At 38.8% G+C, this 288,358-nt stretch overlaps 1 protein-coding gene across 3 annotated transcripts; it reads right to left on the bottom strand.

Moving 5' to 3' along the window:
• Positions 1-104,748: 104,748 nt before the first annotated feature.
• On the bottom strand, positions 104,749-282,578 carry TAFA2 (TAFA chemokine like family member 2). Of its 3 annotated transcripts, XR_012623588.1 has the most exons (6): positions 282,539-282,578; positions 159,951-160,057; positions 129,294-129,446; positions 128,123-128,247; positions 113,961-114,208; positions 104,749-106,840 (listed from the first exon to the last, which is right to left on the bottom strand). XR_012623588.1 is itself a non-coding variant. In XM_074827361.1 (5 exons), exons 1-5 carry the CDS (start codon positions 282,544-282,546, stop codon positions 106,829-106,831), a joined length of 405 nt encoding a protein of 134 aa, XP_074683462.1. In that variant the 5' UTR covers positions 282,547-282,578; the 3' UTR covers positions 104,749-106,828. The 3 variants fall into 3 exon arrangements, 1 of the variants encoding a protein (XP_074683462.1); XM_074827361.1 differs by lacking the exon at positions 113,961-114,208; XR_012623589.1 differs by lacking the exons at positions 128,123-128,247; positions 129,294-129,446; positions 159,951-160,057; positions 282,539-282,578 and adding an exon at positions 116,122-119,770 and having other exon boundaries at positions 113,961-115,528.
• Positions 282,579-288,358: the final 5,780 nt, after the last annotated feature.

Raw genomic sequence — 288,358 nt, 5'->3', positions numbered from 1 at the left:
GATGATCTTATTAACACCATCCATAGTCAGAGATACCTCTGAGGCAGGATCTCTGTGGAGGTAGTTACTGCTTTGTTGATTATCTGGGTACAGCCAGGCATTAGGTATTGGCTGGACATTTAGTTACCTAAGCCATTCTGTGTTCTAGAAGTGTAAGAGGCAACTAAATCAGGATTTTCTTATCACAGTTTTGGACTGTGCTGCTTAAGGTCCCCTAAATCTTTGATCCATTTTTTCCCCACCTAGTCCTACAACTCCGCTCGAGTAAGTTTCTACCTTTTCCTAAAATGTTAACACAAATCTCTTAGTGCCTGTAGCTAAGATATTTGAGAAATTTTCTAGACTAAACTTTTCAGTCTGTATAAAGGAAAATATTTATATTAAGGGTTGATTCAAAATAGGATGATCTAGTAAGGCCTACTACACAGAAAATTATTTTTTTTTCTATCCCATAGCAGCAGTGCATTACAGAACCTGATATTTGGTCTTCTTTTGAATAGTAGTTCCTTCTTTATGTTATTTCAAAGCTGAAGACCAATTAAAAGATATCAATTTCCCATGCTCCACAGCAGCTCCTACACTTAAGAAAAAAAGACACCAGACATTGCAATTCCAAATAGAAGAGATATTTCAGTAGTTACAATTTAATGATGTACCTCAACCCTGAGACAAATTATTAATTCCCAGTATAAATAATAATCTTATTGGTTTTTACTATTAACAAACAATGCAGTATGTTTTAAAGGCATAATATAAAACAAGTTTTACAGAAAAGGTCATGTTGCAGCAGATGCTTTCCACATATATGTAATATTAAAAATAATTAACATACAAACACCATTATTTCTCTAAGTAGGTGTTTCAACTTCTGCTTTCATATTATGTAAATTTTTGCTCAGTTCTCAAGATTTTATGACTGTTTATTAAAAACAAGAACAAAATAGATACACTGTATGAGTCCAGGAAAAAAAAAAAAAAAAACAAAAAACAAAAATTAATTTAAGAAATTATGTTTTGTGCAGGTCTTCTTTCTATTGCAGTTTCTGGCTGAACTTTGAAATGTTACCAAAAAATATGTATTCTAAGATTCATCTTTCTGACATTAAAAAAGATTATTACCTTTTAAATTGATTTTCTTTTAATCAGAAAAAGACCTTTCCACACAAAGGTTACAATAAGATTCATATTAGTCAAGCATGCACACATTTCATGCCTATTTCTTATTCTGCCAAGGACATAAAAAGTGAAAAAAGGCCATTGTGAGGAACCTTTGACATCATTCCTTTTATTATTTTTTCCAAACAACAAAAAATAAATAATAAAAGAGAAAATAAAGATTTGCCAATATGAACTTGTTATTGAAATGATGACAAGTAAATATAAATAACAGTTTTTAATAAAGAAAGTCAGGGGAAAAAAATAAACCAAGTTCTCTGCAAAATACATATTGAATGGATTGTTAAGAAACTTCCTACACATTATGGCTGCATCTGCTGTCTGCTTTACTGTGATGTGTCTGTAAATCTAAGCAGATGCATCATAAGTCCTTCTTCAATAAGGAATGTAGACTAGCAGTAGCCAGCCGTATGTAAGTGGTATAGGTTTTTCTTTTTCAAGACTCCTAATTTGGAACGAGAATTTGAAATGTTTTTGTTTGCCAAAGATTTTTGAGCACCCAAGACTGAATTACTAGCAGCTCTCAGAGCAGAGTTCACATTTAGGGTTACCTGCATTCATTCACAAGACTTTTGAATGTCATAATGAACCAATCACATTTTCTGTTTCATGTCTGTTCTATGGTCAATAGAATTACTCCAGATTTGAAAAGACTACGCTATATCCTAATCTGACCAGTCAGAAATTCCCACAGCACTTTTCATGAGCTACATTAAAATGCATGTTGTTACATTAAATAAGGAAATTTCTTCATTTCTGCAATTCATTTTAACTGGATATAATATTTTCCATCTAAAAACATTGAATATATTTTATATTAAACTATGCCTAATATCACAATTTCTTTTACTTCATACTCATTTCTGTTGCTACTAAGAAATCAAATTTCTCTGTTGGATAGATTATTCTGTGTAATCTGTAGGCCTAGAACTAATTTTATGTTTATTTGTTAACAGCATAAAAATGTTTGTGAGTCCATGAAAGATTTATATCCATGTAATGGTAAGATCTGGACAGTATTTTATAAAGTGTTTGAGGATCTGTCAGGATGAAATTAAGTACAGAGGTATAAGATTTATTTGTTTAGATGCTTAAGTATTTGAAGTGGTTTAACCTTTCTATCAGCTTCACAGTTTAAAGAGGTATTATCCAGCTTCATGAGCTCAGTTGATTGAATACTGAAAAGTTAAATATCCTGAATAATGCCAATAGTCTGGCTAATTAGTAGATGTTCCTTATTGGGATGGGAGATGACTGCTGTGCTTTAAGTATTACTATTAATTATAATGTTAGCTGAATATTTGTAATCACTTCAAAATTAACCTTTGTATCCTCAGGAGATTTTTCTTTATAAGAGTCACTCAGAACCTGAGAGAGAAACTAATTAGTCAATGAATGATAAGTGCAGAAGGAACACAAATTAGTTCTTTGTTTACTGCTTTATGGCTGTACCATATAATTTGTACTGTAATTAAAATTTGGTTTATATTGTAAAAAGAAAAGTGTATAATTCATGGATAATAATAGTATCTTAGAGTGATGCTGACATTTCATTAGTGCTGTCTATTCCTTGGTCATACAAGGTGAGAGAGAGCCTTCAGGTAGGTTTTTGACAAGTAAAGAACTTTTTTACATCTCTTGACAGAGTCTAGATTTTAAATCCACACATCGTGAAGCATGGAAACATTTAAGATGCAATAGCTGAGTTCCAGCATGACTACCTCCTTCACACAACTCCATTTGCCAAAAGTTCATGCACTTGACATTCACTTGCTGCATCTTGGAGAACAAGGCATTGATTAATGATGTCATCCTCTCAAACAGATACCCGGGGCCACCCCATTAATCTAATGATATTGTTATGTAATAAATGCAATTAAAATCTATGAAATTGTTCCCACATGCTATACAATAAACAATTTTACAATAAACAATTTATTACCTGTTCACTATGGACACATTCTATTTAAATATTAGTTTAGTATAAGGGATTATGAAATTCTGAATATATAAAAAATAAAACTAGACTTATACTATTTGGATTTAAAGCTCTAGGAAAAAAAATCACACGTTTCTGCTAGCTGATATGACTGACAGTCCAGTGCAACACAAATTAACCCTGCAGTGAAGGTGGTTACATGAGTCCAAATCTAAATGCAGGACTATCTTTTCAGATTTAAAAGATCTCAGCTGAAAGATTGTTTCACACTTTGAGTCTCTTACTATGCATCCTATCATTTTCATGTAATGTATTTGTATCTTAACTATTTCAAAATATCTTAATATATCATAATTTATTTCAAAAACTAATGGCTTTCTGGTTCTGTTAGTTCAGCTTACAAAAAGATCTGAGTATCTGAGTGACTGTCCAAAATAATTTTTTATACTGCCCTTATTCTTCCTTTCTACACTAGACAAAACAGATACTTATAATTTCATCCTAGTTTTCTAATAGATAAACAACTAAAAGGTAGCAGGTGTAAGATTGTACATCTGCTGCCTGGACAAATAATATTGTCACTGTGATCTTTTCCAGACAGATACTAACATACTGAGAAGTCTTTACCACAGTCAAGTTGGTGGCATGGATTTTTGCTAACTGTTCACTGGAAAACTCTGGCATTTTTTGCCGGGTGGTCTGTGGTAGAGTTATACTGCCTTCTGCTCATCAGTCAGAAGCTTCCAACCCTATAGCTGTGCTCAGAGAATACATGCACACCCTGTAGTGGCTGACTTGGGACCAGCAGCTGTTAGTCTATCACGAGGCACACCAAAACTCATAGCTGCTAACTTTTAAAAGCTAACTTTCACAAGTTCTTCTGCAAAGGATTTGCTGCAGCTCTGAAAGAGTTAATAAACAGTTAATGAGCACACTGCTGATCTTTTTGCCAAGTGCTGAGCCTGCTCTGCTCCTTTCAGTCTCTTAGCTTGGCCCTTGGCCACTGCACAGGCTTTCAAATTTCATGATCCAACTTTCAACAACATTTCTGGTTTGCTTCTGCATGTCTACTTTCATGTCTTCTTTTTTCAATTCCTGACTGTCCCAGATGCCAGCATTTATCCACAGGCCAGTTTCAACTTGCAGCAAAACAGGGATGGGGCAGATCTGGGGGCTAGGCGTGAGCCGAGAGCCCCAAAGTCATGGGCAGTGGGAGGGCTGGTGGTCCGCAGGGTCTGGTCAGGGCCAGCCTGGCCTGTGGGTGCCCCCAGGGACCAACACCTTTTACTTTCCACATCAGTAACAAACAAAGCTCTTACTTCCTCATGTTTTATTTGCCTGATTATATTTCCTTAAAACTAATACCACTATGAAGTTTTAGTGTGTGGGGATCATTTTTTCTTAAAAGAAACACAAATTTTTTCACCGTTGGCCAGGACTGAGTTTATCAGAACTAAACCCAGCAATTTTTATATTTCTACTGAAAGAAAAATGACAAAAATGATCAGACCCAGTTACACAGGCTCCCTTCACATGAATTGAAAAGCAATCAACTTTTGCAGGGAACCATTTATGTCGCTCTAAAAAACTATCTCAAAGAAGTGAGATTATTCATGTTTTACATTTGTATCTTCACTGTCTATTAAGGGACCTTAGGGAACTAGCAAGATAGATAAATGAATATTAGGTAGCTAAATTTACATGTGATCAATCCTATGCAAATTATTTAAATGTTAGCGAACATCCTGATATTTTCTGAAGGAGAAAGCAGAAAATTGTTTTATTTTGTTACAAATTTTTTTGAAATCTCCCTGACCTCATCAGATATTTAATTTCAAATGAAATTGCACTTCTCAGTCCATGTGAGACAGAATTCATCAGATCTAACATTAACAAAACTTCCAGAATATGAAAATATAGTGTAAAATTAGTAATGTCAGAATAGGTCCTCTTTCTACTTCTGTCTTTATCCCTGCTTTCTTTGACCTGTAGTTCCTGAAACTTTACTATTTATTACCCCTTTACTAGCCTGAAGAAATCCAGTCTACAAGCTGATTATAAAATCTACAACTTTAATTCAATCTTCCAGATCCAAGTAAGGCACATAATAGCAATACGATTTTCAATAGTTTTGAGTACCCAGAAGACTTGGAAACATTTTGCATCTAGTTCCAAACCATTTTTTTTTTCTTTTACCTTAGTTTAGGTATTTCACTGTAAGCATGCTAGCCTGGCTATACCATTTATGCAGTAGATTTTGCATAGGAACTGCATAGGCTGTAGGGACCATGGGTCCAGTTCCCCATAACTGAAGCCCATATTGAAATAAACATTTAATGCAGAAGGTTTTGCTGAACCTCTAGTCTCTGAGCTTCAACAGACTGCATACCAAAGGACATTTTTCCAACCTTGCACAATAAATTCACAACAAATTTAATGACCAAAACCTACAATTGTAACATCCAACAAGAAAGAGCTGGGAGAGATCAAAGACTTTTAAGAAGCAATCATATCAGGCTACATGAGACCTGGGGTTAGAAACATTCACCTTCCCAAGAGAACACCCAAACTAAATCCACTGGAGTTATTTCAGTTTGCAGTAGCAAACTAAAAAGAGTTTGGTCACAAGGCCAGAGTTCAGAAACGTTGTAAGAACAGAGTCTCATTCTTTGAGAAATCTAAGTTTTAAAATGTCTGGTAGCTACCAAGTATTAACATCTACTCAGCATGGGAATAGGTATCATGCTGATTCAATTCCAAATTTAGTGGACTTTACTATTATTTTCTTTTAAGTACCTTCCTAAAATAATCTTCTAATAGTTTTCAATGTGCCTCCATCCAGCTGGAGCAACTTATGCATGTTTTCTTCTAGTCAAATCTGCTTTCACAATATTTTGATTATTCTTTCTTCCCCCACATATTTGATGTTTCTAATTTAGCTTGTTAAACCAGGAATGAAACTAATTAGTTGGTGGAATCAACTGATGTGCAATTTAAAGTAATTTGTGGTTTTATTTTAAGGATATATTCTGATATATCTCCTGAACCTTAATTGGGCCACTAGAGAAATTAATTAAAACTTTGTAGATTAATTAAGCAAATTCCATCCACTTTTCTCTAATTTAGTAATTCTCAGTTAGTTTCAGTCTATCAGTTGCACTAATGTGTCTATAATGTTTCTTTTTTTAAAAAGTACTCAAAAACTGAACTTCATATAAGAAAAATGATCTTTTACTCTGAAGACTAAAAAGATAAAAAGCTTGTTTTAGTTTAAATTTCATCATGGTAAGTGCTGTTGAACTTTATTTTTCCTCTTTGCTTTTTTTTTTAACGTCAGATACATACATACTTCCTGGATAATTTTCAAGCTTATGATGAACATTGAAACTACTTTAATAAGAATAAGCACATTGCTGGACTGCCCAAGTGAGAGAGACAGATAAATACTTCTGACCATTGATTTGAAACATACTTTAGGGAGTTGTAGAAAATAGCTCCTCTGTCCTGTCCCTGGGATGAGAGACAAGCATGCACAGAGATTTTCACTTAATAACAAAGCTCCAACTTTTGAAACATGAAAATTGTAGTCAGCATTGAATGCAATATTATCAGTGCAATGTATAAATGCCTTAATGTTCCTATACTACTCTCTCTACTGGAAATACCATGCAATATATCATACTTAGCATTGCATTTATATTTTTATATTAAGTTAGTGGCTCAATAACATATTTACCAGTCAATAATATCCAGATCTTTTTCCTTGCCATTTTCAACTCCTGTTCATCTTACAGTTAATCCTCTATGAGGACTAGATTCAACAAAAGCCTGAAGCATCTGAAAACACCCTGCAATGAGCCAAAACTCCTAGTTAAAAGGTTAGACTCCTTGGTTAACACAAGGAAGTGATAAAAAGATCAAAATGAGATCCAAAGTGAGATCCAAAGACCAAGACATGAGTAAGAACTGCTAAGAACAGGGATGTTCTTTTTAAATCTGACAGCTCTCATGCAGGGTTTCTGGGAGGTGTTGGCATCCAGCTGCAAACCACTGACTTGGAACCTCTTCCTAGCAGTGGTGCTTATAATGTTTTTCTAAAGAGCTAAGTAGCATTCAGTCTTTCTTTTCAGCAGCACAGCTTTGTGAGAAGGTTATTTATGTTAGTGCTCACCATTCCCAGAGCAACACTCAGCCAGGAAAGGAGGGGCCCAGGCACATTGTCCTGCTCCTGCTGAGAAAACTCTGATGCCCATTGCTCCTCTCCCAGGATAATGTCACTGCCACCAAGGCCATAACAGGACTTAACTCAGTCTCCAACAGTTCTGTAGAGCTGTGCAGCAGTGTTCTCTGAGTTCTTCGAGTTCTCCGAGTCAGAGAGGAAAAATAGGTGCATAAGAAAAAGTAAGAACATGACAACATACAATATGGTGTTCCCCCAGGGAATGAATCCAGGCCCTGCTCCCTGTATGGCTTCTGTACTTTATAATTAAATAAATAAGCCATTTTACTATTTATGTAAATTACTTCTCTTGGTGGACATTAGCATGTATGAGGTGAAAGTATTTCAGTAAAGGAACTACTGCATATATACTTAATGGCGCTTCTTTCACAAAGTGGGCACAAAGCTGCTCAGCACAATCAAAATGAAGGTGCTTTAGGAAGTGCTAAGATCCCAAAGCAAGATAATGAGGTAGTTATAGCACTTCTGGTGTTAGGTACCAAGATTACACCCATTTGCAAGGTTAGAGTTTTATGTTTAGACATTACCTTTCACTTGACTCCTGCAGTGCATACTTAAACTCCCATGTAAGCATGAGGTCCTTGGTAATAATTTTTTTTATCTTTTGTTAGTATTATTCTTTTTATTTCTAATTAGAATTTCATTTCTATCAATGAGCTAAATGTTTTAAAATTAGGCAATTTAATAACACTTTTAATTTTAATACTATTCTGAAAATATTGATCAAGATTTATCCCAAGACCAATGCTTAAAGTAGTCCACTGGTAACTTCTCTCCAGCCTGAGATTTTACATTTCATCACAGCATGTGCTGCATTTTCTTCTCCACCACATAATATTATGCTGAGTTCCTATTCTAATTTGACTAATATTTTCCAGTGAAGACACAGATCAAACATTTTAGTGACAAGCAGATAAATTAAGATTTACTATCTCCTTTTATCTGGGAAACTATTTATTTTAATCAAAGAAGGATATGCTATTATTCAGATATGAGCTGTCTTTGATGAACTATGCTCAGTTTTACTATACTTTCTTTTCACTTACATGTCTTCAATTTACTTTCCTCAAAAAGTGTTCTTAAAAGATGCACACTCTCTTATGAAGTCTCTCTATTGAGTCTCTAGCTGGCTGTCACTGCTTCCTTCTCCAGCAGATGCAGTCTTATTAGAGATTCTTCTTTAACAAAAGCTGTCCTCAAGTTCACAGATTTGTTAAAAATTCTGACTGACCTACAATTTGATTCACTCTGTGAGCCAGATCCTCAGTTCTTCTTGTGTCAAACTCTCAGAGCTTTGCTTTTCAGATGTGGTACTTGCTTTTTTCTGTTTTCTATTCTGATTATCTCTGTTTTCACTCCCATGCTCAAAGTCAGCAACTGTACTGAAAACAGAAGAAAAGTAGTCATTTTATCCTGTGGCTTTACCTTCCCTCCATCTTTAACTCTGGCCTGTCATCTGTATATTTTCCTTCACCCTCATGTTTTACATGTTCTATATAATTGTTAGCTTGGCTAAGAAAACTTTACTGATTACTTTCATTTCTTTTAGGAAATAGAAACTCAACCTTTGCTGATTTTTTTTTTTTTTTAAATTCTCATTTTATCTCCAAACTCCTAAAAAAGAAAATGGAAAAATGGATTGTCACATAGATTTATTTCTCAATTTTTTCTAAAATAATGTTTTCAATAGGAAAACTGGAACCTTTCCTTTATGATAGACAATTTTCAAATATTATTGTGCTCTTGTATACGGAAGAATAGAATTTCTTCATGTGTCTGAAATCTGTAGGTAGTAAGTATTTCTCTTAATTTGTCAGAGTTTAAAATTAAAGGAGTTATTTTACTTTTAGAGATGTTTCTTGAACCTCAAAACATTGAGGTTTTTCAAGAAGTCCTGACCTGTCAAAAGTCTATATCAGAATTGGTTTTGTGTTCCCTGAATAGGTTTAGAAGTCAAAAAGAATAATTTGACAAATGCAGTCTTCTTTCCATTATATCTAAGCCTGTAGATTTCAGTACTTGATGAAATAAATCTTCCAATAGTGCCAACAATTTTTTTACATAAGTGTCCAGGATTAGGCCAGTATGATTACCTGTCCTCTTAAGGAGAGCTATCATTTTGGTACTAGATCAGTAACCAAAACATTACAAATTCAGTCTTTCCTAGCTTAAACCACCAGCCCTCTGTAGTTGTGTAACGGTATGCTGTGGTGGTGTGCTCCCCACCACCCCATGCTTAAGCCATAACTATCAGTTGGGGTTCTGATGGCTGCATCCAGTTTACTATGGACTTTGAGGGATGGATCACAACGTGGTAGCCAAAGGCTGTCTGAAATGGTGAATCAGATGTCTCATTGGCATGCAAGTACAACTATAAGTCAATTATCTTTATAAATAGTGGACAGCCCAGGGCCTGCGGAGCTCTCCCGCATGGCAGCAGGCTGCACAACAGGATCTCCCCTTGAGTAGGGACGCCTCTCAAAGTTACTCCTCGAGGTTGAGTGATTCCTTGCTGCAAAAGATTCTTAGTAAGTGATTAATAGCATGATAAACTTTGAAATCTTAGCTAAGTGATGTAAAGGATTGATTATGCAAACACAATCCTTTAGACATAAACCATTGACCAAGTCTGGGACTAGGATTAGATCCAGCCACACCTAAACTCCCTTTTGAGGAGTTTAGAAAGCGAAGGGGTCCTTACTGAATGTCATGACTCAAAAGGAGGGTCTCCCTGATAGTTTTGTCTGACCCTGTCCTCTATGCAGTAAATAATCAAGCACAACTTGCCATCAAATCTTGTTAAATCCCTGTCGCATTTACCATTGAACTTTGTTATATCAATAAAGTATATTGTTCCTTCTCTCTTATGAGTCAAGTGCATGACTCCATCTGCAACAGATGTCCCCACTAGAACAGTCACTACCCTTACATACCTAGACGTTCATCCTGCCACCCAGGAAGAGATTACTGCTCCTACTTTAGCCCATGCTGCTTTTGTCTTGGGGGAAGAGTAGGCCCAGCCCCACCAGAACCTAAGAACTCTCATTAAAATCTTTCCTTTGCATACTGTCTTAAGAGTCACTCACTGCAGCAACATAGCTCAAAGGAGATTTATGTCCAGTGTGCAACAAGTGGGAACTGCAAGGCTCATACCAGCCTTTTAGAAGTTATTAAAGTTACAACATAGAGCCATTTTCCTTAGGGCTTGAGGCAGAGTTGCTTAAAATATAAGAATGCTCATCCATTTCTGCACCTGTGTAGCAGCCCTCAGAAGGGATTTTGCTGACTTTCCCTAAGTTTACAGAGACAAGTATGTGGCGACTTGTGTTCAGCACGATAAAGGCATATAGGAGAAAGTTGCAAGGTTTCTGTCAAAAGAATTAACTTTTTGTTTTCCAGCATTTTCCAAGTAAGTATTCTCGTCTTGTAAGTATTATCTTGATTACACAAGATAGTCTTGAATATTGTCGTATCTTTCAAAGACTCTTCTTGTTCCCGCAATATTGCTTTCTTAATCAGCTGTTGTGTTACATATCTGCACACACAAATGTGGTCAAAGTCTACTAGCTGTTGAGATCCCTACTGCCTGAAAGGCATCAGAGCCACCACTGAGAGCAGGGCACAACTGGGCAGAGTGTGAGAGCTGCAGAACTCCTGAGCCTCTGTGATTTGGTATTCAGCACACCAAGGAACTCAAATCAGAGGACACTGTTTATACAACAGCAAAAAGCATGCACAAATAAAGGGTTAAACCCCAAACCCACATTCTGGGCCTTGCTCACTTCTCATTATGACTCTTTCAAAGCTAATTATTACAGGCAAGGATTCAGACTCTTCTGGCTTAGTGTTGCACTTGTCACAGCTTCTACTTCTCTCAGTGTGTCTCCCTGAGAAGCTGCTGCCCGCCCTTCCGCCTCTTCATCTGCAGCAGAAACTTTAGTCACATTGGGTTTGGTGTGCTGGGTTTTTTGGGGGGGCTGTCGAACAGAAGAGGCCTCAGTTTATTCTCTGGACACAGGGTAAAAAAAAATAAGCTACAGATTTAAAAGGGTGGGTTTTTTTCATGGTTAATTCACTCACAGATTTTTCTAAGGACCTAATATTCACACTGGAAGTACTGAATCTTTGTCTCTGTTTTGTTTCCTACTGTCCCCTCCTCAAATACCCATTTTTAACATAGATCTCTGAGTTCAGGCAGAGTAATAGCAAGCAGGTAAGATGAGTTAAACCAAATTTGCATACAAACTATTAGAGTTCTCAGTCTTATCTTGAACTATGGTGTGATTTAATTGAGAAAAAAATCTTAAAAACTTGCCTTTCAGCTCTATTAGTATGCTCCATAAGGAAATGATACAAATCAGTTGCAACTTTGAGGATATAAAGGAAGAAGAGCTGAGGTGGTAATTGTGCTCCAAAGTAGGATTTTGAAGCCACCAAAAAAGTGAAGATATATTAAGAAGTGGTATATACAAATGGGCTTCTAGAAGATATTCTTCATGACAGCATGATCTTATTTTGGTTGATTTTTTAGTATTTGTTACTTGGAAGATCTTTTCAGTTCTTCCAAGAAATAAACTGGCAGAAATGTATGAAACCTCAGTGATATTAACAATCAATATAAAAGAAAGAAAGAGATAAGTGGTAAATTCTTATTTATAAACCATACACTTGTTCCATGGAGAAACTCAACACAGCCTCTCAGCACAACAAGGTGTCTTCAACATGCATGATTCTGAACAGGACTTTTTCTGGTTTTAAAATGTTTCAATACTTTATTTGACTTTTGATATTCGGTATAATTGTGCCACCTTGAGAAAACAGATTTTGCTGAAATAATTAGACAATGTTGCAAAGATCAAATCTACACAGGATAATAATTTATTTATAGCCTTCTAAATCACAGTATGAATGAAGGAGATGTTTCTTGGATTTACCTTTGACCAGTAGTCTTTAATCATGCAAAAATCCCATGACTAGTAACACAGCTTTTGCCTGAGAAATTGCCTCTTCGTAAATAGGTCAGTTTATGGAATTGCTTGTTTATTTTCTTCAACAAATCAGACAGCGCCTCATATTTCAATTCTTGAAATTTTTCTTGTGTTCAGATGTGTGTGAGCTCTGCTCACATTTTGTATTTTTTAAGTAAACAGGTGATTCATCCTCAACACATATTCCTCTATATGATTCATTTATCTCTGCATGCAGTCCTAATCATACAAATGTTTCAGCTATCATAGCATCAGCTATAGTAAAAAGCAAGAACTATCATTTCTGCATGGATAGTTTGAACATGCAAAACCAACACATAGTTTTTCTTTATTTTCGATTAGCTCTGGGGCAATTTAAGTTTTTATTTGTTTTTAAATGAAATTATTGTCAATATCAGTGTACATATAGGCATACAGACACAAAGATTTTGAAATGCTGATAAGACTTTGAACTGACTATTACTTATAAGAACTAAAGCCCCCTACCTTTTCAACTTTTGATGGCACCTTTTAAATAATACTCTGTGAGTGTATTTTCTAGAAATGTCAAAATTTTGAGTTGGAACCCATGCTTGGGATATGTATTTCAGCATGCTCATCCCCTTACAAAATTCATTATAATGAAAGGAGAAAAGTTCTGAATCTTCAGTACCTTTAAATCCTATTGTTAATTGGGTTAGTAGCTCTTTTCATTCACTCAAATTAGGTGATATATTCAAAAAGAAAGAGGGCCCAACAGGTAGCATTAAGAGGAAAATCAGTTACAGTTACATAAATTTATCCCTTTTTACAGAATCACAGGATGGTTGAGGTTGGAAAGGACCTCTGCAGGTCATCTTGACCAACACCCCTGCTCAAGCAGGGTCACCAGAAGCAGGTTGACCAGGACCACATCCAGACAGATTTTTAATATCTCCAAGGATGGAGATTCCACAGACTCTCTCAGCAATCTGTATCAGCACTCAGTCACCCTCACAGTGAAAATTTTTTCTTTATATTCAGACAGAACCTGTGTTTCAGTTTGTGCCCATTGCCTCTGGCCCTGTCACTGGGGACCGCTTAAAAGAGCCTGGCTTTGCACCTTCTTTTCAGATATTTGTACACATTGAAGACATCCCCTTGAGCCTCCTCTTCTCTGGACTGAACAGTTCCAGCTCTCAGCCTTTCCTTATAGCAGAGATGCTCCAGTATCAAGTATTTCTAGGAATAATGTTCAGAAAGGCAAAGAGTTCTTTTCAGGAAGAGGTAATTATGTGAAAATAGTACAGACACAATTAGGGAGGGGAAAGAAGAAAAATATTGGTTTGATAGAAAATATATTTTCAGGAAAATCAAAGCTATTTAATTATTTGGATTATTTATTTATTTCGGTTTTGATTGTAATGAAGTGACAGGATAAGAGGAATGGAAAAGTTTAAAAGATTGTTTCTGTTGATATTTCTTAAGCAAAATAACAGTTTTAGAGATCTCTGAATCTTCTTTGACTGTCCATTTTCAAAATATAAGTTTTAAATAAAAAATGCTACTTCATAATGACAAGCTACAAATTGCCTAAGGTGAAAGGAGAGAAAGGGGTTTATATTTAAAAAACATAGGACAAACAAAAATGGTTAAATGAAACATTCAGATGAAGAGCAATGGGGAAAAAAAAAAAAAAAAAGAACAGTAGCTAATATACAAACAACTTTTTTAGATATTAGGGTTTACTTGTATTCTTTTGGTTGACTCTAAACTGATTTCTCCCATCATATCTTCGTATTTTCTGTCTAAAATGTTTATAAAAATGTTTCTTGTCCATACCTAGAGATGTCCACTGCTTAGCCATAATAAATTAAACTGAGCCCTCAGTACTGTAGATAATTGTGTTTATGCCTAACTATATTAACATGAGGTATCCCATTATACAAACTAACAAAACAGTTGCATAGAGCATCCCCCACCCTATGGTAATATTAGAGACTCTGAGGGATAGTAAGGATCTCCTTTCCATTGTGGGACTGAGTTACAAACCCAGGATTATGTTCCCTTGTTTACAAGTAAATGAGTTAAATCTGTATGTGCTATTAGAATTTAAGAATTTCTTTACTAAACTACATATACAATTTGAGAACTGTCAGATAAAAATACCTCATCCTGCATTATAGAACTACAAAAGTAAACCTGTATGATTTCACACAGTTTCCATTATGTCTGTTTTGATATCTCCATACATATTTAGTCATTATTTCTGAAGAAAAAACAATAGTATCTCCTTTTCCTTGGGAACTTCCATTTGTGACTTATTGACCAAAACTGAAATTTTATGTGTGACGAAATGGTCAAACCTTCTTCTTTTCAAAACCTTATACTTCAAAATTTTGTCACAGAAAAATCCAGTTTCTTTCCAAATTTTTTAAAAATAAAATGCCAAGTGTAATAGCCTGGTTTATCTATCATTCTCCAACAAGGACAATAATATCACCACATTTTTGCCAATGCTGGATTTATTGAAGGTGAACATTGTTGACATTTGTGATCTTCATGAAAGTCTGTGAACATTATCCTACATATTCCATGAGTGCTCTTGTAAAGACTATAGGGTACATGACCGTGTCTCTAGCACCTATCAATTTCCTAAGACAAATAGCTGCAAAAAGAAAATAAAATATTTCCACTGTTCATGTCTTTTTCTAAAGTAAACAATCTTTCTAACTTAAATATGCTTAATACTGTCCCTAGATGAAATAACAGAATTAGAAAGTTGGACCCGAGTGAAACAACACGTCTCAAGAATAGTGTTTTGTCCTGGTCTGAGTGAGTGACGGGGATTTTTGGTAGCAGGGGAGGGGGCTACAGCGGTGGCCCCTGTGAGAAGCTTCTTGAAGCTCCCCCAGCTCCAAGTCAGACCCGCCTTTGCACCAAGGCCGAGCCAATTAGTGATGGTGGCTGCACCTCTGCGATAACGTATTTAAGAAGGGGAATCTGGGAGGAGTGGTTGGAGTTGTGAGGAGAATATCTGTGCAAACACCGAGGTCAGTGGAAGAAAGGAGGAGGAGGGGAGGAGGTGCACCAGAGCAGAGACTCCCCTGTATCCCGGGGTGAGACAGCAGGGCTGCCCCCGCTGCCACCCATGGAGGTCACCGGTGGAGCCGATAACGATTTGCAGCCTGTGGGAGGCCCCGCACTGACCCAGGTGACTGCACCTGAAGGAGGCCGGGACCCTGTGGGAAGAAGGCCCCGCTGTTGTAGCTTGGTGCTGGGAGGACTGCAACATGTGGAGATGACCCACACACCCATGGGAGGGACTCATGTCAGAGCTGGCTTGTGGAGGACTGTCTCCTGTGAGAGGGGGACCTCGCTGGAACAGGGGAGGAACGTCAGAATTTCCCACCCTCCCTGGGGAGAAAGAAGTGGCAGGACTGGCTGTACCCCCCATTCCCTTCCCCCTGCGATGCTAGGGGACAGGAGATAGAGATATCGGGAGCAAAGTTGAGCCAGGAAGAAGGAAGGGATGGGGGAAGGTGTTTTCAAGATGTGATTATGCTTCTCACGATCCCACTCTTTCTGTTAATTGGTGGTGGCGTTAGTGTCTGTATTGAATTTATGTTCCTTTTTTCTTCCCCTAATGAATCTGGTTTTTGCCTGTGCCTTAAAGGATGAGATCATCCCTCCTTGTCCTTATCTCAATTTCCTGGGTTTTTCTACTTTCCTCCTTCCCAGCGCTGGAGGGAAGTGCGAAGTGAGCGACTGCATGGTGCTCAGTTTCCCTCTGAGCTCAAACTACAACATGTTTAAAAATGAGTTTTCTTTAATAATTTGTAGAGTTTATAAGACCTTAATAAAACAAGAAGGTTTGGCCAAGAAAAAAAATATATAAAGTGTCTATCAAGAGCCATGATTTTAAGCTGTGCAACTCTAATTACATGGTTCAAAGTACTGAAAACTTGAAAAACTGTAAGAGAATTATGTCTTTGGGTAAGGATGATTATGAATTCCACAATGTAGTTCACAAATATATTGTAAATTCTATAAATTCTGTAAATCAGTTCAAGGTTTTTAGGAGTTCTATCACTGAACCTCGTATAGATACTAACCTCTATAAACTAAATATTTAGGTCAGGGGTGACCTTGCAGAATAATTATATAATCTATAACAAAACAGGAATGTTTGTAACTCAATAAATTAATCTACTAAATTAATCAATTACAGAAGGGACAAGACAGTTTACCTTTAAGAACATCTATCTTTTTTAATAAAATAACAGGTGCTTCTGTTTTAGGCCTGTAAAATGGGATAAAATAACTACAGATACAACTTTGATTAGTACTAGCAGTTTCTATCCATAAAAACCCCATCAGTTCAATTTCATGAACTGATTGAGGATCTCTTCAGCTCTAATACAGTAAGATAAGGAAATGCATTCATCTCACTTTTGGATCTCTCTTCTTTTGATTTTTCTCAGCTTTTACAAGGAGGGGGGATTAGATATTACCTTTCCTCCCACTCCAAATGTCCATTTGTATTAAATGTCATACACTTCACGTGTATGGGTCAGCTTACTCTTCAGCAAAGTCAGTGAAGGATCCTTTTATAACACTCAGTTCAGTAGTTGCGTGAATCATTATGAAAACAGCATTGGGTTTGTTCAAGGATTGGGGTAGTTCTTACTCAAAGCACACATATTTTTCTATGGTAATAAATCAAAATCAGTACTGCTAACTATTATGAGACATTGTGCTGCTTGAAATCTCCTGCAGAGCCTGCATACAAGTGATAAAAATCTAATTGCCTTGAAAGCTCAGATAGCTTTTACTTAATGATTTTTTAAAATACTAATTATTGACTCAGTTAACAACCCTGGTGCTTTGGCCAGCTGTGTAGATATGCAGTAAAGGCTTTTTAAGATGCCATAAGGGGACCAAAGGAATCATTTTGGTCAATTGTGTAAATGTTTTACATACATAATATTGACTTGGGATGTGTCACCTCCCTGGAGACTTACGGCCCATATGGTATTGCATTTGTGAAAGCATTTCAGTGTAGACATCAACAAAAAGTTACTGAAGGTGAATACCTGTCAGAGACATATGAGTGTGGTGAAAAACATATTTATGAAACATATGATACGCAGAGGAAATTGGAAACAGCACAGTTTGATTATCCATAAAAAACTTTTAAGTATTTAACATGAATTGCATACTGGAAAAATTAACATAAAATATTTTTTTAAATTTAGGTAAGAAATTACAGAGGTTACAGCTATGAAACATTTTTCTCATTTTACAAAAATAGTCCTCATTTTCTCTGAGTCATACAGTTAGTTCACTCCAGGTTTTCTTCCTCCTCCTGATCCTTCCCCTCTTTTTTTTTTTTTTTTCTTTAACGTAGTCGTTGTATGGTGTCCTTAGCATCAGAGCTGTACCTGAATAGGTAGTATCTTAAAATACCATAAACTTTGCAGCCTAAAGAAACTGTCAAGCAGAGTACGGCAGATGCCTCACATGAGAATTAAAGTGGGTGATGTGTTTTTACATTTAAAACTCTTCACAAAATAGCACTGGTTTTTAGGAGGAAAGGAATGTACTTTTCATTTTTTCCACTTTGTGGTCCACTAATCATATTTTACAAAAATATGCGTGTTCTTCCGAGATCAGAAAATAAATTAAATACCATAAATAAAACTTTGCATCATCCAAAGGAGGATAAACAATAACTTGTCTTGGTAAAGTCCATCTGGGTCTAGAACTTATCTGAGCTAGTTTCGTCTTATCGTACTCCACGAGTAGACTGAACCATGGTCTCCACTCGCGTCAAAACCACCACCAGAAAGAACGTGGTGACCCAGATGGGCTGCCATGCAAACATGCAGCGGTCCAGGTCTCGGGCTGCAGAGAGTGCCTGAGCCTGTCAATCCTGTCGGAGGGCAGCAGTGACAACACCTGTGTGAGCTGCGATCAGCTGGATGACCTGCTCAGCTTGGTGGAGGAACTCAAAGAAGAGGTTGAAAGATTAAGAAGTATTAGGGAGTGTGAAAGGGAAATTGATTGGTGGAGTAACACCCTGGCACCCCTAAAGCAACAGGAGCAAATGGAGGCTCCAAATGAGGCAGGCAATCCCTCATCCTCTTGCTACTAGGCAGAAGGAGGGGACCTAAGAGACGGGGGAGGCTGGAAACAGGTCCCTGCTCATGGAGGCAGGAAAATCCTCTGCCAACCTCCCTCACCCTCCATGGTGTCCCTTCACAATAGATTCAGGGCCCTGTAACTTTTGAATGAAGAAGAGAAGGAGGAAAAAAATGAGACAAACAAGAAGAAAGACCAAGGTCCACCGATGTCGGGTCACTCTAGACCAGGTATTAAAACCAGTTCTAAAAAGAACCCCAGAAGGGTCATTGTAGTGGGTGACTCCATTCTGAGGGGTGTCAAAGGCCCAATATGCAGACCAGACCGGCTTCATAGGGAAGTCTGCTGCCTCTTTGGGGCCTGGGTCAAGGACCTCACGGCAAAACTCCCCGCTCTAGTGAGACCCAAGGACTACTACCCTCTCTTGGTTTTTCAGATAGGTAGTGATGACATTATCAGGAGAAGGCCTAAAGCAATGAAGAGATATTTCAGGTACTTGGGGAAACTGATTAAAGGGTCAGGGGCACAAATTGTGATCTCCTCCATCCCTTCAGTTGTGGGGATGGATGAAGAAGAATAAAGGAGAACTCAACAGATCAACTTGTGGATCCAAGACTGGTGTTACTATCAGGGCTTTGGATTTTTCAATCATGGCTTGGTATACAGGATGCCAGACATTTTGGCATTAGATGGGATGCACCTGTCCCAGAGCGGGAAAAGGATCTTGGGACAGGAGTTAGCTGGGCTCATTGACAGAGCTTTAAACTAGATTGGAAGGGGGAAGGAGGCAAAATATCAGCCCATCTGAAGTGCATGTATACTAATGCACACAGCATGGGTAACAAACAGGAGGAGCTTGAAGCCATGATGAAACAGGAAAATTATGACATCGTGGCTACTACAGAAACATGGTGGGATGTCTTCCATGACTGGAGTGTGCCATTTGATGACTACAAGCTCTTTAGAAGGGATAGACAAGGAAGGAGAGGCGGTGGAGTGGCGCTGTATGTTAGGGACTGTTATGATTGCTTTGAGTACAAGTGTAGTGAAGACAGGGTGGAGTGTCTTTGCGTTAGAATCAGGGGGAAGGCCAACAGGGCAGATGTTGTAGTAGGAGTCTACTATAGGCCACACACCCAGGACAGAGAGGTGGATGAAATATTCTATAGGCATTTAGAAGAAATCTCATGATCCCTTGTTGTTGTGGGAGACATTAACTTCCCAAACATCTGGTGGAAATACAACACAGCAGAGCGGGACCAGTCCCAGAGATTCCTGAAATATGTGGCAGATAACTTTCCGATGCAGCTGCTGAGTGAACCGACCAGAGAAGGTGCCCTGCTGGATCTCCTCTTTGTGAACAGAGAAGGACTGGTGGACGATGTGGCAGTTGGAGGCCAACTAGGGTACAGTGATCATGAAAGAATAGAGTTCTCTATTCTTAGTGAGGCCAGGAGAGAGGGAAGCAGAACTGACATCCAGGACTTCCAAAGGGCTGACTTTGTCTTGTTTAGGCACCTGCTTGACAGGATCCCTTGGGAGACGATCCTGAAGGGTATAGGGGTCCAGAAAGGCTGGGCACTCTTCAAGAAGGAAGTCTTAATGGCTGAGGAGCAGGTGGTCCCCAGGTGCTGTAAGAGAAGCCGGTGACAGAGAAGACCACCCTGGCTAAACTGGGAGCTTTGGCTGCAACTCAGGGAGAAAAGGAGAGTTTACAGCTTTTGGAAGAAGGGGCTAGCGACTCACAGTGATTACAAAGATGCTGTGAGGCTATGCAGGGCGGAAATCTGGCTTCAGCAATCAAGGACAACAAGAAATGTTTCTGTAAGTATGTGAGCAGCAAAAGAAAGACCAGAGAGAGCCTCCATCCCCTGTTAGACGCAGGAGGAAACATGGTAACAAGTGACGAGGAAAAGGCTGATGTGCTTAATGCCTTCTTTGCCTCAGTCTTTAATAGCAAGACTAGCTGTACTGAGGGAATCCAGACTTCTCAGCCAGAAGACAGAGACTGGGAGAACGACCCCCCCACAATCCAGGAGGAGACAGTCAGTGACCTACTGCATCACATAGACACACACAAGTCTATGGGACCAGATGGGATACACCCGAGGGTGCTGAAGGAGCAGGCTGAGGTGCTCGCCAAGCCGCTTTCCATCATTTACCAGCAGTGCTGGCTGACCAGGGAGGTCCCAACAGATTGGAAATTGGCCAATGTGACACCCATATGAAGTCCTAAGGCTTGGACAACCGACCCAAGCCAGAGTTGACCTATAGATAAATCCTGTATATTTTATAACTGATAACCATTGTGCTAATAGGTATTATACTAATTTATAACAAATCACCTATTCTGATGTAAAAGGTGGAAGCATTGAAGCCTGAGCAACAGGCCCTGAGTCGAAGCTGCTAACTCAGTATGTAATCATCAGTGAAATATGTATGGAAGATGTAGCTATCTTGAATGTATATTTATCTTTCTTTGTGTGTGGATAAAATAATAGGCTCGTGGAGACCGTAGTCTGGCACTGTGGCCTGATGTGAGACCTTGCACCTAATCCAATTAAGAAGAGGAACTCCCTTAGCTTCTCCCTTGAGCTCTGGCCAGGCTCTGGGGGAGTCTAATGTGAGATTGAAACCAGATATTTCCGCTTAAAACAAAGGTGCCAGCTATTCTGGCTTACTGATTTTTGGGTATATAAGGCTTGACCCGCTCACAGCGACTTTGGATGCCTCACCTATGGGTGGACGTACCGCATAGGATTTCCCACTTGCCGGGACAGGCTCTCCAAATCCTCGCTGTAACCGGGGCTCCCCAGCGACTGCGGATCTGGATGATGGTAACGTCTGCAAGTGGTGATGTAACTTTCTTAATCACTATTCTCTCTCTCAGGTAGTAATAATTTGATGCATTACCCTGTAGTTTCCTATTTGTTTGAGTGCACTATTCTGTCTTTTCTTACTGTATGTTTTCTGTATTATTCTGTTATATTATTTAGTTGTTTCTAGTAAAATACACCTGCTCTTTTCACTTTGGTGTCTGAGTTTAATTGGTATCCCTAATCAGCAAAACATCATATATAAGAAGGGTCAGAAGGATGATCCGGGAAATTACAGGCCTGTCACCTTGACTTCAGTGCCCGGGAAGCTGGTGGAGCAGCTCATCCTGAGTACCATCACACAACACATGCGGGACAACCAGATGATCAGGCCCAGTCAGCACGGGTTTATGAAAGGCAGGTCCTGCTTGACAAACCTGATCTCCTTCTACGACAGGGCGACCTGCTTATTGGATGAGGGAAAGGCTGTGGATGTTGTCTACCTTGACTTTAGTTTTTTTACCTTAACACCATTTCCCACAGCATTCTCCTGGTGAAACTGGCTGCTCGCAGCTTGGATGGGCACATGCTTTGCTGGGTAGAAATCTGGTTGGATGGCCGGGCCCAAAGAGTTGTGGTGAATGGAGTTAAATCCGGTTGGTGGCCAGTCACAAGTGGTGTCCCCCAGGGCTCAGTTTTGGGGTCACTCCTGTTTAACATCTTTATTGATGATCTAGATGAGGGGATCGAGTGCACCCTCAGTAAGTTTGCAGATGACACCAAGTTGGGTGGGAGTGTTGATCTGCTCGAGGGTAGGGAGGCTCTGCAGAGAGATCTGGACAGGCTGGAGTGATGGGCTCAGGCCAACTGCATGAGTTTCAATAAGGCCAAATGCTGGGTGCTGCACTTTGGCCACAACAACCCCCAGCAGTGCTACAGGAGCTTGGGGAGGAGTGGCTGGAGAGCTGCCAGTCAGAGAGGGACCTGGCCGTGTTGATTGACAGCTGGCTGAACATGAGCCAGCAGTGTGCCCAGGTGGCCAAGAAGGCCAATGGCATCCTGGCCTGTATCAGAAATAGCGTGGCCAGCAGGGACAGGGAAGGGATCTTACCCCTGTACTCGGCACTGGTGAGGCCGCACCTCAATTACTGTGTTCAGTTTTGGGCCCCTCACTACAAAAAGGACATTGAATTACTCGAGCGTGTCCAGAGAAGGGCAACAAAGCTGGTTAAGGGTCTGGAGCACAGGTTGTACAAGGAGCGACTGAGGGAACTGGGGTTGTTTAGTCTGAAGAAGAGGAGTCTGAGGGGAGAACTCATCGCCCTCTACAACTACCTGAAAGGAGGTTGCAGAGAACTGGGGATGAGTCTCTTTAACCAAGTAATGAGCGATAAGACAAGAGGGAATGGCCTCAAGTTGCGCCAGGGAAGGTTTAGACTGGATATTAAGAAGCATTTCTTTACAGAACGGGTTGTTAGGCGTTGGAATGGGCTGCCCAGGGAGGTGGTGGAGTCCCCATCCCTGGAGGTGTTTAAGAGTCGGGTCAACATAGCACTTAGGGATACGGTGTAGTTGGGAACAGTCAATGTTAGGTTAATGGTTGGACTAGATGATCTTCAAGGTCTTTTCCAACCTAGATGATTCTGTGATTCTGTGAAGTGCTGATTTTAGAGGACCAGATGAAAGGCTCAGTTCCCTAGTAAATCTAAGCATACTCAACTTTGAAATCAGGTGCTTGAAATTTGTAAACTGAATTTCCCAATTCCTTGAAGTGATCCAAGACTCCAGTGTTCAGCAGTATGCAAATCCTAGCTAACATCCACATAGATGTCCTTTGAGAATACAGGTACTGTAAGAGTGTCACTACAAGTACCCCGAATGCCGAGTGATTTGAGAGGAACAAACGTAACACAAGACTTGTGATCTACAAAGACCTGGATGAAGTTCCTGATTATTTCTTCAAGGATGCATGATCCTCTATGCAGCCAGCCTCCTGTCAGACTTAGATAATGAAGAATGACTTCCTCACTCAAAAATAGGGGATTTTGTATTGTTCTCTTTTTGCCCTTCAAAGCCTTCGTTTTGGGAAATGTCAGCTCTCTCAGTGTCCAAGTGTTCACTGACCATTTGCTATGACAGCTGCCCATAACAAAAAAGAATAAATCAACTTGTAAAAACAAGAATAGTAAAATTCATTGATTAAGGGATTCTGCTCTCATCTAGATCTCTTTGTATACAATCATGAATAGAACAAGTCCAACAGTATATCTTCTAACTACCACTCTGATGAACAATCTACAACTGAAATTATCTATTAAATAGTAGGTGTTAGTCTTTTTCATATTTAGATTTCAATACAGTTTTTAAACTGAGTATCATTACTACTAGCATTATAATGCAAACATGAACTGAAATTGGGTGAGAAGATTTAATCATTCCCAGGTTACACAGATCTTGCTTACCTAAGAAGCATTTAGACAAGAGCTATAGGTAAGAGATAGGTAAATGAGCAAAAAAATAGATGAAATATTGAAGATGAAGGCAAAGCATGAGATTGAAAAGGAAATTGGAAGCTATTGAAGGGATTAAAAAAACAGGAAGAAATTGGTCAGTATAACAGAAGTAGAGGTAATCCTGGCAGCACTATATCTGACAGAGTATAATAGGGAAGCAAGTTGGGTTTCACAGTACATTAGAGCAAGGATAACTGTGAATCAAAATGTTTATTCTGAAATGACTTGTGGAATATTAAGTATGGACACAGATACAAATTTGGGGTCTCAGTCCTGCAATAAGATTGGTGGGAGCAGCCAATGCCAGCATGTGTTTTTCAGGATGAAAAATCTGCACGTATCCATGGACATTGAGAAATTCTGATTCAAATATGTGACCTGAGCCTCAGCACAATCTTTAGTTAAGACATGACGTGAGCAATTTAGGATCAGAAGTTTAGTTTGACTATACTAGGACAGTTTGTCCTCCTGTTTCTTAAGAATAAAGAGGAAGAAAAGCTTTGTATTTCAGATATGCATTCAGAAATCTATTCCGTATTCTTAGATCTCCAGTCTATAAGTATCCATTTATGGTTATAGACAGTCATTATCCATGGCTACTGGAAAGCCAAAGGCAGAAGTAGAGGAAATCATTTTACCAAAGTGTATTCACTGTAAATAAGGGGCTCAGTCACAGTTCTGATTAAAGTCAAGATCTCCTTTATTTTCAGTACCTATTTTTTTTCAAATGATTGCACTGATACATTCAATTTGTTTCAGGAATCAGTGGAAGAAAGGAGCAGCTTCTCATCTTGTGCAAAACTGGCACAGAAGAAAAAAGGACATTTGTATAAATAAAATAAGTTGAACACCTTGGACAAAATAGGGAGGTTAGTAAATGTAAGAAGCAAAAAGGAATGTATAGAAAAAAGACCAGGCTAGAAGATGGGAAGATAGAATTTAAAGTACAAAGAAAGAAGCATGAAAATGATTAACAGATAAAATGACAGCAAAAATATAAATATGACAATTGAAGGGATAAGTTCATGAAAAAAAAGATAAAAAGCTCAGACAAGAAGTCAAACTAAAACCTTATAGTAAGAGTTGTGTGTAAATGCAAACTATTAATATTGCAGTAGAAAAAACCTAATTTAGGTCTGGGTTGAGGTTTTTACTTCTTTTTTCACATGTTAAGAACTATTGATTACATTTTTATCTTGCTCTAAAATAAAAAATAAAATAAATTACTGCTATTCCACACGTCATCTTAATTTTATTTTTTTAACAAAAATTGCTCCACTACCAACATCTGAGAACAGTTTGCAAAGACTCCCTCAAGAAAGGAAGATTCTTCTGCTCATAAACTGACATAAAAAGTTCCTCTGCTCATAAAACTAACTGCCTGTCATTTTGCCTCATCACTTTTCACTAATAATGTTTTTTTCTCATCACAGAACATTATTGTCTGAATTCCCAAAACAATGCAATAGGAAAAAGTTGCACATCTGCAGATACAGAAGACAGAACAGAAAAGTGTAACTTTGTAAGAGAGGATAAAAAGAAGTTTGAATAACAATAAAAGCAGAAACTTTGAGGAACAGAGATGGAAAAAAACAAGCCATCCAAAGGTTATAAATCCAGATACAGCTTTAGTTATCTACTTAAATTTTGTGGTTATAACAAGAAATGTTTATCTGAGATTAATTTGTTTCTCCTTGTCTTTGATAAATCCCTTCATCAGTCGCAATGATTCTGAGCATATATCAAGGAATTTGTCCTGATTGTTAACTGTTGGTATGGAAGTCAAGAGTTGTATGTACCTTGAGGGAGGAGAAGCAACAAAAAGAAGCTACATTTCATATTACAGGTTTAAAAGTTTCTCATCTAAGGCGTGATACCAATAACTCCTTATGCTGCATGAATGTTTCCAAAACAAAGGCATTCTGACAGTGAAATAAGGGAAGCATGACTCTCACAGGACAACTATCATGACATCCAAATGATGAAAATAATGGTCAGAAAACATAGTGTAGAAAGAACTGCATAAATATTCTTCAAACCAAATGGAAATGCAACAAATGGGTATTTCACAAACAAGGAATTTAGAGTAGTAGAATTTCAACTCTTACCTTATAGTCATATGTTGCATTAAATAGATTATATTTAAATGCAACCTCAAAACTAGACATGTACCTTACAAAGCCTTTTAAAAGATTTTTTTTTTTAAGTTTTTTGTAAAGTCTTAAAGTCTTTTCACACAAACACTCAAGAGCTGCCCAGGCAAGCAACAGTAGTTCCAATTTCTAAGTCAAAATTACAAATGCTGTGTACTCGGATACAAATCTGACAACAGCATTTTCAGCTTAGGTCTGTCATATTTCTAACAGAAAATACACACAGAGTGGTAGGCAATGGAGAGGGGCAAGGATTTTTCACCAATACCCTGTATGTCAAAGTGCTCTGATAACTCAAGCTGTGAATCTAATCATTATATTCTAAATTATTGACAAGGACATCTACAGGCAACTTTGTGCACTTTTATCTTTTTCACATTAAATTCAAAGTAAGTGCATGGATAGGGAGAAAGTAGAGAAGTAGATTACCATGGACGGTACAGTTAGAGAGGGTAGAGAGAGTAAACATCCATTCAGGGAAATAATCCTCTTGAAGACATACCAGCACATATTAAATGATAATAAAATACCTAACATCCAATTAATATGGAATTCCATACATACATTAGAAAATTAAGAAGAGAACTTAATTCCACTGCATAAGAACGCTTTTCCCCACTTGTTTGCAAGTATTGTTAGTAAATGTTGTGTGTCCTCAGGAGTAAGAGGGAAATTAAAGTAAAAATAGAAAGGAATTCCTTCATAACAGAAAGAGAAGACTACCAGCAACAGCCAGTTGTAAAGAGACTACTTCAGTGGCCATCCTCTGTCAAACATCTTTCCACTCTTTAACTTTTTCTATGAGGTAGTAAATCTCTTGTTAGAAAAGCTGGAGAACAGCAGCTGTCTAATAAGACATTCATAGTGAAAATGGCAACCCTTTGTGTTAAATATCACTTCTATTTCCTATGCGATCCATTTAATTAGTTATTTATTTTTACATAAATATCTGCATCAATTTCAACAGAAGCTGTAAATCTACATTCAAACATAGTTTGAACGGGAAGTTGACAAGCTATAAATAAGAACGAGATGAGTTAAACCACAAAACTTTGTGCAGTTGTCTATCTATGAGATGGGATTACTGGTTTAGATTACACACCTGACTGATTTTTATATTGCTAAAATTAAAAGGGAAAAATCACAATCTCAAATCTTCCTGCCACCATCAAATGATTTCCCTGTAGTCCCTGTACTCAGCTAGCCCTTGGATCTGAAATATTTACTCCTGCAATAATCCCTAAAACTTTTATCACAAAATACTGTTTAATTCTGATCCTCTGCAAGAGGTACTTTGGAGAGGTGGTGTTTATCAGTTTACTGAGGAATTCCTTATTCCAAAGGAATGTAATTGTAAAACCCAGCTGGGTCAAGTCTGAATTGTATTATTACCTAAACTAGCATCACTGGTACTATGGACCAATGTCCACACTAAGGCATTTCAGGCTGCTTTACTTCAGACTTTCTTTAGTCCTGTGAACTGAACTCCCCTTAGTGGCTTGGGTGTTGAAAAATGATTTCCAGCCCAATTAACTAGTGAGGCACTCAAAAGCCTAATCACTTACAGCCCACAATCTCAACAAGAGAATTGCCTCAAAGCTCCAAGACTTCATGACTTTAAGGTTTTTCTTTCACAAATAGGAGCTCTGCTACTTTCACATCATGAGCTTGGAACTAGCAGCACATTCAGCAGTGTTCACCAAGCAGCCAGAGCTGCATGACACATGGCAGCCCTCAGCTTTGTGTGCACATCTTCAGAGACCTGGGCTTTGTGTGCACACCTCTAGAGTCCCGGGCTCCTATAGTCAGTCAGGAGTCAGCAATCCCAGACTGGAGTCTTAAAACTGTGTTCCTCAGGGCATATAGGTTCCCAGCTTCATGCGTACCTACAGCTGTCCCTTGTTTTGGGGCATTCGCCATGAATTTGAGGCAACCTAATGAGTCTTTGGGGATTTACTGGCTGCTTAGACATAACACAAGAAGTTCCATTCTTTTTTTTGAGGAAAGGAAATCCAGGTGATTAATTTTTCCAATACTTTTTCAATTTTTTATTCCTGAAAAGACTGATTTACTTTAAGAACCAAAATAAATTTTTTTCAAAGTCTAATTTTTGTGCCACTCAGAAATTTAATCTCACCCTCTCCACACCATTTAATTGGTAATTGCAAGCCAATGGCACAGGTGTCTCTCTCATTCTTCACAGTAGCAGCTCTATATGCATTTATCTATATCACACACACGTAATCAAAGACTAAAGAATTCTTAAGAAATTATCCGAGACCTTCAAGACATTTTTCACAAAGAGTGCAAGGACAGAACATGCCTAGCTTGAAAGGAACATGAGGAAACTGTGAAACTTCACCTTTTCTCTAGTGAAATTAAAAGCTGCAGAGCAGGAGGAAATGGAAGCAACAACTCATGGGAAAATTAAGTTTATAAAAGAAATAATATAATAGCTGTTATTTTAAGCCCAGCAAGGAATGTATGATAATGTATTAAATAGGAATGATGTTTTTCAACCTCGTTTCTTGTTGACAAAAAAAAAAAAAAAGTTTGTCAGTGGATCAAGGGTTCCCTAGATGAATTCATTTATTAAAATAATATTTCATATAACTATGTTCTGCCCTGTAGACTGATTACCAACATTACATTTTGAGTATCTCATATCTCCACAGAGAAGGCTTAATTGGATATATCAGTCATTTGGTACATTCTTTTTCCCTGTCTGGATTATTTTAGCTTTTCAGCTGACAGGTTTATGGTGAGTGTGAATAAATTCAGAGAAGAGTTAAAATCAAAGTCAACGTTGAGAATGAATGAGAACAGAAGATAATGTATCTATACAGAGAGAGAGATACACACACATTGATAATGATGACATTCATGCACGTAGTCCCAGACTCATGATATTTCCTTCTTGACGGCACAGTCTGCCTCTTATACTGCTGGAAAAGATTCCTAAAGTACTCATGGATTTTCTAAGATCAGCTGCACAGATCCAACCTCTGCCCCTAGCACCCAGTAGTCACAAGCCATTTATTTGATTCAAGACTAGATCAGCCTCTCAATTCAATTATTCAGGCAGGACGGCTAGTAACAAATGTAACAATGTGTACCACTGATTAGATAGCACATAGGACCAGGAAGCCTAGACTAGGAACTCAACCAGACAGAAACCAAACATTTCTTATTTTCAACTATTTAAGGACTGAAGTAAATGTTGTGCTAAAAGGATCATCCAACAAAAGTAATAAACTTCCAACTGAGGAAAACATCTGTATTCCAGGCTTAAATGTGCACTTAACTTAAACTAAAGCAAAAGCTGTTGTGCTCCACAGGGTTTCATGCTCTCTCAATGGCCAGACAACTCATCATTGCACTGGAAGAGCGGCATTTCCTCTGCTCCTCTAGCATGTGCCTGCCTTTTAAAGAGGCTCCTCTCACAGCGTAAAAGGAAATAACATTCATTTCTAGCCTTCTTTGCAAATACTTTTTTATCCATAAGGTTGGTATTACAGCACTTTTATGGAATGGAAATCACCATTTAATTAAGCTTCTGGGTGACTTGAGCCATCTAAACTTGAGCCAATTAATATTTAGCTTGTAACTGGAGTTTTAAGGTATGGTTATAAGAATACTGTAAAAGAGCTATGTCAAATAATCAAGTTGTGCAGACCTGAAAACACGCTTAATGAAACTTGCTGCTCCAAGCCTTATACATCTGAACTTTGATATTCAGGTACCTTATGTACGAGCTTCCTAAGGGACTTGCATAGCAGCTTGAAAGAACTCGGGCAATGTTTTGTATGAAGCATAAATGAAACACCAGTAATGATGGCCACAATTAAATAAATCACACTACTATTGTAAACCCAAATGGCAGATTAAATAAAATCTTAGCAGTTGAGTGCTATCATCCAGCCTGTCACACAGGTCAATTCCTGGCTCTGCTCATGGCAGTGAACCATGATTTAATCCACAATCCTTAGATTTTCTATTAATATTGACATTGATCTTATTTCTTTAGAACAATTCTCATGAAAGTAACTTCTCTTTTGAGGTCTTCCAGTCACAAAAACTTTGTTGATTCATTTAAGTTTTCCTGATTTATGAAGCACCCCAGAGGCTTTGATCCCCTCAGAATCAATACCTCATTCACACCTCGAACGGCAGAAGTCTATTGGTCTTCCAGGAAGATAGGAGGCCTGCAGTGAAAAGCCTTAAAACACCTCAGCCTAACCCTGTGTGAGGCATTTACATGGACTGAGACACATAACCACAGAGAAGCATCTAAGCCTATCATTAAAATTTTGTTCAAAATGAAAACAACTAGTTTTCTACACAAATTTTACACTGTGATCTGTTACAGGATAAACATAAAAGTGAAGATAAACTACTTTGTATTAGAGTGTTTATTTTCTAATCAGTTAAGAGAAGTGGAAATATTTAAGGTCCCCTTTAGTATCTGACAGCTGAACCCATACTGCCTGTGCAAAACTAAAATGAGGACACATTGCTTAAGTTCTCTGCTTGCCTGAAAATGGATTTTCAAGCCATGAAGTCTTTGCCGAGCCTTAGCAGAGTCATTCCAGCATTGTTACTATTGACAGTGAAGTGGATTAAGTTTTCTTGGCAACTGACAGACTCTGCACTCAAGGATATTTTGCTTTCCCCACTAATCAACTACTCCTCCTTTCATTGGGAAGCTGTCCCAAATCTGCAGGGTGATTTGGCACTCAGCTCCATTCTGCTAAGGGAGTTAAGAGCACAGGTCCAATCCCCCACTTAAAAGCTGCTCAAGGGCTTACATAGGCTCAGGAGTGATCCTAAACCCAGGACTGAATTTTATTAGAGGCTGTTGACAACCAACAGGTTCCAATTTGTAGCAGATTGGGAAGAAAATGCTCTTTATTCTGATGAATATATGTACTAAACCTTCATACAAGTAAAATCAAGCACACACTCACATAATATAGTGTTCTTTTATTGGATTCTTTTTTTTAGATATATTGATTTAAGATACTATGTTTATATATATTTGTATATCACAATATTGTGAAAAACATACAAATTTGTTGGGCTATATAAAATTATGATTATAGTCTCTTCAGTTTCAGATCTGCAAAAATGAATTAAGCTCTTAACTCCTGTGTGAAGATACTAAAGTAACTGAGTGACATTGAATATGGTTATTCTGCATGAAAAAAAAATGTGCAGAATAGAATTTTTCATCATTGATTAATTGTTAATCTTTTTGGAAACCTTAGCTAAAGACTTATGGATTTGAACTGCTTAGATACATACTTTGAGAACAAGTCCCTACAGCTGAAGTTTGGGACATATTGTTAGGAGAATGCTGGGAAATTATGTGTGTTAAACATTCATCAGATGATAAATAGAAAATTTCAAAGATGCTAATCTGTCTGCTTTATCTCACAAACAGGATTTTCCTGTGCATACAAAGTAGAATGACAGAACCCAAACTCACAGGTTAACGAGTATGTCAACAAAGCAACCTCTTGATTGCTTCCCATATACAAGATATAAGATATGCCACTACATCAATGAACATGATGTTAGGTGTAAGAGAGCCACAAAGATACAGTTTAACAAACTCTTTACCAGCAAACCCATATGGACCAAATCAGAGGTCCCTTTCCAAAGAAATAACAAGGGTTTTCTAGATGGCTACTATTTGACTATATCAAAGACAAATAGAAAGAAATTAAAATCCTCACAAAACTGAGTTAGGATCAGTGTGTAATGTTTATCTCAATGAACAAAATACAGAGCTAATGGAAAAGAGTTTTTTCTTGAAATGCCTGATTTTAAAAAATGTAACTATAATCACTCTTTTTAGTATTCTGACCTGCATGCACACTCACATACATTGATGATGCAAAGCAACTAAAAGCTTCCAGACTGGTTACCTGAGGACCTTTTTATTAAGGGAATCCTCCAAGTAGCAAAGATGTGGGACTATAGCCACTGCATTTGGTAAGGGAGACAGAAGCCAGAAGTTCAGCAGCTACATGGTCTATGAGAGCCAGTGAAATTGAGCTGAAGTTAAACAGTTTGCTTTAAAAATACTTCCTTTCTCCTGGTGGTGGGTCACCCACCAGACCAAGGTCTTTAGCAGAGGTCTAGTACTATTTTGGAATCATACTTCCAATTTTTACTCCCTCAACAGATGAAGATTGTGTCAGTGCAGCTGAGTATCTGGAATGGTGTGCTTGAATATCTCAAATATTCTGTATGTTTTTGTTGGGTTCAATAGTTCTCTCTCTCTCTCTCTCTCCCCCTCCCTTCTTTACTCTCTTCTTTCTTCCCTTCCACTTCTCTCTCAAATTACAGTTAAAAGGAGTAGGATAAAAATGTTCAATTGTCAGTTTGGCTTATTATATCTTCTTCAACCTTTAAGCCAGCTCATCAAAGCTCATATCATTATGAACTCAATTTGTGCCATAATACTTAATACACACACCCACATTACCTCTCTCAACACCTTGTTTAAAATGGCATCCTGCTAAAGGGTGCCTTTTAGACTGCAGATATTCTCTTCATCATGCCCTTTTCCATATTGCACTGATACCTGTTCTCGTAAGTGACTGTTTAAAGCGATTTTGATTAATAATACCTGATTCACCACTGCACACATCTAATCCAAATTGAAGAATGTTATAATTTATGGAAAAACGAAGCATATAATAAAGGTAAAATGTCAAAGATGACAATATACAGCTTTTGTCTAGAGTTATTATTCCATAGCTAGACATGGGGCTCTAGGGGAAAGCAGTGTTTATTTCCATTCTAATAGAGTGAGAATCCTTTTTTGAAACCTGTCACTATTTCATAGTAAAGTAAGGCATGCCTGAATAGACCCTTTTCAGCATTTCTCAGACATTTCAGTTTCCTGTTAAATTACCATATCCATTTAATTTTCTCAACTGAAACTCCAGTAGGATAGCAATGTATACCATGGGGTTCACACACTGGGTTGTTCAGCAAAGAAGATAATAGCACTGTGGCAATACAGTTCCATTGCAATGCTCAGAGAGGTATTGGCAGGCAAGATAGACTCTTATTCTCCTAAATGGTCAGACCCCAGTGAGCTATGATCAGGCTGACTACAGCACATTGCTCCTCTTTGGAAAGGGAGTGGAGAAAGAGGGGGACAGGGAATGTTGATTACATCTGCATCCTTCTGACTGGCATATCTGAACTAAAATGAATTGATTCTGTTAAATATTTTATTTTTCAAAAAGGCTGAGTAAAGAATATTCAAATGCAAAAGTATGCAGACTGTGTAGGCAAGGTACTATCCATATAACATCAGTACCAGAGAGTTTATAATGATATTCATTCCTGTGAGAAAGAAACTAGAATACTGAAATTTAGTATCAGTCCTGGAAGCATCACATCATTAAGAGTCTAAGGATGCTCACTCCAGATGGTTTTTAATGCTATTTTCTTTTCCATCTAAAAAACCCTAACAGATAGATCTTTTATGAATTTTTTTTTTCCTCAGGAATCATGCTAATAATTGAATAATCAGATTATGCTTCTTCATAAGACCAAAGGGAGGAATTCCATTCTATTCCTGTGATTCTTCAGGTGTAATTGCAATGAATACATGTAGGGCAATAAGACCCTGTAGTTACTGATCTACTCCATGTCACATGTCAAACGCAGTTTTTCCTCATGCCAATAGGTAAGGCAATCTTACAATAAGAGGCTACATCTCAGTAAGATGGGTCCTAGGAATTATTTAACATCTAATATTTATTCCCAGTGTAAATCTTTCAGCCTAGCAGAGTGCAATTCCAAGAAAGATTCGGAGGACAATTCAGAGACAGGATTTGATGTCTGTCCCTTGCACATAGAGCAGCAAGCTGAGGATTCACCAGGTCTTCATCACAGGATGTTACTAACCTAAAGGGACAACCCAGTGATGTGTGCAGGAACAAAATAGTCTGAGGATATTTCACAATTTAATAAGACACTGGAGTATAGCTATCTGAAGTCATTTGTGACCTCCAGCATGATGTTAGTAACACATAGTTAAGTTCAGATGCAGGCTGAAACTAGCACAATTTTCTCATTAAAGAAAAACACAAGAAAAACACAAGAACAATGACTGGAATTTGAAAAAAATCAAAACCAAAAAACTGTATGAATACACTTGGTCAGAAAGCATAGGGAAAAAAGGATGATGTTTTAAATTTAAACCCCCTTTCAGTCCAAAGGTTCCAAAATCCATTATAAATCATGTGACTACCTCAACACTGAAAAGTTATCCCCTAGTTCTTAATAACTGTGATTTATTTTACCATAATTCAGGGTATTCTTATTCCTGAACCAAGATCATACTTTGCTACACACTGTGAAAAAGAGAACAGCAAGACAGTCACTGTCCTTGCATCAACCTAAATATAAGAGACAAAAATTAATGTAGACAGGCAGGGATATCACAGGAAACAGTGAAATTATATTGGTCAGGATGTTAGGAGGTGATCTTGTTATTGATTAATTGTAATTTAGTGGGAAATAACCACTTCTCAATTTTTAGTGATCAATAAAATTTTATTAGCAAGCGGCGAGTGAGCAAAACAGCGCTGGGTGTGCCAGGAGTCTCTGCTCTACCAAGACACACACCTTACACTACAGAACTGAGTCCCTTTATAGTGTAGGCTTCATCCATATTCATGATGGGCGTAGCTTGAGGGGTCTGCAAAGTTGTAAACAAGTTTCCCGGGCTTTTCTCCGGTTTTCACGGCTTTTCTCAGGTTTCCATCATAGAAGGGGGGATGACTCAGCACAGGTGTTTTTGTAGTGGCTTGAAGATGGGGGCCATTTTAGCTCCCTTCTAACAACTGATTTTAACAATAGAAACTATATACATATATCTTATTTCTTATTTACATAAGAGAATTACAAAACTGTTCGGCCACAACATCCTGACAACTTCTTTTTCCCCTTGAGATTTGAATAACAAATACCATATATGTTTTATTACAATCTCAGTATAACATCCAAAATTGCCAAGCTTTTGAAGGTATCTTTAGGCATTTTTGTCAAGAGCATTTGTAGGGGTAGTGGCCAGTCTGAAAAAGGTCAAGAGTGGAAACTGTAGAGAGCAATAAATACACAGGCTTACAGAGCTTAGGAACTGATGACTGAGAATATTGTTTGGTGTTCAGTAGACCTCAGTAGTGAAATTCAGTATTCAACCTGTATGATTGTTCACCAAAATCTCACGATATTGCCTCCTTTTTAATTAGAACTTTCTAATAAGAAGCCATGATGAACTCACTAGAACTTTTAATTTCTTTAATAAGTGTAAGTAGGTAGAATAGCAGATCTACTGAATGTAATTAGACACTGTCAAACTTCCCCCCACCCTTTTTTTTTTTTTTTTTCCAAATCACAGAGATATTTTGGTGAGGTATATGGACATCAGGTCTAAAGCCAACCTCTTCTTCTATCATGAGCAAAATAAAGGAAGTATAAGCTCACTAGAAACTAGTTCTATTGACTTCGTGTAGCACATAGTATTCGACTTTCTCTTGCCACATTCATGGAAAGTAATTGCGTTTTCATATACATGCACAATCCTTTTCACCACGTTTGAGTTCCATTTATTCTGCCTACACACCATACCTTTCTGAAAAATAGGACACTCACAGAGCGCTTTATCAAGTGAGGATATAGGCCCTTCTGTAGCTGAACAGACCTGCCTATACAGCATTATACGATTCAGCCAATGTTATCTCATCTCACTGCTTCAGCTCTTTCATCTATTTTATCCTCTACCTAAAATTATCATCAGAGGGGAAAAAACAGGGTTTACTCATGGCAGTTTTTCAGAGAACAGAGTGCAGGTTTGGGGAGTACTGTTCATCATGATCTTCTAGGCACTTTAACAGATGTAAGCACTAATGGAATCAGGAGTCTAAATAACAGCTTTTGAATTGGCCTAGGAAGTCTTAATGGACAATCTCTCTCCTACAATAAATAACACAGAGGAAAAAAAGTTTCACAGATATCAGAGGAAGTACATGTACAGCAAGGAGAGGAAACATTTACTGACATTGAGAAATAAAAGATTGATTTTATACGTGGCTTTATATACATAATATGTGCTCAGAAACATTAAAAAATAATTGACTTTAGGAGCACATTGAAAGTACATGGGGGTATATGAACACTTTCAGATCTGAAACCCTTTCTTACCTGATTCAAAAAGTTAGCAAACATGCTCTTGATGTAAGATAGGAACATGAGTCATCACTAAACTCATCCAGCTACAGTCCACCTTTTCCTCAACTTCCTTACATCTTTTCTCAATTTCTGGAGACAACTTCCCCACACTAAGTCAGTACACACATGCAGGGTATGGTCAGAATGAGATACGTTATGATGAGAAGAGAGTGCAATGGGCACCGTGCAGAGGTAAATGGCGTGAGTGAATGGGGATAAAGGCACCACTGTAATTCAATCCATGCTAATTAAGTCTGAAGGACTGTGCAGAGAACTAAACCAAGTCAGTTTATAGAAGCTAGTTGATACTTGTATTGATTTCTAAGGCTCTGACTTGGCACATAAGCTGTTGCTGGAGTTTTAACTCAAACAACGTACTCAAGCATATGTACTGCTGCAGCATGGCCTTTTTGCTTAGGCTGTATTCCTGCACATCAGCATTACACTGTTCTACATAGATCTGTGATTTTTTGATGTGCATGAAAAAGCTGAGATCATGACTGAATAATTTTGGTGAATGAAAATATTAGTCTAATGATAGTTCCAATTCTACATTTTCACTATGTAGCAGAACTAAGTTTTTAAAGGGTATAGATTCCTGTTGATTTCAGTGTAGAAACAGGTTTTAGTGCATCTGAGATACTACAAGCTTTGACCAAATTAATTACAATCTCCTTTTATATTCTCTCCTTTTAAGGGCAAGTACAGGTACAGCAAGCTGTTGTCCAAGTCTCCTTGTATCTGCAACATCAAATGTATTTCAAGGGTAGACCATTTACATTAATATTAGGTTTTGAGAAACCAAGTACATCTAGATATTTTCATTATGAATGTAATATAGCAAATATCAAGGAAAGATACACACAGGAAATGCACAGTGCTAAAAAATTCATTCCTTTCATATGAATGCACAATATCAGGGCTCAGGTCTTGTAGCTGAAATCATTATCATCTATTACACTGTTCACATGCACACTCCTAGTTTATGGCAAATACAGTGTAATTCAGCTCAGCCTTCTTTCATTGCAGACTCTTGTACTGATTGTGTTTTAAGACATGCACTCAGTCCTACTAAGTTCAGTAGACTAGTTTGTTCTTTTGCCTCTAATGGCAAGTAAGAAACAGTGACAGGAAGTACTATCTTTGGAATACCAAAGGAAGAAATCCTACCAATGAAAGATGCTTATTTTCCTTGACCACCTACTGTAACCACATTACTACAAATATCATCCTTAGAAGGCAGTATTTTTCTTTGGGGCCTCACTAATGCAGATTTTATAGAAGTGTGTTTAGAATTACAACATATTTGAAATTACTTACAGAATGCTATATAAGACAATGAAAGGAGGAAACATGACTCATCAACAAGAATATAAATCAGTCATGATAGTCCTCTGCAATACTGGAGCTTAGAGATAAACTTCAGTTCAAAAAAATCAGATCTTTAATAAAATCACTGAGTGGAATTCTTCAAGAAGGATTTGTATCACACTTGGTATTAACCATTTTTTAAAAAAAATGATAACATGACTAGATAAATAGAAAAGGCAGAAAGTGAAAGAAGAGAAAAGAGGGAAAATGGAAGGGGATGGTTTGAATCACATCATACAGAGAATGAGACCCTCATCTGAAAAAGAAAGAAAAAAGTGGAAATTGCCAGTGATTTTTATTTGGTACTAACATGAAAAACCCAAACCTTTTCAGATTCTGTTGTCATGCAGCCTTTAAGAGGCTTAAGGCTCCTAAACAGCAGTTCTTCAGATGGAGTTCCAAAGGATTTTGAAATGTCAGTTGAAATTTTCTAGGACTGCAAAAACAAGACTCCAAAAATCCCAGATCAGCACTTGTAAATTCAAATATTTACTTTTTTTAAAAAACACCAAAGACACTAAGACAGAGACAGAATAACCTAACAGCATTTTTCATGTAGCTGCTTTATTTCTAAGCATCCTAGAGAGGGCTCAAGGGAAGAAAGCCTTATCAGCACTTTAAGGATTAAGTATTAAGTGTCATTCACTAGGGGAACTGGCTTGAATTTCCCCCTCCCCCCCTTCTCCAATTCAAGATGTATTTAATGTGATCGGATTGAGATTGATCAGGGCAGAAGACAAGAGTATTGCTTGCATGCACTTCTGGTTCAAAGTTCAGTGAGTCACAAGAGAGTCTCACTCACAGTAAAATGAAAATAATTAAATATACCCACATATACAATGTTTTTATGACCAGTCTTTATCCCACAGTAATGGCACCTTTTAATACTAAGCAAAAATGATGCAAGCAAGATGCAAAACAAATCCATCTCTGCAGCTGTTCATTTACTTTCTACAGCCAGTCACTGAAGAGCTATGATGGAAACTAATTATGAACAGTAATTTATTATTTATTACTTATGAACACTACTTTATTTCCCATGAACACTCCACAAGAGATCGTACCTCTTGGTGGGAACCTATAGGGCATCTCATATCTGATGATCTCTGCCATCAACATGCTTTTTGGGGTACAATCCAATACTTCATATAGTCTCTTCCATCAAAACTGTTTTAGCATAAACTAAGATCTAGTTTGTGTTGTGTTCTCCTCTCAAGGCCTCTTCCAGAACCTCATTAAGCTTTTGATTAGAAGTCTTCTCATTTTCAGCCTAAATGTTATACTCGTTTGAACCTGGGGTAAATCTTGTACATTAGTTCAGTACTGGAAGGAATAACTGTTAACTGCCTTGGTGTTTTCATATAAAGTATTGATATCCCTTTCAAGTCTCTCTTGCTATGTTAAGAAATTGAAGCAGGAAAAATGTTCTCTCACTCTCTCATCACAAGATATCTGTTGTCTATTCTCTTGTCGTCCTAGCTGTCCTTCTTCCCTGTCCCAAATCCAGCCAGAATTGTTCTTCTGCAAGAAAAGATGATCAGAAGAGTAGGCATGATGTTCCCAAATCCCAGCTACTGTACAACAGATTTAATACTTCTGTACGTCTCAGGGTGAAATCCTTTGCAATACACAATCTAGGATGACATTTGAAGGAATACTTTTACAGAAGACTTGAGAAATCAGTAAAGCAAAATGTAGGCCTTTGTCTCTGAAAGTTAATATAGAGATTTAGGATAGTTTCTTGCTTTCTTCCCTCATGATTAGGAACAATATGCAGAATGCCTTGTTATATCCAGTTTGATCACTGATATTTTAGGAAAGAAAAACTACAAAAGTCACTGAGTCCAGTTACAGGGTTGAAGAACAAACATCTAGTGTCAGTATTCTTGATCTTTGTGGAATTAAGAACTAAAAGCTGATTTTTGAATGAATAAATAAAGCGCAGATGCTCAAATGGATGAATATATTATGTTGATGAAAAATTACATTACAGCTGAAAAGATCCTTTAGTACAGCATATTTATTAGTCCAACAGTAAGTATGCACTGATGATTGCATTAACTTGATCAAAGTGTAATTTCACAAGCTACCAATCACCTAGTTATAGACTGAATTCAAATTCCTTTTCTAAATTAAGGTAAAAATTAAGCACTGTGTTATCATAGTCTTGCCAAACGCAGATAAAAACAATTTGTGACAGCTGAAATAGAAGTGTCATAAAAAAAATCCAAAACTATGGCAAAGTTAAAGAACATGGAGTAATTTACTGAATTTCTACCTCATGAGCTAAGATTGCCATCTTCATTGTCTCATACCTGCATTCATGTCGTATTCACAGCAGGCTCAGTCAGTCATCAATAGAAATGTAAGTGCCAATGTTAGTAGAAAGAATGTCCACACCTCAGTCACACTCCATTGCCACCAAGGATGTACATTTGATATGCAAGAAAATCCCCAGTAGCATCTATTTTTACCCTCTTCCCTAACTGCAGAAATACCTTTTCCTTCTATTTTATTTTTTGATGCTTCATATGATATATTATGATGGGAAAGAACATACATAGTAAACTTTCAGTATTAATTTAAAGGAATACTCTATTTAAAATTCATTGGTAAGGAATTTTTACTGTGGTTACATTTTACAGTTTAGATTATGCAAACTGAAATTATGGGGGGAAAAAATTGTTTCTACAGTTTAGTTACTTTAGAGAATAACTCATGGGCCACTTCCAGTTTGTAATCTCTGTGCATTAGCATAGACCTGTCATTGGTTTTAAACTTTTATCCCTTGAAAGAGGAATCCTTTCATACAAAATAAACCATTTTTGTAGAACTAAGGGAAATTGTGTTCTGTTCTTCAGTTACTATATATTTTTCTTTTTGAGGTTTTTTTCCTAGATTACTAAAACATTACCAAACTAAGCCTGAATTATTAGAGATTAATCAGAAGTTCAACTAGTTTTTAAGTTTGGGAAAATTATCTAAATTATAATAACAAAGATTAATTTTGGATATTACTATTTTTTTATACTAGTAAGTGTCTAAAAAGGCTAAAACTAAAATAAGATAGTAACGTGCCTTTAAGGTTTAAGATTATGTCAACAGACATACTGTTTAACTTGATACACTTTTCTATAAGCATAACAAATTTTAAGTTAATTTTAATATCATTCCAGAGTCCCAAGCTTTTAGCCAAATATTAAGTTTGAGGTAATATTCTACATGCCTGCAATTGTAATTGTGTATAAACAGATGTTAGCAGGGGTTTTTTGACAAAAGGAAATTAGTTACAGATGGTTGGAGAGTTAAAAGCAGCTATATAATATTAAAATGCTAATTTGAAAAAAACATAACATCAAAAACAATGATCTTCAAAATCTGACTGAAGAGACTGAAGGCCATATTTTCTGATACTAATTTCCTTTCTACCTATTCCACAAGTGAAATTTGCATCACCAGACTCTTCATCCCACCATCACGTAAACCTAGCTCAAAAATGAGGGGAAAATTTTTGTAAACGTTCTGTTGAAAAATACGTATCTATAAAAATTTCCTGGAATTACTAAAATCCTCAAAAAAGAGATGAACACACCACTCATAAATCTTTGTACCAAGGAACTGATAAATATTCCCTCTATTCAATGAAGTTACCTGCCCCATCAGAAATGAGTAGTATTGCTGATAGCTTAATACTATTGCTACTAACATTAAGAAACATTACTAACCTCTGACTGGTTTAACATTTTATTTCAGGTTTCTTTGTTGGAGAAACTTGCCCAAAGAAAAAAAGTTCAGTGTTGGTTAAAAAAAAAAAAAAAGAAACAAAAAAGTGAGTGAATACTCAATGCAATTTGGAAAGCACATCAAAAAAACAACAAAATCCACACTGAAAGTAGAACGTGACATTTCCTAGTTATGAAAGTCTACTTGACAGTCATTACTGACCCCCCTGTGAAGAAAGAAAAAGCCAACATTTTGGTTCATCATTCTTGTTCCTCGCAAAAAGGAGGAACAGGAGGATCGAGCACAGGAGAATAAATGACAGGAATAATTAATCTTTTCACATACCCAAGTGATTAGCAAGAGGCAAAAGCCACTGTACATACATATTACACCTCCTTGCCAAGTTTGCGTCTCTGTTGTTTCCTACTGGTGGCTTTAACTCCTCTGAGTCTAAGTACATCAATTTTATGGCTGGTCAACCATTTGTACTTAAAAGGTACTTACCTTGGAAACAAGCAAAAATCCTACATTATGCTTCTATTAGGCTTCTGCTACTCAAATAATCTTTTCTTTTTTTTCCTCTTTTTTCACACAGAAAAATGCATTAGCTCTCCAACACAAGTCCTCATCTTTCCCTAGAGAACCTGATATGAAACACTGGTGTTACAAGCACTTTCTCACGTTACCACCATAATTTTTTGGTGGCTGAGTTCCAGATAGAGAAAGTTAAAGTTACACCCCAAGTAAATGATCAATAAAATAATACTGATTGTTAAAAATAAATTAAAAACAAGGTTGTGTTTCAAAACTCTTTGGTCCATCAAGCAAACTTACCTGTGTTTTGAAAGTCCTGATTACAGGCAGGGTACTGTAGGAAGAGTTTGAACCCTGGCTGCACTGGCATAGGGTCCCCCATGGGCTGCAGGGTGGATATCTGTGCTACCATGGTCTTCCCCATGGGCTGTAGGGGAATCTCTGCTCTGGTGTCTGGAGCACCTCCTCTCCCTCCTTTTTCTCTGATGTTGGTGTCTCCAGGGTTGTTTCTTTCACATCTTCTCACTCCTCTCTCACAGCTGCTGTGCAGTGTTTTTTACCTTTTACTTTCTTAAATATGTTATCACAGAGATGCCACCAGCATCACTGATGAGCTCAGCCTTGGCCAGCAGCAGGTCTGGTTTGGAGTCAATTGTAACTGGCTCTGTCTGACATGGGGGCAGTTCCTGGTGTCTTCTCACAGAAGCCACCCTGCACCCTTGCTGCTACCAAAACCTTCTCATGTAAACCAAATACACTCAGATAAATAGAGATGAAATTTGAAACTTATTTAAATCAGATGGTGATATGTCCCCCTGTAACTCCAAAGGAGAAAAATTGTACTTGGTATAAGTAGCATGTCATAGATGGACTTCTGTATAACAGAGTGAAAAATAAAAGTAATCATAATGCACCCTACTAACCAACAGAGTTCTGTTAATTTCCCATCTCTACAGAGTGAGACAGCCCTACTAGTGTTTTCTTTAGAAAGTTACAGGAACTTTAAGTTTGTACTACCTTTTCAGAATAATGTTGAAGTCTTGCTATAGTCTGGGTCATCCTCATCCTCCCAGAAGAATCTACTAAAGCTGTGTTTCAAGTACTGCACATTTATGTGATTGAAAGTACCACCAGGTACTATGCAGTATTTGCTCAATACCAAGAAAGTCTCTATTGTCCTAAGTAGTGTTTTCTTGTGTATAAAGGGTAGCATCTTTATCTCCTTATTGTTTATGTAAATGTCATGGTTTGAGCTCAGAGAGAAACTGACCACCATGCAGCCCTCACTCCCCCCTTCCCCCCTAGTGCTGAGAATGGAAAAATAAGCAAAGATGCCACTCTCTCCCCTCTTCCCCCCCAGTGCTGGGAAGGAGGAAAGCAAAAGACTCAGGAAACAGAGATAAGGACAAGGAGAGAATGATCTTATCCTTTAAGGCATAGGCAAAAAACAGACTCATTAGGGGAAGAAAAAAAAGAACAGACACCACCAACAACAGACAGAGTAGGACCATGAGAAGCATAATCACATCTTGAAAACACCTTCCCCCATGCCCCCCTGCTTCCTGGACTCAGCTTTGCTCCCAATATCTCTACCTCCACCCTGCCAGCAGCACAGGGGGCAGGGAACAGGGAGTGCAGTCAGTCCAGCCGCTTCTTCCACCTCAGGGAGGGTGGGAATTTCTGACATTCCTCCCCTGTTCCAGCGAGGTCCCGCTCTCACAGGAGACAGTCCTCCACAAGCCAGCTCTGACATGAGTCCCTCCCATGGGTGTGTGGGTCATCTCCGCATGTTGCAGTCCTCCCAGCACCAAACTACAACAGCGGGGCCTTCTTCCCACAGGGTCCCGGCCTCCTTCGGGTGCAGTCACCTGGGTCAGTGCGGGGCCCCCCACAGGCTGCAAATCGGTATCGGCTCCACCGGTGACCTCCATGGGTGGCAGCGGGGGCAGCCCTGCCGTCTCACCCCGGGATACAGGGGAGTCTCTGCTCTGGTGCACCCCCCCCCCTCCTCCTTTCTTCCATTGACCTCGGTGTTTGCACAGATGTTCTCCTCGCAACTCCTCCTCACAACTCCAACCACTCTTCACAGGTTACTGTTCCTAAATAAGTTATAGCAGAGGCACAGCTAATTGGCCAGGCCTTGGTGCAAAGGCAGGTCCAACCTGGCGCCGGGGGAGCTTCAAGAAGCTTCTCACAGGGGTCACTGCTGTAGCCCCCTCCCCTGCTACCAAAAACACCCACCACTCACTCAGACCAGGACATTAAATATATTTCATTCTTTCATTTCTATTGTTTTGACTTAATTTAAAAATCCTGAAAGGCACATGATACATTTTTTTGTGTTCTTCTTGAAATGATTCTTGCCAGATTTTAGTTTCTGAGAGAAGTAAAAATAAAATCAGCTCATATGGTACTAGGTTTTTTTGCATGTTATTATTTTTATTACAATTGCCATTCACAGTCATATTTTGAAACACTTCCACATTTGGAAGTCTTTGCTGCCCTGAAAAGCAATCTTTTCAGCATTCTAACAAAAAAAAGGCCAGAAACTACCCTCTCTGCCCCCAAACAATTTATAACCTAAGATACTGTCAACATCAACACAAAAGATACAAGAGCACTGCAGAGGAAAAGAGGGGACAGTGAGCTACTAACAGAGAAAATAAATGATGTAGGGTAGGATTTTAACAAGGACGGGTTCTTAATTAGGGAGGGATTTGGAGAGAGAGAGAGAGAGAGAGAGAGAGAGAAAAAATTTTCCTGTAAATATGATAATTACTGGCAGTGGTTTACATCAGCACATAACCAGGACAGGCAGTTGGCAATTAAAAAATACTATTTCCTTGGTGGTATCAGTCAAATGGCACAGAGCAGCAAACATTTCTAAACATAATCAAGTGACATATCAGCTGGAACTACAGCCCTTTCCTCTTTTGTTGTCACTACAGTTTTGAAACCCTGTAGCACTCCTTTTCTCTTTCTCTAAGTGCTTTGAAAGTGAAATGGATTATTCAAAAAACAGATGCTCCCTAAAAAGGAGACAAAAGCATGAATAGGCAGGGGGAAGGGTAAAGAAAAGCTGTCAGATTTTCAACTTGGATGTGCATCATATGTGGTGCACAGGAGGCTCTTTCAGATTACCACTATACGTATGATCAGGAAGGGGTTAAGTCAGAAACTACAAAGTTGAAAACAGATTATTTAGATTATGCATAAAAGGCTTACTATCTTTCATCTTAGAAGAGTTTAGGCAGCTCCTGCTTGTCTGTCCTATTGAGATTTACATACCAACATATTTGCCAAGGAAATGAAAAGATAATTTACGACCAGCTAAGCATACCTCATCTGTCCTCTGGCTCCCTTTTGAAATGGCTTTAGAGTCTCAGAACGTACAGCAAACCATCCTCTTGTTTAACCTGTCAGCAGCAGCAGAGATATTCACTATGGACTGGACTTTTTACTCTCCATCTTAGGCACTTGGTAAATACTAGATATTTTTTTACAACTTGTGTCTGTGGTTCTCTACAATTTCTCTGACACAGGGACTACCTTGGGTCACAGTGGATCTATTTTGGATGAGAGTTCTGGGCACTCCAAGGTGCATGGTGACTGAAATACAGCACTTTTTTCCGATCTTTTCAAAAGTCAGTGTCCCAGAGAATCTTGTGTTGCATCCTACACCAGCCCTACAAGTTTTGTTACCAGCATTGTGCTTGGCTGATAAAAGACATTGCAAAAGAAACATTTAAAATTTCTTAGTCCTGAGGCAAATCTTGCATTAGTTTTAAGCTAGTCTAGGAAATCTCCAAACATTAAACCAACAGCTTGAATTGCTTTAGCCTTCTGTTACCTTACTACACTCCTCTAACACACCTCTTCCTCCTTCATACCCTTTTTCCTCGCTGTGCCAAGCTCTCCACACAGACAAACTAAATTGGCCCTTCTCATTCCCCTCACTTGCAGCCACATACTTGCACATCCCATGGGTCTTATCGGAGCAAAAAGGCCTTGAGCAGAGGCCATGTATAACTATGTGGCTGAAGCAAGCCTACCAGTGAGAACCCTCATCTGGACGACACCAGTTACAGCTCTTGGGCCTAAGGAATAATTGGGATAAACACTGACAATATTAATCTCATGCTCCTAGCCAGGCATCTGCACAGGGTGCACATTAGAGGTTGGCACTATATATTTTGGGGGCTTTTCAAATGCTGGGACATTTCAGCTGTTGGGGGTGAATGAGGACAAAAGTGACATAGAAATCATGCTCAGATGTACAGTAATGGGCTAACATGGAAAAGAAACCATCGATGGCACAACTTGTGTTTGCAAGTGGGGGAATAGGATGGTTCAAGGGGAAGGGAAGACCAAGGATTATAAGTATAAAGAGATTTCTTGAATATCGTGTTATTTCTGTCCAGCAGAGATTTGGCGTGCTCAGTTGTCTGGTTTTATTGTATAGGGATCCTGAGATAGAAAATATACTGAAAAAGGGCATCTAAAACTCCTACTTCCAGAAGCTCAAAGATTAAAAGGCATGACATGTTAGAGAAAGCCAGTGTCACACATTACAGGGAAGGCAGATAGTATTCCAGAAATTCAGCCTGTTTTGGGTAGCAGCTGTTGGCCCCCCTGAAAGTAAATCACCAAGTTCCTAACCACTTCTGAAGTTTAGGCCACTGCCTTTAATTCACTCTTCTGGAAGCAATCAAAGATTATATAAGCAGTGAAAAGGATAATAAAAAAATTCATTTTAATCTAAAAATAGCATAAGGGGTTTATCTTAATACAATTTCCTTTTCCAGTTGCTATTCACAAGGGGATCTGCTGTAGTTTTAGCATATTTGATACCAATGGCACTGATGATTCCAGGAGCTGAGTCAACTAATGTAGTGAAGTGCCACTGCAGCACTTTGCTGGAATGAAGACAGCATCTGGGACTCAAATATCTGATGGGCTTTACTTATGGCAACAGTACGACTTTGCATTAGCGTTTCAAATACTCAGTCTATTAAGCTTTTGAAAGATAACAGCACACATAAAAATGTTTATTCTGGTATGGCAAGACAATCTTTGAGACACATAAATCCTCACACACTCTCTTCCACCCTGTGTCCCACCTTTCTCTCAGACCATACCAGGGTCATGCCAGAGGAAGAAAAGTCTAAAGTTTATTTAGAGTTATTATTTGTAGCAGGTAGAAAGCAGCAGCACTCACCTGAAAAGCCTGCCTAGGAACATGAAAATCATTTAAAAAAAATGTGATGTTATATCTCTCCTAAAATTCACTTCCACAGTAATGACTGTTTTACATTGTAACAACTAAGAGTCAGGTTCTTTCTTGCAGAATTAGAATGGAGAAAACTTGTATTGCTGTGGGAATAGAGGTGCCTGGAAATTTTAAAAGATAAAACTTTTATAAAAATCTTGGGTTCACCAAGCCCAGTATATTTTTTTCTAAATGTCTTGGTGACAAGTAATTTTCATTGCACTGAAGGCAAGGTTTCAAGGTAACATTGTCTGCATTTACTATATGCGTACTACAAAGCTAAGTAATGTGGAAGTGGTGGCTTTCTGACCCTGAGATCTGCCATAAAGACAACAATCGAGAAACAGCTTAAAAAATTCAGCTTTATGAAGACATAGAATCACAGAATCATCTAAGTTGGAAAAGACCTTTAAGAGCAGAGTCCAACTGTAAACATGGACATATATGTTCCAGGCCAGAAGGCTCTAACACCTCCTATCTGCTCTGGCTTTCCCAAAAAATCAAAAATTTTCAAAATGTGCAGAGTGCCTTGGAAGCTTCTCAGACCACAGAGCCTCTGTGGGAAAACAGCATGACATTGGCCTTGACACTGAAAAAAACCATCAGTTTCCCAACCATGGGGGCAAAGAACTTCAAAGGTTTGAAGGAGTTTGAAATTTTTTTATTTGCTCTAATTCAGAATGAATAGAAAACAAACAGAACAAAATAAAATCCCCTTGAAAAGTAAATATTGCTTGCTGGACAACTCCATCAAAAGAGACATACAATGTATTGTAGCAGGCAGTGGACATGGGGAAATTTGCAGAGAAACTTCTAGCCTCCTCCCCCTCTCTCTCTCTCTCTCTCCCCTCCTCCCTCCCTCCCTCCCTCATAATGCTCAGCTCTGAGATTTATAATTCATACCCTTTATGGATTGATTTTCTCCAGTCTGAAGAACATACGCTCTCCATGTAGTACTGAAAACAATGCACACTCCAGTTCTTTGCAGTGCAAGCTGGCACCAGGAAGACTTGGCATTTCTACCACTTGTGTCTTGATAGAGTAAGTATCTTGATAAAGAGTAGGATTCAGTTGCCTAAACACACATGTCTGGTGGCATTTCAGATGCCTTAATGTCCACTGGCAGGCCTCTGGCTGCCACTCCAGAGTCTCCTGTAGATGCTACATCCTACATGGCAGACCTGTGTGATGCCTTGGTCACCATGGGGCCATCTCTAATGGCACTAAGACATCTATATTTAGGCATTTAGAACATATCTAAAAACTGAGATAACTCCAAATTAAGAGAAATAAAAGTTAATGTCTACATACAAAATGAACATCAAAACTCCCACTATAATTGATACAGCCAGTGGAATAATTCAGCTCATCATAAAGTTCATATTTAGTATCTGATGACCTAAATATCTCCCTAGGCTCCAACTGACTGGGTATCTGTTTGCCATAACAGATGGCAAAACTTACTGGACCTTACTGACCTATACACACATAAATTTAAGTGTCTTAGTCTCTAATTTTAATCCCACACAAGTGATTAACATCTTCCCCCTACAGAGAAGCAACTCAGCTGGTCCTCTAATTCTGACAGTTGGAAGCACTGTTTCACATAGGTACAGGTCTCTCCTACTACTTTCAAAGTTAGGGACCCACATCATCTATACCAAAGATCAACCAGAGCCTGATATGTTTCTCAATCCAATTAAGAACATGTTGATTAGACATCCTCAGTTTATTAGAGAAAGCTACAGGAAATTAAAAATAATCAGCCCAGCTAGTAAACAGTCTGCATAAAGCAGTAATAAGTGGCTTGAGGTTCAGGCAACATCTCAGAAACCACAGGACAGTTTGGAGAATTAAATCCTGAGCAAAGGGTCAAGCAGTTTGCACATTTCAAGGTGAGCTCATGCATAAGGATTCAGTGTTCACAGAAAGATATGTCTACATCATGGTGACAGAGTCATGTGAAGGGCACACTAGTCCTGTGTTGCATATTAAAGGTGAGCACTTTCAAATGTTCCCCCGCTCAACTGAGGTACACAAATCTTCATTCTGAGAAAGCAGAGAAATACTGTTTGTAGCACTTTACACATATAGATGGTATCTGTTAGCTTATAAAAAAAAAAAAAAATAAGACGCACAGACAACTAAAAAAGTCTCTTCCAAACGTACATGTGCTGCAACACAGAGAAATACTCTGAGATCGCAGCTCACCGTGAAGGCCTGTGCCTTGAGCAGGCCAACAAATATCATGTAGAGAACCAAGCACTGTTCAAGGTGAGTGAAAAATCAATCTGAGCCAAAGAGGGTGCAAGAGAGCAAAAAAAGACAGAGGGAAAGACAGAAACAAAAATCATATATTTGAAAGCACTTTACCTGCTTCTGAAGCAGATTCTAATGCATCTGCACAGCTATTCTGAGTTCCAGAAAACACTGAAATAAATCCTCACACGAGAAGCACCTGAGAATAATAAATCCACATTTTAATGGGACATATAAGTGAATCTGCTAATGAAAACTAGTGCTAAATTTGAAAAAAAAATTGACTTTCTTGTATGCACCACTTGACATGAAAAATCCATCTTCAGAAGTCTGAATACGAATCCCCAGAAGAGTGTAAAATAAACAAGCAAAGCCCTCATGTAATATGTCTATAAATAACTCTTCAGACAGTCTTTGACAGGGTAACACCACACTTGGGCATGTGCTTTATGATTAGATTAAAAAAAAAAAAGTTCCCCAGAAGAATAATCTACAGCTGGTTTATCTTTTCCTCTGCAGTCCCTTTAACACCAGGTGATAACACATGCAATTGGTTAGGTAATATAGTATTTTTTTCTTGGATAGGAGATTGTGCCTTAGTGCAGAAAGAATTCCATGACTAGAATCCCCCTCTGGAAGAATGGTATTTTTTCCTTATCTTTGTCATTTTTAACAGACAGCATTCTTACCACTCTGGAGAGACTATCTTCAATTTTGTCCATGATATGTAGAACGAACAGATAAAGAATAGGAATATTACCACCTGCAATTTAAATTCTTGTATTGTAATGTTATCTCAGTGCAGTATATGTCAACAAATGTACCTCAGTTTCTTCAAGCTAATAAGGACAAAATAAGTGGTTCCATTTGGGTGAGCTGGCTGTGCATGGTCATGCCTGCTGTGATGGCAAGTTGCTATTCAGTTTGTGCTCAGTTTTCATCATCAGCCACACGTGGAACTCATTATAGTAATCTACCCCAGTCTGAACTTGCTGGCTTTATGATCTGCTGTTTATTTTTTGTCTCTTACAGCTGTTGGTCTGTTAAGTTTGCAAAGACATGACAGGGCTATCTAAGGTTAATCTACACTTATCAGAATTCTGCTGATATGACTATATTTTAAATGCTGCTGAAGTTTATACAAGCATAGAATCAGTATTTCCCCATCTGGGGGGGGGGCATAGAAACTGCCCAGAAACTAGTTTACAAACTACTTTAAATAGTGACATTGGAAAATACACCAGGTAAATACAAGTGTAAGACTGCCAAGAGGAAGTAGTAATGGTTGATTTATCCACTGGCCAACAAATAATCTCAGTCTCTCACTAAATTCTGCTTCCAAAAAAGTAAGTGATCCTGAAGGAATAGTGTTTGCCCATGACACTGGGTCTATGTGGGGGGCTTCCAGCATAGTTACACACCAGTTAAAGACTTTGCCAGAAAAACTTACACAGCGAAGACTGCAAGGTGGCTACAACCATATTACTCATTAGCACTCAGACTGTTGCTGAGATTGATTCAGCCCTAGGGCAAGCAGATTTCACTCAGTTTAGAACCTGCAGCCTGAATGCCCCATTGCACCTTGAGGCAGATGCAGGCAGATGCACCAGCATTGTCCTCCACAGCCTGCACAGCAGCTGCTAGGGCCCTCCCCACAGCAGATGCGATTGCAGCACACTGGACGCACCTAGGATTTCATTTCAGAAGACAAGCAGGAACAGCCCATCACAGATCTCAAGACTGATGCTGTCAGCATATGATTTGCTGTTTTGCCTTGAGGCCAAATTGAGGATGCTCTAAACAGGAGTGTAAATGCAGACAATCAATCCAAAGAGACCTGACCAAGTGTGAAAGTGATTTGCTGGTAATATAGACTGAATACAGTTTTACACTACACAGCTTCCCCAAGGGTTACTGTAGCAGGGAAAAGTAGCATGGCTGGAATAAAAGGGGCTTTTTAAAGAAGCCACAGGAGACTCTTGGGGTTAAATAACCATATTGCTAACTAGATACAAGGCTTAGCTACTGCTGCTCTGGTAGAGATCAGATTACTTCTGAAACATAGAAGGTTCTATTGTAAAAGAAAGCACTTTTTTTTTTTTTTTTTCCTTTCTTACTTATTAGATCCTCCTATTTTGGTCATTGATGGCACACCAAAGGCAACCTGTGCCTTCTCTGGAGAACTGAGTTCATAAAGGTATTACCTGCATGGTCTAAGAAACAAACCACTTAAATCTTTTAGTTCTTGCATGTCTTTGAATTTATGGCATCTGAAGCTAGAGAGTCCCATATAATTTCTCCTATTTACCTTTATCAGCTCTTCTCAATTCTCTCTGTGTTACTGCCCCCATTCCGTATCTGCTCTTCCCCTAAAAAAACACAATGCAGAGGCTCCAGCTTATACATCGAGGTAACATCTTCTTAGACCATGTAAAGCAACATGCTCTTCAGTCCTGCACCTGCCACCATGTTTGATATCTGGACTGAAAATGCAGACTAGTGACACCATGTGAGTGAAAGTCAAATTCTCCTGTGCTGAGCCCTGTAGTGACCATTCACCCTCCTGATTTTGTCTGCTCTCACCAAGGGCAAAGGAACTGCATGAAAATATCTGAAGTCTAGACCAGTATTCTCACAGAGATTGATTTTAACAGAGCTCAGACAACTGAAATGAATTGAGTACAGCTTTCAGAACCAGACCTGTGCTGTGCTGAAAAAGCAGTAGAGACAAAGAGCATGATGAGAAGGTGGAATAGTTTGAGACCTACTGGTGGGGCAAGAGGGACCTTAGCACATTTATTTAGAAATTTCCCATATTACTAGCAGCCTTACTAGGAACTGGGTCAAGGAGTGACATTTTCAATATTATTGCAGCTTGCTCTCTGTGGTGGGTTGACCCCAGCCAGCAGCTAAACACACAGACAGCTGCTCACTCAGTCCCTGCCCCCAGCAGGACAGGGAGAGAATGGGAAGAGCAAGATCGAGAAAACACATGAACTGAGATAAAGACAGTTTATAAATGAAGAGAGGAAAAAACAAGTGATGCAAAGGCCACATCCCTTCCACATCCCACAAGCCGACCAATGGCCAGCCAGTCTCCAAGCAACAGTTAGAAGAAAAAACCCACATTTCTTCTTCCTACCCATTTTGCTGCTGAGCATGACATCTTACAGTAGGGAATATCCTTTTTACTAGTTTGGGTCAGCTGTCCCAGCTGTGTCCCCTCCCAATCTCTTGCCCTCACCAGGGCAGGAGGTGACAGAGAAAAAAACAGAAAGCCTCAATGCTGTGTAAGTATTATTCAGCAATAGTCAAAAAACAGGTGTGTTTTAATCACAAATCCAAAACAGCACCATACAGGCTGCTATGAAGAAAATGGACTCCATCCCAGCCAGACCAGTACACTATCTGTGAGGATTAGAGAAAAGGAGAGAAATGACTGTACCATCTCCGCTATCTGGAGAGAGTATTCCCACACTGGAAGAGGAGTGATTTGCTCTTCACTATCATTTATTTCACAGTTCACCAGCTACACTGTATTTTTAGACTACCTTACACCGGGGCATCATTAGCAACTAAACTGGCACAACCTTTCCAAGGTTTCAGCCCAGTGGAGGACATCTAGTCTTTATTTAGTTCACTATTTGATTATTAAAGCACATGTTACTTCTGCTCCCATATTCAGTTGCCATTAGCCCAATTCACTTTATAGTATCTGTGATCTATTGCAGGGTTCTAGAAATATAAATTAATTTGCAGCTCCTAAGATCATCACCTCATTCACAAATAAACCTGAAGTGGCCAAAAGTCACTAAACCGTCCTACTGAAATGCAAGGAACAGTGGGAAAAATATTTTTCTCTCCATTTTTTTTATAAATACTTTTACTATAGTTAGAGGATTTATATTCTTTCCTTGCAATTTGAAATGACCAAACATAAGCTTTGACAAGAGAATTACATCCCATGTTTTCATTTGAACCTATGTGCAGAGAGGAGTAAATTATAGTTTTCATTCTCAGATAATTCCAAAACTTTTCAAAAATTGAGGTATTGCTCTAGTTCCCTATTGAAAGTAATAAATGTGGGGTTAGATATTGTGGTAGACAATGCTACAGGGCAAACCCTACTAAAAAATACAGTTCCAAATACATTTAACTGTCTGGACTCTCTTACTGTATCACACCTTTAGGATTCTTTGAACTACACTAGACATCAAATGAATTTGCAGTCAGTGAATCTGCAAGTTTACAGCAGCTGAGGAGCTGGACCATTACTTTGAGGACATTTTCTGTTGCTGAATACCAGAGTAACTGTTTCTGTCGGAAGAAGTGTTCGACAGCATAAATTAATGTGAAATCACCTCACTTCTTACCATTTACTGTATTGCTTTATCACCAGAAATAGGAACTAAGCTACCACACTGTGTGATCCTTTGTGGAAAAGCTTTGTGACAGATGCTCCCAAGCATGCCACTAAACCTTAGGAAAGCAATTTCAATGAGTTGAATGGTGAATATTTTAAAACTGCTGACAAACACTTTTAAGCTGAAATGCTTATTAGCATATCTGAGTCTGTTCAAAAGGCACATCTTGTGAGCTGATTGAAGCTTTAACAGAACAGTCAGGCATGTAGTTTCAGTGGTACTTGATGGTTCCTCAGAATGACCTAATTTCTTTTAATTGACTATCAGATTGTGTTTTCAGTCCCACTTCAGCATTTGCAAAAATCTGCTATTAATCCTCACCTACTATTCCAAACAGAAGTGTAATTGACATTTCTCTAATATACGAGTAATCCCTGCTTTTCATATTCTATTAAACGCTTCTAAACCTTGCAAAAGCTGCTGTTGTGGCTGCTTTTGGAAAAGAGACAATGCTTCTGTTAAGTCATCTAAATAGAAACACACATTTTAAAAATTAAAGCTGCCATAACATGACTCCCCAATCTCTGCAACATTGCAGGTGAATTAAAGGACATGACTTGAAAACTATACAGGATCCTCCTAGTATAGAATGATAATTTTCAACTTAGGTTCAGAAACACCTGCACGACTGTTACCTTACTTATGTCTTAGGTGTTAATGGACCTAGCTTCACTTCAAAAATCTAATGAGTCTCAGACAGCAGATATTGATCTCTTTGAGTGGCACCACTTAGTTTCCCATAGTGCATATAAAACTGCTTACCAGAAGAAATATACTAATAATACTGGAGATGCCCATGGAAGCCAGCAGTAGAGATAATGCCTTCTTTTAGCATTTGATTTCATTGACCTTCTATAACTTTTTTCCTCATAGATGAAGCTCTGTAAGGCATTTTGACAGCAGTCTTTATTGCCAGCATCAATGTGACATTTGATTAAACCAGACTTTCTGGGCTTACCTTTAAAGTTACTGGATTCTTCTGTGTTAAGAACTTAATCCCTTTGTTTCTGATGAGATTCCATTTGTAGGTGCAACTAACAGTTTCTGTTCAGTGGATTATTTTTAACTCAAGGCCTTCCCACAGCTGGAGAATGCTTACCCTTCTTCATAAGCTGAAGTTACTTATGACACTAGATCTGAAAGCCAATCTTATATTGTGTTTTTAAATCACATTAATTCATTGTGAGTCTAGAAATATTGTAAGATATGAGGTTTTCTAGAAACACAGAGGGATATCCACATCATCTGCTGCACCTGCTAGGCTCCACAGGCTCCGTGTCCACTATAAAATAAAATAGGCTTTTCCAAAGAACATCTCAGAGAAGGTCCTGTTTTGAATAGTACTGGGAAAGAGCTGCCCTTTTTACTCTCCAAAGACTACAAAACTGCCTAAAGTAGACAAGTCAGCCTAGACAGCATATGTAATGACCTGCATCCCTCTGGAACAACAACAAAAGGCATCCAGCTCAGGAACTGTCACGTCCCACTCAGATGAGGGAGACAAGTGACTCAGATTCACAAATCCCAATGGAGCGGACAACAAGTCTCCAAGTCATGTGTTCTCCCCCTGCCCGTCTCCCCCCTCGTGGGGCTAATGCATTCTGCAAACAGTCTTGTAATTGTACTGCATGTGATTTCAAAGAGTCCGGCAAGCCCCGAATCAGGGGAGTCATTTGATCAGGGTTAGCAATTAATAGCATCGGGGAAGGCTGCTGTGGAACCAAACACCGGTCATGCATTAATTGGAGACAAGCAGACTTCTGCAGACTTTCAGTCAAATGATTTATGGTTGGGATCTCAATACATACTGGATCCCCTCTTTCCAAGGGGTCCAGACCCCCAGCTCAATAAGCAGCTCGTTGAGTGAATGACCACGGCTCTCTCTGGTCGTCAGTAACTAAGAATACCCCTGGCCCCCAGTACCCCTGGGCCTCATCTTTTGATAACAAAATTTGGTTGCCACCAGTCAAAGATACCCTCCACGTATTCAGTCTCAGTTTCCTGACCTCGTCTGGTATATTTCTCCTGAATTTTCGCAAGCTCAGTCACTGGATATGGTGTAGTTCGAATGGTGATCTGCAGAGCTCTTCCACCCTGACCCTCGGTGGTCTCCATTTTAATTAATGGTCTTAAATTTGCCCCCTCATTTTCAGGGTAAAAAATTTCTCAGATTTATCTCTAACTCCTTTGTTGGATACAAGGGTCTGGCTGCTGCTTTTGCCAGACTCGTAACTCCCTGTTCACTATCCGGAACAGAGCCAAGATCTGTCCGGTTGCAGGTTTCTTCTTCATTCCCCTCTTTTTCGGACCGTGAGATTTTTTCTCGGTCCAAGGCATCTAACAGAGCCGTGTCAAGTCGCTGAGTGGTGTTACGCTCATCAGATAATTGGCTTTTCAAAACTTCAGTTTGCTCTTGCCAGAGTTTAGCTTTTTTGTTCAGTAACTTTACGTTCTTCGACCAATTGATCCTGGAGAGTTTTACCAGATCTTGTAAGGATTTGATCATTTCCCCTTCTAGTTCTTTCTTAACATGTTTATCTTTCTGGGCTGCAGTCAGTGCTGCCCCTAATACAGAGCACACTATAGCTTCTCCTTTGCCTGGTCACAACCCTTGCACCCCCTCAAGTGCACTGATATAGCTTGCCACTGCTTCTGGATTATGCCAATTATCGTGGGCCCAAACCTTTACTAAAGGAGGAGGACAAGCCTTATACTCCTTCAGTTTCTCAAAAATAGGGGAGCAGTCAAGCACCAACATTTCCTGGCCAGTCATGGCTTGCCACTGCTCGAAACTCTCCTGGCTTATAGCTGAGAGGTCACTTCCCGATTCTCCCTGTCCTTATCGGATAGAGAATCAATATCCCTCCAACCCTGTCCCAGCATATGGCTGAGCGGCCAATTCCTAGTTCTCCCTCTCCAAGTTTGTCAGATAGACAACCAGTATCTCATAAGACTTTCTGACACCAAAGGGGACCCTGCAAACCCGCTCCATTGTCCTGGACAACCTGTTCTAGTAGACTTGCCCACCGTGGGTCAAGTACCCCAACCCTAAAAATTCCCATCAGTATTTGTTTGTGGGTGGCTACTGATGCCCATGAGAAAGAATATGGCATCAATACCAGGTGGATTGTCCCTTCTTTCTAACCATTATTGTTTTGTTATGCATATATTGGTTTTACAGGACATTGATCCTGGACGACGGGAGACCTATGTTACTTTTAGCACTTTCAATAGTTATAGGCATTATCGGCTAGTTATTATTTGTAATCTGCTTACATTATTACATAATTTGTGGAATCATACCTGCTGAGTGTGGAATAAATCATTGCCAATCAATTACAATTAACAATCCAGGAAATTTTACAGGTACATTTAATGAGTTCACTTATTGGAAGGCTAACCTGGAGTTGTGCCTTAAGTTACCTTATTGGGAATCACTTCCAAAATTAAGGAAGCCTGTGAGTCACCTGTGACTCCACACTGGTGCTTGCAAATACCAAACAGATTACAGTGCTACATCATATAACTGTATGTGGTCCTTACAACACCACATCCACCAACTGCAAGATGAAATAATCAAAGACTAGCTGGAGGGGTCTGATCCCACAAATTAAACATTAATGAATTGTACCTGAATATTAAATTGTATTCCCATTTAAATCCTTATAGACCTGATAATGTGATTGTGTAACCTTAAATAGTTCTAGAAAATTTAACTTAGCAATTATATGCACCAACAAGGTATGCCTTTAAGGAATGAAAGGTGCAGACCCAACAAGCATCTAAGATGGTGTTGCAGAATCCGGCTAGCATTGCTGAAGGAACATGGACTGTGCAGTATGCCAAGTCTAACTGAGGGAGAATGCTGCATCACCATCCACAATGCCACCACCTCTATAAAGGAGACCCGTGCCATGATGAAGAAGATCACCAACAGGAACAGAGAACTTTTTTTGACAGATGGATTGGTTTGATGGATGGAACCCTGGGTCATGGGTCACATCACTGGGATCCTCAGGACTCACAGGGTGGGGAAGATGGCTTGTAAATATTAGTATTGTGATATTATGCAAATTTTTGCTTTTAATGGTATGCCTTGCAGCAGTTAGCTATATGCTCTCTCACCTTCTGTCTTCTTTTTCCCTATACCTTTTGAGATCACAATGGTCAAAGAAGAACTTGGAGTGTTTGAGTCACGGGGTGGGATGTGAGAGAGGAGAAACCAGGCCTGCAAGAAACTAAGAAAAACAGCCTGAGAAAGCAAAAGTTGAGGCTGATTGAAGAAATGCCGCAAAAACTCGCAAGACAAAATTATGAGTCACAGGGTGCATTCTGTGGAGGTCGAAGCTGATAAGGCTGCCCGAATAACACAAGATGCAGCTGGAGGAGGGAGCCCTGTGGAGACAGGACGGCTCTGCTCTGGTGCACCTGGCCAAATTTCAAGGGCCATCTGTCCAGTGAATGACCTTTGCTTCATTATCACCGAAATGCATATTAAAGTTAACACCCCTCAATATGTTAACGAAGACTAACATGATCATGCTAATTACATCATCCCATGAAACACCTTACCCCTCCCCATACATGGGATACGTAGGTATGTGGGTCGACCTAGGAGACGGACCCAAGGAAAGTGTGTATAAGTGAAGGGGGGGGGAAGAAAGGGGACGGCCCAGGAGAGAGCAGTGAAGCGAAGAAGATGGATGCAAGAAAAAAGACGGCCACCTCCTGGAACCCTCACCAGCGGGATCAATGCAGGAACCCAGACAACCCAGACCAGTGATCTGTATTTCCCCATTCCCTCTATCTCCCTCTTTTCCTTTTTCCATTAAGAAATGCAAGGCATATTGTATTGCTTGTCACAACTTGCTATATGCTTAGGCAATGATCATGTGTTCAATTAGTACATTGTGGGTAGTTAATAAATGCTTGGACTTGGAGACTTGTTGTCCGCTCCACTGGGGATTTGCAAATATGAGTCACTTGTCTCCCTCATCTGAGCGGGACGTGACAAGAACCTTGGCTGCTAAGTGTCTGTTGAAAATGGACATCATCACAAGTGTCAGTATGGGCAGGATGAATTCAGAAAAGCATTGCTTCAAAGCATTTTTTAGTAGCTTCTGTTATCTCTGATTCTCACAACAAGGACAGAAAACTACTTGCATATGTCCTTCCTCCTTTGGGTTCACCATGTGCAGCAGGCTGCTTAGGAACAGGGTCTTCTCATATCCTAGGCCCAACAGAGAATTTAGGCTAGCTGTTTTTCAACTTACCTGGCACATATAATTAGTGTATTGTAATTTTCCTGAGAAAGAGGTCTGCAAGGGGAAAGTTTCACAAGGGGGAGGATAAACCTCTGAAGGAAACATCCGAGAGCAGTGGTTTATTACTACAAGAGAAGCCACAGTGCCATGAACTGACACCACCAAAACACTCTAGAGAGCACTGTCAGTGTGAGGGAACCAAAAACTGCACTTCACAGTAGAAAGGCTGAACTACCCTCTAAGTATCCTTTGTGATTGACTTGGTAATACAAAACTTGACAACTGCGAAATAAGCACATCTACAAATAAAGGGCAGGAATAGGAATACAAGAAAATGGGGAGGCAGTCAAATTAGCAAATCCGAGACACACAGTTAGTAAATGAGTTCCCTATCCTACTAGCAGGTGTTGGAGGAGATGTAAAAATGTGCAGGTGCTGAGACACAACTGATACAGAACCAGCGCTCAGAAATGAATACATGAGCCTGACAGTTATTGCCTAGCAAACTTCACTTCAGGTCTGGAAAATTAAGTGGGTAACCTAAAAGAATTACTTCAGGTCTAGAAAATTACGTAGGTAACCTAAAAAACGCGTGTATTCCAGACATTAACTGAACAAAAAGGAAGAAATACAATGGTTTATTAAAAGCCGATTATGCTGGATGAAATTAATATGTTATGGGATGCAAGCATGTGGAGGCAATTCTGAAATTTAAAAAAGTTTTGCTAGTTTTTCTGGGCTGTCTGTTGATGTTCAGTCAGTCTGGCCTGGAAATAAACAGGTTATCATCAGAAAACCAAATGAAGAAAACACAAGAGTAATAATAATAAAGACCAATGGAATGAACTTGAGGGTGTTTTGCAAGGTCTCTGCTGCATTTGTACTCTTTTAACATACAATTGATCATCAGCATTAAAGATGGAAAAAATGCAAGAAATTCATCTTCATTAACAATCAGGAAGAGGTTAAACAGCACAGTAATTAAATTAGCAGATGATAATAAATTGGGAAGTATATTAAATGACCTTTCTACAGCAAAGGCAAAGAAATACAGTATAGAATTTCCTTAGGTTCAGCTGAATAGGTAGAAGGTGAAGAAACAAAATGAAGTTTCAAAACATGAGAAAAGAAACTAAAACACCAATATTATTTCAGGACAGTAAACTGAATTACACAATAGCGTGTTGCACAGAAAGGACAATATGACTTTGAGCAGCATGTACAGAAGTATCTTGACTTACAGAAAAGAAAAAATAATTTGTTTCTACAAAGCTAGTGGAATTTAGACTAATGTATTCAATTCTAAGCATAGCTCAATACACATTGAAAAACTGAGGGGACTAAAAGCATGAAAGAAATGTGAGGGTGTACAGAGCATAATTTAACAGGAAAGACTTAGAGCATGAAATATCCATAGACTGATTAAGAGAAAATGCCTGAAGTAAGTTAAATGGGTAGAAAAATGGTATTAAGGTCAAATTAGGCAGAACAGGAGGTTGGGTTGTAAATTTTTAAAAGAAACGAGATCTTTCAGGTTGTGTTTTGTTGGAAACCCTTTTTGAAGTTTAGAAAACAAATTGTTGGAGACTGTCTTACCTTTGTCAAGAAAAAGATGTTGATTGCTTGTTTCCTCATATCTAAATCCATCCACATTGAGAAATTTCCCCATATCGTTCAATGACAAACCAAGGAAAGGCAGCCAGTCAGAAAACCCTCAGGGAAAGAAGAAAGAAACTGAATGTCTAACAAAGGCCCTAGATTTGAAAATATGTAGTAACTCCTATTAAGGTCAGTTGACTTCAGTCTACATGCTCTGGAAAAAAAAAAAAAATAAAAATTAAGTAGCCTATCTGCCTCCTCAGCCCCTTGTATGTATCTTGGAAATTATTACCCTAAAAAGCTGCATTGGTCTTCCCTAAACATGAAACTTCACCTCCTCTGTCACTCTTCCCCCATCACTGCTTCACATCTGAGTGCAGAGACCCACGCTACAGGCTGCCTCACCAAAAAGGTCACAAACTCATCATGGTCATTCAAGACCAGTCTGTCTGCAGAAAAGCAATATTTTTTTTCAAGTTACCAATAAACTAGTCTATGGACACAATTCTAGAAAATTCCTTTTTTTCCATTTTTCATAAAATCTTGCAAGTTTAAAAATTATGGAACATGGGGTTTTTTACATCGTTTCCACTTTTCATGCTATCTCAGAAATGGTACATTGGATAATAAACTATTGCATGTATATTTTAATAAGCAAAAATTTCTGGTAAACAGATACTGCAGATACACTAAAACTATAAAATATGTATTTTATTATGAGTTCCCAGAGAATTATTAGTATTGTGCAATCATTGCATAGATATTTCAAGGAAAATTAAAACATTTCCTGTTTAGAAACTACCAACATCACATTCTGCTGAAAACCTTCAAGATAAAGTTAAGACATTTATACTAAATACAGCATGGTTGAGCCCCTTAGGCTTTTCTTTGCACTTTAAGATGCAAAGTTAGTGGGTGTTCATTATCCTACTATAACAATTAAACATTCATACTCTAAGTGAAATAAGGAAATACTCAAAAAAAATACATGCATGGAAATGCCAAAGTGAAAATATTTTTTGAGAAGGGAAACACATTTCAATCCTTCCTTTCTCCTCTGCTCTTAATTTTGTCCACCAAAAAGATAACTAAACTTAGCAGGCTTTATTTTACAGGCACAACAGGTGCCAAGGCTCAGCTGACTCATTAAGCCATGCTAATTCAGTCGCTTTGAATCATGATCGACTATGTTCAAATGTAGACAAGGGCTCTAAAGCAAGCACTGTGTTTTTCTTATCTGTACCAAGAGGCACAAGAGAGGACATTTTGAGAAGGTGTATATATATAGTACTCTTAGGGTAATGTAAACTCTTCATAAGTTTGAAAAGTCTTTTAGTTCCCTGACTTAAACCAAGGTATGTGAGGGGGTTTTCCAACAGAGAATCAATTGAAGTTTGTGTTCCTTTTTTTTCGTTCTACACTTTCTCTGCATTTGTTTTCTCTCATCCCCCTATTTAGAGCAGTCTTTCTCATTCAGAATGAAAACTTGAAAATGTTTGTGTCTAAGTTTAACACCCCATGATATTTATGGCATATATATTACAATCAAGTTTCATGGGTGAGTACAAGACTAAGCACCCCATGTAATTCAGTAAGCTAAAGAAACATACCTTATATGCAAAACCGAGATTTTAATGTTAGGCAGTCTAATTAAAGCACTAGCAATCTAATCAAAGATCTGTCTACTTACAATAATGCTAACACAGCTCAAATTTTTACAGCTCATTCCTAGTAATGAAAAAGTTGAAATTATGTAAGCAAACTTTCTGATATCTCCCTGTTCTTCTGGTGTTATGTTCAACATTTCCCAAGTCCTTTATGATGTTAGGGTGGATAGTACTAGTCTGTCTCGAGAAGGTGAAAGGGTTTCCAGTGGGCTGTCAGCACCCCAAGTTCTTCACCAGGAGTATGAAAGTGATGGGAGATTGGGAGGGGGGAGGGGGTTGTTCTTTGACACTCTTGGATTTGCTTGGGCTTATTTTTATGTTTTCTAACACAGACCATTTGCTCTAATTCCATGTTATATTTGAGTTTCATTTTGTATGATCTGTAGAGACTTCTTTGCTCTCTTTTTAACCCTTAGAACCAGTTTCACCCAGCTCCCAAGGTTACATTCCTTTAGTGACCTGTAATTGACTGTGATTTGTGTTTATAGCCTGGGGATTTCTGTTCTCTGTTGATGCTTGTATTTCTAAAGTTCTTGCTATCATCCTGCTGTTGTACTTCTGTAGGCCTATGTTACAATCCCATTTCTCTTCAATGGCTTTCAGGCTGTGGCTTCCTGATAACATACCTTAAAATTTTATTAGCATAATTCAGTCACACATACATCTATGTACTAGGGGCATTGAACAATTTACCTCTACAAAAACAATGATCCATTAGATGTATGCAGTGTAATACCAGACACGATGTTATGGTATCCACCTGCCACCAATATCTACAGGGTATAGCAACATCACCAATTTGTTGTCAAAATAGCTTTACAGCTGACTCAACTGTGCTGAAATTCAAGTAAAATAAGTATGTAGATTTCTGACACTAACTTTTACACCATGGCTTAAAGGATTAAATTACACTTGAATTAATGTAATAATTTTTAATGTGATGAAGAAGCAGGAAGCACAGATTTTGTTTCTTATCAAAAGACAGAATCACAGAATCATCTAGGTTGGAAAGGACCTTGAAGATCATCTAGTCCAACCGTTAACCTAGCACTGACAGTTTCCAACTACACCATATCCCTCAGCGCTATGTCAACCCGACTCTTAAACACCTCCAGGGATGGGAACTCCACCACTGCCCTGGGCAGCCCATTCCAACGCCTAACAACCCCTTCTGGAAAGAAATACTTCCTAATATCCAGTCTAAACCTTCCCTGGTGCAACTTGAGGCCATTACCTCTTGTCCTATCACTTATTACGTGGTTAAAGAGACTCATCCCCAGCTCTCTGCAACCTCCTTTCAGGTAGTTGTAGAGGGCGATGAGGTCTCCCCTCAGAATCCTCTTCTCCAAACTAAACAACCCCAGTTCCCTCAGCCGCTCCTCATACGACATGTGCTCCAGACCCTTCACCAGCTTTGTTGCCCTTCTCTGGACACGCTCGAGTAATTCAATGTCATTTTTGTAGTGAGGGGCCCAAAACTCAACACAGTAATCGAGGTGCGGCCTCACCAGTGCCGAGTACAGGGGTAAGATCCCTTCCCTGTCCCTGCTGGCCACGCTATTTCTGATACAGGCCAGGATGCCATTGGCCTTCTTGGACACCTGGGCACACTGCTGGCTCATGTTCAGCCGGCTGTCAATCAACACCCCCATGTCCCTCTCTGACTGGCAGCTCTCGAGCCACTCCTCCCCAAGCCTGTAGCGCTGCTGGGGGTTGTTGTGGCCAAAGTGCAGCACCCGGCATTTGGCCTTATTGAAGCTCATGCAGTTGGCCTGAGCCCATCGCTCCAGCCTGTCCAGGTCTCTCTGCAGAGCCTCCCTACCCTCGAGCAGATCAACACTCCCACCCAACTTGGTGTCATCTGCAAACTTACTGAGGGTGCACTCGATCCCCTCATCTAGATCATCAATAAAGATGTTAAACAGGAGTGACCCTAAAACCGAGCCCTGGGGGACACCACTCGTGACTGGCCACCAGCTGGATTTAACTCCATTCACCACAACTCTTTGGGCCCGGCCATCCAGCCAGTTTTTTACCCAGCAAAGCATGTGCTCATCCAAGCCTCGAGCAGCCAGTTTTGCCAGGAGAATGCTGTGGGAAACGGTGTCAAGGGCCTTACTGAAGTCGAGGTAAACTACATCCACAGCCTTTCCCTCATCCAATAAGCGGGTCGCCCTGTTGTAGAAGGAGATCAGTGTTGCTAAGCAGGACCTGCCTTTCATAAACCCATGCTGACTGGGCCTGATCATCTGGTTGTCCCGCCTGTGTTGTGTGATGGTACTTTGGATGAGCTGCTCCATCAGCTTCCCGGGCACCAACATCAAGCTGACAGGCCTGTAATTTCCTGGATCATCCTTCCAACCCTTCTTATATATGGGCATCACATATGTGACAGATGTGTTTGGTGGATGAATACAGCATTCCCTTCATTCAAGAGCAAATTAAGTTAGAGGACCCAGGAGAACTGCCCTGCTTCTCCTTTGCTGTGGGGAATAATGGTATGTCATACCACAGCTATGCCAAACAGCAGGGGATGCCTATACTGCTTTACATTGCTTAATTGCCATATTTGAGAAGTACAGCCCTATACAGCCCACCTTGCTAGCCTGACTAAGGCACACTGGCTTCTATTGCCACAAATACACTACAGACTAATATGTTAGACAGACTGCTCCTGTCTGCTTTTAACTACCAAACCCTCCCCAAACATACATTCACAACTAGATTGACTGGAATGATTTTATCTCCAGTTCATGCCTCCATATCCTTCCCATAATTCATCAAAGGTCAGGGAGTTACCACTACCCAGGGTCACATGCATTTTGGGTAGGAGCCCCACATCTACACAGGCCCTCTATGAATTCAGGACTGTATTCAAGTGCATATACCATTCCAAGATGGAGTTAGCTTGCTACAAAATCCTAATAGACCAGAGGTACAACACGGTTTATTAACTTAATATATAATGACTTTTGTACAGCTGACAAGACATGATACTCCTGTAAAAGTCTTCCCCTAAAAAAGTAGGATGGATTTTTACACAATATTGGACTTAACAATACCAGGATAAGAATTCGTCCTCCTCTCTAGAAAAAGGACCTCTTGCTATATAATCAAATATTTTATATTTGAGAAGGAAAGTTTCTGACCTTCATGCTTGCTAAGAAAACAGCAAACATATGGATGAACTGCCCCATTTTTTCCAACTCTGAAATCTGAAGATGACAATTTAAAATGTCATCATTGTTAGCTACTCCACTGCACAAAGTTCTATAGATTCAAGGATATTAAAGCCAACAGGCATTAATGGGCTAATGTAATCTGACCTGCATAATATATGTCACTGAATTCCACCCACCCTTTCCTGCATCAAATTAATAAACCCAGGCAAGCTAGTGCCTGTTCCTTTAGAAAGATGTTGAATCTTGATCTGAAATTTTTTCATGATGAACAAGCCATCATATTACAGAATAAGATATTCTTGCCGTTAATTAAAAATAAGCCCACTTGCGTTTCCATGAATTTGCCTGCCTTTATCTTCTAAGTAGTGGGCTTTTTTTCTGCAAGATTTAAATTGCTTCCTCTATAAAGATTTTTTCACCAGACAGAAAGCTACTGGATGTGTTTGTGCCATGCAGCAGAGCTTAGTGCAAATATTTCCAAGTTAGGGGACATTCAGCAAACCCACATAGTTCAGCTTCTCAATGGAGCTTAGAAAATTCAAATCTAGGGCCATGTAAACACAGCATAAAGGCCAGAAGCATTCTCCTGCCTTACATGTGTTTCAAGAGCCTTTGGCTCTGTCAAGTCACCCTGCAGCTACAGACTTCCAGTGAAAAAAGCCATTGCTCTGTTATTGCATCAATTTCCTCTGTTCTTCACAAAGTTGCTGCAATACTGGGAGATTAAAAAAAAAAAAAAAAAAAAAAAAAAAAGGTCTTGTATCCCATAATCCTGGCAATATTACTGTAAAATCAGCATTCTTCTTTGTTCCTTTCATGAAAATCTGCAGTAAGAAAATCATCACAGTCTGTCCCTGCTCCATATCAAGGTTTCTTTCAACAGACCCAGAGGTCTCTACTTCTGGCTATCACTGTCCTAATCCTTTCCTTGAGCAGTTCAAAAACCTTGCTATTTGGGATCAGTTCCTCAGGTTTAGCTCTCATCCTCTAGTTTCTTGCATACCCTGGAATTAAGTTTCCACAATCAAGCCTATTTCTAATTAGGCAGTTACGGAGTAGCACGTTTCAGAGCAGCAGTTAGATATGCCAGAATGCTTAGTTCTCCAAAACATTCATTCATTATTCTACCTCCTGGTTTCAGATTAAAATAAATTAAAATCAAAGCAACCTCTCTTTTTACAGCCTCATTCTGATACACACATACTGTTATCAGCCTTTCCCACAACAGCAGCATTATCCCTGGCAACAGTAACTTGCCTCTTTTTTTTTTATCTTTATTTTCAATGGTCAGTTCTGCAAACCAATGCAGTTTTTGCTTCCATTGTTTTAAAATATTATGTGGGACTTTCTGTCCAAAAATCTGTCTTTCCCTAAGGATCATTCCTCCAATGCTTCTGGCTAGTTCTGTTTGTAGCTGCTGTTCTCTCATCTCTCTCTCCTCCCTGCTCTCATTTGACTGACTGTCACGACATTTCATATACATGCAGACTAATCAAAGAAAAGGTCTCCTAAACTAAACTGACTCTCTTGTATGAGAATGATTTGTTGTAATTGCAGGCAGCACTCACACATGCACAAACATATTATCTTTCTCTTCCTTTTCCAAAATCAACCTTCTAGAGATATTTGTCCTACTTTAAGTTGCTGCTAAGTACAAAAGAGATATATTTCTAGTCCATCCTTGCCATGAATTAAGACTACAAAGAGGAAAACAATTTGATTTCAAACAGCCATATTATGTTGGAATTTACCTACAAAGCTGAACTAAATTGTATTATGCCAGCACCAAAATACTGTCATTCATAGTTTAACTGCAGTTTGAATGGTCAGTTACTAGAAAACAGTAGTGCTATACATGAAGCTCAAGCCAGTGGAAAGGAAAATTATCTCAGACAACAGCAGATTTAATAAATGCCATATTTACTATGGTCTGGGTTCACTTCTTTCAGCAAATCTTTTCCTATCGTATCCAAATTACATTGGACCATATGACAGGACTCCAATGGCACTAAAGCTTTGAGTTGAGCTTCCTACGTGTTATTCCTAAAGTAAGCACACCTTGGTTCCCCACCAAATTTGAATCTCAAAAGGTGCATTTTATTTGAACTCAAATTAGAAAAATTTTATATTTTAAATAGAAAATCTCTGATCTGCTGAGTGAGAAAAAATAACTAAATCCCCCTAATCTTGTGTACTTCATAGATCAGCTTTGTTCTCAGCCCAGCAACTTGTAATGACTTTCTACATTATCCAATTCTACAATACATTGCCCTATCCCTGGAAACATTCAAGGTCAGGTTGGATGGGGCTCTGAGCAACCTGATCTAGTTGAAGATGTCCCTGCTTATTGCAGGGGGGTTGGACTAGATGACCATTAAAGATCCCTTCCAAACCAAATTATTATATGATTCTATGATTCTATTATTCTACTCTGGTCCATGGGGAAGAAAAACTACTCTCCATCACACCTTTGGCTGTGCTTCAGTCTATCTCACTTTTCAATAACCTCCCAGTCTGGCTCTTGTTGGAACATCCTGCAGAGTGTGCCTTTCTTTCTGCCAGCTCCCTCTGCTCGCCTTCATATCCAGCCACTCAGAAAAGGGCTCTCATCTTCTGCCCTGAGAGGACTCCACCTGACAAAGGAAAAAGGCAGCCTTCCTCTCTTCTCCTAAATCATAGCCTTTTAAAGGATTATATTCAACAATTAGATACAGCACATGGTGAATGAACAAGTTTAAACACAGGCTGTCACAAACCAGGTAAACATTATCCCTTGGCAAAAGACCTGGAGAACACATCTGTTCTCAGTACTGGAGGATTATATTTGAAGCTTTTATAGCAATACTCAGGGTGAGTCAAGATTAATTCAGAACTGCCAACTTGCTCAGGCCTCAGTAATGTAAGGGCATAAAAACTGCCAAACTAGGTCAGTCCTGCTTCCAATAGTAGTCTGCTAATAGATGCTTTGGAAAAGATTGTAATAGGAAGAGTAGGAATAGTGTGATACAAGCATAGCCTCACAGCTTCCAGCAATGAGTGCTTAGGGATTTCACAAGCTGGACACTGCGTCTGGCCATCACATTTAATATCTACCAAGGGAACTGCCTTCCACAGCTTGTCTAATCTGTTTTTTAATCCATTTTTACTCCTGCCTCTATAACTTCTTGTGAGAACAAATGCAATAATTTTATTATGACTTATGTGAAAAAAGAGTCTATCTTCACCAGGCTTAACTGTTTACTGCTTATCTCTTGTATGATGAAGTTATCAGCCCACATACCTTCTCCAAACCATTCATGGTTTTATAATTCTCCACAGCATACCTTTTCCAAGCTGGAGTTGTCCTACATTTTCTCCTTATTTAGAAGCTATTAGGGATGTTAGGAGTAGACGCTACCTCCAGCAGCTTCAGTCCAGGAGTCCTCCTGCCTGACCACTGGATCCCAGGCCGGTATGCCCGAGGACTCGGGGTCTCTTCCCAGGTTTGCAGGTTCAAGCAGTAGTGAAGGTGAGCACATACCCAAGACACACACGCACACCCCACTGACACACTAGTGAAGGGACACAGTGGCACTCTCTGGAGTCACACACACACACACACACACAGAGATTTGCAGGTCCCCTGAATACTAGCACAGACCCCCTCACCTGCCTGATCCCCCTGCCTAGACCCAGGCCCCCATGCTCGCTGGCTGCTCCAGTCTGAGGTGTGCTGGTGAATGACACACACACCCCCCCCACACACACACGGTTTGGGGAAGATGCAGGCACGGGTTCCCCCAGCAGCCAGCACCAGGCACATAGGCTGTGACCATGGACCCACTCCAGCTGCCACCACTGAGACCCTCACTCACCTCACTCACAGTAGTCACGCCCAGTAGCTGCTTTTTTAGAAAACACACCCTTCCCACCCCAGTGGCAAGAGGCAGAGACCCCCCACCCACTGCAGCAGCTGGTGCTGAGACTCCACTTGCTCCAGAAGCTGACACCACACACTGCAGGGCACCCGCACCCCCAGTCTGACTCCAGCAGTTGGCACTAAATCTGCTCACACTGATCCCCCCAGTAACTGGCACCTAGTCCTTGTAGGACACATAGGATAGCAACCAAGATTACACAGAGAGATAGTTAAGAAAGATTTTAAAAAGAAGACAGGACAGACTGCAGTGATCTGCAGACTCAGACAAATATACTGACTAGGCCTGTTTTACAGGCAAGCAGCCCTTTCGCACCCCTTTCTTTCTATTCCCCCTTTGCTCTTCCCCGATCCCCTTCCCCTGCTCGTTCCCCCATCAGTCTGTACAGTCCCACCAACACCTCTCCCCACCCAACACCCTGCATGCTCAGGCTTGCATCCTTATGGGATGCAAAGTGCCAGTTTGCCTGCAGGTTCTGCATAGCCCATCAATTAGTGTGTCTGAGGAGGTTTGTTCTTCTCTTTGCCACCCTTATTTTCATTTGTCAGGTTTGTGTCTCTGTACTTTGCTTATTATCCTCTTTTGTATTGAAAAGGTCCTTGACAAGATACCCTCAAGGGAGTAGATACTCTCTCCTTCCACATACCCTTACATTTCTTAGCCTATTCTTCCCTGAATTTGATTTCTTCCAGGGCTAGTATGCCAAGTTTGAGGTCCCCATAAACTGTTATAAAATACTGGCATGAAAGTGGTTTCTACTCGATTCTTACTCTATAATTCCTGAAACTCCATTTGATTTTTAATTGTCATGAAGCTCATCCCTTATGTCTTTGGAGAAGTTTATGTCTCAACTCTCAGATATTTACATTTATGACTATGACATTTTATATGGTTATGTATCATAATGTTGCACCATTATTGTATCCAACATTATTGTATGTTTTATACAGTATTTTGTGCTTTTTCCAATTATAATTGAAAAATATAGAAATAATAACTATATTTTTGTATAATACCTTAAAGTTGGGTCCAAAGAGTAATTTTAAATGTTTGCTTTACAGAAATGAAGATTTTCACAGAAATAATTTGTTATGTGACCAAAGTCATTAAAAAGGAAAATAAAACCATTTATGTATTATTTTTGCATTTTAAATGGCTGTCATAGTTTAACCACAGCCAGCAACTAAGCACCACACAGCCGCTCACCCACTGACCCCTGGTTGGATGGGGAAGAGAATCAGAACAGTAGAAGTGAGAAAACTTGAGATTGAGATGAAGACAGTTTAATAGGTAAAGCAAAAGCCACACATGGAAACAAAGCAAAACAAAGAATTAATTCACCACTTCCCATCAGCAGGCAAGTGTTCAGCCATCTCCAGGAAGGCAGGACTCCATCACTCATAACGGTTACTTGGGAAGACAAACACCATGACTCCGACCGTCTCCCCTTCCTTCTTCTTCCCCCACATTTATACGCTGAGCATGACATCATATGGTCTGGGATATCCCTCTGGTCAGTTGGGGTCAGCTGTCCTGGCTGTGTCCCCTCCCAACTCCTTGTGCACCCCCAGCCTGCTCGCTGGTGGGGTGGGGTGAGAGGCAGAAGAGGCCTTGACTCTGTGTAAGCACTGCTCAGCAATAACAAAAACATCTCTGTATTATCAACACTGTTTTCAGCACAAATCCAAAACATAACCCCACACTAGCTACTATGAAGAAAATTAACTCTATCCCACCCAAAACCAGCACAATGGCATTGTTTTGGGGATCCATATCTGACTGCCAAAATTGGGCAACATAATTACATTTCTGACGACACTATTTCTATCAATCACTGTATGTTCTAATTTGACTACTTGTGGGTAGAGGTCTTGGCTAACCTTTCTGTGACTTGAGAACAGCCATCTGTTATTGATGAATGAGATACTGAGGAATTTCTTTCACGTGGGCTTTCAACATACCTAAAATTTTGGGAGACTGGCAGAGCAGAGAATGTGCTGTAGTACTAAGATTTAGTTACTTTTCCACATTTTCCATCACAGAATACCAAGATAACTATTTAAACAGCATGATGTCAAACAACTAGACTTAAGAAAAAGATCAATAACTAATAGTGGTTTTGCTCACACATGAGAGAGTAAGGAAACAAAGACATTATGAAATAAATTCAGGGCATTCAGAACCTTACATTAATGTGCTTATTTCTAAATTATTATCAGTGCTATCAAGTATTATCACTGCTATTACCCTTCCTAAAGAAGGATGATATTAGGTCAAGGATTTTACAAACAAAGATCAAGAAATGTCCTCCCTAAAAGATCTCGTTCATACAAAGTGGTTCATAGTGTAAGGTGTTGGAAACAGTATAAGGAGGCAGGGGCAATATGTTGATTTGCAAGCATCACAGATGTTTTCTGCATTGGTCTCTTGAGTGTGTTAGGGATGTATCAAGTCTCACACTTTCTGTGATGAATGCAGTTATTCCCACTTACGTTCTCCTACCGCACACTAATATTCTACGTTTGGCAGCAAGGCATGACAACATTTTATTCAGCATCCATATGCTGTAGAGCAGTAGAGGAGCTGTGGTGCTGTGCTGTATTTAAAAAAATTTCCTAGCAGGGCTACCAATCCAAGAAAAGCCCTGGTAAAAGACACTTACCCATCAGCAGCTTTTTTTGCCTGAGAAATGACCAACACAAGCAGTCTGACAAGTAGGATTTCCCACAATGGAGTTCAGAGATCTAGATGACCAAAAAAATGGAGAAAGGGAGAGGAAAACATGCCAGGGGAGTGGGGGGGTGGGGGGAGGTGGAGGAGTGGGGAGTGAGGGGAGAGGGAAACATCCCTGATCTTTCTGTGCAGAAGCAGGAGAACACGAAGACCAGAAGAGAAGGCTGTCCAAGGCAATTCTAGCTTACTGTAATCTGGAAAGCAAAGGATAGCACTTCACCAGCCTCATCTGTCATTGATATAAACATAGCCACATTTTTTCGGAAGCAGTATAAAATACAATCTATTTTTAAAAAGCAGATTTGCAAGTATAAATTATTTGGCCAGTGTGCACAGAATATTTTTTTATAGTGTTGCTTTAGCATAAAAAGTATAGTGAAAAAGGTAAATTATTCTAAAGGCAAAATGACTAGAAGGCATAACAAACACATGCATAATAACAAAGTACTTTCTAATTAAATTTATCATATTTTCATTAAATTTTATGTGAAGATTATAATTCATAGAATACCAGGTTGGAAGGGACATCAAGAATCATCTCATCCAACCTTTCTTGGCAAAAGCATGGTCTAGACAAGATGGCCCAGCACCCTGTCCAGCTGAATCTTAAAAACGTCTAATGTTGGCGAATCTATCATTTCCTGGGGGACATTATTCAAAAGGCTGATTGTTCTCATTGTGAAAAATATTCTTTTTGTGTCCAATAAGAATATCCCCAGGAGTAACTTGTACCCATTACTCCTCATGTCCTCCATGTGACTCCTTGTAAAAACGGAATCTCCATTTTCTTTGTAGCCACCCTTTAAATACTGGAACATGGTGATAAGGTCTCCCCTAAGCCTTCTCTTCTCAAGGCTGAACAAACCTCATGTGGCAGGCTTCCCAGTCCTTTGATCACCTTTGTGGCCCTTCTCTGGACCCTCTCCAGCCTGTCCACATCTTTTCTGTATAGCAGGGACCAAAACTGAACACAGTATTCCAGGTGTGGCTTGACAAGCGCTGAGTAGAGTGGGATAATGACTTCTTTATCTCTGATGGTGATGCCCTTGTTGATGCCACCCAGCATCCTGTTGGCTTTCTTTGCCACTGCAGCACACTCTTCACTCATATTGAGTTTGTTGTCCACCAGGACCCCCAGGTCCCTTTCCACAGAGCTGCTCCCCAGCCAGGTAGATCCCAGCCTGTGCTGCACTCCTGGATTATGTTTTCCCAGTGCAAGGCCTTACACTTGTCCTTGTTGAACTTCATAAGGTTCTTGTTAGCCCACTCTTCCAGCCTATCCAAGTCTTTCTGCCTGGTGTCTCTTCCTTCCGAAGTGTCCACTTCCCCGCTCAGTTTGGTATCATCAGCAAACTTCACCAGGGTACACCTGATTCCATCATCCAGATCACTTATGAAGATATTAAACAGCGTTGGGCCCAGTATCAATCCCTGGGGGATGACACTTGTGACAGGTTGCCAGTATGAAAAAGAGCTATTTACCACCACCCTCTGGGTGTGGCCTGTCAACCAGTTCCCCACCCACCACACAGACCACTTGTCTATACCGTAATGTATCAGCTTCTCTAGGAGGAGGCTGTGGGAAACTGTACCAAAAGCCTTGGAGAAATCCAGGCAGACAATGTCCACTGCTTGTCCCGCATCAAACGAACAGGTTATTTTGTTGTAGAAGGCGACCAGGTTTGTCAAACAAAATTTGCCCTTGGTGAATCCGTGTTGGCTTTTCCCAGTCACATGCTTCTATTGACTGGTGATAGACCCCATGAGGATTCATTCCGTAAGTTAACATAATCCAGTGTTAGGTAACATATAATTACCAGACCATTATGAATGTAACTGAAAAATCAGCAATCTGGAAAAACTGGTATTAATATTGCTTTAAACATTAAGTTTTGTTTCCTTCTGGAAACAAAATTTGTAGTTCACTTCCCTGATATCAATACTCACACAGGTGCACACCTATAAAGTTGTAATATTTGTTTTCTTTTTAGTAAACTCAAAGAGCAAGAATGAAAAAAACTGTCTAGTAATGTACCATAAGAGAAAATTGCTTGCCATTAGTATTAGTGTTTTCATTTCAAATAAAACTGTAGTTTATCTCTATTCTGTTAGCATTAATAGTTACACAATTTTATTCTTTCTTGCAATTTAGTCAAGTTATTCTATTTGTACTACTACAATGGTACAGGAGAGTGACAGCACAATATCTTTCCATTACATTTTTGAAGACAGCAATGTGTAATATGGACTGTTCACTTACACAGACTGACAAAGCTTAAGCTTCATTCAAACAAGAATGTTCTTTTGCATTGTAAATGTAGCAAAAAGCATAAATGTGATGTAGATTAAAGTAGCAAAAACCTACTACTTGATCTTGTAATTAAGTGATAAAATAAAATGTTGACATGCACAGAGGAATATACTCAAACAAATGATAGGCATACACCAAACAATCATTCCATTACTGTCCTTTGGGGAACCACTTTAATAGTTTATTAATATGTCAGTCACTGGAAACCAACAGACTGCTACAGACAGGCAGCAGAGGGAGTTCAGGTTTACTGCTAGTTCTGGAAAGAGATGCAGTACCTGGAGTTTCACAAGGAAGGGTGATGATGAAAAGGCAGTTTCTAAACCAGTTCAATTTTTTAAAAGTCTTACAGCAAATAGACTTTAAGGATATATACTTACAGTCTTGCGGAATCTTAGTCCCTGTGCAGAAAGATCTCCTACATGGCTGTAATGTTGAAGCTGTAATGCTGCATATGCTACTCCTCCCAGGCAGCATGTGGTAGGCATGTGGCTTAGACGTTGTTCTAGCAGAAATCCTCCTGCCCTGGCCCACCCCACCTTCCCTCTGTGAGCCCCTTTCCCACGGTGGTGACTGTTCCACTGCCCCAGCTCAATGTCTTCGAGGTTGGACCTCAACTCTTGATAAACAGTCACATCTTGAAAGATGTGCCCAGCACCACTTTGGAAAAAGGGATTCCCAGTCTCTAATATGTTTCTGTCTTTGATCCTGGCTTACTACAAAACATGCTTAGTAATTTTAAAAAACAGAGTACAAATAGCAAGGTCAGAGAAAATTAGCCTCCACCATGTTAAACATGCCATTTTTCACCAAACATGGATCTGTTAACATAGAAGTTTTCCCCTATCCATTTTCAATAGATGACTTCTCTGGCAAGACTGTTGTGTGGCAACTTGGAAAGCCCTCTGCTGATTTGATACCATTTTAGTTCTTTGACTAGCTGTGTGGCTTTGTTTCCACCAGGGGATAGAAAAGTTCAGTTCCACATCACCCTGTTCATTATCTCCTTAGGTAAGCTTGCTTTCAGTTTTGACCAGCTCAGGGTAGGCACTCCAAGTCACACTTCAAATAAGCTATTTACATTTGTCTGAAGCTAAGTTGGTCCTTATCTCTGTATTATTGTGGTTACATCTTCAGTGAAAGAAACAGGGAGAGCAAGTTATAGGCATAATTCCTCCAGCATTTCCAAACAGTGCAAGGTTTCCTTTCTTAGGTCCCCATACCCACACTGAGTTGTTACACCATCCTGTTGTAGGAAGCAGCAGCATGTGACTTTTACCTGACACCTGCATAATCTAAATTTCCCTTCTCCATTTTTCTTCTTCAGTTTTACAAAATTGAAGGGAAAAGGGGAGTGAAACAGAATTTCTTTCAAACTCAGAAGAGGGAATATGGACCATCCAGGCTATTTGGTCACTTTTGCCTTCTTGTTCCTACAACCAAACTGAGGAGACACAAAGTAAGGCTCCTCCTAAACTACAGTCTTCTAAAAGCAGGAAAAAGAAAGAAAATTTCTCAGGAAAAAAAGGACTATTTCTGCAAAATAAATCCCAGAGAAGAAATGAGCAGAAATAACTTTACCTGAACTGTGGTGAAAAAGATCTACCCATCTGGGTACAAAAGCTGATGACATTAATGAAACACGAAAGCAAGCAGTTAATACATGCACAGTTTATCAAGCAACATAACAAGGTGGCTTCTTTCCCCAGCTGTTATCCAGCGTTTATGAGTTTTTAAAAACATAAGACTCAATTCTGCAAGGTATGAGGCTCTTTCTCAGAGCTCTGAAGTAGGAAGAAAGCTTCCTTCCTACTGTGTCACTGAAATCAGGCCTCTGCACTGGGAAGTGACAGGACACAAGGCTGCTGAATGATGAAACACAAAGTACTCAGCCATTTAGCACAGGGAGGAAAACAACAGACTGGTTCACATTCCCTTCTAAAGGCATAGGCACTGACGCTGCTGTGCCGAGGCCAGTGAAGGTACATTTTTCAGAAAAGACACTGACGGTGACTGACTCAGACTGACTTTGTCAATATCAGCTCAAGTGCTGCATTTATCATCTCCCACCAGCTTTGACCACCATCAGGCATTTACTAAGCACACAACTTAATTCAACACAGACCACAGACCGCAACAGACAGATCTCAGTGGAAAACATCAAATGAATTTCTCTTTTATGAATTAATAATATTCCAGCAAAACCTAACCTGAGCACAGGGGGGAACATCATTGGCTCCCAGTCTGAAAATTCTGAGGCTGTGAAAAAGAAGCAAAGGAAAAGGACTTTTTTTCCCTTTTTCTTTTCCTTTTTTGTAAAATACGCCTCCATAGGTGTGAAATAGAAGAGGAAAGTTCAGGGAAATAACATGCCTTCCTCAACTCTATGTAATCCAGTCAATTTGACTGAAACAATGAAGATTACTCTTCATTGTCTCACCCTTAATAACAAATTTTGCTAATCCCCTTTTAGTGGGGAACTTCTTGCTATTTCAAAACACATCTTACTGCTGTGTGTCATTCTTCCTTACAATACCAATTCTGATGATTTTGAAATCATGTAGCAAAGGTACTCCTTTTCTTTTTTTTATTGATTTGTCAGTTCTTCAAAGAATATATGGTGCTTCTTCTACATCTGAGGAGGCAACTTTCAAGGAAAATTGTTTTAAAAAAGATAAATAAACTCAAAAATCTTTAAAGCCAGCATTTTTACAGTTCGTTACAACGAAAAATATCTCCTGGAATGGTTTTCTTGCTTATGGAGATGGTATAATGGTCAGTATGTTTGCCAGTGTACAATATATCACTTCTTCCAAGAATTTGTCAATTGGTTTTTGCACCCACTTGTCAGAAGCACCTTCTCCAGAGATATTTAATTTGAAATAATGGAGAACATCAAGTGATTTACGTGGTTTGGATGAATCAGAGTGGTCAATACCATCGTAGTTGTATGTTCCGGGATTTCATCTGCTCAGAAGGGAGATAGTATTAGACTAATTCCATGCAAAGAAGAGGCAATATTTTTCTTCCCTATTTACCTTCCCCCCCCCCCCCCCCCCCCCCCCCATAAAGAAGTCTGAGTTTGCTTCTTATTCTGTGGGGCTTATTTCACTAAAAAGTCGGTGTCTAGATTTTGTCATAACTTTATCCCGTGTAGTCTGGATATGGATATTAAGAATGTCCTCTACTCTATTCTATCCTAGACACTAAGGTGGATTTCACAGAGAGCATGAGGAAACAGTATGAAGTGTAGGATGTAAGGATGAATTTTATGCTGTAATCTAACGTGGTCTAGTAGCTGGGGGTACAATCCCACAGGAGGAAACACAGAAAACTGAATTATTAATAAAATTAAATGATAACATATTAACTGTTTGTTTTACCATACATATATAAAAAGAAAGAGGTATCATAATTCTATCCTCTACTGATGAAACTGGGACATCTCAGAGCTCAGAACTACACCTGTGTCTAGAAATTGGACAAAAAAACACACCCTGCCCCTGGGAAATGCCTCTTTCCTTAATTCAGAATTAAAAGTTTAAAATCCATTCCTTGCACACAACTAATTCTTGTGTCCCCTGTCCAGCACAACATAAGCCTGCACCTTCTCTTGCCCTTGTCCATTGAGGAGCATGCCAAGCTGACTGTCCCAGTGCAAGCCCAGTCATTCCTTGTCTTACCCTTTAAGAACAGGATCCAAGCACCATCTGGGGGATGTGCAGACTAAGAAAAGAGATATCACACCCAGACATGCAAAGAAACAGGACTAAATGAGCAGGAGTGGCACTCAGCAACATCTGCCACCACTGCTAAGTGCTTGCAAGTAATGGATCAATGGTTATAGAGTAAGGACCTTCCTGGGCCAAAACCCTGTCTTCTCTATAACACACTGGTCCAGCTTCCTTTCTCCTCATTTTCACACACTCTTGGTCTATCCCAGCCAAGGTTTTGAATATATTAATGTCTGCAGAACAAGGGTTAAATCTTCAGCTTACCACTCAGCTATCTCCCCACGGTGCAATAAAATTAAAGCCAAGTTGACCAAACTGACCTGTTTCAGGTCAGAAAAAGTCAAATGCTTTTATTTCACAGTGTCAGTGTGCTAGAATACCCCGGTTTGATTTTAAGCCAGTAAATCAGCTAGTTAAAACTATTCCAAAACATGGGGTTTCTCTCTTTTTATTATTTGCCATTTCCAAGATTCAAGATATATCTATTATTAACAAACTAATAATTCCATTATTTATCCAGAAGACAATATATAAAAAAGTAAACACTTTATTAATGAGGTAGGCATGTATCAATTATATAAATATTAGAATAGATAAAGCAATTTAGAGTATCAGAAACTCATGTCCACTGAGTACTCAAACTGACACCATTTAGAGAGATCAGAGAGTAAATTCCTGGAGCTTTCTGAAGATAATATCTTTAAGATCTGTTGTTCAGGTTAGGTTATCTAAATTTTGGAGAATTTCAAATTATTACCCTGTACAAGATGAGGTCTATTAAGCCAGTTAAATTTTAATTAAGGAAACTAAATTAAAATGAGAAACCTGGATTCTCAGTGTAACTGCAATCAGCCATGCTTAAGAAAGATACATTCAAACTAGAACTGTTGCAGAGCATGGATGACGAGGGAAGAAGAGGTTTGTTTAGCCTAGCCTAACAGAGGCTATAATGATATGCATTAGCAGAACAGAGGGATAACAAATGAGTATAAAGTGATAGTGACTAAATTTAGGGTGGAAAGAAAAAAAAAAAGCCTATCACAAAGTAGAGTGTTACAGCAGAAAACTGTAGCATTAATTAAATCTATCACATGGTAGACTGCAATTGCAGCAACTTTTGAATTAACTTGCCTGCATCCAGAGACAATTCCTCTTCTTATTTTTCTTAAAGGTGATATCCACCTGACACTCAAAAGGAACTCCTAAACCTGCAAATCTTCACCAACTGGATTATGTGGATGAAATGCTTTTAGGTCTTACATATTCATAATTTTTCTGTGTTCACAGGACTAGGAAATACATTCAACATAATTGTTTGTGAAGTGATGTTGTATCATTCCCGAATTGTCTTTGGAAGGTTTTGTTTAGGTAGGTGAGTGCATACAATCCTGAGACTGAGATAAATTCCTTGGAGAAAAGAAGCAATCATGGGGAGTCATGTAAAAATCATAGGGGGAAATAATTTAGTTAAGCCTAATTTAGTTTCTGGTTCAAAACTCTTATGTCTGAGCGTGCTTTATGACTCCTCCGCTACTTAAATGTATGGTGTGTTACTATAAATATGACAGCATTTCAAATAACATTCATTTATGGCTGACTGCTTTAGTGGCTTAGTGAAAGTCAAGTGGATTATTTTTGCAATATGTTCCCCACTATTAAGCCTTCTGTCCCAGCCTGACAAGAACCAAGAGTGTCCCAGAAGAATGCACTCTCAACTGTAATTTGGGGAAGCCACTAATGCTGCTGTGCTTGCTTTTATTAGTCATCTTCACTAGCTAACAACATTGGCAAGGAACTTGGTTTTTGTTCTTGGCTGGAATTCTGTGACAAGTGTTTCCAATCTAGTGCATTAGTTTTTGACCTATTAAACTAGAAGGATTCCCCTGGTGGCAAAAGGGGAAATTCAGCCTGACATCTACGAAACTTCATTTAGTTCTGCTCTAAACATTGTCCAGACAGAAGTTAGGAAGGCCAACAGAAATCCAGAAAGCAGAGAAGTGTATTCTTTCCTCAGTTAAAATCTGTATGGTGAGTGCAAGAGGCAGCCATAAACCTTCCTCTGCACTCAGTTTTAATCAAGGTTTGTCAGGGATCCTAGTTTCAGAGGTAGTCTGGGGATGTAACTGGTTGCTTTTGAGGCATGCATGTACCACCTGTGGCCTGCTGTTTTAGGCTTCAGGGCATTATGGATGAAGATGGTGGTAACACTGAGGTTTACTAGATGCTTTTTAATCACCCTTGTGCATACAGATACCACAGAGCTTGCTAAGATATCACAGCCCCATGTGCGGGTTAACCTACAAGAGTTCAACCAGTTTAGCTTCTCCTGCGACAACTTCTCTGCTTCTATCAACTTCCTTGGAAAGTTGGTAGCAGAAATTTTGAAATCACTCAATACATTGTTAGAACTGAAAGCAAAACTAGCACAGTCTCCAGGGCTAATATCTCCAAAGAATTGATCCATCACCCAGACAGTGAAGCAACATCAGAATCCAGTCTCCAAGAGACACTTCTGTTAGCTAGATGCCCTTCCCAAGATTTAGGGACTGTTATCTAAGTCACTTTCCAGCTGTGTAACGTTTTCCTGTTTTAGAGTCTCCCTCTCAGTTTGATGCCACTCACTGTTACAGTGAGTTAGTGCTTCTTATTAATTCTGTGTTGATTGATATGAGATTTGTATAACCCATCACAGGATATAATTTGTTCGTATAAGAATTATGGTAGAAATATATGAAATAGTAAACAGAAGAGTAGCCATCTTATTCTTGGATGATTTTCATGACCAAAGGCAAGATGAAAAGTGATAATAAACTCCTCAGTAAATAAGGATTCAGGATTTCTCATCTTCTCTTTAGTGAATATTTTAGAAATGTATTTTGCTGCTGCCAAAAACTGCAGCATGTGCTAAAACTTCCAGCTCTATTGCTGCAGAAAGTAGAGAATAAAATAGAAAATATCCTTAAAAATTGCCCATGACATGACACAGTATTTCCATCTCACCCTGAGTCAGCATGTACAGGTCTGCTGCAAGCAGTCAGAGTTTTGTGGGGGTACCATATCCACCCATATGGCTGCTAATAGCATTCTAACCTCTGACTTCTTAATTATTACCTTCTACTTACATCATTCATAAACTCAGTGTTAAGACCCTGTTAACATGTTATAAGACATTAATAGATCTTTTCTTACCAATTATATTTCAGGATTGCTTTTCATATAAATGCTCTATTGCTAAGTGTATGTCATCTCATTGATTCTACTCCAGTGTACCAAACGCAGTAGTTAAAAATGGCTAATAACTCACTCATGTAATGGTACAGGTACATTTGGTACCTTTCTATCCTCTGATTATAGACATACCAGCTCATTAAACCCTAGTGTAAGAATACTAGCTGAGCCCTTCCTTTTAACAAACTACCAATGTGAAACTAGAGGCTAAGCCCTTCTCTTTTAATGATTCAGTAGTACTGCCTTCATAATTGGGGGAGGCTGAGAAGAGAGGTAAGGAGAGCACACAGTGTTTCAACCAGCATTTATAGGTACAGAAGTTGTGTTTTTTCATGTCTGATTTCAAGCATTTTTTAAAATGTCCTCTTGTGCCCTTTTCTGGTTGCTTCTTTTATTAAAAATGTTAATGTCCGTTATCAGAAGGGTTGCTGTACTTGAGTATGTGCCACATCAAACAGAATTACTCCATACAATCATTAGAAACTGTATAGCACTACAGATATAACATCAAACTAGTGTAACTAGTAAACATGCATATACTAAATAATACAACATATAAGTATGTACATTGATATGTCTTGTAAGTCAGACTCTAATTTGGAACTATTAGAGGTCAGAGAGATATTTGTTTGTTTCTACAGAGAATATGACAGAATTTCTTGTGGTTGCTTTAATGAATAAAATCAGTAATTTTTTACTCTCAGTCCAGTTGCATACTAATGGTAAATTGTTTCACAGCTCTAATGAGTTTCATCTCCTGAAGCTTTAAAGGGATACAAAGGTTCTATTGTCGCACCAGAATTGAGTCTGCAGCATCTGGAAGGTCCTCTACACTTACTTACTGTAGGAAACAGCCCTTCAGCTATTGACATGGAAGTCCTTCCTTTCTGGGTTTATCAGTGATCAGAAAGAAAAACAGAGTTAAACACGTCCCTTAGATATTCCCTGGTGAAACTCTCCACCTGAAACACAAATCCCCTCCTGTCTCTGCAAAAACACACAAGAAAACAGTCACTACAGAGACAGTTGTTTTACAGAGTCCCCCCTAGGCACAGAGGACTCTCCATGAGCCTGTGCCCTCCCCTGTTCCACTTGCTCATGGTTTTTCTTTTCCTTTACCTTCCCTTGAATCTGATTTTCTTAGTGGTATGTTGGAGTAGAACTGCTTGATCTCACCACAGCTCATTAACCCTGTGTTTACCAGTGGTGTGTCTGCATAACTGTTCACATAGCACCACTGGAAGGTATAAGAAACATATAAGAAACATTTCAGCAGAAATATATTGAGTAGCAATATAATAGTGCCAATCTGACTTTTGGCTGATTTTCATGGCCAAAGGCAAGATAAGAAGTAATAACTAATTCTACAGTAGATGAGGATTTAAGGTTTCTCATCTTTTCTTTGCTGAATATTTGGATAAAATGCATTTTATAGCTGCCAAAAAAAATTATAGCACATACCACAATTTGCAGTTCCATTACCCAAGATAAATTAATACAGTATGACAAAGTGATTCAACAGACTTGCTCTGTTATTATTACCTGTTTCAGAACTCCCAAATAAAATCAGTCAGCTGCAATGTATGCTGTGTCTCTCAGAGCTCCATTAGTTCTCTTGGTACCTTAAACACAAATAACTGCTGGAAAGGGAAAGGTTATATTAATGCCTCTAAATATCATACCAAATAATTAAGTTGTCTAAAACTATGGTAATAAACTTATTTTAGGACCTTCCTTATACTAGCAATTTGGTAACATTAGTAGTTAATAAGACAGACGTGCATCCTCAAGGGCTATTAAATTACTTTACAAATGACAGTCCAGGAAATAGCATTATTTGCATTTTAAACTGAGGAAGTTGAGGAATAGAAATGTTATTAGACAAAACATAAATGGTGAATCCCATAGAAGACATAAAAGAACAGAAATGGTGACAGAGATTCATTTAACTGCACTTAACTGGGTCAAGCTAGGAGTATAGTCACACAACATTCCCTTTGTTGAGATAGAGACTAGCCCAGTTAATAAAATTTTGCCATTATTGACAAAAGGCCACAGGCTTTGTATGCCCTTACAGTGCTGGGACTGAGGACTTACCAGGGTTTGTCTTGGCATGGCTTAGCTATATCAACTGTCTAGGAGTGAGGTAACTACTGTCAAAATTTGCTTTAGCTTAGTTTTAATTCATAATATCAAGTAGTTATTCTATCTGGATTGAAAAATCTAGGACTCTAGAGCAAAAATTGGAAGGATGATCTGAGGTCCCAGACTGTAAATACGACTGATAATGGTCAACAAAGTCACTATACAAATGCAGCCTCATGAGTAATGTGACACCAGTTGTAAAGAAAACAGCAAAGAGAAAAACTGAATAATCTGGAAACAAAATAAGCAACATATAAGAAGTCTTTGTGAAGAAAACATGTAAAAATAAATCCAAGCAGATGCAAGACTGAGTAATAAACCCATATCATTAACATCACACTCCATTTGACAAAGACCTCAGGAGTCTGATGACTTGTTATAGATCTCCCTTCTCCATTTTTCTTCAGAAGTACTGAAGTGTCAACCTTGGACCCAGAGGAACACTGAAAGGGTGAGCACACCACCAATGAACAAGGGGGAGATACTAGGAAGGCTGAGTATAAAAATGCTAATACTATTGATGAAGATTCTCTGTGTTAGTTTGGACTATTAGGCTGTTAAAACATTAATTTGGATAGCAATAAATTCTTAACTCCATATATATGATATTAATGCCTTTTGCTCGTAACTGAATTTTGAGCATAGTGAAACAGAGACTCTGGTCAGATCATAAGGCACGTGGACTGCCATAAGCTGCATGGTCCTCTCTTAACCCTTCAATTCCATTCCCAGAGTGAAGCACTGTAATTTCTCCAGGAGCTCATACATTCCCTGCCAGCCATAATACCCTTATTTACAGACTCAGTTATGAATTCTTGCTCTACATTTAGAGGAAATTACACTGCTTTCAACATATAATAATTATGGTACATTTGAATGCAAACCACATTTTCTAATATGAATTATCAATAAATAATATCCATTTTCAGAAGGAGGAGCTGAACTCCTGGTCAGTTTCAAAGATAATAATCTGTGAATTGCCAATAACACTTTTCCACAAAAGGGATTTCATCCTTCCTGATAATGGCTCTATTGCTTTCAGTCTTAAAATATATGGTATTGTTGCATTCTGCCCACTCTGGAATGGTTGCATTTCAATAAGAGGTGAAATAACATTCTTCCTAATATATGTGCCAAAAAACTACCATGTAAGTAGAATGTCATCTTTATTATTAGTCCCTTTCCAGACCATTCTTCACAATGCAGAATTAGCACTTTTCAGCTGACTATCACATCATAGAATATCTTCTTTCTCCCTTATGTTTGGTATCACAAAATACCATGGCAGATTAATCCTGTTCAGGACCATGATGCCCCAGCAGGAACACTGAAAAAAAAAACACCTCAGGTTTTTCAAAACCATAGTTCCTGCAACAGTAGCTTTCATTTCCTTAGAATTCATGATTTCTCAGTAAGCAAGAGTGAAAGTAGGAAATTATTGACAATGAGCCTAAACCAAAAGCAGATTAAATCAACTCAGTATTTGGTAAATAAAGTCCTGGGCAAGGGAATAATGGGCAAAATTATTTTGGGGGTGGCAACCAAACAATATTGAAGTTAAACAGTTCCAAAAAGGAAATGTGGTAAGACTAATTTGGGCTCACAGGGAGCTCTCTGAGTATTTTGGAATAAAAAAAGGATTGTCAAAAAGGTATAAACAGGGAAAAACTGCTTAGGATGATTAAGAAAGCAGTACAGAAGCACAAACAAACCAACCCAGGATTGGATAGGGGTACAAGTGTAAAATCCAGCAATGGATAATAAGTTAGCAAAGGATAGTAAAAAAAAAAAAAAAAAAAAAAAAAAAGACTATATATAAAAATATTAGAGGGCATGGCAAAGCAAAATAAAATGTAAAGGCAGAAATGTCCCAGGGTTTTTCACTTCCTTTTTCACAAAAAGGTTAATAGTGATCAGATGTTTCACAAGATTACTGTTAACAACAAAGGGATGTGAACATAGGCCAGACTAGAAAAAGAATACATCAGAGAATATTTAGGTATTCAGGAAAGTTATATATATTCAAATCACAGAGCCTGAGAAAATTTATCATAGAACAAAGCAATCTTTGAATTGTTAGTGATTATCTTCTAGACTTCATGGAAAATAGATGAAATCTGAAAGGGATGGAGAAGGATAAATATTGATCTTACCCTTAAGAAAAGGAAAAAATAAACATCTGGGGAATTAAAGATCAGTAAACATAACTTTGTTATGCAGAATGATACTGAAGCAAATGATTAAATAATCAATTTACAAGCTCCTAAAAACAATTAAGTAACATTAAGCATCCACTATCCATTTCTTGAGACAAAACCTTTTCAATGACTAACCTGTTTGCCTTTTCTGGCTGTCTCTCCCTCAGTAAACAGAGAAGAAGCACAAGCTGAGCTGTGTATGGAACTGGGAAATAGTTTTGGCACAGTCACTCTCTGAAGAAAAAGCAGGAGGAAATGGTCTGCCATGACAGTGAATGGTCTGCTCAGCCACTGAAAGAGTTAATGAGAATGATCAGTGTGTGGCATTTTGGTTCTGCCTGAACACAGATGCATATCAGGTAAAAGAGCCATTTTTAAGGCAATTATCACTAGATTGCATCACACTGGAAGATTGTATTAGGTGGGGATGACATAAGGCTGTACTACATATATTAGTCAGTGTTTTTATGAACAATATGAATAGTGGAAAAGCTCCTCATAGCATTTGTGGATAATTGAGCTAAGAGGGGCTGCAAGGACTTTGGAAAGTAGGTTTAGAACTCAAAATAATTTTGATAAACTCATAAAATGGGCTGAGATCAATATGGCAAAATTCAATAACACCTATGAAGTACTACGGGAAACTCAAGTGCACACATATAACATGGGAAACAAGTGACTAGTTAGACACACTGTGAAAAAGGACCTGGGCTGTATAGGGACTGAAAACTGGAGACAAGTCAACAGTGTGCTGCTGTTGCAAAGAAGGGTTGTATTATGAGAAAGGCATATAAGAGACAGAAGGCAACCATCCTGCTGTATAAGACACTAGAGTGGCATCCATGGGAGTCCGGTTTTCAGCAGCACACTTTCAGAGAGATGCAAATAAGCCAAGGAAAATGCAGAAGACAGTGTCGTGGTTTGAACTCAGCTGGCAGCCAAATACCATGCAGCTGGCCACTCACCCTTCCCCCTCCCCCAGGGAAATGGTTGAGAGAACCAGAGGGATGAAAAGAGACTCATAGGTTGAGATAAAAAAACAGTTTAGTGATTGTAATAAAACAAAATAATAGAAAGTACAAATGGGTAATGCACAATGCAATTGCTCACCCCCCGCTGACCAATACCCATCCCCCTCCCAGCCACCGATCCTGAAAGAATGAACATCTCGCCATCACAAACCCAGAAGCGAGAGAGAACCCACCTCCTTTATATACTGAGCATAACATCACATGATATGGAATACTCCATTGGCCAATCTGGGTCCAGCATTCTGGCTGTGCCCCCTCCCAGCTCAAGAAATGTTAACTCTATCCCAGCTGAAATCTAGGTCCAGTGCTCCTGCTGTGCCCCCTCCCAGCTCAAGAAAAATTAACTCTATCCTGGCTGAAACCAGGACAACAGCAATGACAATTAAATGGTTTAGAAAACACAAACTGTAAAAAGAGGTTGAAAGAACAGAGTATTTTTAGGCTGGAAAAGTCAAAAGGGAAGGCAAGATCCAATCCATCATTGCCACTCCACGGTCTGTCACAATCTTCATGGCTCAGCTGACTCCTCCCAAGTATGTCTCTTTTCCTTGTCAGCTTAAAAATAAATAAATAAATAAATAAATAAATAATCTAGACTAATTCTTCCATATTACCAGCAAACAGCAAACCAATAGCTGGGTGAATTAAAACTGAAACAGCTCATTTACTTTGACAAGCCCATTGTCACATCTTTAGACTTCCCCACCTGAATCCTGATTTCTTTCAGCTTTTCTTAATAATCCTGTGCCTGTAGTATGTAAATTAATCTGCTTTTCAAAAAGCGCAACTAGACATTACTGTCTAGATTTAGTTTGGTGCGTGATTTATTAATTGGGACATGTATGAGCACAAATTGATCTGTGATTTTAGGACCAGAGACTTGATAATATGCATAATTCTTAAAATATGCAAGATAAAGATAAAAATACAGCCTGTTATCAGAAAGCCATTTTAAATCAGCTCCAAAAATCTCATCAGTTGAAATGACACTTCTCAGCTGATTTCTGTTTCTTTGATGCTACCTTGCTCCCATAGTACCATTAACAAATTATGCATTTTCACAGAAGAAACTTAGCTCATTTGTGGCACCTGAGCACAGTAAAGTTCCTTACAAGACTTGAAGTACATGGTAATAACCCTTATGCCTTATCAACTGGCTCAGTAAGTAAAGAACTTCAGCTGGAAGATCATACTCCCTTGTTTACATTGGAAGATGAAGCTGGAGTACCACATTACATCATCCTGTATGCCATGACCTAGATGTAGCATTGAACCTTTACTTGAGTAGGGAGAATGTCAAACCGAACCTTTGCTTTCTTATTCAGGTAAGAATCAAATAAATGTTGGAAAATTTGCAGACCAAGACCCACTAGATACAGACAACCTACAAAACTGACTATTCAGTCAGATAATAGTGTTTCATTTCAGAGACCTTGGGGTGAGCTTGTATTTCCTCTTCAGTTTTAGTTTTCCATTGCTGGAGAGAACGTCTCCAGATTTCACATCATATTTGCCTTGGAGACAAGTCTTCTTTCTACCTTCCTGACATCTGACTAGGAGAGAGTGATTACCCACTAAAACTGATAAATTAATAAGAACTGGAAAGTTACTTAGGCATTCTGGCAGTGAATTTTGTTTTTCTAGTATTTTTTGTTTCGTCTTTGGGCTGCAATCTGACATGACAGCACAAGCTCTTCATTTTTGCTAAGGAATCACAGATGGATAGATAAAGAGAAAAGTAGTAAGGTAATTGCTTCTAATGGGGGGGTGGGGTGGGGGGGGTGGTAAAGAAGGCAGAGATTATAAATACTCCTAAATCAGACTGTTTCTTTTCCTATATCAGAGATTCTACTATTCATAGTTACCAATGCAGCAAGCTCCACGTTTTATGAGAATTTGAAACATCAGCACAAGGAAGGAGTGAGAAAGCTCTTAAAACAATGCAGTGTTATCAGCTCCCAAGTTGAAAGACCAGAATAAAAGGGAGAAATCAGACCAGATCTGGCAGCCTGAGGAAGTGAGGCTGCTGCAGCTCCACAGCCTGGGTCCAGCCAGTATCAAAGCTGAGCGTGGACTCCCAGTAGGCACACACAGAGCACATGTATGCACCATATATATATAAATATATGCAGCTGGCCATGCAGATAACATGCACATCACTCACACAAACACAGGCAGCACCAGCGGCCTCATCCTGCTCCCCTTTCTGGTTGAGCAAGATGGAAGACCACTAGTGGGAATGTATATATATATGTCTCTATATATGTATATAGATATACATACAGAGAGAGAGAGAGGGATATATATGCATGTGCAATGTGGACCCCTCCAATGTGTATGCTCGGACATGCATTCTGGCCAGTAGCTCAACCCTGGATCCCCTGGTCTCCCCAGCTGCTGGCACCTGGGTACAGATGAGAACCTGAGGCCACAGTCCCACTCCATCTGCTGGAACATACCCCCTAACAGACACACAGACACAGACACACACAAATTGGCCAGGATTCCCATGGTCCCCAGCAGCCACCCCTGCTGTGGTCTCACCCTCTATGATCCTTTTTGGGTGTGCAAACCAGCTTTTACCACATAAACTAGCAATGAGAAGGTGGTCAGTGACCAGGAATCACATTCAGAGATGGGAAGGAGGTAGTCAATTAGTCAGGAGGGAAGCCCATGCAGGACTATAAAAGAAGGAAGGGAAATCTACAGAAAATTGAGGCAAATTCTGAACTGCTGGGAGAGGGTTCTTCAACAAAAGCAGAAGCAAAGAGATGAGAATTTATGGACTTGGTTTGGTTTTGAAAAAAGAGAGAACACGTATCCCACTGAGAACAGTTACAGATTGAGTACATACTTGTTCACTACTGCTGTGTCACAAAGTTTTCAAAACTGGAAATGCAACAATATGCAATACCATGGACACATTATTTTTTCAATAAAAGGTTGCCAAAACACACATTGGGTAGAAGCTCAAACTACTGTTTGAGAATGTTACTTACTCATCCCAGTTACTTACCCAAATATTTGACTGGGATTGGCATAAGGAAAAATAAAATTCTCAACCATGACTTGAAAAGAAACTGTGAGACTGTGATATTTATACAGCACAGGAGGTGCCCTACAGTTCACAACAAAGAAAGTCTGCCAGATGTTTGCCAATTTATGCATGTCTCATGCCATGGCCCTCCACAGAATTTTGTGTGTAATGGAAGAAAAGCCTGCACAAGAGGAAGGCAAACAAAAAGAAGGAGTAATAGAAATGGACATTTTGAGCAATAGAATAGGGAAAAGATGTCAAGTCCATTTTGTCAGAAACTTTCTCTATACTAAACTTCCATGCATAAATATACAATAACAACCTTTTTCTCTAATTAGACTTCTTATAAAAATACCAGTGAAAGGTTCATTTAAAAAGCTGTGCAGTCTTCATCCTTGGAGATTTTTAAAACGAGTCTGGATGAAGCCCTGAGTAACCAACCTGGTATGATCTGAGACATGACCCTGCTTTGTGTTGAAGGTTATACTAGACACCTACTGATTTTCTTCCAGCCTGAACTGTCCTGTGATTCTGTGATCCTAAAAAACTTTGTACATCAGAAAGTTCATCTGCATATCTAAAAGCAGCCAAGGCAGTAAACAGGTTCTGAAAAGTCTGTAAACATGTCATTACTGTGGATGTCTCTTTCCGCAGGCTATCAGTTACAACTGTTGATGGATGCATGGCATGGATGTTTTACCTCAAGAACTTTTGAGTTCAAACCAAAGAGTCCATTGAGCTTGAACACAAATTATCTTAGAATATAATTTTGTGACACCTGTCAGTATAAATGTCATCAAACTATGACCCAAGAAGAGGGTGAGTTTGAGGGAGGAGCCATCCACTCAGAGAGGCTGTCAGTCTCTTTAGCCTGCAGGGATGAGGCAACAGATCTTGGACCCATACCAATAGCTCCTCTCTTGACAATTGTCTATGAGCAGACTCTTGAAGTATTTGCTTTTTTAAGTTTCCGTAACAGTGTTGCTGCAAAGTTAATGTTTGCATTATTTTTTCAATTCATTGTGACCTTCTGGGATGGACTTTTCTGTCAGCTAAACCCACTTTCCACCGTTCAAGCAGCCTGAAGGTTATCATTGATATATGGCGAGAATTATGACTATGCCAATGAGCTTTCCATTGGCAGAAAGATGGTGAAGGCAGAATTCCCACCTCCCATGACACCCTATTTAGTGTAATGGATAGGAGGGAAAAATTCACAGCAATCGTGCTGAAACAGTGCATAAAGTCAGCTAATAAATGGAGATGCTGCTTGTGAACTGTTTAACCAGCAATAGGAAGCAAAAATGAAAAGCTCTGATCATCTCACTGCACCTCAGTAAAGCTCAGATGTAGCTAAAACTCTGCTCCTGCTATCCCTGTTTAATTTGGTTAGCTCATATCACACTGCTTGTGAATGTTTCATATTTTCATTCCAAGTTCCTTTACTCCTACCTAAAATTCTCTATAAATGTGGAAGAGAATGTAAAAGACACACAATAATGCAAGAATTAGGAGCAATCAGAACAATTACTGACAAAACTATGTCCCTTCCATAAATATAGCATTATGAGTATTGACAAGAATGACAAGAAAACTTACTGTGTACAAGATTCTGATTTCCATTCAAGCAAGAAATTGATACCCTTTAAAAGCAGTCTTTCATAACACAGGAAAATTCTCACTATGCTGAACATGCAGCAGCTGGTGGGATGCTCAAATGTCATGCTTTCTCTGTGAAGACACGGAACTATTGAAGAGCAGATACGTTAAAAGTAAAATAAGGAGGGTTTTGTGGTGTGGGAGATCTACAGTTCCTAAAGTCGTCCTGAGAACAAGGTTGCTCTTTCCATTTAAAATATGTCCATGGAAATTAAGGGCTATGAAGTGGTTGACAAAGCATTTGGACATACATGAACTAAGAAAGGATAAATATACTACCTTACTTGGAAATTCATATACAAGTTGTGTATAGACTCACTCTTGTCTTATTAGTTGCCATCTCAGTAAGATGGTTATAATGGTACAGAACTTTCTTACAATGGTATGGAATGTCTTTATGTTTGTCTGTCAATGAGTGATTCTTATTTCCCTTCTTCCAAGAAAGTATATACTACTTCCAAGAAATTATATACTACTACATACTATATATTACTACACTTTGTTTTACAAAGACAAATACAGAACAGGGAGTTAAAAATATTAGAAGATGCATATATGGAACACTAAATACAGCTGAATCTTGATCATGAGTTGATTTTCTGCACTGGTTTCCAGACTTTGTGTATTAACTTCCAATTAGAATCTGCTGCATGTGTTTCAAATCCTGTCAAATTTAACAATTTCACACTTTTCTGGAAGCTAATCTTTAGCTAATCTAAAATTTATGTTTGATACAAATGGATCAAATAATGGCACATATTCTGTTTGTTGCTCAATAATTGTTTATATCTTTAGCTTGTATTTTCCATTAACATATACTAGATTACATCAGTTCACTTCAGTTAGTGGACTGAGGAGATTAAACATTCCAGGGGCAAATGAACCCTCTTTGAGCCTCATTTCTTATACTTTCATGAAGGATGAATTGTAGTGGTGATGTAACCATAAAAAAAATCCCCATTTGTTTGCGGAGCATTTTAAGTGAAATCTGCCTTAATGCTTTTGGTTATACAGCTGATTATTAATGGTCCTGGAATCTAAAATTCTCTGCCAATCCACTAAAGAACTAAGAGATGTTTAGTGCTAGAAATTAGGGTACACAGATCAAACTGTGTGTTTCTGTCTGACAATAAAGGGTCATTGTGAAAGTGAAGACTGAAGACTTCATGATCATTCTACCCTTACCCTTTGTGATAAAGCTGCTAGCAAAAAATGTTAATGAGGATGACACTGAAATACAAACATTCATCCAATAGAAATGAATGAAAGAGTGAACAGATTTGCAAGATCCACTGGGGAAAAAAAAATCCTCATGAAATTAAAAACACTTTCTGATTCAGAGCCAGACTGCAAGGAATTATTATAATTTGTAATGGTTATTAGCTCTATAGTAGGCTTTTCCTTTCCCTGGCCCCAGAAAAGCTTACTAGAACTACATCCAGCACACAGACAGTGAGCAAAATACTTCTAGCCCTTCCTCATAAATTTGTCTAAAAAGCACGTAGCACTGAGTACCTGCATTCAGATACCCCTACTTCATCTCACCTCTCACACAAGAATGCTTTGAGGGCCATCCCAGGTTTATTAGTAATGTCACTAGTACAAAGAATAGCTACATCATGCACAGTGGGGAAGGATTTGTCTTAGCGTGATAGGGATTTTTGTTGGCTAAGCACACTCATCTGTTTTGTGTCTCTGCTGTGAAGTCAGAAGCAGGATCCATTGGAAGATCTTTCTATAAGTACACTCCAATGTTAATCATATAGAACCACCTTCGAGGGGGGCTGCACCAGCTCTCAGGCACTAAAGAAGCATCTGCATCACCAAGGACAGCAATTTTTCTTGTGGAGTGGGCTTCACGTACTGCAGTGTACTCCATGGCACTATCACAGCACCTAGAAAGCACCTTAGAAGCAGTACAGTCCCAGCACAAATGCAGGCAAGAAAATTCTGGCACCCCTGTGAATGCTTACATCTATGGTGTACGTGGTGATTTAGATCAATCATTGATTGCATGCATTGATTGCAAATGCATATATTTTAATGGAAATACCTTAAAACCTGCTGTATTGATACAAGGTTTTTGAAAGACTGTGTGTTTAATTTATTTTCATTTCTATAGTGAGGGGATTGCTAATCCGCACTTAGTATACACCATCTGATAAATTTTATGGGTTTCACCGTATAAGGGTTGATTTCTTTGTCAAAGAAAGTATCAATTTAAGTGCAAGCCTCTGTTTTCTACTTCAGGGACACAGAGTGCAATTTAATTGGCTTGTGTAGATTGCTCGCTGATTTTTGATACTTTAATAAAACCCTTTGGCATTGCTGTGGTTTCCCATTTGCCTACAATTAAGCAGAAAACAAGTCCTTAATATAAATGCAGAACTTCATTAAACTTACAAATATATGCAATAAAAAAATTCCAGAGCAGTTCAGTCCAACTTGCTGATTGCTAACAAGGTATTTTAAATTATCAAACATGCTTAATCTAAAAAGAAAAAAAAAAAAAAAGAAAAAAGGTAATTAAAACTGAAGCACAGCTTGTAAATAACAATTTGAAACTTCCTACAGGCAAACTGAATGGTAGCGATCTCTTTTTTTCTTCCCTGCACCTACCTTTTCTCTCATGCACTGTGCGGGGCTGTACCTGAGATGAAGAAGTGGGGAGTATTTGCCCTGTTCCTCCTACAGTTACTTGAGCTGTGCATGCCCTAAAATATGTGAATGTAGCTAGTAAATCCCATGTTTGGGTACTTGCTTGTTCCCAACTGATGGTTACCAGTATCATATGGCACCCTCCCTGATTCTCTCTGCTCATATTTTGAAGCTTTGTGAGGAACCCAGAGCTGGGAAAAAATCCAACCCATCTGCAATAAGTGACACTTCATGATGTTGTACAGATAGAAAAAACAGAGCAAAATCTCAGCCTGAGGTGGAAATTAACTGCATTTTGTTGTGCCTTTCAGCTGCAATAAGCTATATAGGTGCATTTGGGCTATTTGGATTAGGCCATTTTTGGGGGCCAGATGGATTAAGCTGAGAGGCCTGATTTTGCACTGTCATGGTGAAGGACTGCTACTCCACCGCAAAGTCAGATGGGACAGCCACATGCCTGTTCAACAGCTTGTGAAGACTCAATGAACCTGCAGATATAGAAACGCCTGGGAATGGGGAGACTGGGGCTCTGCATAGGCCCCACTACCAAATTTAAACCCTGATCAGCCAGAGAGGAGGAAGGGATTGGCCGGTTTGTGTTTCATGTGGCTATGTGCATGCTTTGTGTGCATTTAAGTAGGTGCTGATAAAGGTACCAGTCTCTTGCCTGTGTTGATCTGCGTTTACTGTGTGTGTAATTGTATCTTCAGAGTAGATGCCCAGCCTTGCTACAGCCTGGGCCTGGAATCAGGACCAGCAGCAGCAGCCATGTCTGGGAGACTGGGAGGAGAAACCCTCTGTGTCTTAAAGCCCTCAGGATCTAGCTTCCCCTAATATTACTAAAAGATCAGCTTCAAAATACAAGTTCTTCTGGAGGCCAGTTTTTCATGCATACACCAATGGGACACTGTGACAAGGAGAAACCTGGCACTGCTGGGAATATTTTAGCATGAACATGAGTCACCATAAAAGGAGTTCCAAATCCACAGCTAGTCCGTGTGGCCAGAAATGTTCTTCACTGATGGTGAGGCTGATCATTTGTCCCTGTAGTGGTTGGCTCATAGTAAGGAACATGGATGTGACTAGAAGTCCTTCCAGTTCTGCTGGCAATATGAGGATTCCTTCCCTTCCTCACAGAAGAAAAAGCAGTACAGTCTAGTTTTGTTACAACTGCAAAGCATATGTAGTCAAGGAAAGGTTTACTGCAAAGAAAATATGATTCCTCTATTAAAAAATAAAACACAAAACCAAATAAAAACAGAGGAGAGCACAGCAGAGACAGATCCCAGGGTAAAAAAAGCAGGGTTGCATATTACCATATTATTGGTGGGAGTACAGCATCACATAGCACTGCAACCCTCCATTAGTGGTCCAGACAACAGACCCCATTACACCTACTTCCGCTCAGATCTCTGAAAAGTAAATCAGCTCATGCTGCTGGGCAGATTACTGCTTCTGCTCACACTAGCTCATTGTAAGCTGGCTCAGGAATCTCTCTGTCTACTGCCCCAAAGTGCACACAGATCAGCACACTCTGCAATATTAAACTCCTCAGCTCACACTCTTAGGCATTCACACAGCATTTTTTGTTGTAACTGTGAATGAAACATGTTGAAATTCTAAGCCTACAAGCACCAATATTTCAACCAAACTCATTTGTGCACTTAGTGGTTGATCCACAGCCCACTAGAGACAATGGGAAGACTGCCATTAACTTCACATCAGGCTCATAAAAAATGAGGCAGATAACTCCCATTAATGTTAATGAGAGTCATGTATATAAATCACCTAACCGCTGATGGAAAAAGAAACCTTTTTTGTTCTGCTTTTTACACAGCTTCCACAGTCTGTGATGTTCATCCTCCTCCAATAGCATTGTGAAGACAAAAGGTTTTTCAACAGCCACATCTTTCTAATGATTTTGCTTTCTGTCAACACGAGTCAAGCTTCATGTAGACAGAATACATTTAATCATCCTGTCATGAAACAATTATGTTTTAACATGGTAATGAACAGACTTAGAATTACAGCAAAATTATTTCCTAGAAGGTAAATTATTATTATTTCTCAATTATTGTTGAGAAATCACACTAACAACTCTTGGTTTTCTTTTCAACTCACTTAAAAAGAAAAATTATTTTGCTAAATTTGCATTTTAACTGACAAAGATGACTATTTCCCTTTTTTTACCCCTCTGCCCCCCAAAAGATGGGCTTTTCACTTCCTTCTATGATTGTTTCATGTTGCCTTTACATAATACAAAATCCCTTGCCCTACAATGAAGACATAGACAGAAATACATATGCAGAATTTATAGAGTAGTATACAACAGGTCCGATTTGCTTTAGCTTACTTTTCCTCTCTACACAGTGGGTATGTCCTGGGTAGTCAAGAATTAGTGTATCAGTAATTCTGGTCTAATATATTAGTTGCTAGTGGGCTTTTGTATAGCTTAAATCTTTTTTAACACTCATTATTTCTACACACAAAATGAGAGCTTTCAGATGTTCAGTATTTTGTAACTCTATTTTTATAAGTATATATGTAAAAAAATTAAAATAAATAGAAAATAATTTTCTCTTTTTTAAATAGAAGGTAAAAATATAATATGACATTAACCTTACTAATATTTAAATTGGAGAGTAATTTTAATAGCATTCTAGAGGCTGCATTTTCCTGTACATTTCAGTAATGATGGATGATCAAGACACAGTGCAGGAGAAATGAGCTACCGTTAACGACTTGACACCAGCAGGAGATATTAGGATTCTAGAAAGCATTGCAAATGGATTTTTAGTTTTCAAGACTAGACTGCAGCTGCTTTGCTCCACCAGGTTTAGTCTTTCTTTGGCTGCTTATCCTTAACTCCTTAATGTGGCACATTAATTATAGCCCCTCATATGTTCCATTCCTTCAGGTCCCTGTGTCTAGAAATGTTGCCACTCAAATAGCAAAGTGCAAGCTTTCCATCATTCTAATAGTTAAATAATGGCAAGGCTAGGCAATTGAAACAGCATGAAAGGTCACCTTGACAATACTCTGACTGGTAAAAAGTAGCTTAAGGCATCACAGTTCTTTATTGTGAATGAGTTGACTGAGTTTATGACTATTCAGAATATTTTAATAATTTCCACATTTGACACAAAGTAAGAAATGACATTTTGAAATTGCTGCAGATGATCAAATGCATCCAATTTAAAGACAATATTTACAAAGCATGTTTTTGACTATATTGACCAACAACAAAGTGAGGACAGGCAGGAGTCTGAACGGATGATAAAGATTTTGGAACAGCTGGCACAGGCAGTCAGTATGAAATTTAAACCTGAGCAGAAGTCCATAAGAAGCTTCAGTCACCAGCAAAGTTCTCAGAAAGCTCTATTTTCAGGATTTAAGGAGCACAGACATGGAGTAGAGACCTGGCACCAGGGCTTGAGATTAAAAGTTTTATGCCAAATGACTTTCATAAATTGCCTTTGGTATGTGTTTTATGGTAGGACTAAGAGCAGGACTGAATTTCACATATTTCTCTGTTGAAGGTGGGACCAGGACCATTTAATTCCCACAATTATATAGCAATATGATATCTGGTGAAACTGTAAAGGGCATGCAAACTTTTTGTCATCTGTATTTGGTTTTTACCCAAGACCTTGAACTTTCATATGCCCTTTCATCTAGGTGTTCAAATTAACTGCAGCTTAATTTTCTAAATTATTTAGCTATAATGCTTAAGACCAGATTTATCTGGAGAATAATTTCACTAAAGACAGTGGAGCTAACCCAGGCACAAACTGCCTTGTACTTCCTTTTGTGTTTCCTTTCAGAACTGTTAATTCCAGCAATTGATCAGTTTAAGATCCTTATGTCCTTATAAGGCATATGTCCTAATAAGGAAAAAAGGTCCTCATAAGGCTTTAACAAAATGTGAGGTAAGATCCAAGCTATATGGACTTGGTCAATAAACACATCAATAATTGAATTCCAGCCAGCACTTTATCTCCCAGTCTTCTGGTATATCTGTATTTCCTTCCAAAGACATGAAAATACTTGCTACTTTCCTTATCCATTAAGAACATTAAGTAAATCCCTGAATTTGAGATGTCCTGGATACTTCATTGCATACATCAATACTTAAGGATCCATCTTTCAAGTGGCTGTTAATATTTTATATTAATATTACTACTGCATAAATTTCTGTATAATCAAATTTGAATCAAAGCAGAGGGCTGGATATTCTTAATGACAGAACACAATCTTATACATAGGAGCTGTAACTTCCTTCACTGAGCAAGGCCTAGCTGTTTGCCTGAGAGTAATTAAAATCAGTACATCTCCAAGGCTCTTTTACTACTTTGTCATCTAGTTTCTAATGCTGGTACTGATAGAATGGAAAAACCACAACATGCTAATGAAAGACTTACAACCCAAAGAGCATTTTCCTGCTGTGACTAAAAAGTCACTAACCAATGGCACTATTTTAAAAGATACCACCAGTAGCTGACAGAGAAGTTAATACATATATAGCTCAAATTAATAAAATGTAATCGGATGAACAAATAAGAAGCTGCAAAATACATCTTTTAAGTTCATTGTTCAGACTGGTGCAAACTAATAAATCTTAAACTTTCACCTAAGAATAAACATTTTTCCTGCAGCTGTCAGAAAAAAAACATATAGAACAATCAGGGTTGTCAGTATAAGAAAAAAGCATGTATGGTAATGCATGTTTTGGTTCCTGCTGAGGCTTGTCAGAGCAACTATTCTGCTCTGAAAGGTGCAGGGAAAGTGGTGCAGTTTGCCAACAGCATACTGTGCAAATCTGACTTAGAAGAACGGTATAGTGTAACACAGTCCAATTTCAGTAGTAATGGAGGAAGGCTGGATGTGAATTTCTGGAGGCCCTCTCTCAAGACATGACACCAATCTTGGCTTTAGGCAGAGATTTTTGCCAGCAAATACACACACAGTTCTACTGCAAATGCTACCTAAACAGCCATTTTGTGTTTCCTTTTAGAAAAGCAGTGACCTGGATGGAAAAATCCTGTGGACATATCTGACATTTTTAAGGCCTGTAGAGCCACACCGTGAGATGTCCATACAGTTTCTCTGTGTTTCATTTAGGTATGACATTTGGTTCAGCTCCATGCAATAAGAGATATCCTGTCAGAACTGTTTCTTTAGGAGCTGGGCAACAATGATGTCTGCAGAAGATTCTCTAGGTGACAGGCCATATTTCACCAGCCACTGCAGTAAAGTGATGGTGTTCCCAGACATCAGTCTAGCCACCTCCCACCTGGGTAAGTTCTACTAGTGCCCACCTCCACCGCTGAGGCTCTTTATAGTACCCCAAATACTTCCTGTTGAAACCAGCTTCATTGTCAGTATTGAGTAAACAATAAGAGAAAAAATTTATCATAAACCAGGAGTCATAAGTGTAATTTTAAAAGCATCACAAATGTCAGTGTATAAGATTTTGAATTCATGTATTGAAAGGCTTATTTTTGTTTTATTTAACTACAAGAAAGATAAATAAATTAATATTCAGTAGTCATTAAAAGAGCTCTGCACTGGATATAATCCCCATCCATCAGTCAGCTGAGCGGGATGAAAGAAACTTTATCACTTTCCTTTGTGAAACACAAATAAGGTATTCATAAAAGTCATTGTGTTGACACTGAAATCATAAACCCACAGCCAAAGGCCTGATCCTGCCAACAGATTTGTATGGGTGAAACTTTGATTTCTGGTCATTCCTATTAGCAAAAAGATCTTACACAGCTATAATTTAACTAAATATTTGTAAAAATAATGTAGGAAATACAGAGTTGACTTCAAATTAGCAGCAAAATTGCCACTAGTATCCCTAAAGCCAGGCTTTAACTCATCATCTATAAGTGTCTTCAAATGCACTGAGATAACAGCTCCATAAATGTTGATTCCCTTATGAAGTGGCAAGAAAGAGTTTGAACTTTCTCCACTAAGTTTGACTGTGCACAGAGGTCTTTTATAATATAAATTTAAATACACAATCTGTTTTACAATGTTTTCCATCATCTCTCTTCTCCATATGTTCTCCCACTAGGAATCTAATGAGTTCTACATATGAGGGATGACAAGGGAATATGCCTGAGAAATAATTCCAGCAATTACGGCATATGGAGGCATTGTTTTTGAGTCGCTTTTGCCATGAACATTAGGCAGAGCATCTGGGACCAAATTCTGTCTACCTGCCCATGGACATTAGCAAAATCATCATCTTCCATTTGTAAATTCTGCTGAGGTAATCTCCCATACAGAGAGGACCATTTCATCAGCTTTATGATCAGAGAGCATATTGAAACACAGACCATTTATAGTTAGGAAAAAATGCTTCTATTCAGACAGAATAGTTTAAACTGGAAGCCATTTTAAGAGAAAATGAAAGAGACACATCATCTCTCTCTTTCCCTTCTCTGCAAGAACTGTGAAGAGCCTGTGTTCAGTTCCAGGTCACTATTTATTAAAAAACTTTTCTCATCACTACTGAAGTTTCATAAGAACTGGATCCCAGGAAAAGAGAAAATGACCAAACAAAAGTAAAAAGAACAACAAGACTCAAACTCTAAATCAGTAATAGGAAGGATTATATTATCTACCCCCAAATATTGGCAAGGCATCCAGAATTAATCATAAAGAGAGAAACAGATTAAATAACCTCCTTTATATGGAGACATAGCAACTAAATAATTGTAGTGCTAGGCCCTGAATAATAGGCCCTGATACAAAGCTGACCTCTAGATGAACCTCACAACCAAACATTATCCATTATTAGTATCTGCTGATTAGTAAAATCTGTATTGCCATTACCATTTATTAATTAGTATCTGATCATTAATGAAATATGTATGCTCACTAGTGAAAGATGTAGCTTAGACAAAATGTAAACAGTAGTGAGGATGAAATGTTGTGAGAATGTATCCAACTTTCCTTTCTCAGCCTTGTTCAAGGCTGAGAACCCACGTATTTGGCCTTGTTAGAAACTCCCTCGGTTCTCCCTCCCCGAGCCCTGGACACGCTTTGGGTGAAATCCAACAGGAGCATGAAACCAGATGTTTCCGCTCAAAGAAAACTGCAAGTCATTCTGACTTGCTGATTTTTGGTATATAAGGCTGGACCCGCTCACAGCGACTTTGGAAGCCTCACCTACGGATGGACGCATCACGTAGGATTTCCCACTTGCCGGGACAGGCTCTCCAAATCCTCGCTGTAACCGGGGCTCCCCAGCGTCTACGGATCTGGATGATGGTAACGTCTGCAAGTGGTGATGTATCTTTCCTAACCACTGTTCTCCCTGTCGTGTAGTAATGATTAGGTGTATTATCTTGCTTGTTCTTATTTTCTATAATTAACTGTATGCAGTAATAATTAAGTGTACTATTCTGTATTTTTCTTATTGCTTATTTTCTGTATTACTCAGTTATATCCTTTAATTATTAACAGTAAATAAGCCTACTCTTTTCACTCTGGTATCTGAGTTTAATTGGCATCCTTGATCAACAGAACTAGTGTACATTTTGTGAATTCTGGATATCAGATCTAAATACTAAGACATAAGACTGGAAAATTCAAGTTCAGTTTTTGTCATGTTTGTTCAGACAGTAAGGAGAAAAGAGATCAAGAGATTCACCAATATGCTGATATGGGGTAAACTTGTAACTTCACCTATTCATCATATTCAAGAACAATGTCTCAGCAATGTGAGTAACATAAGTATTTTTACATGTTATTTTCCCAGCTGTGCAGTTGAAGCAGTGAAAACAAAGCCATAAATCCCAAACTACAGAATTTTAGGTTACCTCAAGTGTTATAGGGAAAAAAAGAACGGCCCTGCTGTTATAGAGGATCAAAACAGAATTTTACAGTTATGAATATAAACATAATTTAAAGAGCTAATATAGAACTTTTACAGTTAGGGTTACATATGGGCAATAATATTTCTATTACACAAACTATTTCTTGAACTTAGTTGGGCAATAAACTGGTTTTCAGAACTGAAAACCAGATATATTTCAAGTCTTTCAGTCATGACTAATATTGATGTGATTAGTGATATTTAATCAAGAAAATCTATTATCAAGGAATAACTGGATTTCACTTCCCATTGCCACACAGAATTACCTGTGTAGTAGCAAGGAGGAAATGAAAATAGAAGGAAGGTTCTTTAACCATAACCTGAACAGGGACAGGCATGTGAACTTTAATGAACTTGTTCATTCAGAATTTTCTGAGCAAAATGCCAAACACTCTCAACTGCAGCTGAAGGCCTTATCCAAACCCCACTGAAACCACCACTGCATTTCTGTGTTCTGGCTTTGGACCAAATCCCAGAGACACATGAGACAGACCTTTCCACCACTACAGAGAACAGGTCTGAGGACCTGCTGTCACCACCACAGCCCCAGGTTTGGGATGCCGACTGTACCCCAGTGCCCCCATGGAGGATCCACATTCCCAGAACCTACATCTCTGGTGATGAAACCACACTACAACGGTTTTGCCTAGCCTGGCATCCCACTAACAGCAGTCTGAGAAAGAAGAAGACTCATTCCCTTATACAATAGTTTCCAGCTGTCACTGTCAGTGGTCCTCCTGCCAGATGGGCTTCAGGTAGTTTTGGATTAAGAGATGTTGGGAACACTTGTCATCACCTGTCAAAACAAAGTTGTGGGAAATTCAGCCTTTTCATATACGACCTCTTGTAATCACCGCATAAACAGTGCAGATGAAATCAGAACAGCCATGGAAGACATTTTTTCTAAAATATTTGCAATGACTGACTGTAAAGTGGTAACAGAAAGTTACATAACCTCTTACAGAAACAAGTTCAATGATGTAACTTAGGAATCTTTTCTCATCCTAGAAGACAATAAACAGAAAAGTTTTTCAGGGTACAAACTGCATTATAAAGACTAACAAAGTCATTACGTGATCCTTATTATTCAATTTAATACCAGTGAAACCATGAGAAATCATTTAATATCATCAGATTGTTCAGGTGTGACATGTTTAATACACAGTTATCTAACTATTGGCAAAAAGAAACTAGAGATTAAGGCAACACTTCTCTTACAAACCAAAACTGTGCTCCTTTTCCTTGCCAGTATCTTGGCTAACAACAGATGTGTAAAATTCAAGGCATGAAGGAGAAGGCAGTATATCAACAGAAAGGGATGCCAATCACATCTTTCTGTTTTGTTGTTATAGACATCCAAGCATTACCTGGAAACTATAAAAGCCAGCTGTACAATTATAATGAGCAAAAACCCTGCATATATTTTTAGGAAACCTAACAAAATAACATGCTTTATAGTAGATTTTTAGATTCAAAACAAAACCATTTGATGCATTCTGTCTCCAACTTTAAAGCATATAGATAATACAAAAAACAGAGCTGCATTGGCTTGGTGACGTACTGAAACACTACACCGGTAACGTTCTTGAGCAGAGCTGGAGGAGCCAATATTTAAAAGATATAGGATAAATAGGAAAATTTAAAGGATACAGGATAATAGGTGGATTTAAGGGTACTAACAGTGGTATCTGCAGAAGTGCTCTTTCAAAGGTTAGCACACACTTATGACCAGTAAGCTATATACAACCAAGATATAGCCTTGAATGTTTTTTTAAGCTCTATTTTAGTTTATTAGATCTGATTTGGAAATTTTTTTCATTAAGACTCATATCAGGATTTCCTTTATATTTTGTTGAACTGATCCAATAGTTCCTTTTGAAAGGTTTGAACAAAGCAGGGTTTTCTTTCCCTGTCAATGCGTTGCCACGTGGAACTGCAGAACAGGAACCCATATTCTGCAGTTCAGAGTTATTGATGATTACTGAATTCAGAGGGTAACATGGATTTCGCTCTGATCATAATGCCTGGCAATCTTTGTTATCAGATTAAGCTGGGTATATCAAATAATCTGGGAAGTAGTATATAAGGAACAAAGGAGTAATTGAAGCAGGATTCATCTTTACATGCCTACAACATGCATGCCCATAACTGATCTGGTCACCTGTACTCCATTTTCAAAGGCAGTGCTAAAACAGGCACTATGGACAGCTGAACTGTTGTTCCCAGCTTGCTTTGAGATGCACAAGCAGAGTTCAATATTAAACTGCTTTTTTTTTCTTTTAAACAGTTCAACAAATTAACCTGAAATATTACCTTTTCAGGAATGTCTACAATGTTCTGTTGCTACTGAAAAGGTCTAAATGAGAATTTTTCAGGATTCTCACTTTGTGAAGAAAAAACCACATTTTTATTCAGGCTGGCCTGAAAAAAAGAGTATGCCCACCAGAATTTCCCATGACGATGCTAGAACAGTTGTGCTAGATATGAGTTTCCTTTGGGAAAAGACCTTTCAAAGTTGTAGAAGATATTCCCAGCTCTACTGAAGAAATGCAAAATTAATACAACCCTTGAGATTCTTATTCACTGAAAAAAAATTATTTTGTTCCATGGGTAAACAGAATAGATCTCCAAAGCGCACATCCATACAGGGAACTCTATTTTATATTACAATTTTATTCACTTGCTATGAATATTCACAACATTAATCTACTGCAGATAATCTATTCAGTATATTTGAAAATCCATTTATTTTCACTTATTGATATGCATGTGCTACACTTGTATATAATACAGTATTTTCAGTGTTGGTTTAAGAACAAAGAAACAAAGAAAACAATATTGAGAAGCATGATGTAGATTTTTGACCAAAGAGAGGCCATATTCAGATTTTACAAAACAGCAATTTACACTTTGCACTGTCCCAGACAACCTCTTTAAGATGCTACCTTCTGTCCTGCACCTGTTAGCATGAATCTATACAATATTAATCCATCCTAAAATACTGAGATACCTAGTTGCTGCTACAAACAGTTTATCCTAATTAAATTTTAATCAGAAAAGAATATCTTTCCCTGCCAACATTTTTTATTATTTCTCAGCAGAATGACAGAATATACTTCTCAATTTTATTCCCAACAGTCATTTATTTTATTTAAGCTCTCCTGTGCAATAATACAGCAGAGGTAATGAAATGGTTTTGGAACAGCAGGGGCTACTGTGACAGGCAGAGCACTCCAGGGTGTTCATTCATCATGGAACTTAATATATAACTACCTAGCCATGTCAATGGTTTGTAATGATAAAATAATTTCCTTCTTTTTCTGGGAGTATGGTAACCACACAGGACTTTTAAATAAGGTTGCCTCTATATATTTTTGACTACCATAAAGAGTGTGTGGTTTTCATTTCAATGCACCAAAGCATACAGTCAGAACTCCCTCAGCCTCTCCAGTCAGCATGCTTATGCAGTGTCACTAAAAGGAATTGCCAAATTTCTGTTGTATCAATATTACAGATGGTACAATATACATTAAATGGAGTATAAAATTATACATTCTGTAATAACTTAGAAAAAATCTCATAGATGCTTAAGGCCTTTAAATATTGATGATTTTTTTATGTAACAGCACATCACAAAGTTCAAAAATTGCTACTGAAACAAAAACTAAAACATAAGTGTGATTTTGGCAAGGATCAGATCTGAATTGGATGACTGTAAGCAAGCAAAACACCCACAAACTGTAAATCTGGGCGGGCACTAGGACTTTTTTCCTTTATAGCAAACAGACTGAGCAGACATCTACATAAGCATCCAACAGTACTTAGGTTCAAGCAAGAGATTTTATTTTTAATAAAAAGACAAAAATTCTGAATGATTACCATCCATTTTCATAATTGCAAAACTCATTTACATCCCTGCCTACCTTTATAAAAAGGGATGAAATACTGTCATTGACGGCTTACCATGAATTTCAATGAATTGAAGGTTGGGAAAGTAAAGTACATATCAGGAACACCCATCTCCTTCAAACTAAATGGAAATGTATATCTTAAAGGTATAAAATGCCTTATAATGGAAGTGTTAATTGAGTTTTGACCACTGCCAGAGCTGCAGTAGTTGGTTAGCCTTAGGGAAACATGTCAACCTGAATGTACATTCTAATATGACTGATGTATTCAGATAACTATTACTTGTCAACAATAATTATTAACAATGGATATATATTTCCATTCCTATAACAAAAGCAACTTCAAGATGTTGAAATATGTACCTTTGAGAGCTCCAAGATTAGAATACAAATAAAAATGTCTAAAACTGCGCCATGCCAGAGGACAATTTCTGCAACAGAAATTTAATTAAAGCAGTGTGCAGTTCCACCAGCAATCTGAATGGTGGACCAGGGATCATTTTAGAGAGAAGGAACCATTACATTTTGGAGGTTGAGTTCATCAAGATGAAAAGCCACCGGTCTGCAATGGAGAATCCAAAAGATTGCTGCTTCTCTGCACCCTTTGAATATCAACTCTTGTGATTACAGCTGCAAATTCCTCAGCAAGTGCAATGTTACAAGTGTACACAGTTCAATCAGTTGAAATCTTTGTGACACAGAAGTTCAGAATAACTTTCCAGTAGTTTTGATCTCAAGGCTGTTGCTGATTACAAGCCAGGTTCTCAATGAAACAATTGATTCTGAAGGATACACCCCAGCAGTATAAAATTTTACTTCAAGGATTGCCTGGAGGAATTAAATTCCTATGTGTTGTATTTAATGTTATCAGCCTTGAGACTGACTTGATTTGTCTTTAGCTATCGGGTTACCTGTAAAGAAAAAGAAAATCAGAAAATCAAAACTGTACATAGAGAATCTACTTCCTAAGTACTGGAAACTGAGACTGAAATATAAGCTCTCTGTCCAGCAACACTCTTTCAATTGTTTTTAAATAAGTGAACAATTCTCAATGGTATTAGATGGGATTGCTCCCCAGGTCAAATTGTGTGTTTAAGTGCTTTGTTGGAATTGGACTTGACAAGGAGAAATTGAAATATGACCATGCTTAAAAATATAATAAAAAAATCCAAAGGTCACAAATTACCAACCCACAAATGTCAAAAGCATTGGTTTCAAGGAAAATTTCTGTATTCTGTTCATCCTTTTCAATGTTAGAACTTTTGTATGGTACCAACTATGCTTTTAAAATGTTTGCCAGTGAGTATAACAGTGACTGATACTGGAGATGTATTCTTCCATTCTTTTCATGCTACTTTAAAACACAAGCACAGAATCATAGAATCATTTAGGTCGGAAAAGGCAATGTCCTGTTAAGGGCTAAATGCATCTTAGAAGGCAATAATCACTTAGTGGAGAGACAGGACAAAAATCATGCATGCATAAACAAGAGAGAGATATATCCTGTTATTCACAAGGTATAAAGTAACTACCAAGGAGTTCACTTAGAGTGGTTTCACCCCACCTAACATGATACAGAGTGGAACAGAAGGACCACAGAGAAAAGAGTGGGAGACAAAGCATTTCATAGTAATTGGATTTTCCCTGTGTCTGATTCTGATTTGGATTTTAAACATTAAAAGAAAAAAAAATCTGTCATATCAAAGAAACAACTTTGAGGAATATTTCTGCTGTGTCAGTGGATACAATTAATGATCATGTAACATTTTAATATCAAATTGTGTCAGGGGGACAACATCCCAACTCTTGAGGAACAAGCCATTGGAACGGTCACAATACCACTTAATGACATCAAGGGGCATATGCTTTTCATTTTGATCACAGAGAGAAGGGTCATGCTCCTTCATGATGAAACATTCTTTTGCCCTCAGCAAAACTGTTTGCATACAGCTCTCGTTGGCTCTGCAGAGCACAAACGTAGAGCAGAATATTAAAAGGACTGTTCAAGGAGTTCATTACTTCAGTTTGCCTTCTCCACCAAGTTGTTTCTAGGAACTGCACTTAAGAAGGCCATAATAAAATTGTGCTTTGTGATTTTTATGATACATGGGTTTATTTATTACAGTGCTCTTATTTTGTTTTGTTCTTGCTGTTGGAAACAGCCTCATGTGGCCCCTTCTATAGTAGAAGATTGCCTGAAAAAATAATGAAGGATTAATTTAAAAGTCAGGCAACATATTTCTATGCCCTGCACCAAAGCCTAAAAGGCTGACACAGCATCTTATTATCATTTATTTTTTGTTTTATTGTGACATGCTGGAATTCTACTCATGGACCTAGGTGCCACTGAGCTACATAATGTAAAATACACATCTTCTGATCCTATCCACAGGTGGATTTTTATTAGCTTCACTTGAGATATATATGTAGGTAGGTAGGTAGGTAGGGAGAGAGAGAGAGAGAGAGATAAAAAAACCTGTGGTAAATCAACTGATGCAAAGCACACTGAAGACAGACCAAAGAATGTGAGACTCCCAAAGAGGTCATGTAGATGCAGGGTCAAAGCTTCTTACTTTTCCAAACAGAGTAGACCAAAATAAAACCAGAATCAGAGGACAGTTTCCTCAGAGGCACAACTGGATAGGCACTGTCACTGGAACTCAGCTGAATTCTCTGTTCTGCCTACATTCCCACAGAGTAGACTTTTGCTATTAAAAATAGAGGATGCCAGCTGACTTTTGAGAGTCCAAGTTGACTGTGATGCTGCAATGTGCCCTTGCTGCGAAGAAGGCTAATGGTATCCTGGGCTGCATTAGACAAAGTATTGTCAACAGGTCGAGGGAGGTGATCCTTCACCTCTGCTCAGTGAGAGGCCACACCTGCAGCAGTGTGTCCAGTTTTGGACTCCCCAGTACAAGACAGACATAGAGCTACTGGAGAGAGTCTAGTAAAGGGCCACTAAGACAAATAGGGACTGGAACATCTTCATATGAGGAAAGGCTGAGAGAGCTGGGACTGTTCAGCCTGAAGAAGAAGAGGGTCAGGGGAATACCTGTACAAATACCTGAAGGGACGATGCAAAGGAGATGGAGCCAGGCTCTTTTCAAGTGGTGCCCAGTGACAGGACAAGATGCAATGAGCACAAACTGAAACACAGAAGGTTCCCTCTCAGGAAACACTTTTTTATTGTGAGGGTGACTGAGCACTGGCACAGGTTGCCAGGGAGGTTGTGGAGTCGCCATCCTTGAAGATATTCAAAAGCCATCTGGTCCTGGGCAACTGGCTCTAGGTGTCTCTGCTCGAGCAGGGGGGTTGGACTTACAGATGTCCCTTCCAACCTCAAACATTCTGTGATTAATTATTTCTATTACATCTACCTCTGTCAATGCATGGGCTAAGGTGATAAACTGCAGCTAGCAAAAAGAGTATTTTCACAGATACATGACTGCTCAGTTACACAGTTGTTTGGAAGTGCAAATGTGTTCTCTTCAGTCACACAGAAACTCACTAAAATCACAATCTGCAGGACTATCTGCTCCCCCCCTATCTAGCTCTACAACTGTGTGTTGAAAATATCCCTATAAAAGCAACATACACTGTTACATAGAATAAATCGGTGATATAAAGAAGAAAAAAAAATAGATAAAGATCCAAAACTCTGCTCTATAACAGGTGGCTAATCATATACGAAGGGCATTTTGTTTATCCAGACTGCACAGGAAGTCAAGCTGCATGTTCTTAGTTTTTTACGATTACATGATTGCTTTCCCTTGCCAGAATTTTTATTATTCCGCCTGCCGTCTGTTTTTTTTTTCTTTTCTTTTTTCCTGTTAACTTATCTTTCTGTTAACTGGAACAATGCTTCTCTGAGTAACACACATAGTGATCCACATTTGCCTCTATGTAAGAAGGTAATACTTGCTATGTGCAAGCACAGACCAGACATTAACTTTAATGGACATTATATATCCATACACATTGGGGAGAGAATAGACCTCTCAGATGCTAAAGGCAGTTTCATAAAGAAGCAATGAAATTTTAGCTAATATCTAGTGATGGTATTCCCCAGAAATGCTTAATGTTGGATATAGTAAAAGCTATTTGGTTTGAGTGGCTGGGAAGCAAGGTATTGTGCCAAAGGTCTTTATAGGAAAAGGGGAACTGACAGCAGGATGTGTCTTATCTTTAAAATCTTAAGAGAACAGTAACACATTGAATGGTTGCAAATCAAGTCTAATCAATTTTTCAGTTAATAATTAATATGTATGGAAAATTAACTTTGCCACTGTTTAACAACACAAAAGAAGAAAAGGACATAAAACCTTTAGCATCCTAGGTGTTGATCTGATTTAATTTGTTCATTCTTGGAACATAATTACTCCCTTTATGCTAATATATTTTTTCATATGTCTGTTATATCATAAATACAATGCATTAGACTCTCTTCACTTTCTTGCACTAAATGTGCAATTAAAGTATAATTACTCTGCAGTTGCAGACTTTTTAATTTAAATTAGTGAGTGGCTGCTGTAAATTGGATGTAATTGTATGTGAACTCACTTGTTTTATTTTAGAACACAATATATGATTAAATGCAACTGAAGTTTTCCACATTTCTTCTGCTCGCGAAATGTTCAAAAGAGATTCAGTTTTTGGGTAGAACATATTTGCCAGGGTAAGACAGAACAGACCAGAGATGAAAAGACCTCAAAGGCAGTACATTAGAATAGCTACCATCTCAAGAGATTTGCTGGACAGCCTCCATTCCAGTGCTGCTGACAATGGTTGAAAAACGTCCTCACTTGTGAAATCCCCTCAGCTGACAGGTGTAGTACAAATCTTCTGTTTATTCAGAGAAACAAATGTCTCGCTAATTATCTGCTAACTACAGAATAGTTTATGCATGCAAATGAGGCTCATAATTGATTATTATTTAATAAAGTTAGAAGAAAATAGATAACAATATATGGTATATTGAAATAAGTGAAATAAGTCCTGGAACATTTCATAACACAAGTTTGTACATTACTATTTTTTTGACTGGAAGCTCTTTCAATTTTTTTCTATGTTTATCGCAAAATCCATATTAAAAACAGATTCTTGAGTTTGGAAAGTCAAGCAATTGAAAGTTAGCAACTGCCTTTCTACAGGTGCCCTTGAACTCCAATTCTATCTCTTTTCCATCATGCACAGTAAACAACAGAATTTAGTGGAGGAGGAGTGTTGGAGGGAAGCCTATTATAATGTCATCAGAACTATGTATCAATGCAAATGCAGAAGGGGGCAAATTTTTAAGCCAGTGTTTCTTCCCTCCACAGATCATTCAGCAGTATGATGGACCCTCTGTTCCAAGTTTTCATCAAAGAATATAAATAAACACAAGAAACAGAAAGAACTTAATACTGGGGTTTACTTTTTAATTAGAACTGTTTCATCAACTGTGTAATTTCGTGTTTGTGGTCATAGCTTGAGTGTCATCTGAACATACTCAAGAATCATCAAGCTATCTTTCTCCTTTTTTTTTTTTTTTCCCTGAGATAGATAAGACAGAGAAAGGAAAGCAATTAATAGCTCACCTTGAGCTAAGTGGCATTTTATGAGACAAAGAAAAGACATCTTGGCACCCCTAGCATTCTTCTGTAAAATATTAAAGGTCTGTGGGAAACAAAAATGGTGTGGAGATTTCTAGCAAAAAGGGTCTCACAATTATATTTAATGACCAACATGAGATAAGCTAAATACAGGGAATGCAACAGGAATCCGTTAAATAAATGCTTGAAGAAAGAGGCCTAAGAAATGGCTTGAAGAAATGCTTAGCTATGGATTATCCTCCAAGACAAGGAGATAAGACAGAGATGCCATACCAAAACAGCCCTTATTTGTATGCAGTACAGTTCAATCCGTTTTGTGTCCTTAATTTTATATTCTTTCTTATACTGTATATAAACAGAAAAAAAAAATAACAAAACATGATCAACAAAGTGATTCTTTAGCAAACCTCTCCTAATAAGGAACGGACTTGAAGAGGGCTGTATCAGTCATATCAGTCATATTTTTCCATGACATAAATAACTTTGTTTTGGTTGTGAAAACCTAATATGAATATTACAATGCACAAACGGAAGGGTCCATACAACCAGAAACAACCATCTGCCAATGCATTTTTTCCACATGTCCTTTGTGAATGAGGTCAAGGTCAGAAATTAATCTTTTGAACAAATGAAAGTGCACTATTTCCTGAAACTTCAAAATCCATACAGTGTGTTTGCCATGCACTATCATTCACATGTGGCTTATGAAAGCAAATGACAGTTTGCATTGACCTTTGTGCATGTTTATTTGCTGAAACAGTTAAACTTATAAGCTTGAAAGGTGCTTCTGATCTAATACTACTACCTTGGACCAGTGATACTCAAAAGTACTTCGCAAATGTTAACAAAAGACAGGCTCACAATTTCCTCACAGCTTGAGAATCCTGTAATTTATTTTCTAAAGAGGTGGGAAAACTGGACAAAAAGAGCTGTTAAGAACCTTTTTGCAATAGGGCTCCTATAGGTGTATGCACTTAACAGCAGATAGGTGTGGATTTGGGTGTTTATGCAAGATAACTAAGTTTCTGGGGGCACAAGGAACCATTTCAAAAGTCGTAGAAATGTTAAGGTGATTCAACTATATTTCAAGGGTATAATTGATAAAGTAGCTGCAGCAGAGAACTGTGAGTTAGGAAATGGGCCTTTGTTTCAGTATCACAGACCACTATTTGGCTTGGGCTAATGACTAAAAGGCAAAATTTGAGTGATTTATGAGCAATTTGGAAAACAGGTATTTAATGATAATTATATGGATTCATTTACCTTCAAGAGAAGGCTACATATTGATAGATATTTTTTCAAGTCTTCAGATGTTTCATTCTTGCTCATAAGACTTTGGCCCTACCTAACTTTTTATATCAAGACTCAAGAGCTTTAAATTTTCCCCTTAACTTTATTATAGGCACTGAAGTATGAAAAGTATTAGTCTAAACATGTTCCCAAGCCTGTAACTGAGCAATTTAGAATTCTAGATCCTTCAGGAAACATCTCTAGCTCATTTCATTAATTAAACAGAACGTTTCCCAGTACACTTAAATGGCTCAGAAGTTTCCCATGCGTTTGATAACCACCAGACTCTAAAACTTTTAATTCTTTCATACTTTTATTGCACTGTGACTAATCAGAATTGCATTTGTGATTATTCTTGTGCTTAGGACCTTCCATTAGAAAGAAACAAACACGTTGAAAATTCATTTCACACAATGCCATTTAAAGTATAATTCTGTATTTCTTGTTTTCCCACTGTTCTTAATGATTTCAGCAGGAGATTTTTGGTGTTAAAGTGAAGATCTAGACAATCAGTGTTAAAAATTGTAATTAAAACTAAAAGGCTTTGGAAACCTTTCACATGTAAATTGAGCTTTCTACTCGCTCCAAATAATCTTAAAATTAGGACTGGAAAAATAGGTAAAGGAAAAATACTTTAGAGCATGCCATATGTTCCTGAAAAAGGCAGAGTTCTTAATCTTAAACATGGTTTTAAGATTAAACAAACATCTAGCATATTTTAAGAATATAGTGGAAATACCCCTTTCCCAACTTTTTCTGAATTTTAAGTAATCCAGTATGGGATGCTGAGTTTTCAACTACAGAAAAACACCTAACTGAATGTACCAAGACGTACTTCCTTTCTAAGTGCTGTTCTCTTCTCCAAAGCATCAGTTGCTTTCCCATGATAGTGAGTAACTTAAGTTCATCAACTGGGTCTACATTTAAAAGGCGAGTGAGTGAAGAAAGATGTTTTAAGGCTCCCAAAAGCATCTGACTGACATGCTGAAGCTGCTTAGGAGTGCAATGCAGAGTCTTTCCAACCACCCTCCTGAAGCCCTGCCCAAATAAGCCAAGATTCCTGGGCATCTGCAGCAAACTAAGCAACTACAATGAGGAGTAAGATACAAAAATTCCTGTTAATACTGTGTAAACCTGTATTTGTACACACCTGCTGCTCTGTGAGTAATAAACCAGGGCTGGAACACATTTTCTGGAGTTGTCTGACTCTTTATTCCTCAACGAACGTTCTGGCCCTTCCTTAGAATCCGACCAAGACTAGGATTCATCACAACTAGTGCTCCAACGTGGAGCCAGAATATTTTGTATGTGTGGAAAAATCAAAAATTGTCATCAGGCACAGCAGAAACCTCCTTTCTCTACTTCTCCATTCGGACTTGAAGACTTTTACACGTTTGCCTAAGAAACAAACACATGTCAAGTACTACACTGTTATGGAATTAGTTACAGAAAACAATACTGGGATAGATGGAATTTTCTTTAACTTACAAGGAAAAGTACAAAATTACAGGAAAAAAACATATTTCAGAATCAGAGGAATTTCCCTTAGCGAAAGAGCATGGTCTCAAAAACACTCCCAAGCAGTAACAGTAATCCCAAAGGAAAAAGTTTAAACATACTCAAACTCACTGATTTTTCACCAATACGCAATGGAAACTGATAGATAACACTAATTTTTGCAAGTATATCAACAATCTTTAACTATGATAAAACAATAATTGAAATGTTCTTTAAAAATAAGTCCATGGATAGACCTGTGGTACAGAAAAGAGCCATGCAGTCAGAATACAATTCTTTCTAAATTAAAGATTTGACTGTGTTCTTCCCATATATTTTTAAAGTAAAAACACAAACCCCAAAAAGTTACAAGTTCAAAAAATGTGAGCATTCTGAGGAAAACTCTACTTACAGGCATTTCTATGGTTAGTAGGTTACAGAAAACACCGTAAAATAACACATGACACATTTCAACAGACAATATTCAGCTCAGACAGATAGCTCCTTAACTAGATATCTGAGGTAGTTTTTGGACCTGCTGGTAATGACTGCTTCCAGAAAGAATTGCACAGCACCTCAAAAGATCACCTAGATTTCTTTAAATAATGCTTACAAAAAGGTTATTATTTTCCTTTTTATTTTTTTCTTTAGGCTTTTTAACTTCAGTGTCATGCTGCAGATCATTAGACATACATTACATGATTACACTTGTAACTTTGATAACTTGTTGCTTTAATAAAATCTCTACACATTTAAATACTATGAAACAAATTAATATGGCTCTGTATTCATATTTCCTTGAACTTGATAGTTTACAAAATAAACTTAATTGATACAACTCACTGGGACAATTATCACAGTGTATATCTGATGAAGACACATGAGCTATGTCAAGGCTAAATCTAATTCATTAGTCTTTCAAATGTGCTTCATTATTATTCTCTTCCAAAAGATAATGCCACTATAACGCACATACCTAAACTTTCTCAGTGTTTCTGTAACTCAGCAGAGAAACTAAGCTTATGGTAGAATTGTTTTAACGTCACAAAATTTTTCATTTACACACAACAGTTTTATATTAAAAAGAAGACTTAAACCTAAACCATATTTTACTTTCTGTAACAGATAATAACTGTAGCAATTCAGACAAGGATATATCCTCTTGAGGTTTTGTGATGATCACAACTCCATAGTGGGACTGCAGCATGGCGGCATAAAAGACTGCAAGACAATTAATTAAATAAATGTAATTTTCTTCTCTTTTACATCACTTATTCCATTTAGTCATCTCAAGTGGGAGATAAAAACAACCTCCTTCCTTTTTATAGATGAGGAAATTGATGAATAATAAAGTCATGCTACCCTTCCAACTGTGAGAAAGTAAATGGAGCAAGAGGGATGGTAACAGAGTCCCTCTGTCTTTGGCTTTATCTGACCTCATTTACTTTAAGAAAAGCCTACTGTTGTTCTTGATTGGAAAGGAAAACCTGTAGCAAACAGTTTCCTAAAAAAAAAAAAACAACAAAAAAACCCCACCCAAACAAAACAAAACAAAAACCCAGCCTTGTTTTAAAATTAGGATGAGGTTTTAAATTGCCTAACAGGTATAACAGATTTTCATCTTTTAATATATTTTTCCAGAAATTGGGTAAGATTGAACTTCAAATTATCCCCACTAAAAAATCAAGCAGTCTAAATTCATCACATCTTTTTCTTCTTTGGATGTTTATGCTGTTATTTTTTTCTGGGATTTTGAATGGAGAGTAACAAGCATTTGGACAAGATCAAAACAGAAACATAAATTATTTCCTTACCTGTAATTTTATCTTCTCTATGAGGGTACCTGCTGCTCTGTTAGTGGAGTACTGATGTGTTTTCTGCCTTTGTCCCAAGCTTCAGAGATTCCTCTGGTGATTTTTCCCCACTTGCTTACCAGCTTCCACTGCTGGCATTTTGAGTGCAATCACATTTGGCTCCAGGAATACTGCCACAGCTGAGGGAATATAAGAGAACTGAAAAACAAGTTAGAAAACAGCAGAGCAATATCCAGGCAGGAAAAAAAAAAGTTTAAAAACATGAATCAGTCATCAACTTGAAACCCTTCGATCATTTTCCTCTCTCTTTCCATCCATTCAGAATCTCCACATGAAGAAAAGATTTTCCCATGCTTGGAGAAATTTTAGTCAAAGTAGTGGGTGCTGACAGAGTAGTGGGTACCCATTCAGAGAACATAAAATTATTTTAAGGCAATCTAATTTTAACTTTCTCTGGTATAAGTACCCATCACGCCATCACTCTAATACAGATAAGAAACAGAATAAAGATGGCATATTTGGAGGATTTCGGAAAAGTCCCTGTCACCCTGTCTGAAGTCTTAATAGAACCAGGGAAAAGGAAGACTCAAGGGCTTTTCACCTAAAAGCTGCCATAGATGAACAATTAGAAGGCCTTCTCATTGCCCAGGAAAAAAATACAAAAAGTCTGGTTCATTAAGAAGTAGTCAAGATTATGGTTGCTGATTCCCAACTAATAGTTGTAGTCATCTTGCTAATCACAGAAGAAGAAGAAGGAGGGAAAAGAGCAACTAATACTGTCAATTTAAAAAGTAAATAAATTAAACACAAAACAGAGAGCATATCCACCATCCATGCTTGAAGTTGTGTGTAGACGACAAAATTTCATTGTCAGTCTCTTGCATTTTTTGCATGTAATGGTCACAAGTTTCTGTGGCATTCTTGGAAGAAGATAGGATGACACTGGTATTAATTCCAGAAAATGATGGCTCTGATGCTTTTCCCTGGCGTTTGCCCTGAACTCATGATAAACAGATGCACGTTACTAGCATCATTCCTGAACTGCTTAGAAATGTCTTCTTGCTTGAGCATTATGAAGATTTCCAGGTGAAAGTTACAACTTCCTATAACTATACTGGCAATCACCTTGATACTGGTTTTGAACTTCATGGTTCACAGAAAAGATGTATCCTGTCAAAGGAAAAAATGAACTTTAGAACTTTAACTAAGAACCTTCTTTGGCATTCAATTTAATTTGTCTTTTTTAAAGAACCTGGCCAGTTGTCTTCATTATCTTCTGACTAGTATGTGACCCAAGACAAGGTAATTATGAATGAAGCAGAGTAGGTAATCACAATTAGACACTGGTATTCTAAAATCTGAAGTAATGGAGGAAAGACCAAAAGGCTCTGAAGAGGTTGTTGCCTTCAAATTTCAGGAATGTAAGTACCAATGATGTGCTTTCAGGCCAAGAGAGAGAAAAAGGATTCTGGTAATTTCTTGAATGACCCTCCAAAAAGAAAATGGTTTTGCAAGTAATCAGCTTCAAATCTGCCAAGTTGCATTCTAGGAGAAAGTATCCTGTTCCTTTTTTGTACTTTGAAATTATTGAACAATAATTATTAACAACTGGAATTAGAATGATGCTTTGAAGATGATAAATTTGCTATGCTCTTGTTTTCCAAGGTCACTCTGAAAAGATGACAAGGAGGACAGAGGAATCTCAGAATTCTAGAAAAGTGCATTTGACTGAATTGGTAATAGCACAAGAAGAGGTAAAATCATTTGGTCTTTTTTTGGCAGGGACATGTTACTGAGTCACAAAGTTTGAATTCAATATGAAGAAACAAGCTGTTGTTCTCCAGGCTGGCATCAGTAAGATATTTTCTGGCATTCTTGAACCTGAAGAGGCAAAGCTGTTTTGGACCTCTTAAAATATGCAGCCCCATTAAAATTCTCAAATCTTCCATTACTACTGAGTTTGTAGATACGTGTTGGTTAGACACAATCCATTGTTTCCTTGAGATCATATCCATCTTCATAAACTGGAGACACACTTGTGTTCACTTCTGGTTTTAGAGGTCTTACCAATATAATTCTACAGGTCACATCATACAAAGAAGTCACAGTAAAATGGATATTTTGTGGCTTCACCCAGAATCTCCAGTTCAGAGCTCTATGACATTTTTCACTGCAGATATGGAAAGGGATAAATGACAGTCAGGACTGTAAAATCAGAGAAGGAATCATCTGTGTATGCTAATAATGCAGTAGAAGGAAGTTCAAAGTCCATTTTATATAACATATTACGTCCTTTGGAGTCTTTTCTCCATACATAGGAGTAGTGTCTTTCCTAAGACAAACCTGGTGTTCATCAAGGTGGAAGATGGAGTAAACTACAAGCTATAAAAAGATGAACAATTTTGAAATTCTTATGGAAATTAATTTTATGTTGGTTCTATTCTTTTTTACTTCAGTCCTAGACATCAATCTTCCATTTATTCTTGTCTGAAATACATTTTTTTCTTCATTTTGAATGGCTGTCAGATAGGGCAGGACTATCTTCATTATTCTTGTGGAGAAATAAGATTTACAACCATGCTTTGCTCTTCAAGGGAATAATATCTGACTAATCTGATTTCAAATGGTTTGAGAGTTGTTCATTCCTCCAATGGTGACTGTGCATAATGGTCTGTATGACTGACTTTCTCCACTTGATATTGATTATTGTCCATTTCCTTCCTTCCTTATTCAGAGGCAGAAAAGCAGAGATGTGACAGGACAGTACTTCTGAGGTTTTCTATAAACAGTCCTAATGAGTAAGGAAATACCTCAAGAAAACTATGGGATTTTGAAGAACTGAAAGTAATACCTTTTGGACAGTTGGGGACCACTTTTTCACTCCTTTGTATCAGTTCTGCAACTAAGCAGTGATGCACAGTTTGTGAAGCCTGTGCCAAATACCCATGGAAAGAGACAAGAGTTCTGCCTGCAGCTATTTAGGTAGTAGGTAATGTGAGGTTTCAGAACGCTCCAGTCCCTCTGAGCTGAAATGTATCATTTCTGACTTGCAGAAATGATCCAAAGAAGCCCTTACAGACTGCAAAGGAGGGTGAGATGAGGAAGAAGCACTAGTTTTAGAGCATGCCAGCATGACTCACAGGATACTGGCATTTGAATATTGTCTTCCTACATGGTAACTTGTAAGATGGTAGAAGCTGACAAAGATTTTCCAGCAAAACGAAAAAGGACTGCTAGATATTCAAAGAGCCTCCTTGCACAGCTGTGAAAGGTAAAAAAGACTGCCAGAATGGAGGTGCAAATGAGAGTGGAAACATCTTTGATCTCGGTGTCAGGACTTTTCCACTTTGTAAAGTGGAGAAAAACAGTAATTTACATACAGTCTTCAGAACTCATTCTTATTTTCCATCACAGAGGCAGAAAATTATTCTTCAGACATGAGGTCAATATCTCAAACATGCCAGCAAAGGACAAGTTGGGGGGAAAAAGAAAATAAAGGAAAATAAAACACGAGTTGAATCTTTTGGGACAAAGGCAGAAAACCTCTTGGCTGGACCGATGGAGTGGAGGATTCCCATGTGGAAGAAAGTAATTCTTGCAAAAATCACTGATTAGTTAATTAATGATATGCAACTGAAATCCATTTGCATTTTTCTTTAAATATTGCAGAAGTATTTTCCTTTGATTTCAGAGTAATTCTGTCAATTTTCACATTCTGCAGAAGCTAAAACAATGCTTTACAATGGATGCTAGCTGCAGTCTTACCTTAGGAAAAACTGTTTCCTCATAAAACAGTATAAACCACAACACATGTTATTAACACTCTGCAAGTGTGATGAAGGGATTGCAAAAGATGTCATTTCTCATTATTTGTACAGTGTGTCTACTCACAAAAAAATTAAAGTAACCCTTCTGAATAGCTAGAGACAAGACTCAGTGCATTGACAAGGAGATGCAGCAAGGGATTGAAAAAAAATAAGGAAAAATTGCAAACCTTCAGGCACAAGCTGCTAAGAAAAAAAATAAAAACACTATTCTGTTTTTAGAAATTATTTTCTTTCAAGTAATGCATTAACAGGTTCACTCTTTCCAAAAGAGCTGTACCTATGAATATTGCCTTTGACCCATTCTCTCTTTTGATCTTCCTCACTTTCAGTTCTTAATATCAATATTCATAGGACTCAAAGTCAGAGCAGAACTAAATGAAATTTGAGACTGAAAATGTCTTGGGAGTTGAATGTTTGGATTAACTTCACCTGCCCAACAAGTTTTACTGACCTTTCAGTCTATCACTTTGCTTATAACATTTCATACCACAACACTTCTTCCTTTAATTCTTTTCACAATAACTTGTTTTGTGGGTATTTTTAATAAGTACATTTGCCTTTGGGGAAAAGACTGTGACTTGTCTAGATTCCTGTGACCTACAAATGAACATCATCAAGCTGTAGGCCTTAAACTCATGTCAAATGTAGACTTGCAACAGGAACCTTTTCATAGGGTAGAACTAGGCATGCCAACTTCACATTAAAGAAGTAAATTTGGTATATAGCAGCTATTTTTAAGAAAATCAGTGAACTGTATATCCCTGAATACTGATGATTCCTTGTAATGTATTGGCTGGAATGCTAACTATTTTCATCAAAATGTCCAAGTGTCCCAAAAGATTGGTGTTTAGGTGCCCTACAAAAAATACAGAGCTTCAATATGAAAGAATTGTGATGCTAGATAAAAACAATAATTACTAATACAAAAAGCCAGTTTGACCCCATAAAATGTCCTCCTATTTCCATTACCAGCTCATTTCCCCCTGAAACTTGTATGTACTTATAGGAAAATGTGTACGTACCACTTATTGCTATTTTAATGACAGATTAGATACAGCGGGTCTCTGAGTTAGCAATGAGAAACATGCTGAGACAGCTGCAAATTTCTCCTGGTGACAGATTAGCCAAAGGCATGGAAAGAGATGCCATAGCAACAAAGAGGCTGTCAGGAGTGCAATCACTCTTTTCCATGGGTAATATTTTCCTACAGTCTGTGCACTTACTTATATTGTAATCACATCCTTTTTATGAACCACAAGGTATTACTAGTCACTGTATATATGTGTATTATTCCTATAAATCTTCATCTGAAATTAAGGTAGAAGGCGAGGAATCTATAGACAGTTGAAGTGAGGCAGGTGAATAGAGCAGTTTTACAGTGAGGTTGTTTCTTAATTTATTCATACAGCCCCTTAAATAATATTAGAAAAAGCACTTCCTGTCATTATTTACTACTGACACATGGCAGATCATTGATTTATCCTGTAAGTATTTCATGTTTCACAGTGGTCAAAGCAAAAGACAAATAGTTTCATGCGATGGAAGTTAGTAGCAGTTTTACACTGAAAAAATGTCATGTGAAAAACACATTGCCTCATTAGCACTGACTGACCACAACTACCATGCATCTGACCTATCGGAAACATCCTAGAATAACCTATACACAATATTTATATGATGAATTTCTGCTTTTTCTAATTACATGTCATTACTACTGCTGGTTTTGAAAAGACTGGAGGAGGAAGAGGAATAAAGACCTGAGGGAAGAGGTTACCACAATGGTAATATTTCTTTTCAACTTCGGCAGAAAAAAACAGTAACACTTGTTCCATTTTTTTCCCCTGGGCTGCTGCTTAAAGAGTCTATGTATCGTGCAGAGAAGCACAGAACAACTAACATAGCTGTATTGCTAACACTGACGTCAGGCTCAGTTACAAGAAAAATGCCATTTTCTTCTCATATCCAGGGTCATATTTTAGATCTCTTGTATTATGTTGTCTTACTCAAGCAGTGGTTATGACAGCACTGGTAGTAGTAGAATCACCACTAATGCTGCCTCCTGATATGGGGAATCTCAATAGCCCACTGCAAAGCATGACTATGTAAAGGTACTTAACAGAGGTCCTTTTATTTGTTGTGCTGAAAGGATTATGAACAGCATATTTTATAAATTGAAACATAAATAAAATTACTGCCTCTTCTTTCAGCAGCTGTAATTAATTTAGATACAATCCAGTATCTGCAAGTGAGAAAGAGAAGACAGGGTAAAAATGTAAGCAGTATTTACAGATAGCAACAGGACTGCATTGATTCAGAGTAGTGGAATGCACATACTGAACACCATTTGGCTTCATGTGCAGCCAGTCGGTGTGTTTGGATGGTACACTTTTGCCTCTTCCAAGAATGTTATTCAATTTTTAGTTTCTTTTAAACTCTGGATGCCATAATGTAAAATCAGATTAAATGGAATATTACAAATATCTGACTTCAGGCTCTCTCCAATATTGTTCTGGAATGTAGATAAACACTCTCAGTATGGATTTCTCTCCATCCTGGCAATATTTTTCTTCTTTTCACACTAGTCGTCTATCTCTGGTATTGATTTGGAAAGCAGATTTGGATTTGGAATGTAGATAAATATACTCAATATGGATTTATTTTTGGCCCTGTAATATTTCTCTTTTATTTCTCTCTGTCCTTGTAATTTTTTTTTTTTTTTTTTTTGTGGTACTTTATTTCTAATATTGGTTTGGCATATAGTTACATAGTAATATATTAGATATTGATTTCTTTCTCTTCTGTAGTGTCCTTTTCCCTGCATATTAAAAATAATAGCCAGTTTTCAGAGTGACAATTGCAATTCCTTCTGCCCCTCATAAAAGCATGGATGCTCAACTATTCCAGAAGTTGGATACTCATTTCCAAAAGATGGCTCTTTATGACCTGTCTGAAAATACTACTTTCACTTGTTTATAGGAAAATGTTGTTCACTTTCATCTTCTAGAGATTTTCAGAGGTTAATAATCAATATCTGCTATGCATTACATTTGACCTTTTTGGTTAATTTATAGTATTAGTAGTAGTATTAGTAGTAGTAGTAGTATTATACCAAGTCAGTTCTAAAAGGACATGCACTGGTTGTCAGTTTTTGCTGAATAATAGATAATGGACATGTTGCTCATCACGGTATGATTCACCAATTTAGCTCAACAGCTGTGTATTTTCAGAACATGAACACTTTTGAAACTTGCATTATATTGCATTTGACAGTGGTCAAAGTCCAAAGCTTCCCAAACTGACTAAGAAAGAAGGGGCTTTTTTGATCATCTTCCTACTGAAGATCACATCAAAGAGAATAAAGTCTCCAAGCCAGTATCTTCCTATTCAACGTTAAGTATCTAAATGTTAGGTGCTAAGCTAGTCATCATAGCTTTCCTTTAGAGTTATTAGGGAGACATAAGCACCTCCAGAAGAGAATTCATCGGACTTAGGACAAAATGAGTTGTCCTCTGGAATGGAACAATTCTCTCCAATACTAAAAAGACAGCCTAGATCTTAGGCTAGTCATCTCACTCTAGAGAGTCCTAACACAAGCAAAGTCCAGTAAATTCCAGTCCACATATTTTAAACAGAACTTAGTGTTAAACTATGCCTTGTTCCACAAGCAGTTCTACCAAATCAAATTAAAAGCTGAAGGACAAAGTACTATTTCATTACTGTGCAATGATTCAAAGCTGTACCAGGGGAGGTTTAGACTGAAGTATTTCTTTACTGAGACATTCTTTTACTGGAACAGACTTCCCAGGGAGGTGGTCGATGTCCCAAGCCTGTCAGTGTTTAAGAGCCATTTGGACAATGCCCTTATTAACAACTTTTAACTTGGTCAGCCCTGAACTGGTCAGGCAGTTGGACTAGATGATTGCTGTAGGTCCCTTCCAACTGAAATAGTCTATTCTATTCTGTTTCACATGAAAAAATCAACATGTATTTCTCTATTTCTTCATAAAATATCAGCCCAGGGACACTTCCCCACTCCCAGACATAAGTGCACACTTCTTCAGTCATGTCGCAGCTCCGGGATCTCAAGATGAGACCCTACCTGTGTTTCTGCACAAAAGACACACAGGTTTACAGGCTGCCCAGGAGCCAAAGCTGGTCCCAGAGTGGATGTGTGGATGTCTGGGGAATGGGGACCCCAGGAGGCATTGCAGCATGCACTTTCATACAGGTTACATGCAGCTTTTGATGCTCTTATTTAAAGTCAGCCTCTATTATAAAGATAATGGGCAATGTCCTATTCCTAAATATATAAGCAGAGCTTGGCATCTGCATCTGCCCTTGAAAAACCCTATCCAGAGACCTCTGGTGTGTTATACACCCCATAACTGAGAGAAATATGAAATTCTTTCTCCTCAGCTCTTATCTGACTGTAAAATGTTGTTTTCCAGTCTTTGTAAAGGGCTCTTTTGTTTAATACAAACTCATAGCATCTTTTTAATGTCATTGTCAATTTTATACATAATACTGCTATATTTTGTAGTTTTCAACTGATAGGAAAATTCCTCTGTTTTAAACAGACATTTTCCTTATCTTGCAAAAAGGAAAGGAAACACAACCAAGAGAGCTTTCTGAATGAAAATAATTATAATAGAAAAAGGCGGTAAGAACAAAAAATATTTCAAAGGTTAAAAAAAAATTCTTTGGATTTTTCCCTTTTTTTAACATTAACAGGGCAATGTGACAAAATTTTTGTGTTTATTTATCCAAACATTAAGGCTAGCTGTATAGAAAAAAAATTCAATTGCTTCCTCTCACAACAGTTTCTCAGTCTAGAGAAGAATGACACAATGTACCTGGTAAATCTCAGCTATGCACATAATCCCTTCATAACTCTCCTAATGTGTTCCTGAACATCCTCTTTTGTTGTGGTATAATGCTCAGGAACACAAACACGCATTTCTTTATATGAAGTCAAAAAAATTACTGTTTTAGCTAAATTGTCATTGCCTTTTCTCCCCTTCCTCTCCTTCAGGCTACATAGACCCAAAATAGTCAACTCTAAGCCAGCACAAGTTAACACAGTACTCATCGATACACACTTTCTCCCCCGTATTCATTCCTTTCCCACAGTTAACTCCTAATGTCAGTCCTCTCCCACTAATATGCAGACAAATTAGGAAAAACAGTTTAATCTTTCCATAATACCTGGGTTTGCATTCTGAAGGTAAATAGCTTCCACCTGATTTTTCTTAACATTTAAATTCAAGTACCATAACATTCATGCTATTTCTAATCCATTATTCATGTATTACCCTATTAGATACCCATATCTGAACAAAATGCAAAACCTCAAGTAGACCACATTTTTAAAAAACAATTCATTTTCTCCCATTATTCACTTGGCTTTTTCGCTTAGTGACTGATACCCTAAGCATTAGGAAGTTGGTATCGTTATTTTTTACAATAGTGAGAATTAAATATGCTAACAGAGGTAGACAAGCAAAATACCTCCTTCCTCCACTGGTTTTATCTCTAACATAATGCTTAACTATTAACAGCTCAAGATGTGGCATCGTGGGTGCTGCTTTTGAACTTGGTATTCTGTAGAAGAGAAGATAGTACTTTAGTGGTTAATTGGGTTACTTGTTCTGCACATGAAGGAGGCAAACACAGAAAAAGTTTGGAGGTGACTATAGACTTTCTTAGGCCTTTCAGGAAAGCCTTCACAAGGCTTTTCTGCAATACACTTAAATTACCCAAGCTGTTCAGTTCCCTTTGTTTCTTTATGCTTTTAGATTATACATGATAATAGCATATGGGTTATTTCATTTTACAATCAGAAACTTATTATCCATGACTTCTTAATACTGACTCTCTGTACAGTTCTTTTTGTTTTACTCAAAAAAGGGGTTTTGAAATCACAGAGCACTTTAAAATTTTCCTTTTGTATATAGAGAGTTTGGGGAGCAGAAAGAGGAGCTACAAAAATATTGTATTCACTACATATTAGGGAAAAGTACTTGCTTTTTGATAATAAGCTACTCAACACAAAGAATCACTCACATTTCCAATAGCAATGTATATTTTTTTGGGCATCAGAATGACGTCTGTTAAAATTTCAGCCTCCTGCATCTGGAAAGACACAGACCTTCATTCACCTGCCACCTGGTTTCAATGACTTAGACCAACTTTCAGTCAGAAATTTGAATTCAATTTTGCTATTGTCTCAAAACAGCTTTGCAGCTGCATGGGAAATGAAGGAAGAAGGGGGCAACATACAGTATCTGGACAAACTAGAAGTCAGAAAAAACTGGGAGATTTAAGGGGATTAGTATTTTCCTTTTAGTGGTGGCAGGTCTGCAACCACATTGTGGTAGCCATTGTACTGAACTGGTGTGTATGATGGCAAATAGAGAAAAGGACTGGCTTTTTCATAGCATCACTTCTGAAGAGGTATGAAATGAGTCCTGAGGATTGCCACCATCCATGGAGGACAAGGCCAACTCCTGCAAAGAGCCAGACCTACAAGTCTGCAACAGAGGCATAAGCTCTTGAGGACAAGAGCCTTGGGCTTCTGTAGATTCCTAACAGTGGACAGAACTTCATAACCTTGACCAATACAGAAAAACCTATCTTCTGACAACATGTTAGGAAGAAATCTCCTCAAGGTGATTCTAATTCATATCTCTCCCTTTTGTGACATCTTTTTTCCTACAGAAATGTAATCCAGGCTCAGATTTTTACTTACTGTTTGTTAAGCACAAGAAATATAAAATGGCATGCATTCTTTAACACTAATAGCACCATGTAGTAGCGGCCAGGACAAATCTCAAAACACACACATGTAATTCTTTTTGTATTTCTATTACTATTATCAATTCTATTTAGTTCCTTGTGGTTATATTATACATGCACACGCATTTTACATGCATATAACCAGATTTGCACTGGCATGTACAAAGTTAAGCATGGGCAGCATTCAAGCAAGGTTAGCTTCAGAAGAAACACATTTGAAAGAGGATTCAGGAGTGGAATTGTGTATCAAACATTTAGGAAGTAGCCTTCCTTCAAAGAATGTCAAAATGTTTTAAAGACTTATACATACAGAAACTGAGACATATAGAGCTCTCTGTGGAACAGAAGGAATATAATTCAGTCAGTGCACACTACATTTCACTACAACCAAGGTGTACCAGAAATTTAGTGCCCATGCAAGGAAGATTTCAATCAAATGACATGGACACTAAAACACCTTCATAGAGTAAACACCACACTAGCAAATTACGGCCTGACACTGCCTTACTAAATGCCTACTGACACTGACTTACTAAATACTTACAAGCAAAACCATTCATCAGTATGTGTGATGGGGTGTAAGGATGAAGGTGTTTATGCATACACACACACGTGTGTGTCTTCAGAGTGCATTTTAATCTGTTTTATGTTGATGAAGAACTGTGTTGAACCTATAGAGATATAACACTGTGGTTTTAGGGAGTTTGAGTGCTTAACGATTATCTAAAGAATTTTTTATTCTTCTGTTTCTCCTAACCACTAAAAAGCAGAGATGACATCATGTTTACTTTGCTTTCAGGCATTGTATATGATGAATGTTAGATGTATTTCTGCCAATGTAATTTTGAACCAATATAAAAAGTGTCAAATGGAAAAAAGGAACTCCCTGAAACTGTCAAAATTTTTTAGTAAATCCCAGTCATACAATACAGAAAGATCATACTGTAATGACACATCAAGTGCTTACCATATTCAGCAGTTTCTGTGTAGAAACATGGTAATTCCATGCTATTGGTAAAAATGCACTTGTTTGCTATCCTGTGGATAAAAAGCTTAGCAAGGCGTATAGACTTTGTGCAACAGGTTTCAAAGAGAAATATATATCAGATTATAATACGTTTGATCATTACCAGTAGTTGAAGAAGGGGTTAACTCTCTCCACTGCTTACCTGAGAAGGTCTGGCACACTGCTTACCATGTTCAAGCAATTGCAAAATATGCTGAGAAAAGTGTGCAGGACCAGGAAGTCCAATCCCAGCATGACTCTCTTCCCCACTTCTTTAGTCTTCTCAACTCATGTCTTCTATGTGCACTCAATTTCCTGTGCACTTTTGGTTTTTTTACTTGTTGGTAACATGTCAGGTTGGTATCATACCTACCCTAGTTGTTTTCACTTTATTCCCAGAGGAACAGCTCCATCCCTTACGATCTGGAAGAACTTTACATTCCTCCCCTTCAAGACATGGTTGCATGTGGCACCACCATTTCTGCTCCACTATTGAAGCTACAAGAGAGGAAAACAAACACATTTGCATGTTGTTGAAATGGACACTTTAATATGTCATTAAGTTGCAGCATTTCTTTACTTTTCCAGAAAAATGTTAGAAATACACTGACTGACAGCCAGTCTGATTTTCAGCCAGCTCAGAACCTTCATAAGAAATCAGGTCTCAATTTGCACAAGGTGCTACGTGCCTCAAAGTCAATCTCTTTACTGTGTTTTTTTTTTTTCTTTCTAATTTACTGCAGTTCAGGAACTAATTTCACAGCATGTCTTTCCAACCCTCACTTTTTCTTGCTCAGCCAGATTTCAAAGTTTTAAGTAGAATCTCTTCTTTTGAGTTAGTATATTTTGCCTGATCTACTATACAGTCTAGCATAGCCTGATTAAATTCATTCCCCAATGATGACATATTTACAGCTTCTCTGACAGCCAACAACATGTCATCAGTAAAGAGATCATGTAAAGGGTGAATCCATCCTGCTCCCCTTTTAGAGAAAGAGATGTGAAAAATCAGCTAGTATTTTCCCAAAAAAAACATGTGAGCCTATGCCACATTTGTTAAGTAAAACATTAATATTGGACTGTGACTAAGAAAAAGTGTTGGTCTAAAAAGACTAAAAAGCAGCCAGAACTGTATTCTGTTTGTTTGCTTGTTTGTTTCTGTATGACAAAAATAAATCTATAAATAAAATGTAAGACTGAAGCACATGAAAATGATATGGTCATGTAGATTTTGCATAAACACTTTTAATTAAGTGAATTTCATACAACTCCAAGGGCACTGTGTTAGTTAGATCAAATTTAGCTTCGCAAGATGTCTCTTTCACTGGCATATAATAATTCTGCTTAGCATTTCCACAGACTAATAGCAAATAATTAATTTTTCCCATCTTCCTCCCATTCACCTTGGCATGCCCTTCAAAATGGAGCTTTCCTGCTTTTATTTTAAATAGGTAACTGCAATGGAGTGGTTCACATTGATGACATTAAGCCAGCAAAATCCCCTAGGAACATTGAACGAAAGGAAGCAATGGAAGTAGTCGCACCATCAACACAAGAAGGAGCTGCCCGGGTGGTACCTGCTACCTGCCCAGGGAAGCAGGAGCACTTCACCGTCTGTGATCTTTCTTCTATCTTGTTCTTATTGCAACATCTGTGGAGTGCCACCACTTCACAGGTCCCAGTTTTAACATGGTGAGCTGTGAAAATAAGATGAGCAATTTGATAACATTGAGAGGTAACATCATACTGTTTGGGGTTTTTTTAATTAGAAATGCATTAAACTTGGCTCTGTAAGTCAATCTGTCATGCATGAAACTAGAATTACAATGGTACTAACATGAGAATGTAAAGTTGATTTCCAAATGTAGTGTAACTATCTCAGGCAGAAAACACTGCCTGAAGACGAACAATTGGAGAAGGTTGCATATGCGACTGTTCCAGTGAAGCGCAAAGCAGAAACATTATAAAACTATCCTCGAAACTATATTAATTTCTGGACTCCCATAAACAGCCGTGTATCTCTACTGAGATCTTTTTTTTCTTTTCCCTAAAGGAGAAACTTTGAATTGGAAGTGTATCAATGTTAAAATACCCATACATGCATATGTTTTCAGAATCCATGTCTCCAGACTTTATGTCCAGGGCAGATGCAGTTTTTGATATGATATTCCAAAACCTTCCTACAGATGAACAGAGAACTGGCAGGATACAGGGACAGTCCTCAAACAACACATGAAATAAAATCTACTAGGGAATCACATTTTAAATCTTTCTGCCTGGCACTGCAAAGTAAGTCTGGGAGCATGGGGACCCAAATTTTTCAAACACATAAGGCAACAGGACAGTCTTCCTCATCCCAGTACCCATCACCCCCAACCAAGTTGCTTTAACTGATCATCAGAATCATGCTACTGGGATCCTATGAGAGGACCAATTTGGTAAGAGGGGAGCTACCAAACTACTGTTTCTGGTTCAGCAGCCAGTTACCAAAGGATCTGGAGTTCAGATAGTAGTTTTAACTACACTTTCAGCAGTTACTGATACAAAAGCAGATATTTCTGGGATAGTTCATTTCCATCAGAAGGCAGAGAGAAAGAAATCTGAACTTTTAGCTGGTATTGATCGATTGAACATTGTATAGGGAGAAATATTAATTATGCAAAGCAACAGTACCCCTAAGTCCTCTATTTCTGCTGCTGTTTAACTTTTTGTATGCTTTATGCAAAGCCTATGTACTGACTGCTTCAGCTACCTTTTATAGCCCTAATGGCAAACAATAAACGAAAGCTTCCAGGAGGAGGCCCTACTAACAGGCTTTCAGAAGCCCAGCATTGATCTCCCAATCCACTCAGTTGTTATTGCACAGTATCACCTCCCAAAAGGTCTGAAGAAGGAAAAAAAAACTTGATGTAGGCTATGGACCCCAAGAAAGTGTCAAATACACAGGCAGCAATTAGACTTCGGGTCTTCACCAACAAAACTTAAACTACTAAACATTTCATTCAGGCAATTATGCATTTTTCAGTAGAATAATGTCCACTGAACAGTCTGCAATCTTTGTTGTCTCTCACTGCATCATACTATGTCAGGTGAGATCATACTCCACCACATCGTGTTGTACTACAGCTGAAATGATATAACACAACGCCAACAATTAACACATGATCCATCATATTGTGATATGGTGAAATGTTACATATAAATCAGAAATGTAGGAGAAAAAATATTTTTTTTGCATAAAAATGCATTTCTTTGTTTTTTAACTATTCATCATTTTTAATTCAATGGGGAATGAGGAAAGCAATTCATACTATCTGCCTGTACTTTGCAATCTCTGATATTTTCATACCTTGGATGATAATCAAATATTTTTACAGATACTAGCACAGCCTGCTATAAAAATGACTTTCAATTATTTTCTAAACAATTTCACTGGTATATATGCCAATAAACCAACTTAAATAAATACATTATTTTTTCTCAATAAAATGGTTATAGGGTTTTTTATTTGTAAATATGATAAAGAATTATTCTAGGATATATTTTGAATGTGTAATATATAGTAGAACAAACACTGTTGCTTTTGTGAGTTCACATTAATTTTTATTTTGATAGGCAATTACACATCTTATACCCACACATGCTAACACAAATTCACTAATTTGTATTTTATGAATGGTACATAAAAAACCCAGACACTGAATCTACAAAAGAAAGTAAATTTAGTGGTAGGATGTGAACTTTGTCCCACTTAATTTTTCACTATATTAGTTTTCAGTCCTTATTTGTATTCTGATGCTCATCACTGATCCTGAAATTTTGTCTCCTCACTCTCTTATTAAATAGCTTTACACTGCTCTACCATGTCTACAGAAATGCCATAATATGCCTGCTAAGAGAAAATAAAGTACAGTGTGCACCAGTAGCCATCTGGAATGGAAGCCAGTTAAAAGAACAGTTGTAAAATTCTGTGAGGGAAATGTTCCTACCAAAACAAAACTTCTGAAAGACTTGTTCTGTAGTAATTAAGGAGAGAAAATCAGGCATTTTAAGGCTTTTATGGAAAAAGAGTGTAATTAAATGAAACGATACAGTTCAGAAAAGCATTTCAAAGGGTAAAAAGATATGTGAAAAATGAGAGAGAACAAAAAATAATCACATGCTATTGAAAGCATTTGAGGAATCTTTAATAAAGCTGCTTTGAAATTTTCTAGGTATAAAACCAAAACAACCTAGAAAAGTATACAAAGATATTTCAAACATTGAAAATCTAGGCCAATCATCCTCTAGTTTCTATTTACCATCTACAATATGCAATGAATATTGCTTAAGAGGAAATGTAGGGATTTCAGCTCCTTATGCTATCAAATAATTAAGTTCCAGTGCAGTAAGTACAGTATCTGTCACATTCATGTGAAATGAAAGCCTCTATACAGTAGATAAAGAATTGCCCACAACCTAATACAAATTAACCTCATTAAGCCACTGAACCATACCACAAAAGGAGAATAGTACTTTAGGAGATTCACATTTTGGTTTTGTTTCTTTTTCTCCTAGCACAGACTACAAAGTGTGCTGCTTGCTTTGCAGAAAATGTTTAAGGAACTGAATGTAATTTCTGGAATCCTACAGAAACTCATTATTCAAAACCACTGCAAACACTCAATCCTGCATTCTCTGCTAATGCAAGTAATCCTTCCTGAAATCAATGTGAAGACGGACTGAAGAAAGAGACTCAGAGATATCTGTGTGTACAGATTGTGAAGTTTTCCTGATGATTATGCATACTAATATTTTCATCAGGAAAAATATACGTATAGATTATGTTCCAGAAGATGTAACACTGTATTATGAGAGCGTAACTTGGAGAACAGATATAACCATAATCTCACCCATTGATGGTATATCCTGTAATTAACCTGCCACTTTTATAGCATTTTTCATGTAGTGAAATCATCAATAGCTATCATCTCATAAATCAGTATGATATTGGTACATCAAAAACTTAAGAGTTCATAATCATGCTCCTGGAAAAACTAAAGCTAGGTAATTATTATTCCTCATTTTACATAAAATTGAATGTACTTAAAGGGTATGTTTAAACATACTCAGCAAAGACCTTTAAATATATATAAATTCTACCTGTTCTTGTTTCTTCACAGCAACTTTAAATTTATTTCCTTCAGGTGAATGACATTTCAGTCATGTTTGCACCATGCATCTGGCATTAAGGTATGGCCCTTACTCCTCTACTTCTGTGGGAAGTTTGTGCCAGGCGAGAAGTCAAGTTACTGTTCAAGATTATTATTTTGCAGCTCACAAATATGAATATAAGGTATTTAGCATCGATGCAGTGTTATACACAAAACATAGCATTAAAACAAGGAAATTCTTCTGAATTCTATTGTTCATTATGATCACCATTTCCTAGCCTCACCACTTAAATATTCATGTTCAATTCTGACACCCATCTGCTCAGCCATTGAATCTTTTCTTTTCTGAAAGTTGCACAGGTCATACATTAACACATACACTGGCCATTACAACAAAAAGGAAGAAATCATGTTGCTATGGTCTAGATGAAATAAAAGTCACAGGCTGTTTCTGTCCTCAGCTTCCCCATCATTGCAGTAGCCATGTAGAAACAGTAAAAAAAAAAAAAAAAAAACAAAAAAACAAACGAAAACATTAAAAACACTCTATTGTACAGTCTCTGCAAAGGCACTGGCACAACTGGGCGATACAGTTACATCCATTGAATGCCTGACAGCTACTGGAAGAAAAAGATCCCTTGTCTCTTTTCCCACTCTCTTTCATCCCTTACTTGCATGAACACTGTCATTTGATGGTGATGACGGTAAGCCAGGGATTTAGACTGGCAGAAAAATATCCCCATTTTTTTAGGGTTAGTTCTCTACCAGTTTAGCTCCTACAACTGGGTGCAGAGACTAGTGAGAAGCAGTTTCAGCCACAGGGAAGCAGCAGGAGCAGGCAGCCCCAGATACATGATTACCTCCTTCTGCAGAAACCGGCTCCTATATCAGCTTACAAGCACTGCAACTCTGCACTCTTACATGAAATAAATGTATCTTATTTTATTCCATTTCAGGGAATTCCTCTGAGGTCAGAGAGACTATGTAAAAGTATGCAAAGCTTTGTTTGCTTGTGTCTGTGTGATTTTTAAAGCTTTTCACAAAAACAAATCTTTAGTTGAAACAAGAAGCAACAGATCAGCAATAAGGAGAAGAATGGAAATTACTCTTAGGCATGAGTTTCAAGCCATATTATATCTAATATTATACAAACTCTGTCCTTTTTGTCCTCTTGGGTATAATCAGAAAGCTGTCCCATATGAAATACCATAGTGACCCAGTCTTTCAAAGTAGGCACATAAGTAGTCTTTATTCATGTAAACCATACACATGAGTAATTGCAGTAAGGACTATAATGGAACTACTTTTTTTAATAACCATCCGCAAGGAAAAACAATGTTTCAACAGATGATCAACCTGTTTCATCTGTTTCCCTGAGTGATTACTCTCTATTCTATACCACAATATTTGAACAAGTGTGTGAGAAGTGGTTATTGATGTCAGAAAAATAAATAAGATTAGTGGTTATAATGTATCATTTTCCAGATTAGGCTCTAAATCACTGTCCAGTGACCAGAAAAAAGTGGGTTTTCTTGTTCACATAGTCTATTTGTGATGTTCATACTGATTGACATGGAAAACAAATGTAGGTTATCTTTCTGCTACACTTCAGCAATTTCAGTATGTCATATCAGTTTCAGCGTGTCGCTGTAGATAGGAAGGATACAAATAAACTTGCAAAATCTCTCACACACAAAACTCACACACATGGTATTGTTGCATTTTTTCAATAGTTTAATAAGTGTTAGTAGCTGCCACATCTAAGCAATCAAAATTCTATGCAAACACAGCTAAGTCAGGATTTCCATCTAAGCTTTCTCTGTTTAACCGTCAAAGAAACACACTGTCCAGTTTCTTCATTCAATTTATTTCAATATTTTTCAATATTTTCTGTTATATCTACCTAACAGCTGGTAGGGAAAAACCTGAGTTCATTTTATTTATACTCTGTCAGCAATGGTGGTGATATTGCTGCAGTTGTGTGATCTGAGAACATAAGCAATGTGAAGTTTTCTGTTAAAGAAAAATCTTTGATTTGACCAATCATTAGTATAATTAGGAAAAAAGCAGACAAGATTTTGGGAACACAAGTTTCAGTTTGCTTCTGTGAACACAAAACAAAGTACACCTTCATTTCAGCTCCATGGTCCAGAGGGAAAACTGGCAGCACAGACATCAGGAAAAACAGAGGCACCTCCCGTACCAGTCATCATCTCATTACCTCTGGCACGCAGCAAGCCATTGACTCCAAAGAAGCATTGGTAGATACACATTGACAGGTACCTTACTGAACATGACCTTTAAAGATCAGATTCAAAACCCTTTTAAATCAACAGGTTTGGTCTGATCAGTGGTTTTGGATCAGAATTTCAATTTTTTTTTTTATTTTCAAAAAATATAACATCTGCATTTGCAACTGAAATATTTATTCTGATGATTGAATACATGGCACCTATTACAGGGATTGAGCAAATGATGACATATAGTCTAGATATGTGACTGAAAGGTATGATGAATTAAGATTATTAAATCATGTTTTAAACCACCATTAGAGTTGTCATGTGTTTTTCATTGAATGGTTCATTTACTAAAAGTACAGCATCCAAGCAGTGTAGATACTTTTGAAATTCAGTCAAATTTGGTTACACATTGAATCTAAAAGTAGGCATGCTCAGAGGGGGGCAAAAAATTGTTCCCACAAGTTTTTTTTAATTTTTTTTTTTACAATATTTTTATTGCTATGTCAAACTTAAGGGATTTTAAAAATTGTAAACAGTCTCAAAACAAAGTAAAATATTTTGCTTGGAAAAAAACCCTACTTAGTATTTCTCTTTTTTTTTTTTTTAACTGTTTGGCCAGTGAACTGAAAAATCAATTACAGACACAGCGGTTATTCCTGTGTCCTCAGTGGTGACAATGAGGCTTGCCATAGTTGTGGTGCATCTCACTAAAAGCACTCATGGTGCTTTATTTTCCAGATGACATATGGGGTTGTGCAATAGAATCAGCAGGAAAAAAATTATAATTTTGTGCTGTCTTATTCTATGTTATCATTACATTTCACAAAACTTAAAAACTTATTTAGCTATCTATTCCATTGACACTACACACATTTAAAACATTTATACAGTTCAAAAGTAGTGTACAACTAAAAACAAATAATAAATTTTATTTTTAAAGAGCAAGAAGCTTCTCTCTAAGTCTCTTGATGATCCCTTCTCCAAATACCTAGAACTGAAGGTGTGCCAAATAACCCTCACCTTAGCACAGCCCTTGGCTAAACATGAAGACCCTGGGGGTCCAGAGGAGCACCAGGATGCTAATGAGCACCAATGGAGCACTCTGACCTGGTGCTCCCAGTGCCATCCATGGGGCATGATCAGCCCTGGGCCTTGTAGAAAACCCACCAAGGTGAGTCAACACAAGAAACTGCTTCCCCAGAAAGGCTTGCAGACTAAAGGAAGTTGTTGCATATACAGGGGTCTTGGACCTGCTACTGGATGAAGGGGGGGAAAGATTTTTGAGATCGTGTAAAATTTGCCATCAGACATTTTGTGGAAATATGTGAGACTCATCATGGAACGCTTAGTGGAAGGAGCAGGGGCAGAGACTGGGAGGGGATCAGGGTAGACTGGGGAGGAACAAGCATGAGTGAATAAAGGGGACAGGATAAGAGGAGCCAGAGAAGCATAAGCAGCAACTGATCGGTACATGTGCCTGACTGAGCCTTGTGCTCAAACACTGCAAGCTATCCTACATTCTCATTAAATCCCATTTCTATCTTTTTTGTGGGTTAACTCTCTTCTGTGAGTACGTGTGAATGCTAGGGAAATTTAAACCAGACTAGTTGATGACAGATTAAGAGATTTGATTACCTGAAACTGGCATGGGGTCACAAAACCTCATGGGCTTGTGAATCCAAGTGAAAGACACTGGCAATATGTGGGCGCCTCAGACCAGCTACCAGTCAGGCTGAGTGTCTAAGACCAGCTACTGGAGTGATCCATTTTGTGTGTTTGTATATATATGTATCTATCTATCTCCCGCCACTAGTAGACTTCAATCTTGATCAGCCAGGGAAGAGGAAGAGCATTAGGCCATTCATTGTGTGACTGTTGTGTGCATTAACATGGGTGTCAGGAAAAGCGTTTTGTTCTGTCTGCATTGATCTGTGTGGCTGGCTCTGTGTCTACTGTGTGTGTGTGAGTCTGTGTGGCGATGTGTTCATCTATATGTGTCTAAGGACCACACATGCCCACCCTCACCATTGGCAGAACCTGGGTATAAGGAGCTGCAGCTTCACATCTACTCCGCTACTGTGTTCAGCAATCTCTAACGGATGCAAGCATTAGAAACCTTTTGGAAAGAAAAAATAAGCAAGGAAGTCAGAGGCAGCATTTGGCAAAATCACATTTAACCCTCAACATTTGCTTCTAAGAAATGTACACAGACATCAAGATAGTTCTCTCATATTAGGCAGGTTACCTGATAGATCAACAAATCAATAGCTGTCAAGAGGCACATACCAAAACACTGCAGTGAGTTGCCGTATTTGATCAGAACAGCCCATCCCATGCCAAAGGACATGCAGACCTCTTTTTTGCTTGATTTGGGTAATTCTGTGATGTGGACAACTCCTTTCCATGCAAATATCTCCTAAACACCTGCAAACACACCTTACTGACACGGCTTTGGTGTATTATTTACTGCATTCACATTTCCATGCCTGGCATCTCAGCTATAGCTATTAAAATCGTCCAGGTAGACAGATAACCCATTACACTCTGCTTACACCAGTGGAGAATCAGTTTAGCTTAAAAGTACAGCATTGCTTTTCACTTCTCTTTTACTCTGAAGTCTATTGCTTCTTGGGACACGTTCTCAGGTGAATTGTTAAAAAATGGAGCCGATTGCTTGGACTGATTATTTTTGCAGTGCCACCTGTAGGCAACTCATACACAAAAAATCCTGCTAACGGCAGCACCTCCCAGGCTTCTTGGATTCAATGTCATGTTTTCTCTCCTGAGAGAACCATTTTAAAATAACAAGAGGAACTCTTGATAAGTGTTTATGCTGCAGATGTTAGCCCAGCACCTCTCACTGGGCTGCCTCTACCATGCAATTAACCTGGTTAGTCCACTTGGGTGAAGGATGGTAAGGAGAGTTCATAGGACAACACTATGCAGACAGCATCTCTGGTAGCCTTTAAAAACTGAGCTAATGAACGGTTTGCCACAGTCAAATTGCCAAGCATACTTTTCTGTACAGTGCCAAAGAAAAATCTCATCCATCAGCTTGTCTGCCAGCCACCAGTTATAGCCATCTGTGTGGGAAGACTTTTTCCCTTTTGGAAAAAAATCAAGGAAAACTACAATGTAAGCATTCCCCAGAGAAGAGCACACTAATGACCCTGTGAGATCAAGCCTCAGATATTCCCATAGCAAAACCTGTGCACTGAAATGGATTGAGGGACTGAGTTATCTCTACTGAGAGAGAAAAAGACTTACTGGAATAGCACAGCAAGCTGGCATGATCCCAGCTGGTCACACAATCTTTATAAACATAAAACCACAGATGGAGCACTTCATGTAGGATCTCTTGGACCTGGAGAGCTTGCGGCCATCTGACTTTATTCTCCTGGCCTTACTAAGGCTAATTTTATTCAATCAGTCCTTTGGCACGAGTGAGCCAGTCTTCCTCAAATAAGTTTATCTCCTCTCTCACAAAATTCAGAGCCTTTTTATGGCAATGGCTACAAATGATACCTTCACACCAAACCTTTAGTCAAAGACACAGAAACTCAAAACACAACTAATTTTCAGGTAGCCTGAAGGATAATTTCCTCTTCTTCATATGATCCCTCTCAGCCTAGAGTGTTGCCCTCCCTAGGTCCCGCTTTCAGTTTTGAAATCTGATGATCACTAGGTCCATGAAACCACAGAGGGTTCAGAAGCAAGATCACAAGCAGTGATCATTAGGGATCTTGCAGCTCTTTATATGTTCCCCTGCTGGAAGAAGAGAAGAAAAGACTTCTGCATGTTCGCCCAGTCCTCACAAACTCAGCTCCCTGGCTGCGGCCAGCCCGTCAGGCCTCTCACTGCCTACCATCGCAGGTGCTGGGGTGGAACCGCTTCACTGTAGCCACCCCATTTGCCAAGCAGCGGCACAGACAAGAGGACACTGACAGCAGCAAAGGCTGCATGTTTCCTGTGGGCCAGAAATGGAGCCACTTTGCTTTTTGCCGGCAACACACTTCCCGCGTTTCTTCTCTAGCGGCTGCTAGAGCTGACACCATCCACGAGACAAGCTTGTGTAGAGCTGGCAAAGAAACACCCAGGGCAAGGCACAGTTTATAAATACTACAAGAAGTTAAAAGCCCCAGTATCTCTGAGGTTGTTATCAAACATGTTAAGCAAACGATATATTAAAGTGTGCAGACATTTTGTAAATTAACAGGCTGAGGTTTGAGATTACTAATTATATGATTTCACAGAGAAAAAAGACCAATCCAGCTCTCAGGCACTCAAAAGAACATTTGGCACAAAGACTTTTTATTCTCTCCTACTCTCTCTGTGGGCCTTCTGCCAAATATCTCAACTCAGCAAGAAGCAGTAGCACATGTCTCAGAGCAGCCTTCAGCATCTGACAGAATACAAAAAAACCCACATTTTTTCTTCAGTCTCAAGGCTTCAGAAGCCTGTAGTTTGCACGGTTTATGGGGAATATGTTTCCCCTGTTTCCTTAGATGACTCTCATTATTAATTTTCTTTTCTTACCAGCTGACCCAAATGGTCTCAGGGCACATTGTACTAGATGACAAATTAACATGTTCTCAGGGACACATCAGAAAAAAAAGAAATGAAAGGTTTTTTTCTACCCCCACATATTTGAATGACCCTCTGGCACACAACCCTCACCTGAAGTAACATCTTAAGAAAAGTGCTGTGTATGGGAGTCTCTATGAAATAGGATTAGTGTAAAAAGGTGAAGGGGAAAATTCAATAGTCCTTTTGAACAGCCTATTTTCAGGCTTCTCACTGTTACTAGAAAATAGCTCAAGCACCTCAGTGGACTTTAGGTGCCTCTGTGGAGACAGCTGCTGAAGCCAAGGGAAGGACAACCAAAGAAAGGTTTCCTCAAAGAAGGATGCAGCTGGGTCCCTATGCTCTATTTCTATCTCAACGCACATTTACCTCGTGTGATTTTGCAGTTAAGGTATTTATTTATTTATCAAGGTGCAGAAACTTATTTAGGTAATAGATCTCAGTAATAAGAAGGTTGATTTATATTTAAGCACCTGAATATCAAAGCCTTTATGTTTTATTCTGCTTTTCTTTTTAAAAAATTATGCTTAGTGCCCCTTATTTACCCCATGCTAAGATTCTTCAAGATTAGAAAAGCAACAGCCCCCCAAATATATTCAGAAAGTTTTTAATAAATTCCACCAAAAAAGAAGAGTAAAGAGAAAGTAATGCCTTTCAAAGTAAGAAGCACAAAGATTTTTTTCTAAGGATGAAAATTAACATTGCTCATTTAATATCTCTATTGAAGAACTATTAAGCTGATCAAACCTAGAATACACACTACAACAGAAGCACTCTGTGACTTTAGCGATGACCTGATAGAAACCACTCAGTGGGGTCAAGGTGGACTTCTGAAAATTCTGCCAAGTTCAAGATTCCCATTGCACAGAATTTTTCCAAACATAATATTCATAATACTGAGTCACTCTATATTCCTCTTCTATACAGAAAGGCAGTTATGTACACCTGTGCACCCATTCATCTAGAAAGGATATTTAAATAAAAATATACCATATGATTCTGAAAATACTTTTTTACAATCATATGTGTGTGTACATTCATCACATAAATGTGATGAAATTTAACATAACTTATTTATAAAAAGCATTTAATTTTTGAAATTCCACATTTTAAATCCTCTCTAAGATTTTCACGTGTTTACTTGCTTGGCTGGTTGGCTAGTTGCTTTTTACAGATAGAATTTTAGTTGGTGTGTGTCAGTTTTGGCTTTGTTTTGTTTTGCTTTGCCCTATCTTCACAACTGGATAGAATGTTATCTCTGTACTAATTTAAAGAGTCTTTAATTCTGTAAATTTTTATAATACATGACATTCCATTTTGCAGCTCTGTAATGCATTTTTACGTAATCTTTCAATTATATCAAATTATCAAATATACCTTGAAATATTCCTCCCTCAAACTGCAGGCCTTGCATACTCGCCCTTCTGAAAACTACATAACTAGGTTTTTTTATTTTTCCTTTTCCACCCCTGCCTTCTAGGACTTCCTCACAGTGCTTCAGACTCCCCTACATGTGTTAAGAGAAACTCCATAGGATGTCCCAGCACACAGTCCACAATCTTAAAGAAAGATCTTAATTTTAAGTTTCAGCTTGCTTCTGTAGAGCCCCAGGCAAGCTCTCTGAAGTGCAGAGTCAGGGGAGAAACTTAACTCAGGCCCTTAGAAAAAAACTGCTAACAAGGCACACGTCTAGTCCTGTGAAATCCCCTCTTTTAGAGTTATCTCCCCTGCTACAACCTTCCCACTACATTATTGATTCCATATAAATAGCAGGTCTCTAAGCCATGGGCATGATGAATCAATAAGTATCTAGACAGAGTCTATGAATTGAAACTGGATGTCCTGGGAAGGGCCTGACGATTCTTCAAGACAGAGGAACAGAAAGCACATTTCAACAAGCAAAATAAAAGAGGAGAAACTGCCAGGAGAACCATGCAGAGCTGTGCAATCAAGAGTATTTTTGCTCAAGGATTCCCAGAAGATAATACTTCCAGAGATCTCTTCTTGCTGAAAAGGTATCTTTTAAGATGTTTCTAGCAGACTCCCTGGCACTTGTTTCTGAAGGAACTCTGGTTAATAGAAGCTGTTGATAGGAAACATATACACCACTCTTATTGCTATCCAAAGTCAGAAGCTGCAAATATATCACAGTTCCCAGAACTCCAGAAGCCTGCTTTGTAAAAACTGTCAGGTAATGAAAGCATCTGAAGTAATTCACACCTTCAAGAGAAACCTATTAAAAACCAAGACATAGGGGAAAAAAATCATAATTATTCAGGGACTTCTTCAGAGAATGAGGACATGGCTTTATGCTTGGCATTTTACCCTGTATGTCTACGGAAGCTCACACAGCACGTCCAGGGATGCAAGAGGCCATACCAGGACAGCTCATGATCCCTTTTCATTACTGTCCATCCATAAAATAAGCCAGGCACCTTGTGTATCTCGACCACTGCTGAGATGGAAGTGCAGAGCACAGCAGATCTCGCTGGGCAGCTCTTGAGCATGAGCTTTCCAGGACCATAAAAAGCACACCTGGAACAGGATGTAAGTAAATGATTAGTAAACTATTTTTACATTACTTCAGGCTGGTCAAGCCTCCTGCATTGAACATGAGACTCTCAGACCAGCCAAGCAACCATGCCTCCTACCATGGAGCAGAAGAGAGGCTATAGTGCTGTGCTGCTGATGCTGAAAGGGGTGGTGAAGGGGCCACTGTTCAAGGCAAGCTTCCCTCACCTCACCAGGTCCACAGCTCTTCCTCTGTAGCGTTACCCAACACCCAGATCCATCTTTTCCCCTCGAGAGCCAGAGCAATGCTCCCTCAGCCACTGGGAACAAGGTACCCTACAAGGTGTTATAGTCAGTGCCAGAGACTACTCATGCCAAAGGCAGAGTGTCCGTAGCTCTCACATCTTCTTCACCACTGTGAAAGGGATGGGTCCTCAGGGAACAATGAAAATTTAAAAAAAAAAAAAAAAAAAAAAAAAGTAATGGTCAAATTTTAATTAAAATGCTGCTAATAGGAACTTGCAAGGAAGCACTTAATATATACATAAATTACCATCCGCACATAAAATGATAGCATCCATATACTATCTGTATACATTTTAATGGCTCCATAGTCTTTGATCTTTTTGCTACTTTAATGTAGGATTTTCCTCATAGAGGTCAACATTAGAACGTCAAAACTTCAACCCTCAGATCACTCTGAAGAGTGAATTTTAGTTAAATAAAGGAAAGATCAGTAGATTGAGAAGAAGTTATCTGTGAGCTAGTTTGCATATACTCTTTTTCAAAAGTCCCAAGTGCAAAGCTGAATGCCATGTACAATACAGAGTAGCGTGATGTATTTGTCTTTCAGTGCCTAACAACATGTCAACAATGACAACAGACAAGTGGCCATTTACAAATATCCAGAGGGCTGTGCCTCTTTTCAAGGTTAGATTAAATTGTTATGGGGAAATAACCAACTACCCACAGTTCCTTAGGAGTATCTACACTGACTCACACCAAATATTTTTACTGCTTTAGTTCTAAAATGCACACCAGAAAAAATAGATGAGCATTAAAAAACTGTCCATGTCCGTGGGACTAATACGTTGTGAAGGGAGCCAAGCGTAATCTTCTCTAGCATGTGTCACAAAACAAGAATTGCCTTCCCCTTCGATTCACCACCTTAAAAGCTGAACAGCAAGGGGATACACTGTAGGATCTGACAAAACACCATTCATGAGATACCTTGTCTGATTGCATACACAAATGTAGTGGGAGTTTTATCTTCATGGGACTCACAAGTCAGGGAAAATCTTGAGAATAATTCTAGTGCATTGCCTCCAGGTGCAGCTGTAGTTAGCAGAGCATTGTAAAACAAAATAAAAGGATGGGGAAATCAGAAACTGAAGATGCAGCGGAGCAAGCCAGCCTTTCCTGACTTCAGTGGTACAGCCTTGCTTTAACAATTCTTTACATGAAAGTACTGCATTGCCTAAGAGTTATATTGTGACTGGGTGCCTATAATTTCTAAGGAGTAAGACCCACAATAAAAAAGTAGACATAGACACTGTGAATTTCCTTTTATTTCACTCACACACAACTACTCTGATATTTGTGATTTGTGACTGCTCTTCACCTAGATTTTCACTTTAGCAAATATGCTGCATAATACAGATGCTATCTGATTATTTCTGATGCTCTGTCTCACCTCTGCAAGGGAGTGGCATGTTTATCCACATTTCCTTTCCCATACAGTCATTTCCAGAGTCTAGCAACACACATATTACATGAATATTTTGTCAGCTGAATGAACAGAAGCCAAATTTCAACAGTGCATACATTTTTCAGAGCCCCAAAAGCAATGTGCAGCAGTGTCTGAACCTGCAAACTGGAGAGACTTGCTGGAGTTTTGTCCCTGCTTATTTTTTTCAAGTATTATACATATACATGCATACATACATACATATACAGTCAAGGACATATAAGAAAGTGTCTCTAAGTAGAAGGCTCCAAAACTTTAACACAGCAATGCATCTTGACATTTTTATTCACTTTCTGAATCTTTATATCATCATTTATTATATTATTGTAACAATAAAGGAAGTGGGGTTTTCACTGTTCTCTACAAAAGCAAATACACTTGCCACCATACACTGGATGTGTATAGTTTTAGCAGTTAATCTAAGCTGGACATTCCTGTATAATCAATGCAGACCTAGAGAAAGAAGCACCCCTAGGTGGTAATAGCTCAATTTTAAGTGTGCCAGATTAGATCCCTCCCTAAGGGAAAAAGCTACATCAGCAGAGACATGACTTGGTCCCTGGTTAGTCATTAATTTTGGGAAATTGCCCTCATGAGAATCTGACATTACCACACTACTGAAACAGCCCTCGCACAAGGTCAGTGCTCTACAACCATGTCTGCTCTAGGACTGATAATATATGTGCGTAACTAAAGCTGAAAAACATCCACTGATTTATCCTTCACTGTAAAGCTGACCTCTAAGATCTCAGACATTTGGCAGGATTCAGCAGCTGGAGTGTGTCCAAAGAAGGGCAATGAAGCTGGTGAAGGGACTAGAGAACAAGTCTTAGGAGGAACAGCTAAGGGAACTCAGGTTGTTTAGCCTGGAGAAAAGGAAGCTCAGGGGAGACCTTATCGCCCTCTACAACTACCTGAAAGTGGGTTGTAGTGAGGTGGATGTCAGTCTCTTCTCCCAAGTAACAAGCAATAGGGCAATAGGACAACAGGAAACAGCCTCGAGTTGCTCCAGGGGAGATTTAGATTGGATATTAGAAAAAAATTTCTTCACCAAAAGGGTTGTCAAGCATTGGAACAGGCTGCTTAGGGAAGTGGTTGAGTCACCATCTCTGGAGGTATTTAGAAGATGTGTAGATGTTGCTTAGGGACATGGTTTAGTGGTGGATTTGGCAGTGCTAGGTTAACAGTTGGACTTGATCTTAAATGTCTTTTCCAACCTAAACAATTCTAAGATTCAGGTCCAAAAATAACAGTGAAGTCAGAGGAAGAAGGAAAATGACATTTGAGGAACATACTCCCCTAGCTATTATTTCAGGAGCTTTTAAAATGTTACTAGTTTTGGTAGCAGCATATCTAGGTTGATTTTCAAACCTCTTTTTAAACAGTGAACTTTCTCCTTCAAAGAAAAAGAAATTGAAACTTAGAGGACTCAGACAGACTTCCTGTATTTAAAATACATCACTGATATATTTCCTCATTGTCGACAATTCACTTTATTAAAGGGACACAGAAATAGTCTGAAGCTTATAAATCCTACTCTGTAGTTGTAAAATAACATTTCCACATTTTTCTGAAGGTTTTCTGTAAGAAAGAAATCTCATGTGTCCCATCTATCTCCTCCTTAATCATTCATTTTTGTTATGCATGAACCTAGGAAATTTTTCCATAAAATAAATAAAGTATAAAACAAATGCCAAACATAAAAACTTAATTAAAAACTATCAAAATTGTTACCCCCCAGTGATCATCGTTATGAAAAATTGAGTGATATTTTATAGTTTAACACTCCCCTCCTACAATGACTCTATTAGGATAAGCCATAATTTGGCATTTTCTCATCTTTTTAGTGTCAGTCATAATGCTGCTTAAGTGTAGACTGTTGTATTCCTAGCACCCAACAGAAAAGCAAATTTGTTTATAATCACTGCACAATAGAACAGATTTTTAGGGGGGCTTTTCTGGCAGCCAAGATCAGTCTGATAAGTGGGACTTTTCACATTTTATTTCTTTACTTACACCACTGTTTAGTGTGATAGTTTTAAATGTGAGCTTTTCACAGGATTTATTGTATATCCAGGTTAAAAAATGCTTATTAGACTAAATTATATTTGAAAATAGAATGAAGAACTAGACTTGAGAAAGGTATTTGCTTCCACAAATTAATTATTTTTAAAAGTACTTTCAGTACTTACTGTCAATAGTACCCATCAGACTAGCATTTTTCATTTCAGAAAGATAAAAAAATAATAATGAGGGTAAGATGTCATCTGTGATGACAACAACCACATGAACTGCAAAAAATAAGAGTACGATTTCCATATGCCATTCAAACTACCCTAAATTACTTTTGCTCTTACTTTCAGCAAAAAACTCAAATTCTAAATGTCTATAACACAAACATAAAACGTTGATAATCTATTAATGGAGGTCTTAGTCCAAAATAATTAAAAGATTTTTGTGTTTTTCTATTTCCAAAAATAGCTGATTGATTCTGAACATTTTTTGGGTGCTTCTATAACTAAAGAACAGCTGTTCTAGAATATGGCATTTTTACAGGCAATAATATGCAGTGATCCTTCTGATAGTTATTTTTTAAAATAAAATTTAAAATGACATCCATTCAAACATTCTTTCTTTTTCTCCAACATGTAGGTTTTACTTCAGATTTGTTAAGTACAATATACCTAAACCTACTCTGGTAGCTAATCTCTCTTCTTCAGTCATTTTCCTCTACACAAGCTGTTTTTCAGAGTAAACCCAGGAAAATGTAATGACAATAATGTGACAGAGGGAAGGTGGGAAATATGTGCTGTCCTTAAATCACTTAGCAGAAAGCACATCCAATGATGCAGGGCAAAACCTAAAAGCCAAGAAAGGCATGAGATAAAGACTGGTGAGCACTGTCCTTGCACTGGCGTAATGGGGATCCTCCTACTTCCCCACTTTTTAGCTGTCTACATCCCATCCTATCTTCTTCCCTAACATTAGGCAGAGGGCCTGACTGCGCTTCATTCTTGCAATCCCCAAAGAGCAGTTTCCAAGACTGGTGTGACAACAAAGAGGAAAGAAGCCTTTGTGCTCATCTAAACTATACTGAACAGGAGGGGCATAAGTAGGATGAAAGGGTATTTCTTTTCTCAGATGTTTCCAGGGCATAACCTCTGCAGGATGCCCTTTGTCTTCTGCAACCCAGATTTCTAGTATACTATGTATCATTATGATGAGGGACAAAATATGCAAAAACATGGATTATTTACTTATTGTAAATTAGATTTTCTGAATTTTACCATGTTCTGGAAAGGTAAACTTATGCATGGAAACAATATTTTTATTCTCCTGTTTTTGAACCAAAACCACAAGGAGAAGAGAGATTTACACAGCCTTCACATGCACAGCATGCAGCAGTGTAACAAGATGGCACAATATTACTCATTTTCCTTCCTTATTTAAACTTATATTTTCTCTCAGATACAGTTATATCTGCTCTTAATAACTCTGGCAGATGTTCTGGGGTGAATAATGCAATTAAGAATCCAAAATTCCCATTTCTTCCAGATGCTTATTTTCTCAATATTCATTCACTGCAAATATATTTACTTTCCACTCTGCGGTGTCTAGCAGTTAGCACACCTTCTGGGTTCCATTTCACAAAATTTCCACAGTTAATCTGACACATGCCAATGCATCATAGATGAAAGTTTAGCACCAGTGATCATTTTTTTCTATCAGTAGTAAATTTACATAACATAACAAAACTGAGCAAAGTTTTAAATAAGTATTTTACTTTTAAAATCTTTTCGTTTTGTGGTTCATAGGTACAATACTTTCTGCTACCTGTCATCTTTTTAAAACTTAACTTTAGTTTTCCTTAGTCTTCCAACTCCCTGAAGGAATCTAATAATGATTTCAGTCTTTTCTATGATTAATTCTTTTCACTGAGATTGAATTACAGGCTTAACTGCTTCATCCTTGCTCCCCTCTCATCAGACACATAAATAGTTGGGTTCTGGATTCTGGATCCAGAACATTTCTGACCTTCCCAGCAACTCACAGAATCACAGAATTATCTAGGTTGGAAAGGACCTTGAAGATCATCTAGTCCAACCATTAACCTAGCACTGACAGTTCCCAATACACCATATCTCTAAGCGCTACCAGGATGGGGACACCACCACCTCCCTGGGCAGCCCATTCCAACGTCTAACAACCCATTCTGTAAAGAAATGCTTTCTAATATCCAGTCTAAACCTTCCCTGGTGCAACTTGAGGCCATTACCTCTTGTCCTATTGCTTATTACTTGGTTAAAGAGACTCATCCCCAGCTCTCTGCAACCTCCTTTCAGGTAGTTGTAGAGGGCGATGAGGTCTCCCCTCAGCCTCTTCTCCAGACTAAACAACCCCAGTTCCCTCAGCCGCTCCTCAGCCAATCTCATACGAGCTCTAGCTCTCCTACACATGGTCCTGGAACACAGACTCAGATGATGTAATTCTAATAACTTGCACCTAAAAATACAATGGCACAACGCACCCAAGACTTGTGTTGGTCTTAACAGAACACTCCTCTTGGGTATATCCTTTCCACAGCTGTGCATTCACCCAGAATAACCCATGCATTCAGCTTTATACTTCAGTCATTCAAGGACACTTGATATTGAAGCCAGAAATATTTTGCAAAAAGAATTCTAAGTCTACTGCATTTACTTGAGAACAATTTGAGTACAAGGGTTATACAAACCTATGGGGAAAAAAAGAACAAGACAGACTTGGCAGCTCCTGCCTCAGCCTCCTCATCACTACAGACAGAATTCTTGCTCAGCCTGGTAAAAGAGAGCTGCACAAAGCAGACTGTTCTTTTATGATTTTCCTGCTTTCTGTCATCTAAACCCCCAAGCCATCCTCCATCCTCCAATAAGTATGCCATGGCTTTGCTCCCATCTATGTGGAGAAGTGGGTTTTTCTTGGTCACAGTTAAATGGTGCTTTCACACTTTAATGGGAAGGTTAAAATTTCTGTATTATCCCTCTGCAAATTTCAAGAATTCTTTCTGACTTTCTGTGTATTTTAGCTCAACAAGGAGAAATGAAGCAAATGCCAAATACAGGTTTTACAACCAAATCTTTTCTAGCACAACAGAATTACATTTGCAAAATGATATGCAGATATAAATGGAGCTGTCACAGACCGAATTTCACTGGCTTCTGAATTGCAATATGATACTCCATTTGAACAGTAGAAATAAAGTAAGACCTTTACAGTTTTATTCAGACATTATGACCCTGATATAGGCGAAGAATTATTAGGCAGATAAAAGAGCAATATCCAAACTGAGACCTCCTGCTAAGACACTTTCCAAAAGTTCCAGAAGATTTCCAGTAGGTTGCAAACTCTTTGGTATATGAATTCAGGGAAGTATTCACAACTACACTGAAAGCTTGAGTTCCCACTTTATGAAAGGAATGAGCTCTGAAGGGTGTTTCAGAGCACTTAAGAGCACCAGTTCAAAACTGGATGTTTTTGAAAATTCCCTGAGTTTTCAGTTAGGTTTGAAAAGCACCTAGCATTTTGTGAAGCTCCCACAAATAAATGATAAGCATTTTAAAAACACTACATGGTCCACATAAACTATTTAATCTGTGATGACCTTGCAATATTCTCTTTCTTCCAAATCTCTCATATCTCTGCATGCACATATGCATGTAGACAGACGCAGGCTTTGCTGCTTTGGAGCTGTTACTTTCTTCAGCTTAGGCTCAGATCAACTCCCTTATCTTCTGAAAAGATGAGACTCTTTTATAAATATACATCGACTCCTTTATGGTTGAACTCAATGATCTTAAAGGTCTTTTCCAACCTACATGATTCTATGATTCTAAATCTCTGCTCCAGTGGAAGACTGCCCAGGTGAGCCTTAAAATGGTAAATCCCCCTCAGCCCCCCAAAGAACAGAACTAAAAATTTTTGTTCAGAAGGAAACTTTATAAATTGCAACCCAAAATACATGAAGAATTTTTCTCCTGCTATTCCCCAGAATAGCTGTTTCTGAACATTTCATTGGTACTTGTATGACTGAAGCACAGCTGTTCTAAAGTATGACATTGTACAAGCAATCATTTAGCAGTGCTATAGAATAAATTCAGCGAAGAGTGTCAAGAGAGAAGGGTATAGTCTTTAGACAGCAGCAGCAGGAAATTAATGCAGATGAAAGTTTGATTAACATATCCCCTGAATGCTATAGAAATAATCTCCACATGGGATGCAATTTTCCGGGCACAAACCTCCCAAACTGAACATGTGAAGTCCCCTGAGTTGGATAACAGGGTGTGCAGTAGATACCAGCACACATATGGGTCAGTCATCACTGCATGTATGTATGTTGGATGTATGGAATGTATATTGGAAAGCCTGAGGAACAGTGCAGAAAACCCTAAGACCAGCACTGGGATATATGGCCTCCATACCTGAAACCAGATCTAGACTTTGAAGACAGAATTGGCTCTAATCCTGCCATTACAGTAATTTTACCTATCAGGATACTGCTAAGGATCAGACTCATTATAATGTGATATTGATCCATTATATCTGACCTATAAAAATGACATGATGTTAATACGTTGCATTTGGAGAAATCATAATGTAAGGGAAACTGTAAACTATCCAGATTTTCTTTTCAATTATATTCTTGTTTGATATTCCCAGGCATTAATAAAATTTTATGAACATTTTTCTGAGGAAAAAGACAGGAAAAAAGCAAGTTGTCAGAAAAATCTGCTTGGTTTCTCCACCAAAGAAAGCTGGTTTAAGGGTCTTGGACATAAATTTTGTACTAGTCATGACCTTCCAATATACCTCAAGACAATCCTACCATCCGAGCTCCAAAGCTGTCAGAAGACCAGGACACAGCTCCTCTACAATGCATGCCAAATTCCAAGGCTGGAAACTTCAACCAGAAGGCACATTCAGAGCTTTCCTGAACATAAGGATTCACACTTTCGGAGTAGCTCTGTAGACTCTTGTTATCAACATTAAGTATTTACATAAATAGACAGAGAATGGTATTTCCTCAAAAGATTTTATTTGTGTAAACTCACTCTGATATTTACCATTAAAATTTTGCCATCACTTTCCCATTTACAACTCCTATACCACCTGCCTGTACTAGAAGGATCCTCTTTAAAGACAGTGTAGCCAATATAGTCAATGAGTAAAAATGTTTCCAGAAAGGGAGATGGGTCTGGGGACTAGGCACAGGCAGCTTGCAGCAACCTCATTGGATCACTGTGGCATAGCATCCTGCTTTACGGTGTATGATAGGATTCTCCAGGTTGCTAAACAGTCCTCCTCTTCCTTCCTGATCACAGCTGCATCTAACATCCATTGCTTCCTTTTTCTACTCTAAGGAAAAGTTTATTTAAGACATTATCTATGACATGATGTACATTTAGGCAAATTAAAAAATCAGAATATAACTGTAAGCCCAGAAAATAATATTTTAAATCTGGAAATGCTAACAAAAATACTACTATATGCTACATTAATTGAGCACTTAACAAGTTAATGAAACAACAAGAAAAATTCTGATCAACAGATCCAAGAAAGTGATATTATTAAATCAAGACTAATTGAATAAAGACAACTAGGGGGGGCTAACAATTTCTTTCATACTATTTTTATGGGTTTAGTCAAAACTGTGGCATGCAGGTGTAAGCACTCTGTTTTCCTAGGTATAAGGATGAAGGAATCTAGTAGAATGCATTACTTAGTATACATAACAAATCAACAGGACTAATTTGGAAACAAGAATATAAAACTGGAAAAGTAGATCTGATTTCAGTATTAGGAAAATGTCAACATTTACTCATGATAGGAAAAAGTAACAGCAGGGTAAGCATACTATCAGTGTTTTTTCAGCCCTAACATCTTACAATATTTTCCTAACAAAAAAAGCAGAGAGTTTAATCTTCTAAAACAGAAACTAGCTAAAAAACCAGCTGATCAGTGGGCCAGCTACCCAAGGGATGATAACATTATTAAGAAATGAAAGGGCTGAAAATGTTAAAAAGTTTGGCATTTCTAACTGTAAAATCCACTATGTAACTTTTACAAGAATATAATCTTTTGTGCAATCATCTTTCCACCACAACACAAAATCAGAATGTATTTAAAGAAAAGATGACAGGTAGTCACTCATGGGAAGTTAGTAAAAATTTGACATTGGGATTACAAGATCAGGCCCAAAATAAAAAACTGCTAAGCACTTCCCTTTTATTTGTCTTAGAAAAAACATCAAGAAACCATAATACTTGCCAAATATAAACAGAAATATTTTAAAGTGATCAGTATAAAGGAAAGCGTGTGATATCTCATTGCGACTCTCCACCTCTCTCTCCATGGTTGCCTCAAGGACACCCAAGTTTTTCAGCACCAAGGTGGGGGTGGGAACGGAGGCAAAAATGCAGGCAGCCATTTGCTGTTACGGAGCTAGCAGCAGAGAGAAGAAATAGGCATAACTCTGCTGTTACCATGATTTCTGCACCCATGTCCCAGTGAACCATCAGAACTATTGGCATCCTGGCAATCCGAGAAAATTACTTTGTTTTATACCCCGGCAGAAGGCCAAGGAATGTTATCTACTGAATTCTAACAGATACTATATTAACATTTTAGATTGCAACGGCAGATACTAATATGAAAGTGTTTAACCGACTGTTCTACTTTATCTTCAAGCAAATGGCAATTCGGGGATCAGGTTCTGATCCTGATATAACAGAAACTTTCAATTAATGCCCAAGCTAGATAAGAACATCTAATATCTTTCTTCCCCATGTCTGCTAAAATAACTATCATCTTTCTTTGTTTCTATATTTAAACATTAATTACACTCAGAATTAAGTTAGTGAAAGCTGCAAACAAAGCATTCTCATTTAAGAGAATCTATCTCTGGGACAAACTTCCACAAGAGATAAGATTATCCGTGTTTGAGATATTTAGCAAATATGACAAAAGAGTTTGATGAAGCAGGATTGACAGATCAACAATAGACAGGTGGATACCTCCATCTAATATTTTGACAGATCGCACTGACATCTTCAGCCTCACCTGGTAGCTCCTAAGGCATCCACACACATCTCTCTGTATGTTTGCAACTCCCCTCATGTAAATATTAGGCAGTTTTCTTCCACCTAATTCCAGTAAAGAACCTGAGAATATGCAGAACAATTCTGGCATCCTTTGACAGTCCCACACATCCAGAAGGTGCATGTTGAACACATACAATTTACCCACAGGGTCAGATCCCTCACCCAATGTTACAGTACAGACACTTCAAAAAAACTGCAAACTGTGGAAAAACCGGTACTGCTGCTGCTTATCCGTTATCTCAGAGCCCATATCATGGAACTGGGAGATCTGTGTTTGGTGCCCCCTTCAGGTCAAAGAGGTTCAGACCACATATGTCCCCAGAGAATGCCATTACCTCCAATAGGACTCCTTCAGGAAGGAAGAGGGAGCATGTGGCTATCTAGTGGCTACTTAGCAGGGAGGAGGGATGTCTTTTGTCTGGTTTCTGCCCTCTACACTAAGGGTACTTCTGCTTTTAAAATTGAATACAAACTTCTATTTCTGCATTATGAACGCTGTCTTCTACACAGTGTAAAATCCTCAATAGAAAGGGCAAAGGTACATTCATACTAAACACTGTAACTTCATGATGAAGGCACTTCTACAGAAAGACAAAGGTTTGAATACTTCAGAGGTCTCCCACATAGAAGTAAGGGCTATTCTTATCTAGACACTGACACTCTAAACGCTAGGAATGTAGATCTCAAACAACAAAATGATAGGCAACACCCTAATGTTCCTGAATAAAGCAAACTAGACAGCATTATTTAGCTGCAATGTGTTGTAGGTATTTCCCCAAGCTTCTGAACACTTGTCAGTAACCTGCACAGTCTTAATGCAATAACAAGACACCAGAGTAAGGGGCTGATTCAGCCCTTCTGAATGACTGTAACCACCAGTTTGATTCCCAGTAGTAGAACCAGTTACATATATTCTGTAATGTTCCAGTTGATATAACATTCAAGAACTTTTGGTATGATTTTTCATACAAAATGCAGTGAGACCAAAGTCAGTCACAGGTCTGTGGTGGAATTTTTCTGACAGAGTACCCTAAAACTTCAGTAGGACTAATACTTCAAAGTCATTAATATAAACTAAACATTATAAAACAGAGAAAACTCAGTGGTGCTGAGTAAAGCTGAACAGAAATAAAAGAGTTTATGAAGAAATCTGCCCTTGGAGAGATGGATTCCTCCTTCCAAGTCTGTCCTCAGACCAGAACCCCTCAACACAGTCACAGCTGGCTCCTTAAGTCTCTTTCTTTCCATCACCTCAAAAGGCTAGCTGTTTGTCTCTTCTACAGTCTCCTCAGCTGTCCCTCAGTCTTTGCTCCAGCTGTAGGCTTCCTGCAAGCCAGCCTCTCTCCTTTTCTACCTGACCACCCATGTGCTCTGGAGGCTTTCTCCCAGCCCACTCAAGACAGTTTCATTTGCTCTATAGATAGCAAGCAGTCAGCACAAGAAAAACAATGTCTTATGCTCGGCTGCTTCAGATTTAAACATACAACAAGCAGCAAATCAGGAAGACAAATAAGCAGAACTAATCATCAGTGCTCAGAAGCATCTCCACTTAGGCACTGCCTTTAGTAAACTTCAAGGTGCATTTAACCATGTCCATAATACACCATACTTCTGATAATAAAAGTTTTGTCCTGGCAGTCCGGGGAGTGCAAGCCAGTAGTGGACTTCATATACTGACATCTGAATATGGAGTCACATGTATAGCAATAGAGTTACACATAGGCCACTAGATGAATATCACTCACTGGATAACTGTGAGTGATATTCAGGAGGAGAAATTTGTCTAGGAGAAAATCTGTTGCAAATCAGAGGATCAATGGTATCTTTAAGGCACAATTCACAACACTAAGAGTTTGGAAACCATTGCACAAGATTCACCAGCATGCCTCAAGTCCCTCACACTGCCCTAGTGATACAAAAGAACCACAAATATGACACAAATCACCTATTAAGCCATCTAAACTGCTGTCCTAACTGACCAGTGACTTTCACTCCTTGTGCATGAAACAGGCATGAGAACATTGAGGCAATGCACAGAGGCCATTACCATAGCTTTTAACAAAGTGCTATATTATCTCTCCTCAGAACAAATCAATTCCACAGCCCAGGGGTCAGGCAGAGCCAGGAGCCTGTCATATGCTGATTAAGTGTAGTGTTAGCATCACTGCACTAGCTAAGAGAGCCCTCCTGATTGATAGAAGCCAAAAGAACAAACTTGCACCTCCCCATCTGTCTGCAAGGGCTACCAGTCCTTCCACTCACTCTCCAGAACCAGGCATACTACTGCCCATACTGGACTACACTATCGCTTTTGATGAAATTTGTTCATTAATATGAGATTTCTTCCCCTAAAAGAAGTTTATATTCTCAAAGATGCACACATGTGGGATGTGTGTTAGACTACATTGGAGCCCTGTTCAGGGCTTGCCACCTTTTGGTTCATTTTCCCAATAGAAAACTTGACAAATCTAGACATAAAAGATCTTTCAGAGCAAACAGAAATGATGCGTTATCCAAAGAAAATAAGATATCCAGAGACAACGATTACAATTAAGCTGCATTTCTAACTCAGTTCCCCAAAGACTTAAAATCTGCAGACAGTTCCTTAGGTTTTCCAGGACTGTCCTGCACATTTTATTTGTACTCTTTTCACACAACAAAAGCAACCTGGTGAACAGGGAAGAGGATGACTGCTAATGAAAGTCCAGCAATGGATGTAAACACATCAGTACCACCTGAAAGCATGCCACTGCTAACACTGGGTTTCTTGCTTCTCATAGTCATACCCATTCCCAAACTCCAGCACATGTGTGGCACATGCTACATCCTGTATCACAACACAGGTACCAGCAGTGTTTCTGCCCCATCAAGGCAGCTGAGAAAGACAGACTCATCCAGGAATGGTAATCTAACTAGCAGTTTTAGTGGCTGCTTCATTCATCTGGACTTCAGAATAGCTACTCCTCTGCAAGGAGAAACCAAGATTCATTTTCTCCTTGTGAATAGTGAGACATTCCCTCAGACTTCTAATTTAGTCCAAATTCACAGACAAGTAGGAGCAGCAATTCTACATCACAAATGATAAAGTTCAGTTTGTTTTAACTATATGATAGGCATCAGGTAAGTTCAGCTTCTGAGTGAAATTTTTTAAATGAAAATAAATTATCATGCCTTTTCATCTAGTAAGTCCAAAAATACTCAATTGCTTCATTTATTTATTTATTTATTTAATCTACCTGGAGTATTTTCTGGTTCCATAACAAATTCCTTCTGGCAAGCAAGCATTCATCATTAGTCATATTTTTAAGTAGCTTTCGATTCTGTCCAGGGATTTAAAATTTAATATCGGTTTGTATTTTGAGGAATATTAAACTATGCTCAGGTTCCAAAGCACCCTTAATTTTTTTAGATTACCTTATTGCGTTATCAAAGTAAAAAAACTTAGCAATCACAAAAAGCTCAAAGAAATTCACATTTTGAAAGTTTTTAGTTTTAGGGTAGAAACTGTGTCTCGTGGTAGCCTCTTGTCTACAAAGGAGCACTTGTAAGGTACTACCAGTATATTTCTTTCCCAGAAGAACTAGTCCAACACTTGAAATCTTAAACAGGAGCTGTGGTACAATGGTCACCAAACCAATTCATGTTCCCTGTGACAGAAACAGCAAGCAGGCAGTGATGCGGAACTGATGCCTGCCTGCCATATCTGTCAATGAACACTGTATGTTTGTGCAGGTTTATTTGTTTTCCAAGGGCTAGCAATGAGTAAGAGGATCAGGATCAATTTTATAATAAAACACCCTTATGGATTTCTTTCAGCCACCCTCAAGGTAGATCAGTTTTTAGACTCATAACCTTGACAACGTCCTTTTGAAGACTGATACACCACTCTTTACTTGTCTTCTCATACATGGTACTGTAGGGTCATTCACAGGTGCACGTGCTCGGGTAAGGCACAGATCACCAGAGTATCATGGTCCCCAGCAAAATGAAAAAGAAAAAGCAGAGTTCCTGTTTCTTTCCACAAGACAGAATAATAGAATATAAGTATGTGCACAACCAGGAACTACACAGGAGAACTCATAATCCTGTGTGCAGCAAAAAAGTGAGCTTTAGGTTTTGTTTTAAACACTGTGAGTGCTTATCTCTTTTAGCTCTTGGACTTTCTATTCAGACTGATGGAACTTTAACAATCAGACAAGATGAAGGGTGCAGATCTGTCTTCAAACCAGTCTTCTCATAAGATAGAAGGATGGACTTGGCACCCACACACCTGACACTGAAAAGCTGTAATCTGGAATCGCAGTTGGTAACCCTGGTGGTTGCTCACTTGACCTCAGAGCCTGGTTCCCCATGCCCTGCCTCGGCCTCTGTTTTTCTTGCTGCTGACTTGGCATTTCTCATTTGTGCCACATCCCTGGAATAAGTGCATCAAGCCTAGAGACAGCCTGTCGGAATCAGCTGTTTATATCCCTGCTGAAGTCTGTCTGGAGAGCAACATGCTCATTAAACAATTTTTCACACACTGATGAACTTTCCTGCTTTTACTTTTCTTTTACAATAGCGTTCAGAAAAAGAGATGGGTTTAAGAGTTGATGCAACTGATGCATAATATGACTAAGTCAATAGGAAAGTAAAGATTTTTAAAAATGTAGATTATTGATCTTTGAAATTGTAAGGGCTCCTTCAAAGTCATTAGGGTTTGTCATGCCAATATGTTAGTAAGGACTTCTATAAATGAAGATTAATGATGCTAGGGATAATTATAGCTGAAGTAACTCACATATTCCTCAGTATTTGAAAATTCTGTGCAAAGGTGAACAGTGTCAGGTTTTCTTTGGCTGCACCTTAGCTCCATTTCTGCTATTAGAGTAGGGGGAAAATTTTCTTTGATATAATGCAAAGTTAAAGTCCCAGTTTCTTTGGCAATCAGTGGTAGCTGAGCTGCATAGCTCTGATTTGTGCTTTTTAAAATAATCCCCCATATACAGTGAGTGCAGCTGATTTGCAGATCTAGTAAATCCACAAGCCAAAATCTGAACATGTACAATGGTTGCTTTTCTAAATTAAACACTCAAGTCATGCTTATTATTATTGTTCCCTGCAAAACTTCATATATTTTGCTAAAAGGGTGAAAAGTTACAATTTAAAGAAAAAGAACCAAAGCTTTTTGTTAACTTGCAGGAATGTAAAGAAGTCCCTACAGCTAATAACCTGATTTTGCAGGGGGCTCATATGCATATTCTTTTTATCTAAAAACATCAAATTCAACACCTCTCAAGTTATTTCTGCTCTAAGGCTGGGCCTCGAATGCCAGGCCTCAAATGCCAAGTACTCTCCAGATAATTAATGGTATAGCTCTGCTGGGGTTTTACTTGCATGAATATATCTGGAGAGCTAAAATTGGTGGGGGATCATTTGATTCTCAGTTGTGAAGCCCTAGTTCCCAAATAATCCTTGGGATTATAATTTGTTTCCATGAAATACTTGGTGACAGGTTTTACTCATCATTTTTTCAAAAACGGTAGCAAGAATACTTTGGCAACGTTTGAATTGAATTGAGGCAAACACAGCTTGTCAAGCTTTTGTTGATGGAATCAAAATGATCTGGAGATGGGCTTTTTGATTTTTAAAGAAAGATAATCAAAGACAAAAGAATTCTGAATTCAGGCTAGGATATCTTGGCTCTTTTCCAATAGACTAAACTGGCAAGCTATGGCGTAATCCATATTCTGGTTCCAAGAGGGAACAAAGGCTGAGCAAAGAGTCAGCATGGTTCCTGTCTTTGGTGGCCTGCAGGACCACATCAATCTGTTTTGTCTGCAGCCAAATTGCAGCTCACAAAAGACTTTGCAGAGAGTGCCTCTGCATCCTGAAGTCCTTGATCAGTGAGGTATTTTGAAGAAAGATATCTTCACACAGCAGAAAAATATCTAGCAGCTAGATATATAAAATACCTGCTCATGAAATCCTATCATCAGAGGGTACATAATAAAATGTATATGACCACAGAGAGATGAACTGACTGGTGTTATTGGAATCCTTCCCTAGTATTTAACTCCTTCGCTCTCAGTAATGTTCATGTCCCACCCTTATTTTACCCAAGTTGTTAGAGTTTATTCTGATCTTGAATAAGCAGATAAACAGCCAACAGACACTATATGAAGATGAGAAGTGGACTTCAAAATTGTGTTATACCGCAGATCACATTTCAAGTTATATTAGCTTATAAGAAGATATTAGTACATGAATCTGGAGAGCTGGTTCCTTGCATTAGGGGTTTACAGAAACACATACTAAAGTTCTTAGTCTGGTCTTAGAAATGAAGCATGCACCACAAAGCAATGGTCTTTTTTTAGGATGAAACAATCACATTCGGCATACATTATCCATGAAGTCGTCCTTGACAGATAACTGCACACAGCAGCAACATACATGTTACTAAAAATCGTTTCTTTCTAAGGTTCATTCCATGAATTCATTTGTAGCACACATATGTGCTATCTGATATATCTATTTTTAGGAGACAAGCAGTGTTCATTATTTGATGTTTCTATCTGACCATCTTTTTTTACCATCTTTTCAACTGTACCATCATTACAAAATGACCTAAAATCAGAGAATGCTGAAAATTGGACTGAAATACTTAAATTCTTAATAAATTAATAAAAGTCTATCCATTGAAAACTCTCCTTTGGTACTGATTAGTGGACCAATACCAGGAGACACAAACATGCATAAGGAAAAAAGGTCACACACACTGGACACTTCTGAATTTGCTGACAGAAGCCACAGATTCAACAGTAGAACAGAACAGAACAGAAATTCTTACCTTTATGATGATTTGCCCCAGATGCTAATTTTCCCCACAGAGTTACAACAAATATTATTATTAGCAGTTTTCCTTTTGTTGCTTTCTGTAAGTATCTCTTATTCATCCTGAAAACAAAAATACACAAGAATAAGTATTTCTCTTAAGGCTTCTTTCGAAAACATTTTTTTTTAATTTAACAAGTTTTATAAGTGTCTGGCTGATAACCCTTAAGTCTTAAATTCTGTCTGGCTCTAAGTGAGGTACATCACATAGAGCATCAGTATAAGATCCCTCCCTGGTCCACCAGCATTCCTCCACGCTGGTCAGTACCAGGAGAATTCCACACCTCCAGTCATCATGTTTCTCTCAAGGCACAAGCAGTGTTCATAACCACAGTAGACTCTAGTGCTAGCAAGAAGGATGAATCCATGCAGCTGTGCAGCAGGTTTTGATGAACAGAGAAGTGCCACTAGTGTGTTTGGGGCCAGTTATGGTCAATGTTGTTCTTTCTGATGGCGCAGTGGAGTTTTTAGCTTTTGGGATTGCAACTCTTTCTGGGTTGTGCCTACAAGCCATAAGGCAATAACAGATTTGAACAGACCTCCAGCACATGTACCAACCCTCCCATACAGAAATCCTGTTAGGAAGACAGAAGTGGTTTGGAACATAGACTCAAGCAGGGCAGATTCACTAGTCTCTTGTCTACCTTAGGGTAATGAAAAGATTTGATTTATTGCACCAAGGGAAACTGCATACAGTCGCCCTCATCTTGCTCAGTGATGTTTTCACTGTGACAGCAAGCCACCATGGTGGTTCAAGCGCAAGGTAACACATGAGTTATTTCTCAGTAACTTCCTCCAAAGACAAAATACCCCTCCATCTGCCAAAAAGACAAGTTCAGGAACATAGGCTCTCATGCTTAAGGATTACAATTGTGCAGAGAGTGGCAAGAGGTATAATAATGAAGCCTCTCACCTTTCATTCTCTGTAGAAGAACCCTATGGAGCTGGCTAAGAAACAACTCTGCATGACGATCATGCTTCTGCACTGTCAATAGGATGATGATGTCTATTTCAAATCACTTATACTAGAAAAGCTGCAAATTTGATCACTTGAACAAAATTATTGCTGTTTCATAATGCCCGGAACTATGGTGCCTTTCTGAGCAGAAAAAACTGCATTGCTTCAGTATGGTTGCATATTTATCTCCTATTATGTTCATAAGAACCCCAAAGGAATTTAAGAGCCACTCTCTTGCTTCGTTCATGTACAACACAGTCTTGGGCAACCACAACTACAGAGTTGTGAAAGGCAGACTACTCCAATACAGAATTAACCAGTAGCCTGTTCAAAGTCCCAAATCTCTTTCCATTGCTTCAAAGCAATTCCGTTCCTCTGAGCAAATTCCTTTCTAACAGAACACCACATGCTGATAAGGCAACCACCCACCCCACAAGTCCACTCATGATTTCCAGACTTGTAACCAGACCATATCACCCAAAAGTGCCAATCTTGCTTTCCAGGAGATTGATGAGATCTTGTTAAGCACCAGTGAGTTTCCACACCAGGCTGTGTGTAACAAAACACTACGACTCAAATTAAGAACCCACTGAGGAATGTACCAAGCCCTTCTAAACCTGAATTCAAAGCAAACAGAACTCAGCATCCCTTGACAGAAGTCCCACATCTACAGTGTGTTTCCCAGAGGTTCAAATACCACATTTATCAGGGATAAAGAGAGAGGAGTAAGAAAATGCTATATCGAGGATGGTGGATGTACCCCTGAAAGCCTGACGGATTCATAATCACAGTGGAGGTCACAGTGTGCTGTGAAGCACACCAAGCTCTGCCTTCTTGCACTAATTCCAGTGCCTCTGGAGTGTAAACTGCATGTTCATCAGCAGATCCAGGTTTATGAAGCACTCAGAGCTAAAGGGAAATATATTATTTGTCACTGTAAATAAGAACAAAAAATGAAACTGGAATGCACATTCAGCATATGCTCTTTCACAGCTATCTCTGTGAACAGAATATGAATTAACTCTTTCACTCCTGGATTTTCATACTGCACCTGTTATGATGCTGGTGCCAAGTCATCTCTCATTAAAATCAAATCTTTCTTCCTCACCTATCCAACAGTGCTCAAAACACAGTGGGACTTGCACTATTAAGCAAAGTTGAATCTAATACAGTTCCTTCCTGCGCTCTGCTGATGCCAGGTTCACTCACTGTGCTGCAAGGCTGGCAGCAAACGCACAGCAGAAAATGCAAATACATATGGAAAAACAGTAGCAACAAGAGGAAAGAGAGTAAATCAACATATCTGACTGTGAACAGCAGCCCCTCAGGGTAGGTGGCAGAGTGAAGATCCAAACCTCTGCCCACAGCCCAGCACACCAAAGAGGAGTAAAGCCAATACTGAATATAGGAGAGACTGTTCTGCAAAGTAAAGGAAGGGTTTGAGCTTTGACGCAGAAAATCTGGGCTGAATGCCATTGCCAGGTTTTCCAACCATCAGAAAAAACAATACACCATTTCTGTACCACACGTCTATTACACTATTCTGCATTATTCATTTGTGGTATTCACCTTTAGAAGGACAAAAATCATAACTTTGTCTTACAGCACTCCCATAATAGGCACAATTGACAGAAAAGTCAGTGCAAGTAGCAGTTCTAGTGTAGGACTAATAGTTCAGAGGCCATAAACAGAAGTACAGAAAAGAATGTCTCAGCAGTTAAAGCATTCATAACATACAGCAACTCAAATAAGAAAAGGTTGGAAGATGATGTTAAGTTTCAAGCTGATTATGCAGTATAACACTAGACCTTGCATTGTGCGTGTTGGCCACTTACAACAGTCAGTCCAAGGACAGACAAGTGGCTGCATAAGCACAAACAAGGTATGAAGCACTCTGCTCCCAGCAATCCTGCTACACACACAGAAGTCACACTGTAGCAATACAGCCCTAGAAATAAAAAATGAAGGGTTTGTAGTCCAAGAAACTCAGTGAGTTGGGATAGATGCATCTCATCAGCAAAGTGGTAAACAGCTAGATAACAAGAGGCCATGACATATACTGAGTATTTGAGTGCCTGCATTATCACCTGGGCTCAGAAACTGTGATGCTGGTTATTTTTTGTGGATTTCCAAAATAGCCCGTGATACAGCACTGAGAAGACACTGGAACTAGATAGCATTTGACCTCAACTCTGAAACATAACTATTAGCCTCTTGCAACCCTGATCCATGTCAAGTAAGTGCATCCAGGAAATAAAATTCAGTCCATTACCATAGTGTTATTATACTAACATAACAGGCTGTGTTAAATAGAACAAATGAGCTCTGAAATGAGGTCTACTTTTACTAGAGGTGATGCAGAGCTCCACAGACAAACTATAGCTATTAACCTGAATGGTTTTCTCTGGGAGACATTTTCCTCTTCTATTTACCTTCCTGCCTGCCGAACTCTCCCTCACTGTGATCCTTACAGCCTTCAGTAATGCCACATAAGTCAAAGGTGATCAAAACTGAGAATAGCCATGCTGTAGGAGATGCCTACATTCGAAAATCAATTTTACACAAAAATACAAACTTTCTAGCTCAACATATTGGAAATAAACCCAAGGAATTCTCAGCACTTTCATGCAAAAGAGGACATGAAAAGCCATGTTTGAGTTCATTTTTCAATGTGCTTAGAGACAAGGAAAAAGAAAGATAGCTCCTTTTGTGGTTCCAAGGACACAACAAAAATAAAAATATCTCACACTCATAATTCAAACAGGCAGTGGCTGAGTATGAGATGACTCTGCCATGATCAGCTCTTCACTAACACTGTAACACAATGAATAAATTCATAGGATTTGTTATATTTGCTCATCCTTTTCCCTGAAGCACACTCCATGAGACCATCACCAGTCTGGTATCATGGACTCAAGACTAGACTGTTTTGGTGATTAGTGACAAAAATTGGTTAAAAATTGCAGGATTTTTTTCTCAGGGTGAAGCCACATCTGATGCTGCATAGAAGCTTCACAAACTGCTGTGTCAGCAGAAATCCTTCTCCCTGGCCTCTGTGGCTCATGAGATGCAAACTGTGAATACACTAATAGGTTGCACAGGCTCTCCTCGTAGCTGCTTCACCTCACTGTGAGCCCCCTCCCAGCAGCAGATATGGCCCAACTATTTGACTGTACTGAAACTGCCAGGTGCAGACGTGTATCTTCAATTTCATAGCAGCAATGTAGCATTCATAAGCTTTTGAGTTTCTACTTTCTTCCATCCTTCCTTCTTCTGGCCTTGAGATCAGCCATCTTTCCAACAGTTCAGAAATAGAGGAGAATCACATGAGAATTACCCTATACTGTATGGCCAGTGATAAATTGCCTTCCCTTCCTATTTTAAGTGAAGTGTAACCTCATGTAATCTTTATTGTTGAGGAGAGAAAAACATAAGGAAATAATAGCTTGCATTCTTCCCTTAAGAGCTCTTACACAAATAAATTCTCATCTGTTTCCTAGGAGTAACAGCATTTTTCTCAGTTGCTTCTTTTCTTTCTTTTCTTTACAAACATCAGCTTCTGTGAAGCTGTTGAAAATTCATTTGTTCCTGCTTTACATACGTAGAAACTTTCAATGTCAGTAAGATCCATTTGTCTTCTGCAAACACATACACCCTGTGAATGCAAGTGTTCATAAAGTGTAAGTCTATTTCTCTACTGAATTCTGATGAAATGTTTAAGGGACAAAAACCTGATAGAAAATTAGTCCCACATTCTCTTACTTTTCTTTTTATGACAAATATTTCATTTGCTACTTCAGAGAAACCCTAAATGAGTAGTAGAAATCACTTCTGGCCTCAAGTCTCTTGTACAGAAATAATGCAGCCATTTACATTATGTTCTGTACTGTGTTGCATCTTACATTATTTATTAGTTGTGTTAGTTTCTAGAATCCCATGCAATGCAGGTATTTGCAGTTTTATTTAGCCTTTCCTCTGTAAACTAATGCAGATTTTAAAATGCCCCTTTAGTGGATAAGGTCACTTTGTAAAAGTAACACCGATGTGACCCCCTTGTGTTTGCATATATATAAATTCCCTCTATGACATTCCTGTCATGTTTACCCAGTGAACAAGTAATTTGCCACTCTCATTACTTCAGGTACAAGGTAGCTTGTGAAAATCAATCCTCTTTCTGCTTCATACATCACAGCCTGCAACAGACACAAAGTGCATTCTGATTCTGAAATGAAGCTGGGGGGAAAACACAGACCTGGTCTCATAAGGTACTTTCTTTGATCTAGGTGGGCAAGGAAAGAAAGAGAATAGGCATTTAGCCTAGCAGAGCACGCAAGTCTTACATAGGAGTCACAGGGGAAATCTCTGTATGCAAAGCAAAAGGGGTGGGTTTTGTTGACCTTTTTCCCAAACAGTTGTCGTTTACCAGTGTGGATCTCTCAATAGCAGAATAAGTAGCCCTGGAGAGCTTAGCCCCACTGTTGAGAAATAGTTAAAGAATTGTTAGCAGATCAATACAGTAAGGTTGTCACTGTTACTTTCAGATGAAGTGTACCAGTGGAAGCAGATTGAAGAATTCTAGGCTTAATGCCGTAAGGAGGTCTTTTGAAAGGCTACTGTGCTAAGACTTAAGACACTGAGGCAAATGAATTCTTCTTCCCAAACGTACTTAAGCCTGTGATTGACATGCATGCCCGTACTTGTCTTTTATTTAAATCAGTGTGACTTAAGCACATACTTAAATTTCAACACATACTTTCCCAAACAGAGGTGTATGTACACAACACGAGTTCTTGAAAAATGATTAGCAGACAAGCTTTTATAAGAAGAGACAGTTTCAAGAAAAGAAAATATCTCAAATGTCTGAAAAATAAAAACTTATGGAATATTTGAAAATAGACAGTAAACCAAAAAACATTTTTCTTTACATACTGCAATTAGTTTCCCAGTAGCAGGAAACTGGAGACAGATGCACATACAGGTAATTACATTTGCCAACAGTATCTCATAGCACTTGGATGTGAAATTTACATATATATTATTGTTTTCAAAATCTGATAAGCACGGATGCTTAAATTGCCAGAGGTAAAAAATGCTTTAGCCACCTAGCTGCATACCATCTCACAACTAGAAACCCTGAGAGATTATGGGGAAAACCTTTTTCTTACAAAAGGCAATGTATGGTTGTGATGATATCACCTTGAAAACTCAGATGATACTGATGAATGGCCTTCCCTCTAAACTGCTATCAGTGTTAATCTCCCCTACTTCCAGATTAACACCAGTTCTTTGTAGACACAATTGATTGTAATTTTCACCTTCATTAATTTTCAGATGCAACACCTAACTGAAAGCAATAAAGAAAGCAAAGAAAGAGTAAACAAGAAATGCATTGTCCTCCTAGACAGCTTCAACTCAAACAATACAGACGTATTTAACTGTGTATATATTCAACTCCTTTCTTGGTCATTTCATCAGAACCAGAAGAAGAGTGTTCACCTGATAAACATTGATGCTGACACATTACTAAGTACACAGAAAGAAAATGTCATGAATTTTTGTGGGGTTAGATTCTGCACTTCTATCTATTTATGAAAATATAAAACTAATAGAAATAATCTAGCATTAGACCTGCACATGCCATTCAGTCTTTTTAAATGCTAACATAAAACATTACAGAATATTTAAACATCCAAGATATTCTAGTATCTTTAATCTGCCCAGTGATGTCCTACACTCTTGTGAAATAAGCTCTCACAGTTAAGTGTTCAGTATTAGAAGGTATTTAGGCTCCAATTCAAATAATTTTATCTGATATTATTATGTCACTTTAAACTCTCTCCCAGTTTCTGTGCTTAAGGGAGCTTTAAGTTTTAGGGGGTACTATCTATTCACTTAATCATCACGGCAGTAGTATTTGCTTATATCTTACATTTGATCCTCTTGCAGATGGTTATTTAAATTTTCTTTATTCATATCTCACTAACCAATCAAAAGTTTAACTGAAAAAAAAAGTTGTAACAGTTCAATGGGCTTTGAACAAAATGTCTTGCTGAGACCTGAATCACTAGGTATACTGCGATTTCACAAAGCCATTGCAGTAGGAGAGATAAGCCTCCAAATCTGTCAAGGCAGAGAAAGCATCAAATATTAGTGGAGAACAGCAACTGAAGTGCCAATATTTAAAAGCAAGGACGAAAATTATCTGGGCAAGCGTAAGCCTATTAGTCTGACCTCTTCAGTTTGCAAGAGCTTAAAACAGGCTTTGAAGAAAAAGATAAATTAAAGACAGAGAAGTAAATAGAACATAGGATAAAATGTAGCTGTGTTACCAAGGGTAGCTTGTGCCAGACTACCTTGACAGATTTTTTGATAAGATAACTGATTTTCCAGACAAATAAATGAAGTAGATATAATTTGTCTGGATTTAGATAAAGCACTTCCTACAGTGTCACTCCAGAATTTACACATTAAGCCGAGGACTCTGTGGATTACTACAAGAATTGAAAGGTGGATCCAGGCGCGATAACAGCAAGTAGTACTGAAAGGGAGTATCAGGGATTAATAGCATTTCCGCTACAAGATCATCATTTGAAACAACATGAGTAAAAAACTAGTCTATTTTAGTTGGTCACCAAGAGTACATCAGTATCTATATGACATGAGATGGCTGTGAAAAAGGCAAATCCTATAAATTATATACTTCTAATAAAGACACACAAGGACAAGTATGAATTTTCTTAAACTATCATTCAGAATAATCTATACAATTCTGGCCATCCATCTTCACAAAAGAAAAACTGAACCTACAAAACATATGGGAACAGTCTTCTATGATGGTCACAGGAACAAAGACTCTACCATAGGAGGAGTTTGAAAGAGCTTGGCTTGTGGAGCAAAGCAAGGGCTGAAAGGAAAGAGAGAAATCAAGGAAAGGAAATAAACACAGTGAGGGCAAGGAGCACATCCATAAGAAATGGATTAGATGATATCTTGCCAGAAGGCAGGATCAGGGCACTCAACTCAGTGATTCAGGAAGTCTCTTCCAGTCTTTGTCTCTACATCAAAATCATGATTCCTTTTTTGTACATTAGTACAGGAAGTCAAGTCCTAGTTTTTTCATGATGAAAACTATAAGCAAGTTCATTCTAAGTGCATTAGTGTAGTGGTTTTTTCCAAGTCATTTCACGTCCCTCAAAAAAACAAAAATCATAGCATTTCTCTCTGTGACATCCTATGTGAAAAAAACTGTGAAGCTCCTCACTAACGACCTGAACCACGCTGGGCTCCATTCAAAAATTGGCCACGCTGATGAACATCTGATTAAGATGAATATTTCTCCTTATTTTTCAGCATCTTCAAGGCATAATTGCCATCTCTGTGGCATAAAATTTAAGATGACCTGAACAGTCACAGTATGGTATTGGTGGAGCATTCAGTACTAAAATTGCTTTTTGACTAACTTCAGTGAATTAAAGTCAAACTGTTGAGCATGGGTGACTATTCCATGATTAAGACTCCCTCACTTTTTTAGAACTCGCTCTCTTTTCTATCACTCTTGCTTTAAATTGAAAATCTTCTATTGTCATCTTGGTTTTAAGATTGACATAATGGAAACATAAAACTGGCAAGCATCACAATTATCAAGATATGAAGGAGTCTTGTTTTTTGCAAGAGTCCAAATGTGGAATACAAAAACTATGTACTTTCAAAAATTAATTCAGCATTTTAAAATAAAAACAGAAGACACAATACCATTAGAAGTGTTTTAGGAGTGTGAATACATGAATTAAAAATGTCTGTTATTATTAAATCCATTTAAAGTGACCATCATCTTAAACATAATGTCTTTCAAGCAATACTGGAGGACTAATTCTGGGATTCTTACATGCATATGGATGCATGAATATGGATGAAGTGCTATGGTTATATTACACGATCTTGCCAGACATGAAATTTATTATGTTCATACGAACCATTCAGATTCTACTGCATGACTTCCCTACTGAAGGTTAAATTTTGTTTTTTTCAAAGAATTCTTCTGGCAAATAACACTGTGACAGACCTCTGCAGATGAACAGGGAAGCAAGACTAAGTTCCCCCCTGCTATTTTCATGACAATTATATCTGTCAATAGGCATAGTAGCACTTCTGACAAATAGTAAGTAGGTCTGAGCCCAATCTATGTTTTATACCTGACTCCTACACATTTTGGGCCACACTTGAAGGCAAGGGTTCAAGTGTAAATAAAAAATGACAGGTTGCTCAAATTGCAGAAAAACATGAAGCTTGCCTGCACAATGACCAAAATAACTCTAAGAGCTGACATAACAAACTAGGAAGACAGGGGAGTTGTCAGCTGGGAGTAAACCTAGTTGAAACACAGTTGGAACAGATTCTTCCACTCTTTTACTGTCAAGTCCTAACACATGATCATCCATCACAGCCACCATAGGCACCACTTCCAGGGAAAAAAGAGTGAGACCAAAGTTAGACCAGACTCTTCCAAAGTATGGATCTGGTATGTAGTGTAAATCTCTATTCCTGAGCTAGCACATAGGAAAATACTTCTTTCACTCTGAGCAATGCTAAAGAATGGAAGCCAGGCTGCACAAAAAACCTTCAGCTACCAGCTGGGAAGTAGAACACAAAATCCAGCAGCTAATCCAGATGTACTCAGCAGAGGTATGCCCACATAGGCACACAAGGAAAATCGGAATTTTTAACTTACTCGTAGAAAAGTACAGCGGCTTTTCTGTCTATGCACAGGGTTTTATCAAATACTGGTGGGGTTTTTGGCAGTGGCATGCTATCTGATCTGTCACATAGACTATAATAACTAATGCTGTCTTGAGAATCATGCTATATGCCACACAATTTCGAAGTCTCCTCTCAGTCTCTATTTCCTCATCAGTGTTCTGAAACAGTAAGAAATTATTAATAATTGAAAAAAATTCAGAGTATTCCTGTGATGGCTTGCTAGGAATGAATTCAAGTCAGGTCAGGATTTGCTTAATGATGGCTGAAATTTCTAAATGGCACCCAGTCCTCCATAAAAAATCAAATCAATTTCCCAGCCCCTTTTCAAACAGTCTCTTTTGAAAGCAGCTATATAAGAGTCATATTGACCATACAATCCTGAGTTTCATTCAAGTGAGTGTACCTCCAGAAACAATGCACTCACTTTGGCATGTACTATGCCAGCCTTGCAGTGGCATTTTAATATGGCCAGGTGCTCATTAAACAGCCAGTCATAACCTGCACTTCCTAAAAGTCTATGCTCAGCTTCCTGCTGCATGATATGTAGCTTGGGATTTGCAGGTAGAAAACAACGGATGGGTGAATGACAAAAAAAATCAATAAATAGTGTTCTGTTCCTCTAGTGCCCTGATAAGAGACTCTTACAAGGTGCATTTACATAAACATTTCAGTTTGGAGCTGGACTTCACTTTTCAGACAAATTTTTGAGTTGTCTCCATTTACTATGAGCTAGATCACACAATGATTCTGGAGGACACAAAATTAATCCCTTTTAGATGAAAATAAAGCAGAAGATGAGCCTGAGAGTGCACCTAATGCACTCCAACAGTTTAGGCGTGTTCAGTTCAGGGGACAAGAGCTAGTCAAAAACAATCTCCTTCTCCACTAAAGGAATATAATGTGGACATTGTTCCCTCAGCAGCAACAGTTTGGATCTACAAAATCACTTTGGTGGGGACAAACTATCTGCTAACATAGAAGCAGCCCTATAATCTCATGAGAAAGGAGATAAATACCATCATTATTTTATACTTGGATAAGATGCCCTTTTGGTTGTGATTAATCTGAAAAGCATTTTCAGATCCTCAGCAAACCTCAATGGCCTGTTGAAAGGGACCTGTCACTCAGGAGGCCCTCAAACAAGTTCTGATCTGCATTTTAGGGCCATTATTCCTACTGTGACACCACAGCAAAGGGAAGGACAGCTTATGTGCCAAAATCAGGGAACAGCTACCTGCAGTACATCCCCCTAATTTAGAGCATAGAGTACAGAATAAATTACCTCAAATTAGTCAGTGAATTGTTCCTTTTTGTGAAACAGCAAAACCCTTGTCTTTCAAGACAGAAAATTAAAGACAAGAGTTTTGCTGTCTTTTTTCACACTGAGTACAACCTAATCTACAAACAACTCTACTGTTGAAGGAAAGTACAACTCATTGTAAAACTGTCAGACTGGATACTTTAATGGTTCCATACCTGCCATTCTCAGCCATTATATTATTGACAGTTTTTCCCTGAGTCTGGTAGCCAAGCTACCAGTAACTACACTTTTAAGATGCATAGGTCGACCCTTTTAGGTGAACAACAGAAAATGATGGACCAAAAGGAAGGCCTAAGAAATTACTGACTGGAGGGGGGACAGGCCCTGGCCAGCAAGGACTTGCCCTGCCCACCTCCCTACGTCCTCTAGCTCATGGAGAAGGCACTGGCTTCATCTTGCTGACAGACAAGACTTGAGTTAAGGACCGAGCCTAAGTACATTTCAGTTGACTTTATCCAAAAACATAAAGGTCATATTCATAATTAGATTAAAATTCTTTTATTCCAGCCTAGCAATGTAAAGTGTCCTTAAATTAGAAGTTCATTAGAGTAAATTAAATCTGACTCAAGAGGGTTTTTGTTCCCTAATACAGATTTGGCCAAGAAAATCCTCAATTGTTACCATATTTACAACAGGATTAACTGTTTCTAACAAATTCTGTATTTGCATTCTTATGCATGCTCAATGGAACAAAAAAATGTATTTACTTTCATTTGTATTTCATTATTAAAGAGGGTTATGTCATTATACTTTCATAACGATTGCATTAACAGCATCAGTATTAGACACAAGGATGTTCAGGATTCCATGCATCTTGTTTCAAAAGAATGGGTTACAGTTCGTGTTTGTAGTATTTATGATTAAAGAGAGCTTTTTTTTTCTTTTCATTCTTCATTTTATAATAATTAATTGGAACTGTCTAGGAACTAAGCCAAGTAATGCCTATTCTGCTGTCAGTAACAATCTAAATTTGGTAACATACGACTGTAGTACAGTCCACTACGATTCTTTTAGTGCTGTCTTAGAAAGGCTCTCCATGTGTCTTCTGTACTAAGAGAGCATTGTTCTCTAAATGTTCAAGACTTGAGAAGGTTCCTTAGATAAAAATGAGAATTAGCTAGTACAACATAAGAAGAGCCATAAATGAAAGACAGCAGAAAACTACCCAAACTTCTGAAGATAAATTGTGAGATAGAAAGGTTTAGAACATTGCTTCTGTGAAATCACAATTTAATTCTAATAAGAGAGCATTATAATTTACTAGAGCATGGGTATAATACTGTACATACATTACTTACTAAGAAAAAACTGATATATTTCCATACCATTTCAGTCACAATTATAGATATTGCTCTGCCATCACCATCAAAGGAAATTATTATGTGCTTGCCAGACTTGCAGGAAACTATATGTACGATACTGAGATCAGCAGTTCATTATACGTTGTTTTAATTTTGGAAAATCACCGCAGCTTTCATAACTTGAAGGGAAACAAAGTGTAGTCTAAGCCAATGTGTATTTCCTTCTGCATCAGTTAAGTCTATTTCATTTTAACAGCTATTTGCCTTGCATTTTCCATGATCTTTGCCAGTAAAAGGTGAAAACTTTTCTTACAACACTTATGCAAGAAAGCATGTTTGCTGTTTTTATATTCCTCCTTGTGTAATTTGCAGTTGTGATTGCTAACAATGGGCCTCCATTTCAGTACCCTGTTGCACAGTGAAGCAAGCACAGATCCCCCAGTGTTTTCTTGAGTTCTTTGATATTTGGTGTTTCTCTAAAAGCTCCCAGAGTCCAATAATAGGATAAGAACTGCAATTTTAATCATCCTTTGTAGTTGCAGAGAAAAAGTGATTTCTAAAGGCAACAGAACAAAAGGATCCATTTTCATGTAATAAAGCCTTGAGAATTTGAGAAAGATGAACTTAAATTTCTGGACAATCAGGTTTGGCAATATTGCCAAATTTTTGGTTTGGAAATAATCAGTGGAGGTTACATCTTTATTTTATGCTTCTTTTTTCAAATTATCTACAGATGCTGTATGGAAATTTATTCTGAATAGCTACATTAACTATGATAATTTCACTTCCATCATTGTCATTCATGTCTAATTAATATATATGCCCAACTGGAAATATAAAGAATTTGTATAAAACAAGTCACAAATTTGTGACCAAATTCACAACCCCATATGTAATTTTTGAAATTTCACAGAGAAAAATGAAATTGAAATTTCAACATCAAGATGGGTTGGTCCAGAAGTGAATTAAGAAATGCTGCCTAAACGATGAAAATTACTTACCACAGAAATACATATCTTTCACAAAACACCATTAAGATAAATGGAAATAAAAGTGTATTAAATAAGACTACTTCTTCTGTTTTTTAATAGGTAAGATTATGTACCTCTTCCTGTTTTGCTGGTATCACAGTTTTCACAGTCAAACCCAAATGCTGCTAAAACTTAGTCTCCTGTCAGAATGAGGATGCCATTTTCTAATCCTATGTTTTCATTGTACTTCACCTAAAATAAAATAGAACTGATGAACCTAAATTGTATGTCATGACCTGAAAGTTTAGCAGTCATCTCAAACTATTCATCATCTCATTAACTGCAAAATGTGCATAGCATTGATACGAACAAACAATGGAATGTAGTGGGAAAACAGCTCACCCAAAATGTATTGCTTCCATAAATATAAACCATATATTTGCAGTGTACTGTCAGTCAGATTAACCTCATCAAATATCAATTCTTTGTTCAGCTATAATGAAAGTCTTTTACATGAAGCAAAAGATAAATGGGACATTTCTCATGATTGCTGTAATTCAGAAATACTCATCTGCAAGCAGTATGAGAAGGAGCTTCTACACCAAAAAAAGTTCTCCTCTGAGCCTCAGTATAATTTTTCTTTTTTTTTTTTTGGCCTGTTCCTCTAAATATGAGCGTTGGCAAATACTAAATGCTAAAAATGAAAATGCTATGTTTTATTATTGTTGTCTTCTAGCTGGAGTGATGCCAATAGGTACATATGCATTAATGATCTGAAAAGTAGGAAGCAAAAATAAAGATGAGCCCATATTAAAACTTGAGATCAGAAAACCACAGTGCTTTAGCAAAGTTCAAATTCAGAAAAGAATTTTAGTTCAAACTAACTTAAAAACCACCCTAACTCTTCTTTTCAGCTTGTGAAATGCATTTAAAAAGGGATGGAATTTATTTCTTTATAGCAGGAGGAAAGTTCTATAGCTTGCTTGCTAAGAAAACACAGTTTCGTTGATTAAAAATGATGCATAAATTTGCATTGAGGTCACACAGCTGTGAGAAGGAAAAAAATAAATCAAACTAAATACATAAAATGAAGGACAGGGCAACATAACTTTTAGTTTAATAATACTGCGTAAATCGTTCATCCAGAATATGGAAAATGCACATTCAGGCTCTTGAAGGTAGCTGAAGGAATATGAACCTTCATCTTCCAGAATATCCCGATGTGTATGGCACACTCAGATTCTTTAGCTAATGCTGCCCCTAGAAATCTTTAGTATTCATTGCAACATCAGAAATATATATTTCACCTCCTAGGTGAACATCCCACCCACCAGACTGCAGTCACTCTTTCTCTGAATAATGTTCGATACAAAACAGAAAAAGCATCAAGGGATAATCTTTTGAGCAAGCCATTCACAGCTTCACTGGATGATCAAATTTCTCAAGGTAAAAAGAGAGATCTAAACACAGGTGACCTATGTCTTAAAGGAATTTTGTACAGAAGCAGCTGTTTCTTCTCATTTTTGAGGACTAACACTAGCCTTTGTTTTGCTATTTTATACTGTCTGTAAAAGAAATAAGATGTTTTCTTTTGGTCAAATATTTTGTTCAATGCAAACATAAAATGCATCAAAACCCAAAAGAAAAGTATTTCAGCAGCAGCAAAACAGAAAAACACTTTCATTTAGTTTTTATCAAATGAAAATCTCATGAAAATCAAATTATATCTTGAGATCCTCAGCTTCCACAGAACCTCACCTTTTCTGCTCTTTCCCCTGTATATATCTACATCTACATCGCCCTGGGTGGGTAGTGGTCACTGTCTCCACGAGCACACTATCCTTTGGACTCTGGCAATTGGAGATAGAATATTCCCACAAAGCATAATGACTGTTCAATCCCACAGAAACAGTGTAATGCAGATAGGAAGAAAAAGTGCAAATCAGAGGGTAGAATGGAAGCACAGGGAACAGTCTCAATGAGGAAATATAACTGGTGAGGCAAGTAGACAGACTGCCAACAACCTGAAACTGTTTCAGTATTTCCACATTTTATTTTAATCCTATTGCATCTAAAGTCTTGATTCTGAAAATTATCTAAATACAAAACATTAAGCTCTTATAACCCCAAAAGCAGTATTTTTCAATGCAGGTGAAATGAATCTTTAAGGCCATTTATGAAAACTACATTATTCATAATCTATACAGGTAAAGAGATAAAAAAATATTGTCACAGAAGCTGTGCCTTAGCTTGGAGTCATATGTGAATGTCCTGACATACTGCGGGATATGGTTTCTACATATTGGAAGAGGTGAGTTTAGAAATAAAACACGGTTTTGCTTCATGTTCAGCTTTTGGTCACAATCTGTTCTTAAATTATAGCGGTTTTGTAAGTTCTCTGGTTGAAAGTGGTCCAATTTGAAGAGATCATTAAATAATCATCAGAACAGACAGAAAAGACCTTTATTCCACGGAAAGCTGAATGATCTAAGTGAGGCACCTATCACACTAAACAGTCATTCCTTGATTCAAAGACTAATATATATGTAGTGTACTAGTGCCATGAGGACATACTGTGAGAGACTTATCTCAGAAGACCCTCTTCTCTGGTGGTTATGACACTGACTTGTAAAAGACTTGGTTCGACTCTGCCTTGTGCAAGACAGAAGTGAAAACTATAGGCTGCAGTCATTAAGATGATGACATAGTCATGCAAAAGTGAACTCAGATCCCTTCAAGTGAAGATGAAAGTGGTCTTGCATAACTGGAGAAAAACCTTAGTTTGTATGTAGCTTTATGATGTAGCTGTCTTGCAGAATTCTACAGCTGTCCTACTTTTATCCATCCTTTCTTTTCTCAGCATTTCTGGGGACCAATCTACTGTCTACAGATGACCACAGCTATGGCCATTGTATCTGAGCATGTGTGAAGGAAGAAGGTGGGACATACCCATGCCATGAAAGCACTCGGTAGTGCTGAAAGAAGACACCGCAATCTCAGAGCAAGACCCAAAGACTAAGTTCTAGCTGCTAATTTTTGACCAATCTACCCAAAACAGTGGACAATACTATATACATATTAATCTAGTGCCTATAAAGTCCCATATTCAGTTTCCCCTATTTTTGCAGAATTCTAGAGTACCTCTAGAATTATGAATTAGTTAGCTAAAACTAAAGCAAATTTTGGAGATACAATTTAAAAGTCAGTGCACAGCATATTTCAAGTACTAAGAAAAGGTGTCACAGCTACACAGTAAAAAAAATAAAGTGTGAAGAATATCCCTTAACTACATGTTCAATAATGGATGCAAAGAAATCAAAATATCACAATGATTAGAAATTATTGAAAATTACATTTCCAGAAGTACTATTTTTCTATCAATAGAAGACTCAGTAGAAAGCAACTGCTTACCTCACAGTTCATCAGAAAATGAATTACCTTGCTACATTTCATCAAAAAAAGACACCACACCAAAATGTCATTATAATCCAAGAATCAAGGAAATAATTCATCTCTCTATTTATGAGCCTATGATGTAGCTGGTGTACTGTGCAATGCTGATTTAAAATCTACTCAATGTCTCTTCAAACTCTGATTCTTAAAAAATATTCAGTGTGATTGCAAAAAGTATTTAAGTTTATAATGGCCATTATATTTAAAAAATGAGAGAAACCATATTTCTTATCCCTCTAGCATGAAAGATCTATGCTTTTGTTGGTTTCTTTCCAGAAGCAAAGGTGAGCTGTGTTTAGACTTACTAAAAAGAAATCTGAGCCACGCATATCTACCTACCCTCTTAAATGTACCAACTACTTCAGTACAATGTGCAATGGCTCAGAATTTATGAACATCATAACCAGAAAAGAGCAGAACATTGCTCCTGCTTCCACCATAATAACTACCAGGGTGTACAGGGCATGGAGCAAATGAGACTTTTCTTCATGGACATAAGAGTCCTCATTAACCAGATATTCACAGATTCACAGAATCACAGAATTGTCTAGGTTGGAAAAGACCTTGAAGACCATCCAGTCCAACCATTAACCTCACACTGACAGTTCCCAAATACACCATATCCCTAAGCGCTATGTCGACCCGACTCTTAAACACCTCCAGGGATGGGGACTCCACCACTGCTCTGGGCAGCCCATTCCAATGCCTAACAACCCGTTCTGTGAAGAAATACTTCCTAATATCCAGTCTAAACCTTCCCTGGCGCAACCTGAGGCCATTACCTCTTGTCCTATCGCTTATTACTTGGTTAAAGAGATTCATCCCCAGCTCTCTGCAACCTCCTTTCAGGTAGTTGTAGAGGGAGATGAGTTCTCCCCTCAGACTCCTCTTCTCCAGACTAAACAACCCCAGTTCCCTCAGCCGCTCCTCGTACGACATGTGCTCCAGACCCTTCACCAGCTTCGTTGCCCTTCTCTGGACACGCTCGAGTAATTCAATGTCCTTTTTGTAGTGAGGGGCCCAAAACTGAACACAGTAATCGAGGTGCGGCCTCACCAGTGCCGAGTACAGGGGTAAGATCCCTTCCCTGTCCCTGCTGGCCACGCTATTTCTGATACAAGCCAGGATATCATTGGCCTTCTTGGCCACCTGAGCACACTGCTGGCTCATGTTCAGCCGGCTGTCAATCAACACGGCCAGGTTCCTCTCTGACTGGCAGCTCTCCAGCCACTCCTCCCCAAGCCTGTAGTGCTGCTGGGGGTTGTTGTGGCCAAAGTGCAGCACCCGGCATTTGGCCTTATTGAAACTCATCCAGTAGGCCTGAGCCCATCGCTTCAGCCTGTCCAGATCTCTCTGTAGAGCCTCCCTACCCTCGAGCAGATCAACACTCCCACCCAACTTGGTGTCATCTGCAAACTTACTGAAGGTGCACTCGATCCCATCGTCTAGGTCATCAATAAAGACGTTAAACAGGAGTGGCCCCAAAACCGAGCCCTGGGGGACACCACTCGTGACCGGCCACCAACTGGATTTAACTCCGTTCACCACAACTCTTTGGGCCCAGCCATCCAGACAGTTTTTTACCCAGCAAAGCATGTGCCCATCCAAGCCACAAGCAGCCAGTTTCACCAGGAGAATGCTGTGGGAAATGGTGTCAAGGTAAAAAAACTAAAGTCAAGGTAGACAACATCCACAGCCTTTCCCTCATCCAATAAGTGGATCGTCCTGTCGTAGAAGGAGATCAGGTTTGTCAAGCAGGACCTGCCTTTCATAAACCCATGCTGACTGGGCCTGATCATCTGGTTGTCCCGCATGTGTTGTGTGATGGTACCCAGGATGAGCTGCTCCATCAGCTTCCTGGGCACCGAAGTCAAGCTGACAGGCCTGTAATTTCCCGGATCACCCTTCTGACCCTTCTTATATATGGGCGTCACATTGGCCAATTTCCAATCTGTCGGGACCTCCCCGGTCAGCCAGGACTGCTGGTAAATGATGGAAAGCGGCTTGGCGAGCACCCCAGCCAGCTCCTTCAGCACCCTCGGGTGTATCCCATCCAGTCCCATAGACTTGTGTGTGTCTATGTGATGCAGTAGGTCACTGACTATCTCCTCCTGGAATGCAGGGGGGTCATTCTCCCAGTCTCTGTCTTCTCGCTGAGGCTGGATTCCCTCAGTACAACTAGTCTTGTTATTAAAGACTGAGGCAAAGAAGGCATTAAGCACCTCAGCCTTTTCCTAGTCACTTGTTACCATGTTTCCTCCTGCGTCTAGCAGGGGATGGAGGCTCTCCCTGGTCTTTCTTTTGCTGCTCACATACTTATAGAAACATTTCTTGTTGTCCTTGATTGCTGAAGCCAGATTAATTTCCAGCTGGGCTTTAGACCTCCTGATTTCCGCCCTGCATAGCCTCACAGCCTCTTTGTAATCATTGTGAGTCGCTAGCCCCTTCTTCCAAAAGCTGTAAACTCTCCTTTTCTCCCTGAGTTGCAGCCGAAGCTCCCAGTTCAGCCAGGGTGGTGTTCTCTGTCGTCGGCTTCTCTTACAGCACCTGGGGACCACCTGCTCCTGTGCCATTAAAACTTCCTTCTTAAAGAGTGCCCAGCCTTCCTGGACCCCTATAACCTTCAGGACCGTCTCCCAGGGGATTCTGTCAGGCAGGTGCCCAAACAAGACAAAGTCAGCCCTTTTGTTTATATCAGTTGATATCTTGTAATCTAAATCTCTGATGACCATGCCATGCAGAATTCTGGTATCTCTTATGTTAACATTTTAACTGCATACATAGCCTTTGTCTGGCAGGCAAAATTTAATTTTGAGACAAAATACTGGATTTTCACAATTTGAATAAGAGAACATTCAATTCTGTGATCCTTTACTTCTCCAGGATAATGCATAAGCACTGTCAATATGTTTTAAATAAATCTGAACTTTCCAACTTTTCTGCAAACACCTTGACTTGATTTTACTCTGAAATTTTGTTCTGTACATCCATTGAGCAAATCTTTGAATGTCCCATAATGGTTGTGTATCATATGTTTATAATTTCTCTGAAAGTCCATCTAGATATTTTGTAGATAGTAGTTTGAAGGAAAGTACTTTGGGTTTGGGAAACAGAATCACTGCTTTTGATTGTGCCATTGACTGTCAGAGTAGTATTAACATAAATTGAAAACATACCCAGTGACTGCAAGCCTGTCATCTTTTTATGAAAATTGCAGAAATTGTCAACACTTCATGAGATGAGAGAAAAAATTACTGTCCAGATGGCTGCATAGAACCTACATGGCAGACACACATTGAAGGTTCAAAATAAGCACCTAGGAATTACTTGCAAGTTTATCCTCCTGAAAGTAGCTCTTTTATTAAAGATTATTAAAGATCTAGTTGAGCTTAATGGCTGTGACCTCCTATGCACAGTATATCAAAAACATGGAAGCAGTCACTTTTAAAATATATACATTTTCAGTGTTTCTTCACTGAAGTAGGCTGATGCCATGTTTGCAAATATGCAATTAGATGTATTTATAAGACATTAGGCTCAGCTAAACTGAAGAGCTAGCCACAGAGAAATCCAAAAATCACCTCTAAGTAAAGAAATGAAATCTGTTGCTGATTGTGGGCAACAAAATGATTTCTGAATCCAAACAGAAAATGCAGATAATCTCTAAAACACAAGAGAGATTATCAGGACCCTTTTTCAGTTCAGTAGCTGACATACTGGACTATGATGTGCAACATTTTGACTGCAAAGATTGCCACTCTCTCCTAGTTAAGTCAAGTTCAGGGATTTGATCTGGGTCACATCAGAATTTGTTAAGTCAGAGGGAAGTCAGAGGGAACTGCAGACACATCTGGCACTCCAGAGTCTATAGAAGCATATTTCAAGGGCTGAACATCCAGAAGAAAAGCTGAGTTTAACAACAGATTCCTCCACCTCCTTCCCCAAGGGACATAAGACTGTGAATGTCACACCACCAAAAAGTATCAGTAGCTTAGAATTGGCAAGAACACCTTCAGACAAAGTGGTTCAGAACACTTTAGTACATGTCACCAAGATAAGCTATTTCTGCCCTATTAATCATAGCAATTAAACATTATCTGGGAAAGAAAAGTTTGGAAAGGGCATTTGGAACCAGTCTGCAAATACAGTGATGGAAAGGTAGCTGCAGCCTCAACCACCCCCTACTCTTCTCTTAGTAGAGAGCCAACATAGTTTTAGCCACATAAGCTGGGACTCACCTGTTCTAGCTAAAACATTTTAAAGATTACGTATCTAAATGTCTACCTTTCTCTTATAGCTGATGGAGGGAAAAGACAGATTCAGGAGATGGTTCATAGCAGCTTGACACAGGTATCTCAGGGCTACTGAATCACCCCTGCAATTGCAAGTTTCCCTCCATTCATTATAAAATGAGTTATAGAAACTAGTCTAGACAGACGGATCTGCATCTGCCTTTTAGAAGTCTAAGGCTAGGTGAGATGAAGCACACTCATGGAGTCCTTTACTTACCCAGCCAGTATATATTAAACAAATGCGATCTCCTCCTTTCACAGAGTTATGACAACTACCTGGTAGGAGCAGCAGCAATGAACTGCACACCTATGACAGCTACTGAGATGTATTTGTGGGAGAGCATTATGTTCAGTGTATTCTTCTTCTGCCATACACAGAGTTCTCCACTGAAATTATTCTTGATGGAATACCCCAAGGCACTGACTCTGGAAAGTGAACACCCCACTGAGATTCAGAGGCAAGTCTATTCCTCAACACCATTTTCCAGAACATCTGAAGTCCTGACATATCTCTATGTTTGCTAGCTTTCCTTTATTACTGTAAGGAGTAGAAATGACATTGCACTCAATGAAAGCTTTGGTTTCATTATTTCAAGAGCTGGAGCACTGTCTACTGTGTCTCTGTGCAGATCTCAATCTGTGTACAATCAGAGAACTGCTGAAATTTCTGCAGTTTTTGCTGTCCTCTTTAGATCCAGAAAAACAGTCTGAATAAAAGAGCACATAATATACAGACTTACATATTTTACAGCTTTTTAAAGACTTGAAATAAGAAATTTGCTTTTCTAATAAGAATTTAACTCCTGTTGCTTTAAAATTCCTCACTAAAATCTATTCCAGTGAGGGTGTTTTACAAGTATTGGGAGTTTTGTTTTTACCTGGTAACCAGATGGCAGCTCTTTGTCTGAGATTTTGGTGTTATTTAGCTGGATTTCAGTTTTTGTTTGTAATAGGTATGGCAAACATTTTATCCTGCTACTACTATATTTTAGCATATTTAATTGCCAAGCTCAGAAGAAGCCAACCCACTACTTTTTCCCAAGCAGATGGTGGAAGTTGTTTTTAAAACCGTAGTGAGACTTCTTTTCCAAAATGCTTGCATAGCTTTATGAAGTCTAATCACTGTTCAGTATACACATAGAAGATCAGCTCATGAGCATGTATGCAGTTAGGGGCCAAATATGCAGACTGTTGAGCACTGTATCCTGGAACTCTGCACTTGGCCAACTTTTTGTAGCTAAATCTCAGCACATGTTCCAGTATCTGTGGAACTGGGACTACACCTTCAGTTCCTGGGAGACACAAGGTCTTAATAAACACTGGTGTCCATTTTGGACTTTATTATTTACCCTTTCATTATACATATCTTCTCTTATTAGTTTTAAATATGAGTAATTCACAGCAATACAAGCCAGAAAGGTATACAATAAAAACTCTTTTTTAAATGAATTCTACTTTAACTGCCAAGCTAAATCTGTGGGTGATGCCAAATGAAGAGTGACCTAAAACAATGGTGTAAAAAATAAAGAATTTACATAAACTCATTTTTTGTAGCTTGGCAAATAAGAAATATGAAAAGGAATATAAGTGACATGAGTCAGAAAGGTAGGTCCAAATATCTCCCATCACTCTCTGAAGTTCAAATCTGGACCTGAACCCAAATATTGTGCCTTCCCAATCTATAATAACTGTGAAGTAATATTTTAGAATAACTTGTGTGCAAATGAAAAAAAAAATAAAAAATAAAAGCAGTAGAACCACCTCTTGTCAACCTGTATACAGCACAGAAATACAGCAAGGGACGTGAGTTGGAGCAGCCTGTCTGCCCTGACCTGATCTCAGAGCTCTGTGCCCCAGCAAAGCCACCTCCTGCCACCCCATGGAGGCATGGACAGCCCTCGGCTAAGGCTACAACAGCAGCTACAGCCCACGAGGTGCACTCTGCTGGAAAAGAATTGCTAGAAGCAAGGTGCCCTGGCAACAGCCTCCTAAACCTCCCCTTACCTCGAAGGACCTGGCCCATATATTTTATAAGAGAAAGTATTAGATATAATTGTTTCACATAAATATAACCCTTTTCACACAGAAGCCTTATATAAATGTCCATTGGTTGTTAACAAATCACTTTTGTACTATTTCTGAGACTGTCAATCCACAGCTTTTGCACCATGCTTAGCACAGTACTAACTGACAGCTCATGCCCAGAGAAATAAACAAGAGCTATAACAAATAGTGTCCAAGTAACATGAAATCCTACCAACAACTGAATGGTCAAATTAACAGGTCACTGATATTAATTGGTATCTTTGAATATTGCAAAATGTGATTCATTTGTACAGTGGAAGTCTGATTCCTTACATAGTTACACAAAGACTAGGAGATAATAAATATAATGGATTAATGAATAATATGAGAGAATGAATAGTATGCATTATGCTATGGGAAGATAATGATGTGCCATTAAACAGATCAGCTATTATGTTTCCTAAATTTCAATAATGTAGTTAAAAAAGAGCAAATAGAGGGAAAAAAAGGAGTGTGAGAGAAATGTAATGTTGTTATTGAAAATGTGTGCCTAAGGACTTTGGGTGTATACTCCCTCACAATTTAATCTGATTAACGAAAAGTAGTAATTTTCTGTTCAGTGCTACTTGCGAAAAAAACAAGTTTTCATCTTATATAAGATTTTTTATAAAATGCTTTTCAGCCTCAAGATAGCTAACAAGTTAGTTATTAGAGAGCCTGCATAATTTTATGACACAAAGTAGGGCTTATCACACATTTCACATCTAGACTGTATTGTAAAAAAATTGTATTCCGTCATTGCTGGTTCTGACTGACTGGAACTAAACATGTCGGGAATAAAATGCACATTCTTTTCCAAATGCAAGAAGAAAGGACATTTTCATTAAAATGATTTGCTGATATGACTTAAAACAATTTATTTAATCTTCACCTTTTTTATGTAAATATCCTTCAACTTAGAATTTAAAAAGTATAATGTAAAATAGATTTTGTAAAGTATAATGAGATACTCTGTCAGATGGGAAGACAAATTAAAAGTGCAATTCACACTGTTATAGCAGCATTGCCACCACAGAGCCACTAATCTTTTGCACAATGCTCACAGTAGAATGTACTCCTCTCTCTGTAGGGCACGTGATTATAGACTTGCAGGGAGACTGGGATTTAAATTATTCATCAGGGCGGATTTCCGTTTGCAGAAAAATTAGTGTGCCACATAAATAGCAAAACTGTTAATTCTTGGCCTTTTGCAAATTAACTGCCTGGTAATAGCATCAGTTATTACTGGTTAGTTTTCCTAGCAGCTACAATAGTAATATTCTGTCAAACAGAAAGCTGTAAATGAAAATAATGCTAAAGACAGAACATCGACATAGCCAATTAAATGTTCAGAATGCGTTAAATCCTGTAAATGTAAACAGCCATGCATAAACCTGACAGGAGACCTGACAAATGGCAGATTACAGCCACAACCTATACGTCCAGAGAAGAATGCCATTTTAGCTACAGCATGTCTTTACATACAAACATCCAGAGGGAATATGATATCAAAATAATTTGCCTGAAAAAGACTTGCAATCTTCAAAACTGTCAGGTGCAGATTTCAAGTGGTGATACATGCTTTCATCTGCCTGTTAACCACTGAACACTACATGCCCATTATTTACAAAGTCAAACTCCATTGTCACCTAAATGGTATTAAACTTTTGCACAAGTGGTACCTGCACCAGTTGGGCAGTAGAGGATGGCAGTGTTTGTGACATGCCAGCTCTGTCAGCCTTTCAGTGCAGCAATACCAGAGGTTGGTTTCTTCTACATTTGGGGTAACTGCCACAGAATTTGCAACCTATGGGATGGATTTTTAATAACCAGCTCCTAGCAGCTTCACTGAAGGTATTCATTGGGCACAAAGTTAAGCAGATGCCTAAAATTTGGCCATTACTACAAAACAGGCAGAGCAAATCAGTGAAAGGACTGTACTGGTTCCTTCCTAAGTGCCTAGAATGGTTCTTTAGACTTGTGGCTGGCTCAAAAAATTGTAACCTACAAAAAATATCAAAAATGAAAGGCTTCATAGAAGAATAATTGTGACAGTTAAATCAAAAAAGCAAATGTCCTTGATTTTAATACATAAATGAATTCACTGCTTCTGCTTTAGGAATGAAACATTCAAAAGTAAGAACTAGTATCAAAGAGGAAAATATCAACCTCAGCAAAATCTAGGTGAAATGCCAACATTAACATTAGAGGGAAAAAGAATCAAAGACACTACCTAAATAATTAAGTGCAAAGAAATGTGTGCAGATTGTTACTGGGCCAAAATACACCATCCCCAGTTCAAAATGTGAAATCTTTACCTCTGTACCCTGAATGGGAAACAAAAACATATCTTCTGACTAGACTCAGGTCTCCTCTAGTTACATGGAACTCAAAGCTGTCCATGGTGTGACACAACATGGAAATTAGTCCATTACGTCAGATTTCAGTTCAAACCTCAGTTCACGGTTTTGAGAATTCATATGACAATACTTTGGTCTCACCGGGCAAATTGCATTCTCATTTTCAGTATTTTCTTTCAGCACCACCATAACACTCTGATAGAGCTATAATGGATGCAGACCAGTCCTATGTCTGACCAATAAATCCGAACATTTCAGTTAATCTTGATCATTCTGTTCTGGAAGGCCAAAAACACTACATCCAAAAAACTTAGGGAACACAATCCATTCTCTCCAGAAATGCAGTTAGACCTAGTCAGCCTCCTCTCCTGCCCTCTGAAGGTCAGAGAACAGTTAGACCAGCCAGGACTCCACTTCTCATGGCTATCAATGAAGGCAGTCTGGCAGGTCATGGTTGGGTTTTTTTTATTTCCCACAATAATGATCACAATACAAATGCTTACATCTGTCTATAGAAGCTGAAGATATCATCTGGGACACAAACCAGACACTTCCAGAGAGAGGACTTGAGTCACTTATATATTGCTTTTCTTAAATGTTTACTTTTTTTTTATTTTGAAAAGATATTCAGCATACTAAAGAAAGATGTATTTTACTCCATAAGAATAAGGTTGATCTCATTCACTAATCTGGTAAACATCACTGATTCTGCCTTGACAAAATCCATCAGCAGTGAGTTGCCACTGCCAGCAAGTTCTACAGACTGAGACACTCCTTTCAGGAATACAGACCTGAACCTAATCCAAGAAGAAAAATGCACTGCAATATTCTTCCCAGGTTTTAGGCTAAATAACATTATGATTTAAAAATACAGCAAGTTTCATTATCTAGAAGAGATTCATTTGCTACTATAAACAATTCTGGTTTTTTCAACAACAGCATTCAATTTATTCACCTTCCCTCTTACTCAGAGACAGAAGCAATGCAAAAGAGCAGCCACATGGAAATCAGGCCCGCTTCCTAGATATTTTATGAAAATTTATAACACTGACAGATGCAGATGCAGTTTTATTTCACTTAGGTTTCAGCTGTGAAGTTAAGCATCTTCTTTCACCAGTGTGTATGAATTGGAAATTTTGATTCTGAAACCATTATTACAAAAAACAAATTGTAAATATGATTAATGGAAATTTCTTTCACATAATCTGTGTTACAAAACTCCTGTTCAGATTAATCTAACTACCTGCACATGGATACAGCACGCATATTTGACTTCAATGGACAAAACCCCACATGGTGGTGAGATGAAGCATTCCTCCTGCATGTTCCCCTCCTTTCAGCCTCTTATCCCTTCTTTGCTTGGAATGTGTAATTTATTTATCCTTCCAGAAGAGCTCCAGAATGCCAAAGCTTTGGACACATGTAAGTGTAAAAGAATGAAATACTTTTATTTAAATACAATTAGTTCTAAACATAATCTTTCCCTTTTAAATGTCATGTATTTCCAAATATGCATCTCGGTGATGATTCCTATAATTTAAAAGCAACATAGTGAAAAGCTTGCTCTGCTGAAGCAGCAACTCAAAAAAAAAAGGTAATTACCTTGCCTGTAGTCTCTCTGGAACTAGCAATCCCAGTGTTTGGGGTAGACCTGTACTTTGTATGTAATGGAGCAGCCAGCCTAAATACAGCCACTGCAACTGGACTGCTTGTTACTCCAGTTAGTTCATTTAGCAGGAGATTAAGTATCTCTACATTGCACAAAGGAGACTGAAGGCCAAGTCCCTTGGTAACTTCAAAGAGAGTCCAAGCACAGAGGAAATTCCTTGCAGATAAAATACAGCTGTCAGACTATAAACTTTCCAGTTTTTTTATTCCCTTCCTTTCCTCAAAGGAAGGAGATGGCTGAGCCTGGGTAATTACATTGTCCTTTCAGCATAATTACCCAGCTTTGTCACTGCTTCACACATAATTAAGTATTAATATTACCCTATAAGTAAACAATACGTACATGATATCTCTGCAAAAGCATTGCCTTATATACACTCTGTTAGCTGGAGTAAAGTTGTAAAATGAATGTTGAATCTGAATCTATACTATGCTGTCAGATATTTTCAGTTAAAATGAATTTGTTTCCTCTTCAGAACAATGAGCCATTAAAAAATCATTTGCACAATGCTAAAAGGAATCATTATTGAAGGGATTCCTATGCAATGAACAATGTGTCTAAATACATGAATCATCACAGAAAACAAGATACTGGACTCAAGACTGCTGTTTGGAAACATCATTACATGTGTGTCAGTACTGTAAAACTGCCTGTGGTGGTTTCACCCCAGCCAGCAGCTCAGCCCCACCCAGCTGCTCTCTCACTCCCCCCCAGTAGGATGGGAAAGAGAATCGGAAGGATAAAAGGGAGAAAACTCACAGGTTGAGAAAAAGACAGTTTAATAGGTAGAGCAAAAGCTGCATGCACAAGCAAAGCAAAAGAAAGAATTCATTCACCACTTCCCATCGGCAGGCAGGTGTTCAGCCATCTCCAGGAAAGCAGGGCTCCATCATATGTAACAGTTACTTGGGAAGACAAATGCCACAACTCCAAATATTCCCCCTTCCTCCTTCTTTCCCCCAGCTTTTACTGCTGAGCACATCATATGGTAATGGATATCCCTTTGGTCAGTTGGGGTCAGCTGTCCCAGCTGTGTCCCCTCCCAGCTTCTTGTGCACCCCCAGCCTACTCGCTGGCAGGGCAGCATGAGAAACCCAAAAGCCTTGACTCTGTGTAAGCACTGTTCAGCAATAACTAAAACATCCCTGTATTATCAACACTGTTTTCAGCACAAATCCAAAACATAGCAACTTACAAGCTACTATGAAGAAAATTAACACTATTTTTTCATCACTTTCAGAAACCATTTCTGTGTTTGCCTTTCAAAATATCCTATAGTGGTGAGTTTCAGAATTTACCTAATTGTATGAAAAAGCACTTCCATTTCTTTGTCTTAAGCTGCTAAATTAAGCTGGTGCTCCTTAGTTGTAGTGTAAGAAGAAATAGTGATTATTTATGATTTTGTACATATTTTCACATTTCTTCACAGCTGTCTGTTTTCCAAAGAAAAGAGTCCTAATTTACATTATTTTTTCTAATAGCACAGCTGCTCCATGCCTCTGGTTTCTATTTGGTTAAATTCCTTGTACCCTTTCTAGTTCTGCTACACCTTTCTCTGTTAGAATGAACGAATCTTGCGTGTAGTATTCAAAGAAGCTTGTGCAACATGTAATTGAAATAGTTTAATGAAGTTCCGGTGTTTGTTCTCAAAACTTACCTCTAAATTTTCTACATCTACTTCTCTTTTTCAGTGTTCAGCATTGAGGTGACATTCTGTATGAAATATCTGCTGTGATTCTAATATTGCTAAATTATAATAGTGATGGTAATTTTGAGGTCATTATTCTGTATGTGTAGTTAAGACCATTTCCCCTGCATGCATCACTTGGTATTTATTGACTTTGAATTTCATTTGCCATTTTATTACCCAGTAACTCAGTATTGTACCATCAGAATCTCATCACAGACTGTTTTAAACACTGGGCATTACTTTGTTTTGTCTGCAAACCTTGTCGCTACAATACTCATCTCATTTTCTGAATAATTTATGAGTTTGTGAAATTCAAATTTATGAATATGCTAAACAGCACAGGCTCAGCACAGACTTCTGCAGGACTTTGTAACTAAACTCCATTTTAAGAATAAACCATTGATTTCTAACCAGCAATCTTTTAGTAAGGTGGCAATATGGGTCTTTGTTGATGGAGTTTGTCATAATCTCTTTCACAGTTCTAAATACGTTGCATCATCTGAATCATCTTTATCCCATGTTTACTGACACATTCAAAGAACTCCAGATTTTTGAATCATGACATCCCTCTACTTTCCAAGCCATTTTGGTGCTTATTGCATATACTTATCTATGTGTCCACTAATTCTACTCCTTATAATAACATCTATCAAATTGCTAAATGCAAATGTCAGATTTCTTGGTATGTAATTCACTGGATCATCCTGGGACCCCATTTTAAACACTGGCATTACATTTTCCACCTTCTACTCATTCAAAATTGTAGGTTGCATATTACTATTAGCAGCTCAGCAACTTTATATTTAAGTTCTTTAGAACATTTGAATGAAAGCCAAGATCATGGTGATTTGTTACTATTCATTTTAATGACTTGCTCCAAAACGTCTTTTATTGACACTTTAATTTGAGACAGTTCCTCAAATTTATCATCCATAAACAATGACTCTGGAGTAGGTATCTACCTGACCTTCTCTGCAGTGAACATAAATGCATATAATTAATTCAGATTTTCTGCACAATGGCCTTATTACACTCAATGACTTTGATTATTTACATACCTAGCTATCACCAACATTCTCTGGCAGACTTCCCAAATCCAATGGGGGGTGGGCAGGGGTGATTTGCCCGTTTCTGTTAGCAAGTTGTCCCTCAAAATGTTTCTAGCTTGTTTCATTGCATTTTACATTTAAACCGCCAAGTTACATGTATTTTCACTTTCCTCATTTGGACATGACATGCATGTCTGTGAGTTCTAACAGTTTCTCTCTGGCTGCTATTTAACATGTTTTCAGTATTTTGAAAGTATTCTCCAATTAGTACTTAAGTTTATAGTTTATTTAAATGCATCAAGGTTACCTGAAATCATTTTTGTCCTTGTTGCTGCTCCCTTCAATTAGCTTCTTTACATTTTATCCTTCTCAAAGTCCATCTTTTTAATGTTAAAAGGTACAGTGGAGCACTGCAAACAACCTTTCAGAAACACCCCTCATCAGCCAAATTCTTAATTTGCTTAGATCATAAATATTCAATGTTTTTACTTTTCTCTAAGTTTTTACTTTTTACTTTTACTGTTTTTACTTTTCTCTAAGAATTGACACTAATTAAACAGTGTTACAAATGTCATGTAACTAAACACTTTACTGACACTAAAATAGGCTTCGTATAGACTGTTGTGTACTTGCACAAAATTAAGGCTATCTCCTTTGTCCTCTTCTTAATTCAAGTTGCATAATATTAATTTATGTTGAATCTTCTAATTGAATGGAAATCTCAAATGCAAATCTCAATTACAACAGTGAGTTGGTCAAACTGCAACTAATCATATACAATCATGAAGTGGTAGGCAAATAAAATGGAAGCATTGGTTCATACTATGAACGCCACATTTCCAACTTTCAGAGGTCGAGTAAAATATAAAATAAGTGCACTTCATTGGCTTTCAGTCCCTAGTATGTGCTGTTATCATGTCATACTTGGAGGAGAAAAGTCTCCCTTTCAAGAATACAACAGATGATACCGATTATACAGATTATACTGTCAAGTATATTGTGCAAGCATACAGATACAAAGACAGAAAGACATGTAACTTTTTTTCACTTCTGAAATTCTGGTCCACTCTTAGTCGACAAGCGAATGGGGAATCACAAGAAAATGTTTCATCTTGTTTCTCTTCATAAGAACAAGACATAACAAAAGGAGAAGAGGTATATATGTCAGATCAAATGTTCATATAACTCAATATCCTGTCTCTGGCAATGATGAATAATGATACCTAAGGAACAGTATAAAATAAAGCACGTAATGGTAATTCCATGACAAAATCTCCCTACCTATAGAAAACTTCAGCACAGGACTGGTCAAATGTCTCTTTTTCAGGTCAAAGTACACTGGCATAAAAAGTCACTCTTCATGTATTTAAAGAAGTCATTACACACCTTTTACAAGTCGTATCTTCTTTATCTTTTCTAATTCTTCTGTATGGTTTTCAGGACTAGAACCCTAGAAGTGTACAAATTATTAAAGATGAAGACAGACCAGAGATTGGTACAATGCCATAATGATGTTGCCTTCTTTGTTCTCTATTCCTTTCCTAGCAGTTCTTTTCATTTTATGTGCTGCCTTTGTGCACGTTGAATCACTGGTTATTTCTAAGCATTGAGCGGACTTTTTCATAGAACGATCCATTATAATTCCAAGATTTCATCCTTGAGTGGAAACAACTCATTCAGAGCCCGTCATTATGTATGTAAAGTTAGCTTTTTCTCCCAACATGCATCACTATCAACACTGAATTTCATCTGGCACTTTATCACACAGTCCCTCTGTATTGTGAAATCTTTCGCAACTCTCCTCAGTTAATTTCCATTTTCACTTCACTGAATAGATTAGTATCAGCATACTTTGTCACCTCGCTATTCACCTCTTTTTCCAAATCATTTATGAACATCTTGAACAGACGGGCTTAGCACAGATTCTTCTGGACTCCACCAATGATCTTTCCCTACTGAAAAAAATTATTAGTCTAAGAGAAGACTTTCCCTCTTATCTCATTGCATTTAATTTTTCACTAGCTTTGATGAACAAACTTCCTAAAAACCTCTCTTTAGGATGCAACTGAGAAATAATTTGCAAATACTTTCTGTGATTTTGGTGAAAGCAAATTTATTGGTGAATTTGAATTTCATTTTCTGATTTTTTTGACCAAATGAATTTTCCATAAAGTTACATAAACTGATTATATATTTTTTAATGATTTTTTTCATTTCTGTTTTCTTCTTGCCTATTATGCTGCCTCAAAATAATCTTCTGGTATAGTTTTGTGCATTATGGCATTAGGACATTTAAACAATTCAAAATACAGGATCAAATAATCCTGTCTGATTTCATTACGTGCTAATAAGAATAATAATTTTTAGCTAATCTTTTCTGATTCATAGACAGAAATCTTATGACAGTTATACATTTTCTGTTTCTTTCTTATGATGTAACAGAACTACTTGGATGTAAATGGCTGAATCACACTGGCCAAGAGCTGAGCTGGCCGAATACAACAAAAATTATTTATGGGTCTCTGTACCCTAGCAATTAATTTCAATAGTATTGCACCACTTTTTTTTTTTTTTTTTTTAATTTGGTAAGTAAAGCTTTCTCATAATACTCAAGGAAAGTAGAAGCTATGCTATGAATCCAAGGATCAAGCAATATTCCTAATAGTATTTCCTCTGGAAGTGCTCCAGAGGCCTCTTTGAAAGCTCTCTGGTCTTCATTTGGCAAGGAGCTTAACTTTAAGTATATTAGTTCTATTCAATTAAGAACTTCAAAAAAGCATTTCACAAGAATGAACTTTCTACAAATTGGGCCAAGCAGTGAGGCAATAAAAATGAAAAAACAAAAACATGATGTTTGCTTACATGGCAGTGGATGCAAGTTCTCGGTGCTTTCAGTTTCTACATAATGAAATAACCACAGTCCATACAATACCATTATTTATTATCTACTAGTGAGATGATAGATCATAGCTGAGAAGACTTCTTAAACTTTACCAAAGACAAAGGCATGGAATGGTCAAATCCCAAGACATCCAGAAGTACCAGATCAAGACCAAAGAATGCAGAACAGCTTACAAAATCTAGCTTTAGCTAGGTTCTAATAACAGCAATGCTCATGGCACTGGCCTCTGTGTAACAGAAAGCATATCGGTATTTTTTTCCCAGGATATCGCTGTGAGTTCACTGGAGAGAATGCCAAGTCAGCAGAGGATGGCAAGGATTCCAATAACAACAGGAATCCAAATAGTCAAAAGGTATCAATAAGAAAGCAAGGCACCTTCATTACATGAGAATCCAAGAGGATGCTGAAATTAGCATGAATTTAGTTGGGAACTGTCAATGTTAGGTTAATGGTTGGACTGGATGATCTTCAAGGTCTTTTCCAACCTAGACGATTCTGTGATTATAAAAGGATGCCATACGCATACAGCACAGCAGCTCAAGGAAAGACTCAGCCAGAAATTATTCCCCTCTGGACTCATATTATTATAACCCTGGCTTTTCATGCACAGTGGATGCTGCTACATTAGGAGTTAGTAGTCTGTCTAAATTCTAACATTCCTGTTATCTGCAAAAATGGCAATCATGCTACAGAGGAAATCTGTCATGAACTATTGGCTCAGTGGTTGCTTAGGTATTTGCTAATCTTGGAAAACGTATCATTGATAGGTCTGTCTCTTTACTGTTCCACAATGTCACACCTGCTTTTTGTGCTACTCATAAATGCTGCTTTATCAAGGTGCTACCAGTCAGTTTCCAAACCCTCCATAATGAGAATATCACTTCTTCAACACCCACCCAAAAGACCATTTACTATCTATCCTAACATTTCAGTTTCTCAAAGCAATGACACACTTTTTCTTTCTTCTTGTTTGAAATGAGGTGGAGTAAACTTTAGCAATTGTTTCTGAAATGCAAGAAAATGTACCATTAGTAATCATTTAAAAAAATCAGAAGCACAGCTCAATGTTACCTCCTGTGACTTAAATTTTCACTAGTCCTATACCTTCAGGCTGTTTTATGCTAACCTTATTTTAATTCAGTACAATTCAAATATTTATAAGACTATGCTGGCACATCATGAACATGAACCCCACAACACTAAAGGATTTATATCAAGAGATTATGACCATTATTCTTCAGAGTTTTTAAAACTTGTTTAGCTTTTCCATTTTGTACTAGCCAGATGATTTGTACATCTTGTGCTTTCATGTTTACCCTTTCAAGATTGCCAAACAGATACCAAACATGGATGATCTGTGAATGTAATACTTCTTTGTGCTTTTGCTTTTCAGATAAGCAGCTGAAGAAGGCTGGAAACTGTAGTGCTACGTTTTGTAAACAAGATATAAATATGATTTGTAAAACTGGATGCAGCGATTTATCTGTTTCAGTGACTGAAGCACCACAAAGGAAAGATGAATTGGTAAATGATGAACTTCAGATAGTAGATGAACTTTAAGTCTCTGCTTGGTAACAGCCTTTACAAGTCCTAATCAATAAACAAATTGAGCTTAGTCAGCTTGCTCTCTAGCACTCTTTGTAACAAGGCAAGTCTCTAACTTCAGCAGTTGCTGCAAGACAGTTCCTTCACAGTAAGTTCAGGACTTTTAGCAATAGAAATTATTCTATAGTGGTTCAATCACTACAGGGCAAACTAACCTTGTCACTCAGGCCAGAACACATAGTCTGTCCAGCTACAAAGGGAAGCTGGAAGAACTGTTTGGTTAACATTATCAGTGTCTGTGCTTTCCTTTGCTTTCCTAGAGAGGTGACTTCTTTGCTTACTTCGCTTTACTTCTTTGCATACTTTAGTTCAGGGGAGAAAAAGAGGAAAAAAAAAAAAAAAAAAAACCCAAACAGTAACTCACATGAAGGAGGTTCAGAAGGACATGGTCAGTGGAAACTTAGGGTGTACTCAAAAAAAAATGGTGGGGGAAATATTTTTAGTGACACGGAACAGAACAGAGAGCAGACTTGCTCCCTTTCTGTTTCTCTTGCTTTCCACTGGAACTGCAGAAAAGTAAGCCAGAACTCCAGAGACATGGCACCTAAACTTGCAGTATCTGGCCAGTTTTAGGAGAAGAAAAGGGATGAAAAGAGGTGGATTCCTCAAATTCCCAAAGAAACAAGGCTAGGCTACACTGAAGCACAGAGAGGTGAGGATGGGGGGGACAGGGTCTCAGGAATAAGGGAGTAAAGGGAAGTAATGCAACAATGAAAATTCAGCAAGTGTAGTCATGAATCAAAGGAGACTGTATGACTACAGTTCAGCCTTCTGCTTTGTGCCAGCACTGCTTTCAGATCCTGCACTGCTGAATGCAGGGAACTTTCCAAAATCTAATCAATAGGTGCAGACCCCTCCAGGCAACACTCCCCAGCATCAGCAGCTATCCAACCTCAATGCATTTTGGACCTTCAGTTTCTCCAGGGGCAGTCAAGCACAGAGCAAATGGCAACTCCTTCCTGTGAGCTGAAAGTCTTCAGCCCTGAAATTTCTATTCTGTCCCTAAGCATCCAACTGCTAGTTTCAAACTTTTTAGTACACATTTGTTGTTTAAATTGTAGCTCTGTTGTCACATTTTTTTCTTCCTATTCTAATTCAGTAGATTTGCATAGGTTAAGGCAATAAAAGTATTTTAATTTTTACTTTTGATTTAAATTTTATTTTAAAGAATAATAATCTAATAAGATTTCCATAAAATCTGTTAAAAGTGCCACAAAAAAATCCCCAAGAAGGAAAATACAATTCCACATTAAAGGTGGCCAAGAAGGCCAATGGCATCCTGGCTTGCATCAGAAATAACGTGGCCAGCAGGGACAGGGAAGTGATCTTACCCCTGTACTCGGCACTGGTGAGGCCGCACCTCGATTACTGTGTTCAGTTTTGGGTCTCTCACTACAAAAAGGACATTGAATGACTTGAGTGTGTCCAAAGAAGGGCAACGAAGCTGGTGAAGGGTCTGGAGCACATGTCGTACGAGGAGCGGCTGAGGGAACTGGGGTTGTTTAGTCTGGAGAAGAGGAGGCTGAGGGGAGACCTCATCTCCCTCTACAACTACCTGAAAGGAGGTTGCAGAGAGCTGGGGATGAGTCTCTTTAACCAAGTAATAAGCGATAGGACAAGAGGTAATGGCCTCAAGTTGTGCCAGGGAAGGTTTAGACTAGATATTAGGAAGCATTTCTTTACAGAACAGGTAGTTAGGCGTTGGAATGGGCTGCCCAGAGCAGTGGTGGAGTCCCCACCCCTGGAGGTGTTTAAGAGTCAGGTCGACATAGCGCTGAGGGATATGGTGTAGTTGGGAACTGTTAATGTTGGGTTGATGGTTGGACTGGATGATCTTCAAGGTCTTTTCCAACCTAGACAATTCTGTGATTCTGTGAAAATCAGAATACAAAATATCTCTGATGAGATATCCCTAGAGATTGCATCAGTATCTCACTGGCCACTTGTAAATCTTGGAACGTCTCCAAATATTATTTCTCAAATTGCAGTAAGACTTTCTCTGCACTGCCAGATATTTTGCAGCACTCATCAGACAGCCATAATTCCAGGAACTATTGTTCAGCAAACCTATCCTTGTCAAGAGACAGCACCATTTCCCTTACAGCCTTCCAAATGCACAGTTGCTCAGGATGCAGGTAACCGTTAAACAACTCAATCCAATTGTGTAACAAAAGAGCCTCTCAGTTAGGATAGTGAAAGGTCATCTGAGTCTTCCAGAACAGCAGCGATAATCACACCACTTTAATGTTCACCAAGCAAAGAACTGAATTCCTTAAAAAAAAAAAAAAAAAAAAAAATCATACCTCAGCTGAAACTGGTAGCTCTCAAAGGAAAATTACTTCTTTCTGTTAACAAGCTCAGATGTCTGGGGCAGAAGCAAAGAGAAATATGGATTTGGATTTTATCAGCAGCTACTGTAATTCTGCAGTTCCACATTCTCAAATCTACAAATGCCTGAGCCAGTGCCTGAGTACTAGGTTCTCTATCGGTATATATATACATCCCAGGAGCTTAACCAGCCTACCTACCTATACTTTAACTGCTACCTACAGAGTAATACAAATGGTAGCAATTCTGGACAGTGTTACCACATACTACTAAATAGTTTAAGAGCTCTGATAGTGGTATATGGCTTCATGCTGAGCTCCATAAATCTCAAAGAAGTAGTCTTTGTTACTCTCAAATTTCGAAGCCACTGCTAACCATTCCAGTTCTACACTATTATTGTCATCCACGAGTCCATGCTTGCCTCCAGCCATGTATTTTGTCTTGAATAAAACTGATCTAAAACACGGTATTTCAAATACAGTTGTTTTGCGTGCTCTTATTTCACATGCTGTCCTTGCTCTCCATCACTCTGTTGCTGCTTCAGCCGCTAGAAGCAGCTGCCAAAACTACTGGAAAAGCTGTTCGGTACTGGTAGTAAACACTGTACTTAAGCCATCTGCAGATAAACAGCAAATGTATCACACAGATAGTTCCACAGTTGCAATAAGCATTTGTCCATGCTGACCAGACACAAGTTGAAAGTAATGTTTGTTAGCAAAAATACATACTTGGAATAGCAAGAAGTCAATGAAAATTCTGTCATTTGGCCCCAGATTGAAGAATTCCCGTTGATTCTTGCAGATTTCCAGTTTTGCTAAACCTCTACCATAGCAGAGCATCCAGCAGCAGGGTAAAGAGGCTGATATAACATGATTTTTTATCTTGCTTTCAGTATATAAATTTATGTAATTACGGAGATCGTATAACCAATTATGAATAATCTATAGAATGAGAATTATTCACCTATGTTGCCCTGTACAACATACAATTAATTCATTTAGGGAAATAAATTATTCTAAGTCATAAATTATTTGCCAAATACATTATTCACTGTGAATTGTTCACCCCCTAGTAATCAAGGGCTAATCTGCTGTTCCTCCAAAGACCAAGTCAGCGGAAGAATGCAAATTAAGCTGGAAATTGAATAACCATTGATTCATCTCTCTGGCATATATAACAATGCAACTTGATACTGTTTCCTGTTTTTTAAAAAGGCTATATTCATTCATTTGATGAAAATCAAATCTAAAAAGCAGAAATACTCAAAATAAAAAGCAGAAAGAAGAAAAAGTTCTTCTCTTGCAACAAACAGTAATATTCTGCCTAAGCAAAATTCATTCTAAACAGTTTATGCGCTTACACTTCTGTTGTGGTACTATAATCCTCTTTGCTCTCAGTTATTCACTCAGATCACTTACATAGCTTAAATTCTCTAGGTATTATATTGAACAAGTATTCTTTCTCAAGATTTTTAGTGAAGGAATTTGGTATGTTTGTTTTATTTTCACTTTCACTTGGAGAGATAATTTTGGAGCCTGCTGCAAGACAAGCAAAACCAATGTCTGAAGGTAGTTATACTGTGCCTCTCCAAAGAGAAAAACCCCTGAAGCAATACAGTACTTGTTAAAATGATCCTGAATGCTTCTCATGAAATCATACCAGAAATACAGCAGCGTAAATGATTTAAGTATGCATGGTTTGGTAGTTACCTAACCTTCCCTCTGCTCAGACCTCTTCCCATGGCACACCAGGACATCATCTGGAAAATCCTCCGATGTCAGCGGGCACAGACATGCTGTCTGTGGACTGGTTCATAGATTCCTGATTCATGGGTCTTCGCTGGAGAAAGGAAGACCCTGGCACACATGTACCACAAGAGCTCCACATCACTGCCCCCCTTCCAGCTCCTCCAGATCCTCTTGCTGACACTCCGGATGCATAGGACTTCTCACCTCTTCTACTTCTGTTCTCCTGAGGCCCCACAAACTCACTGCACCACCTCACCCTCTTCCTGGCTCTGGCATGCTGGCCATCAACGCCACCAGGAGGAAAAAAATGATGGCAAGGATGCTTCATCGACTCACATCTCTGAGCAAATCACCCAGCTGTCTTCTGAAAGCAACGGTCTCTCAGACATGCTCTGCTCCATGCCTTTTTCCTGAGCCCACTTAATCCATTTTGCAGTCCTTGACCCTCAAAACCTCTTTTTTTCCCTTTGTTGTTTCCCATCATCAGTTGCCTATTCTCCATACGTTTGCTCAAGAGATATTTAGGCACATTAAAAATGGAAGGGTCAAGAAGTTAGGGAAGATCATCTCTCTTGACCACATATGCCTCAAGCTCCACTCCTGTTCAGTGGATTCCCTGGGGTAGCTGCATGCTATCTCTTTTCATGTACTGTAACAGACCTCAGTGCGAAACTAACTTCCTACCGCACAAAAATATTCATGATTTCAACAGCTTTCCTTTCCCATAGACAGGAAAATAAAGGCCAATATCTCAAATCTTTTACAACTGGAAAATGTCAACAGAAAACAGCTTGACAAGTCAAAAATATTTCATTTTTAAAATTCTCATTCCGTTGCTGATATTACTATAAAACAAATACATGTTTCAAAACAATTGTTTCAATTAAGAAACACTAAAATCTGCATTTTGAAAATGGCAAAGTGGGTTGTTTCCACAATTTTTAAACTTTTTCAAAACAATTTTAAACCAGGAAACTAATCAAAAAGCTATCTCCCACAAGCAGGTTAAGTTCAGTTCCACCAATGTTTTCCAACTAAAAATGGTTTAATCAAAAATTACTCTGATCTATTCTATCATCTTGTACATGATTGATGATGTTTTGATATTTAAGTCTTCCTATGTGATTTTTATCAGTTTGCTTGTTCTAAAAACTTTATATTCAAGTGAAGTATTTATTTTTCTGATTAAAATGCAAACACTTTTTTTTCATCACATGTACAACCCACAGGCCAGAGTACACTCATAACTGAGTTTCATATGCAATATCATTGCTGTTCAGATAATTAATTCTTATTTTGTTGTGTATAGCACTTAACCAACTCTTGGTATTTCTTGCTATGTATTAGAACACAATATGAATCTTATGTTAGACCTCTAATTGCATAATTTCTCCAAGGTACGGTGATGTTCAAAGACTTCAACATTTTCAAACCTTACCTCTAACACTAAAAGCAGTGAGCTCTACACTTAACAAAATACTGAGAAACAGTAAAAGATTAATTCTTTATTACACTTCACATCTCATGTTTGGTGAAAGCTTAACAGGCATCACTAGTGCTTTCGAGTACTGAGCCATAAATTAAAGCTTAGAACTATAACATATCTTCTCCTGAAAATCACATCATACAAAGGGATCAACTCCAAACACAGACAATTCAGGGAGTTAGAACCATCCAATACTAGCTCTTCAGCTTGTAAAATCTTGCTAAGATTCTGGACAGAATACATGAAGTGCGTGTGTGTGAACACGTGTCTATGGAAGAATAATAAATAACAGCAGAAAATCTTTCTGACTAAGCAAGTAGCAATTCCAACAAACCCTTTCATTTCTGACATTTAATTTTGATAAAAATAGAATTTTCACTGAAATAAGGGTATCTCATGGCTCATTTGTATAAAGAATCATAGGTTTTCTCAAAACAAAGGAACAGACTAGTTTGTCTTTAATTGAGGGAGAGATTAAAATTTCACCTACATAGATATCGACAAAATCATGCAACCACTCATATACATAAAATTAATTTAAATTAAAGAAAAAATGTGCAGGGCCACTTGCATTTAACAAGATGTGTACTGACAAAAGCTTTTTCAAATGAAGTTGATTTCAAAAACAGTATGAAAGCAATCTGAAAGAAACACTACTACAATTCATAGCTAGATATTGCTGGTTGTTTATCAGTTAATCCTGTCAGCTGATCACTGAAAAACTTCATCAGTGTCTGCACTAGGTTCAATGAACACCGAGATGCAAGCTTACAATTATAACTGATTTTTTCCTCTGCTCTGTATGTAGATTGTTAAAATTTAAGAAAGTTATCTACAGGCTAGACATTTTGAACATGAGCAAATAAACTCTGTACCCTCTAGTGCAAATCCATGTCATGGCATAACCTGCTTCCCAGGAAAATGCTGAAAAACATTACCAAATTAAAAGCCCCCGAAATAAATCTAACCTATTACTTTGTTTTCTGAATTTCAGGACAGCAATCTACAAATGATGAGCTCTTCATTTATCAAAATCAAAAGGCTTCTGAGAAAAGAGATTTTATTTAATTAGAAATAAAGCCACCTCTTTTTCTAGCCTCTTGTTTTTTCATCCTGGCCTTTAGCAATAGCAGCTGAGGTTTAGCAATAGCAGCTAAGGATACAGGTGACAAAGCTCTGTACTCACATTTCCCTGCAAAAAGAGCTGCAGTGCTTCTCATAGTCCGTAACACCTGTGACACAGCTGCAAAGATCTCTCCAAGTGCCTTGCTGATTTCTTTGAGCAGCAAAAACTAGTGCCCACGGTGTGATATTGTTTTGCTTCTTTTATGACAGTGATAAGTGAGGCCTTGCAGCAGGAGGACCATTCATTCTGCACTATTAGAGACAGCCTTTATTTGGTGCCTAATGTTCCATGACCCATAAGCATTAAAGGAACTGCTAAGAAGTATTTGATCAGGTAAAAGGTGTATTTTTGAGCTACAGGCATGCAAAAGAACATACTGGAGAACAAAAATGTTTCATATAATGAACAGAATACAGCACAGTCAGGTAATAAAATAACAGAACAAAAGCATAGCCTGATGGAGGCAAATTCTTGCACAGAAAAACTACCGCCCTCTTTGTGGAAAAGCCACAGACAGCCAGTCCCAGGCGTGACAACAGCCGGCTTCTCCTGGAAACACTGCTTGACCTGAGGGTTGCAACACTGATGCAGGATACAAGTAAAAAAATCATGTCATGTTTTATATTAGTCCATTAGTGCCTGGTTTCCTCTGGATTGTCAATAATCCTCTGAGAAATAGACTTTCACAAAACCAGCCACAGGGTTAATCCCTCAGGAATGCATCGGTCTGGCAGACTAGCAGAATAGTACAAACCACCAGCAGTGGCAATACTGTGGCAAAGCTATATATCGTGGCATAGGCAAAAAACTGGGATATACAAGCACAGTTTCTCTCTTCATCCTCTGTCCACTTCCTTTCCCACCATCAAAGGAAAAGTTATTTTAGTCCATCAAGGCTGGAAGGGACATCAGGAGGCAGGAGTGTCTAGTGCAGCCCCCTGCTCAAAGCAGGGTCACCTCTGAGCTCAGACCAGGTTGCTCAGGGATTTACCCAGTTGAAAACCCCCAAGGACAGAGAGCACAACTGCCCTGGGCAGCCTCATGGTGAAAAAAAGGTTTTCCTTATGTTGAGTCTGTACCTCTCCTCTTTCATCTTATGTCCAGTATCTCTACCTCCCAAAGAGTCTGGCTCCATCTTCACATTAACCTCCGTGTAGGTACTGGTAAAATGTTGTTAGGTCCCTCCAAAGACACCATTTCACTAGGTGGTGAGCAAGCCCTGGTCCCTCAGGCTCTCCTTGCAGGGCAAATGCTCAAGCCTTGACCATCATGGGGGCCCTCTGCTGAACGTGCTCCAGTTTGTGTCTTTCTTTGGGGGGCCCAAAATTGGACACAGTGAGACTAGGTCTAATGAGTGCTGAATAAGGAAGGATGATCCCTTTCCTCGATCTACTGGCTATGCCCCTGTTTGTGCAGCCCAGGAGGCTGCTGGCCATCCCTGCTGCCAGGGCACACGGCTGCCCCACACTCAGCTGCCTACCAGGGCCCCAGGAGAGCTGCTCCCCAGCAGTCCCCCCCAGCCTGGGCTGCTGCAGGGGTGCTTCCTTCCCGGGTCAGTGCTGGGCATTTCTTCTCATTGAATTAATATGGATCTAAACACCTTGCTAAAGTGGATAACTGAGATCACCGCCATGAGGAGGAACTGAACTTCTTGCAATAGCTGTCTGCTCAAAAAAAAAAATTCATTTTCAGCAGGGCCAGAGCAGCAGGAGCATCCACTGTGCCTGTCAGACTGACACTGGCCCTGCTGCAGCCGCAGCACCCACACAATCAACTCTAGCTACCATCCCTGCACCTGCTGGTCCAGGAAAACCAAAGATAAGTACAGACAGCACTCAAAGGCTTGCTTAAGGCTATCAAATGAAGTGGCAATGGCAGTCTCAATAAGCAGAGTCCAATGAGTAGCTCAGGGAGAAAGCAATCATCTTGTTAGCCCTTAATCTGACAATCCCATCCTGAGAGCTGAACGTGATTAACAGTTATTCCAAGGTACCTCTGTGTAATCAGGAAATGCTCTGACAACAACTCCAGGAGGAGATTAAGGTCTTTGCCTGCAAAATAGGTAAGTCCTCCTTCAGTAAACTCAGTAAGGAAAAGACCTGTTTTGCAAGAAGGCAAGGGCTGGCCCTGCTCATGCTCTATGCAGGCTCTCCAGTCAGAAGCTGTGGACAGAGTTTTCCTACTGACAAATCTTAACCAGCCCTGTGGAGAAATGGGACACGTTGGTTCAGATCTAGTGTTATACCCTTCACATGCAACACAGAGTAGCTTGTGTCTGCTCAGCAAGCAGCAGGTGGGTAGTGGGCCCCTCCTGTTTCAGTTGATCCACAGGACCACAGCCTTGCCTCTTCCCTTACTCCACTGCTCCCTCCTGCCATGTCCCAGCAGCAGCCCAGACTGTGGGTGGCAGCGCAGACACAACCCCATAAGGAGGCAACTGCGTGTAGGACGGGGCAACAGCCCTGAGCCCAAGGCGCTACCCCTCACCTGTGCAAACCAGTGCTCTGGGAAACTCACCCAACCCAGGTGCCTCGGAAATACAATTTACAGGATCCCCAGCTGCCTGGCCACGTTTATTTTGTTGCTGCAGCAACCATTTTCTCTACCCTCACTTGGCGCTGCCACCTCCTACATTGCCTCTAAAAAGAGGTTTCTCAGTGGGGAAAGTGGGAGGGGGAAAGCTCCTATGGAAGAGGAAATCTGCAGGGGAAAATCCATTTAGATCTATACAAACTGTACAGCTAAAAAGATCCTTAAGGCTTTTTTAAATAAACAACCACTTGAGCATTCAACACTGAACCTGAAAGAAACCAGAAAAGAAAAGAGAACCAAGGGCAACACAAGCTACCGCATATTTCCCTTTGAGCTTTGTTTTCTCCAAAGGCAATGCCATGTACTTTATCACTGCACTACTCCAAGAGCATTAGTTTCTTTTTTTTCTAGTATATTGCTGTGCCAGCTGATGAAGCTAGTAACAGATTTCAGTAGCAAAATTTTGCAAATGTAGTAAGTTTTACTCACTAAAGGTTGAAACTACACTGTATAACTCCCTACAACTGCAGTAATCATTTAATGTCTTTTATTTAATGATACCAACAAACCAGCCTATGTTAAAAGCTGGCTTTCATCAAAATGAGGCAATTTGTTGACTTGGCAAATACAAATGAAGAAAAAATACCCAAATGAGGTAATAAACAATTAATTTCAAAGAACCAATCATCAATTTAGTAGCCTACACAATAAAAAGAGATGGTGATGTACATATAGTGTAGCTGCATCTACAAGATGTGATTTAATTGGTGAAATGAATCAACTAGAGAAACAACTGTAAAAAATCCAGCATTTTTCAAGTTTAGGGAGAAGGTCTCCTTTCAGGTTTGTAATGTGAAACATTATTGCTATTCTGTTCCCATTCCACTTAAAAAATGTCACTGATGTCCACTGGAAGTCTGTCAAGTCCCAAATATGTAACCAATTCACCTTGCAGAGCACTAATGAGTTCTTTGCCCCAGACCTGTACTCAGTAAATGTTCACCATTCTTGTTCATAGGATAAGAATCCCTTTCTTTGTATCACAGGCACATATAAAATTTAAAGTTAGACCTCTTAAAACTCTTCATTTTCCTATCCTTTCCTCTATTTTGCCTCCTTGCCTAACAAAATTGATGTGCCCTGAACTATTATATTGAATGCAAATAGTAAATGGAATGCAAATATACATGAGAAAGCACAAGAAACAGCAGAACAGGGCTAAAAGAAGAATGGCCTGTACTGACAACTAAAGACACAGATAACAGCAATGAAACACTCAGGGACGTGATGTTTCCATTGAGACTGGGGCCTGTGCTCCGTTAAGGCCACAGCACCCATGACTCAACATTCAAGACCCTACACTTTGAGAAAAGGAGGAGGACAGCAAGGTTACATACAGCACATCAGATAAGCTGTTCCTCTTCTTGCAAGCCCAACAGGAAGATAGGTTGCAACTCTGAGATACCTAAAATCAGGAAACATAAACAATGTCCAGCAAACTTGCCTAAAATTTATGATGGCTGAAGTAAGCAAAATTCTGAGGCAGAATAATAACTGCTGAATCCTGAAGGACATAAAAGGTCTGGTTAAAACACAGTTTGTCATAACCAATCAAGAAAACCCAGATGCTGTGATGAGAATTCATCAGCCAGCATCCTATGTCCTTTGTGTCACACCAAGTCATCTTGGCCAAACCACTTCGACAGACATATCTCAGTGCTGTTCAGATGTCGGAATGAGTGAAATCTGTGACAGAATGAATGTGAATTAAGCCAGTGTTATTTAAAATAAACCCACCTTCCTCTTCCACAAGATCTCACAATAAGTCTTACTAATTTCCCTCAAACAGTGAAGGGGACTGTGAAGCTACATGGTCACAAGTACATAGGTTGGCATGTACTTTACCAGCAAGGATTAAGGAAGGCCTAGAGCTGCCACGACCTTAAAAAAACAAAAAAAAAACAAAAACAAAAAAAACCCAAACAACAAAAAAACCCCAACTGATTAGCCTTTAATTATCTAGAGTCTTCTGGTTTTGCTAGATGATGCTTTAGGAACCCAAAGTCAGGGAGTCTACTCCCTTACTCAATGTATTTCAGAGAATCTTCCTGATTAATGTTTGTCCCTGGAAGACACTTTTGCCATTCCTGACCCCTCAGATACAAGATCTGACCTGTGTGGCTTCCATGGAAACATAGCTCATTCCCTTTTGGATTTCTTCAAGCTGCACATCCTGGGAATCTGGGTGCTTCCTAGTTGTGCAGCAGCTGGGCTTTAGGGATCGCTATCCTTTGGTTTGGGAACATCCTGACATTTGAAGCCACCCATTGCTCAGGTACCTGTTGCACTGTTTGACCATCTGAAGTGCTAAGGTTTGGACAACAGGCCCAAGCCAGAGTTGACCTATAGATAAATCCTGTATATTTTATAACTGATAACCATTGTGCTAATAGGTACTATACTAAGTTATAACAAACCACCTATTCTGATGTAAAAAGTGGAAGTATTGAAGCCTGACAACAGGCCCTGAGACGAAGCTGCTAACTCAGTATGTAATCATCAGTGAAATATGTATGGAAGATGTAGCTATCTTGAAAGGATATTTATCTTTCTTTGTATGTGGATAAAATAACAGGGTCATGGAGACAGTTGTTTGGCACTGTGACCTGATGTGAGACCTTGCTCATAATCCAATTAGATATGCAGGGAAACTCCCTTAGCTTCTCCCTTGAGCCCTGGCCAGGCTCTGGGGGAATCTAATGAGATTGAAACCAGATATTTCCGCTTAAAACAAAGGTGCCAGCTATTCTGTCTTGCTGATTTTTGGGTATATAAGGCTGGACCCACTCACAGTGACTTTGGAAGCCTCACCTACGGGTGGACGCATCGTGTAGGATTTCCCACTTGCCAGGACAGGTTCTCCAAATCCTCACTGTAACCGGGGCTCCCCAGCGACTGCGGATCTGGACGATGGTAACGTATGCAAGTGGTGACGTACCTTTCTTAATCACTATTCTCTCTCCCAGGTAGTAATGATTTGATGCATTACCCTGTATTTTCCTATCTGCTTGCTTTAAGTGCACTGTTCTGTCTTTTCTTACTGTATGAGGTTGCAGAGAACTGGGGATGAGTCTCTTTAACCAAGTAATAAGCGATAGGACAAGAGGTAATGGCCTCAAGTTGCACCAGGGAAGGTTTAGACTAGATATTAGGAAGTATTTCTTCACAGAACGGGTTGTTAGGCGTTGGAATGGGCTGCCCAGGGAGGTGGTGGAGTCCCCATCCCTGGAGGTGTTTAAGAGTCGGGTCGACATAGCGCTGAGGGATATGGTGTAGTTGGGAACTGTTAATGTTGGGTTGATGGTTGGACTGGATGATCTTCAAGGTCTTTTCCAACCTAGACAATTCTGTGATTCTGTGATTCTGTGATTATTTAGTTATGCCCAGTAAAATACGCCTACTCTTTTCACTCTGGTGTCCGAGTTTAATTGGTATCCTTAATCAGCAAAACACCATCATTCTGGGGAAAAAAATATAATAAAATAAAATTCCTCCTATCTAAGCTCAATTTCCCATGTTCTAAGTTGCATTCATTGCCTCTCATTCTACCACTGTGCATCTCCAGGAAGAGGCTGGCTCTGTCTTTTCTATAGCTATGCAGTAATTACCCTTTCTCACAGAGTGCTCCAGTCAGATTCAATTTCTCTCTCCCCAAGATGATTCATCTTTAGCAAATCCAGAACAGAGTTTTAACAGTCCTCCCTCTAACTGGCTGGTATTGGATGCAAACCCTTCTTCAGTGGGCCAGGTACTATTCTTGTATTTAGTATCCTGCTTGGCCAATTTGAAGTAGCACTTTCCCCATATTTCAGCATGAACTGCTTCTATCTAGTGAACCTTCTATTTTGCATCAGTCTGTAGTGCAGCAGATACAAAAATATAAATGTGATTCATACATGCAACTTTTTACTGTTTCTTCACACTGAAATCAGACACATGATAATCAACCATTTGAGGTGACAGTGAGTTTGATATTGCTGGCCGCCCAAATCTTTGAGGAATAACTGTTTTCTATACAGTAGAAATTCTCATCTTGAACCTTTTCTATGGCTTTTTTAAGTTAGTGTTGTGGTTGTTCAAGTCTTGAAGGTTTTTTCATTATTGATTAAACAGGTATTTGGCATGGTGACAGCAGCATCTGACTGTCAAGGATATCCTGACAAAGTGCCTTAACAAAGAAGATCACTCACCAGGGATATGAGGGAAGTTCTAATGTCTACTTAATCCTTGTCTATTTATTGAAACTTGAAAGACCATAATTAGTGCAAAACAAGATGGTATTTTTGCAATTTGGACAACTGTCCATTACAAATTTAAGACTTTCATTTCACATAAGCCAAACAAAAGCTCACAGGTGATAACTCCATTCAGACAGTGTCAGCCTAGCGTGGGACATAAATCAATGCCCTAGAGGTGAAACTCTTCAAATCCTGTAACTATTTCACTAAAGAATCCATTCTCCCATCCTAAGGATCCTTGGGAGTTGTAAATACCAAGGCGATAACACAATCTAGATTGAAGAACACATTTTCACATATCCTTTAGTATCCTGTACTGGTCAGCTTATTAAGATTGTCTGCACGTATCAATACAGAAAGAAATATTTGGCCATCCAACTTCAAAAAGAGTTCACAAAAATTAATGGCAGCTATAAAAATCTCATCACTTTATTTAGACTGAGTCTATTCTTACCATGAGCTTTGGAAGGTGACAGCTATATGTGCTGTACACAGGATGAAAAATGCACTGTAGCATAACTACAGATCCATGAAACTTCCCAGGAAAACTTTTTTTTTGCAGAGCATTCCCTAAGCAGAAAACCAACCAATTTGTGAATTCATGCTGAATAAATCAAAATGTTTCAAACAAATGTCTACTTCAATTTCTAACTTTTTTAAAGACTACTTCACTTCAAAATGCATCTACAAAAATATCTATTTTTAAGTTTAAAACATTCAAAAATCAAAGTATTGCCTTTTGATTCAAAACACAATAGGGTTGGTTTTTTTTTTCAAAACCACAATATTTTGGATTGTGATTCTTCCAACACGTTCTATATTTTCAGTAGCCCTGGTCAACCAAGAACACACCTCTTGCCAAGCATTCCCCATTCCTCTGGTTAGTCCAAATTATCCATCACCCCATTACTTCTTTGTTAAAGGCCTTCTGCTTTGATAGGCTCAAAGAACCACAGTCATCCAATCAAATAAAATAAAAGTAAGGAACAATCACTAATTTGTATGCATTATAAAAAAAAAAAAAAGGTTACTGTTTCTATCTATATTCTGTGTATATCTTAAAATATTATTACTAGTTAATGAAAAAAAAAAGAAAACTAAAAGAAAAATTGAAATATTGCAAAATAATTCCAGAACTAGAATGTCAAATTGACTGTGTGACAGAAATTAGCCTTATTCTAGTATACAGTAAGGCATTTTTATTTATCGGTATAATTAATAATTACAGTTTACATGTAAAAGAATTTGTATTTTCAGACCTCAGCTGTAGCAACAGTCACTTGAGTGCTGCTAGCAGGGGTGGTCACGTAAGAGCTCATAATTAGCTAACAGCCTTTCCAGCTTCCAGGTTGTTCCTCTCTCGTTCTTTAGGTCATGTCAAAAGCAAAATGCTCTGCAGGATCATGGAAACAGCAGCCAGGGCACCTCGTGCACTGCCCTGCAGCAGGGGAGCTTTCCTCCCTTTCACACAGAGGTGCCCTAGCAAGCACCGCTGTTTTGCACATACAATGGTGCAACTGTCTTCACAGAACCTGCACTTTTCAATTTTGTTCTACAACTTGCAATACTGCTTGAAAACATACCAGCATTCCCAAACTACTTAATCAAAATTTATATATAAATGCCTTTTATATATAAATAACTGCCTTGAATAATTTAGGAGATATTTATTAGGATAATGTCCTAGAAGACATTAAGATAGATAGGATAGGATAAGTGTTAGGATAAATTACTAAAAGGATAATACTTTTTGAAAGGAAAGGAGAATGAAGAAACCTTAGAGTAAATAAATGGATTTCACTGAACGTGAGACTACTTTACCACATTACTTATAAACTATGAATACAGAAATACATTTTTAACAAGCACTGGCATTTCCTTGATCAAGTTCAAGTGTGATGTAAACATTCTTAAAGACAGAACCTAGGCACAACAAAAGAATATAAGAAAACTGTCCAAGTTTTCAGATATGAAACTCAGATCTCTGATTTTCATGTGCTCTTCTGAAAATCTCTTACTTCACTTAAAATTTTATCACAAACCACGCCATTACCACACTTTTTTTTTCACTTTAATACCACCCAAATGTTTTCAAACTGCAAAAAAAAAAAAAAGTTGGAGCATCTTGAAATTTTTTTCAAAATACTTCATTCTGACAGCCATGCATTTAAGCCCCATATTAAGCAGCACAGAAGACATGGATTTGGGAAAATCTACAGGAAAGTAATATGATTAGGTAACTATGCTTCTGAAATAATCCCATCACTGATGTTATCTTTTCTACCTCATACATACTCATTTTATTAACTGTTTCCAGCATAATGCTATGTCAAATAATTTAACTAAGTCTATTAGGCAAATTCTAATAATGATGTTTGTCAGAGTCCTGATCATTTGTTACTATGGCTTGGTATATTGCTGTCAGTTGACTTGTCTCAGCTGGGGAGCTGACTTTACATTGTCACTGTTTGAGACAAACAAAAGTATTCAAGGACTGAAAGAACAGGAGACTTTTGGAGGATATCTTTTAAATGAATTCGCTGCACTAAATTCCCCTTCATCAGAGCATTTGCATGTTCCATTAGCGTGAATCATAACACATGCAGATGGATCAAGCAGCAATCACCACACTATCACATTCTTATGCACAGCATGATAAAGCTGACTAATATAAATTCCCTTTTATTTGCTAAATATGGAAATGCTCAGTCAGCACTAACATTTCTTCTTTTGCATGGAGGGAAAGAGAGAAAGCAGCAAAAGGGCAACTAAACTGAGCCCTCGTTACTTCGGGATCACATTTTGGGGCCAATATCCTCTGGCACTGAGTAACTGAACTCTGTTGAATGAATAAATTTTAAAGTACTTTTTGTTAGATATATATAAAAAACTTTTAGGCCACAGCAAAATATCTTCATAGAAAAAAGTTATATTATGCCGAAATATTAGGAACTGAGAAGGTAAAATATTCACAAATTCTCAAACATCTTCAAAAATGAGCCTGTTATCTGAACTACAGACTTTATATACATATGTATATATGCCTTTATATGTGTATATGTATATATTCTCTCTATTCCATGCATACAGGCACTTAAAAATCACTTAAAATTAGGTCAGTTCACATGTTGTTTCCAGCTTACAGATATGGAGAAAAACTAAATGTAAAGGAATTTCCTTCAGTTTATGCTTTACCCTTTAAACTGCTTTCCTGTGTAGATTCATCTGGATGCCTCTCAAATCAATGACTACAGCTTTCACTATACCAAAACCAATGTCAGCCTTGCCTGTATTTTTCCTTTCCAAAACACTACTGAAGTAATCTTGTCTAAATACTGAAGTAGCCAAAACCTCAAATCACTACAAACACAAATCCATGACCCAGATCCCACTGGGAAATGTTCCATTTTGCACAGAAAAGACTAAACTAGAAAGTCACTAGATGTTCTCCCTGCCCAAAGAGGGAACCAACTGTATTTATGTCATTCTTCAGTGGCTCTACATCAGTCCTATCTTCTTCAGCCTCCCTTAGATAAAATGCTTTACTGAAGACTATGAGAGATTCCCCAACTCGTGAAAAATAAAGACGCTGAGTTCTGTTTTAGAAAGATATTTTAAAAATTCCTCTTCATCACATCCTTGAGAGTCTGAAAAAAATCCTTCAAATCTGTACTGTGAAGAGAGGATTGCACCTTCACTGCAGAACATATTTGCAAGTATACTGCTGCAGACAGACACTGCAGTAAAATTTTCCCAGTTAACAAAACAGCTGCATACCCTTGACCCACACACTCCTTTTTTATTATAATGTTGCAAATTAATTCTTTCCCCAGGAGACTTTCATGGCTCTACTGTTAAAGTTATCCAAGGAAATGTTTAGATTATCTAAAGATGCTGTCAAGCAAATTAAGCCTATTGTTGAATGTTTGCATTTCACTGTCAGACACCTACTAGCTTCACTGGGACTATCTGCTACAAACAGCAATGAAAATACAGGACGGTAAATTAATCAAGATTGCAATTTATAAGAAAATACTGAACTAATTCAAACTTTGAAATCTTGAGGAAGATACACTGATTTCTGAAGGCACTAAGGTAATCAAGATTCATACTCCTACGTATCTTTTATTATATCCTTAGAGTTCGACTTAATAGTGGAACAAGAATTTTTCATGGTAAAACACTTCTTAAGATATAAAAATGTACCACTCCACTCTAATGTACATGAATAGTAGAGTTAATGGAGAAAAAAATCACGTCTCTTAATTTCCCAGGCAAGGAACTACAGTTTGACATTTGTTTGACAGAGGTCTCATCCCAGGAAGATCACATGGTCTGTTACACCTTACAGTTTTAAACAAAGATATGAGCTCCAGTTTTATCTCAGCCCTGATAAGACTATCTCCTTTCACACCATCAATTTTCAAATACAACAGTGCAAAGAAATCATTGGGGAGCTCTACTTAATAATTAATATGGCAAACCAAAATTCAAGCACTACACATCATACAGCTGCCCTAAAATGTGCAATAAACGGCTGCTATTATCAATCACAGTAATTAGACTTCCACAGTATAGTCATACATTGAGTTGTATAAAAGACCCCATTTGGTGTATTTATTGTTATTTAGTTTAGATAACTTCCATGACATATCCATTCCAAGCACAACAGGAGACATAGCCTCTGCTACTTGTTTTCATCAGTACTACAACATAACGTGATTTATTTCATTCCTTAGTGCAAAGTAACTACATGTGTTATTAAAAGTATGAAGATGATAGATAAGTGATATTTCTTTAGTAGCTAAAAGTTGAGAACTCTGCTAGTCCAACATGGAATAGAATTTGAAGAACACAACTGAGAGTTTTATTCATATGTTCATTGTGGAAAAGTCTTTCACGAGAAGATAGGTGGCACAGAGGGTTAAGTGCAAAAGCTCTTCAGTACTGAGTTTAAGTAAGGGCTGAAAATGAGCTTTACTGTTCTCATGCAGCTAATCCAAAGGAGGTCTGTGAGCTTCAGAAGAAAACATCAATTCGTCACAACTGCTAGCCTGTTCTATAGATATATCTTACTGAAATAAAAGAAGGTTATTCCAGGGCAAAACTGTCAGTTACATGGGAAACTCCTACACAAGAGAAACACCTCTGTCTAATGAGTTACTAAAGGAAGTGAAAAATGTAAGGCATCTAAGACCAAGTGAATAGGTCTGACACTTTTTACACATATTTGTTTAAATTTAAAAAATACTAAAATGTGTCTACCCCTTTTATATTTAGATTCTGTCATTATAAAAAAAGTAAAGTTTATTAACATGGATATTGAAAATTTTGAATCCAAGGCGTAAGTCTTGATTTTTCTACAAAAGCAAATTATTTGATAAGGAAGAGCAAGAATTTCAAAAAACATTTTTTTGCATTTGACTACATTCTGAAACTAGCACAACCGGTTCCTAATCAAATTAAAAGAATAAATTTGATCAAGCAATAGAAAAAAATGTAGCTTAACAGTGACAATGCATACTGCAGGGAGAGAGGGAGTAACACATCTACTTTTCTGCAATTTATTATCATACCATAGAACTGTGATATTAAACAGAAAACTATTAAAATTTGTTATCATTTTGAACATTTATTGAAGCTAGTTTAACTTCAGGTACATATCTGGGCCTTTTGAAATCTGCCATCAGCTTCACCAAGTAGAACACAATGCTTATTCTCTGTCAGTGCCAACACAGGACATTACCCACAAACCTAAGGATTGCTATACGTTTCTTCTTCTTCTAAACAGTTCTTGAGATCTCAATTTGCAATTTTTTTGGCTCATATACATTTCATTTCATAAGCTAAAACATGGAGTTCAATATTTTACAGAAACTAAGGACTGATCGGCCTGCATTGAGCTGGCTGACATTTTACACGTACCTCCATGCATAAACACAAATATCAGGCTGAAATAAAATCCCAAGACAGATAACATTTATGAAAGCTATAAGGTACTGAAAATGGGGTCCTATGACAGGACTTATTAGGGAATCTGACAACAGGTAGGGTTAGCAATCCCATTAATAATATATACACATACATAGCGTATGACACATTCATTGTTTATGATGACTAAAACTAGTTCATGGCAGCAGAGAATCAAGCTTTCTAACCTTAAAAGTCCTTTTCTGTATTCTTTACTTAGCCTTCATAGAAACATTTAACTCTGCATGAGATGTGACATGTGAAATTTCACAGGGAATGGCTTGTTTTGGGGACAAGTGGTTGATGGGAGTTGTAGATCAGGCTTGTAAGAACCTAGCTTCAACCTTAACTGTGCAATAGCTATAACTGTTTCATAATAAGAAAAAAAGATTAAGTCTTGGTATATTGTTTTGTCACTCTGGCACCCTGTAGTCAGCAAGAACCATTTGCACAATCCAGCCAGAATAAGGCATGCTAAGAAAATTGAATGAATATAGGTTTCTAACCTTTCTAGGGCAAGGATTTGTCAGATGTTTCTTCTAGTTTTATTCTGAGAAAGGTATTTTAAACAATTGAGTTATCAGAGCAATATACAGTGCTGCAAAGGTGGCTAGTACAAAGCAATCTCCATAGACACAGGAGAGACATTTACAGGTTTACATAGAAGTCACAGGGCAAAGTTAAATAGAGGAAATACTGAAGATTGAATTACACTGCATTTCAGCAAATGTATTATGACACATTTGTCTCTCAATTATACTTCAGCAATAATTTGTTAGATATTTGACATTTTGGAAGAATTCTGACTTGAGTTTGCTTCTGTGTAAATGAAAATAAATCAACAGAAATAAACTCAAGAAAGACCAGAGACATGCACTATATATTCCTCTGCATGATCGTAGCTTCTGAGCAATTATTTTTCAGCAGACCAAAGCATTAATTCCACTCTACTACCAAGCACATTTTTTAAGTTTGCTTTAGTGGGATGACAAGATACCAAGCTGCCAGCTATCGCTACTACACCTCTAAGAGAATGAGAGAAACAGAGGCTCTGAGAACTGCTCTCAAATGTGCAGGAAAGCATTATTAACATGCAAGAATTACCACTTCACTGATAAAAAACTATTATTACTAATGGTCTCTTAAGTATTTTGGTCATAGAATTTTTACATTTGCACAGCGTAAGTTATCATGCTTTAGATCTCCTCCTATTAAGTCACACCTGATGTCCTGTCCAAAGCCAACTTCAAGACGGTCAAACAAGTGGTATATAGTCTTACAACAACAGTAAAAATATTTTTAGGAACAGCTTCTTCCATTGTTATTTTTAGGTTGCATGGAATCAGCAAATAAATCAGAAATGTGAGAGACTATTTATATTTATTAGTAAAAACTAAGCTGCCATCAGTTCACAGAGTTTATGAAACATCTGGGTTTTGTACCATTTCAAACAAAGTTTGAGAAATGTGGCCATTTTCTTTTGGCTGCAGAGAGAAACGTGAATACAAATGATTGGGTTTCTCATGTCTCCAACTAGTAAATTACACTCTTTTTTTTCCAAATAGTTTTCTTGTGCTGTAAGATTAAAAGACAAGATAGTTTATTGCCTCCTTTAACATATTTTGTGTGTCAAAAACACACTTAAAAACTGCAGTAAGAATTAAAGCTGCTCTTTGATTAGGGAAAATTGTTTCTGACTATAAATAAATCGGTCTACATAAAAGCTACAATCTTATCCATTCTTATAAAATAATAACGTTCACAGAAATTGTTTCAAAACATTTTTCCCATGGGTTGTCATTTAAAAAATTAATCTTATTTACAGTACTTTATAAAGAATCACCCCAGAAAAGTTCATGAGGATCTTATTTGTGTAATTAAGATGGGGTCAATAAAAATGAACAATTTAAAGATGGAGTAGCACAATTAGATTGTGCATGAAGATAAATACATTTTGCTTTGCTGTTAAGAGTTACTACACTGACCTCAACATGTATATAGGTGCCCTGGGTACTTGGAAGGATAACTGGACCCCTTCTGTAAGCACCATAGACTTTATTTTCAGAAATGCAGACTGGCTGACCTTGAGATGTCATGTCTGGATGTATAATCCTTTTGTTGTAATAGCAAGTCAATGATTAGACAGTAGAGTTATAACTGTTATTGCATCAGTCAGAAGGTATTCGCAGAAAAATAGGTATTTGTAGCAAAGTATTTTTCTCGAAAATGTCTTTTGAATATATATCCACAACTGGATCAGAAAAAGCTGTATCATGTACTAATTTCCTTATGAGTTGTAACGTAGGCACATAAGATTTTAAGAAGATTAATTACCTAAAAATGCAGACAGCCTGCAGGGAAATGCCTGCTTGAATCTCCCAAAAAGCTGGTGGCCATGTCAACAATAGGACTTAGATCCAATTTGATCCATTTAGCCAAAATGGGCCATCTACAAAATCCCTGCATCAAAATTCCTGCCATCCGCTAACGAGCAAATAATCAGCAAGTACAAATTCTGGATTCCAGTCTCAGCTTCCAGTGCATATTATTCAGCAATAGTGTTATGCATAAATTTTACAAGAGGAAGGAACTGGATCCTGCAGTACCTCCCCGCTACTCAAGTGGGCTTCATTGCTGGGCTGCTGACTTGGACCTGCTCCTGTGATACATCCCTTTCCATAGAACAGCACAGATTCACGGGAGAAGTAGATTTAGATCATGTAAAATACCCAAAAGACTGGAGAGAGAAAAAGGTCAGTATTGGACAGTAGATGTAATCAAGATATAACCAATGAATCCAGCCAGTGGAGAAAAATAGCCAGATCAGGGGGAAATGCACTTTCAAAATGGGCCAGATGATGAATCACTCTCTGGAGTTGCCTGTTTTTCACCACTGACTAAAGGTAGGCTGGGATTACTGGCTTAGACTACTTCAAAACCACAAGCTGGACTCTCCCAAGCCCAGCTCTGCAGAGCAGTGAGATGCTTGCTCAGTAAGGCAGCAGCCACCCCCACTCCAGAGGAGGATGGGGCAGAATTACTGCATATTCCTTGGTAGAGGATTCACTTTACCTTTTGGAGGTTTATAAAACAGTATGATTTTATGTTTCTTTTTTCTCTCTAGCCAATAAAATAGTGGTTGTACAGCCTGTTTAATTTGGTAATTGGGGAAGTATGTCTCACCAAACACTTGTGTAGTGTTACTCAGTTTCCCAGGTCTTAGTATTGCATAGCTTTGTAGAGCACAAGGCAGTGTTTTAACAGCCCTTTGAATCTGGTCTTTGCTATGGCAAATCAGTACCCAGCAGAAGAGTCATATAAATAATTGTAGTAACGGTGTCAAGTTCATTAATTATGTTGTAAATTTCACTTTGTAAACTTTCTTACAACTTCTGGGATTATTGAAGAACAGCAAACCATACCAGAATGGTGGCATAAATTGATCAAACACTACTTAATCCATATTTTTTTTCAGTGAGGCTGGACAGTGCAGTACTTCCAGCTATGACATGCCTACCATATCAGAGTGAGATTTGTTTGAAAGGGACCAAAGTTTTCTGCCATAAACAGTGAAAAGCTGAGCTCTCTCACACTAATCTCCCAGTCATCTCTAATATTATAGAAAGTTGGAATTTATGAAGGATTTGATTAAACAGTGATAAGGGAACTTAAATGAGATTATATCAGTAAGTACTGTAATGATTTGAAGTTTCAGAAACATCTTAAAGATCAACAAAATATCAAAGAATATTTTAAAACTTTTGTAGCTTTGGTGGCAAATTTAAAAAGCAGGAAAGCAGAATTCACTAGAGCCATCTATCTATTGCTCCTTTTCAAAATCAGGCAGAAATAAAATTATTTCCTAAAGTTCTTTATGTAATCTGTTGAACAGAATATGATAAAAACTCCAAATATTTCAGTGACAAAACAGCAGAACCCTAATAACACTGTAAACACAGAAAGAAAACTGAATTTTTATTGCTAAAAATAAGTGTTGATTTGAGTTTTGTCTTAAAAGATGAGTTACCTGATTTTTAACACATTTTAGTTTATTTTACATATAATTATCTATGCATTGTTGATCTTATGAAAATACTTCATTCTTTGCTATGATTTTCACACCTCATCATTTTATCTCTGATATATTTAAAAAATCTTACTTTCAGGGATATCCAGCATATAAAGTTATCCTTGTATAACCCCTTTCAATTGCGTCATATGCTGTTTGCACTTCACTAAAACTACCCTCGGTAAATAACCTCCTTGAAGCCTTATACTTAAAACCAATTGAATCCCCGTCCTCCTTGATCTATCAGATTACTTCAAAGCATATATAACCTGTATCAGCGATCAGGACCAAAAGTTATCCCTTTTGTTTTTAATCTTTTTCTCTATGCCTTGGCAGAAGCTTGACACCACATAGCTCAAGTAGGATGCACTTATTTCTTCTGCAGAAAGGGAAACCAAAGAATGATTTTAAAAGTGTATGTTTTGAGCTTCTCAGACTAAATAATAAAAATAGATTTGACCAAAGAAGATACACAGTATTTTCCTGACACCCCTTTGAAAAACACAGGAGAAAAGGGCTTACAAAGTCCTCTCCCAAAGGACTCAGTGCTCAAGGGGGACATAGCAAAGCAAGACCATTGAAGTGACAGCATTTCAACACTACTTGCGAAGATCCTCAAAAATGGGAGCCCTGCTGTGCCCTCTGTTGGAGACCTCTCCTCTCCACAGCCCTTGAGTCTGAAACAAATGTGACAGAAAATGCTCATTAGGTTGCAATGACAAGGACAAGCCAAGACCTAGGCTTCTCACACACCCTGTTAACTGTTAGTTCACTCAAGCTGGAGAGTCAGGGCCTTTTCCTTGCATGCTTAAAGAAATTAATAAGAATTATGACTTTTAAATTGAGTTCTTCTGCACTAGTAGGCCTTAAGGGCACATCAAACCTGTGCTAAAAGCACAGACTTTTATTTTTTGTTTGTGGATTGAATGAGTAAGGAGAAAACAGGACTTCGGAAATTAAACTAGGAGATACTGTACCACTGAGGGGAAAAGGTCAAAGAATGTACCTCTGTATTTCATGCATATCCATTTTTACTAAAGACTGTGAAAAAAATAAGAGGATATTTAAAATCTGAAGTGAAAGGCCAGAAATAGGAAAGCGCTCGTGTTTTTCTCTTCTTCATAGAAGAGACATAAAATTCATAAATAATCACAGAAGTCAGGAAGGCTGTGTGGTTTACAGAAGGAACCACTGATCATCAGTGGTGATCAATATTCCTAGAGAATGAGGGAGCTGCAGTCACAAGTGCTGTGTTCATAGCAGGCAAGACAGGAACAACTCTGTCCATCCATGCCATCTAATATTGGGCTCCTGTGCTCCTTAACAGAGCTGCATGACCCAAAGCAAAGATTGGCTCTTTGCAGTCCCTGGCACCAAGGGTGGAAGCCTGATGGCTAACCCGTATCACTGCTTTCCACTCTCCTTATAAGCTGTCGTCATGATTTAAACCTGGCTGGCAACAAAACACCACATAGCCGCTCTCTCACACTCTCCCACCCCAGGGAATGGGGAAGTTAATTGGATGAGTAAAGGTGAGGAGACTCGTAGGTTGAGATAAAAAAAAAATTGATAATTGAAATAAAAATTGAAATAATAATTATGATAATAATAGTAATAATAGAATATAAGAATGAGCGACACACGGTGCAATTGCTCACCACTCACCAACTGATGCCCAGCCCATTTCCAGCTAGCAATGCCAGAGGAGGGAAAATCCCCAAACCACAATCCTGGAAGAGAGAGTCCCAGCTTCCTGGCCAACCTTCATCTATGTACTGAGCATGACATATGATATGGAATATTCCATTGGCCAATTTGGGTCTGTTGCTCTGGCTATGCTCCCTCCCAGCTTCTTGTGCACCTGCACACTAGCAGGACATGGGAAGTTGAAAAGTCACTGATTTCTTAGCAACTAAAAACATCAGCGTATTAGCAACATTCTTCTCATACCAAACCCCATACTGAATCTAAAACACAGCACTATTCTAGCTCCTAAGAAGGGAAATTAGCTCTACCCAGCCAAAACTAGGACAGCTGCTTAACTCTGCCCGCCAGCTATACTGACAGGCCAAAAGCCCAGCAATAAATGCATTGCTAGAGTTTTTAACCTCATTCAACCTGATCCACTTCTTACAGTCAGATACATATAGCAGAGATTTGTGGAGACCAGTTTCTCTATTTATAAAACTGCTGCTTCAGTCGTTACCGAATTATGAACAGTCAGTTTCAGTCACTCACAGGTAGAAATTCCTTGGTATTTCCTTATAAACTGATGACTGGAATTGATAAATGATGGTGGTATCTAATAATACTTCTACTAAAGAATGTTATTTGCAAGTGTCTGTTCTCTAAACGTCAGGCTGATGTAGATTCACATTGTGGGACCTCTGCAAGGCACAATAATGTTTAATGTAAAATCACTTCTGCTTTGAGTCAACAGAACCACCATCCTACAACCCAGAGTCAGGTCTTCTTCCAAAGTGCAACCATTGATAGTCCACTGAGTCCAGCTTGGACCAGTACAGGAAGGAAATTTTCCATAGCAACACTTAGAGGGAGAAGGAGGCAGTGGGGTCTAATGCTGTCCATGTTTAGCTCCAGACAGTTCTGGTATCTAGAAGTATTCAAGGAAGCTGTCTTTATTAACCAAAGGTATGTCTGAACAGCTCTGAGCAGTCACACACAGAGGTGCTCAGGTTAGCGTGGACAAAAATAGCCTAGGTACTAGAAGGCCCATAACTCCCTTAGCACGTCACTTCACAAGTTATTATACCCAATTCTCAGTAAAGCTGACTAGCTGGGCAGTGAAACACACTTACTGTACAGACTCTTGGGCAAATCTGCATGGCAATTCACTGCTTTAGAGATACGTCTTTACAAAACTTGACTTACTAACCTTGAAGAATTAGTATTCTTTCCCTGATTGGCACTAGTCCTTCTCTTTCATTTTCAGACTCCTGCTAGAGGCTCAGAGGACTCTTTGTATGTGAGGGCTGAAAACACCACTATTATCTTATGTCCAGAAAATGAATCAACAGATCCTTGATATAAATGCTTGGATCTTCCCCTATTAAATGCTTTAAGATGACCTTGCAAGGTTCTCTCCAGTTGTTTTCAATCATAAACTCTTAGCTGGAAGGTACAATCACATGCTGCGATCCCTTCAAAAAGAAGCTCTTCTCTGATCCTGTCAGCAACAAGATTTCCTTCAAAAAGAAGACAAACCTTCACTTTCTTTAGTCTGATAGGAATTATAAACTCCATTAAAAAAATCCTCAACAGACTGGAAAAAGAAAGAAAGGCTCCTTTTTAAAAGTGTTAAGAATTGATATTTTAATTTTTTTTTTCCATAAAAGATCAATTATGGCACTGATGCTACAAGTAGACCAAACCACCAAACCCACAAAAATAGTATTACTTCAAAATGGAAAAAAAAAAAAAACAAACAAAACAGTGTTTATAAAATTAAAGAAATAACAGAATTATAAGCTAGCACAGCAAATCTCTGTGTGCTTCTAGAAGAAATAGCCCAGCTCAAGGGAAGAGGGACACCAGAAATGTTTTTGCTTCCTGAGCACTGGATCCAATAAACACACACAAAAATCATTAACAACTTATAACTTATTTCCTCCTACAGCAGAGCTCCACAGAAACATTGTCACCAAGCAGGTTTATTTTAAATAGAGCATTACCATACTATGATGCAGAATTATTTGTTTGGGTCTTTTACAATTATTGTATATCTTTTTCATGAGAATTGCATACAAAATTAGTTAGCAAATAACCTTGAAAGCTCTGAATTATTTTGGGTTTTTTTTAATAAACTAGAATTTAAATGTATAGAAACATACAACTTTGAGGAAAAAAAACATTCAGACCTAAAAAAAATTGAATCTAAATGCTCAATCATAGTAGCTTCACTTATGAGATAATCTTTAGCAACAGGAGATAAATCAGAGCACAGCAATAAATTATAGTCTTAATTCATTTGATTATATAATTTTAGTCTTCGCTTTCTTTTTAAATCAGTGCTTGAAGGAATGAATTTATTGTTGAGGCTTCTCTTCTTGTTCTGAATGATGGATCTCACATTACTCTTGAAATTTCATATATATGGAATTTAGCACTTCAAAAATAACTTTCTTTGGTTTATAACTTAGCTAAAAACATCTGCCACATATTTATTACTGAAATATTAGAAAATCAGTGAACTAAAAGAATAATATATGCAAATGTTCTACAAAAATGTGTTTTCATCAAATTTTACATTTTTTTGCTTAGCAGATCTTATTTACTGAATGAAACTTTTCTAAAAAACTGTGATCTGAAAATCAGAAAGTAAAGAGTAACTTAGTTACTTGATCATGATAAGAGATTGTACTGTTCAGCTAACACTGGAAGGTTTAGAGGAAACAGATCCCCAGGTAACAAAATGAGTCAAGACCTAAAGTCTGCAGTCCACTGGCATGAAATTAAATTGCTGCAGACACAACTTGATTTTGGCATTAGTGAGAAGCAGGTAAATGCAAAAAGAGTGACAAGTGGACGCAGCTCAGGGAAAGAAGATGGTGTCTGAAACCTAGGTGAGGGTATTCTTTCTTTTACTCTTTTTGGGAAAGAATAGCAAGACTTTCTTCTGTGTCCTGCCTTTCCCAGGAGGATGCAGAAGGAAAATGTTGTCAGACAGAAACAAGTCCTGCCAAAAGGCAGGCACTCAACGCAAGCAGGACCTGAAGACTGGTGAGCTTGGCAGGTTGCCTCTCCCACTGTCCCTTCTCTTCTCACCAGGCTGGTTTTTTAATCCCTCTCCTGGGATTTACAAACCCTGGGGTTAAAATCTCAAGCCACTTGATTTTGCTCTTCTCATGTCCTTTAGTTTTGCCTTGACTTTTGATCCTTGTATCCCTCTTCCAGTAACTCCCAATAAATCATTCAATCAAAAAAAAATTGTAGTTTAATTAGGTTTGACAACCACTTCTTATATAAGAGAATAGTGAGGAAGCAGCCAATTCCTGCAAAACATTTGCCGTTTGTCCTCACAGTTTATATGCTAAGAGAGGCTGAAATAATTTGTGTAATAACCAGCTGCATCTCAATATTTGTCTCTCAAGCTGTTGGTTCATGCAATTTTCTCCCTCTCTTCAATACAGTAGTTTTCCCACTGAACTTGCTGTTCCTTAAATTCCATCTGTGTTTTCAAACTATTACCCATCTGTGCAGCGTGAACTGCAAATAAACCTTCAACCAAGTGCTGAGCGAGCGTACTCTGGTTTTGTTATACTCCATAGCCTCTTTCATGAGCTGGTGAATAATCATTAAACAAGACCGACATTAGTTCAAATCATACAACACAACTATTTATTCCTCTGTCACAAGAAAAGAGGAAATTACGTCTTTATCTTCTAGTTAATAAATACTGGTAGTTTTTAATGTTAAAGTAAGATTTCTTCCTAACTACACTAAAGCGTTTAAACTGGTAAGTGTGTCCCCTGTGTAGTTAGGCTGTCATCTTCAGAAGTAGATAGTTATGGCCTTTCACTGTGCTGTATCGGTGCCCACGAGTACCAGCCGAAGGGACTCTCAGAGCCCGCTTTGCTTTGCACCAAGTCCAGGGGCCAGCTCTGCCTGCCTGCTGCAGAGCTCTGCAGTACCACTGGTCCCACCGACCCAGCACTGTTGTGCATCATGAAGCCATGGTGAACATCTGCCCACAAGATGTATGACTTGGTGTGTCACAACCTCTAGCTTCCCATTACTGTGCATCTGCATTTCTTAGCAATGCAATGCAAGGTGTTTTAACAAAGCTTTTAAACAGTAAGTAATGCAGCGATCTCTCTACTCTACAGGTGTTTTCTTTCTGATAACACACTGTTTTTTCATTTTTAGTAGAAATGAAAAAACAGCAGAGATATTACATATTTGGCCTACATGTAGCAGGATCTTTTGCATTTATTATATTCTAGCTAGTCACAATGAATGATAGCATCGCCTTTAAAGATACAGTCTAGTAGTCAGGTCATATGTCAGCCCAGGTTTCATAGAAGGATAGACAAGAAAACTACAACGAAAAACATTCACTTGGATCACAGAACACGACAAACACGTTTTGCAAGATTATACAGGATTTCATTTCTATTGGTTCCTTAACAGACCTGTTCCTGAATAGCTGCAGTGATGATTCCTCAGCAAAATGGCATACAATATTTGCAAATGCAAAGCGATTAACAAAGCAAATGGGTTATAATACTAATTAAGAAACCACTAAGCAACCATGCGTGACCTATTCCTGATTTGTGCCATGAGACTCTGCAAACTGAAAGCAAATGAGAAAATTCAGCAAAGAGGATGACCATGCTGAGTTAAATGAATCCATCATTCTTTATTAAATTAGCATTTATATTCTAAAGTGTTGCTAATAACGTTTGGTTCAGTTAATACTGGATCTGAATTCATGTTAATTATGTCAGCAAAGTAGAGCTCTGCAAATCCATAGTATGAATTCTGTGAAATTCTATATTAAAAAATATATAATTTTATATTACTTTAATCTCTACTATTACAGTATTCAGAATTGTATTAAAAAACTATTTTCATTGTTTGAATGCAAAATCCATCTTGATACAAACATAGACCCATTCCTTCTGAATTTTTAATGATTAAAAAAAAGGCATGTTTATAATTCTAAAACCACATACTCTGTAATAAATTTTTTCTTATAGTTATCCCTTTTTTGGATTTGTAAAGCAAAGAAGATCTTGTAGTGTTTAGAATATTTCAAAATAAGACAAAAAATTGCTAAGGCTTAAGACCGAATCCTGTGGGAGCAGAGTGGAGGCTTTTGCTCAGTTATGTTTTATTTAATACTAAGAAAAACTATTTTACTATACTCTGAATGCACAAGTTTCACAATCACTGTGTGCATGAGATTTTGAAATAACAGTTTGGGTTCTGAAGTTAAACTGACTGTTGTCACACCTATTTTCTTCATTGGTACTCTCATCTCTAGATGCCTCACAAAAAACAGGTTTAATCTAACTTTGCCTGGTAGAGCTGTAGTCATATAAAGAAAACACTGCCCAATTTGCTGGTGCATGGCTTTTTCCTTCTTTTTCCTTTTTAGCATGATCGCTGAAAGTCCAACTGAAAATGCAAATTCAACATAGTTACCATCAATAGCATGACAGTCTAGCCCTGTGCAGCAGGAGAGCCCACCTGTGAAACATAACACATCCTCCCTTCACTACCATTATATTACAAGCCTCCTTGATTTAAGGCAAAACATGATGTATATCCAGTTTGTCTTGCAGTGTATTTGTGTGCCAGGGTTTTGATAGCAGGGTGGCTCCTGTGAGAAGGTGCTAGAAGCTTTCCCAGCTCCAAGTCTGACCCACCTCGGGCCAAGACTGAGCCAATTAGTGACGGTGGTAGTGCCTCTGTGATAACATATTTAAGAACGGGAAAAAAAAAAAAAAAACAAGGCTGGGGAACCTGCAGCAGAGAGAGGAAGAGAGGAGTAGGAGTGAGGAAAACACCTATGCAGACACCAAGGTCAGTGAAGAAGAAGGAGGAGGAGGGAGAGGTACACCAGAGCAGAGAATCTCCTGCAGCCCATGGTGAAGACCATAGTGAGACAGGCTGTGCCCCTGCAGCCCATGGAGGTTAATGGTGGAGCAGAGATTCACCTGCAGCCCATGGAGGACCCTGTGATGGTCCAATGAAACCACAGTTAATGTCTCAACCATCCAATAAAGAACTTCGGTAAAGGAAACTGTTTCTATGGAAATACTGGGGCTGTGAAGGTAATGTCAGGAAGACATGGCAAGAGGAGGGATCCTGTGGAGATGGGACCACACTTTTCTGGGGCTGAACTTCCCTATCTTAAGAGACTCTGTGAAGAGCCAATAGAGAAGCTGTTTTCAATATGCATGTGCCAAAAGGAAAAGTCAAACAATGGTCACACCTGCAGAGAGGGGGGAGTAACTCCCCAATGACCCCCAAGCCCACCGACACATTTCCAGAAGAACCTGAAAGTACAAACCACACGTGTACCAAAGCAAGGAGAATTCTAGAAGCATAAACTGCACATAATGTCTAATTAGCCTCATGAGTCCAAGTGCCCACCTAGAGGAGGGGCAAGGAATTATAAAAGGACACGAGTCAAAGCCCCAGGTGGCCGTGCCCCTCAGGAACTGGACTTCTAGACTGGCTGGACCAACACTGGAACCAGGACTGGTGAAATCTTGTCTTTCTTGCTCTCTTTTTCTCTCTCTCCTTTTCTTTCCCATTCTTATTCTGTATCCCTGCATATAAGGCAAAGCTTGTCAGGGCATGTTTAATGCTTGTTGGGGCATGTTATACGATCTGCCGCTAGTCGGTGTATGTTGTAAGGTTTGTCGGTGTATGTTATGAGGTTTACCGCTTGTTGCAGAGGTTGCAGAGCTTACTGACAGTTTCATGTCAGTATCTGTTGTGAGCGAATAAAAATTGAGCTTTGTGAATTGAAGAATCCTTGGTGTCGTTTCACCTTAATCCTGACCTGGGAATCGGTGAATCTGAGTCATCATCCCAAGAAACTGGGATGTGACAGACCCCACACTGGAGCAGGTGGCTGCACCAGAAGGAGGCTGTGACCCCGTGGGAAGCCTGCATTGGAGCAGTCTGTTGCTGGGAGGACTGCAGCCCGTGGGAAGGACACGCACTGGAGCAGTTCATGATGAGCTGCAGCCCTGTGGGAAGGACTCACATGGGAGAAGTTCATGGAAGACTGTCTCCAGTGGGAAGGCCCCCACTCTGGAGCAGGGGAAGAGTGTGAGGAGTCCTCCTCCTGAGGAGGAAGGAGCGGCAGACACGATGTGTGATGAACTGACCACAACCCCCATTCCCCATCCTCCTGAGCCACTCAGGGGGAGAGGAGGTAGAGAAATGGGGAGCAAAGCTGAGCCCAGGAAGAAGAAAGGAGTGGGGGGGAGGTGTTTTTAAGATGTAGTTGTGTTTCTCACTATCTTACTCTGATTTAATTGGGAAATGAATAGTGGTAGTGGTATTCAAATTAAATTGATGTGGGGTTTTTTTTTCCCAAGTCGAGTCTATCTTTTGCCCATGACCATAATTGGTGAGTGAGCCCTCCCTGTCCTTGTCTCGACCCATGAGCCTTTTGCTATATTGTCTCCTCACCATCCCACCACAGGGGGAGGAGTGAGCGAGCAGCCATACAGTGGTCAGTTGCCCTCTGGGCTTAAATCACGACATGCACCCAGGCATACTACAAAACTACTTGATTTAGGTTAGAAGGTGAATTATTTTGTAACATCTGCCTGCTTAGCATAGTTGTATAAAAATAGTAAAACTAGGGTAACAACACCTGATCTACAACTACTTGAAGGTATCAGATAACCTGCACGTGTCTGCAAACATGCACACCCATCTGAAAACACCAGGATGGACAAGTGTTGGGGGATAACACCTGCCTAGATAAGCTGGAACAGATTCGTTCCCACCTGCAGAAAACTGAGGTAATCCTTTGGACCAGAGTTGTCCGGATCCATGGAAAATATTTATCCAGATGCCAGTGATGCAAGTAGAGCTTGGGGAAAAAAAGACAACACTCATTTCAACTCCAGTTTCTCTCATTGAAGAGTTCTTGAGTCAGGACATCTTGACCTCAGACAACTGAGAACCACCAAACACTTTGGCCATCAATGCCAAACACATAAGACTTGCAATACTGTGTACCCAAGGCTTGGCTAATTTGTTTGACTAATGCTTGCTTTCCAGTTGTTGAGCATAAGTAAAGGGTTGCTTGAAGTTTTGAGATTTGCCCTGTGCTCTCAGGGCAGTCCCATCAGAGCAGCCCCCAGTTCCCTAACAGCAATAGCTGCAACACCTGGAAATAGAAGTTGGTATCTGGAAGGGCCATACATTGTATTTGGTGAGGAATATTTTTCATTCATTCATCCCTTATGTGTATATCAGAAAACTATAGCATCCAGAGTACCTCCTTCACAGACTTTTAAAGAGATGAACTATACTGTGAACTAATTTTCATACAGGTGTGCTGGGTTTGTGTGTGTGGTGGGGGTTTTTGGTAGCAGGGGAGGGGGCTACAGCAGTGACCCCTGTGAGAAGCTTCTCAAAGCTCCCATGACTCCAAGTCAGACCCATCTCTGGCCAGGGCCGAGCCAATTGGCGATGGTGGCTGCGCCTCTGTGATAATGTATTTAAGAAGGGGAATCTGAAAGTAGGAGTTGAAGTTGTGAGGAGAAGTTATGAGGAGGACATCTATGCAAACACCAAGGTCAGTGGAAGAAAGGAGTAGGAAGTGGGGGAGGTGTTCCAGTGCACACCCCCCTGCAGATCATGGTGAGATGTCAGGGCCACCCCCCACCACCACCCATGGAGGTCCACAGTGGAACAGATGCCAACCTGCAGCCTGTGGAGGACCCCACACCGGAGCAGATGACTGTGCCCAAAGAAGAATGGGACTCTGTGGGAAGAAGAAGGCCCCGCTGTCGTAGTTCAATGATGAGAGAACTGCAACACGTGGGAGCAACTCACGCCAGAGCAGCTTGGGAAGAGCTACAGCCTATGGGAAGGACTCATGTTGGAGAAAGTTCATGGAGGACTGTCTCCCATGAGAGGGGAACAATGCTGGAGCAGGAGAAGAATGCAAGGAGTCCCCACCAACCCAAAGAGAAAGAAGTGGCAGGACTGACTGCACCCCCCTGTTCCCTGTTCCCTGTGCCACTGGCGGGGAGGAGGTAGAGAGATCGTGAGCAGAGCTGAGCCCCAGAAGAAGGGAGAGGTGAGGGGAAGGTGTTTCTAAGATGTGATAAAGCTTCTCACTGTCTTACTCTGTCTGTTAAGTGGTGGTGGTGCTGTTGGTGTCTGAATTAATGTCCTTTTTTCTTCCCCTAATGAGTCTGTCTTTTGTCCATGACAGTGAGTCATCTCTCCCTGTTCTTATCCTGATTCCCGAGCCTCTTGCTTTATTTTCTCCTTTCTAGTCCTGAGGGGGAAGGGGGGTGTGAGCGGCTTTGTGGTGCTCAGTTGCCCTTTGAGCTCAAACCACCACAACAGGAAGTTTATTAAAAAGTTTTCAAGATAGGTTATCCATTAAAAATCCAAGAATTTTAGAATTAAGACTGAAATTCAATTTGTAATTTCTATGATTTACATATATTAGTCCCTAATTATACGAAACCTTCTGAGATGAACCTTCAAAGAACAGGCAGTTTTATACAGATATGTAACATAACTTCATCAGGGAATTACAATCTAGATTAAACCCATCTGAGAAACTTTTTACCATCCAATATTCTTGCAAGTTATGTTTAGCCAATGGCTATTTGAATTCATGTAATTCATGTATAGTTCATATATTTCAGTTCATACATATACATTAGGATTAGATCTACTTGTTTTTCTCCCAGAATTTTTCTTATGTCAATAATAGTTATGGAAAGTGTGAAGCTGACAGGTGGGAGGTTGGCAAACTCCCAATTAACTGGGAGCAGTTAAGAATAAGGGCAGCAGAAGTATACATATGGCCTACTAAAAGTGCCTTCATTACTAGGCACCAAATATAGCTGGCTACACTCTAAAATGTCTATTATCAACTAGTGCAAAGCAAGTTCTACATAACAAATCTCTTTCAAGAACTCAAAGAAGCATGCAGAGACATTGCTTGAGGAGAGGTCTTTCAGGATATGTGAAAAATTATTTCTTTAAACAAAGACTAAAAATTTGGTTAAAAAAAGTAAACGTTTGGAAAATAATTGTACATCTTCCATTGAAAGCAAAAAGGTTCATTGGGAACTCTCATGATGTCAAAGCCTTGCTGTGAGGAAGGTTTATTAACAACAAAACAGCTCTGGGTTCACTGGAACTCTAGGAGACAGCTCTACTGAGAATTGTAATAGCTCCTTTGGAATCTATAAATAAATAGAGAAAAAAAGTGTACTGACATTATAACAGCACTTACATTAACTTAAACCCTGCCATGTCAATGCAAATGTATGCAACCTTTCAACTAAACAGAAACAAATACTTCACAGGTGATACCTTCAGCATATACGTTCTTTGAACTTGATGCAGTGACCTGCCACAACCAGGAATTTTACTATGGGCCAACGGAATTCCAATTTGCTGTACATTATACTCTTTTGATGTTAGGAAGAAAGACTCCCTGAAAGTGATAATTTTCCCTCATACAAAAGTTGACAGAAATTTGTGGCCATTTTGGATTTCTATGCAGTACTTACACACAATGTATCTCTCAAAAATCTAGATGCATGGGGTCAAAGCAAAGTACTACACATTGAGCTTTCACCCTATCCCTTCTTAGCTCAGTGTAAAGGCTCTTCCTGAGTTTGATGTTTGTCCTGGGTTTGAGTGAGTGACAGGGGTTTTTGGTAGCAGGGGAGGGAGCTACAGCAGTGAGTACAGCCCCCTGTGAGAAGCTTCTCAAAGCTCCTCTGGCTCCAAGTCGGACCTACTGCTGGCCAAGGCCTGGCCAATTAGCTGCGCCTCTGCAATAATGTATTTAAGAAGGGGAACCTGTGAGGAGTAGTTGGAGTTGTGAGGAGGAGTTGCGAGGAGAACATCTGTGCGAACACCGAGGTCAGTGGAAGAAAGGAGGAGAAGGGGCGGGGGGGAGTGCACCAGAGCAGAGACTCCCCTGTATCCCGGGGTGAGACGGCAGGGCCGCCCCCGCTGCCACCCATGGAGGTCACCGGTGGAGCCGATAATGATTTGCAGCCTGTGGGGAGCCCCGCACTGACCCAGGTGACTGCACCCGAAGGAGGCCGGGACCCTGTGGGAAGAAGGCTGCGCTGCTGTAGTTTGGTGCTGGGAGGACTGCAACATGCGGAGATGACCCACACACCCATTCCCTGCCCCCTGTGCTGCTGGCAGGGTGGAGGTGGAGATATTGGGAGCAAAGCTGAGCCGGGAAGAAGGGAGGGATGGGGGAAGGTGTTTTCAAGATGTGGTAATGCTTCTCACGGTCCTACTCTTGCCTGTTTAGTGGTGTTGTTAGTGTCTGTTGTTAGTGTTCTTTTTTTTTCTTCCCCTAACAAGTCTGGTTTTTGCCTGTGCCTTAAAGGATGACATCCCTCCTTGTCCTTATCTCAAATTCTTGGGTCTTTTGCTTCCCTCCTTCCCAGCACTGGGGGGAAGCGGGGAGTGAGTGACTTCATGGTGCTCAATTGCACTCTGAGTTCAAACCACTGAGCCTTTTGCTTTATTTTCTCCTTCTTAGCACTGGCGGGGGGGAAGAGGGGAGTGAGTAGCTGCATGGCGCTCAGTTGCCCTCTGAGCTTAAACCATGATAATGTTTCAGGATCAATCTTCTAGGTAACATTTTCCGTTATATTTAGGTTTGAACCCATTCTCAACAACAGCTACTCCTACTGTCAAGCAAAAAAAAAAAAACCAAAAAACTGCTCAGACCAATAGAGAAGGAACTTAAATACAACTAGAACAGGTCCAGATTCTAATTTATAAGTTCTGGGTGGATAAGGCAGGGTCATAACCAAGTGTACCAAGGATCAGCCCATAAGCAGCAAGCCCAGGTTCAGCTGTTCCAAAGCACAGGGTCAGCATTCAGAGATCTGCAGTGTGCCCACAACTTGAGAGGCTAGACAAGGTTAAAAACTCTCAAGTTCAGTCTTTGTTTCTGAGCATAGATCTATCCCAAGAGGTTACTTCATTGAAAGCCAAAGCTAAATAACAAAAATGAACTTCAAGAATCATCAACTTGTGGTTGAATAGTGCACTGGAACTGCAATGGAGCTGTCTGGGAAATGCATACAACCAACAACTTTTTCTTCTGGCCAGAAATAACCCGCCTTATTTAACAACTTCTGTGATTATCTTTTGCCCATGATCTGAGTCTTACACACTTTGAATCACTGTAGATGTACACTGGACACATTTTTAATCCTGAAAACCTTCCCTGATAGCTGTGCCAGCTACCAAGCAAGTCAGAAGCTTTCATAACATTTTTTAATACATCTGTACTGCAATATTTTTCAAATACTTTTAACTATTGATATCAAATCAATAGCTTTTATGTTTGGGTTTTCAACTATTGCATTTAAGTTCTCTGTTGCCAAAGCTAAATATGCTAAACATTTCAATAGTCATAGTCAAAGTACACAGCTTTGACCACAAAGTAAACCTGTCATTATAAGTTTGAATAAAGTGGAATAAATACAAATGAGAGAGACTAACAGGGAACTGTTAGCTAGTATTGACATGGTCCATCTGGGTTTTGCTACTAATCCTGATAGAAATAATAATATTCTAAAAAACATAATGATAGATTACTTTGGAAAATAGTAGAAAAAAGAGAAACTTAGAAGGCAATCCCTTTCTCTGGAGCAATGCTACTACAAGAATTTTGTAAATCTGGCATTCTAGCAGTATAAAATCTAGTGAGTAATATGTGACTGATATGCAAAGTGTTATGCAAATGATATGCAAATCACAATGATTGATAGCAGGTCAAAGCGGCATGCTATTAATATTCTACCAGGGGTACGAGAATTACTGTAAAGTACTATCTGCACACCACCAAGACAATTAATGACATTCTCCACACATACACTAACCCACATCACATTTTTTCTTAATCTTCTTTATTTCACACACAGTGAAAGAAACCTGGTTACTACTTCAGCACTTTAGCTTTCATCAGGACATACAGAACATTTCCAGCTGATAAGCATTAACCCTTCTAGCATACAAGAGTTTCCAAATGCCACCCTCACACATTACCTAGGGAATGTACATTTTAATCTCATTCTTAATATGCCTGTGTCCCAGTGAGCCAGAATCTTACAGCAGGCTGATTAAGCAGAAGTATAATTTTTTGTTTCATTTTCCTTTTCAAAATGCATTACCTGTACTAAAATTAAGATATTGTTACACATAACAATGCACAATCAGCTGTGATGAGTAATACAAGAGCCAGGTATTTAGCAAGGGAGTGTCACAAAGTCCACATTCTCCAAGCAGAGCCACCACACTGTTCTTTAACAACCACCTCACATCACCTGGGAAGTACATTTATACAGAACAAAACTGATATTTTGAATGGAAAACTCACCTTAAGTCAGCAAATTAGCATCATATGACAAAAACAGCACAGAAAATAAAAATTATGGGTAATAATAGAATGCTACACACAAGTTTGGGGGAATCTCACATATTTTCCCTAGATTACACAAAGTGACTGTGGACCGACACTGAGGTAGCATTGCTGTTCACTGAGTTGAGATCTCCAGGTCCCAATGATATAAACCAGACCTCTTTCAACAAGCCACTTTTCCCTTCTTATCCCATTCCAGTTCTTGTAAGGATCATCCATTTTTGCCCCTCAGATAGCAGGGTAAAAGGAGAAACCATCCCTTGCTTCTTTCTGTCACAACCTAGGTCATCATATGAATCAGCAGGCACAATCCTTTCCTTCAGATGATTCCTTTTCATGTTATTTTTAAGAGTCTGAGTAGGTTAAATATCACAGCATTTGGTGTCAGATTCATGTATTTTGAATGGATCCTATTTTGGGAGGATTTTACATTTAACATTGGGAGGTATTCAAGGGTTCACCTTTTCTGAGAAGAAAATTCCTGGTACAGAACAAAAGCCATCTTTGAAAACTCAATATATTGTGGCACAGACAACTCTTTACACAGTGACTACTTTTTTTAAGAGAAATCCATGTTCTATTTAAAAGTTCTGTATGTTGTTTCCTGGTAATACAATAAACCAGGAAAACTATTATTTTTCCTTGGGTTTAATTTATTTAATTTTTTTTTAATCTTGGAGTTACTATTGCAAGTTATCTCCTGAAGCATATGCCAGGAGAACTGATGGGATACCAGCTGCTACTCAAATATCACACCAGCTATAAATAAGCTAATTAATTCCCCAATCAGGTTATCTCTATTTTATGACAATTCCTGTAGTGTTATGGCTAATCAGTTCTCTGAGTGTGGGTTATCTCTACTCTACCACAACTCCAGTAGTGTTATAGCCTGATTCACAACTTAACACCCAGCTACTACTGGGTCTTCTGCACACAAACACACTAAACATTCTGTGGCCATTGTATAACATCAATACTGCCTTCAGAAAGCTAACAAGATTGAGGATGAGTTAATATTTGCACAACCCTTAAACTTATATATTTAATACCTGCACAACAGTTAAGAATATATGTAAGTGCTAAGTGTTGTTACCCACATATGGTTTCTCCATCTGAACTGAAGCAGCCAGGCAACAGAACTTGCTGGTCTATTGGCAAAAGGAGCGGCCCGTCGCTATGTCCTCATTGCTTCTGTCTTCTCTCTGTCCATCTGTGCTTAACAACTCCATCATAGTTTTGTTTTCTGATTAAAGTTTCATAAAGAATGAAGATTAAAATGATTGCATGTGTACACTGGGAGAGCAGTGGATGTCATTTACCTTAACTTTAGGAAGGTTTCAACACTGTCTCCCACAGTACTCCTTTATAAATGTCAGGACATTACACTCTAGAGGGGTGGACAACCAGGTGGGTAAAAAAATTGCTGAGATGATAGGGCTCTGAGAGTACTGGTTAATGGGTCATACCCTGCCTGGAAGCCAGCAAGAAGTGGAGTTGCAGGGATCTGTCCTTGGACCTGTCCTGCTTAACACCTTTATTAGTGACTTGGAGGAGGTAATGGAGTACACCCTCTTCAAGTTTGCAGATGTCACCAAGCTGCAGGGGCCAGTTGGTATGCTGGAGGTAGGCCTGCCATTCAGAGAGACCCAGGCGGGCTGGAGAAATAGGCTGACAGGAGTTTCAAGGACCTTCATGAAATTCAATTAGGAGAAATGCAAAGCACTGCCCCTGGGAAGGAAGAACTCTTGCAGCAGCCCAGGCTGGGGAAGGGACTGGCTGACCTCCTAAGGTCCCTTCCAACCTGAATTATCTGTGACCCTATGATCCTAAGAGCCATAAGCTTCCTCTAAATAGGTGTTATATAACACAGTCATATCTGAAGGTGAAATAATAATGGAACAGCTGCAATGTTTTAATTAAGTGTACTGCTGCACCTAACAATCTGTCCCTCTCCCTCTCTGTCACACATAATTGCACACACACTTTTTCCAGTCTCTCCATCTTTGCAGTGAAAGTATTATATCAAGGACATCACTCCCTTATAATCACTAATTTTCACAGAAATCCAGATCTTTCAAGAATTCCCATTTTCTCTATCTGAACATTGCTCAGTACCTCTTCAGCAAGAGATTTTGCCAGTTCCAGCCACTTGGATTCTCAGCTTGTGTAATGTCCTTTTCCTTCAGATAATTAAGTGTCACTATTCAAGTATTTTCAGAGGTACTGGATGACTGACGGTTGTTTGCATGCTTGAAAGGAAACAGTTCTGTATTTGCATCTCAGCAGTCTTTTATCAAAAGTAAGAATATTTGCATCCTTGTGAACAAGAGATACAGATACAGAAATAATTTGAGTCACGTTATGAATCCTTCCCTGTAAGTTAATTTCAGTACAGCACAGTGGTCTGTAACAGCTATGTCATTTCAGTTTCCTTTGTCTTGAGCAACAAGCATTTTAGACAGAAAGAAAAGATAGTCCAGGGGTTGGGCCAACAGCTGCAAATCTAGAAGAATTTGCATCAGTTCTCTAAACTACAAGTTTCCTACAGGACCTTAGGGAACCCAGTCAGTCCTCCTACATGGAAACTGCATCGATAAAACTGGAAGGCACAGTAAGATAAATAATTGTTTTACAGTTTAAAGTAAAATTTTGAAACACTCAGATACCATGTTAACAAAGGTGGATCATGTAAGTACCATTAATGTATAATCTTCCAATTAAGATATGAATGTGATGCATTGTGAAGTAGACATGTAAATATTGAGAAATCAGGAAAAGAAAATCAAATTCAGTTATAGTGGCAAACTGAGTCTGCTGCAAAGCAAATCTCCAAGAGGTAAAAATGTTTTATGTGCTTGTTTTTAACGTTGGAAATATCAGGAGCTGAGTTCCCTGTAGTATATGTGTTTGTTCTGAGATGTCTGCTGAAGGGCTAGCATTGTTTAAAGAACTGACGTGAACAAGGACATCATATTGAGAAAGATTCCTGGTTTAGAGCTTGTCTATGCATGACACTGTACCAAAATTTCTCACCATTTTCATCAGCCATATCCTAGTAATGTTGAGCAACATTTAGGGGTGGAAAAACAGGCAGGTGCTAACAAAATAATGAATATGTAATGGAAATGGCATCTTCGTGCATTAAGTTCTGGAGATTTACAGTGAATTTTGCGGGACTGAGTACTGCTACTGCTTCAGAGACTGTCATTCAAATATCACACACTTGCAGTACCATTCCTACACACTCCTGATGAGTGCCTACTTGTAAACACAACAAAACCAGTGCTATTCCTCCGAGAGCACTTTCTTAACACTCATGATTATTTCCAAGACAGTTATCTCCTATTTGGAGTTGGAGGTGCTGGGGGATGATTGTGTTGGCTGCTTCACTGTGATGTCTTGTGTGTGACCATATTTCAAGGAGGCTTCTCACAAGTTCCATACAGAATATCAGATTCTCTAAGGAGATCAATCCATCCCCACATCTTACCTTCATTTTTCCAGAGCTGTTCCCATGAGATTAGAAAGTCATTCAGCTTAGTTCGCCATCTAGGGAACTCAGTCATAAATATAAACTCAAGTCAGAGACTGCAACTATCTCCCAGATATTTTAATAATAAGTTTTTTTTTTCATAAAAGCACTTTCAAGTATCTGCCCTATTTATTTTAGTAAAGAAGAGCTCATTATTTGAGCACTTCACTCTGTCTACGAAAGGAATGACAAACATCCATCAACTGTTAAGTGCCAGAAGCAATCTGATTGGGATGTGGGTTTACTTAAGTCCCTCTTTACCATTATCCCCAGCCAAGTGATGGGAGGACTTTTGAGGAGATTGTTCCGGAAAACAATTGCTCATTATGATAAGACACATTGTTGCTGGCTTTCTGAGTAGCTGAGAAGGCAGGAAGCAACATAACTGTCCCTCCAAAGCCTACTATGAAGGTTTCTCACAGGCCATGGTCTCTGCAGTGCTAGAAGACCTCATCCAGGGCCTCAGCAAGCAGCAGACAGATTTCAGTGCCTCCATTTCTCTCTCATAAATTGCAGAAGACTTAACCTCAACTTTTCCAGGGCAGAGTGCTTTCTCATGTTCCTAAAGCACACAGTACAACACAACCATTACTTCTACAGGGGCTCTCACTCTACAGATAACAATTCATTCTTTAATGGGGCATAGAAAAAGTTTGTAATACTCTATTCTTCTTTGACAAATATTACATGACTGTGTAAATATCAATTTTGTCAGTCTTGTTTCCTGAATCCTACTCCTTTCTTCTAAAAATCCCCCCTTCTATTAATCCATTTTAATTTCTTACAAAGAGTGAATAAGAATCAGAAAAAAACAGTACAGATTACCAGCATCAAGACAGCCTCTGTTTTGGTCCTTTGCACTCCAAGATGTTTATCAAAAATCATCCATCACTCTTTCACCTGGGGAGCAACGCTAAAACCAAACGGATGATTTTTTTTCTCCTGAGGGCTTATAACTGGAGGATTTAACAGCCACCTTTGCATCCCTGAAAAATCATTTTATTTTATAAAGCAATCCACATCAGAGATTTCATGCACTGTCAACACATTCTCATCATTGGTTGCCTACACTCTTTGAACCATCTCCTTTCAGCTACTGAAATATTAAAACTGCATTTTCCTCTGTTGTGTCAAAAAGCTATGCAGCTTAACAGAGCAGTCTTCTGTAGTTCCTGAATGCTCCATTCTCTCCAATGAAACTGAAAGTGGGAACTAAATGCATGATTTTGTGAAAAATATAATGTCAAAATATAAGAACGATGGGCTTGCAGTGGCATGGAAAAGTGATAGGGAATTATCAACCATTATTTTTTTTGTAATAAATAATAAATAATAAATGCTAATTAAGAAGTATCAGATGAAATAAGACAAAGTTAAAAGCAAACATGAGTAGCAATGTTTGGACAGAGCATACAGTTATGGAAACCAGTGTCACAGGATACGTAGATATCTAAAGTTTATATGGGTTCAGTTAGATTAACTCATGCAAGAAAACTATCACAGTCTATTAAACACAAAGATGGAACCTCTGATTCAAAAAAGTCCCTAAATGCAGACTCCTGCAAGGGTATAACCAGCAAGCAGGACCTCTGAAAGCCTCTCATGTTCCCTGCTGTTCCACAGGTCTCCATCCACCAAGGAAGCCTAGGCTAGATTGAGCCAGTACAGCTCATATTCTCAATACACAGCAAGACTTGTGGATGAATTTAAAATTACCACCCAAATCCAGTAGTTCAGTAAAAGGCAGAGAGTAGAACTGTAACAGTCAGACTTATATGAGTTTGAATTGTTTGAACTTAGCTTTTATTAACAGGTCTTACTAATTTGTTTAGTGGTCTGACTTTTACCATTCTTCCATTGTAATTAATAATGATATCCACCCACATCCCTTCCTCTTATAGGGAAGAAAAACGTTTTTCAGCTTTTGCTTTACAAATGTTTTACAGCTGAGGAGTCAAAGACAGGGAAACTAGGCATTCCCCTTGTGATGAATCAATTTATGGAAAGGATGCTGTAGTATAGAGCTTGCCTCATGATCCGTTGTCCCTCTCATATACAATAAATTTATTGATTTGGGGGATTTGAGCTTGATTCCTGAGCCCCAGTCAAGTGCTTTAGCCAAAGAATATCTTATGCTCTCAACGCCAGAAGAGACTACTTCATCACAAAAATCAACTTATTGTGATTTCATTCATCATTTCTTCCCCTCTTCCTTATGACAATCTGCAGCTACCTTATGGTATAATTTTAGTTTATTTTGCCAAAGCAAGGGTCTTATTGTGTAAAATACCTATCATCACATTTTCGACTGCTGTGAAATAAATAACAAATTAAAAATCGTAACAAGAACTTATTTCAATCTCTTGAACATTCACTGAGATGTGCTGTGGCAGATGATTACCTGGGCTACAGAAATGGATTATTTCTCTTTCTCTCTCTCACACAGACTCAGACACATTGTCTTAATATAAGATATATCTGGCTAAAGGTTTGAGTGTGCTGAAAGAAGTGTTAAGGAACTGTAAATTACTAATGATCAGTCAGAACTGTATTTGGAAGGGAAGCTAAATATAAACTAACCACTGGGTATGAGAAATTGCACCTTTAAAAAATGTAACTTCTTATATCCCCTGCTCAGATGTCAACTTTACTAACAAGTCAGAAGTTCCTCCATATGAGCCTCATCCTCACACAGAGAGATGATGCAAATGAAGGATTTCATGGGATACAAGCAAAGTTAGACTCCAGTCATAAGGATGGAATAAATGAGCGGTACGTGAGTTCCTTAGAAAATATAGTCACAAATAAAGCAATCTTGAAAATTTCTCATACTATGTTCCTTATTTTTTTGTATTTTCAGCATATGCTTTGAAATAATATTTTATCCACTGGATTATAGTTATTTGCTTCACAGTCAAACTTGTGGTAAGTATTCAGAAGATAATAATTTTAATGGAACCCTCCCACCAAATATTTTGAACAGCTTTTATTTTTGATAGCAGAGCTTTTCTAAGCATTAGATCTACAGACTTTTTTGAGGCAGCAGATATTTAAGGACATAAGATTTAAGAATTACACACCAGTTGTATTTGCAATCCCAAAAATATTTCAAAGCAAAACTAAAGGCTATGAATGCTGTTGATCCCAGGAAAGTCAATGAAAAGCTTCAGAGGGATTTCTACAGGAACAATTTCAGAGCCCCCAATGGCTTTGATCCAAAGTCATATTACGTTAGTGCTAAGACTTATCTATCTTAATTGTCTCAGATTTGTCCTCCATTCAGAGAGCAGTATGTTATATGGATCTGTTTAAAACCTGTTTCTCTTGGTTGTCTTCATTCATTTTTAAGCTATTTATAGAAACATCATCATGAATTACTGTTCACTTGCTATTACTGGGTCAACTAACTCAAAGGCTTGACATCTCTTTGACCTCCCAACGTTTCCCATGTCACAGGTTTCATAGCTCTCATATGACTAATCAATGGATTACTGAACAGTCAGAAGTCTTGATACACAAGTCACTTTTTATTAATATTTATTTTACAAAACAGAGTGCTAGTGAATCCAAGATAACTGATAAAAGAATTAACCTCCACGTTTTCCAGAACTGCTTTATTCAAGATAAACAAACCAAGGCACAAACATTCAAGAATGTCTGTTCAAGAAAGAAAACTGAACAGGATGTTCAGATGTTACGTCTGAAGAACAACCTCTTAGTGAGACAGAGAACTGTGGAAAAGTAAAATTCAGGCCAAACTTGCTCGCTCAGCTTAGGGAGCCAGCCGTCCCCAACTGGGATCTCCATAAAAAGGGGCAGCTGCACATTATCTACTACACTAACTCTCTTCCCAGTTGGGAAACATCACCTTTATCAGTACAAAACTGATTCTTCAGCACCACTGATGCAGTTTAAGCTGAAGAGGAATTGTATTTCAGTTATGCAGCTGCAAGTATTCCTCTTTTGTCATTATAATTCCCTGTCCATTTTTTTCTAACATTCAGAGTGGTGAGATTCAGCATACCAGAGCAAAGTCCTATCTCCTTAATTCAATGCTATAAACTGCAATATTGACGAAGTTCTACCAAGACTAAACAGTAGAAAGTTGGACATGCTAAAGAAAAGCTAATGGCCACAGTCCTCTGGTCTTGCTTCAGCTGCCTCATTCACTTACTTAAGGAGTGACAATGGCATGTACTGATACACCACTGTCAGGAGTCCAGCCTACAGCTTTGTCACTGGGAACACACATTGCTGTCTAATGAACTGAAACAGAGATTAAGAAGCTTAGCAAGTCAGTCAGTAGCGAGAAATATGACCTCAAAGAGTTTATTTGAACAGACCTTCAAATCGTCTGTTTAAGGAGACAAGTTTCAACTAGTTCTACAATGATTATCCTGTATATATCTATACAGCAATTTATTATAACTTTGAATGGATCATACTCTTAGTATTTAACTTTTCACATGGGAAAAAAACCCAAAACTTTCTCACATTACATTACCACAATACTTGAGCTAAAAAGTTACCTTTTCTTAGATCAGATTTATAGAATAAAGGAAGAACATTAAGAAATATTTTGTAATAAATATAATGATGTCAGATATTTGGTATAAGATAAACTTTTTCCAGAATTTTGATAGAACATTTAACAGATTTCAGCAAATGTTTTGAAATATGATAGGTTTACTGAGGACTTGAGGACATTGCTTTCCAACTTTATAATGTAAAGAAAAATAACTTTATAATGCAGAAACTCTTTCCATCTTTAATTCTGCCCTTCTAAACAGTTGTTAAAATGAAAAGGGCCAGTTTTTCAAGATGTTGAGACACGGAAACTTGTTTATTTCAACTCTGATGGTTTCAGGAATGCTGTTAAATTAGAAACCAGTAAAACAAACACATCGAAAGGCACTAACTTCCCAAAACAGGTATTGACCAAGGTGTATCTGAGATCAATAATTCATATTATAAATCTATGATAATAAATCTTCACATCCACCAAAACATGATGTCCTCAGCTCAAATCCCACAGCTCTTACATAGGCTATACTCCCCATTAACTTGGCTAAAAAATAGGAGTTTTCACTAATGAAGAGATGACTTCTTGCAAATATCATAATTAAACTCCAGGAAAAGCACACAGCACTCAATTAAATGTAAATTAATATGATCACCACCCTAAAGAATTTACAGCCCAAAAATATAAATGCAGGCAAGCATCGAAGCACCAACCACCCAATCAAAGGGCCCCCCAAGGAGCCTTTTTACCTTCTGGAGTAAGTTTTAAAGAAGTCTGATAAAAGTGAAGAAAATCCTTCTATTGTGTTTGGAGGATTATCTGGTTTGAAGTTAGTTATTTTGTCTTCCTCACTGCGGTGGTTCAGGGTTTGTCTCTCTGTTGCCAGCTTCCTGCAGGACAAGCAGCAGCAGGGGCTGGCTCTGCCCCGCAGACAGGCTCAGCTAAATCCATCCTCACACTCTCATGATGCCTGGCAAGGGGACACATCCAAGCTCTGAGCTCCCTGCAGCTCACAAGGTGCTTATATACATCTATGTAGATGAAAATGCCTATATATTCTGCTTTACTTACATTAATTACCTCTGGAGAGAGAATATATCCCATCTATCAGCCTGAGACTCTTACAGTGCTTTACAAAATAGAACGTGTTTCTTTTAAGAAGACAATTCAACCTCTTAATTTACAAGGCTAGAAACCAGGTTACAAAAAGGAAATATTCTAGAGTCTTTTGGCTACTTTAGCATCTCATGTAGAAAATCCTTTAACTTGCCTCAGAGCTTTAAACTGGACGCAAAATCTGTACAGCAACACCTCATTTTCTGAGTGTGGCTCTGAGCCTGTGCCTTTTCTCTGAGTCTCATTCTCAAAGACAAACCCAGCTCCTACACTTCTCTTCCTTCTCCATTTCAGTACAAATAATGTATTTCTCTTCAACAAGCAACAGACGTGATACACAGATCACCATTTTCTGTTGGTTCCTCACCTCACATGATCTGGGGCAAGTGGAAAAAAGGCTAGGTAATAATGATTCAGCATACACAAGGTTTCAGCTCCCAAATTCTGAAGACTATCTGCCTGTATATTCTTTTTGTTCAAGAATATGACACAATATGTTTCAAATAAGAAGAGAATGCATTGGAAGATGCTTTCTTTAGGCACAGTAGACTAAAGTAAAATGCTATACAGCCCAGGCTAAAATCTAAATGGTCAGAAATCTGTTTCATCCAGTAGATCCACTGGAGTGGATTTTTTTAGCTTTTCCAAAGTCTTGATGTTGCTGTAGACCTTTATTTTTTTTAAGTGACCAAAAAACAGGAATGCAAGAATATGTTAGAATGGAAAGTTTTCATTAATTCATTGCAAAATAAAGCATAAGCTGCTTTTCCTTTGAAACTGACCTTTTAAAATTACTTTTTAGAGGTTCAGGCTTCCTCTTAGAGGGAAAAAGACTTCAGTAACATAAGGTTGCTAATTAGGCAGTGCTGACTGGCATACAAAAACAGGTCAGCATTATTACCCATGTTGCTATAACCACTCTGATTGTTCTGCTTAGAATAGCTAAAAACCAGGATTTTCTCACCTATGTAACACTGAAAGAGAGATTTGCTCAGAAGGAGAGAGTTATTTCTCCTTTTTCCATCAAAATTTAAAATAGCTGGAGAAAGATGGTAAAAACACTTTTATGTCTTCTATGAAATTTTCGTATTCAAAACTATTATCAAATCTGGATTGTTATTTGGTGAATTTCAATATATGTGATTAATTAGCTTTCTGGAAGACTCATCCAAGCCCACACTTGCAAACTGAAAACAGAAATAGGAAAACCTGCAATTCAGATGTTCAAGTAAATACAAAGCACTTCCATGTTGACTGAAAAACAACACAAATTCAGCTTAGAGAATATCAGTAGATAATTTATTCTCTTGATGATGTACAAATCTTAATAGACTTCATCAGGACAGCTCAGTAAATTGGATGATCTATAGGAAAGACCAGAACAGCAAAATGATTACTCACATGATAGGCCCATACTAGTAATGCTCTAAGATCCCCCAAATACATGTAATAATTAATATGAATTTTTTTCTACTAACAAATTCTGATTTTTTTTTTAATAATCGGTGTAATACATTCAAATAATCTCATTTTGAAGCGAATTCTCATGGCAGCATAATGTCTCAGTTGCAATTTCCAAACAGCATAGGCTGAAAGTCTCTAAAAGAGGGAATTAGAGTAATCAGCCCTTGAGATGACAAAAGCATTAATCAGCATCTCTCTATCTTTACTACTGATCAAGGTCTCAGTTTGGCAATAATACAGAGACTGTAAAAGGAGCCTTTGTAACAGATGCAAATACTTACCAAATGGTAAATCTAAGAGCAATATGGCACTTTGTGACCAGATGCTAAAAGCATTACAGAATGTAATAGCAAAAGGGAGAGACTAAAAGATTTAAATATTCTGCAACATAATTCGTGCTCTGTGAAGCATACCACTAGGACTGATATTTTTACAAATAGATTAAAATTCAATAAATGAGAACATAATTAAGAATAAATGGAATAACTTCTAAATGACTTAAACACTTGGTCACCAAAAATGGATTATTGTTGTTGGCAGACTTCTCCGTTCTTCTAATTAAAGTCAACCATTTAAAACAGTTCCTTCCTATTAATCTGACAGATTTGATGAAGGAACTATAAAATTTAACACACTCTAATGAAACTATTTCCACCTTGTACTTCTTCTCAGTAAATGGTGACACTGTTCTCCAAGCAAAACAAACAGCCCCATGGATTTCCCAGGGGCTGAAGCCATGAGCAGTGTTTGACAACAGGAAACACGGCTGCCTTTCAGTGACTTCACTGCAAGTGGAGATTACCTTCCTGAAGACATTAAGGATGTTACATATTTTCTAGCAGAGGGTCCTTCCTGATCAAAACCAGCAATACTTGTAAAAATGCAGCCTGACCATTAGTCACAATTGATCACCATAAAATTCAAGATATAATGGAATGAAAGTTGCAAGACAGGAGCAGAACTTCCATAAAGACAGCATTCATGGTCCTATCAAAGGTGTGGTCTGGAAAGTGTCTGTAGCAAGTCTAATACACCGTAACGGAAGAAACCTAGCCCAAGCAAAAGAGCCATAGACATTTTTATCCAAAATCTTCAGTTTCACAGAATCACAGAATTGTCTAGGTTAGAAAAGACCTTGAAGATCATCCAGTCCAACCATTAACCTAACACTGACAGATCCCAACTACACCATATACCTAAGCGCTATGTCGACCTGACTCTTAAACACCTCCAGGGGTGGGGACTCCACCACTGCTCTGGGCAGCCCATTCCAACGCCTAACTACCTGTTCTGTAAAGAAATACTTCCTAATATCCAGTCTAAACCTTCCTTGGCGCAACTTGAGGCCATTACCTCTTGTCCTATCACTTGTTACTTCGTTAAAGAGATTCATCCCCAGCTCTCTGAAACCTCCTTTCAGGTAGTTGTAGAAGGTGATGAGGTCTCCCCTCAGCCTCCTCTTCTCCAGACTAAACAACCCCAGTTCCCTCAGCCACTCCTCGTACGACATGTGCTCCAGACCCTTCACCAGCTTCGTTGCCCTTCTCTGGACACGCTCAAGTCATTCAATGTCCTTTTTGTAGTGAGGGGCCCAAAACTGAACACAGTAATCGAGGTGCGGCCTCACCAGTGCCGAGTACACGGGTAAGATCCCTTCCCTGTCCCTGCTGGCCACGCTATTTCTGATACAAGCCAGGATATCATTGGCCTTCTTGGCCACCTGGGCACACTGCTGGCTCATGTTCAGCCGGCTGTCAGTCAACACCCCCAGGTCCCTCTCTGACTGGCAGCTCTCCAGCCACTCCTCCCCAAGCCTGTAGCGCTGCTGGGGGTTGTTGTGGCCAAAGTGCAGAACCCAGCATTTGGCCTTATTGAAACTCCTACAGTTGGCCTGAGCCCATCGCTCCAGCCTGTCCAGGTCTCTCTGCAGAGCCTCCCTACCCTCGAGCAGATCAACACTCCCACCCAACTTGGTGTCATCTGCAAACTTACTGAGGGTGCACTCGATCCCCTCATCTAGATCATCAATAAAGATGTTAAACAGGAGTGGCCCCAAAACCGAGTCCTGGGGGACACCACTCGTGACCGGCTGCCAACTGGATTTAGCTTCGTTCACCCCAACTCTTTGGGCCCAGCCATCCAGACAGTTATTTACCCAGCAAAGCGTGTGCCCATCCAAGCCACAAGCAGCCAGTTTCGCCAGGAGAATGCTGTGGGAAATGGTGTCAAAGGCCTTACTAAAGTCAAGGTAGACAACATCCACAGCCTTTCCCTCATCCAATAAGTGGATCGTCCTGTCGTAGAAGGAGATCAGGTTTGTCAAGCAGGACCTGCCTTTCATAAACCCATGCTGATTGGGCCTGATCATCTGGTTGTCCCGTATGTGTTGTATGATGGTACTCAGGATGAGCTGATCCATCAGCTTCCCGGGCACTGAAGTCAAGCTGACAGGCCTGTAATTTCCTGGATCATCCTTCCAACCCTTCTTATATATGGGTGTCACATTGGCCAATTTCATAACATTCCCTAACATACAGTGCCACCCCACCACCTCTCCTTCCTTGTCTATCCCTTCTAAAGAGCTTGTAGCCATCAACTGGTGCACTCCAGTCATGGGAGATATCCCACCATGTTTCTGTGATAGCCACTACATCATAATTTTCCTGCTGCATCATGGCTTCAAGCTCCTCCTGTTTGTTACCCATGCTGTGTGCATTGGTATACACGCACTTCAGATGGGCTGGTGCTTTGCCCCCTTCCCCCATCAAATCTAGCTTAAAGCTCTCTCAATGAGCCCAGCTAACTCCTGCCCCAAGATCCTTTTCCCCCTCTGGGACAGGTGCATCCCATCTATGCCAAAAGGTCTGTTGTCCTGTATACCAAGTCATGATTGAAAAATCCAAAGTCCTGATAGTAACACCAGTCTTGGAGCCACAAGTTCATCTGTTGAGTTCTCCTTTATTCTTCTTCATCCATCCCCACAACTGGAGGGATGGAGGAGAACACAATTTGTGCCCCCGACCCCTTAATCAGTTTCCCCAAGGACCTGAAATCTCTCTTCATTGCTTTAGGACTCCTCCTGGTAATATCATCACTACCCACCTAAAAAACCAAGAGAGAGTCCTTGGTCTCACTAGAGTGGGGAGTTTTGCTGTGAGGTCCTTGACCCAGGCCCCAAAGAGGCAGCAGACTTCCCTATGAAGCGGGTCTGGTCTGCATATTGGGCCTTCGACACCCCTCAGAATGGAGTCACCCACTACAATGACTCTTCTGGGGTTCTTTTTAGAACTGGTTTTAATACCTGGTCTAGAGTGACCCGGCATTGGTGGACCGTGGTCTTCCTCTTTGTTTAACTTGTTTTCTTCCTCCTTCTCATCTTCATTCACAGGTTCCAGGGCCCCATATCTGTTGTGAAGGGACACCATGGAAGGTGAGGGAGGTCAGGAGAGGATTTTCCTGCCTCCCTGAGCAGGGACCTTTTTCCAGCCTCCCCCATCTCTTAGGTCCCCTGCTTCTGCTTGGTAGCAAGAGGATGAGGGATTGCCTGCCTTGTTTGGAGCCTCCATTTGCTCCTGTTGCTTCAGGGGTGCTAAGGTGTTACTCCACTAATCTATTTCTCTTTCGCACTCCCTAATACTTCTTAATATTTCAACCTCTTCTTTGAGTTCCGCCACCAGGCTGAGCAGGCCATCCAGCTGATCGCAGCGCACACAGGTGTTGTCACTGCTGCCCTCCGACAGGATTGACAGGCTCAGGCACTCACCGCAGCCTGGGACCTGGACCGCTGCATGTTTGCGTGGCAGCTCCATCTGGATCACCACATTCTTTCTGGTGGTGGTTTTGACGCGAGTAGAGACCATGGTTCAGTCTACTCATGGAGGACGGTAAGATGAAACTAGCTCAGGTAAATTCTAGACCCAGGAGATGGACTGTGCCCTGTCCACGCAAACTGCCGCGCCACACCCTGTTCGCCGCGCTCCTGGTCGCTCGCGCTCCCTGGGGGCTGCTCTTGTACGTGAGGGGCGTGGGGCATTGTCACTCCAGTCTCTGCCCACTCTGAGTCCCCACTGTCCTCGTTCACAGCTCACTCTTCCTGCTCAGGGGGGAGGTGACTTAAGGCTCTCCCTCTTCCCTGGGCTTCTGCCTTCTCGTCTTGTGGTTTTGCCATGAGTTTTTGATGCTTTCAGAAGGGTGCTCCGCCGCTATCCTCCTCTTCAGAGCCCCTCTCCTCAGCAACTTTGAGCAGGAAAAGACTCATATTGCCTCATATTTGGAGGTATAAGCAAGGAGTGGATGGTATTAGAGGCTTCTGCAGTCTCAGAAAATATAAATTTATTCCCATCTTTCAGGGACAAGACTCTTGCCATCAGATTATGGATTTTTTATGGAACTGGGGGAAATTATGCAAAGGACATACTCCATCCCTTTTGCTCCACTATAGTAAGGAGTGTAAAACTGATGTAGATTGGAAAGAACAGAGAGGAAGAAGAGAGTGAACAAGGGTTGTGGTTTGAACTCAGCCAGTACCCAATCACCATGTGGCCAGTCGTTTACCTCCCCTCCTCCCCTACCCCGGTGAAACAGGGGAGGGACAAAAGAAGAAATTCACAGGTTGAATAAAAAAATTTAGCAATAGTAACAAAAAACAACAGTAACAATAGTAGGTACAAAACAGGTAGAAATGCAGCGGTGGCTTACTGAGCACAACGACAGGTATGCAGCCCACCCCGCCACTACAGCAATCTGATCGCACCAGAAAATCCCGCCACACTGACCTGGAAACCGAAACGGTGTGTGAGAGAGCACGTGTCCGCCTATATACTGAGCATGATGTCACATGATATGCAATACTCCAATGACCGATTTGGACCCAGCCCTCTAGCTGTGCTCCCTCTCAGCCCAAGGAAAGTTAACTCTATCCTGTCCAAAACCAGGACAGTCTCCACCCCTTTTTCCATACCATTTATGTTATGCTCAGGTTCCAAATACATTCTAAGGAATCACCACCCCTTTTCCCAGGTCTCACAGATATCATTGCATCAGTCTATGGGCCATCCTTCCAAAATGTCTACTGAGTTCATTTAGTCCATAACTTTGGGTTCCATCTACCATGACAGTCTTTAAGGCTGGAGGAATGAAGTGGAGTTGGCTCAGTCGGTGGAGCGGGAGGCTTTGGATTTGGCAGGAGGATGTTGCGGAGCACCAATTGCAATAACAGGGTTATCTGACAGTTCGGTTCATTGGCTGTTTTCACCTAAAATCAAATCTCCCTGAGGCACACATCAGACTTCTCCATCCTTCTGCATTACCCACCAATTGCACCCAGGTCCTTGAGCAAAAGTAATCCCATGCATGGGTTTACCTTTACCCAATGCAGGAGCAACCCAGACTGTCTTCCCCAGCATATTCCTAATGCCCACTACAGGGGCTTTATCCCCATCTACATTATGTAGGAGGTTTGATTGAGCAGGGCCAGCTTGCTTGGCAGATCCTCTGGTATTGACTAACCAGGTGGCTTTTGCTAAATGCATGTCCCAGTGTTTGAAAGTTCCACCACCCATTGCTCTCAGTGTAGTTTTTAGCAACCCATTGTATCGCTCAATTTTCCCAGAGGCTGGTGCATGGTAGGGAATGTGATATATCCACTCAATACCATGTTCGTTGGCCCAGGCGTCTGTGAGGTTGTTTCAGAAATGTATCCCATTATCTGACTCAATCCTTTCTGGCATGCCATGCTGCCATAAGACTTTCTTCTCAAGGCCTAAAACGGTGTTCCAGGCGGTGGCATGGGGCACGGCATAAATTTCTGACCATAAGTTTCCAACCAACCAGTGGCTGCTTCCACCACTGTAACCACATAGTGTTTGCCATGCCAAGTTTGTGGAAGTTGATATAACCAATCTGCCAGGCCTCCCCATATTTATATTTTGACCATTGTCCTCCATACCAAATGGGTTTTAACTGTTTGGCTTGCTCAATTGTAGCACCTGTCTCACATTCATGGATTACCTGTGCAATAGCATCCATGGTTAAATCCATCCCTTGATCACGAGCCCATCTATATGTTCCATCTCTTCCCTGATGGCCTGAGGAGTCATGGGCCCAGCGAGCCATAAATTGTTCAGCCTTATGTTGCCAGTCCAGATCTTACTTGAGCCACCTTAATCTTAGCAGCTTGATCTGCCTGTTGGTTGTTCTGACGTTGTTCAGTGGCCCGGCTCTTCCATACATGAGCATCTAGATGGCATACTTTCACAACAAGATTCTCTACCTGAGCAGCAATACCTTGCCATAATTCAGCAGCCCAGATGAGTTTGCCTCTGCACTGCCAGTTGCTCCGTTTCCACTGCTGTAACCACCCCCACAGTGCATTTGCCACCATCCATGAGTCAGTATAGAGGTAGAGCACTGGCCACTTTTCTCACTCAGTGATATTCAAGGCCAGCTGCATGGCTTTCACCTCTGCAAACTGACTTGATTCACCTTCTCCTTCAGCAGCTTCTGTGACCCATCGTGTAGGGCTCCACACAGCTGCCTTCCACCTTCAATGTTTCTGCACAATGCGACAGGACCTGTCAGTAAACAGGGCATATCACTTCTCATTATCCAGTATTATATGGTGGGGCCTTTGCAGCATGCCTTACCTCTTCCTGTGGTGCCATTCCAAAATCTTTGCCTTCTGGCCAATTTGTAATCACTTCCAGTATTCCCGTACGGCTGGGGCTTCCTATTCGAGCCTGTTGTGTGATTAATGCAACCCATTTACTCCACGTGGCATCAGTTGCATGGTGTGTAGAGGGGACACTCCCTTTGAGCATCCAGCCCAGCACTGGCAGTCGGGGAGGCAGGAGGAGCTGTGCTTCAGTCCTGATCACCTCTGAAGCAGCTCAGACCCCTTCATATGCTGCCAACATCTCCTTTTCAGTCGGAGTATAGCGGACCTCAGATTCTCTGTATCCCCAACTCCAAAACCCCAGGGGTCGACCCTGAGTCTCCCCTAGTGCTGTCTGCCAGGTAGGGCCATTCTTCCCGGCTGCAGTGTAGAGCACATGTCTAACATCTTGCCCTGTCCGAACTGGCCCAAGGGCTACTGCATGAACTATTTCCTGTTTAATTTGTTCAAAAGCTTGTTGTTGCTCCAGGCCCCATATAAAATCATTCTTTTTCTGGGTCACTTGGTAGAGAGGGCTGGTAATCTGACTGTAATTTGGAATGTGCAGTCTCCAGAAACCCACAACACCTAAGAAAGCTTGTGTTTCCTTTCTGTTAGTCAGTGGGGACATAGCTGTTATTTTATTAATCACCTCTATTGGAATCTGACGACGTCCATCTTGCCATTTTACTCCTAAAAACTGAATCTCTTGTGCAGGTCCCTTGACCTTACCATGCTTTATGGCAAAACCAGCTCTCAGAAGGATTTGGATTATTTTCTCGCCTTTCTCAAAAGCTTCTTCTGCTGTACTACCACATATAATGATGTCATCAATGTACTGTAAGTGTTCCACGGCTTCACCCTGTTCCAGTGCAGTCTGGATCAGTGCATGGCAAATGGTGGGGCTGTGTTTCCACCCCTGGGGCAGTCAATTCCAGGTCTATTGGACACCCCTCCAGGTAAAAGCAAACTGTGACCTGCATTCTGCTGCCAGAGGGATGGAGAAAAATGTGTTGGCAATATCAGTCGTGGCATACCACTTGGCTGCCTTCGACTCTAGCTCATACTGAAGTTGTGGCATGTCTGGCACAGCAGCACTCAGCAGTGGTGTGACTTCATTCAGGCCACGATAGTCTACTGTCAATCTTCACTCTCCATTAGACTTTCACACTGGCCATATGGGGCTGTTAAAGGGGGAGCGCGTCTTGCTGATGACTCCTTGGCTCTCGAGTTGACGAATCAGTTTATGGATAGGGATTACAGAGTCTCCATTGGTGCAGTATTGCTGTCGGTGCACGGTTGTAGTGGCAATTGGCACCCGTTGTTCTTTGACCCTCAGCAATCCCACAACAGAAGGATCCTCTGATAGACCAGGCAACACAGACAGCTGTTTAGTTCCTTCTGTTTCCAAGCCAGCTATACCAAAGTTCACTGATACCCGTTTTGGTCCTTAAAATACCCTCTCCTGAGATAATCTATACCAAGAATACATGGAGCATCTGGGCCAGTCACAATGGGGTGTTTTCCTCACTCTTTTCCACTCAGGCTCACCTCGGCCTCCAATACAGTCAACTGTTGAGACCCCTCTGTCACACCTGAAATACAAATGGGTTCTGCTCCTTTAAAATTTGACGGCATTAGGGTGCATTGAGCACCAGTGTCCACTAAAGCCTTATACTGCTGGGGGTCAGATGTGCCAGGCCATCGAATCCACACAGTCCAGTAAACTCGGTTGTCCCTGTCCCCCGCCTGGCTGGAGGCAGGGCCCCTCTAATGTTGGTCATAATACCCGCTAATGACAAATGGGTTAGTGTGGTGTGCACAGGTTTCAGCCTCATCTTGATTACTCACTTCTTGTGAATACAAGTCAGAAGTTCTTCTCATGGGATCATGAGCGAAGTCAAATTTTCTGCTCTTTTTGGGCACTTGATTACTGGAAACCAGAGCAGCGTTTCTCCTAAAAGAACCCCGTTTTGTACTTGTTCGTCCTTTCAACTCGCATACCCATTATTCTAGGAGGTAGGTATGTTTTCCATCCCATTTCTTCATGTCTTCTCCATAGTCACGCAGGCGATGCCACAGGTCCCCCCCTGGTGTATACCAGTTCTCTCAAGTAGAGAAACGACATATTGCAAATGAGGTGATAAAATCTTAAGGTGTCAAGCAATCAACATTATTATCCATTCTGTCATTATCTCAAACCTCAGGCCCCACGTTGGGCACCAAAAACTGTTGTGGTTTGAACTCAGCCAGTACCCAGTCGCCATGTGGCCAGTTGTTTACTCCCCCCCACCCCTTTCCGCCCCGGTGAAACAGGGGAGGGACAAAAGAAGAAATTCACAGGTTGAATAAAAAAATTTAGCAATAGTAACAAAAACAACAGTAACAATAGTAGGTACAAAACAGGTAGAAATGCAGCAGTGGCTTACCAAGCGCGGCGACAGCCCACCCCGCCACAGCAGTGATCCAACTGCACCAGAAAATCCCGCCACACTGACCTGGAAACCGAAACGGTGCATGAGAGAGCACATGTCCGCCTATATACTGAGCGTGACATCACATGGTATGGAATACTCCAATGAACAATCCAGACCTGGCCCTCTAGCTGTGCTCCCTCTCAGCCCAAGGAAAATTAACTCTATCCTGGACAAAACCAGGACAACAAGCAAGCCTAATCCCTTGCCCAAGCAATTAAGACATTTACTTGTATTAGAAGATGAGGATTTCTCTTCCATGAAGGCTCATGTATATGGAAATAAATGGCTACCAGCTAAAAGTCAGATGCAGCATTAGAGAAAGAGCCTGGAACCCAGGACCAAACCCAAACCGACAGTTCCTGCAGTGTTAACTCACCTGCAAATCTCACCCACTCTTGCCACTTCTCTCTCCAACCCCTGGATTTTGCATTCTCAGTTATGCAGCTACGCTGCTTCAAGAAGCGAGAAGGTGCATGGTATATGCAGACTGTGACCTGGAGGTTATGGGTAGTCTCTTTGGAAGATGGAGATGTGACTTTGAACCTCCTCAGCCTGAGGAGACCACCAAAATAAGGTCTTGCACTCTTAGGCATGTCTTAACAAAAAAGGTGACATCAAGTGGCACAAACAACATGTCTGTGTCTTAAAATAAGCAACTGATACAATTTTTAGTCCTGGAAAGGATGAAAAAGGTGCCTAGGTGCAGGTAAGGATTGTGTGTATCTCTACTTCCATCTCAGAGGACACAGGCTGGAAGGTGGCTCAGGAAATCTCTAGTTCAGCTTCTTGCACAAAGCAGGGTCAGGCCTGAAGTCACACCACATTGGCCAAGGCTTTATTCAGTCAGGTCTTGAAGATCTCCAAGGACAGAGACTGCCTGGAGAGTTCCAGGCAACCAAGTCCACTGTCTGACTGTTCTCACAGGAACAGTCTTTTCTCATATCCAGTCTGAACACCTTGCGTTGCACCTTATGTCAATTATTTCCTGTCCTCCCACCATGCACCAGTGTAAGGCACCTAAGTCTGTCTTCTGGCTAACATCCTTGGTATGGGGGGACTGCTGTGAGGTCCCCTTGAAGCCATCTATCCTCCAGGCTGAACATACCCAGCTTCCCCATCTTCTCACAGGACAAATGCTCCAGCGCCTGACCAGCTTCAGGGACCTCCACTGAACTCACTCCAGTTTATCCAAGTCTTCTTGCACTGGGTGACCCAAAACTGGATGCAGTATCTAGATGCAGTCTAAGAAGTGCTGAATAGAGGCAGATAATCCCTTCCCTTAATCTGCTGGCTGTGCCCCTACTTATACAGCCCAGGAGAGGAGACTCCTGGCTGTCCCTGCTGCCAGGGTATGTGGCTGGCCCATGCTCAGCTGCCTGCCAGGGCCCCAGGTTATATCGGGCTGTGTGACCTGTCACGAAGACAGGAAACCAGAAGCATTTCTCTCTCATGTCAATATACACAACAGTGGCACCTGGGGCCCTCTTTCCTGAAAAAGTATTGACAACGTGACTAATGGGTTAGTTGTAGAATCATGCTTTAAGAGGGAAAGACAGGGAAAATCCCAGGTCCTTCTTAAAAATCTGTGACAAAACATTATTCTAAAGATTTTTTTTAATATACTAGGCAACACATTGTCTTTGGGGACCATAAAATCACTGAGGTGTGTGACTTATCCACCTGGAACTGGACAATGGTAAGGCCCTTCTGAATTTGGTACTAACCGTCTTTTTGTTTAAAGCTTCTGTGCACTGCCTCATACTCCTTAGGTCAGACTTTTAAAAGACACCAAAATAATTCTTTGTGGACACTTTTAACATAGCATCAGCTGAGCTGAGAGTAAAAATATACCACATAAAGATGCACTACTTGGAAATCCCACAAACAGCTCTAGATAAAATCCTCTGTTAAAACTGATTAACTAACCAAGCCTCTGATTTTCCTACTGTAAATTATGCACTAATTAATGTTTGCTTCCTACTACGGAATGACATTAATATGACAAGAAACAAGATCACAAACACTATGAAAAACACACACAAAACACCTGATTAGCCCCCATTACTGAAAAAGGAACCCAACATATAATTAATTAGTTTTACTAATTTTAGCTGTTCCTAGATCTTATAAGAGGCCTTACATCAATGTAACTTCTATTCCTATACCAGAATATCATCTGAGGACCTAAACAAACCCTGCCTTATATTTTTAATCATCACAGCTGTCATATCTAAATCCAGTACGGAAAGAAGTTGCCACTTCACTACATGATCTCATTTGCTGTGCAATCAACATGGGAACATTCTTTTGCTGACTTGACAAACAGAAATAAATCCTAGATTCTGGAAACATGTTTAGGATTTATTAATTTTTACTGAGAACAGAATTTAACAGAGACCTGAATCTGACCATAAAACTGCCTATTTTAATTTTAAATATCTTCCCCAGTGTATACCATACTAGAAATCTTCCTCAATGTATTTAAACTTTCAGAACCTTAATGAACAAAACAGGACAGACTTCTTTTAATATTCTATTTTGTTTCCATGCAAAAGAAAAACTGGATACTGAATGAAGTATTATGTTAAATGACATGCAGTATATGGAATTATATGTATGCAGTAGTGCCCCAGATCACGGGGCAAAGAAATGGCGTTAAATGGAACTCTTTCCTTCAAAATATTCTTCTAGATCCTCTTCTGAAAATACATTTCTATGAGCAGAATTTAGTGCATATAGCTTCACAAATTTCAGGAAAAAATGCAAAGAAGTAATAAACAAACTGAAGTGCTGACATTACTGAGTTTTTCTCATTTCATTAACAAGGATCTAGACATGGAACAACAGTATAAAAGAGCTGATATTAGTAATTTCTCAAATTAAATTGTACGGCTAGGTAATTCTGACAGCTTTCAACCACAGATAGCTCACACTAATGAAGATGGATGCTATATTAGCAGAGAGATGGTGGGAAGTTAAAACACTGCACATCAAGGGAGCTGGGTCCTACTCTTGTATGACTTTGGACTCATTTTGAGGGATGGCTTAATTTTGTTTTTCTCCTGAAGCACTGGCATTTACCCGCAGTTAAAAGCAAGACAGAGAGGATCCAGGCGCATGGATGCTACTGCCTCACTGCAAGTTCAAATGACTCTCAGATTTCACATCAGAAGGAATTTGAACTTTTCCTTCAGAAGAATCAGCTGGGGTCACTGGACTTTTGAGTGTGATTGCCTCTTGGGATCACTGAGGAGTTGTAGCTGGCTAAATCATTGTCATCTCAGAGAGACACAGGACATGGGCAACTCCCTCAATCTCTCTTATTTTCTTTACTGTGACATTGTAGTTATCTCTTTTTGGCCTTTCACTACTTTGGTCTTGATTTAGCATTTGTCATAGAGCAGTAGGAATCACTTCGTGGTCGATGATATGTGACTATCTGTGCAGCAGATGTTCAGCAAGCATCAAATGCTATGAGGCAGCTGTTCTGTGAACCTCTGAACAAGACATCTGTTGTAATAATTGTCACAATCCTCAGTAATTTTAGGGGATTAGACTCAATGACAGAGTTGGTCTATACTTTACCTATCTCACCTCTGTGTAACTAATTCCTTCTTTGCAAAAGATAAGTATTTTTTTCCCTTAATTCTTAAGAATGACTTCTAGCCAATCCACTAGTTGAAAAGTATTCTGAAGTCCCCAGGTCCAAGAAGGCAACAGTCAGAGCACTGCATTAGTCTAAACTCTAGAAAGTGCATATGAAGCTTCTGAAAAACAAGTCATCGCACTACAAGCTCCCCCTTGCTCCCCCATATGCAGAATACAGCCCCTACCAGCTGGTGATGGAGGACCATATGACTTCTTTAAAGCAAAGAGCAACATTCAGAGGCTTTAAATCTCCGATTTCAAGCCCCAGCACATCTGTTCAGGACAGTGGATCTGTAGCTTGCCTTACCACACACAGCAACAGCAGATACCAGAAAGACCTTAGAAGAGGCAAACATAGGAATCTGAAAGCCTCATAATTGCTTTCCCAAACCAGCCAGTCCTAGCTACAGCTAAGTACATAGGAAGTACATTAGTGTTTTCTGTCAGGAGGCAGTTTTGTTGAGTTGGTGGTTTGAGATTCTTTTTTTTTTCCTTTGCAGGATGTTCTTGCCTGTTGATGAGAAGCTGGATGAGCAACACTTAGGAAACAACCATCACATTCAAAGCAAGCAAGATTTTTTGGGGTTTGGTTCCATTCTGCATGCTGGCACCAAGATGGAAAAAAGCCTGCTTTCCACAAAAGAAAATGGAGCAGCAGTATGTTCCTGTCACAGTCCAAACTTCTCTTCACTCCTTTTCTTGTGCTTATGGCTAAAAATCCAGACAGAATGGAAGAGGGAGGGATAAGACAACTGCTCAATATAAGTTGTTGAGGGAGAAAAATGTTCTTACCATGACCAAAAGTATTTACTCTAAGAATGTCTGCCCACCCCCAGTGTCCTTTATTACATCTACTATGAAAGACCTACTGTTAGTAGTAGCGTGTTCTGTCAGCTGAAAAGGTTTGGACCTCTTTCAAAGAGCAGCATCAATTCCCACAATGCTAACCCTAATCTCTTTGCCATGGTGTTTTATTCAAACTTCTTTGCCAAGGTCTCAGTACCAGGAAACAGGCCTCAAGTAAACTAGGATTGTCTTTGCTAGGTTTTGAAAGATGAAGAGGCTAAGTCACCTTTACCAATACTTGGGGAAAAAAGAAACAGTGTTACTTAATTGTCAGAAAAATAACAGTTTTCGCAATTTCTGCACTGATCTAATTCTATCTGTTACTACAGAATGACTTCAACTCAGAGGACTCAGACAGTGTTACCAATCAGAAAAGACATCAAAGAGAAAGCTGAAATCTCAGAATATTGATGTTGACGTTTTAGTACTTAAGAGGCAAAGTGATTGATGTATGGCTCAAGACTGTGAAAACCTAAATTCTGCAAAGACAAGAAGACAAAGGGAGGGATTAGTTTTGTTAAAAAATTAATTAGTTTGGGAGCACCAGCCACAGTAAGAAACAAATGAGAATGCACTCTTGCCCTGCCCACTACTAAGGTAGCTATCGTTACCTGTTTGTTGTCAAAACTATTTTTAGACTGAATCATCAGAGTACTTTCTTCTCTACTTCCATTGTGTGGCCAGGACAGGGACAGGGCATGCCATGATGATGGAATTATGTGTGCACTGGGACTCTAGTCACCAGCAACACTTCAGAGAGGAAAAATAATTCTGCAAGGGGATAGTTGCTCTCATCACTGCACAAGAAACTTATCTTCGAGAATTACTTCACTGTATTCTGAAGTCTGAAAAATATATGCAGATTTCAGACAGCCCTTCAATTTTCTGGGACTGATGCTGACAAAACTTTTTGAAACTGATCAGTTCTCTAAAAAGAAGCTCACACACTTATATAGCGCATTATGACGATCTCCCCTTCAGCAGCCTGCAGATGCACATACAGCTTCTTCGTGGGTACTACTGAGCAGTTACATTTTGCAAGTCATATCAAAAAGCCAGAGGTCATGATACAGAGCTGCTATTCCCCGTAGTTCTGTTTCTTAGTAGAACATCTTGCTTAAAGAAATTTAGCACCATTACTGCTGTCCTTTTCATGATCCAACAGAGCATTGCCTCATACAGCAAAGAAGCAGCTTTGGAGGTCAGAGCATGCAGAAACCGATAAGACCAGGTCTTATTCTTCAAGGTGTTACACAAACCTGCAGCAAATGACAGATACTATCCTGTGTAAGAAACAGGCCATACAATCATGAGACGCACAGATAAACATAGAAAACTATCTTCTTTCCCTTACTAGTTCAATTAATTTGCAACTTAAAAACTGTAGACCAGCCATGACACAATTCAAAAACAACAGAGTGATTCAAGTTTATTTCACTTATAGAGGTTATGGGGCCATGAATTCCTTGGAGATGGAACGCTTTTATATGAATGTAGTTAGTGAAATTGTCTGACCAGTATTCAAAAGGTTAAAAGAAGCAAGGCAATAAATACTAGAAATCCACAGTACTTTGGTAAACATCATATTGTCATCAACACATTGATAAACAGCAGCTGACCACAAATTAAGTTTGTCTTACTTTGATATGCAATTGCTATTAATCATTTTTGTTACTGGGTGTTGCCTTGGGCAAAAAAACTTAGAAGTTCCTTATCTTAGGACCACAAGATGTGTCACAGACAATATTTTTTTTCCCTTTCTTTATTCTTAAACAGGTTACCACTTTGTGCTTGAGATGTGATAATTGTGTTCTGTAAGGCTCCATTCCCTCACTGGGTGGCATACAGAAGTCCATGTTTCCCATGAAGCCCATCAAAATTAATAGGCACATTGCCTTCACAGAATGATTTACAAAAGGAATGCTTAACATTTACCACAATTCCCTTTTGGCTATCTTTATATTTTCCTAAGGTACCATCCTTCTCCTGTGTACTGACAAGCAATGAGGAAAAGTATGCTTTGAAAAAACAAGCTGAGTGGAATTAGGAGGAGTAAATAGTGTGCTCACTGGGAAGTAATTAAAAGCCATGAAGCAGGAAGAAGGCTGGAGTGCCTAAAAGGCATTATAATTAAAACCTAATGCATGTTAACTGTGAGTAGAGCATTGAAATCATTGACATGAATGACAAAACTCCCACTGAATTCAATAGGGCCAGGATTTTACTCTGTAAGTGCTCAAGAAGGTCAGTTCAGCTTCAGAGAGATTGATTGGAGGTTTGAGGATAAAAAGAAACCTTGCTGAAAATGGGAACTGGTGATTTATATAGACAATGATATGCACAGTTGTGAAATATCCACAAGAGAAATGAAAAGAGATAATGAAAACCAAGTAAGTTAATGCCTGTGAAAGGGGAAGAAGAAATTATTTTTAAAGTATGACTAGGGAAAAAAACAAAGACCATTACAAAGGAGACAGAATCAAGAAAAATCCTGAACATGGAACAACTTTATCCCAACTAATAACTAGAAAGAAAGTGACGACGCAGTTAAAAAGCAGTGATAACTTTGTAGAGCATAGCTATTGATAAAAAGCATATTGGGAATACTTGGAAAATCTGAATTGATTCAGATAGCACACAGTCTATTTAACTACAAAACAGAAATGAATTAAGAAAGAAAAAGAAATAGAATTTGCCATTCAGTATATCTAATCTCCAGAGCCCAGTTAAGTAATGGAACCATTCTTCAGAAACAGTCAACCCAATTACAGTGGTTTTAACACCATGTTGTCAAAAATTGACAACATAATTTAAATTTGCCTAGATGTACTTAATGGTTTTACACAAAACCCCAGAAATTTAAAACCATATCGGATATCACCACTGTCCTATAACAAATATACCAGCAAAAGTCCTACTTGTACAGGGACTAGCAGGCTAACAAATTTTGAATGGGAAACCTGGTGTTTAATTTGACAAAATGAATGAAATTTCATACTAGATACACTGCATGTGAATAGCAAAAAAAAAAAATATACAGAAGAGTAGGTACCGAAGATTACATAAGCACTCGGAGTTCGACTATTGTAAGAAGGGAATTCTGTTTAATTTGGCTGGTATATCCAAAAATCTGACATCAACAGTCAGCAAGAAGTGGATGGAAAGGAAATATTAGCAGCATATCAGTCTATTGAGTAATGATACTCTCCATGTCTGGAGAATACTTGCAAAATCCCTCCTTACCAGACTGACAGATGTTCCCAGCAGAACATTCTTAACATGAAAAATTATGAGATGGAATTGTGAGCACGTAACTTGTAGAAAGGATATGAGAAATCCTAAAAAAATTATGGAAATCAAGTACTTTTAACAATAGCAGCAAGCAGACAATCTCCTAAAACACCATGCAGCCTTTCATTATCTGATCCTGCAAGTCAGCAACTAAAAATATGCACTTAATTACTTATTTAAGTTATCTGTGTGAGATAAAAAAGGATACAGAGCCAACTGAGAGAGCTTAAGACCCCTGGGACTCCAGAGAGTCCTAGTCAGAGCTTTCAACTCTGATGAGACTTTAACTTAACCAGAGAAAGGGCAGAGGATGGAGCTTCTGAAGCACAGTGAGTGCTGTCTCCCTCATCTTTTTACTCAGTCAGGCTGCCCAAGAGGTAGTGGGTCTTATGCAGACTATCCCAGACACTGTTATATTTCAAATACAACTATACATTCTCTTAAAGGGCTCGTTACCTCTAGTGCTGTGAGCAAAGACACTTCCAACTGCTCTCATTTGTTGAGTATCCTCATGAGACATTCTTGGTATTTCTGGACTGCAACGCAAAGGCTTAGTAAGAAAATATTCTCCCGAGACATCAGTCCTAGTCCCTCCCTGGACTACACAGTTTGTTCCTACAGCCACACAAACACTCCCTGGAGACCTCACACATATTCTCACGCACATTCTGCAGGGAGCTCTATTTTTCTCTCTTCTTCACATCCACGCACACTATATAAAATGCAAATAGGGCAGTCTTAAACTTCCAAAAACCACATATTACTTATTTATTCTTGACTGCAGTTCCACAAAGATGTAAGAAAAAGCCAACGCAACCAGCAATTGTCCTATTTACTTTGTCCTACATCTTGTACCCACCGATTCATATTTAAATTTTCAGTCATTTTTAGCAAGTACAGTTATTTTTATGTACCAGGTCAGGTCATTCTAGACATGCAATTGACACTCTTATCTGCAAATTTTGGAGGGGAAAGGTCTCTTCAATCACTATGAAGAGATGAGAAAATGTTGACAAGACTTAAATTATTAACAAGAAAAACACCTTAAGAATTTTGCACTTCCACTCCTAGCGGAGAAATAATGAGTTTCTTTTTAAGTAAGAAGCCTCTTGTTCTTCTACAGAAGTTATATACAAAGCTAACACTAGAATCGCACTTATTTCTCTGTTTGCTTGTGAGTTGAATCACAGACAATGTAACATTGTGCACTATTTTTAGAGCTGTGAAAATCAGACATAAATCATTCCAGTTTCACAAGTCACCTTTAAGGAAGTATTTAAGGGTTTTTTACTCTACTGTGACTTCATAATTGAAAAGTAAGTACTAAAAATGTTTAAACATGAGATTCAATGGCTTAAAATGAATACTGTCACAGTAAAAATAGATTCCTTGAGAGAATTAACTAATCATTAATAACTTGAATTGACAAAGGCAGCACTAATCAAGTTCTGGTTTCATAATAATTATAAAAATGGGTGGAAGGGGAGAGCAAGCTAATGAAGTGAGAATAATTTCTGCAAAAATAGTAATGAATCTACAGCACATTAAACCATTACAGAATTATACTTTTATCTCAGTATTTCCTTTCCAGGTCAAGAAAAACACAGGCCACTTAGGACAAGCTGAGCAGGGAAAAAATAATGCTTTTTACTACTGGCAGCACCTACGTCATGTGAGAAAATATCAGCAAAAGAGATTCATTTTATGTTACAAAAGGGGATAAAGCATCTGAAAGGTGCTGACCAGAAAAAATGATCCAGTTACAGAAATAAATGTACAAGCTATGTTGAATACAATTTTTTTGAAAAGCTATATTGTTAACTTGAGTGCTCAGCTAGCAGGACTGTCATGCCACACTAAATTAAAGACTAATCTGGAAAAACACATTTCTATCCAGGAAAAGTATGGTAGTTGAATCTGACCCTCAAAGTTGACAACAATGTCTGAGGACTCCAGTGGGGACAGAATCAACCTCCATATACAGAATATCCCATGTTAAAATGTGTGTGCACCGTAATGCACATGCACATTAAGCCTTTGGCTTCAGAAAGGGATCAGAACCATTGCACATGAATAAACCAACTGGATGGTACAGGTCCAAAAGACCTTCCAGAAGTGTCAAACTTATAATGCATGGCTCTACAACACAACACACATGTTCAGAGGCTTCAAATAAGATCATTTCTACATCCAGAGTCCCAGATGAGACTACTATGAAATGCTGATGTGCAGCAGCTGGATCAGAGGCATCTGTGCTAGGGTTATCAGGTGTCCCTAAACCCCAGACACATTTGTAAAGTATTCAAAATGTGCCAAGATTTCTAGAGAATACAGCTGAGAAAATCTAGACATATGTATGCCCTAACCCTCCATGAGAACGTGTCTGAACAAACTTCCCAAACATCCACAACTCCCAGTGTTTTTTTCTGAGGTGATAATGGGTAAAATACTGTTACCTATGTACTACACATGCACACACTGAGAGTTCAAATTACTTCATGAACCTCCTAGCCAGGTTCAATTTATAGTGTTCACCTAGAAACTTCATTTTGCCTCTGCAGCTGCTTCAATCAGTGGGAGTCTTTGGCTAGCTCTGAGCTCTGGTCAGGTGAGAAAGCAAGCAAAAGGAGTTTGTAAAAGCTTCTTTTCTTTTTTTTTTTTTTTTTTTTCACTTACTTCTGTGTGAGTAAAGGCAGCTGCATTTATATTCCTTGAAATAAATCTTATTTGACACAGTTATTCTGTCTGACTTTCTGCAAGGCAGACTTTTTTTGCCAGGAATAAAAGCTGTGATCAGTATCAAACTGAGAAAAATCAATGTCATATAAAAGGAATGGTTATTTTATATATGCACCCAAACACTGCACACACACATAGCGTGAGACCTGATCCTCTGATCATGCAAATAAGTAAACAAATTAGTTGCACTTGCTGAGGATGCCTTCTAACACTACTGCTAGATATTTTCTGGAGGTGGGGCTGAGAGAAAGCACCAACACAAGTTAATCAGAACTTGCTATTTTTTCTTCTCAACATCGTGTCTGTTAATTCAGTTTATGTGAGCCTACAGCTAATTTAAAAGACCACAGTAATGCCAGTTTTGCTAATGGTTTTCCTTTTAGACTTCAACAGATCAGGATGTTTCCTCTCAGTTTTCTATTTGTAATTCTGCCTCGCACAATGTTGATTTTAATTTGAAGTTTTTTCTCTTTTGTATTTTTTAAAAAAAGATATATTTTCCTCTTCCTGTGATGGTATCATGTTTAGATTTTCTCACTAAAATACCAAGCCCTTCTACTTTTAATGTCTTTTATTTTTCTCACTGAATTCCTCTTTAATTTGACTATGTATTACCTTCTGTTACAGCACTTCTCTTCAGAGAATCTGAAATAAACTTCAAAAAAATGCCATGATTTCCAAGTGTCCTGAGAAACAAAGTATGTCTATACTATGCAGTCCTACTTTAGACCAAAAATACTTCAAAATCTCAGATTTCTACTTAGTATGTTACAACACGTATCAAAATCTCTGGTTGCATTTGACATTGCAGATTTGATTTAATTATGTACAAACATCACTCCTTGTTTGAAGATTCTCCAGTCAGTTCTGGCTGCTTTATGCATTTCCTCTGTATTAGTTCAAGTATTATGTCAGCTTTCACAAGGAAAGCTCTCCGTTACAGTACGGCTTGCCTTAATTCTTAAGCATCTTCCTTTTACCTAGCCTGTGTTTGTACACCAGCAGAAGGACTGCGCTCCACAAGAAATCATTTCTGCAACTGACAGCTTGCAGAAACTCCCTGCACGGCCTCATGTGATCAGTGAGAAGGAACCGCACACCGCTGTTCAATGGCCACGGGATGCCACGTTAGACATTTTGCTCTGCCTCCCTCCCCAGCGGTTCTGATGCTGCTCCCGGGCCAGGCTGTCGGTTGGGGATATGCTGCAGTGCGCGCCCGAGCAACATGCCATGCACCCTGATACCTGGGTGAGATTTTCTCTAGCTGCCTTCAGGAACAAACATCAATCAGCTAGCAAGGACTATACTTTAAAAAAAAAAATGAGCAAGGAACCGGTAGTTGTTATGTTCTTCTCTCCTAACTGACACATCGGCTCTGTACATTGCCAAACAAAGGGAGTTTTGACTAAATATTTGTCTCCCACTCTATTCCTCTATGAAAAATTAACATGCACAGGATCACTCACATGAAGAACAGCATAAAATGGGCTAACAAAGAAAGAGTAGTATGAAGAGACAAAACATTCATTAAGGATTAAAAAAAGAAGGGTCGCATTACCCACTGCCAAACAGCTTTTATTTAAACAGGCTATTGCATCCTGCCCCCACCATATACAGACACACGAGGTTGACACTAGAATAAATCTCAACTCTATAAAAATTTACTGGCAACACAGACTGCAAGAGAAAAGCTTGTTTACCCTCATCCTCCAGCTTTTCCATTCCTGCAAAATTTGGCAGCATAAATCTGTTTAACATTTCCCGGGACTTCTCCATCCTGCTAACTTCTTTGGAGACCCAGAGACCAATGCCACTTCAAGGAAAGCTGGGCAATCCCTTCCTTGCTGGGGTAGAGGATGACCCCCAAGACACCTAGAAAAGCAGAGGAGATAGAGGGGCAGGAGGAAAGTGATATGATGCAGCTATACTATTTTGATTTTCCAAAATCACAGCTGGTGGGAAGGGGGGGCAGGTCCACACTGTCACCCGAAGGGTTGGAGTGGCAGCAGTGCTGTGCTGCATGGCAGGGACTGCAATGGGGAAACAGCATCTCACCCCCATGCGATCCCCAGTGCACCCTGCAGGGCCAGGGCATCCATACACCAGGGGAATCCCACCATTTTTCCAACTCCTACACCCAGAAGCTCTCATGCTGATTCAACTACCACCACAATCAGTGCTTCTCTGGACTCCTGTTCACACTAAGGGGATAATTTTTAAGTCAAACAAGTAACTCAGTACTCATCTCATGTCTGAAAGTTTCAGATTCCAGTCTAAACTACCCAAAGCCACCCTGCTGTTTGCCTTCCTCTTTTAGTTGGCATGAGAAACATTTTCTATGATAAAGGCTAGTGAAGCCCTAGGAAAGATGGCCAACCCAAATACTGCAAGTTTTTATGAACGAACAGGCTGAACAAACGTGGCACAGGATGCTTTAGTTCAATTAATCCTGTCTTGGACGAGGATGGATTACGTGTCTCTGACAGTCCTTGAGAAAACCTTCCTCTCTGGTTCTGCTGTTTCTTAAAAAACTATCAACCACCTTCTCCCCTTTGCTTTCCATCATGTAATACAATCTCTTCAAATCTTATTTAAAAATAAAGGTTAAGCCCTGCAAGTGCAAGAAAGAGTTGGAGCAGCTGTCTTTTCATGACAAAGGAAAGTTACAAATGAGACATTTTGGATTAACCAAGCTGAACAGAGCCAGTGGAAAACACCACATGCTGAACTAATGTTGACACGAGCCAAAACAATAAATTCATGACAGACTTGGTGGCATGTCCAACTCCACAATCCCTGGAGTCCTGTCCATGTGGTCCTGTGATACCAGTGACAGACAGGAGATTAAACTGGGCAGCAGAGCAATATGCAGGATGGACAATGTCTTATCAGACACCCAGTACAAACTGCCAACATTGAAAAAAACTAATGTGGCCTTGGGCACTGTCCACACTCTGCTCAACTTTCCCACTGAGGACTGATGAAAACAGGTGTCTCCAAGAGGTGATCTGGCAGATGATCTAAAGTGAACAATGAGGTGCAGAGTGGGGTAAGATTAACATGGGGAAGGGGCCCAAACTGTGATAGGATTTCCATGTGATGGTCGTGCTGGAGGCATGAGACCCCATTTGCAGGCAGCCCCCCTCAGTGCCCTTGCCGTCTCCGCAGGAAGGGATGGGAAGAAATCTCTAGCCCTAGATGTCCCTTCCACGTGTCTCCCTAGAAAAGGATGTTCTAGGCCATGCCAAAAATACCAGCATGGTGTGTTTCCATGCCACTGGCTTGATGGTTTGATCGCTGCTCTGACTGCTCTGACAGGGTGAAAAAGAGGCCGTGAAAAAATGTCAGTTACATTTTATCTGCAGAATCATTTGACAAAAGTTTGATGGAACAGTGTGAAGCTTTCCCTGGTGCAGGACTAGGACATCCACCGAACTGGAAGGAGGCCAAAGGGCAGAAATCACATGGGCTGTAAAAGATTCAAGTGGAAGTATCTTTTAGCAAGAGACCTTTCACAGTTTATACCCATTCTTGTTCTCAGGTGTTTAAAACACTCCCAGAAACTAAGGATAATTATTGTCTCGCCCTAGCTGTTGGACGTGTCATTAGCAAACTTTTTTAACACCTTGTGTTAAGAAAGAAAACATTTCCAAACAGTAAGAAATTAACCTCATTTTTTGTACTTCTGTTTAGCATGGCTCTGGCAATGAAAGCTGCATCCACAAAACAAGCATCAGAGAACTCAAGCAAGCACTGGTATCTCGTCAGAAAATCAGAGGTGTTTAGCTCCCTACCCTATTAGCTTCTGCCTCGTTTTCCCTGCTATATTACCCCCAAAATCCCACTGTTTGGCAGAAGAGATTTTGCCTGACAAGAGACAGTGCCAAGGCTGATAGAGCTGAAGACCTCTTCCCCGGCATGAGCCAGGTGTCCCCACAAGTGGGAGGGCTGCAGGGCACCATGCTGGGACACCAGCACTGTCCTTGCAAGGATTTTGCAAGGACTGGAGAGTCCAATGACCAACACCTGGAGCAGTCACAGCATGTCTCTGCTGAGAAACTAAACAGGCTTCAAATGAGGCACCAGAAGGACCTCCAGGCAAATGTTCAGCTTTTAAACCAAGTCCATTCACTCCACAGAATCCAAGAAATGTTAATCACTTTTCAGCATTTTAGTCAGTTAGGGACTTATGTGTTACGTTGAATTAGGACCAAAAAATTATGCCTGAGATGTGCTTTTTACAGCAAAGGACATGGATATCTAGTGGACAAAGTGCATGTTTTTGTCCTGAAGGTTATATCAATTTTAAGATTTTGATCAAATTTTGGACATAAAGAGGTTAAGAATATAGCAAAAAGATGCTACAGAAGTCAGATATGTGTCCTTGAATGCCTTATTTTCTTCTCTCTTTTACTGTTTTGTCTTTTTCTCCTGTTAAAAGACCCGAACAACAGTATTAAAGGGGAAGATTTCAAAGTCTGTAAGTGTTACTAGATGAGGAGGCACAACATATCATATGGAAACCGGAATTGAAAAGGAAAAGATTTATATCATTTAAGACCCTGGTCTTGCCAAAAGCAAATGTAGATGAATGCAGACTGACAAGCCCTGGAACAAAGAACCAAACTGACAGACTATCACCTAAAAGAAAGATTCTGCAGCATAAAAAGAAATTGGAAGTTATTACAGAAAAATCCTTTAAAGCCTTTAGCCAAGTATCCAGTTGTAGTAAAGAAAGCAAACAAAAGTTAGGTAGTATTGCTAAAGGAATATAAATCAAAGCTGTTGATATTATCACTATAATAACACAGTAGCTAAACTTGCAGAGGGAATACATGGTAGACTTTAAGTGCACATGCACTAAAGGAAAATAGAACTTCCTTTTTGGCAGGTTAGCAAAAGAGCTATGAAATTCTAACAGCAAATGCAAGATTTTAATCAAATTAGAAGTCAGAGGCAATATCTGAGGTCCTTCTGCCAGTCAAACTGATTATTTGGGTGAAGGATTGAGTCATTACTAATAGTTTTAATTTAAATTTTGGACATGCACAGGTTAGCACCATCATCAGAGAGTGGTAAACCAGAAATCCGCTATTGAGCATCCCCAAGAACTCTGTGTGAGGAGGTTGTAACTGCTTCTGTAGGACAGACTGGCTACAAGTGAGTTTTTCCTTTCACAGAATAGTATCTTTTGTAACAATTGCTGTCCTTCCTGATGATTTTCTCCAGCATTTGCCAGCAAATCTTGGAAAATAAGTAAAATATGCTTTCCTTTTCTTCAGTTACAACATGCTCTCCAGCCTTAATTAATAAGGGTAGCCAGCAAGTCATTGAAATTGCTGGATTGTCTCTTAATGCCTTTGTTAAACTCTCTACAGGTCACTGAAGATCTCATTCATAATTACCAAGACTGTAGGTGCCTGGGATATATCTCTTAAAAATAATATTGATGACATACAAGTTACACTATTGTCTAGTTCAGCATTGATTAACATAAAAGCACTGCACTTTCCTGCAGATTAAGAAATCCTGTGTTGAATGTTCTTAGATCATGTTTTTACAGGTTTCATGCTTACAACTTACAACTATGTTTGTCTAACTGAGTTTAGAAGGGGGAAAATGAAAAAAAAATCTTTCCAGGTGGATTTTGTTTTGTTTGGGGTTTTTTGCAATACACTTAAAATAACTGTATTCCTGAAAGTCTTTTGATAGCACTGAATTGTACCATTATATTAATCACAAGTGCAATCACTCACTATGTTAGTTATTTCGGTTAAAAATTACCTATTACTGTTTCTTGTCAGAGACACAAAGTTAAAAACAATGTCAATCCAAAAATTGCTCATTTAAAGAACAAATACATATTCATAAATAACTATAGACTTTGATCAGGCATTCCTTCCCAATTACAATCTACCTCTGATATCAACAGTAGAAGAAAATCTCAAATAGTGGATTCCCTCACTGAAAATGTAACTGCTTCACCAGTTTTCAAGGATTCATGCCAGAAGACTGTTAAAAACACACCAACTATCTCGGAAGTTGATAAAACACAGAAAAAAAGGTAATTTCATTTTTGCTCTCAAATGTTTATAAACAGCATTATGAAGTTAACTGAAACAAGAAGCAAAATGAAATCCAGAGAAAAAGCAGCACTATCCAATCAATGGCAAACTATACAAGGAAGAAAATGCAAGAAGAAACTGATGTAGGAAATGAGTATGATGACATTTTACAATCCCTGTAGCCTTTGTATTGTTTTAAAATATTCTTGATGACTTTTTATATGAAATATATTTCTCTGTTACAGACTGGTTGGCAACATTGCCAATGCAGCATTTGTGTTTCAGACTTTGCTACCTGCAGGTCATCTTAGCCTAGTAATTATTTTGAGCTTAATACCAAATTTCCCCTGCCAGGTTTTCCACTGGGATAAGAACTAGAACGGTTTATACCTGCTGGGAACCCAGTTCTCTAAATCATGTTTTACCTCGCTTGTGAGGTGATTATGTCTCTCGAAGCATCCTGGAGGCCCTTCTCCAGACCCAGACCTGGCTGCCGTGCAGAGAGGAACCTGCAGTGTCCCATCACCACAGCTGGCACAGCATGGACAAGCGCCAGGGGCTCACCCACCTGACCCACTGGCAGATGCTCGCTACAGACAGGAGGGAGCCTTCAAGGCAGCACCACATGCCAGAAGGAGAAGACCAACCATATCCTGCTAATGGATGCTCCCAAGCCCACTGCCATCCACACAGGGAGACGTTCTGAAAATCCAGGCTTTTGTTTTGCACAGACTGTAAACATGCTACAACTTCAAGTCTAATAAAAACAAAGAGCATCACCTAGAAACAAGCATCAAGAGCTCCACCTTTTCCTTACAACACTGCGAGTTCCATACATGTGTCTCCCCTAAGATTAGTGTGAACTATTGCTGGCTGGGGAGGACTCTGGGAGGGCTCAGCATGACTGAAAAATATTCAGTTGACTACCACTTTTCTGTACTGAAAGCTGTTTCTAAATACATGAACTAATATGAACTCTGGGGCAGGTACTTTATTTTGTTGTTGATTCATACAATTCCCAGGAAAATAGGAGTTGGTCTACAACTGCAGCAGCATAGCACTGCCACAGCAACATGGGAACAACACAAACGTCAGTCACAGCACTGAGATCCCACAATACATCTGCCTGTGACTCAAACAGGAAATCAGCAGATTTTCAAACAAAGCCTGGCATGAAAAAGCAATCTAAACTCCAAATCAGCTGAAGTATAAAATGCTTTCTCTCAATATTTTTAAGAAAACAAAGCTGTAAGGCAGTGTCAAAGTCCTTATAAAAAAATACAAAATGTTTCTCCATTTTTTATGTAGAGTTTTTCAAATGAAGGCAGCAGTCTGTTTTGCTGTGCACAGGAGAACTGCTTCCCTGTCCCAAGGTACATGAATAATGCCTTGCACACAACAGCAAGATAAAACAGTTCATGCAGACTTTCTTGGTACTTCACAGAACAAAGCATCCTAAGAACACAAACAATTAACAGCTGGTAGTTCTTGTTATTTTTTTCTTTAGCAAATGGGATGCCTAATGTCTTGGCAAAATGGTGGAATATGTCATGCATTCCTCCCGCTGGACTTTTAAGAAATTATAATGCACTGGCAGATGAGTAGCACATGGGTATCACTGCCTTGCACAGGTTAACAGTCATATCTTCTCATGTTCCTGCTCATACAGGTATCTTCTCATACCTTTCCTGAAAAAATATTCTTTGCCAAGCAGATGTGTGTTTAATGAAAATCAAATCCTCAGTGGACAACAATGCATAAAATATCGTGGAAAACAATGATAGCAATTGATTCCGTTCCCCACTTTCCAGTGTGCTGTCAGCATACACACTGAGGTTACTCACTTGCAAAGACTTGCACTATTCAAAAAAGCTTACAAGTTACAGAAAAAAAATCATAAATTATGGTTTAATTAATTGCTAAGCCTTATTCCTGGGGCCATCTGCACTTCGCTCAGAAGCCGTCATTGGCACCTTCCCACATAACTAGCAGCCATTAAAGGTCCTCTTCCTTTCAGCATCGCCTGGAACAAAGCAGATACTTAATCGCATATAACAATACCATCTAGCGGTAAAATATATTCATTACACTTAGAATCTCCCTTATGTATTTTCCTACAGGACCATCAGACACACACAGCGAGAGCTGGGATGGCAGAAAACATCTCCTCAAGCCGTCTGAACACACAAATCTCAGCCCAGCACCTGAACAAATTCATAATTCTTCATTTCATCTAAACACATTCTTAGCTTTAAGCATATGAAACACTCCATATAGATCAGATGAGATTGTACCCCTTCAAGGGATATTAACATATTGATGCCATAAACCATCACCTAAGAAGCAAAGACACAGAACTGGACTGGAAGTCATCACAAAGCGCAGCACTACCTGCTACAAGTGTGCTGGCCACATATCTGGAACAGTGTGCCCACATGTAATAATACAAGAACCACCATTTTCTCCCTGTCCCAAACAGAGTAAACAGGAAAAAAGTGCTTACTCCTGTCTACATAAAGACAGAAGTTGTATTCAGGTGGTATCCTGAACCAACCTCCTTTGGATGACTCCAGTTACCCATGATATCTAAAAAGAGTGAAAATTGAATGTAAAGGTAGATTGTTACATTTAGCTGCAATCCCTTTAGGAGAGTGTGAATGGTTTGAGACCACAGAATAAAGGCTAGAGTGAGTCAGAAAGGCAGAAAGATGATAAATGGGAAACAGCAACAACTTGTTCTACAAAAAAATAAATACTGGTTACACTTGATGATGCAGAGCTAAAAATCTATTTGACGTGAAATAAAATTATTCAAAGTTAGAATCCTGTACTAATGAAATGGGACAATCTGCTCTACTTCAGCAGGCTTTGTGGGAACATTAGTACATTGTAAACAACATATTAACAGAGAGTGCATATTTGTGAAGGGCAAATTAAGTCAATACTCAAGCTGTAGGAACAATTTAGCACATAAAACAGTGCCATGTACAAATCTGGCTTGTCATCAGCTTGGCCTCTTGAATTTTTCTCTCTCAAAAAGAACTAGCTTTGCCCAAAAGCTGAAACATCCTTATACTCAAGAAAAAGATAACATTAAACATGCACCATACCAACTTACATAGAGATCCATTTGTGGCAAGCTACAAAATTCTGCTTATAGTAAAACAGGAGATTCTAAAAAACTCTATTGTTTGAAATACGTTCTTATAAAATCAAGTCAATTGCTTTCACAGAACATGATGGTCTAGAATCTGTCTTCAAACTTTGAAGCTGTTGCTTTTCTGCAATATACACATTCATCCAAGAATCCTGAAAACTGTTTAAATGCTTGCCTTTCTCACACTCAAAACCCCTTAATTATCTAACTCAACAAGACTAATAATGTAACTATTACCCTGTGAAAAACTGATGTTCTTCAGAACCTCCTTTAAGCAGCCACTTCACTTAATGAAAAGATCAGCAAAAGAAGCAAATTTCCAAACATGAAACATTTATTAGCCAGCAATAACAACTTCCTATTAAAAAATGGCAAATTAGCAACAGCAATGAATCCAACAATTGTTTAGAATGCTATTAAGAGTTAAGATGTTAACAAGGGAATATGGTGACAACCTCTTATGAATAAAAAATTATGTATGATGCAATACGTTTTAAGAGATTCTGAACAGAAATGCCATTGGCATCATGCAATTTGTCTCCAATGTATATTTCTGCCAGCCTCAAATACACAATTACATTATCATGAGCTTCAATTCATTATTTTATATGTTAGTTATCAGTTCTAATACATTTTCGTTTTTAAATATATTCATAAAGATCTTTTACATGGACAACTAAAATTAATTTGAAACTTGGCCTTAACAGAATCAATATTTGGTTGGTATCTGTAATTTATTCAAGTCTGTTTACATAGGGAAAACATTAGTTTTACTGCTGAATTTAAGGCAGGAATTGACATATTCTATTCCCCAAGATTCTGAAAACTGAGAGAATTAGGATCTGAAGACAGAATACTTGCTGGCACAAGATTCCTGAAGCAGCATTCCTGCTCTGCTCAGCCCACCTGCACTCTGGTCCTCATACCAGCAATCCATAATAGCCAGGTCTCTACAAAGTTTCAACCTGTCAGTAATGATTATTGGCTAACATAATTTCATTCAATTGAATCAAAATCTAAGGCCAGGCCTTAGAGCTAATCTATACCACTGAATGAAATTCCTTTTCATTTTTCATTTTCAAAGAAAATGTACATTTATGGACAAATGATTTGTCATTGATTCTTTGCACTTAAATGAATACCTTATGACATAAACTTCAGTGCACAAAGCATCAGACTGTCACAATTGTTATAATCATATCATAAAAAACTTCTTGCATATTGTAGAAGCACTAGAAGTAGCATTCAGTCGTGGAAAGTAGCTTTCCATCATTTCCACCTTCATAATTCTTAAAACAAAAATTGCAAGGAGCCAATCACTGCCTAGCACACAAAAGCAAATATCGAACAGGAAAACATTCATATCTCCATACCTGCAGAGATTTATTACAGAATTATAGACAAAATTTCCTTGAAGGGGCATGCCTCAATATTTTCCTGTCTTAAAAACTGACAAATGAAATCCTGAAACTGTTTTAGTAGATTAAGAGAAGTGGTTGAATATTTTCATTATTCAGCTTTCAAGACTCCCTGACATTTGCTGAAAGGGCGTTGTGGCAGGACACAAGTGGTCAAGATTTTGGAAGGTGTCAGGGAGAACTTCTTGATACAGGTACTAGGTGGGCCAAGCAGGGTGATGCTCTCCAGCATCTGCTATTCACTGACAAGGGAGAGCTGGCTGGGGACGTGATAGTGGGTGGCAGCTGTGGCTGTAGTGACCATGCAATAGTGGGGTTCAAGATCCCGGCCAGTAAGAAAGAGAGTGCTGCAGGGGTCTAGCCTGGGACCTATCCTGCTTAATATTTTTATCAGTGCCCTGGAGGAGGCAGGGGCCTGCACACTCATCTAGTTTGCAGATGGACACCTAACGGTGAGGCACCAGCTGATATGCTGGAGGGCAGAGCTGCCTTTCAGAGACACCCAAGCAGGCTGGAGAAATGGGCTGAAAAGAACTTTGAGAAATTCAGCAGGGAGAAAAGACAAGTGCTGCCCCAGGGAAGAAGGCACTCCTGCTGCAGCCCAGGATAGGGAGGGACAGGCTGGGGAGCACTCTGCAGGAAGGGCCCTGGTGGGCAGCTGAGCATGGGGCAGCCATGTGCTCTCGCAGGAGGGACAGCCAGCAGCCTCCTGAGCTGTATTAGCAGGGGCACAGCCAGAAGACCAAGGGAGGGGATGACCCTCCTTTAATCCTCCACTCAACACTCACCAGACCTCATCTAACTATGTCCAATATAAGAAAGACATGGACAAACTGGAGGGAGCTCAGCAGAGGGCCCCCATGATGGTCAGGGCTGGAGCACTTGCCCTACAAGGACAGGCTAAGGGACCAGGGCTTGCTTAGCCTAAAAAAGCTTTGGGGGTACCTGACAGCAGCCTGCCAGTGCCTACATGGTGGTTAACAAGAAGATGGAACCAAGCTCTTCATGGCATGAGGACAAGAGACAATGGGCATAACCTGAAATGAAAGGTTCAGAGTGTATTTAAGGAAAAAAAATTCACCCTGAGGGCAATCAGGCAGTGGAGCAGGTTACCCAGAGAGGTTGTGCTGTCTCTCCTCTTGAATGTTTTCAAGACAAGTCTGGATAAAGCTCTGCACAACTCAGTCTGACTTCAGACCTGACCCTGCTTTGACCAGGAATGGACTTCTGAGGCCACTTCCCTGAATTACCCTGTGATCCTATGGTCCTAAGACTAAGTGATAACCTATCTCCCTCATATCTTCCTATAGGATACAACATATAAGCTGGCTAAATAACTAGAAGCAAATAACCTCCATTAGTTTGAAAGCAGAGTGATAACTATCTGTGTTAAAATTAGCATTAATAAATACAAATAAGGATACACCGTCAGTGTTCAAATACTTCCATTTTGTCATTTTATGCATTGCCAAATATTCCTAATGAAGTTTTGTTGCTATTTTGAAAACAGTCATGCAGATAATGGATTACTCCCCTTTCAGCTGTGCAGTAATGATAACCCTCAAAAACATCTGGATATTCCACAGTTTGAGGATTCACTGACCACAAAGAAACTGATGCCTTTTTCAACCAACTCTTATTTCCTCAAATAAAAGAAGAGGAAGAATGCACATGAACATTTGCATTACCAAGGTGCACGTTTGTTCTGTTCCATGACATTTACTAGCAACAAAAAAATTTCAAGAATTCTTGGAACGCATGTTAGAATTATATGCCTCACTGCACATCTTATATATGAGCAAATAAGAAACTACTTCTACATAAACTACAGTAAGCTTTATGGCAATCTTCACTAATTCCTGGAAAACAAGTTTTCACTCATTCTGGAAACTACAAATCTTCTTCCCACTATCTGGAGCATTCTGACTTTTTAACAGATATTAGGCCACAATCACCATCATGCTCACAACCTAGAAATAAATTCAACCAGGTAAAAATTATAATGTTCAACTCAACATTACAGCATATGTGCTCTGTTACCTTTGCATCCTCCTGTCTAAGCCAATAAACCTCAGACATTTTTCTCTGTGTAATACTTATCCCCATGACAAATACATAGAATAAAATGATGTTCGGACACAAAATATTTAAGTACATACATAATCCAATTTGCAGTATTTTTATGTGGACCATATGTATTCTGGAAATACAGTTCAAAACTCATCTTGCATTTCCCTTGTGGCTGTACACTCTTTAAATGTGAAATCCCCTCATGTTCCTGGATGGGTGATACGTAGATATGAGCTGTTGATACTTCAGATCAAGTACACAGGACTGCTCTGATGCTCCCATTGAGAGGTCCCCTATGACAGAGTGATTATTTATAATATTGTTCTAAGTCCTTCTTAATTTGCTGATGAGGTCCATTAACCTCATCATAGGATCTGAGGGATCTTCTACCTCGGTTCTCTCCTCTCTGAAACTCTCACCTAATCCTTGTCCTTAGTGAAAAAGGATCCAATTTCTCTCCCCAGTTCTACCATGTGCCCTCGAAGCATCCCTGTAACAGTCATTTCAGCAATTCAGAGTGCAAGAAACACACTACCATGAAGATGAACAGGGGAAGAAGTCAGCTTCTGTTTATAGGCTCCAGAAATCAAATGGAAATGCCAGTGGCTCTGTTAAGGCCACTAAATATGAATTTCCATGTCCCATCAGAAAAGGATGGCCTGCTACTGTATTCTGTCCTGCACAAAACATTCACTGAATACTTGAAATAAAACTTACAGATGCCTATATGTGGCAAAATTCTGCTTTTTACATAATTAAAAAAAAAAATCCAGAATTTTTATCCTTGCATTTCCGTATCTAGGTAGCAAGTGCAAAAAAATCAGAGGCCTGGTGTAGTAACAAGCTCTAACAAGAAAGATCTGAAATATGAAGCTGTCACCATAACTTCTATTTTCTGTGTGCAACTTGGTGCATCTTACAACAATACAAAGGGAGAAATTTTAATTGGATGCATTTTTAAAAACCCTAACTACAAAGCTCAAGCAAAGACAAGGTTTTTTTAGGTTGATTCTTAAGTAGAATTACAGAAAAAGACTCAATCCACAGTTACACTGTTTAGTGTTGCTCTGAAGAAGTTTGACTGGTTCCGGTTTCCTCTTACATGCACAAAAGACAAATGAAATGAGGAGCATTCCCTTACAGAGAGAGATGCGATCACTATTTCAGAGTGGCACAAAACTGACACAGAAAATCCTCTTCAACACTTAAGCCATCCTCAGCAGCCCCCTTTAATGAAAAGATTTATTTCTGAAGACTGATGAGGAAAAAGTACAAATGATCTGCAGGATGGCTCGAAGTACCTAATGTGGATGCTCTGAACTGCCCTCTGGATGTGCCCTATGGTCCTTATTGACTGTGGGAAAAGCAGTGGCAGGACGAAGATAGCTTTCTGGAGCAAAGGCAAAATAATAAATTTTTTAATTTAGTAATGATTTTTGGATTTCTGAAGTAGTCAAGTGACAATTCATTCTCTGCTGCACTGACATGTTGTCTCACAGTGGTTCTGTGTAACTTACAGAGGTATACTCCACTGAATTTTTGTTCTTCTCAAAGACCATTTTAGGAACAGGGCACGTATAAATGTGTCCCAGTATGCAGGAGTTTAGATCTGCCATACCCTCCTCTGTGGAAAGCTTTGTTGTATGCCAGTTCACTCAGACCTAGCTTTATCATTACATAGCATCTACAAAAAATGAGCATGTTTACTGGGAAACAGGCATGGACAAAATCGCAAAATAACAAAAATAACTAAATCTTATTAAGATTATATTTTAAAATAAAAATTTGGTTTCTTCATCTTCTTAGCTAGCTTCTATCTCTCCTTCTCCTAGTTTAGCTGAAAATTCTCTAATTTAAAATATAGTTTCTTTGTCCACGATGAGTGCTGCTCATGGAGGAGGAAAGGAACCAAGGAAGAACCAAGACTCTCTCCTACACCTTCGCAACCTTGCAGTCCTCAGCATTGCTTAATTCTTTTGCATATCTGGCTATAATACTATGTGTGAGGATTTAATATTGTTAAATAGTGAGAATTATTTAGTGAGAATTCAGCATTAGGAGAAATACTAAGTGCACAAACTGCTTGTTCATAGCTATTCTTTTTCTACTAATATCATAAAGACTGATCACAGTATTATCAGAGGCTGTAAAATTCAGAACAGGATAGTTCAACACAGCAGTGCATCCTCCTCTGCCTGTTTTTGGTGCTGCAGGGCACATTGAGGGACATCATCACTCAGGTTCCTGTCCCTCTGACCATATAATAAAGAGCCAGACACCAGCAGAACCACATACACCATTTCAGCTTGGGCTTCCTGAGTCTGCACACAGCCTGACACCATGACTCAGTGACAGGGACCATCCCAGTGCTTACTGCTCCCTCTGAGGTGTCACACAGACACAGCCTGCAATACTTTCACATGAGCTAATCTGGCAAAAGGGTGCAGAAACACCACCAGAGGTGTGTAAAGTGGGAGTCTCAGCACAGAATAAAGGAGAGAAAGGTGGAGAAAAGAAAGCAAAAGGCAGGAAGAAGACTGGCCTGGTAAGAAGCAGAGAGTCCAAGTTGTCACTTACATACAAATAAATTTAGGGACAAATGCTTTATTCTCCCTATGATCTCTGTACGAGTACCCCTGACATTACAGGGAACTGTGGAGTTTGGCCTCAGTCTATACTCCATCTGACAGACTATAAAATAAACACAGAATCTCGCCTTTTCCTCTTCATGAATTTGCCATGCCAGATCAAAGAAGTGGGAATTTGGGACCAGCACAGTACTGATGCAGCTGGCAGAGCTGTTTATTTGAGAGGCTAAATTCAACCTTCGCTTGGTCGAATAACTTAATTGTGCTTACTGGGAGCCTGCTTTTTAAAAGGTTCAATTCTTTCTGCTGCCAAGAATCAGAGTTTGCTTTCAGCATGTTGAAATTATCTCAGGGGAAGGCTTTTGTGAGCCAAACCATTCCAAAAGTGTTCTTACTTGCTTTCCACACTCTTGTGAAACAGGAGATTATGCAGCAAATCCACATTCTAAACCAGAAAAACTAAGGAGAAAGAAAAGCAAAAAAACAACCTGACAGATAAAAATAATAATCTTAAGCACATATCTTAAGTAACAAAATGCAACTTCAGATGTTAAGAGTTTTTAACAATCATTGTGCCCCCCATGGAAAACTATAATCAGGTTGCATTACTGACAGAACATACACTATGCAGATCTATTCAAACAAATTGTACAGGCCACTATTTGAAAATTATTTGACTGGTGTATATAGATGCATATTATCTTTATTTGTAAATTGTCCCATAAATTAAACAGAACTTATAAGATATAGAGAGCCTTCTGAAGAGTAAATAATTTTTCCTTTCTCTTGGTTTGCTTTTATTAATATGTCAGAAGTTTCAGGAAGGATGAGATTATCTTTCATGCTAGAATAGCAATGCTGACACAACAATATCGAAGCTATCATTGAAAAACATTAGTCTGCAGATAGTTTTCATCTATTGTACTGAACTACAAACATATTTCTTCAGGTTTTGGCGGCAATGCCTCAGTATGAAGGTAGACAAAAGGAGCAGCTGAATACAGCCTCTGTAATCAACAGCTTTATACTCTTCAAAATGTCTAGGATTATGTCGGGAAAATTCAGAGAATTTCTAAAGTTTAGAGAACAAGGAACCAGAAAGCTTTGAAGACAGATTAGTTAAAAACAGAATGTCTGTAAGTATTACGAATCATTTAATACAGATATGGGTGCAGATGGGTCAGACGGGTATCAGTTTAAATTCATATAAGATGTGACAGGTTTTGTCTCTTCAGTGATTCTTCTGTCAGCTCGAATAATTTGCAGAGGAATATATCTGCTTTTTCCCCCCTCTACAGAGGCATCTCATTCTGTCATTCAGTAAATACAAGTATCCAGGTGGAAGCCTTTTCTAAATCTGTTCACAAACACACTCGTGGCATGTTTGAAAATAATTGCACATGAAGCTCTAAGCATTTATGTGACTTGTATGCTTACAAAATAGGCATAATTTATAAGTGTTCCCTGATCATTTTCTCTGTAAACAGAATACAAGAAGAGCAATCCATAATTAGTGGTAGCTCAGTCTAAAGCCAGGGAATGTCGACATCCTATTTTATTTAGGAGTCTGTCATAAAATCTTCCAGGCTTGAAGCAATCTTAGGTGAGACACTTGCTAAAACAGGCAGATGACAGGAACAGCCAATACAGGTTAGCCAATGCACACCATATGAAATACTCCCGCCTACAAACATGTTTAAAATTAGCGTGCCATTCACCAAAAATAATAACAGTTTTTCAGTACATGATGCTATTTCATATTAAGGTGGAGTGAGTTAGGCTGAAGCAATGAACATAGAAAAGTAAAAGGTCTGTAGTCGCTCTACTACTTTGGTATAAAAGATAAGATATCTACAGGACTCATAAGCTGCCACGGTAAGGTGTGTCTGCTCGGAAGTGATTTTGAGATATTTGATCAAGTCCTCAGTCAGAAAGTAGATTTTATTAGATTCAATCTCATTAAATAACTTCAAATTAAATTTCTTATAGATTAGAAATATATCCTCAGAAGCTGAATATTTTCAAATTCAGTTGATAAAGCATAGTTAGACATCTGTGAGGCCTTCAACACAGCACTGCCTGACATACTGATGAAAATGCGTTACACAAAATCAATTTATCACATCTTAAATGGATTAAAAACTGATTAAATGAGAGATCTCAAAAAGTAATTCTTCTACAGTGGTGCTGTTTCTAGTGGAATTCCACAGCATCGATTCTTGATCATGGATAAAAATTCCAGTATGTAAAATTATTGTTCATAAGATTTGCGGAACTCCTCTTAATCTGAAATAATGTTAAGAAAAATCCAGATTCTACAAAGTAACTTGATGGTTTGGTAACGCGCTTCTTTGAATTACCAGTACTTTTAATAGAAAACTGTATAGCAGGGTTGAATTATTCATATCATACTTATTGTATAAGAAACTTTACTTTGAAGAATTTAGGAGGTAAGACGATTAACTAACTAATCATAGGTGTGCAACACGGTACAGTGCCATGACTTACATATTGATTTTTAATAACTGTTGAATGGGACATTGATGGAAACGCTGTACTGTGCACTGCAAGGTATTACATATTACAAGTCCATCTGCAGAGTGAATGACGAGGAACACCGAGAGAAGTTCCCCCAAACCTCTCTTTTTCACCCTCCAGCACAGTTCTTTGGGAAGGAAGAGATGCTTCTGACCTCTCCTCCTCCAGAAATAAAGTAGCAGATGTCAGAAGAGATTGCTGGTAATCAGAACTAGAGAACTCGTTTAGAAAGTAACACCAGGGTATATAAGCTAGTTCCCAAGCAACTGCATCACTACCTACAAGTACAAAAAAAGAATGGCATGTGATTTTCACATATATGGAAAAAGAATCCCATTGTATTTGCATAAAATAAGATAAAATGGCCAGGCCCCACATAATGGATCAGATAGCATCCTTCAGTAGTTCTGTACAAACACTGGAGTTTGCAGCCATATAATAAAATAAAGAGGCAAAAAAAAATTAAAATATACCAAAAAAGTTTTCTGTTCAGCAAACAAAAAAGAACTACAAAAATTATGTTTAAACTCGTAAGTTTCATCTGACTCAAAAGGGCATTTTTTTTTAGTTTTTGTGTCATGTTATTCAATCATTTTAGAATTCAGGTCACTTCAAAAGAAAAATGTCATTTCAAAGTCAAAATCAAGTAATTTCATTTTATAACATTAGAACAATATGTGCATTACTGAAAATAAATACATGGATATTTGCCTTAAAAACTAAGAACATTTTTATGTTTTCAAAAATCCCTTTTTATCCCCAACCAAATCTGTTTCTCAGATTGCATCCCATTTCACATTTCAGCCTCTCCTTACAACATCAATGAACCTGTAAATCAGGTGAAAATGTATTTCAGGATATGTAAAATAAAAAGGTTACACTGTGTAAATTACAATCTCCAAATGTGGATGCTACATTATTTCATACTATTGTTCACTGATGCTTTCTATCATTCCCTTTTTGAAGGAATGTGTGTAAAGGCTGTAGAAGAGGTGAGGCAAACATTATACTCAACTGTATTTATCTCTTCTGCAATGATTATGCAGAGAGAAAGTCAAAACAAGTGTAATGACTCATAAAAGATTAGCAAAATGTCCCATGTAAGTAGCACTCTTGTGATGACATCTATAGAGGAACCTCACTGGTAATCTTATGTTTGACAAACCAGGACCATGACAGAAAACAATAGAAGAATGGAGAAAAATCTCAGCCTAATGTAGCTCTGAAGGCAACTCACAATCAGCAGGTCAAGGTGCGAAAAAGCCATTTCACTCCAGTAATATTGTCATGGTATGCATAAATAAGAAAGGCATATACGTACACCTGCATGCTCTGGTCACTCTTGTGGTATTGATTTGCAAAGTCCATTGGGAGATTTCCATAAGAGTTGTATGGCTAAAACCGAGAGACACAAATAAAAATCTCAAGCATACATTTAAATTATTTCAAGACTGCTTACTTTTCAGTCTCATTAGATATAATGCAATCTCAGTTCTGTATTTAGACAAACTATATGCAACACATAAAAAGAGCTTCTTAAAAAAAAAAAAAAAGTAAAACTTAAACCAAAATTTAAAAGCCCACTCACTAAGAGCAAACATTTTGAAAAGTTTATGCCATCTACTTTTGATTGAGCACAACAGAAACTTAAACGTAAGCTTGTGAGACCTTTTTTGAGACTGATAACCTTTTATTAACCTAAACATTCTGTTAAAAAATCAGTTTCTGCCTTGTATTTCTCAGGTGGACCTCTGTCTAGAGTGGGAGGTTTTTCCAGCATTGTCACTGATACTTTCTGATTTGAGTTTGTTTTAATCTCACTTAAAAAAGAGATCAGTATGAAGTCTTGAAGAAATTGTAAATAATGTGAATCACATTTACAGTGAAGAAACAGCAAGGGTTTGTCAGTTTAAATGGGCATCTTAAATTGTGTTTAAAATCCTTCGTTAAATAGAAATGCCTGGCATGGTTCTTTTAAAATAATTCAAAATTAGCTTCTATTACCAGAGAAAATCAACTGAAACATCAATAAAGAGGTATAACACTTTTTGTCCTAGTTGGTGGCAAATTCATGTGTGGCCACCATACCATTCCTCACATTCACACTTAATCAGAGAAACAAAAGAATTATTTTTTTTAAATTCTCCCAAATAGCAAGTTCACAGGTCCTCCAATGAGACAGTTCCTACAGAGTCAAGTCTTGGACTGAGATGTTATGGGAGATGAATTTGATCCAAGCGACCTGTAACTATACCAGGAGTCATCCTCACCAGGTAAAAAGCTAAAGGTGTTTTGCCACTCTCTCTTGTCGAGAAAATGCATCATTCACAATTCATATCTCTTCTGAGGACTTCTACTTTACTTCATAATCCACAGAAAGCTGGCATGAGAGAGTCCTTCCCCTTACCAGAGGGCAATCTACTCTTCACAGATTTCTCGCTCTTAAAACCCAGTCTGGCTGCTTATGAGAGCAACTGTACATGGTCAGACTGAAAGCAGATCTCTGCCAGTGAATAGTTTCTAACAGTTGTCAACAGCAGAAGCCCTGTAAGAAGTTTATACAGAGCTTTTAACAGGGTAAACATGCAGTGATAACTTCACCAGAACATGTTCCCAACCTCTAGCAATTTGCATCGCAGTTAACTAATTCCTCAGGCAGAGAGGGCATTATTGTTTTTAGTAAGAACTTGGTGGTGTTTTCTTCATGGAAGTGACCATTTCTGAAGCCATGTAAACTTTTAGAGTCCACAACATCCTGCAGCAAGCAGTTCTGCAGCTCAGCCACAAACCATGCAAAGAACACCCTCCACCTCCCTGCAAAGCCCAGCCTGACTCTCCTCTCCTTTCTCCTCCTTCCCGCACTGACTCTGGGGTTTCATTCATTCTCTTTCAGCACTCTGTCCAACCTAGGGCACTTCAAAATTTCCTGATCCCTGACTGATCAGTCCTGCATGGAAGACAGCTGATCTACTACAAAGCTTGATCCCTCCAAACATTATGAATTACATGTGCCACTTGCCTGTCATATTCATCTTGAGATCAAGAACATTTCAGGGCTCTTCCCAAAAGACCACTAAGGCTCCCATCTTTGTAATTAATATTCTTGTTCTCTGTTTTGTTATGTGAAGAACCAGTAGGTTACGGCATCACCTTATTTGCGTTGAATGTTTGCAATCCGTTGCACTTGTCTTACTGGTTTCTCAGATAGTTAAGATGCAAGCTCAGGTAAACAAAGATAAATAGCACCACCATGAATCATAACACCAAACCTGTTATGATAAACACAAAAAAAAGCCTAATCAATCTTGGAAGCATGCTGTAATATATTCCCTACAACCCACATTGCTAAGCATATGAGACAAATACCTAGGAGTTGTGACATAATTTCCAATTACTGAAGTTTGAGTGGGACCCCCAGCTAAGAGAACATGCTCTGCTAAGTGCCTGAAGAAAACCATAACCTCCACAGGGCACCACCTTGGAAGGCACAGGATCTGTCGTGACCCTGAAGGAATAATTAACTAGAAATGGTCACAATATTGCAGACAGATGTCAAGGAACTAACCAGGGAATGAAGAAGTCCTTCCACAATGCCATTTTGACAATTTAATGCAAGCAGTCTCACATTCCAGAATGATCACATAAAGTGAACCTGAACCTAAGTACCTTCCGCAACCAAAAAGCCACCTTAGTCACCACACCTGTTCTCTCAAAAAGCTCATGCTGAAGTCCAAAACAGATTTCTGACTTTGGAGGAGAACTTAAAGGAAAAGTTCAGTTCCCTACCAGAATAATGACAAATTCCAAAAGCATGAAAATGAAGTAGAGTTAATACTCTCTGGTAGTAGTCAAAATTTTTTTCACTTTTAACTTTCATTTGGAATCTCAGTCAATTTACACCACAAGAAGAATCTGGCTCCTACCTAGCATGGGTAATTTTCACTCATTGTCTTTTTTCTATTTGAAAAATACTCTCAAGAATGTGTCTTTACACAGGGGAAACAAGATCTCATAAGAAGCCCTGAATATAGATCATTCCTCTGCCCAGATGCCTTCTATGAATGCCAGATAAGACACTCAAAGTGCCCATCAAAACTATGTGCTCATCAAAAAAATCATAGCCACTACTATACCATGCTGTTGGGTCTATCATCCATTTACAAAGATACTTTTTTCTCAGAAGAGTGCAAGTACTCAGAGAAAGACTGCCACATGAAACTTTGTCAAGATTCTTGCTAACTTTACAAAATCTTAAACAAAATTTTGATTTGAAATGAAATACAGGTCTAAACAATATTGTCCCAGCTTTGTATTTGTACAAAGATCTCAAAGTCTTGTCACTTTCCACACTTTAGAAAGTCCTGGATGGAGGTTTTGAACCCTGGGGATTCAAACATACACCTGAGGTCTTTTAGAATGGCACAAGTTACCAGAAAGCATAGTTTTGAAGTCTGAGCTGTAAAAGGTAGAAAGTTTTGCTAACACCACTGTTTTCCCCATGACATTACAGCGTAAGTTTCCCAGTCTTTCTCAGAGGCTGAACAGCCATGTGAAATTCTGCTCACTCACTGGCACAGGCAAGGTGTTCTAAAAGAGGTCTCGGCACCTGGTTTGGTGCAAATTGAGCCTGCCTTTTGCTAAAGTAGCAAGAACTCTCTTGCAATAAGGAAGTGTAGCAAGTACATACTGTAAAATATTTTTATCAAAGCCAGCAGAGATAGAGACATCGTTTGCTGCACCCCCTTGACAATGATTATTTTGACTTCTCAGCAGGTCTTGCAGGTGATACCATGTCCCAAGCCCAACTTCAGTCTCCCTTACACATTGAACAAACAGTGCCCTTCTAACAGTTACAATCTTGTTATAAACTGTGCGAAAACTTCTGTGAAGTTATGCTGCTGGAAAGCAGCCTAACTTATCTGCAGTTTCCAGGAGAAAACCTTCTTGTGTAATCGCAGTATGCACCAGGACAGATCCTGGTTCAAAAATAAAAGGCTACAATGTCTTACGTAAATCTGGGGGTTGAGTGAAGAAAGGGCAGTGATCTGGAGGTCATAAATATTCTGGCTATGCTTACTCCATATGCTCTAAAGTCCAACTATAAATAGTCTTCAAATTGCTACACATTTCAAGAAAGTTGAGTAACCCAGCTTTCACTTTGCAATGTGAGGGTAAAAGTCTAATGATGTCACAGAAGGGCAGAGGAAAAGAGCTGCTGAAGCCATGTAGACATCTGCTGAAAGGGTCCTAGCTGTGAATTTCCATAGAGAGAACCAGCTGGCTTTAACACAGACAAAGAAATGAGAAAGTACAAGGCCAGCCAGAACAAGGTCAGCTCTGTGTAGGGAGCAAGCAAAGCAGCTAAACGCTGACGTGAGTGGTCTATGGGAGGGAGAAGGGAACAGCCACACAGACCTCTGCTTCTGCATGTCTAATTCCCAGCAAATTCTACAGCCAGCTATGACTTTAGACTAATTTTCTTTTACATGTCCATACAAGTCTTACATAGGTATATGCTTGGGAGCAAAAGCACCGCAAACAGAAGTTGGGTCATCTGCCACCCCTTTCCAGCCTATTTACTGATAAATTTCATTGACTTTGAAACACACCTCCAAGAAAAAATTACTGATGTGCTGGACCCTGTAGCCTTCTTGCTCCCTCCGTTCCCCCATGCCTCTTTTTATCCTTCTTGTGTTCCTTCCAGCTGATGGCACTGCCTATTCAAACTGTTACCCTAGTCCTGGCCATCCCACATCCCAGGTAGCAGCTAGCTGAATTTCGACACAATCACCAGCACTTACTTATGGGGCCAGAGCTGCTTCTCTCGTACTGCCCTTGCAACAGCTCTCAGTGAGTTTTCAATGTGACAATGAAAAGGACTCTGTCATCTGTTTGGCTTCACACAAAATGTCATCCATCACTTTGGAAATCACTTCTCCCACACCCCAAATTACAATTTTGGATAGATGCTGAATTGTAAATAAATATCCCAAGAGCACTCAAAAGAGAAGCTGACTCTTTTCCCCTTCTGTAACAATCAAAGCAGGTGAGCCCCGGCATTTCAATAGGCAAGAAAAAAAATGTAATCAACATTAGCTTATTATTGGTCACTCATATTAGCATGTTACTTTCCTTTTGAGAGTTACATCTAAAAGTCCTCAAAATATCCAAACAAAAGAAAAAAGCTATATAACATTCCTCTTCAAGGACATTACCAAAAAATATCAATTTAAATAATCTCCCTAGAATCACAGCCAATTTATTTTGAAAACAGAAATGAAACAGGTTTTTTTATGAACAGTATTCTATTCCAGGCAATCAAAGAAAGCAGATTATGAAAACTAGTATTTGATCCATTTTTCACAGGCACAGTTCAGAAAACATCTATGCTTAGGCCACAGATCTGTGCCTACAACACTTTCTTTGAGAAGTCCCTAGATGAGCTAAGCTCATTGATCTAAGATTTTGTGGATTTGAAGTTTTTGAAGGGCAGCCAAAAGTTTCACTTCATTTTTCAGCTCCTTCCAGAACTTGAGATCTTGCTTCTGTTTCCTAAAACACTTAAACATATTTACATTGTAAACAACATAACGCTGAGATGTATGAAGTGGGAAAGGTCAAAAAAAGAAAGGCATCCTTAACGTCTTGTTTTCTATTTCAAGTTAACCATTGAGGACAGGTCTTGTTCTAAAAATAGGTCTTGAAATCTGGACTGAAAAATAATGTGGTTTTTGTTTATTTTCCTAAATGTTGTCACACTCCTCTCTCTAGCACTCCTTTCAAGATGCACAGGTTCAATTGCTTGGCCCCTGTGTTCACTTTAAAACACTTTCTGACACTATGAGGATGACCTTTCTCCACAGAACTTCTCATGAACACTGCCTCTCCATAAGCCCTTTGAAGGACACATCATAACTGAAGTGGATAATTTTAACTGGCTACATAAAGATTCTGAAAGTACTTACTCAGCTTCAGACAGAGCGCAAGAGTTGCATACTGCACTGGAGTACTCATCAGTATTAGGTATTTATTCAGAATGCCAAATCCTTTTTCCAAGAGTCTGCTACCCCCAAGCAGCTCCCAAATGGAGAACGCTGTCTGCCATGGAATATGTTTTCCTTCAACCTTAACTGATCCATAT

Source organism: Strix aluco, chromosome 5 (genome assembly GCF_031877795.1).
Source record: "Strix aluco isolate bStrAlu1 chromosome 5, bStrAlu1.hap1, whole genome shotgun sequence".
NCBI lineage: Eukaryota > Metazoa > Chordata > Aves > Strigiformes > Strigidae > Strix > Strix aluco.
Note: the sequence above shows the minus strand (reverse complement) of the source record. Positions and strands in the feature narration are given on the sequence as shown.

Excerpts from the sequence above, each read along its gene's own strand:
- TAFA2 (XM_074827361.1), bottom strand. Across the intron at positions 129,447-159,950 it reads TGGGGCAAATCATCATAAAG|CTCACCATGTTAAAACTGGG; the intron begins GTAAGAATTTCT and ends TTATTTTCACAG. Across the intron at positions 128,248-129,293 it reads AGCTCCTTCTTGTGTTGATG|CTTCAATAGTGGAGCAGAAA; the intron begins GTGCGACTACTT and ends CCTCTCTTGTAG.